Source organism: Lepidochelys kempii, chromosome 7 (genome assembly GCF_965140265.1).
Source record: "Lepidochelys kempii isolate rLepKem1 chromosome 7, rLepKem1.hap2, whole genome shotgun sequence".
In the NCBI taxonomy this organism is placed as follows: Eukaryota; Metazoa; Chordata; order Testudines; family Cheloniidae; genus Lepidochelys; species Lepidochelys kempii.
The window spans coordinates 55,913,153-56,179,635 of record NC_133262.1 but is presented as its reverse complement, the minus strand read 5'-3'; the positions used below and the strand labels follow the sequence as shown (position 1 = coordinate 56,179,635).

Here is a 266,483-nt window from a genome sequence, read left to right as displayed (position 1 = left end):
CCTGGTGGGAACACTCAGCCAAGCTGGACGCAGGGTGTGTGTGTAACCTGCTGGTGTGTGTGTGTTACGGGTCCTCATCTAGGCCTGATCCACAGAAGCTAAGAGGCTGTTAGAACGCTAGAGCAGCTCTCGCTTTTAGCTGTGGTGGTCCCCAGTTCAGTCCCTGGTGCGTCGGCCAAGATGGCAGCCATCACTCTTGTAAACCCTAGGATGATTGAGAACCTCCTCTGTTCTCCCTGTCACTCACTCCCTTTCCCCCACCAACAAACCCTGGAGCATCTAAGGTCAGGAGGGGGCCTTGGAGCATGAGGGTGCGCCAGCCAAGGGTCGGAGGCGGGGAGATTCCCCTGGAATTTCAAGTCAGTTGAATGCAAACCAAGTGAAATTGCAAGAACTGGTCCACTTCCACCCTCAACCAAACTGCTGGGTGTGCCAGCAGCTGGGGTGGAGCTGCAGCCACTGCATAAGCCACGGGAGAGCCAGTGCATTGCCCCATGGCTGTAGTGGCTCTGCAGTGCTAGCGGGAGTGAGAGCTTGCTTTGCAGCCAGCAGACTAAGCGGCTGTGAGTGGGAGGTGCATGGGGAGCTGATATAGGCAGGGGCGAGATCAGGTGCCACTGACCATAGGTAGCGGTGGGTTAACAGGACCAGGAAAAATAAGGCCCATTTCTAGAAACTAAAGCTGGGACTTTCAAAGCAGCTTAAGGGAGTAGGTCTCTAATTCCCTTAGGCTCCTTAGCCAGCCTCAGCCCAACTTCTGGGAAGGTTGGGGATTGTTTGGATAAGACCTTCAATTGCTCAGCAATACCCCAGGCTGAAACCACCAGTGCAGAAATTCCAGATGTGAGGCTGCCCTGTGGGGTCAAATTCACCCCGCTGTAGTACACCTAGGATTGATTTGGCCCATGCTTGTGGCCAGGGGGTGGAGGGAGAAATCTCACAATGAAGCCTGGGCAGGTCAGCTTCCCAGACCGACTGAGAGAATCCAGGAAAACAGCTGTCCTTTGGGGAGTAACCAGCCATCCTGCATCTCCAGGCCTGCAGGGGTTCGTTCATGGCTCACTGTGGGACCCCTGGAACTCATGGGGGAGATGGAGCCTTCAACCCCTAGGTCACCAGACGGACTGCAAACATCCTCCCCTCTCTGATGGCTGTGCAGGGGCCTCCGCTCGGTTCCTACAAAATCAGCACCTCTGTTGGCACCCTGGACAGGGAGGCTAGGGCCTGGGTGGCCCACGGAGACACAGGTCACGTGGGAGTTCCTGGACAGACGGTGCTCTCCATTCCCAAGCTGGGGGGTGTTTCAGTGAACACACAGCTCTCTGCGGCTGGGAGGGGCTGGTTTCTCTGCATTCCCGCCAGCCTGGGAAATCAAAGCCATAGAGACGCTGGCATGGGTTTGGTTTTCCTGGCATGGCGTGGTGCTTTCTCCTCCGGCCTTTGCTCTGAAAACTTGGGCAGGAAGTGACACAACCCCCCAGGTGCCAGTGTCATGTGATTAGTGACAACAGCTTCTTCCATACAATCACATGCTACATGTGAAAATGAGACCCTGCCACTGATCACCGATCTACAGTCACCACTCTGCCACATCAACGCCTTTATCTCCCGGGGCCTAGCTGGCAGTGCCCCAGTGCTACCTCCACGACTGCTCAACGGACATACGTTTGCAAAGGGAGGAAGCAGTTAGGTATCCAGCAGTTAGGACCAGGCTAGGCCTGGCTCTGCTGCTGACCCCCAGTCAGATCTCGGGTTGGTCACGTGGCTTCATGTGCCTCAGTTTCCCCAGCTGTAAAACAGGGCTTGTCCTATCCCCTTTGTTCTCTGCTGGGGGAAGTGCTTTCTAGGTGCTTGCTATTGTTAATCCAGCTCTGGGAGAGACAGGCAGGAAATGAAGCAAACACCCTCCCCTGGTCATCGACAACTCAAATGACATACGGCCCCGGCCAGGAGACCCACTGGCACGTTCCACCTTGGGGGCACAAGTGGCACCGCAGTACCTCCTGCTGCTGCATTAACCATCTCGTGGCAGGTTGGCATAGGGCGAGCCAGGCTGGCACTGGGCTGGGATAAGACACCCACTGCGTGGCTGATCCTGTCATACATCATCTTGGGCTGCTGGGAGAAAGATGAGGCAGCTCCAAGCAGCCAGCCAGGAGGTGTCGGTGGCAGGAGGGGGTGGGCACACGTGAGGTGTGTGCCCGGGGGGCAGCCAGGCGCTTCTCATTAGGATGCATTTGTTCCAGGATATTACAGCCGGCTGGTTCATCTCTCTCAGGCTCTCTGTCTATGCAAGGCTGTTGCTTACAGAAGGTAGAGGCAGGGACTTGGGCTGGCTCCAAACTCTGGCGCAGCTCTGCCTCTCCTCGCCTCGGTCTCTTGCTGTGCGCAGAGCCGAGCCCCCCGCTGTGCCCTCGCCAGCTTTTACAGCCGCCCTGCCTGTCAGAACAAATGGTACAGCACAGAAAATAAACTCATCTCATTTGTATGACAACACGGCCCCTCCGGTTACAATGCTGCACCATTGCTTTTAACAAGGCTTAAAGCTCTTCAGTTCAGAGTGTGTAAGAGGTCCTGGGTTATTGAAACACACTCCTTCCCCCTGCCCCAGCCGCTTAGCCTCATTCCCTGATCCCAAACCACCCAGAGGTGCCCTGGATAAGACAGTCTTAGCTGTAGGATGCCCTGCTACAGTCAGTCTTCTTCCTCCTTCACATCATCAGCAAGAGTCCAGTGTCTAACGCTGCTCCTGATAACGGAGGAAGAGAGAATGGCCTTTAGTCCTGAACTGTGTGTGTGTATGAGGCTGATGAGAGAGATTGAAGTGGGGGGGGGGGGATTGTAGCAGGACCCTGAGCTCAGGGGTGTCCCAAACCGTCTGTACCAGCTGTGTAAATAAAGTGAAACGGGAGGGAGTGGGGCCTCAGCAAACATGATGCCCCTAACCCCATAGTGCTCTCAAGGTGTGTCCGAGTGCCTGTACGGGTCTGTATGCACACGTGTGTGTCTCTGTGCTCCCAGTTCAGAGTGTGAATATATGTGGTTTTGTTTCTGAGCACGTGTCTCCGATTGTGTTGTGTGCATGCGTGTGTCCACATGTGCCTGTGTCTCCAGCTGTGGGGGGGTGTGTGTGTGCACAGAGGCAGATTCAGGTTTCCTGGGGCCCTGGACCAGAGCAAGTGGGGGGGCCTCTCCAACCCCCTTTTTGCCAGCAGCCCCGCTCACAGCCCCACCCCTTTCTGCCCCTTCCCCAAGGCCTTCTGCCCCTGTTTTACCCAGGATCCCACCCCCTCATTCCACCCCCACTGCAGCCCCACCACCCTTTTTGCTCCTTTCTGACCCTCCCTCGCAGCCACAAGACTGGAGAAGCTCGGTCCCCGCGACACGGCCCCGGGGTGCAGCAGAGAGTTAGAGTTCCTCCAGTCCCAGGGCTGCAGCGGGGGTCCAGGTGCTGGGGCTTCCCCCCACCCGCCTGCTGCTTCTGCTGAAGAGTGGGGTCGGGTGCAGGAGCTTCCCCTGCCATCTCACGGCTTCTACCAGGGACAGCTTCAGGGGCTGCTGGGGTGGCTTCCCCTGTCCCGCAGCTTCTGACGGGGTTGGGGACCACCGGGGGGCTCCCCCTCCCTGCCCGCCTGGAGGCTGGGACTCTGGGCTTCTGCTGCCTGGCGGTGGATTTTTTTCAGGGCGCCCCCCTGCCCCCCACAGTTGGCCGGGGCTAATCCACCACTGCATATGCATGAGTCTCTGATTGTGTGCCTATGTGCATATGCATAAGGCTCCCATTCTGTTCAGGACCATGTATGTTTCTGTTGTGTATGAATCCATGTGTCTCCAGCTTTGTGTGTTTCTGTGTCTCTTACTGCATGCGTGTGCATTGATATGCCTGTCTGTGTGTGCGTGTAAATCTGTGCGTCTCCAATGGGTGTGTGTATTTGTATAGCTCTGTTTCTGTGTTCGTGTGTGGGTCTATGTATCCGCCAAAGGATGTGTGCAAGCATGTATCTCTGCCTGTGTCTCTTTCAACGGGCGTGTGTGAGCATTTGTGTATCTCTGGTTGTGAGTCTGTGAGTGCATGTGCATGGTGTGTGTGTCTCCCAGTGACTGCAAGTGAATGTCTGTGTGTCTCTACTTGTGTCTGTATTCATGTGTCTGCACAGGTGTCCATGCATGCTAGTCTCATTGTGCTGGGTATTTCCCCCTCTTTATAATGGGACCTTACAAATCAACAACTGAGGCCTGCCTTTGTTCATTTCGCCTGCACTGCCCAGAACAGAGGGGCACAGGAAGGAACCAGGGGGCTTTTGGGTGAAGATCAAGAATGACTCAGAAGGAATTAAGGGGGAAAAAAATACAGGGGAAGGTAACGTAGAAGTGCAACCCTCCAAAACACAACACACACTGGTTTAGTATGACATATGGAGGTCCTGCCCCTTCGCTATCAAAGCCAGTGGAAGCTTTCCCATTGAGATCAATAGGAGAAGGAATAGGCAGTACTAGTGAGTCTGATTGATTGTACAGCAGGCCCAGATGCTGCAAGTGGGGTGCACTTAGACGGCTCTAGCTGTTCTCCATCCTCAATGACCTCTGCCTTGGCTACATATGTAAAACTCTTGTCCCCTGTCAGTGTGTGGCTTATCTTATGGGCTGGTCTTAAATGGGGATTCAGTTCATCTTCTCGGTAGAGCAGGGGATGGGGAGTCAGGACTCCTGGGTCCTAATTCTTGGCTCAACCACTGAGTTCTTGTGTGACCTTGGGTCAGTCACTGAACAGCTCAGTGCCTCAGTTTCCTCATTTGTAGAAAGGGGATAAGGATATTGAGGTGCCTCCAGGGGCATTCTGAGGTTTGCTAGGCTAATGGCTATAATGTGCTTTGAAATTGCTGGATGACGGTGCAACTGGAGATCATAGTACTGTTGTCAGTGACAATTGACTGTAGCTGGCTATTCATTTTAAAGGCCATGATTAGTTGGGGGCACTGAAGAAATGTTCCTTAGGTTAACAAAAGTGTCACCGGGGCTTTTAAAAGCAAGGCTGAGATCATCAGTGGGGTGATGTTTGGACTAGACCCAAAGGGTCTGTTGCGGGAGGGCAATAGGACAGCTGCTGCTGGTTTGCTTGGTGATTTGGGTTCTAATCCTCTAAGAAGTCCCATCTCCTCCCCATTTACAGATGAGGTAGGGGTCAGTGTCCTAGCTCCCCTGCCTGCCCACCCTTGGGGCCAGGAGTTCGTTCGGCAGGTCCCCTAATGCATGGGAGCAGGGGTCTTCCCAATAAAGAGAGTGCAAGCATTAATGAGTGCTCAGCCATTTGTTAGGTCAGGGTTTGCGGAGCCATGTACGTCCCTGCTGACGAGTGCACAGATAGAAGGGTAAACAATGGCAGCCAGATTTCCTGCTACAGCGAAAATATACCATTTGTCATAGAGAGGAGGAAGAAGGGATGCAAACAACTTGAGGTTGGGCCAACCTGGGTGGTGATCTGCTTAGATCTCATGAGCTGGGCAAGGTGTGACTCAGTCAGGACTTGGCTAGCCAGGACTTGATGAGGAATCCTACGTCTAGAGCTGGAGGAAGCAGTGCTAGTGACTTGGTAGGGGGAGGTCTGCCCTCTGGGACAGGACTGACCCAATGTCTTTCCCTGGTGCTGGTGGAGCCTGGCAGGGATCAAACTGGAATAATGGTACTTGCCCAAGTGTTGGCCACAAAAACTCCACCCACAAAAGGCGGCGCCGCCCACTTGCAGTGCCAAGACAAGACACAGAATACATGGTGCAGATATCCAAAATACGATTGTGGGGGCTTTGCTGGGCATGCTGCCCTATTTAAAGGGAGCTGTTCTTTGGATAAATATAAGAGCACAGGTCGGATAATTTGTGGTAATTAAAGATCTCCTGGCAAGTTTAATCAGTCAGGAGACCCGCTCAGTTAATTATTTTTAGCTGACTTAAAATTCCCCCTTCAGTTCCAACCAGATTGAATATACGTTTGCCTTTCCAGAGGCACTACAGAGGGAGAAAAAGAACGCTGATGGCTCCCTCCTCCCAGCGGCCACATGGTAATTGCCATTAGAATTAAGGGGGTTCATCCCCATTCCATGTAGGGGACAAATTCCAATGGACGGTAAAGGACAGAATACACAAAATACAAGTTTACGTGAAGTAACAAAGAGAGACTTACCCTGGAAAACTACAGCTGATCCTGATGCACAGGGGGAATATTCATAGATTCCAAGGCCAGAAGGGACCATTGTGAACATCTAATCTGACCTCCTGTACAGCACAGGCCAGAGACCTGCCCCCGAATAATTCCTAGAGCAGAGCTTTTAGACAAATATCCAATTTTGATCTGAAAATTGTCATTGAATCACAGGGTTAGAAGGGACCGCAATGGTCATCTAGTCTAACTGCCAGTCCGTGAAGGAGAATCCACCACAATCCTTGGTAAATTGTTGTGATGGTTAACTGGTCTCTCTGTACACCTTATTTCCAGTCTGCACTTGTCTAGCTTCAACATCCAGCCATTGGATCGTGCTGTGCCTTTCTCTGCTAGACTGAAGAGTCCATTATTAAATAGTTCTTCCCCATGTAGGTACTTCTAGACTGTAATCAAGTAACCCCTTACTGCCTCTTTGTTAAGCTACACAGATTGAGCTTCTTGAGTTTCTCACTATAAGGCATGCTTTCTAATCCTTTAATTTATGGCTCTTCTCTGACCCCTCTTCAATGTATCAACATTCTTCCTGAAAGCATAAATATTCATTGAGAGGAATAAGCCTGGAAAGCAATAATGCTGAAAGAGAGCTAGTTGTGAGAGTGAGCAGTAACTTAGACATGAGTTTACCCTGGGATATGCCAGGAACTATAAAGCCGTGGGACGGGTTCTCCCTTCCCCAACACTTTTTAAGCCATTTACACCTGTGCAAAGCAAGAGTGAAGTGGATCTGCTTTAGCAGCATTGTACACCTGCACTGCACTGGTGTTTTTAACTGCTGAGGTGCAAGGCAATAGCGAATCAGTCCCAGTGTGAGTTTAGGAGAGGCACCTCACCATGGAGCAGAGACATGGCTGTCCCTCTGCATACAGCTCTAGTGAGACCCCCTTGGAGTACTGCATTTGCTTTGGACCCGTCTTAGGGTGACCAGACAGCAAGTGTGAAAAATCAGGACAGGGGATGGGGGGTAATAGGGGCTTATATAAGACAAAGCCACGAATATTGGGACTGTCTCTATAAAGTCGGAACATCTGGTCACCCTAACCCCTCTGTCTGAGGCATCACATCATGGAACAGGAAGGGGATGGGTTCGCTCTTTACATGACTCCGGTGTGCTTGCACCTAGAATATCGTGTTCCGTTCTGGGTATCTCACTGCCAGAGATTCCTTGACGAAGTGGAGGGAGTTCAGAGAACAGCAAAGAGCAGGATGGGTGCAGAGGGAGTGACTCAGGAGGAATGATTAAGAGACCTGGAAGGCATCTCCTCACCCAAGGGGGAAGCACCTCACTCCCACTGAACGTTAAGTAGAGGAGAATAAACGTCTAAGCAAGTCCAGCTTGACCTAGCAATGATCAAGATATATCCTACAAGATATTGAGGTGTTGGCCATCATCTTGCCTACCCCACTGGGGATTGAACCAGGGACCTCCAGAGCTAAAAGTACAAGCTTCTACAGCTTGGGATAAAGCACCACAGCTATAGCCAGCACCAAGTCCAACCTTTGGTGGATTGGATACAGCTTGGGACCTGTAGCCTACACTCACCAGAAGGTAACACTGAACACTCTCAACTCCTGTTAGCTTTGGCAGGAGTTGAGGACACCCGTCCCCCACCAGAATGCATTCAGCACCTCCCAGGACTGGGCCCCAAAAGTGGATATGATCATCTGCAAATACCTACGGGTGCAGGCACCATGGAGCAAGGGGTGTGATTTAGCATCTATCACACTGACACTACTGATTCAGAGACGGGTCGCAGAGCTGTGGCATGTGAAAGGGGATGCCACTGCAGCTGCCCTCAGAGGTGAGGCTGTTGGAGGTTGCTGGTCTCTACACGTGGTGCTCCTCATCTTGATCCAAGAGGTCTTCTGATTGGAGCAAGATGGAGCTGTGTGTGCTGGGACAGGTAGTCTCTGTGGACAATCTTTCTGCATTAAAGATTGGGAAAGGGCTGCACTTCATTCCGTTTGATACAAACAAGTTGGATTACTTTGATTTTCTAATGTGGACCTTGGATGGGTACAATTTGGGGGTGCCCTTACTGTAGCCTGTTATGAGGGCTGCGGGTTGCCAGAGAGGGACAAGAATTGGCATCCTTCGAGTGTGTGGTTCCCAGGTTGGTGGGATGCAGGAGTTCTTCCAGGCATATTCATTGGCACACCAGGATGGGGGATGTAATGCTATCGGTGAATCAGACACCTCCATGTGTCCCATCCCCTCCTGTGTTGAAGGAAGCCATGTTAACCATTACGGCGAACCCTCACTCCTCAGGCAACCCAACACCTCTACCAAAAACCAGGAGGAAAGAAAGCCTAAAAGGATGGAGAAGGATTTTCATTATGAAGTTAATTAGCTTCTGCGCCAAGCTGCACCTTTTCAAGAGGAGGAATTAGAGGGATTTAATTGCTTTATCAGCCTTCTCTTTGATTCTCAGCAATCAGGCTGATTCCATTTAATTTAACTGCCACAGATGAGAAGAGAATTGATGCACTCACCTGCCTCGGAGCAGAAAGAGAGAGGGAGCAAGAAAAGTCGGAGAAATTGGCAAATATAGTGTCTGCAGATTAATGAAAACCAACAGCATTTGCTCACAATTGGAAATGATATGCCTGCCCCGAGGTGTTTGGAGCGGTGCGTGTGCTGCTGTGCACCGCAACGTGAGACCCACCTCAATGGGAGGGAAGGGGGGAAAGGGGGTGGACCTGCCCTGGGGAAACAAGGAAATGTATTTCCGAGACGATCGGGGATCAATTAATGGGTGGCTATGAAGGGGGGGCTGGGGAAAGAACAGCAATGTCGCAGGCTGGCCTATCAGCAGGTCACTGTGCCAGTGAGATTGGTATAATATTTGTTATGACTTCTGCCATTGGACTGCGGTCTCCCTTTGCGGGATGAAGGGCTTGGTAACATCATGGGTGACGCTGATGAGCTGTGTGTTCTTTTGTGGGGGTGCAGAAAACTGCAGTTGTGTGAATCCTTACCCTCTTATTTCCACCCCACATCGGAACAGGGCTCCCCCTTCCCTTTCCTTGAACATAGTCGATGGAGGGCGGGACAAGAGACAGAAACAACAGGAGGAAGAGAAGAGGAGAAATGGAAGGGAGAGAAGGAGGAAGGACCACCAAGTGTTAAGGAAGGTAGAGGGGAAGTTGAGGGGGGCAGAACCGGGGATCTATCAAGGCAGGGGTGTGTTGGAAAGCATGTCTCAGGCAGATCCAAATAGGATTCCAGCATCACACTTCTCTCTTAGTGCTTCCGAATGGTAACCCCTTCAGCATTGCTGGCTCCCAGTGGGGTGCTGAAAGGAGGTTACTCCCTCACTTTACAGTTAAAGGCCTTTGTTTTGCTAAACGTAGAAGTTCTGCTTTGTTCTTAGTCTCAGCAAAGGTGAGATTCCAGCCCAGATCTTCAGGGAGGGACCCTGCCCCAGGGAAGCTGATGAGACTTGGTTGGGTAGGACCAGCCGTTCAGTGAGTAAGCACATTCTCTTTCCTGGTGGGACATTAGACTAAAAGAATCAATGGAGCTGGTGGACAGTTTTTGGATGGAATGCTTTCCCCTCAGAAAACGTTGTTTCGTCAAATCTGAAACTTCCCAAGGGAACATGTCAATTTTGATGAAATTTTGTTTCTGAATTCCCTGCCCCCCTTGGCTCCCACTGAAAAAAAGCCTTTCCATGAGGTGGAAACATTCTCTTTTGACATTTTCGGAATGGAATGTTGTGATTTTCCTTTTCAAAACAGGTTTTCGTTCAGCAATGGTTTTTATTTTACCATATGAAATTTACAAACAAATTGGAACATCTGTGTCCAAACTAAACATTTTGATTTTATCAGAATGATTTTTTCTTCAATTTACCCCCTGACAAAACATCTTCTGAAATGTCGTTTCATGGGAAATTTTGAAGTGTGTGGTTTCCAATCCAATTTGGAATGAAACAAATTTAGAAATCACAAGGATTTCCCATGAAATGGAAATTCTGGCTCCTGCACAGCTCCGATATTCAGGGCTCTTGAATGAACCCCTGAGAGCATCAGGGCATAATCCCATCACTGGTTTATAGGGCTGGTGCCATTGAAAGTAGTTGATAGTCCAAGTTTTAGATGTTTAACTCTCACATGTCTCTCATTTGTACTGGGCTTTTGCTTGTCATTTACACTGGATCAGTCTTTTGGGTAGAATCTGAAGTTGAGGAGGATTATTAGTTATTCCACAAAAAGCCAGGCTGAGATGAGGTTAAATCAGCTCCCTGTTCATCGGCCCTGGTACAAGCACACAAAAAGAAAAACAGTCCTTGACCCCAAAGGGCTGACAATCTAAATAGACAGAGCATGGAAGGGGAATCTAAGGCATAGAGGGGTGAAGTGTCCCAGAGCAGCAAGGGACTCTCAGTAACCAGCAAGCGTGCAGGTCACGTAGTAGGATCATCTGGGCACATCTCAATCAATCGCCTGCTATCACAAGAGCATCAGTGGCAGCTCAAGCCCTCCTGTTCTCTGCCTGTGGTACACCAGAGTGTAGCCTCCTGAGGACTGTAATACCTGAGGTCCCTTCCAACCCTGATATTCTATGACTTCAGTCTCATTCCAGTCATTGGGTTTAGCATGCAGGCAGGGGCCTGTGACATATGGGAGTCAGACTAGTGGATCTGGAAGTCCCTTCTGGCCTTAAACTAAGGCACAGGCTGAGCTGTGCAGCTGGTTGGTAGCAGAGCCTGGAACAGAACTCAGGTCTCCTGACTCCTACTCTACTGAGCTAAGCACTAGACCACATTGTCTCTCTAACAGCACCTCCCTCAGCTGGAAGGCAGAGATCAGTGTAGATAAGAAACTGGGGTGGTTAGAAGCTTAGTTAGAACCCAGAATTCAGTCTTAGAAGACAGAGCTAGCTCATGGCTAGAGCCCAACACCCTTGGGTGGAGATTTAGAAAGCAGCAGCCTGGTGGTCTATAATTAAAGTCCCGGGAGGGAAATCTTGCCTGGCAATCCAGCTCGGCTCAGCCCTGGTGGTTAGATGAAGGGGTTAATAAGGTATTATTTCCCAGCAAAAGCCCTGACGCTGCATTTCCTTGCGCCTGGCTTGGCCTAGCTCTGTGGATCAGAGGCTGGTTATCACTAATATTGAGCTGTTGTAACCTCTGTCCCCTTTGATTAAAGCGGCGCTGCTGTGAATTTCTCACTTAATCACGCCTTGGCTGGCGGGGTCAGCCTGCAACTCGGCAAGTTCAGAAAACTACAGTAGAGGAGATAAAGGTAAAATGTATTATGCAAATGTGATTATGATTGAGTCAGACTCCACATGGCCCAGACCTCCTGCCACGGGCAAAGCTGAAGAGATATTAATAAAGAATCCGTCCTTCGAAGAGCTGATCTGTCCAGACGGGAAGTGGATAAGAAAAGCAACTCTCACTCCCCGCAACCTGCTATATTGTTGGGGGGTGCAGGGTCGACAATGTTCCTGGAGCGTGCGGTGTGGTCAGGATGCTGGGGGCAGAGAGCCTGACCTCCCAGGGGTTTTCCTTTACAGCTGTTCCGCAGAGCACCTAGAAACGAGATCCTAGCCAAAAGGCCCCGAAGCAACAGCACTTCTTTCTGCTCCTCTCCTTGGCGTGAGGGGGTCAGTGGGAGGTGGCAGGTGACCGAGCAACTTTTGGCTGATTCCAGGTTCCCGAGGAGAGTCAAAGCAGCTCGTTGGTCTCAGTGGGACTAGGGGCCTGGGTACAAATCCTCAGGGAAAAACAAGGGTGCTGGTAAATTTCTCAGACTGGGTGATCATAGCGGTCCCTTTGGGTCTTAAAATTTCTGAGAATGCACAAGCAGGAGGCAGGCACAGAACCAGGAATCAAGAGATCTGGGTTCTGGCACAGGCTTGCTGTGGGCATCACCTTTCCTGGTGCCTCGTTTTCCCTGCCTGTACAATGCTACTACTGTGCAGAGGGGGTGTGAACATTGGCAACGTGCTTTGAGGTGCTTTGGAAGGGCACGCTATTGCCGTAATACCTGGAAGGCACGGCCCAGACACACAGTGTGGGAAAGGCCCAGCCTACCTCCAACAGTTTATAAACTAAGCAGAGAAGACAGGCAAACAGTGGGAGGAGAGCGAGAGGCAAAGGGTCTTGCCCAAGGTCACCCAGTGGCAGAGTCAGGAATAGACTCCAGAGTCCGGAGCCAATAGTGTTCCCTCTGGATCACACTACAGATCTGTCTCTTTCCTGCCCCCACCAGGAGTTGGCTTTCTGTCTTGCTGGGGATTGCTTTGTTAAGCTGAGCCTGGGACACTGCTGGGGAGATGGGGATGCGGGGGTGGTGCTGGGATGAGACCAGGTGAGGGGAGAGGGGAGAGACCAAGCAGGAGAACTCCTGACATGGAGCAAAGTAGGGCTGACCTGGGGAGTAGGGCCCAGGGAATGGCTAGGGAAACAGGCCCACTTCTGTGGTTCTGCAGTGCTGGTCTGAGCCAGGGAGCACAGCACAGGGGGTGGGAGTGGGGGGGCGCTGGAAGAGGAGTGAGCACGACGGGGCATTTCTGATCAGACCCGCTAATTAACTGCTCGCTCTTGTTTTATTTCCTCCAATCTTTCCATTTTTGCATCATTTGTTTCCCCGTTCGAGCGAAACAGCGAGAAACTTTTTAAAATTTAAATTCCGGAGTGCTGGAGCTGGGCTCCCGCTGGGGAGAAAGTCCTGGAGCTCTGCTCCTGATGGCTTTGGGAACGGATGGCGATGTTTCATTGATTCCCGCTCCCTTCCAAAGGCAGGTACCATTCTGCTCGCTCGGATCACATGCTCCTCATTATGTGCTCAAACCTCAGAAGCAGGGGCCTGGAACCGCAATGCCTGCTGCTATCTGAAAGGCCCCTAAGCTTGAATTTTCGTAGGTAACACAGGCAGATATCGTCCCATCATGGGTTCTTCCTCTATTTATGCCTGCCTTTCCCTTGGCTGCTGCTCGCTGCGCTGCTATAGACACCACAGATATTTATTCTGTATTTATTAGAGGTGTCAAATGCTCCTGCACATGTGGCTCAGGGAACATGGACTAGTGCGTGATCTAATTAAAATCACATGCAATCCCCTCTTTAACAAGGGAACACTAATGCTTAGCACTCTTTGTCCAAGTGCTCTAGGAAAGTAACAGCATTACGGGCCCCGTTGTGCAGATGGAAGCACTGAGGGACCGAGAGGAAAGTGACTCATCCAAGGGCACGTAGTGAGGCAGTGGCAGGACTGGGAATAGACCCCAAGGCTCCTGATAGGCCAGTAACCTATCCCCTGCACTACACTGCCATCCTAGAAAAATGGATTGTCTCCTCATCTAGCTGTCCCCACACCCACTGCAGACCTCTGAGCGAAGAGATTGGCCATGCACCATGCGCTAAAGGTAATAAACTAAGCTTCTGGCTGGGGAAGCAGATGCCACAGTCAAAGATTCTCCACTGAGAGCTCCTAGCAGTCAGCCCCATGATGTTTCAATCCAAGGACTGTTAACTTGAGCAGCCAGCTGGTCTCCATCAGCAGAGCAAAGGCAGATAGCACTGAACAGGGCTCTGTAAACCAGAATCAGTGCCTTGCACTGCCCCTGTGAATTGTAAACCAGTGTGGTGACTGAAGAATGGGTATGATGGGCCAAGGCCTCAGCTAGGGTGGACCTGGCCTGTGGCGCAGGATGTTCCCAGTGGCAGCGGCATGCTGCACAAACTGGACTTCCAAAGTGCCCTTCAACTATAGTGTCGTTTCCAGTAGCAACTCTAGATCAGTATTTTGGACGGGCCACTCCAACTTCGGACTGTGCCTCCCCACCCTGGGCTGGGGTTGATAATTTGTTCATGGAAGTGGAGACATCTGCTTTATTCCTCCCCTGGGGCAGTCCTGCTGTTACAGCACTCCTGACCGGCATGGGCGTGGCACACCACGCCTGCATTCCCCCTATAGAAACTGGACATGTCACAACAAGCAGCCAGGGGTGGTGCATGGAGACAGGGATGAGGCTGGGTTAGGGCAAGAGTTTGAGCCAACTCTGCCCTCACATGGAGATCAACAGGCTCTTCAGCCTTTACCCTAGGCCAGTGCTGGGTGCGCCTGACGATCCTGCCCACAGTTTGCGCCCTGTCATAGTCATAGCTCAGGCATGTCAAATGCAAAAGCGCCCCCCACAGGCCTAGAACACCAGCATTTCTTCAGCCCGGGCGGAGGGGTGGGGAGGGGAGGTATTTGGGTTCAGGAAGTAGAACAGCTGATAGGTGAGGACAAGGCTGACGATTTTCTGTCACCACACAGGACTAGTCACCCCTGCATCCCCCCACCCAGTGCTGGAGAGGTTTGCTCCTCCTGGGAAGAGGGGGTGAACTCTGTCTGCATGTTCATCCAATCCTAAGCCTCCTCCCCCACCCCCAGTGGACCCCAAGTGCCCACCCAACCCAGGCCTAGACCCCACCATCATATTTATTCATGGGGGCTGGGATTCCCAAAGGAGCGGAATGAAGTTGGCACCCAATTCCTATTGACAGCCAATGGGAGTTGGGCACCTCCCTCCCATGCTTAAGGTGCTTGGGAGCGCTCTGCTGTATTCTGGGTCCAGCTGTGCACAACAAGAGACTCACAGCGCCCTGCCTCCATACTCTGGGAAGCCCTGACACATTACCTCCCTTAGGCTGCTTTGGAAATCCAGCCTCCGAGGTTTTCCCATCCTCACTGCTCTCCTGGAACCACAGAATCAAAGAACGATAGGGTCAGAAGGGACCACAGAGGTCATCTAGTCTAACCCCCTGCCAAGATGCAGGAGTTGTTGGGTCTAAACCATCCAAGACAGATGGCTACCCAATCTCCAGTGAAGGAGCTTCCACAACCACCCTAGGCATCTGTTCCACTATCCTACTGGTCTTACAGTTAGGAAGCTTTTCCTGAGATTCAACCTAAATCTGCTCTGTTGTAGTTTGAACCCATTGCCTCTTGTCCTGCCATCTGTGGCAAGACAGAACAATTTTTCTCCATGTTTTTTATGGCAGCCTTTCAAGTATTTGAAGACCATTATATATCCCCCCTGTTAATCTCCTCTTTTCCAAACTAACCATACCCAGTTCCTTCAGCCTTTGCTCACGTGGCTTGCTCTCCATCCCTTTGATCATCCTTGTCACTTGCCTCTGGATCCTTTCCAGTTTCTCTACATCCTTTCTATATGGTGGTAACCAAAAATTGGACACAGTACTCCAGCGGAGGCCTAACCAGTGCCAAGCAGAGCGGTGCTGTCACCTCCCGTGACTTGCGTGCTCTGCCTCTGTTAATGCAACCCAAAGCTGCATTTGCTTTTTTTCACACCAGCATTGTATTGCTGGCTCATGTTGAGGCTGTGATCCTAATGGACTGCGGGGGGGATTTTCTAAAGTGCCTAAGTGCCTAAGGAGCACATGCCCCAATAGGACTGGAGCGCCTCAATTACCTAGGCACCCTGAAGTCCAGCCTTGCTCTCCAGTGATCATGCAATTGGCCAGACTGACCTGCACGGTCACGCTGGAGAAGGGGAGCCAGGTTGGTCATTGCCAAGCCTGGCAACATACACTAGCAAGGCCTTGGGGAAGCTGTCTGTGGGAGTCATTGATCCCCATCTGCAAAGCACTACGCTAGGTTACCTGAAGGCATGGGAGGGGCTACCCCACCCTACCTGAGCCTCACTTGTCAGGGAGAGTCCTTTGGATCAGCTGTCTGCGGTGCTCTTCTCTCCTCATCACCCAGCCTCCTGCAGGCGATTCCATTGTGGAGCCTTGGGGCCAATCCCAGTCCTCCCCTCCAGCCGTTCTATGCTGCCCCGGCAGGATATTTGGGAGCCAGGGGAGTCACAGCAGTCCTATACTGACTGCCATGGTACAAAGCCCAGCACAGGCAGGGTGGCAGGAGCAGGACCAGAGGTGGGAGGCCATGGTGGGATGGGTCTGTTACTCACACTGCTACAGAGATTGAGCTGCTGTGGACTGTAGATAATCTTTAAGGGGCTGCCATGAATTAGAGCATTCCTGGGGCTGCTCTGATTTACACTGGGGACCCATTTCATCCCTGGCATAGCCCAGCATCCCAAGGGTGCCAAAAATGGCTTAAAGCTACCTCCTTCTGTTTGGAGGTGCAACGTAGAACCTCAGCCTTATTTTTGTCACAGCTGAAGCTTTTAGAGTGTGCCCATCACCCTAATATCCTGCCTTCCCCCCTCCTCTTCTTCCTCCACTCTTCCTTTCCCTTCTCTCTTCCCCCTCTGCCTTCCACTCCCCTGCCTGAATTTGCTGCTTCTTGATTAAAATGTTGACTTTAACTTGGAATTAACCTGATTAATGTAATTGAAAGTAAAAGTCCACTACTCAGCACTTTGGATGATGAGTGGAGATGGATTGAGAAAGAAAGCTTTCAGATTGAATACACTTCTCTCCTCTGGCTGTTAATTGCACCGTTTACTGGTACCTGACTCACTGACCGTCAGTGTTTAGGCCAGTTAATGATGATACACAGTCCATACTTTCCAGAGATAATTAAAAAAAACATTTCAGCAGCCTCTGTGCTGCAGGGAGCTTTCCTGCCTGTCGCAGTCAGCAGGCCCCAGGGCTTGCAGCGTTTGAAGATGGAAACGACTGCTCCTTGGGTGCACCAAGTTGAGCTGGCCTTTGTTCTGCTGTTGGGGAGGGAGGAGCAATGGTAGCAGTTCTAAACTCCTGCTCTAATGTCCTGGACTCCAGAGTGTAAGATAGTCAGTGCCCAGTTAGCTCACTGGGGCAGAAAACTTGTCACCATGCTTCCTACAAGGAAGGTTGGTCTTGTGGGTAAGGCCCAGGGCTGAGACTTAGCAGCCCTGGGTTTGATTCCTTACTCAAGGCCAGATTCTTAAGTATTTAGGAACCTAAGTAGGCAGATAAGCACCTAGCTGCCTAACTCTCATTGAATCCCACCGACTGAGGTGTTGATGTGCATTTAGAAGTCCCCTTATCTACAGCTTTAAACACCTAAAGGCTTGTTAAAATCTTACCCTCTGTGCTTCAATTCATGATCATGAAACATTCGCTGAGAGAAGGGGCAGATGGGGAGTTTCAAAGTCCGTATGGAAGCAGGAAGGCAATGGAGGCAGGGAACCCAAGCATGATATGGTTAATGGCCCAGTGGCTCAAGAAGCTATTCAGATCAAATCTGGTCACAGCCACACCATGAGAAAGGAACATCAATTATACTGGGAGAAACATAAGATGCAGGTTGCGGTGATGAAGAACTTTGTCTCGCAAAATAACCAACCACATTCAACAAATAGCCAGACATCCTTTACATAGCCCAGAAACATAACACCTGGCAAAGAATCAGCAGGAGCTATGAGAGGGATCAGAACCTTGCAGAGAAACTAAAACCATCTCGCTGTGGCAATCTTCACCGCAGATGATGTTGTGGAGATCCCTTCCCTGAACCTAGTCTGTTCGGGCAAGAAAGGTGAGGCACTGTCAGAGACTGAGGTGTTAGAAAAGTATATTAGAACAAGCCCCCAGGTGTAGATGGTTTCACACAAGAGTTCTGAAGGAGCTTTAGAATGAAGTGGCTGAGCTCTTGATACAAAAATGGACTCTCTCATTGAAATCAGCTACTATATCAGAGGGGGGCAAATGTTACACATTTAAATAGCGCTAGAGGTGATGTGGAGAAGTCCTGAAAACCTTTACTTCAGTACTAGGTAAATTGGTTGAAACAAGAATTAAAGGCAAATGCGATTGAAATATCAACAGTATCTAATGGAAGGAGGTGAGACCACATGGTTTAACAATCCCACCAGCTTTAATGTGGCCAGGGCCCTCACACAGCAGCGCCTGCATCCCCACTCACCAGAGATCTATCTAATGGAGGAAGTGGAAGCCCAGGACAGCAAGATAAAGAGAAACCAGGCTGGTGTCTGTGAAAGAAAATCCTTCCTCTCCAGTCTACTAAAACTCTGAGAGTATCAAGAAAATCAGAGATAAAGGAGAATTGATTGAGATCATTTTACTTGGGCTATGTCTACATTACGAAATTAGGTTGAATTTATAGAAGTTGATTTTTTAGAAATTGATTTTATACAGTTGATTGTGTGTGTCCCCACTTAAGACCATTAAGACCATTAAGTCGGCGGAGTGCGTCCTCAGTACCAAGGCTAGCGTCGACTTCCGGAGTGCTGCACTGTGGGTAGCTATCCCACAGTTCCCGCAGTCTCTGCCATCCATTGGAATTCTGGGTTGAGATCCCAATGCCTGATGGGGCAAAAAACATTGTCGTGGGTGGTTCTGGGTACATGTCGTCAGGCCCCCATCTCCCTCTGTGAAAGCAATGGCAGACAATCGTTTTGCGCCTTTTTTCCTGGGTTAGCCGTGCAGACACCATACCACGGCAAGCATGGAGCCCGCTCAGCTCTCCATCACCGTACGTCTCCTGGGTGCTGGCAGATGTGGGACTGCACTGCTACACAGCAGCAGCAACCCATTGCCTTGTGGCAGCAGATGGTGCATTACGACTGGTAGCCATCCTTGTCGTCTCCTGGGTGCTCTTGGCTGGCCTCGGTGAGGTCGGTCGGGGTGCCTGGGCAGACATGGGTGCTCCTGGCAGATCCAGGTGAGGTCTGTCAGGGGCGCATGGACATAAATGGGAGTGACTCAGGTCATTCTCTTCTTTAAGTTTTGTCTAATGGAGATTCAGTCCTGCCTGGAATATTGGCAGAGGGATAGCTCAGTGGTTTGAGCAGTGGCCTGCTAAACCTAGGGTTGTGAGTTCAGTCCTTGAGGGGGCCATTCTGCCTCTCCAGAGGGGGGGCCCCCACGTTCTTGGATGTCTGGGTGAGGAGGCTATGGAACTTGCAGAGGAGGGCGGTTGGTTACACAGGGGCTGTAGCGGCGGTCTGTGCTCATGCTGCTTTTCCTGCACCTCCACCAAATGCCGGAGCATATCAGTTTGATCCTCCAGTAGCCTCAGCATTGAGTCCTGCCTTCTGTCAGCAAGCTGATGCCACCTATCATCTTCAACCCGCCACTTATTATCTTCAACCCGCCACCTGTCCTCGCGTTCATATTGTGCTTTCCTGGACTCTAACATTGTCTGCCTCCATACATTCTGCTGGGCTCTTTCAGTGTGGGAGGACTGCATGAGCTCAGAGAACATTTCATCGCGAGTGCATTTTTTCGCCTTCTAATCTTCGCTAGCCTCTGGGATGGAGATGATAGTGTGAGCGTTGAAACATTTGCAGCTGCGGGAGGGGAAAAAAAGGGAGAGTAGTAGTTAAAAGACACATTTTAGAGAACAATGGGTAGACTCTTTCAGGGTGAACCTTGCTGTTAACATTACATAGCACATGTGCATTCGGTACAAGGTCGCATTTTGCCTCTTATATTGAGGGTCTGCCAGTTTGGTGTGAGAGATCACACATGCAGGGCCGGGCAACAGAATTTGGCTTTCAGGCAGCCATGGTAAGCCACAGTCTTTTAGCTTCTTTAACCTTCATAACATGTGGGAATGGTTTCAAACAGCAGTGCCCTCATTTCCCATACCAAACAGCCATTGGGTTGGCCATTTCAAATGGGTTGGCAATTTAAAAGGAGGGGCTGCGGTTTTTGGATTAACGTGCAGCACAAACCCAACTAACGCCCCCCCCCCCACAATTTTCTGGGATGATCACTTCACCCCTCCCCCCACTGCATGGCTAACAGCAGGGAAGATTTCTGTTCAGCCACAGGCAAACAGCCCAGCAGGAACGGCTACCTCTGAATGTCCCCTTAATAAAATTATCCTATTTCAACCAGGTGACCATGAATGATATCACTCTCCTGAGGATAACACAGAGAGATAAAGAACGGATGTTGCTTGAATGCCAGCAAACACCAGGACCATACGCTGCCATGCCTTGTTATGCAGTGACTCCAAACTCCGTGCTACTGGCCTGGTGTGGTAAAGTGTTCAACCATGGAGGATGGAATAAGGCTGCCCTCCCCAGAAACCTTTTGCAAAGGCTTTGGGAGTACATCCAGGAGAGCTTTATGGAGATGTCCCGCTCCATCCCCAGACACGTTAACAGATTTTTCCAGTAGCTGTACTGGCCATAAATTAATCATTAAACATGCTTGCTTTTAAACCATGTATTATATTTACAATGGTACACTATACAGAGGTCCCTTCTCCACCTGGCGGGTCCGGGAGCCCGCCTTGGGTGGGTTCAGCAGGTCCTGGCTCCAGGTCCAGGGTGAGAAACAGTTCCTGGCTCTCAGTTTCTCCACTTGCTTGCTGTGCACTATCTTCAACCTTCTCCTCCTCCTCCTCATCTTCCTCATCCCCAAAATGCACATCCCTGTTGTATGATAATCCATTGATGGAGTCAAAGCACAGGGGTGGGGTAGTGGTGGCTACACCCCCTAGAATGGCATGCAGCTCATCATAGAAGCGGCATGGTTGGGGCTCTGACCCCGAGTGGCCATTTGCCTCTGTTTTTTTGGTAGGCTTGCCTGAGCTCCTTAAGTTTCATGCTGCAGGTCCCTGTTATAGCCTCTGTCCTTCATGCCTTTGGAGATTTTTTCAAATGTTTGGGCATTTCGTCTTTTGGAATGGAGTTCTGATAGCACGGATTCGTCTCCCCATACAGCGATCAGATCGCATACCTCCCGTTCGGTCCATGCTGGAGCTCTTTTGCGATTCTGAGACTCCATCATGGTCACCTCTGCTGATGAGATCTGCACTCACCTGCAGCTTGCCACACTTGCCAAACAGAAAATAAGATTCAAAAGTTCGCAGGCCTTTTCCTGTCTACCTGGGCAGTGCATCTGAGTTGAGATTGCTGTCCAGAGCGGTCACAATGGAGCACTTTGGGATAGCTCCCGGAGGCCAATACCATCGAATTGCGACCACACTACCCCAAATTCGACCAGGCAAGGTCGATTGCAGCGCTAATCCCCTCGTCGGGGGAGGAGTACAGAAATAGAGTTTAAGAGCCCTTTAAGTCGAAGTAAATGGCTTCGTCGTGTGGCCATTTACCCTTCGTCGTACACAGGGTTAAATTGATCTAACGCTGCTAAATTCAACCTAAACTCGTAGTGTAGACCAGGGCTTGAACTTGTAAAAAGCCTTTGACAAAGTCCCCTACAGGAGATGTTAAGGAAAGAAAGTAGCCATGCGGTGAGAGGCAAAGTACTGTCCTGGATCAGAAATGGGCTAAGGAGTCGAAACCCAAGAGTAACTAGTCAATGTTCAATGTGGTGAAAGAGTAGCACGGGTGATCCATGGCTTTGTAATAGTGCCCAAGTTGTTTAGCACAGAATCATAGAAATGTCAGGCTGGCAGTGTCCTCAGAAAGGTCATCTACTCCACCCCCCACACTGAGGGAGGCTTACATAACCCTAGATAATCCCTGGCAGGTGCCTGTGTAACCTATTCTCCAGTGATGGGGATTCCACAACCTCCCTTGGTAACCTGTTCCAGTGCTCAGCTAACCTTAGAGTTAGAAAGTTTTTCCTAATATCCAACCTAAATCTTCCATGTTGTAAACTGAGCTGATTCCTTCTTGCCCTGCCCTCTGTGGACACAAAGAAAAAATGATCACCATTCTCTTTATAAGAACATTTGACATATTTGAAGACTGTTATTAGGTCCCCCCTCAGCCTTCTCTTCTTGAGACTAAACATGCCCAGTTCTTTCAACCTTTCCTCACAGGTTGTGTTTTCTAAATCTGGTTATAATTTTTGTTGCTGTCCTCCGGACTTTCTCCAATTTGTCCACATCGTTTTTAAAGTGTGGCACCCAGAACTGGACATAATACTGCAACTGATGCTTCACCAATACTGAGTAGAGTGGGACAATTACCTCAGGTTTCTTACATATGACACTCCTGTTAACATACCCCAGAATGATATGAGCCTTTTCTGTAACTGAATCACACCGTTGGCTCATATTCAGTTTGTGATCCACTATAATCCACAGATCCTTTTTGGCAGCAGTACCACCTACCCAGTTATTCCACATTCTGTAGTTGTGCATTTGATTTTTTCTTTCTAAGTAGAATCCTTTGCACCTCTCTTTTTTGAATTTCATCTTGTTGATTTCAGACCAATTCTCCAAGATCATTTCGAATTCTAATCCTGTCCTCCAAAGTGCTTGCAACCCCTCCCAGCTTGGTATGATCTGCAAATGTTGTAAGTGTACTCTCCAGTCCATCAAAGTTGTTAGTGAAAATAATGACTAGTACCAGACCCAGGACAGGCCCCTGTGGGACCTTGATATGTCCTCCCAGTTTGACAGATGAGTATGGTTTTGCAACCTGTTGTGCACCCACCTTATAATGATTTCATCTGGACCCCATTTCCCTAGTTTGCTCATGAGAATGTCATGTAGAACTGTGTCAAAAGCCTTGTTTGAATTAATTCACTAACAACCCATGTGAAGAGCAATCTGGCCCAGAGACTCAGCAGCCACGTTTAGATCCCAAACAAACAAAACTAGCCCAGAGTTCGACCATCCTTCGCAGCAAGTTTCCAAGCACTGAGGTTGCCCTGCACGCCCCATTCTCCCCCACCAGCACAATGTTTCCAGAGAAGTTCAGTGTTTCAGTTTAAAGGGCCACAGTATGGAATTAAGACTAATGCACCGACCGTCCCACTGAACAGTGGTGATAGCTTCACCTGTCGCATTCCTCCAGCGGAAGCTAATTCAGTGCCATTTGAAGTAAAATACATGCACGGGAAACTCATTGTGGACACAACCGTTAATTCGGGCATGAGTAGAAGGCGCATTTTCACTTGTTTCTCAGGAAAGTGCCAAGTAAGTGGCTGGGTGGGTGCCAGTGAGCAGGGAAACCGGGGTCAGGGAGGACACTGGCAGGGACAGGAACTGTGGAGTGTCTCCAGTTATTGTCCCTTTGCTCAGGCCTGGGAGGAGTTGTGTGCAGTGCAGGAACTGCATGGCATTTAATGAGGAGCGGCTCAGGGCGATCTGCTTCTGGGAGTGAAAAGAATGGGAAGACTTGTTAGGGATAGTCCAGGGCTTGAACTAGGAGAGGGGGATTCAACAGGGTTGGGGATCCAGTTGCCACTGGGAGCTGGCACCTAACTGCTTTCGGTGTCTTTGAAAGTCTCCCCCCAGGACAATGGGGAGATCTGGCTGGCCATCAGGGGAAGGTTTCCTGGCTGTGGGCTAGATCCTGCCCATGACTCTGGTGGGGTGGCACAGAGGGAATGGAGCACCCAATATGGTCTCCCACAGGAAGCAGTGGGACCCTGAGTGCTGGAGTTACAGAGAACTGGGCCCTTCCAGGGATGGAGTAGGGGCTCTAATAGGTCTCTAGTAGAGTTGGTTCCCTGAGCCCTGTGTGAGGGGGTGGCACTGCCCAGACCCCTTAGGGGCAGGAGGCCCCGCTATGGAGGAAGAAGAGCAGCAGAAGGGGTTGCTGTGGAAGCATGGAGGCCAGCCAGGTTCTCCTTTGCTATTCCACACACACACAGCCCCCTGCACTAAGTGACATCAAGCCTCATTATTTTCATCACAGGCCACATTTGTAACCTGTTACCAAGTAAATTGTGATAAAATAGACTGCAGCAGCCCAGGCTCTGACTTTCTTCGCTGAGAGCCTATGGGGAGCCTAGCAGCCAGGCAGAGAGCCTGGCACAGCTAATTTCTTAAAGGGGCAGGGCACCTTTCCGTACAACAGCAGGGCTTAAAGCATGGCAACATACACCATTAACAACATTCCCCTCGCACTTTCCATGCAGGAATCACAAACATGAATTGGTTCATCCTCATGTCAGCCCCAGGAGCTAGGTCAGTATCATTATCGTCATCTTACATCTGGGGAAACTGAGGCACAGGGCGATTCAACTTGCCCAATGTCACCCTGCGTCTGGGCTGGGAACAGACTCGCAGCCTCCTGACTCCCAGTCCTGTCCCTGAAGCACAAGACGGGCTCCTCACGGTCTAGGATTAAAGTAGCAGCGTGAGCAACTGTGAAACATTTCTCTGCCTCCTCCACGCCAGGTGAGTCCTACTGAGCCTGGACAGTGCTGGGGGTCAGCTGCCTGCTGGGTTCTCTCTCTTTGGAGAGTCTGAAGGCAGCTCAGGGATTCCCAGTTACTAAAAGGGATCTGCTTGTAGAAACAAGTTCTATCTTAGCTCCTTTGTAGCCCATTACCACGGCATCTGAGCACCTCACATGGATGAATGTATTTACCCATGTCACGGTGCTGGCAGGTAGGGCAGTGCTATCATCACCCACTTTACAGAGGGGAAACTGAGGCACAGAGCAACTAAGGCTCAGATCCTCAAAGGTATTTAGATTCCTATATGCCATTAAATCAATGTAAGTTAGAAACATAAGTACCTTTGTGGACCTGGGCCTAAGTGACTTGCCCAAGATCACATGGGAAATCTGTGGCAGAGCAGGGAATTGAATCTAGGTCTCAAGCCAGTGCCCCAACTCCATGGCCATCCTTATGCCATACTCTGGTACACAGAGAAGTGGCCATCACAGTCACTGTATTCACAGCAAGGAATTATGGTCATTCTTTGTATTCTGGTGGCACCTGGGTTCTCAGCTGAGATCAGAGCCCCCTGGGTGCTAGGTACTGTGCATGCACACAGTTAAAGACCATCCCGGGATACACTTCATAAGATGATACCCTCTATACATGGTTTATAGAGGGTTAATACAGGATTACTAGCTGTTATAGGCATGTTACAGGCATGAGGAGCATGTGTTTTCGATGGCCACAAGCACAGCAGTAAAAGGTGTTTGGGATGGTCAGAAGCAACCACTGTTGGACTCTAACAACCGGTAACAGCAGATTGGCCATTTATTAAGACGTCTGTTCATCAGGCGTTATCCGGGTTTACTCATACCTTAAGAGAACGTGTGACCCATTTTCTGTCTGCGTCTTGTCCAGCAGGCAAAAGGAGCACTGGGCTCTGCCAGGTGACACAAGGAGTCTACGGCAAAGACAGATCTCCAGAGTCCCTCCTTCCACTCACACCATGACCAGGGTGAACATAATTTTAAGCCAGTCTGGTTTATTGCTAAACCTACGCCACTGCAATAGGTGGCTGTGCTGGCTGGGGCAGAACTCCATTGCCACCCGCCTCTACTGTCCAGGGCACCTGCTCTTCTGGTGCTCATTAATGTCGTTTCATTAGTGATATTCTTCTCCCTCTCTTTCCTTCCTTTCTTCCCTGCCTCTCCCCTTACCTTCCCCAGATGTGTTCTGGTCCAGCCCTGCAATCCTCACTCAGACAGCACTCCCGTGGAAGTGCTGCCCATGCAAGGGCTGAATAAGGCCTCCAGCGTTTGGGCCTCTGTTTATTCCTCTGGGGTTAAAAGACTTGCCCAGTCACAGAGCTAGGAATAGAACCAACGTCTCCTGGCTCCCAGTCCAAGTTCCAAGCTTGTTTTGTATATTCCAATCTAACCTTGCCCTCTCTCATTGTGTTCACTCTTTAGACTGTACCTTTCTACTAACGGATTTCCACACTTCTATTTTCCCCATGTGCTGTTAGCACTCATTCAGATTTCTCATAGAATCATAGAATATCAGGGTTGGAAGGGACCCCAGAAGGTCATCTAGTCCAACCCCCTGCTCAAAGCAGGACCAATCCCCAATTAAATCATCCCAGCCAGGGCTTTGTCAAGCCTGACCTTAAAAACTTCTAAGGAAGGAGATTCTACCACCTCCCTAGGTAACGCATTCCAGTGTTTCACCACCCTCTTAGTGAAAAAGTTTTTCCTAATATCCAATCTAAACCTCCCCCACTGCAACTTGAGACCATTACTCCTCGTTCTGTCATCTGCTACCATTGAGAACAGTCTAGAGCCATCCTCTTTGGAACCCCCTTTCAGGTAGTTGAAAGCAGCTATCAAATCCCCTCTCATTCTTCTCTTCTGCAGACTAAACAATCCCAGCTCCCTCAGCCTCTCCTCATAAGTCATGTGTTCCAGACCCCTAATAATTTTTGTTGCCCTTCGCTGGACTCTCTCCAATTTATCCACATCCTTCTTGTAGTGTGGGGCCCAAAAGTGGACACAGTACTCCAGATGAGGCCTCACCAATGTCGAATAGAGGGGAACGATCACGTCCCTCGATCTGCTCGCTATGCCCCTACTTATACATCCCAAAATGCCATTGGCCTTCTTGGCAACAAGGGCACACTGCTGACTCATATCCAGCTTCTCATCCACTGTCACCCCTAGGTCCTTTTCCGCAGAACTGCTGCCTAGCCATTCGGTCCCTAGTCTGTAGCGGTGCATTGGATTCTTCCGTCCTAAGTGCAGGACCCTGCACTTATCCTTATTGAACCTCATCAGATTTCTTTTGGCCCAATCCTCCAATTTGTCTAGGTCCTTCTGTATCCTATCCCTCCCCTCCAGCGTATCTACCACTCCTCCCAGTTTAGTATCATCCGCAAATTTGCTGAGAGTGCAATCCACACCATCCTCCAGATCATTTATGAAGATATTGAACAAAACCGGCCCCAGGACCGACCCCTGGGGCACTCCACTTGACACCGGCTGCCAACTAGACATGGAGCCATTGATCACTACCCGTTGAGCCCGACTATCTAGCCAGCTTTCTACCCACCTTATAGTGCATTCATCCAGCCCATACTTCCTTAACTTGCTGACAAGAATACTGTGGGAGACGGTGTCAAAAGCTTTGCTAAAGTCAAGAAACAATACATCCACTGCTTTCCCTTCATCCACAGAACCAGTAATCTCATCATAAAAGGCGATTAGATTAGTCAGGCATGACCTTCCCTTGGTGAATCCATGCTGGCTGTTCCTGATCACTTTCCTCTCATGCAAGTGCTTCAGGATTGATTCTTTGAGGACCTGCTCCATGATTTTTCCAGGGACTGAGGTGAGGCTGACTGTCTCCTGTCTTGTTGTAAAGAAACACACCTCTTGTTATGGGTTGGCACCTCCACGATTTAGACTTAGATTCCATGAATAAGACATTTCCAGACAAATCAACACTGACCCCAGCACCCAAGGTGAAGTTCCTTCCACCCCACATAGGCTACCAGCCCTGGGTCATCAACAAATACAAGAGCCCCCTGTATGATGGGAAGTTCCATCATTCCAGCAGATGGGTTCGTGGAGAGGACAGCGTTGCAGCCCTAGACGCAGCACTGCAGGCAGCCCCCTGGGTGGTGGTGGTTTCCCGAAGGGTCAGGACTGCGAGTTCTGCTGTACGTGAAATTCTCTATTCTTTCATGAATTAAGGGTTGTCTGGTATGGAGAAAGTGACTGGAATAGCTCCCTATTTGGACACTGTTCTGGAATGAAAGTGACTTGATTCCAGAACAATGTTGTGGAAGTGCATTAATATTCCGGAATAAAGAATTATTAATCTAGAATTATTCTGGAATGGCGTGTCCATGTGGAGACATGTTCTGGTCAATTTCCACACGTAGACCAGATATATCCATACACACTTCTACTTTGGCCAGGTGGCAGCTTCGTCCTCACAGCCTAGCAGTCTGGGGCACACTTGGCAGGCTGGCTTCTCTGGGAAGGGACAGCCCTGTGCTTATGGCAGCCACTGCTTCCCTTCGGAGAGCATTCCATAGTTGACTAGATCTCACTGGAGGACGGACCCTCGGGCTGAACAGCAAACACAAACTACTCCTCTGAATAGCCTCATTGACTCAGATGGGCCTACACATGGGAGCAATGTTAGTTACATGCATAAGTGTTTGTAGCATCAGGCACTGAATTTCTCCTCCTTTAATTCCACCCCATTACTCCTCTTTATACCCCCGACTCACTGCCAGTAATTCCTCTCCTGCCTTGGAGACAGACCCTAAATCATGCTGAGTAGCACCTGACTCCGTGATTGGTCCATTGACTTCAGTGGCATAAGATGCTCTTCAAGGTGCTAGTTGCCCAGACACAAAGATGTGGGTGTGGTACAAGCACCCAATTATTGATCTGTATTACCGTAGCACCTAAGACCCCTAGTCATGGACCAGGAGCCCATTGTGCTAGGTGCTAACCAAACACAGACCAAGCAGACAGTGATTGCCCCACAAAGCTGCCTTAGGTCACCATTTATAAAGTCACAGGATATGGTCTGCTTTTACAGTGGGATGCAGAATACAGACACTGAGCATGCCCTTAGCCCAGGTATAAATAGCAATGTACACAGTGAGGCACTTCCTAGGCGAGTGGAGGGCAGACAGGCCTGAACCCACAGGCTGTATACCCTACACAGCTCTCTACATGCCCAAGTAGTGCCTTGCCCATCTACGCTGCTAGGCTATGCTTCTGTGCTGCCGAAGCCTTTCACTGCTGCCTGTAGCTACACATTCCCTACATTGCAAGGGTAGACCAGGCCTAAGAAGACAGGCGTTACCCAGGATGGGCCAGATTCTGCTCTCAGCTGCACTGGTGTAAGTCATGGATGATCCCACTGACATCAGTGGGGTTCCTCTGCATTTTCACCAGCATAAGGATGGGGGACTCTAGCTGTAGACATTCCTAGATAGTAGGGTTGCCAACCCTCCGGGATTGGCCGGGAGTCTCCCAGAACCAGCCTCAATCTCCCGGTGACTATTAACGGCAACCCGGGAGATTTTAATAGGCCAAAGTCCAGTGGGCGGCGCAGTGTGGCTCCCGGAAGCAGCCAGCATGTTCAGCTCCTAAGTGCAGGGGTGGCCAGGGGGTCTCTACGTGCTGCCCCTGCCTCGAGAGCTGACTCCACAGCTCCCATTGGCTGGGAATCACAGCCAATGGGAGCTGGGGGGGCAGTGCCTGCAGGCAGGGACAGCTCACAGAGCCATCTGGCTGCCCTGAGCCTCGGAGTCAGACATGCCGGCCGCTTCCGGGAGCCGCCCGAGGCAAGTGCCGCCCAGCTGGAGCCTGTACCCTGCAACCCCTCCCGCACCCCAACCCCCAGCCATGAGCCCCTTCCCACACCCAGACTCCCTCCTGGAGCCCACACCTGGCACCCCAACCCCCAGCCCTGAGCCACCTCCTGCACCCAAACTCCCTCCTGGAGCCCACACCCCAAACTCCCTTCCACACCCCAACCTTGGCCTTCAGAGATCGCCCTCACTGGGGGGGTCAAAGGCGAATCAAGTCTCCATGTGCATTAAGTGCTGGGGTTTCCACATCCCAACTGGCGTGGAGAGGTGGCCTGTGGAATGGTCCAAGGCCTCCACCAGGTCTCTCTAGTGCTGAGTAATTCAGGTGGCTCAGAAAGCTGGGCGCCAGCAGCTATTCAGGGCTCTATGGAGAGCCAGGGATCATGTCACTGAGCTGCTTACAATGGGAGCCAAGAGAGCCACCGGCCTGGGATCGGGTGTCAGGAGGTGCCAAGGCACAGTGCCGGGAAGCGGCTTCCCAGCTGCCTTGGGCACCAGCTCCTGCTTGCAGCCACCTGCACCTCGATCAAAGGCATCTTGGATTATTCAGGTGCCCCTGGAAAGCTCTCCTACGGCGGCAAGGAAAAGCTGTTTGGCTAGGAACGAAGTGCTCATCGTAGGTGGCAGGGCAAAGTCTCACTCCTCCTTTGCACACACAACAGCAGTGGCAGGAGAGCTCTCCCCCTTCATCACACCAGGCCTCATAATTAGGCTAGGGCCCTGTGACGTGCAGTGCTCCTTCCACTTTCATTAGCTTCCAAGGGAGAACAGCATAAAATCAGGCCCATTTCACAGCCCATCCCTGCTTTGCAGATCCAGAGACAACTTGGGGCCTGCTGAGAGGGTGGGAGGGGGGCAGAGTGCGGGTAGCCGGCTTCACCAGCCTTACTGAGCATGCTCAGTACAAGCGAAGCAGCAAGTCTTGGGGTGGGGCACCTGACCCCGCATGCCCCCATCTACCTGTCACCTCTGATATGTTTCCCAGCATCCTTTGTGCTGCCTCCATAGTGCTTCAGTCCTGTGGAAATCGGCGCCTTTTGTTTAAAGGAGCTTCTGGCACACCCCCTTTCATGGCATTCTGTTTCTCCGGTCATTTTGGTCCGGAGGGCTTTTATTTTACATTGAAGGTGAGCAAACAAGATGGCACCAAAGTGCAGCCTACATGAGAGCGAGTGCTCTGTGCTCTCTCCACCAGCACCACGCTGCATTTGCCCTGCTCCATGCCCGGGCAGCTGCCTCCGGTGACAGCAGCCTCCCAGGCATAGAAAATGAAATCCTAACAGTTGCACCACTTAGGCACCACAGATTAAAAGCCTAGAAAAAGGAACTGGAGTGGGGTCAGGTCTCTCCCCACCCATGAACAACTGCTGGCGATTCCCGTTTGTGAGGTGTGAGGACAGCAACCCACAGGCTACGCTCAAGCAGAGACATCTCAATGTTGGCAGATGCAGCTGTCCTGCAAGGAGGGACCACGTTCTGTCCCCACAACACATGTACCCTGTGTTTGAGTCTTGTGTGTGCAGCCAAGCCTGGAACTGTCCACATAAAATGGAAACACCACAAAATGAAGAAAAAGGAAGCAAAATTTCATGACATCTACTTCCTGAGCAAATGCAAGAAACAAAACATTGCCAGAGGTCTCACCATCTATAACCTTCTGACCGCTACACACAACTCCAAATGTGCTGAACAGCTCTGCAGACGGACTTCAGAAAAACTGAGGAACCACTTACTGCATCTCACATACTTCAGAAGGGGCCACCTCAAACAAGAAATCACCACATGCTCCCACACATTGCAAGGTGGGGGGGGGTAGGGGATCAGGAAATTTACCTGGAAATCATGTGAGAAGTCCAAAACAGCTACCAAAAAACCTGATGACAGCTATCCAACACAAAAAGAAAGTGGAACCAACTACAACTACTTCACAAGCCACAGAACACCATATCTGGGAGAAGCCATGGCACCCGTATCTACCCCATGGACACTACACAACACCTGAACATCAGTTTATCAAGACTACCCCGAACTGGAGCTGAATTAGCTGTACTCTAAGGGAAATGAACTTCTGCCTCACTACAAAACCTTTTACTGTACTAACGTGGAGAATTCTTCTGCCGACTCCACCTAAAAAATTCTTTCACAACTATTTCACAGTTACCATGTCCCCACAAACAATCATAAGAAATAAGAATCTTCTGACTGGACAGAGTGCATGAAGTCACACACTTGATCATTACATTGATTGTCTCAGAAAAAATACTGACTGTGAAATCCTTAACAAACATCACATCCACCACAGTCTCTCCGCTGCCAAGAGGACAGTTATGCAGTCCCTGAAATCTAACCACCAGACAGATAAAGGTTGTAGTCCTCAACCGCAATGACTATATTAATGAGGCCAATCGTTGACTCTCCGACACCACCTACCAAAAAGTACTCAAAGAAGTACTCCACACCACAATTTACCCAGGAATTTAAGTTTATCATCAAATCTTTTCCCAAACAACTTCAAGAGAAACTTTACAAGCTCATCTGCCAAGAAGCCACCCCCCAGGGACCTTCTGCATGCTTCCCAAGATACACAAGCAAGGGAACCCAGACAGACCATATCTGGCCACAGCGATCTTACTGAAAGAATGTCAGGACTCACAGAAACAATCCTCAAGGCCACTCACCACAAAAAGAGCCAGCTTCTTCCAGGACACTACTGGCTTCCTCCATAAACACCACAACATTAACAACCTCCCTCAGAACACTATCTTTGCCACCATGGTTGTCATCTCCCTATACACCAACATCTCTCACAAGGACAACATTGCTGACTGCCTAGCACATATAATAAAATTGCGACGATACAGAGAAGATTTGCATTGCCCCTGCGCAAGGATGACATGCAAATTCAAATATTTACAAGACAATGGACAAGTCTCATCTCTCCACCCCAAAAACACATCGTCAAACTCATCCCTTTCATCCTCACCCATAACAATTTTATATTCAACAAACACTTTTTCCAAACCCTGGCAACAGCCCTGGGTACTAGGATGGCTCCCCAGTATACCAACCTCTTCCTGGGTCACTTTGAAGAAGAATTTCTGGACAAATGTGCCACAGAACCAATGATATATCTGTGATATATGATGATATTTTCATCCTCTGGACAGACAGCAAACTCCTTCAGATTTCCATCACAACTTCAATAAACTCTTTCTGGAACACTCTCACACTAGCATCAACTTTTTGCACACCAGGATCAGTTTCAACAATGGACCCCTACAGACAACTACATACAAGAAACCCACAGATCACCACACCTACCTTCACAGATCTAGTAAACGGCCCCAAACACAACAAGAAATTGGTCTTCTACAGCCAGGTACTCAGATACCACAAAATATGCTCCAAAGAGAAAGTCTGGGATATACACCTTAACACATTCAAAACCGCCTTCACCAGATAAGGACACTCCACCAGAAAATTATATTGCATCATGGAATGGGTCACCCAAATAACCCAAGAGAACCTGCTTCAATTAAGAAATAAAACCCGCTACGATTGCACACCCTTAGCTGTCACCTACCACTCCACACTGGAACCCATAAAGGGTATCAAACTACTACAACCCATACTCAGGGGGGACCCCATCCTGAAAGAAATATTTCCTAAACTTCCTCGTCTGGCCTTCAAACAACCCCACAACCTCTCCAAACTCATCATCACAAGCAAGCTCCCCACAGCCCAGGGCACTCCAACTCAAAGCAGCACCAGACCCTGCCAGAACAACAGATGCAAAACCTGCAGACACATCTCCACTGCTACAATGATCAACATCCCCCATAACACACCTTTCAAGATCCATGGGTCCTACACATGCCTATCACAGCATGTGGTGTACCTCATCCAGTGCACTAAATGCCCCAATAGCAACTATATGGGTGAAAGCAGACAATCACTATGCTCTCAGACGAACTCACACAGCAAAGCTGAGACAAAAACACCACACCACCTGGGGGTGCAGACTTTTCACAAAGCAATCACTCTGTATCTGAGCTCTCAGTCCTCATCCTCAAAGGAAACCTGCGCAATACCTTCAAAAGATGAGCCTGGGAGCTTAAATTCATAACTTTGCTAGATACTAAAAATCATGGTCTTAATAAAGACACTGGATTTATGGCTTATTACGACAATCTGTAACCCACTTAACCCCTCTTTTTGTCCTGTGACTATAGGGCTCTTAACAGGTCACTTCACCTTGAATGGTTCCTTAGAATATGTGCTAACTACTAACGCTAAATTATCTGTTCGATCTTGTATTTAGCTGTGAAACTCTCAGTATCTTTCCCAGACCTCTCTGTGTAAGAAGAGTGCTGTGTAAGTTTGAAAGCTTGTCTCTCTCACCAACAGAATAGGTCCAATGAAAGATATCACCTCACCCACCTTGTCTGACAATCTCAGGCATTTATGCTGCTAACTCTCCCGATGTTATCACTCGTCTCACAACAGTTGGTGTTTTTCTTAAAGGCCCAGCTCCCAGAGTCAGGTGATTGCATGAGCACCTCAGCTTTTGTTTCTTTAAGACAGATACATTTCTAGCTCTGGTTGCTGAGGGAAAGGCTTGCAAATGTGTCCTCAGTGCACCCTAAGGGTTCAGAAATCAGAAGGCAAAGAACCTCCCCGCACAACATTTATTGAAAATGTCATGATGCTAAAATAATCTTATAAATGTGGATGATGCTTGTGTGTGAAAACATGGATTTCTACAATACTCACTGGTCAAATGTCTCATCACCATGGTCTGCTGCCGCAGCTGAGCAGCTTATGCTATCAGCCTATAGATGTGAGCGACTGGTCTTCCTGGGGGGATCTGGGCTATAGAAGTCACTTTCCCCACTGGTCTGCTAGAATGAGAAGATGTACTGCAGCATTCTGCCCTGCTGCGTATCAGGGTCATCTGCATCCCAGTGCACTGTGTCCCTGGGTTGTAATCTGTGCTGCCTGACAGCTTGTCAGCACCACTTGCATCCCAGTGCAGTGTCCTTGCAATATACTGCTGCAAATCAATATCATCTGCATCCACTGCAAACCCCAAAGGACGCTGCAGCGTTACTGCAAATAACTATAAACTACACTACAAAGTAACTCTCCAGTGGCTGTTAAAGTGACTTGATGCAGTACTATGAAGCATCTCACATGGACTGGGAACCAATTGATCACCTACACACCAACCCAGGGAAGGAGGCTGCCATGCACTGCAAGGGGACAGTGCTCTGAGAAACACACCACAAGAAGACAGTGCTGGTATGCTGTGATGGCCCCTGTATAAGTTCACAGCAGCAGTGCAGGGCTATTCGGAGTGACAAGGAGAGACCAAACACTGCACGGGATTGGGAGATGGAACCACTGTCTTTCCCATAGAGGCAGTTTTCCTAGAAATGGGCTAAGGTGCATTAGTAGGCCAATGCAGGGAACTTTACATTGACATTACTGCTGTTGGGTCAGTTGTGTTGAGGAATAGATAACTCACGTCTCCAGTACTATCAATCTTACATCTCTGACATATAATATGGCAAACCCCAAGCATTCAAAAATTGAAAGTCAGGCTCCCCAAAATCGTGACCTAATTTATGTTGGCATACAGCAGCTGCAGTAACTACATCGCTTGTGTGTGTCTACACTTTGCTCCTGGTGTTGGTGGTGCGTGTATCTATTGCACTGTCAGTGTGGGGCATTGTGGGACGGCTCCTGAAAGCCAGTAACTCAGCAACGTAGTGTCTACACTCTCACTGCGCTGACCTAACTACATCGACCTTGACTCTATGCTGCTCATGGAGGTGGAGTTAAGTTGGCATAGCCAGACAGTTACACTGGCAGGAGCGAAATATAAGTGTAGACACTGCCCGACTCCATGTAACTGGTTTCTAATTCAGTGGGGAGCCAACCTGCAAGACCCTGCTTCTGATACTGTTTGCTGGTGGGGCGAGGCTGGTGCCCAAAGCAATAGACTAGATGAGATTTTTCCCAGTACACTCCAAGGGTGCTGCAGAGAAGTGTCTTGAATGAATTTGGTCCCTGAAGAAGTGCAGCTCTGGTGTGCTATAGAGAGGGGAGGAGCCCAAGTTCTTGGATGGGCTGAAGACTTGTTTACCCTGTTTCTCCATGTCGGTACTTGCACAATAGCATCACCATGACACCTCTCTTTCCACAGCCAGACACTTTTTAATAACAAACAGGTCACTTTTTTTTTTAAATTTTAGATCTAATTATTTGTCATGAGGAAAAATGGCTTCTTTCCCTGGCCCAAAGGCTCTCTGAAGTGACCCAACAAGGAGAGGTGAGGTGATGCCCTTTCCTTCTGTACTCTAAGCCTTGCACCACAGGTAAGTGCTGATGAGGCTATGCACTCACCCGTGCTGCCTGGCTTCAAGTACCAGTACTAGGGATGACTCCCTGCAGCCAGCCACAGATCGTCTCTATCCGGTGGAGCTGGCTGGAAAATGTGGCCTTTTTCCTGGAAGTTTTTGATGAAGAAAAATCTTTTCCCTCTAAATCAGGGGTCAGCAACCTTTCAGAAGTGGTGCGCCGAGTCTTCATTTGTTCACTCTAATTTGAGGTTTCGTGTTCCAGTAATACATTTTAACGTTTTTAGAAGGTCTCTTTCTCTAAATCCATAATCTATAACTAAACTATTGTTGTATGTAAAGTAAACAAGGTTTTTAAAATGTTTCAGAAGCTTCATTTAAAATTAAATTAAAATGCAGAGCCCCCCGGACCGGTGGCCAGGACCCGGGCAGCGTGAGTGCCACTGAAAATCAGCTCGTGGGCTGCCTTTGGCACGCGGGCCACAGGTTGCCGACCCCTGCTCTAAATCTTCCACAGAAAATTGATTTTTTTTTTCAAATGAAAATTTAAATAGTGAAAAGTTTCAGCCAAACCCTGAAATACTTCAGTCCAGAAATTGTGCCATGGAGCTGTAGGTTGGGGTGCCTCATGAGCTTCTTGGTTAATTACACCTCTCTTGATGCACCGCACTTTCCCCTCTTGGAGAAGGGCGGCAGTGCATCAGAGAACTCCCTGGCCATGGTGCACCATGGGAGATGTAGGCTACAGCTGGGAAGCTTAGACCAAACTTCCTCTCCTATGAAGCACTATGACAGCATTTCCAAATCGAAATATTTCAGGTTTCTGGTGTTCGGGGGTTTTTTTGGAAGGGAGGGTGTCAAAATTTCCTGTGGAAGGCAAACTTCTCACAAAAATATTTGTTTAATTAAAAACCACCATTTTCTGTTGAAAAACATGGTCATTAGAAAATTTTCAACCAGATCAACTCCTCACACACTAACAGAGGCCATGCCACGTTGGGCAGCGCTCAGGTCACAGCTGAAGTGCTAAGCGGCGTTGCATTTGGCAAGCACTTGGGTGGATAACTTTCAAGGAAAATTTGGGTTCTGGAGGAAGAGAGATTTGGATTGTTTGCCTGAGAAAGGGGATGAATAAAATGGGATAAGATAAAAGTATATAAACTAATGAATGGTCTAGTGAAGGTGGACAGGTAGAACAGAGGCCCCCAGTCTTGTAATACAAGAACAAGGGGATAGCCAAGGAAAATGAAAGGCAGCAAACTCACAACTGAAAGGACACCTTGTAGTTTTTCACTCAGCTGTGGAACTCACTGTCACAGGAAGTCATTGAGGCAAAGAATTTAGCACGATTCAAAAAGAGATTGGACATTTATATGGATAAGAATAGCCAGAATTATCATCAAAATTAATTATAAACATACTGGAAGGGATATTAAACCTCCTGCTTGAGGACTTAAGCCAGTCTCTGACTATTAGGGCTAGTCTACACTCCTGCGCTACATCAGCACAGCTGCATTGCTGTTGCACAAAGGTGAAGATGTGCTACGCTGATGGGAGAGTGCTTTCCCGTTGGCAGTGATCCCTCTAATTTGTCTCACCCATGTGCAGAATGCATTTTGTTACGTGCGCCAATATGGAGGGGATGTGTGACACATCCCCTTCATGTTGAGGCACATAAAATTCATGTGTTGGGGTGGGGCTGGGGGGTTTGGAGTGTGGGAGGGGGCTCAGGGCAGAGGGTTGGGGTTCTGGAGGGGTGAGAGCTCTGGCTGGGGGTGCAGGCTCTGGGGTGGGGCCGGGGATGAGGGGTTTGGAGTGCAGTGGGGCTCTCTGGGGCTACAGTGGGGAGAGGACTCCCTCCCAGCTTTCTGTCCCTGCAGCAGCACCTGGGCTGTGGGGGGAAGGCACCTCTTCCCGCTGTGGCAGGTCCAGGCCGGGCAGGGCAGGGGGAAGGGTGCCTGTCCCTCAGCCGCAGCAGGTCGGGGGCCAGGCTGGTTTCGGGCTGAGGGAGGGGCGCCTGTCCCCCAGCCGCAGCAGCTCCAGGCCAGGCTGGGCCAGGGAGGGGTGCCTGTCCCCCGGCCACAGCAGGTTCCGCATTGGGCTGGGTCGGGGCTTGGGGAGAAGCATCTCTCCCTGCCTCAGCCCTGAGCGCCTGTGTGGCACTTAATAGGCAGCTGCGCAGCTGCACAGCTTAGAGGGAACTTAGCCCATCGGCATAATTACTCCACTTCAAATGAGAGGCAGAACCTATGTCAGTGATGGAGCATCTCCCACTGACATAAAGTGGTGTCCACATCGGCGCTAAATTAATGTAAATTACATGGCTCCAGGGGATGGCTTTTTCATAGCAGTAGTGTAGACAAGCCTTTAGAGACCAGGGTGAGACCTAATGGGGGACAGATTATTTCATGTGTGCTTCTGTTGGTTCTTACACCTTCCTCTGAAGCAGCTGGTGCTGATTAGTGTTAGTGATACTGGACTACATGGGCATCAGGTCTGATCCGGTCTGGCAATACCTACGTTCCTAGAAGTGTTAGCCTTACTATCCTGATCAGTCTGAGCAATTACATCCTGGCTCCCTCAAGTCCACCTATTGTTTCAGCTCCACGGGCTTTTGTCCTTCCCTGTCTGCTGTGTAGTACTGCTAAACAGCTGCCACTTTTCACTCAGAGGTGGCTGCAGCTCAGTGGTGGTTGAGGCACTCTCCATATATGGTTATAAGGCTGCGGGTTCCGCCGAAAGGCAAGGTGCTTTATAAAGGACAGCTACTATGTCAGAATTGAGGATTACTCCAAACCATGCGCTGAGTGGGGATCAATTCTGACTGCAGGCCTCAAGGCTTTAAACAGGGCTGGGGATGTCATGGAGTGGTGTGAGAGAGACCTGGCTCTGTCTAGAGCTCACTTACACAACAGGTGGGTGTACATCTGACAGCGAAGGGGAAGTGGTGCAGAGGGGCATGTGAAGGGAGATGGCTATGGTAGGGGCTGCTGACCCAGTGTCTTCTGGCTCCTTCAGCTGCTAGGACTTGATATGTTCTTCTGCTTCCCCTTCAGGTAGGTCCTGTGCGGGCAGGAAGCAAGGCGAGCACATCAGGGTCTTCTCTCCCTTCACCTGCTGAGTCCTGGAAATGGATGGGAGCACTGAGAGCTTTCTTGCAGGGGATCTGCTAACTCCCATCCCCGTGTTTGGCTGGTGGGAAGGAGCAGGCTCTAGGGGCAGGCAGAGAGCAAGGCATAGTTGCTTCTGCTCCCAGCTCGTGGGTTAGGCGACTATTCATCAGCTGAGAACAACATGAAGATCATTCATGTACTTGGGCAAATCTAATTTTCAGTACACTCACCCTTATGCACTGCATGTCAGACAAGCCAGGCGGGTTCAGTTTGGAGAACCACATTTTAAAGAGACAAATCTGGAAAAAGTGAAGGGGAGAGCAAATGAAAAAAGTGATCCCAGGGTTTTGGGAAAAAAATCTCCCCAGGGTAGAGTAAGAGCTGGGTGTGGGCACAGGGGGGCCAGAAGAGAGGGGGAAAGATCCAGTAGTTAGGACAGTAACTGAGGACTTGGCAGACCTGGGTTTAGGTCACTGTTCTGCCACAGACTTCCTGCATGAGCTTGGTCATGTCACTTACTCTGTGCCTCAGTTCCCCATTTCTGAAACGGGGGATAATAACATGTCCCTAGCTCCCAGGGGTGCTGTGAGAATAACCACATTAAAGATAGCGAGGTGCTCAGTTACCATGGCAATGGGGCCTTACAAGTACCATAGCTAAATAGGATAGGCAGCATAATGGTCTTGTGATCCAAGCAGTGCTGCTGTTTGCTGTTAAACACGTTACATTCCCCTCCAGAAGTGGCCGTGTTTCAGGGGTGACTAAAGTGACCCTTGCACACACTGATGTTTGTGAAATGCTTTGGGATCCTTGGGGATGAAAGAAGCTAAATCAATGTAGAGTGTCATTCTAAAGTGGTTAGGGGTTATTCCTGTTGCTTGCTAAGCACAGGTGACCTGCTCCCGAGGCACACTGGTGGACCAGGAGGACAGAACAAGGCAAAAGGGACTTTAGGTGCAGCAATATGAATTCACAAATCTCTAGGGGCCACAGTCCTAGCTGGTGTAAATCGGCATTGCTCCATGGAAGCTACACCAGTTTATGCCAGCTGAGGACCTGGCCTGCGACTCTACAGACAGGTTGAGAATGGGGCAAGGTGCCAACCAAGGGAGGTAGTGCAATAGATGGCACTAGAGAGATTCTGGACAATGGCTCTCTGAGGGCTGGTCAATGTGGTGAGGGAGGGACTAGACTACTCCAAGATTCTAACAAGGGAGGCTTCCCCCAGAGTTTTCCACCCAGAGATGGGAGATAAGGGGTTGCACATGGCTGATGTGTAAACCCCTGGCAGGCACCAGTACATGACAAATGTCAAACAGGGTTGCAAGTCAGTTGCATGCTCCTGTCTAGGACTGTAGTCAGGAGACTCTTCCAGTTCCTGTGCAGATTCTTTAAAGGGGAAGCATCAAGCATGTCCTTCCTAGCCTTAAAGACACAGTGAAGGGACAAATCGCCAAACTCCCGTTCCAGCCACTTTGCCTCCCACCCCCATGGCTTTTAACTCTTCCCTGCCTGGGAAGGGCACTTCTACCCAGAGCACCGGCACTGGTCTTGCTGGCTGGCCCCCTTGGTTGATCACGCTGGGGCAGTGGAAGGGGCTGGGTGCAGAAACGACCCCTTCTGCCCACATGCTGTGGGATCGCTTCCCAGTGACAAGAAGGAAAGTTGATGAGTCCGTACTGAGACAGCGAAGTGGCCGCCGTGCTGCTCCACATAATTAATAAATAAAGCACTGGGGGAGTTTTTGCCATGGCGGCTGCTATGACAGGGCTGTCTACGGTGCACTTAAGCATTAAATGACCAATTTCTGTCAGACTAACTTCCCAAGCCTCTCTCTCTCTCTCTCACTCACAGAGCTAGCTTCCTCGCTCCCTGCACTTGGAGTTTTTCAGCAACTGATGGCTCCTGGTTCATTTCTGTGGAATTAATTGGTCCCTGAATGAATTCTGTTGACAGGGCAATTTATCATGTGTTTGGGTTGACAGTGCTGGAGAGTGGCGGTGGGGGGTGGGGTGAGTGGGATGAGGGGAGATGGACAGGGTGGGGGTGGAGGACAGGAAGATGAGGAGGAGGAGGAGGAGTGGAAGAAAGAGGAGGAGGGGAAAGGAGGAGATTGTTTTGGGGGGGGAAATAAAATTCTATTTATCTTTCGCTCCCTCCGCCGCCCCAGCCTGGTGCTGTGAATACGAGAATGGGGTGGCTGTTTGCCTTCTGATGGCTCCTTGCCAAAAGTCACACCACTGGCCGGACAAATAACAAAGACAAAATAACTTTCCTGGTAGCTCCAGGCTTAGCCCCAGACTTCTGCACCACCAGCAGGATCACAGGGCAAATCAGATTAACCCTTATAATGCCATCATGTCCCAGACAGCTTCTCCAGTGGCATCCCTCTAATAAGGCACAACCTGAGTTACCCTCATGGTGTGCTTAGCCACAGTACTCCCCTGCTGGCCACGGTTATCAAAGCCAGCAAGGGGATTTGGGTGCCACTAGTTTTAATGGGAATTGGCCTTTGACAATCTCAACCTTGGCATTATGTCAGGTCATCCAGGTTTTGGACAATAAGGGAATTGTCACTGTACTTAACATGGGGGGGGGCATCTTCCTGTAGCTCAGGGACATACATATATATAGGTCTCGCTACAGGAATCTCCAGGTGACAGTCTGATCTGTGCTATGCAGGTCAGGCTAGGTGACCACAAGTATCTTTTCTGGCCGCGGGTTCTAGGACACTTACATGGGGAGAGATATGGGCTCAGCATGCAAAGAGTTAAAACCAACCTCAGCAATGAGGGAATGAACTGGGACCTAGAGAGAGAACGAGTTGGGTAAATAATCTAGATCAAGTCGCTGGTCTCTCTTCCAGACAGCTGGGAGGCCTTTGCCTAACTTAAGGACACAGCCTGGAAACCCCCGTGCTGAAGCCAGGTCTCTGGGGTGTCAGTAGCAGCCCCAAACATTATCTTCACCTTTGTCCGCATGCTACCTCCCTGCCACAGCCCTAGCTCTCCCCTCCACAATGGAGCTCGGACTTTCCAGAGCACTCATTGTTGGCCTTACTCTGCTCCTGCTGAAGTCAGTTTGAGGGTGGGAGTTTTACTGTTGACGCAATTGGAGCAGAGTTAGGCCAATGCTGTTTGCTTCTGAAAGTCTGGACTCTGCTGGGACCTGCATTTGGCCAGTGGAGCCAGGAGAGGCACTGAATTTCCAGTGGCCAGGGCCAACTGAGGATGGTGAACCATTGAAGTTACACAGGAAGTGCACCAGCCAGGATTCATCTGCAATGGGCTAACAAAGCTCTCCTGGGATGAAATACAGGTACATTTCTACTAATGCTAGAAGGTCCAAGATGCAGTGGAAGACTTGGGGCTCTTGTCTTACAAAGGGGACAGATCAACAATTATTGCTGATGGGACTTAGATTGTAAACTCTTCAGGGCCCGGCATTTGTTTGTGCAGAACCTCACAATGGGGCCTAGGTACTAACAATAATAATAAATAGCAAATGGGGCACTAGGTTTTCCTGTTACAAGTTATACAGGAAGGATAAGTTAAGCACACTGAGCTTGGGAAATGAGAGAGATATAGAAAGGGGATCATTCCAGGCTGGGGTGTCTGAAGGTGGAATCTAGCTGGTTACAAATTTCATGTAACAGAAATACCTGCCTAATGGTTTTCTATAATACACAGCCATTTGTACAGAAGCTGAGATCCAATGTGGTCAAATAGGTTTGATCTCAGAATACAGATCAATACTGTTCTCAATGGTAGCAGATGACAGAACGAGGAGTAATGGTCTCAAGTTGCAGTGGGGGAGGTTTAGATTGGATATTAGGAAAAACTTTTTCACTATGAGGGTGGTGAAACACTGGAATGCATTACCTAGGGAGGTGGTAGAATCTCCTTCCTTAGAGGTTTTTAAGGTCAGGCTTGACAAAGCCCTGGCTGGGATGATTTAACTGGGAATTGGTCCTGCTTCGAGCAGGGGGTTGGACTAGATGACCTTCTGGGGTCCCTTCCAACCCTGATATTCTATGATTCTATGATATTTATCTTAAAGAAGGTTAAGGGGTGACTTGATCATTGCCTATAGGTACTTATGTGGGGAACAGAAATTTGATAGTTGAGGGCTCTTCAGTCTAGCAGACAAAGGTATAACAAGATCCAATGGCTGGAAGTTGAACCTAGACAGGTTCAGACTGGAAATAAGGCCCAAGTGGTTAACAGTGGGGATAACTAAGCACCAGAACACCTTACCAAGAGATGGAGGTGTTACGCTCTGTACCTCGGGGGAACACCCAGCACCCCCATGTTCATCCTTGTAAAATGATTGTATGGTATCCAATGCAAAGTTTGACATCTCGGGCGTCTTCGGAAGGCTCATGATGCACTGAGCATTTTTGTTATAGTGATGTTACCGGTTATAATTTCATGTATATAGTTTGAGGCTGAAAATGTGTCTTCATGGCTTAAAATAAGCCCAGGCAAAAACTCTCCAAGAGCAGAGAGGCAGTTCACACGTCATCAGGGCAGGCACAGGACAAATCCAGCCCAGCCTTACAGGAACAAAGGACGCTGGCATAGGCAGCAACAAATGGATCTGTTGGACTCTTGAGTGAGTCACTCCCCTTCTGTTGGTCCGTTTGGAACTGCAATGAGGTAATGCTCACCTGACTCTGAAGGGGGTAGGGGGGACGCGGGGGGGGGGGCGCAAAGCCAAGAGGGAAGAAAGGACATGATAAAAGGGAGAGACATTTGCCATGCTCTTCCTCTCTTCCATCTACATCTATAGACACCACACCAAGTGACTGAAGTGCTGATCAAAGGGGAGAGCCTGGCTGAAGGGCAACCAGCCAGCCTGTGGTGAGAAGCATCTAAGTTTGTAAGGGCACTGGAAGTGTTAAGATCAGCTTAGAATGGGTTTTGCTTTTATTTCATTTGATTAAATCTGACTTGTTATGCTTTGATTTATAATCACTTAAAATTTATCTTTGTATTAATAAATCTGTTTATTCTACCTGAAGCAGTGTGTTTGGTTTGAAGCGTGTCAGAGACTCCCCTTGGGATAACAAGCCTGGTACATATCAATTTCTTTGTTAAATTGACGAACTCATAAGCTTGCAGCATCCAGCGGGCATAACTGGACACTGCAAGACAGAGGTTCCTAGGGTTGTGTTTGGGACCGGAGATATTGGCTTGTGTCATTCCATTGTACAATCCAAGGAACAGCTTACATGCCAGGGGCTGGGCGTGAATAACCCAGGAGTGGGGGTTCTCACAGCAGAGCAGGGTAAGGCTGACTCCCAGAGTCAAGGATTGGAGTGACCTAGCAGATCACCCGTCTGGATAACACCAGAGGGGAACATCACAAGTGGATTCTCCATCACTCGAGATTTTTACAATCAAGATTGGCTGTGGTTGAACTAGAACATCTCAGAAAAACAGCCATTGAAACAGGAATTAATGCAGGGAAATCCTGTGGCATGTGTTAGACTAAAGGATCTCAGTGGTTCCTTCTGGCCTTAAGAAGTGATTATGAATCTGCCCTGGGATAACAGTGGCAATGAATTTGAAAAGTTTAAGCTAGATTCCAATCTCATGTAGCCCCCTTTTACATGAGTATAACTCCACTGACTTCAGATACCTGATTTACATGGTGGAAGTTGAAAGAGAATCAGGCCTTCTGAGGAAGAGGACTTTATGGAACCAGCCAGGAGAACATTGGGTGTAAAAGGACATTGTTTCACTGAAGTCAATGGAAATACAGCTATTTAAGCCACATGAGAATTTGGTCCATTGGGTCATAAACATCTATTTTTTATGAGATACATAATAAAAGTCCCTTTAAGAAATCAATGGCTATTAGCCAAGATGGGCAGGGATGGTGCCGTTTGCCAGAGGCTGGGAGTGGGCGGCAGGGAATGGATCACTTGGTGATTGCCTCTTTCTGTTAATTCCCTCTGGGGCACCTGGAATTGGCTGCTTTTACAAGACAGAATACTGGGCTAGATGTATCTTCGGTCTCATCCAGTATGGCCGTTCTCATGTTCTTAAAGTCGTGAGTAAAACCTATAATTTGAAATGGAGATGAATGTCAGTTTTAGGGTTGAAAAAAAACATCCATTAAAATCTGTGCTTTAATAGCACAGATACCAAGTAAGCTGCACATTGAAACTAGAGTATGAGGGACAAATAGCCAAAGATAATAGGACAGAAGATTAACAAATTATTCAACACAATCTGCATGGGCTGGAGAACTGATTGTTGTTAGCATTTAATGAAAGAGGGCTGGTGAGATCTCCACCCATTCCCTCACACTGTGGATTTAGGAACATAGGAATTGCCAGGTGGGATGAGACCTGAGGCCCATCTAGCCCACTATTCTGTCTCCAACAGTAGCCAGCACCAGATGCTTCAGAGGAAGGTGCAAGAACCCCCAGAGTAGGCTGATATGGAATAACCTGCCTTCTGCATTAGGACACTTCCTCATTGCTAATAGCTAGAGATTGATTGCTAATAGCTACAGACTAGGGACCGAATGGCTAGGCAGCAGTTCTGCGGAAAAGGACCTAGGGGTGACAGTGGACGAGAAGCTGGATATGAGTCAGCAGTGTGCCCTTGTTGCCAAGAAGGCCAATGGCATTTTGGGATGTATAAGTAGGGGCATAGCGAGCAGATCGAGGGACGTGATCGTTCCCCTCTATTCGACATTGGTGAGGCCTCATCTGGAGTACTGTGTCCAGTTTTGGGCCCCACACTTCAAGAAGGATGTGGATAAATTGGAGAGAGTCCAGCGAAGGGCAACAAAAATGATTAGGGGACTGGAACACATGAGTTATGAGGAGAGGCTGAGGGAGCTGGGATTGTTTAGCCTGCAGAAGAGAAGAATGAGGGGGGATTTGATAGCAGCTTTCAACTACCTGAAAGGGGGTTCCAAAGAGGATGGCTCTAGACTGTTCTCAATGGTAGCAGATGACAGAACGAGGAGTAATGGTCTCAAGTTGCAGTGGGGGAGGTTTAGATTGGATATTAGGAAAAACTTTTTCACTAAGAGGGTGGTGAAACACTGGAATGCGTTACCTAGGGAGGTGGTAGAATCTCCTTCCTTAGAGGTTTTTAAGGTCAGGCTTGACAAAGCCCTGGCTGGGATGATTTAACTGGGAATTGGTCCTGCTTTGAGCAGGGGGTTGGACTAGATGACCTTCTGGGGTCCCTTCCAACCCTGATATTCTATGATTCTATGATTCTATGACTTAAGCCCTAAAGCATAAGATTTAAGATCCTGCCAAAGTTTGTTGGCATTAATTCTGGCAATTCTGGATATTCTTGTTATCCATATTCAATCCCTTTTTAGTCCTGGTAACTTCTTGTCCTCAAGGGCATCCTGTGGCAGTGAGTTTCACAGTCTAGTTGTGTTATATGAAAAAGTTTGATCAGTTTTGAATTTTGCTACCCTTTAAATTCATTGAATGTCTCCTTGTGCTCTGGTGACTTGCCAGGCCTAGGAATGCTAAGGAGGCTGCAGGCTCAGCCTCTAGAGAATAAGGCACCATGTACTGCTTGTCAAATAAGTCCTCCTTGGCCAGGGAATGTCCCTGAGACTTTGGGCTATGCAGATAGCTTAACCAGTTCAATGGCTGATGAAATGCGGCACGGCTAGAGGTAAGGGAATGGCTCTGAGGCAAAACTGAGCTGAAGTCCTTGTAGACACTGATGGCCCCTGAACTTTCAGGATACTTTGAAAAGGGACCCCCTGGAGTCATTGTGGATGGTTCAGATATCCTTTCTGCCCAGGGTGCAGTGGCAGCTAAAGTAAATGGGATGCTTGGTGGAGGAGATAATACACAGATTATCCTGACCTTACACCGATGGATGGTTGCCCACAACTGGAGGACTGTACCCTGTTTTGGTTAGCTCACTTTAAGCTTAGCACAACAGAGATTGAAAAGGTCCAGGGAAGGGCAATGAAACAGGCAGCAATACAGCAGGACACATGAATAGATTAAGACCCAAAGGGCCCATTCTGATCATCAAGCCTGACCTCCTGCATAACATAGGGCAGAGAACCTCCCCCAGTAACTTCTACATCAAACCAGGACTTCTGCTTGAGCTAGAGCTCCCTATCATTAACCTAGGTAACTGTAGGAGAAAATGCAGGCAGAAGCCCAGCAGCAGAGTGGGGGCTATCCTGTTTATTGCACTCAATGCAGCATGTATGATTACCTGCCCTGTGAGCGGGTGGCGTGTGTGTGCATTTGGTGCAAGGGGCTCCTGGTCTTTAGAGACTGTATATGGGCTTTGGAGGCCAGGGTGGCAGAACTGGAGGAGCTAAGGGAGGCAGAGAGGTATGCTGATGAGGCTTTCTGGGACACTGTAGATTTGTCCCACCTCCGGTCAGACAGCCCCTGCACTGTTAAGGAGGATGAAAGGCCCAGAGAAGGAGAGCAGTCAACAGGAACAGAGGGAAACCTTCCCATAGTTGGGACCCTCCTTCCAGATGATGTTGGGGTATCCTCTCGCACTGAGGTTACCTCTCCAGGGGAGGGAACTCCAGTCATTAGGAAAAGGCAGGTGTTAGTAATGGGAGATTGGATCATTAGAAACATAGATAGCTGGGTTTGTGATGACTGGGAGAACCATGGTGACTTGCCTGCCTGGTGAGAAGGTTGCAGATCTCTCGAGGCATCTAGATAGACTTGTGTGTAGTGCTGGGGAGGAGCCAGTGATCATGGTACATGTAGGTACCAATGACATAGGGAAGGGTAGGGGAGACGTCCTGGAGGCCAAATGTAGGCGGCTAGGAAAAAGACTGAAATCCGGGACCCCTACGGTGGCATTCTCAGAAATGCTACCAGTTCCACGTACAGGGCCAGGTTGGCCGGCAGAGCCTGGATGAGACGTGGATGAGATGATGGTGTAGAGAGGAGGGGTTTAGATTTATTATGAACTGGGGAAACTTTTGGGTGGGGGAGCCTATACAGGAAGGATGGGCTCCATCTAAACCAAAGTGGATCCAGACGGCTGGCACTTAGTTTAAAAACTGCTCTGCAACCTTTTTAATGTTAAGAGATGGGGGAAAGCCGATTGCTGCAGAGGCGCACGTGGATCGGACAGAGACTTATCTTAGAGGACAGTCTATTGATAGAGATTCACTAGATTTTAGTCAGGAGGAGAGGATGGAAGAGGATAAAGTATGGGCCAGATCAGATGAGAAACATTCACATAAAGAATCTGACACATCAGAAAAAGGCAGACAAATAAACAGAAGTTTTTAAAGGTGCTTGTACACAAATGCTAGAAGTCTAAATAATAAGATGGGTGAACTAGAGTGCCTCGTGTTAAAGGAGGATATTGATATAATAGGCATCACAGAAACCTGGTGGAGTGAGGACAATCAATGGGCCACAATCATTCCGAGGTACAAAATATATTGGAAGGACAGAACAGGTCGTGCGGGAGGAGTGGCACTATATGTGAAAGAAAATGTAGAATCAAATGAAATAAAAATCTTAAATGAATCCACATGTTCCATAGAATCTCTATGGATAGTAATTCCATGCTCTAATAAGAATATAACAGTAGGGATCTGTTATCGACCACCTGACCAGGACAGTAATAGTGACGATGAAATGCTAAGGGAGATTACAGAGGCTATCAAAATAAAAAACTCAATAATAGTGGGGGATTTCAATTACCCCCATACTGACTGGGTACATGTCACCTGAGGACGAAATGCAGAGACAAAATTTCTCGATACTTTAAATGACTGTTTCTTGGAGCAGCTGGTACACGAACCCACAGGGGACAGGCAACTCCTCGATCTACTCCTGAGTGGAGCGCAGGATCTGGTCCAAGACGTAACTATAACAGGACCGCTTGGAAATAGTGACCATAATATAAAAACATTTAACATTCCTGTGGTGGGAAGAACACCTCAACAGACCAACACTGTGGCATTTAATTTCAGAAAGGGGAACTATGCAAAAATTGAGGAGGTTAAACAGAAATTAAAAGGTACAGTGACTAGAGTGAAATCCCTGCAAGCTGCATGGACACATTTCGAAGACACAATAATAGAGGCTCAACTTAAATGTATACCCCAAATTAAAAAACACAGTAAAAACTAAAAAAGAGCCACTGTGGCTTAACAACCATGTAAAAGAAGCAGTGAGAGATAAAAAGGCATCTTTTAAAAAGTGGAAGTCAAATCCTAGTGAGGTAAATAGAAAGGAGCATAAACACTGCCAAATTAAATGTAAAAATGTAATAAGAAAAGCCAAAAAGGAGTTTGAAGAACAGCTAGCCAAAACTCAAAAGGTGATAAAATGTTTTTTACATACATCAGAAGCAGGAAGCCTGCTAAACAACCAGTGGGCCCCCTGGACAATTGAGATACAAAAGGAGCACTTAAAGACGATAAAGTTATTGCAGAGAAACTAAATGAATTCTTTGCTTCAGTCTTCCCACCTGAGGATGTTAGGGAGATTCCCAAACCTGAGCTGTTTTTTGTAGGTGACAAATCTGAGGAATTGCCACTGATTGAAGTGTCACTAGAGGAGGTTTTGGAATTGAGAAACTGAACAGTAACAAGTCACCGGGACTAGATGGCATTCACCCAAGAGTTCTGAAAGAACTCAAATGTGAAACTGCGGAACTATTAACTATGGTTTGTAACCGTCCTTTAAATCAGCTACTGTACCCAGTGACTGGAAGATAGCTAATGTAACACCAATATTTAAGAAGGGCTCTAGAGGTGATCCTGGCAATTACAGACCGGTAAGTCTAATGTCAGTATCGGGCAAGTTAGTTGAGGCAATAGTAAAGAATAGAATTGTCAGACACCTAGAAGAACATAAACTGTTGCGCAAAGTCAACATGGTTTCTGTAAAGGGAGATCGTGTCTTACTAATCTATTAGAGTTCTTTGAAAGGGTCAACAAGCATGTGGACAAGGGGGATCCAGTGGACATAATGTACTTAGATTTCCAGAAAGCCTTTGACAAGGTCTCTCACCAAAGGCTCTTATGTAAATTAAGTTGTCATGGGATAAGAAGGAAGATCCTTTCATGGATTGAGAACCGGTTAAAAGACAGGGAACAAAGGGTAGGAATAAATGGTAAATTTTCAGAATGGAGAGGGGTAACTAGTGGCGTTCCCCAAGGGTCAGTCCTAGGACCAATCCTATTCAACTTATTCATAAATGATCCGGAGAAAGGGGTAAACAGTGAGGTGGCAAAGTTTGCAGACGATACTAAACTGCTCAAGATAGTTAAGACCAAAGCAGATTGTGAAGAACTTCAAAAGGATCTCACAAAACTAAGCGATTGGGCAACAAAATGGCAAATGAAATTTAATGTGGATAAATGTAAAGTAATGCACATTGGAAAAAATAACCCCAACTATACATACGATATGATGGGGCTAATTTAGCTACAACTAATCAGGAGAAAGATCTTGGAGCCATTGTGGATAGTTCTCTGAAGACGTCCATGCAGTGTGCAGTGGCAGTCAAAAAAGGAAACGGGATGTTAGGAATCATTAAAAAAGGGGATAGAGAATAAGACTGAGAATATCTTATTGCCCTTATATAAATCCATGGTACGCCCACATCTTGAATACTGCATACAGATGTGGTCCCCTCCACTCAAAAAAGATAAGCTGGCATTAGAAAAGGTTCAGAAAAGGGCAACTAAAATGATTAGGAGTTTGGAACAGGTCCCATATGAGGAGAGATTAAAGAGGCTAGGACTTTTCAGCTTGGAAAAGAGGAGACTAAGGGGGGATATGATAGAGGTCTATAAAATCATGAGTGGTGTGGAGAAAGCGAATAAGGAAAAGTTATTTACTTGTTCCCATAACGTAAGAACTAGGGGCCACCAAATGAAATTAATGGGCAGCAGGTTTAAAACAATAAAAGGAAGTAGTTCTTCACTTTGTGCACAGTCAACCTGTGGAACTCCTTGCCTGAGGAGGTTGTGAAGGCTAGGACTATAACAGGGTTTAAAAGAGAACTGGATAAATTCATGGAGGTTAAGTCCATTAATGGCTATTAGCCAGGATGGGTAAGGAATGGTGTCCCTAGCCTCTGTTTGTCAGAGGGTGGAGCTGGATGGCAGGAGAGAGATCACTTGATCATTACCTGTTAGGTTCACTCCCTCTGGGGCCACTGTCGGTAGACAGGATACTGGGTTGGATGGACCTTTGGTCTGACCCAGAATGGCCGTTCTTATATTCTTGTGTAGAGCTTGTCTTTTAGAAAGACACCCAATTGTACATCAATACTGCAAGTAACGGAGAATCCACCCTGATGGGAGCTGGCAAAGGCTGGGGCTAGCATCAGGGGATAACTCCAGTTTGCGTTTTGTACTCAGTAGCTCACACGCTACTATAGATGAGGGGTCATTGTGGATCTTTTCCAGCCCCTTCCCACTGCAGCTCATCCTAACTCCAACTCCATCCAATACCTTTACCTCTCTTTCTTTGAATTATTTACTTATTTAAAAGCCAGAAGCCACATCTCTGGCCTTTATGGAGTCTGACACAGGGCATGCTTCATGGGCAAGGGAAGAGAATATTGATGGGAGTGGAAGGAGAGGGGGACACTTGGCCACCTGTAATTTTTCCTCAAAACACCATGCACCTCCCTCCCACACAGAGCAAAGCAGACAGTCAGAAGGGCTTCATGGAAGTAGCCTCCTCCTTTCCCCAAGGAAGGCTCCACCATTACATGGTAATCCCCTGAGCTTCTTCTGACCTCCAAATAAAGACCTAATGAACAAATGTATGCTTCCATATGCCTGCACCCACACCTCAGACCAATATAGCCCCTGGCATAAGCAGGCACAAGTCTCTAGGAGCTATGCCCACTTAAAGCTGGGCCCAAATTCCTGGCTGTCATCTTCATCTCAAACCAGTCATGTGACCTTGCGCAAGTCCCTTCACTTCTGTGCTACAGTTCCCATCTGTAACATGGGGGCAACAACATTCTTCTCCATCATGACAGTGCTTTGTACAACACCAGATGAAGAGCACCAGAAAACCTGCTAAATCTGGCCATTTGAGTTCAGCCATTTGTGAGTTATTAGCATAGGGGGAAATCCGTGGAATTTCCCCCAACCTCAAAGGTCTATCCTCCCCTGGCTCAGATATCACAGAAGGGCCACCAGGGACTTTTGTCAACAATAGGAATCACATGGGGTGGGGAGAGCATGACTCTAGCGGGACAACATTTGGGAAAATTATGAGTGCGTGAAATTTTTCACAACCCTCTGGCGTGATCCAAAGCCCCATGGAAAGACTTCAATTAGTTTTGGAGCAGGCCTTGTAGAGCTGATACAAATATACTCCCAACTTGATTGCACTTTGTTCTGGGTGGCTGGGCAAGCTGGCACAAGGAGCTCTTTCTTCTCTATCCTCTTAGCTCAAGGGCTACACAAATCCAGCTCCTTGGGTGATGTTTGACACCTCCACAGGGGTAGCTGGTTCTACATTGGTCAAAACATACTCTGCCACCCCATTCACTTTTGGCTTGAGCAGAAAGCTGAGAAATTCCAGACCTGTCATTTAACCATGCAAGCCGCCTCCTCCTCCTCCCCCTGCAACCCCCGCCCCCAAATGCCCTGCATCTCCCTCTCCTCCAACACAGGAGGTGACATCTATTATTGGCCTTGGGGGCAAAGAGGTCTCAAATCAAATCACAACAGCATTGATTTTTGGCTTTTGCTATATCAGCCAAGCAAAATACGTAAGAAATAGTAAAACACATGAACCACCAACAGGTCCAAACTTGCAATCCAAACCCAGAGATAAAAACCAGAAAGACACCCTGGATGATTATGGAGACCCTAGTGGCAGCTGCATAGTTAAGGGTCTGCCTTTCTGCCAGTAATACCCGCAACCCCGGGGTGTCCCTAGCCCCCACCTCTTTTGGCTCAAAAGCGTCTCATGTGGATTCTCAGGCCAGGAAAGCCTTATTTTGAAAGGGACTAAAATCAGAAAAGTTGTTCTCAAGCAATAAAAGTGTAGGACTTCACTAGGGCTCTATCCAGCCACAGGATCAGAACTTTTGGTTTGGAGCTTCTCCACCAAGTGAAAAGTGGTTATTTCTACTATGGTATTGCCCAGAGCCCCAGTCATAGACCAGGCCACATGGTGCTCGGCCCTGTACAGGCTGAACAAAGAGATGGTCCCTGGCCCCAAACAATTTACAAGCTTAGTGAGAGACAAGGCAGGTGAGGTGATATCTTTTACAGGACCAACTTTTGTTGGAGAGAAACAAGCTTTCAAGCTACACAGAGCTTGAGACCTGAAGAAGAGCTGTGGGGAGCTCCAAAGAATGTCTCACTCCCAAAGTTGATCCAATCACAGATATTACTTCACCCACCTTGTCTCTCTAATATCCTGGGACCACCACTCACTGCTAGCTACCATCTTAGTAAGACAAGGGATCGCAGGCAGATGGGAGCACAAGGAAACAGATAGTATTGTATAGCACTGTACCCAATGTTGTACAAGCTTAAGTGTTTTAGGAACAACAGAAAGGTGACACCATTGGCACTCCCTCTCATGGCCAGGCATGGCAAGTTCTCCTCATTCACCACCCCCAGCTGACAACCTCTTCAGCCATGCAGTGGTCTGCCCCTTCTTCTGACTCAGCCCTCCAGCTGGACACTTTTAGACCCACCCCTTCTGGGGTAACAAAGAAGGCAATAAACTGAACTCAGATCAGCTGAACTCTTCACCCCTTTCCAGGCTCTGTAGGGCTTGCCTCCCACTCCTGTGTGGGGTTACAGCTCCAGGGCCTAGCTCCAAACACAATAGTCCATCTTCCCCTTGTGTCAGGGTATTTCTGCACCAGCTTTTCTAGGGGAGCAGCCCAGGGACCTCATGGCAAGCAGCTAAGCCCTGCTCCCTCAGACTTTTCACTGTGTCCCTGAACTCCTTCCTATCTTGACCTGCCTCTGAGTCTAGATTCTTTCCCACAGCTCCTCTATGGGCCTGCTGTACATTCACCTCTCTCTAGGTCCTTCCTTCACATCCTAGCAGCTAGCAGGACTGTAGCATCCTTGCCAATCCCCTCCCTTTATACTCACCACCAGCTCCTCCCCCAGCTGGGCTTCCTCTCCAGTTGGGCCAGGCCGTCTCTCCAGGTGCAACCAGGTGCACTAATTGCCTGTGACCTCCAGTTAACTCTTGCATTACCTGTGTGGGATACACAACCCATCCCAGGAACTTACAGAACCAAAAAAGAGCTTGGGTGGAGCATCAGAAATGTCCCGTATACCCCAGCTGGCTGGAGAACTAGGGGCAGATTTTTCATAAGGATTCAAGGACAGAGTTTTGGGGGGAGCCAAATGCCCAGCTCTCATTTAGGCACCAAAAGAAGGGCCAGATTTTCCAAAGCACCCCGCAACTCCCATGTTGACACCTATGGCTGGGTTGTCAAAAGGGCTCAGTACCCAACGTGCACCCAATGTCCTGACCTCTTATGAAAATCGGATCACTTCTTTATATGCTTAAGAGGGAGCTGCCCCAGACTGTGCTCCTTTCCAAATGTCCACCAGGCTGGAGGTGTGACCCTCTGGACTTTCTGCGAGTGGTCAGAGATCTAGTCTTTCTTCTGGAGACTTGTGTGGCTTTATAAAGGGGCAGCATTACCTAGTGGCTAGGGCACCACTGTGGGAGTCTGGAGAGCTATGTTCTAGTCCTGGAACTGCCACTGACCTGCTGAATAACCTTGGTTGAGTCACTTCCCCTCTCCATCATGTTGATTTAGTGTATAAAATCTCTGGGGCAGGGACTATCTCTCATGCTGTGTTTGTACAGCACCTAGCACATGGAGCCCTGATCTCAGCTGGTGTCTCCAGGTGCTACTGTAATATGAATAGGTGCTACTGTAATATGAATATGTAATATGAATAAATAAATTGGTTAGCCTCTAAGGTGCCACAAGTACTCCTTTTCTTTTTGCGAATACAGACTAACATGGCTGTTACTCTGAAACCTGTAATATGAATAAGAATCCACATAGATTGCACGTTGTTTTCCATGCCTGGCACCTGTAACTTCACCACTTTCTAGGCTCATCCAGTACCCCAGTGCTGGTTGCTAAAAGGGCTGACTTTCTCCAAGCTCTTTTCCAGAGCTTGACCAATGAACCATGATGCACAGTTTGCAGCTTGATTTCACGAGCCACGCCAGCAAGCTTCCATGTGAGTGTTAGCTGGCGCAATCTAGCATAGAAACTAGCCAGTGTCTCAGCTGGTGCATGTCTCACTTGCCTGAAGTCATATGTTCTAGAAGCGTTATATTGCCAAGTCCAAGCATCCAAACATCAAGAGTCAGACTCCCCAAATCCTGAGAGCAGCTTAAAAATTATGAGCTTTTTTTTAATGTTTTTTTTCCCTTTGCCTTGCGGGTTTTGTGCTTGTAGGTCACATTTACATTCTCAAGCTTTTCTCTACAACCTGGAGGGCTAAAAGATGAGATTCTCCCCTAATCCCAGGATTCCAGGAACTAGGTTTAAAGTGCCAGATATTACAAGTCCTGTGATCAAAGCGTACGAGTTAGCAACGCTTCCACACAATCAATTTCTGAGAGAAGTGGCTAGCTGCAGCTGTGCTAAGCAAATTGCAGCAGCACCCACTAGACAGTACAAGAGACAAAGGGGGGATGGAAACATAACAGAAGGAAAGAGAAAATAGAAAGTGAGCGGGGCTGGGTTTGTGGGGTGGCTTGAGAGGCAGATCTGCAGTCAGATGGCAGCATGGCGGGGGGAACAAGCTGCCTGGGAAGGCAAGGAGTTAGTGTGAGGAGAACATTCCAGTTCGGACACTCTCAGAACTTTCACCCAAACTGTGCTAGAGGCTCCAGAGCAGGGGCTGCCGTTGCCATCTTTGCTGAGGGCTAAAGAAGCTTCCAGGAACCGTGTGCCAGACATCTTTGTTGTGGGCAGCAGAGAAAAGTACAGAATCTTATAGCAGAAACTGGTGGGAGCAGTTCAAAGGGGCTGGCTGCTGAGAATCTGCAATAGCAGACTAAACAGGAAGGAAGCAGAGATGAGTTAGTTACAGGTTTGAAAGCAAACAACAACAAGGTGCAATCAGTGGCATGATTGTTGCACTGCCTAAGATCCCAGCACGGAAGGGATGGGCTTTGTCTACACGAGCACTTTTGTCAATCAGTGATGGGAAAAAACACACCCCTGACCGACAAAAGTGCCAGTGTGGACAGCGCTACGTCGGTGGGAGACACTGTCCTGCCAACGTAGCTACTGCCGCTTGTTGGGGGTGGTTTAATTACACCGGCCGGAGAGCTCTCTCCCACTGGCATCGAGCGGCTGTCCGGGAGACCTTACAGCGGTACAGCTGTGCTGCTGTAAGGTCTGTGTAGTAAACTTAGCCTTACCCAGTGATGGCAGAAAGGGATCAGCAGCATCAGACATCTGTTGGGTGCCCTTGATACTGAAAGCCCTCAACTGCCTATTGCCCTTCTGCCACGCTATGGCCCAGACTGTGACAGCGCAGCCAACTCCGCCTGTCCAAAGATCAGGATGCAGGCATGCAAACAAACTCTGAGATTAGATTCAAACTAACAAATGTGGGGATCTTTTTATTTGCCATCTAGTTTTGAAACCTTTAAGGAGAGCTACAAACTTTTTGTCTAAATACTTGAGATTCCCACGTAACTACCAGACTCCGGGAGCTGGGGCTCTAAGAGAAATATCAGACATCACTAGACTCACCATCAGAACTGGCAACACAGCTGCGAGTGGCCCATCTGCAGCTGCATGGGGGGTGATGTAGGGATCAAGAAGGCTTTCCCTTCTCCTGCAGCTGCCTGGGGACTGCCCCACACCAGCAGGCCCTGAACTCTGCGGAGTGCTCATGTTTGCTCTTCTCCTGGAAGCATAATGCCAAAAGAACAGTGGGGAAGAGGTGGGGCCATAGTGGAGAGAAAGCAGGACCATAAGTGGAGAGGAGGCTGGGTCATGGCTCCCCATTTTGCTGTCGTAGAGTGTGAGTTTCACACGAACCATGACTAAGTCCTATGGCCATACCAGGCCACTCATTGCTGGCAGACCCAAGCACTGCCCAGCCTCACGGTGCCTGTTTGGATGTCATTTGAAATCCCCTCTAAACAGGTGATAGCTTCAGTGGGCAGGGTGTGAAGTTCCCTGGACTCCAGCCTCCATGAGGAACAACCTCCGCCCCACTGCTCTAACTTCCACGGAGAGCGTGGAGTAGATTATTGCTGCTTGCTACCCAACCTCTCCTTCCTGTGTCGTCTTAAAACACTCCTTCCCTCTCACATCCGGGGTCTTGCACAGTTCCTTTCTCCAGGGTCCTGGCTGGCAGGACCCTGTGTCTTCCATTGGATGGGCAATTGGACCTTGGTGGGGTGCTCAGAAAAGTGTAGGGAAGGACTTTGGTGGTGTCACCTCCCTGCTCATCTCCCAGAATCCCGATGGCATAATCTGCCAGATCAAACAGTCTTGCAACGCCTTTCCAGTCATCGGGATATCTGCCTGCGCCGAGGGGTCGCGGCTTTAATTCACTACATGAGAAATGATGTACAGAACAAAACCGATGGGGGTCCCAGGCCTTTCCCAGGGCCAGGAGGAAAGAGACGAGCTGCGGATTTTATTGAAACTGAAAAAGGCAAACTCCCCGCTCCCTCTTCCCAAGCCCCAGCCGCCAATAAGGATTCAAGGCTCCATGAAGAGAGTCCCTCTGAGCACAGGGCTGAACCGGAGGAGTGACAGGTGCCTCCTGATATGCCTAAATGAGAAGAGCCAATAGGAAGAGCCTGCTCAGCTTTTGTTGTCATCTGGCTTTGCTCGCAAAAGATGCGTTTGATTGACAGATGCATCAAGGTTCACAGTTTATTGGTTTTTGCAAAAGAGCCAGATCTGCCAGTTTAGACAGGGGAGTGACACAAAACTTTCCATCTAAATGGACTAATTTTACCACAGGGAATTCCCAGGCAGAGCGCGCCAAGGCAGGCGCAGTCCTGTTTTATTTTTTAACAAGGACTGAATGACAAATATAAACGACAGTTCGAGGCTGATGGAACATCAGCATTTGACACTTCACAGGGGAGCGGTGAAATAAACAATAGGCAGAGAAATTGAATTAGAATCAGCTGAGCATCAGGGGTGCTAGAGGGAGAGAGATGGCCTGATCCTTCACAGTCATTTACATCAGGGCAAAGTGACTGCTAAGTCGGTGTAACACAGCTTTGTTAGCCGTTTGCATCCATTTGCATTGATGTACATGACTGCACAAAGATGCATGGCAGTGGAGACCCAAGCCTGAGGGCAGCTAATCCCTTTCTCCCTGCTAATTCAGGTAATCCAGAGCTGCATTATTGACAGAATCATTGAAGTTAAAGATGGCAAAGAACTACAGAGTGGTTTAATTGATCTCTCTGCCAATGCTGGACTGTTCTTTACAGGATATTGTCTAGGTTTCTATCCACTCTTGTTCATTCTGCCATCTGCTTACTTTTGAGTGCTTGGTTTTACAGCCTAATTTTAATTTCATTTTTTGTATGGAACTTCATAGACCACAAAAATAAATAAAAAATCGCCATCATGTGCAAGTTTAATGGTCCTGCCCCTAGGGCATCAGTCTAGGCCTTTCAGCTTAACAACAGAGCCATTACCACTTGAACTACAGGAATAACGCTGTTAGCTGATAGCAGTAGTAGGCTGTTATCCTCTTTGTGCACAAGCCACTTAGGGAGATGTGATTTACACACTTAGACAGGGGTGTGACTTACACACAACTATTTGCTACTCTAGCATGCTGGGAATCTGGATTTCTAGGTTTTATTCCTTGTTCAGGGGTTGAGAGTGTGGGCTAGTCATCAGAACCCAGCCAGGGGACTGGAGGGATACTGTGACGTAGGACTCTTAGTTAGAGCTGGGCGAATCATTGATTTTTTTTTTTTTTTGGTTTCATGGTCAAACCAAAATATCTAAAAACAATTTTTTTTATTTGACACGAAACAGCAATTTTTCCTTTATTTCTCACCAAAATAATAATAACTCTTTCCCCAAAAGGTATCGTTTCAGGCTGAAGAAACATTTTGTTTCACATGAAACCAAATGTTTTGTTTTCAATATTTTTAACCATTTTTGTTTGTCGTTAAATCTGGCTAAATTGAGAGGTGAAAAGTCACACCATCTCATTCAGAAAATGTCGAAACAAAATATTGTGACTTTTTCAGAATTTTCCCCCATTTTTTTCTACAGCTGAAGCTATTTGCCAAATTCAACCCGAATTCATGAACAATTTTGGTCAACCCCAAACTGCATTTTTTTGTAGTGAAAAAAAACCCTCAGGAACCCATGGTGGATGCAGGGGGAACTTTGAGTGGACAGGAGAGTGGGAGAGGAAAGGGGCAGAAACATGGGGACCATGTGCATGGCAAAATCACGTAGAATGTGGATGGACAATGTGAGTGGGACAGAAGACTGGGTGGGGGAAAGAAGGGGCCCACGGTGGGGAGAGGCAGAGCTGCTGAGGAGTCTGTCCCCCTCCATCCTCCGCTCCTCTCACTATGCTGTGGCCCTCCTCAGCAGCTCTTCCTCTTGGGCTTGGCAATCCAGGGTTTGACAAACTTCCCATGATGCATCACAGGGGGCAGGGGCAGCTCCTCTGTGCTGAATCATGGGAAGTTATTTGGCCAGACACTGCCCCCAGCTGCCATGCCAATTCAGTCTAGTTTTTGTTCTTTACAAATCTGTGCAGTTTATTGTCCATGTCTCCATTAGCCTCTAGCTGTTCCATGAGTCTTCCCCTCACCCCCATATTTCCCCAGTATTTTACTCCGGATAGAAGGACTAATATGTAGACACGTGAGCTGTTAATTAGCAGGATCATTCTTCTTTTCTTTAGAAGATGGGTACCATATTTGTTTTTCTTCCATCCTCCCCAGTCGCCATGGTTTTTCAGAACTGATTGCCAGAGGGACAGAATTCATTAGCTAACTCAATATCTTTAGATACATACATCAGGACAGGTTGGCTGGGACCATACACGCTCATGGTTTCCAAGAGTTCTGTTACCTGCTTCTTATTCAAATCTCTTTTTATAGGGCCTTCGTCATGTCAGAATACTTCCAATGCCTCTTTTTCTTATCCCAGTAGCTATAAAAAGGAGTACATTGTTTCGGCCATTGTTGTGCAATCCCTTATTTCATCCCTTTCCTTGTTGAGGCTCAGATTCTGATGCCCTTACTCATATTGCATAGTACCTTGCCCTTGAGAATGGCTGTGGGCTGCAGTAGGATTAGTAGGGGATGGCAGAATCTGGTGCTTTCTACTATTTCTTTTTTCCAGGCTATAACAGCTCCTGAGACTGGATGTCTTTCTCAAACTATGTTGTAGTTCACAAATTACAGGCCTAAAGGCCGGAATTAGAGTGAAATTTTCTGGCCTGTGCTACGCAGGAGATTAGACTAGACGAACAGATTGGCCTTAAAATTCTATGTAGCTGTTATTAAAACAGAATGAAATTTGAAAATCCATTTTCCTTTCCACCAGTGACACTGGTTGTTGATTCTTAGTCAGATACTCATCTCTGACAGTGAATGTAGGTTGGTCAATTTCCTTTGTTTGTAATCCGGTTCACTTCCCAGTTCTCACACATCAGCCCATTGCTGTCCTGGGTGCAAGGGTGCTGGAACAATTTGTATAGTGGGGGTGCTGAGAGCCACTGAACCAAACTGTAAAACCTGCATGTGATGGAAGCCACTTCAAGCCGGGGGATGCAGCAGCACCCCCCGCGCCCCTAGTTCCTTCACCTATGCCTGGGCAGATTCCTAACACCTGCAGCTGTGCAGAGAAAGGTAGTTTCGTTTTATAGAAGATATTGATATTTCAAAATTTGGTCTCATTCTCATTTGGAACAAACCCCAACATTTCAACATTCTTTGTGAAAGGGACTGGTGGCTCTGGGCCTGCCTGCCTTGGGGAGCTGCCATGAATGCTGGCTGGAGGCACTGGGGTCTCTGGCTCTGAAGCAGTCCACCAAGTGGTTCTGTTGCAACTTCGTCAATTTTGACAAATCGGCATTCTCCGAAAGAAAAAATGTTCTGGAGAAAGCAAAATTTAATTTGAACCGTTTTGATTACAAAAACCAAATCCAAAACAATTTCATGGAAGCATTTCTGTCCAGACTTCAGAGGAGCTATGCTGCTTTACATAAACTGGGGATCTGGTCTCTTGATGTCAATGGAACTATGCAAATTTACATCTGCTGAGGATCTGGCCCATTGATTTTGTGTAAAAATAATTTAAAGAAGCATGAAAAATGTGGATACAAACTTAGTTTGGCCAAATTGCGAGCACCTTGCTAGGGTTTCACTGGGCCCATACTAAGTTAAACTTCCTTGGACTTCATGTTGAGCTGATGCTTGAGGAAACATTGAGTAAATAGGTCAGGATCTGGCCTGTTTATGGTGCTCCTTAAAATAACATACGGCTATTTCTTATGCAGAGGATGAATACTAAGGCTGGTAACTGGGCTATTAATGATGTTGCATAAGGTTTTGCCCCTCAGCTGACCAGGATGATTCAGAATAGAGAGGAGGGTGCGATAAAGCACCTGGTTACAGGGATTCCACTCATGGAAAGAAAGCATATGTCTGTTAGTGTAGCAGAGTGGCAGGCGTCAGCTCTGACAGCTGTCAATCACCCTGCTTTCTGTTGAGGCTTTGCAAAGTACACCCACTCTGTCCAATCACTTTGGTTGAGAATTGGGACTAACTCTGGAAGGTTAAAATACGCCCGGAAGACACCTTGAGCAAGTGATGCTAACCCCCAAATGAGATTACAAGGAGGTGGGAGAGGGGTGAAATGGGACCGCTGCCCTAGGTCACTGTAACGCAATGGCTAACCCAATAACATCTGGACTGCTTGGGAGACACCAAATGTAAGTGTATCATTGGGAGTCCATTGAGAGAGATCAGTGGAAGAGGGAGTTCTGCTGGCACTTCACAGGGCTGGGAAGCTAGGTTAGTGGAAGCTCACAGAGGCAGGACACATTGCTAGAATGCATATGGTGCCTTCTATCAGGCAGTGTGACAGTTAGAAGTAGTGGTGTTTATTGTTTACAGGGTGCCCAAAGGTGTAGGTGCGGGGAGTGTGACAACCCAGAAATCCCGGGGTGAATCTACTGGAGAGAGAGAAAGAGAAAAAAGCCAGGAGCCACCAGGGTGACATACAAAAAAAAATTGTTTTTATTTCTCATGTGCGCGCACACACACACACACACACACACACACACAAAAGAGAAGAGGAGGAAGAAGAAAGAAGAAAAGATTCAAACAGAATTGAAGCAATGAGGAAAAGCCAAGAATGGCTGCAACAGCCTAGAACAGGTATGACCCTACGCCTGACGATGCCCTCCTCTCCCACCCAGCATCCTCCCAGTGGCCGCTGCTAGTTCTGGTTCTGGTTTGATTGTGTTGTCAGTTCTAGAATTGTTATTTGATCCCTTTTTCCTGCCTTTCAAATCTTGTCACCTTCCCAGACCTGAGCGAGGATCACATTGCAGTAGCATGGGTGGGTCCTACAGAAACTCTCATCCAGTCGATCCCGAGCAGGACGGGTCTGGCTGTTGTTTCTTTCCCTAGGGGACTGCATATCCTTTGGGTGAAAAAAGTCTTTTTTTTTTTCCAACAGTTCAGTAAAACAAGATTCCTTTGCGGGGGGGTGGGGGGGTGGGTGGGGAATGTATCCAGAATAACACTCGCAAGGAGAGATGGATGCAGGGTTGTTTGGGTTTTGTTTGTGTAATATCCTCACATTCATGTTGGGATTAGTTCTGAAGCTTTGCTCTGTATTTGACTCAGCACTATTGATGGGTCAGAAAGCATGCAGACATGGCCCCTTTCAGCACCCCGAGGTAAAAAAAACCCACATTTACAGGTCATAAAAGGTGTCGCTTTAATGGAATTGTCTCTCCCCCCCTTCCCTCCCCCATTACCCCCACATCCCAGCAAGGCCGCTAAACAAGAGGTCAGTTAATGAGAGGACACAGGAATTCAGAGAACAGGCCTCAAGTGCCACCTGGTTCCAAATGCCACACTTCCTGTTCCTTCCAGCAAAGCACGTCATTTGCGACAGCTTGTGGGATTCTTTCCCCCGAAAGAGAAAAAAAAGGGGTTGTGCCACCTTTCTGCTCGGTCCGTTAGAAAAAGAAAACGTGGCGATGGAGCAAAGAATGAATGGAAAAGACAAGGAGAGCAAGCAAAAAGAGTAAAGAAAAGAACGACAATAAAGAGGAGCGAGAGAGCGAAAGGGGAAAGGAAAAGGAGAGGGAAGTGCAGTGGAAATCATTGCTGTTGCTAATAATACTTTACACTTCTGTTGAGCTATCTATCCAAGGACCTCAAAGCAGTTGGCGAATGTAACAAATTCAGCCTCACCCCACCTCTGTAAAGTAGGGAAGTATTATCATACTCATTTGACAGGCAGGGGACTGAGGTGCAGAGAGATGATGTGGCTTGACAATGTTTACCCAGAGCCAAGAAGAAAACTCAGGAGTCCTATCTCTGTCATCTTCTCTGACCACTGGAAACACCAATCCCCCCTCCAGAAGTGATGGTGGGCTAGAAATGAAGGCGTAATGGAGAAAGAAATAAAGAGTGTTGAGGAGGGAGATAAAGAGAAGAAATGAAAGGAGGGAAAGGAAAATAAAGGAGAGCGAGGGAAGGAAAGAAAGCAGAATGGAGGAGAGACGTGAAACACAGCGACAGATTTAGCTGGATTTTGCATAGTGATTTTTTTCCTTCCAAACTTTATTTTTTGTTTGTTTTTTGTTGTAATTTTTTTTTAAGAAAAATGAAAAAAAATCCACCTAAAATAAACCAACTCCCAGGCTCCTGGGGAAGGAGCCCTTCCACAATTTGGCTGTTCCCTCAGGTTCTGGGTTTGTGCTGTGCTTTATTGAACAGATAGTTTTGTTTTCAGTGAGCACAACAAGACTTGCACAGTACAGACAGCGCGTTCCTTATGTACAGGATGAGACGAGGCTGTTTTAATAACTACCATGATGAAGATGGAGATGAACTTATATACAAGAGGAATTGCCTTCACATTACACACATTATCTTCCTACAAAGCAGCAATTGTTTTTGCAAATAACATAATTTTAAATAATTGGTAGAATTTCTGTGTTTCCTGCATAGTCCAATCTAATGGAATCTATATGAATATTGATGGTTTTCTTCTGCATAATATCACCACATAAATCCCCGTGTCAGCTACTAGACTTTAGCTATAATACTGCTTTACAATGCATCCATCGACTGTAACTCAAAACAACCAACACAAGAAACTCTTTGGCAAATGTAATTCAGTACATTCGCATGGGGCTTTACGGGGGAGGTGATGGAAGAGGATAAGACTGCCTGGTCCTCTGCATATTACTTTGTCCTTCTGTTTTCCTGATCAAACCCACTTGCTGTTCTTCTAAACTTTCCAGGCCAAATCAATGAGTGGGGGAAATCCCCTTGCATCAGTGGAGTTAAACCAACTATGAATTTGGCTCTCTGAGCATCAAATTAAGCCAGCCATGACTGAGCCAACCAAATCCTGCCTTCTCAGCCTATCTTGTCTCTCTGTGACATGTCATCATAAGAGTGGACTTTTCTCAGCAGCTAGCTGCTTTGGAACAGTCTTCCTGAACTGCAGGTTGTCCAGTTTGAGGTGTGTCAGTCTCATGTTTTCAAGCCCCTTGGGTTATTCTAGTTGTCATGGTTGGCATTAGATACCTCTGGCCTTGACTGCATGCTGAGTGAAGCTGGATTTTGGACAAGGAGAACAAAGGTACTGTTGAGAGAATCAAATGGGGACATCATGGCTTATGGCCCAGCATTTATCTAGTATGTGGGGGACAAACCGAGGGGATGATGAGGGTGAGTTTTTAAACATGATTAACCGTTGTCTCTTTTTTCATTTGAGATAGACTGAGACAATAGGCAAAATTCTCAACCCAGTCACATTGACATAAATCTGGATAAATTCCAATAACGATTGACTTCAGTGGGTTCACAGTAATGAATCTGGAGCAACGCCATTGACTTAGTGGAGTGGAGTAACTCTGTTGACTTCACTGGAGTTACTCAAGATTTACCAGAACAGATTTTAGGCCCTTATCTTCTGTGTAAACAAAAACACTCCCTCTTAGCATTCTGGGCCATCCCATTGCAGAAAACGCATCCATATAGTCAGCCTGAGATGTGCAAGTGCTGAAAAGAGCTCTGGGTGAGTGGGGTCTTTGGGACCATTACAGCCAGTTGCTGATGATGGACTTTTCTTGCCTTCAGGCTAACCCTGGAGACAAAGCTGAGTCCATGCGCACATTTCATTCAGGGGCTGGGAACCCTGGGCTTTATACAAATGCTAGTTTCAGAAATTGCTCCATGGTTCACATTTCCACCCTCAATGGGTTGACACTATCCGGCCTTTATTCATGGACAGTGGTGCACTCATCTTATCCCAATCCTCTCTAAACCAGCAATGAGAATCTACCTCTTGCTGCCCATGAAACCAGCTCTAGCCTTCATGTTTTCTTTGACTAGCTTTTTGGGAGTGTCAGTCCAAAGAACAGGAGCAGCTGAAGTTGTCAGCAATACAGGAGTAATAAGCATTTCCGCTGACAATCAGCCTTTCGAAAAACAGTGCTTGGGAATCACTGGGGAACCAAAGAGAGCAGAGAATCACTACAGAATCATTACAAGAGCATTCAGGAATCAGGGAGTGAATATTACGGTGTGAAATATAGGATTGAGGGTGCAAGGATGAGGGTATAGGGGATAGATGTTAGGGTGCACAACATAGATAACTAAGTGTAGGGATTAGGGTAAAGGGACCGTGGGAGTGGGATAGGGCATAGATAGCAAGGCTGTAGGGGCTTGGGAATTGAGAGTAGAACATGTAATGGGGCTATAGAGATTAAGGTGTAGGTTTTTGGGGACCGGTGTAGGGCACAGGCATTAAGGTGTAGGAGTCAAGGCTGACTGAGGCAGGTATGGGTGAAGGGAGTAGGTGCAAGGTTAAGCACATGGGAACCAAGTGACAGGGAACCAAGCAACAATCCCAGCCAATTCTGAATTTGTCTGTCTCAGAACTGCTGGCTGAAGGGAGATCTAATGGACCTGCATGAAACCCCACACGTTCCTTTCTACCACAAGCGCAGTTAGAGCAAGAGACTGGGTTTGTTTTCTTTGTTTGATGACAATGGACACAGAAAAAGCTGACTTCCCATGGGGTGCGTTTAGTTGGCTGTTTTGTTTGGTAATTTTCTTTTTTGCCAGATGTGAATTGTCCACACTGCTCCCCAAAGAATGGGATTGGGATTAGGAAAAGAGGAGGTGATGGGGCAGAGCTGGCTTCCAATCCTCTCCACCATCACATTCTAGTGCAAAACAGAAAGGAAATGAAACCCAAGAGTGAATGGGGAGCATCAAACATCAGAGGAACTTGTGTGCCATTCGGGCGAGGGGATTTGGGTTTATTTTTGTAGGGTTTTTTTTATTTTGTTTTTTTGTTGATTTTTTTTTTTTTTTAGAAAATTGGGGATTTGTTCATTTTTTTTCCTTTTTACAGACCTTCATGACAAAGCATAAAAACACAGTTATATTTATATATCTATTTATATATTTCTTCATTTCATCGGTCGGTTGGTTGATGTCGCTCCATCCTCCTGTCTGAGCTGATTGTGTGTCACAGAAATCGTGTTTGTGTGTGTTTCAACCCAACTCCGCCCTGTGAGGTCACAGCATGCCGGGTGTGTCCTTCAAATGGAACGTTGAAGGAAGCCAGGGCATGAAGGGAAGAGTGGGGATGGAGCACACAGAGAGACCCGGGAGGTGGGGGGGGAATGGAGAGTGTTGCACTTGGGCCTTTCCTTCACTGCCAGATGGGTTGCCTCTCTGTGCTGCCATCCCCATGCTAGCCAGACCATTCCCTCAGGCCTCTGAAACAGGCTTGTCGGTTAGCATTTTGAAGCTTCTACCACGGAAGAAAGTTTCTCGAGGGAACACTTTGTTGCAGGTGGCTTCCTCCCCGCTTCACCCTGCCTCTACCACTCCCTGGAGAACAGGGTCCTGTATAAACGAGGGTGGCAGGTTGCATTGCTGGAATTCCCCTCAGTCTTCAAAGTCAGGGAGGCCTTGCGTGGCTGAACTGTGCCTGGGATTGTTTGACGGACTGCAGCAGCAGGTGAGCTGGCCACAGGCCTTTCCGGCTGCCCATGGAAGTAGTTAGGTTGGGGCGAGGGACAGAGTGCAGGGGACGCGTATTTCTCAGTCCGATGTCGTGAGCGCTTCAATCCAACACGTTCTGCGGGGAAGGGAAAGGATAGCTGGGTGTGGAGGGGGACGGAGAAGTTCTCTTCACTCTTCCCAGGGATGGAGAAAGTTGATCAGACAGGTACAATATGAAGGCCTAAGCTGTCGCCCTGCAGTTTCATGTGGTTTCCATGGTAACTAGTGGCGGTCATAGGCAGCGGCAGCAGTGGGAGGTGCAGCGCCTCGGGATGTGGCACTATAATAATAAGGGGAACCTGAAAGTTAACACAGGAGAAGAATGGACTGGTTGAAAGGACAAACAGTAAAAAAATAAAAATAAAAAAAAGAAGAAAAGAAAATGAAACAAAAGTAAAGAACAAAAGGAGAAGGACCAAAGGGAAGACCTGTGGCCAGGAGCAGGTGGGCCAACACTTCCACCCAACTGCTGTATTTCTCTGAAGATACATTGCCACACATCATGCTCCCAGCAGAGCTGGTCTCTCCAGGGCTGGGAAATCCTCGTTCCTGTAGACCAGCGGTTCCCATGCTCTGGGCCCCGACCCCACTTGGGTTTGTGCCATCAGCAGATGAGACTGCGATCCCAGTTGAATATGATGACGCCTCTGCCAAATGGCGCCCTCTGCTTGATCTTGCATGCACCTTGCATGCACACCTATTTCTGCTGGGGCCCTGTGGAGGCCCTGCAGAATGAGCACCTGGCCCTGGATTCTTTGGTTGCTTTGCTGCTGTCTGGCATTGCAGGAATCAATAAGTCTCCAAATGGGGGCGTGCAGGCAAAACATTTGGGACCTGTTGCTGTTGCCCTTCTGCACAGGGGCTGAGAGGTCAGTGTGTGAGTATCACTCTGGCAGCACCCCGTACCTGAGCTGCAGCAATTCATCTGCAGTAGGCCTCTAGGGGTTGGATTGACTGAACAGATGTGATATGGAGCTGCGAGCCATCTCCAAATGCAGCTGGGGGAGAAACAAAACAATTGTCCTTTGTTTCATTGCTTGGGATTTTGGTCACACTTGGAACAGAAGCCTTCCGGGCGGTTATTGGATGGGAGTTAAACAGTGATTGATTATTAAGACCACATTTGCTGAGGTTTAACAACACTGGAATAAAATGTGTATCTATTACCCAGTTGTTAAACCTTAGTGAATATGTAGTTAATAATCACAGCTTATTTATTTTACATACAATAAATCTCCAGTTCCCATACAAGGAAATGCTGTGTGAGAGGTCAGAGTTTTAGGGCTTTTCTCCCCCCCCCCCCCACCCGGGACAAATTTTAGTTTTTCTGTGAACATTAGGTTCAGTGGGGCTCCAGCCCTGCTGGACAGACTATACCAGCCACCGACAAACTCAGCCAAACTGACCCAGGCATTGTGGGCATTGCTCCTGGGTGGAGAACTTGCTGACCACCCTTGGAATGGTGCAGCCCATGGGGAAAGAAGAACCTGAAGTGGATTTCTGACCTAATCTGGAATGGACTGTGGGTGCAACCCATGGAGAAAGGAGAACCTGAAATGGATTTCTGACCCCATCTGAAGTAGAGTTTTGGAGCAGCCTCAGGCTGGAGAAAAAATAGATGTCATGAAAATACCCACTGAGAGGCCAGACTGGAAAGTGAGGGAAAGACCTTTAGCCTGGCCAGATACTTGCAGACCATTTCAGAAAACAAACGAACAAACAAAGAAAAGAAAACAAAGAGACGCACAGAAGGAGCGCGAGGCGGGTGTGTGTGTGTGTGGGCAGGCAGGTACTCACTTAGTAACGCTGGGTTGCTGAATCGCCAGGCCTCGTTGTAGGTCGTGTACTGAGGGTGACTGTAAGGGTTCCCCGAGAACTCGCTCCCTGCAAGGAACAAAGTGGGAAGTGAAACACAGTGGGAAAGAGATGTCTCTATCCTTCCCCCAAGCTGGTCCTTAGGTCCGTCTGACCCAGGCCATACCAGTTTATGTAGTTTCTTTACCCACCTGGAAGTACAATTTAAGGATATACAATTCTTTAATGTTCCGTGCAATGCTGCTGACCCTGGACAGTCAAAAAGTATGAGTCATGCCCTCAAAATCACAAGATCTTTCTAAAATGTTTAAAATATTGGTTTCTTTTTCTTTGTCACCTGGTTTCCAGATCTGCAGGTGCACAGGGGGGTCATATTTTCAAGCTTCGCTCTGCAACCATGAGGGATAGGAACTTGCTGGTTTTTTTTTAAATGAAAGCCAAGAGCCACACCTAATCCCATGGCTCCAGGAGCTGGGCCTTTAAAAGAAACACCAAATATTGCAAGACTCATGATAAAACCACAGGAATTGGCAACACTGCCAATAGCAACTCGCGTTGGTCAGTTTTGTTCTTAGTAGGATGCTGGGGGTTGTGAAATGGGGAAGTTTATTAAGGAGGAAATCATGGGTGGTGGTCATCAGAAGCACTTCACAGGGAGGTGAGGGGAAATGCTATATATGAACTGCAGAGTGGAATATGCATGCACAGCCCTTTCTTTCCTCCCCCCTCCATAGCATCATCCAAGCCACAAGAGTGGCTCGGATGTGATGGGCGCCCCATTGACATTCTCTCAATGACTCTCTCAAGTACATAAAAAGTTGTAACAAGGAGGAGGGAGAAAAGTTGTTCTTCTTAACCTCTGAGGATAGAACAAGAAGCAATGGGCTTAAATTGCAGCAAGGGAGGTTTAGGTTGGACATTAGGAAAAAATTCCTAACTGTCAGGGTGCTTAAGCACTGGAATAAATTGTCTAGGAATCTTCATCATTGGAGATTTTTAAGAGTAGGTTAGACAAACGCCTGTCAGGAATGGTCTAGATAATACTTAGTCCTGCCATGAGTGCAGGGCACTGGACTAGATGACCTCTCAAGGTCCATTCCAGTCCTATGATTCTATGACTTCCATACAAAACTTGCTCAGGTTACAAATCAAAAGGTGCTTTTTCCAATTGCTAGTGCAATGGATGCTGCTTGGGTTTGAAAGGTGAACTGGGTTCTCTTTGTCTCTTCATCTTTGCCTAAGATGGGCCCAAACCAACATGACTATGAACTCTGTGAAATGCTGGAAATCTGGACCAGGATCCAAATTTTACAGCTTCGCCTCAGAAGAGCACCCAGTGCACCTCCCGTAGCTATATGGGCTCTTCAGGGCTCATGAATTTGCAACTGAGAAGATATGACTGGAAGACATATGTTGAAGTCAGACTGGGTGATCATAATGGTCCCTTCTGATCTTAAAATCTATGAATCTGTTGAGTAAGGAGATGGCATTTTAAAATAGATACTTGTCTGATCATCACCTCTCTTTAATGAAACTGCAGGCAGGCTGGGAAAGAGCAATGCCAGCCGAGAGCCTATGTAATGCACTCAAATGACACTAAACATAGGTCTGAACTTTGACAGTGGGAAAAGAACAAAGTGGCCATGGTGCCTGGTCTGTAGAGTCTGATAATAACTTGCCAGCTATTCTCTGTAGGGACCAGAGTCCTTGGTAGAGAAACAATCAGTGTAGAAAGCATCCAGACCTTCTAATAGAGATCCATAGCATGGAGGTTAAAGGCAATAAAGCAAAGTACATGGAATGCCTCGGACACAATTATCAAAGAGATTTCAATTCATTATTCTCTAATCTCTGCCAGTGCTTCCTTCTCGGGAGCATTAGAGCCAATGGGCCATATTCTCTGCTGGTGGAAACTGAGTCCATGGAGTCAACACAGCTACAATGATTTACCCTTGATAAGGTTCTATTGGGTTTTCTAAGCAATTCAGAATAATAGCATAAAGTAGTCACCATAAAAAGGTCAACTTTTGTCAAGAGCTATACCCCTCTTCCATCCTCCCATCTCTGGGATCTGAAGTACTGCAGTTACAGTAGTTCTTACTCTGAGGGCTTGTCTGCACTTGAAATGTAACAGCTGTACTGTTGTAGCTCTTCAGTGTAGACACTACCTACGCCGATGGGAGGGGCTTTTCCGTCAATATTGGTAATCCACCTCCTTGAGATGTGGTAGCTAAGTCAATGGAAGAATTCTTCCATCAACCTAGTGCTGTCTACACGGGGACTTAGGTCGGCTTAACAGTGCTGCTCAGGGAGGTGGATTTTTCACACTCTTGACTGATGTAGTTAAAATGCCCTAATTTTCTAGTGTAGACCAGATCCTAAATATAGGGGAATAGTTCAGATTCTCAGATTCTACCAAGTGGGAGCTGTTGGCAAATGTTGACTTTATAATGGCAACCACTGAATGTGCTTCCAACCCAGAAACATCCAGCCCTGGAAACCCTGATGGATAGATGGGGGATAGTCACAACATCCCTGCTAGAGAGAACACGGGATGCCATGGGGGGCAGGCAGAGGGAGACTACACAGAGGGAGAGCATGGCCCTGCTGTAACACCACTGAAGTGAGCTGCTCAGCAGAGTTGTACCAGGGAGAAACCTAGCTCAGAGAGAAGGAAAAGGCCAACCAGACAGGCATTTCTGCTCTGAGCTGGCTAGCCCATGTCTCACTATGGCTGCAGGGGAGAGCAAAATTCTGATATTTCAAGGCTTCTCTCTCTGTCTCTCCTCTGTTGTCATCCTAAACTGTTACTGTGATCCTGAACCACAGGTTAAGTAGTGGAGAAAGAGCCCCACCTTGGTGCAGCCATGGGGAGCTGGGGAGGATGGAGGGCAGCCACTGGAAATGGTGTTTATTGACGAGGAGTGAAAGCATGCATGCAGCAGGATAATGAGCTTTTGAGCTCAACTGTGACCAAGAAGAACTGAGCTATTGCCTTTCCCGATTGCTAATGAAACAAGTGTAATTTCCTCATCAGCATTGGATTCTGTTTAATGCTCCCCCCGTTGCTGCTACCAGCCCTCTGCAGGCTCCATGCTGCTCTCTCTGAACCCCTTCTCCTTTTGGAGAGTCCTCTAGAGGGTTTGCAGAGTGACTCCAGCAGGCAAAGGGATTGAGGTTGGGGCTGACAGCTTCTCTAAGAAAGAGGGGGAAGGGAGACAGGGATCGAAGGTGTCCTGTCACTTGAGCACAAGCCTCCCAAGCCTGGAACATGCTCAGATCCAGCATAACATTAAAGTAATGTCTGATTAATCCTCCTTTGACTGACCAATTCCTGCCCTTTGCAGGAAGATGCACTCAGTGACCTAGTAGCTTCCATACATCTCTAGAGCCAGTGAGCCTAAGTTGCAGCTGTGAAATGTGTGCAAACAGGTGACTGTGAATGCAGGACATCATGAGCCAAAGGGATACGTGCACCCCAGATTACCCATTTTGCACATGCCTCTGTGTCTTTAAGGGGGACAAACTCCCTTCTGTTATACCAGTGCAAATGATGTCAGCAGGGTTTTACTGATGTAACAGAGATACATTTGGCTAGAGCTGGTCAAAAATTTTTAGATGGAATAGTTTTCCTTCTCAAAATGCTGCTTCAACTAATTTGAAATATTTCACAGGAATGTGTAGATTTCAATGAAATTTTCAACAGACAAGTTTCACAATGATTCAAAATTGAGTATTTCGTTTAGACTTCCTTGTTTTGTTTCAACTTTCTCATTTCATTTTAACTTTCTTCTTTCGTTTAACTTTCTTCTTTTGTTTTATTTTGCTTTGACATATATTATTGAAACTAAGAATTTGGTATTATCAAAATGCTTTGTTTCAATGTTACTGCATCAAAATATTTTGGAATATTTTGTTCCACCAAATATTTCAATATTTTGATTTTTTGTCCCAATTTGAGATAAAAACAAATTTTAAAATGTTGGAATTTCCTGCAGGACAGAAATTCCATGTGTGTCCCTTTGGATCCTGAATGAAATCCACTGAATCTGAACCTTTCTTCGCAGAAGTCTATGTTGTCTCTTATGATTCATTTCTAAGTTTAGGCCATACATCTGCACTTCATGTCCAACCACAGAGTCACATCTGTGCTCTGACATCTGCATCATGGCAGCTTAACAAGGAACCAGTAAATCAGGGAGGACCCAAAGAGGCTCCAGTGGTGAGGACCTAGCCTCAAGATCCCTGCAGTGGAGTGGATGTTCAAAGCACCTGAACGATGCAGCTCTCTGGCATTTCGGCACATTTGATTACATACCACAAAGATGTTCTCTGATTGGTCAGCAGGGAACCTTCTCTTACACACTGCCTGTTTCTGATACACTTAAAGAGTTCCTGCTATTTATCTAAGTCTCTGGATGTTTTCACTTCACATTCCCCATTAGGCCTATCAACATCTATCTTATGTTCTATGGAACACAGTTATGTTGGCTCCAGTTGGACTGGAATACAGGAATTGCCAGACCAGTGGTCCATCCATCCAGTCCAGTATCCTGTGACTGCAAGTGGCCAGCACCTGGCACTTCATAGAGAGGCATGTCCAAGTAGGTCCCAGGAAAAATTTCTTCCTAACCCTCAGATTGGCTTAAGCCCCAACATGGTTGGATTTTCATTTTCAGAAGGACACCTATTTGGCTTGAATAATTTCTGATGAAGTGAGTTGTAGCTCATGAAAGCTTATGCTCAAATAAATTTGTTAGTCTCTAAGGTGCCACAAGTCCTCCTTTTCTTTTTGCGGATACAGATTAACATGGCTGCTACTCTGAAACCTGTTTTACACATTGTAATTTAACTAGCCTGTTTTTTTCCCCTTACCTTCCTGCTTCCATTCTTTGTTTGGGTGTCTGCATGCTCTGGGTCAACTCTGTTGTCATATGAATGAGCTGAATTCCCTTACCCTTGACTTAAGGGTCTCTCTGACTAGCTTCCTCATTGTTGTCAAATGCACATTTTCTAAAGCGGACTGTCCCAGAGCTAGTTTTTGGTATGATCTCTGCAATGGAGATGATGAACTTCATTATACAGTAGTCACTAGTATCGAGTGCCTCAAGGAGAATTACTTCTTAAATAAACTCCTGTGGGTTACTAAGCGTATGTCTACACTGCAGAAAGAGGTGTGTTCTTAATTTGGATTAAAATAGCAGAGAAGGCACGGCAACACTGCTTTAAGCATAAACTGGTTATAAGCTTTAAATATGTGGTTACCTGAATTCACCCATTATGACTGATTTTTGACTGCTATACATCACCTTTGTGTTCCCCTCGCTCTCGAACCAGCTGGGGGCCAAGCCAGCCCTTGGCACAACTTAGAGCAGGTTTGGGGCTGTTCTGAATGATGCTGGCTCTGAACTACTTGGAGATTTCAACACACAGATAGCTGGCAGGGCAAACTTTGCAGCCCCCCTGCGCTGCTGGAGTGGTGCAAAGGGGCTGGAGTGGGAGCCAGAATCTGACCCTATCACTTTTCCTGATCCTATAATCTTACAAGTATATCCCCAGTTATCTTAGAGCAGTGGGTAGTTTGTTAGCCCTAGGCAGAGAAGACTACTACTACTAGCCAGTACCTCTAGGGATATAATCAGGGATTAGTCAATTAAGGGTATTAGAGCTCAGACCTGCACACATTTATTGTCAGTGATAGTGCTCAATGTTGTGAGTAGCCCCAATGACTAGCAGTATGCTCAATAACGTTTACCAGATCAGCCCCTTAGCTAGCTATTCCTGGGGTCTGGGCAGTGGCTAGTTGGCCTTTCTGTGAGCAGCAGGCAGTACAAGTTAGGCATGCATGTGCTGAGTGAAGATATTTATCCCTAGCCAATGGGTAGCAGAGAGCCATTTGTCTCTCGGATGCATGGAGCAGGTAGCTAGATATCCTTATTCTGTGGTTAGTGGCTGTGGATAAGAGCAGTCAGACTGGGGGTGGCTGGTTAGCCCTTGGGTTGTTATAATAAGTAGTTTTCCTTGAACTGTGCTACTTATTCCTGGTATGTGGGCAACGGGTTCTTAGTGAGTCTAGGTTGTAGCACTGTAGCCACCCATGGCTGTAGATATTAAGTTACCATTGGCATCTGGTCCTTAGCTGTCCTGGGCTTGGAAAAAAGATAGCTCGTTACCCTAGGCAGGTGGGTAGTTAATTATTATGAGCCATGAATAGTGGATAATAATTTACATTTAATTTAACAGTTGTAAGTTAACTATGATTGTTAATGAATATTAAGATTAATTAATTACCATAGGTTATAGATAGCTAGTTGCCCTTAGCTGTGATGAATCAGTTTTCATGGGCAGTGGGTAGTGCATTATGTTTGACTGTGAGCCATGGGTAGCAGGCAGGGCTTTAAGGGCAGCAGAGACACTGATGGGAAGGGATTTAGAGCGTTAGCAGAACACTCCAGTGCCTGAGCAGAATGATCAAGGCCTATACACTGGCTAAGCACAACACAAATGCTTTTGTCATTGACTTACCAGGTACCATTCCTGCGAGAGTTGAGGTTGGGTAGCTGCCCTGTCCAGTCGGTGGGACATGGGGTGGGTAACCGGGCAAGGTGGTGCTCGCCATGTCACGACCTGGAGAGAGAAGGAAGTGGGGACAGAGGATGAGCAGTGTCTTGAACTGAGATCCTTCAGCACAGAACTGGTGTCTCCTTTGTCCACACCAAGTGGCCAGGAGCCTCTTGGGCAAACCACTCTGCCTGGAACCTCTGACTTTCCTTTTCATTCGAAGATTTTGTTTTGGAGACCTTGATGCTTTTGAGTCCAAGCTGCAAAGAGGGCAATGAAAAGGAGCCTCTTCAAGGCTCAGTTATTCATTTCGTCCCATAGTAGACACCGAAGCCTCTTGGGCAGCTTGGATCTATTTAACCTAATCGAAGCAAATCTAAGCTGCATAGGAAGTTCTACCACATTCATCACTGGAGTAGCTGAGCTCCTGCACGTGATGCAGGCAGAGAGAGGTGGCATGGTCCAGTGCCTAGAGCTGTCAGGAGACCTATCTTCCATTCCTAGCTCTGCCACTGTGCATCCTTGGGCAAGTCACTTCACTGCTCTGTGTCTCTGTTTCCCCTCCCACTATTTGTCCGTCTAGGCTATAAGCTCTTTGGGGCAGGGACTATCTCTTCCCACACGTGCACAATACCTAGCACAATGGGGCCCCTCTAGGTGCTGCTGTCATACAAATAAAAAATAGGACCTGGGGTTTTAATTTGATTCCCTCTTTACTTCTGTCACAGATACAAGTTTCACTGTTTCTTTTGCAAGCCCCAGAGTCAGGACGCCTTCCCCTCCAGGGGATGGGCATGGGGATGGGTGCAGGAGGAGAGGGGCATAGGCCAGTAGATGATAGGGGTTTATTTTTCACCACTGAGTAGGTGCAGTTGTGGGGTCCTTGCTTGCTGCCAGAGGCATGTCCTCATTGGTTCGCCTGAAAGCGGGCCAGCAAGAAGGGAATTTTGCTGTGAGTGCTCATTGCATTTAAATGAAGTAAAATCATCTCAGAAGCTGCTGGGAGTTTCAAGCCAAAACCAAAATAAAAATCCCTCTAAATAAATTAAGACAATCCTTTCCCCACAGCTGCTGGGATCTTACCAGCTCAACCTCCTCTGCTACCTACTGAGCCCACAGCCCACACCAGCCCTCCAGATTCCTCTGCTGAGCTGTAGCTTGCCATGGAGCTTGTGCCGTTGGCTGCTGCCTTGTTAAATCCATTCTCTATTCTGTTTGGAGATCTGGGTCCCAATTCTCCTTCATCTGTGCCCATGTGAATCAGGACCAGCAACCTCCCCGGAAGTCAACACAGTAGCACTGGTGTATGTAAATGTAAGGAAAACCAGGCCCACTGTTTCAGCTCAGCTTATGGGAGAAGTGAAATCTGTGGACTGGATCCTGGAACCAGCCTTACACCCGGCACTCAGAGGAAATGAACCCTACTTCCCAGCAGAGGGTGAGTTCTCTCTAGGGTGTGGTGGGTAGAATCAGTGTCACAGCTTTTGGGCTTTGATTAGTGATTGGTGAACCAGACTGGTTAAAATAAGAAGAAATGCAAACCTTGGTCTGTCCCTTGAGAGGGTCCTCACCCATTGCCGTCTCGCCTCACCCTTGATGGTGGGAATTGGTGTGTTGGTTCTGCTGCACTCTGTCCATCCCCCAGAGGTGATGCCTAAGAGTGCATCATGCCATTCTATTCTCTTCTATTCTATAGGTTCTTATCCCACCCTCATCACGGTGGTACCCTAGTGGTACCCTAGTGATTTCCAGTCATGCATTATGACGAGATAACTGGCTCTGTGGATGAGGGGAAAGCAGTGGACGTGTTATTCCTTGACTTTAGCAAAGCTTTTGACATGGTCTCCCACAGTATTCTTGCCAGCAAGTTAAAGAAGTATGGGCTGGATGAATGGACTTTAAGGTGGATAGAAAGTTGGCTAGATTGTCAGGCTCAACGGGTAGTGATCAATGGCTGCATGTCTAGTTGGCAGCCGGTATCAAGTGGAGTGCCCCAAGGGTTGGCCGGTTTTGTTCAATATCTTCATAAATGATCTGGAGGATGGTGTGGATTGCACCCTCAGCAACTTTGCAGATGACACTAAACTGGGAGGAGAGGTAGATACACTGGAGGGTAGGAATAGGATACAGAGGGACCTAGACAAATTAGAGGATTGGGCCAAAAGAAATCTGATGAGGTTCAACAAGGACAAGTGCAGAGTCCTGCACTTAGGACAGAAGAATCCAATGCACCGCTACAGACTAGGGACCAAATGGCTCGGCAGCAGTTCGGCAGAAAAGTACCTAGGGGTCACAGTGGACGAGAAGCTGGATATGAGTCAACAGTGTGCCCTTGTTGCCAAGAAGGCCAATGGCATTTTGGGATATATAAGTAGGGGCATTGCCAGCAGATCGAGGGACATGATTGTTCCCCTCTATTCGATATTGGTGAGGCCTCATCTGGAGTACTGTGTCCACTTTTGGGCCCAACACTACAAGAAGGATGTGGAAAAATTGGAAAACGTCCAGCCGAGGGCAACAAAAATGATTAGGGGACTGGAACACATGACTTATCAGGATAGGCTGAGGGAACTGGGATTGTTTAGTCTGCGGAAGAGAAGACTGATGGGAGATTTGATAGCTGCTTTCAACTACCTGAAAGAGGGTTCCAAAGAGGATGGATCTAGACTGTTCTCAGTGGTAGCTGATGACAGAACGAGGAGTAATGGTCTCAAGTTGCAGTGGGGGAGGTTTAGGTTGGATATTAGGAAAAACTTTTTCACTAGGAGGGTGGTGAAACACTGGAATGTGTTACCTAGGGAGGTGGTGGAATCTCCTTCCTTAGAAGTTTTTAAGGTCAGGCTTGACAAAGCCCTGGCTGGGATGATTTAGTTGGGGATTGGTCCTGCTTTGAGCACGGGGTTGGACTAGATGACCTCCTGAGGTCCCTTCCAACCCGATATTCTATGATTAAGCAACATAACTAACATCTGTCATGTGTGGGTTGTTCATTTTTTCATCCTCTCCCTCGGGGGAGAATTGTGTGTACACTGGAGCGTCCAGGCTTCGGACTCACTGGGCTTTCCCAGGCTGAGCAGCCTGGCACATTATAGCAGGTGTCAAGTGGGGAAAAATGTCACTGAAAAATGGTGGAGAACTCTAGGCTTGACATCCCTGTACTAAAATGCTGCCGTGGCAGGTGAAGGACATACACGCTGACATTCCTACTCAGATGTGGGCACACAGGCACATGCACACAAATCACACCAGATCTAGGCACACCCAGATCTAGGTACACCCCCTTCAGATTCACACCCAGATCTAGGCACACTCAGATCTAGGTACACCCCCTTCAGATTCACACCCAGATCTAGACACACCCAGATCTAGGTACACCCCCTTCAGATTCACACCCAGATCTAGGCACACCCAGATCTAGGTACACCCCCTTCAGATTCACACCCAGATCTAGGTACACCCCCTTCAGATATTCACACCCAGATCTAGGCACACCCAGATCTAGGTACACCCCCTTCAGATTCACACCCAGATCTATGCACACCCAGATCTAGGTACACCCCCTTCAGATTCACACCCAGATCTAGGCACACTCAGATCTAGGTACACCCCCTTCAGATTCACACCCAGATCTAGGCACACCCAGATCTAGGTACACCCCCTTCAGATTCACACCCAGATCTAGGCACACCCAGATCTAGGTACACCCCCTTCAGATTCACACCCAGATCTAGGCACACTCAGATCTAGGTACACCCCCTTCAGATTCACACCCAGATCTAGGCACACCCAGATCTAGGTACACCCCCTTCAGATTCACACCCAGATCTAGGCACACCCAGATCTAGGTACACCCCCTTCAGATTCACACCCAGATCTAGGTACACCCCCTTCAGATTCACACCCAGATCTAGGCACACCCAGATCTAGGTACACCCCCTTCAGATTCACATCCAAGTATAGGCATCCCCACCCTCACATTCATACCCAGATGTAAGCACAGCCCCCAGCCTACATTCACACCCAGATGAGGAAAATACAGTGGGAGTTGGACACCTAATTCCCTAAGACTCCTTCAACAGTGCCAACCTGGAAAAAGAAGGTGACAGCTCTCCTCCATCTCGGTCAGTGTGGTGATGCAGACGGTGCCACCATCTTGGCTGTGGTGGAATCAGACCAGATTACACATCAGCATTTCTCCGTGGGTTTCTCTGCTGACATCACATAGGGGCCCTGCTTTACTTTGCTGGGGTTTCACTTGGTTGTAGATTGGTAGAACCTGTGACACTCTGGGGTCACGGGGGATAAAGCTGCCTAGTTCTTTAGATGGTGTTTTGGTTGCCTCTCAAAAAACATCAATGGCCCCATTGAGGAACCTTTTTTCAGGGTGGTGAACACTCACTGACATCAGTGGGACTACTCAAATAAAGAGAACGGCAAGGGGAATAAGGGTTCTGCAGTGGAGCCCTGAGCATGCCCTGCATACAAACTGCTTCCAGTGTCAGTGCGCAAACAGGCTCATCACCTAAGTTCCCTGTAAGCTGCACGGCCGCTATGCAGGCAGGGAGAGGCACCCCTCATCCAGCCCAGCCCAGGCTCGCCAGAGCTGCCAGGGAGAGGAGCCCCTCCCTCAGCTTGACACAGCGCAAGCCTGCAGGAGCTGCCGGGGGCAGGAGCCCATCCACCGGCCCGGCCCAGCCCAGCGCAACCCAGCGCCGCTGGAGCTTCCGGGGAGAGGAGCCCGTCTGCCAACCCGGCCCGGCCCGGCCCAGCCCAATGCCATCAGAGCTGCGGGAGCCTGTTGCCTGGCCCAGCCCAGCCCAGCCCAGCCCAGGCCCGCTGGAGCGGCCAGGGAGAGGAGCCCCTTCTCTCCCCCGGCCCGGCCCAGCCCAGGCCCGCCAGACCTGCTGGGGAGAGGAGCCCCTCTCCTGGTCTGGCCCAGCCCAGGCCTGCCAGAGCTGCCATGGCTGGGGAGAGGCACCTCTTACCTGGCCCCGAGCTGCTGTGGCGAGAGAAGGCTGGGGGGAGTCCTCTCTCACTGCCACAGCCTCGGGGCAGCCTGCATCCCAAACCCCTCATCCCTGGCCTCACCACAGAGCCCACACCCCCAGCCGGAGCCCGCACCCTCTCCCACACCCCAAACCTCTTCCCCAGCCCTGAACCCCTCACTCCCAGCTGCACCACAGAGCCCGCACCCCCCCCCACACACCCCAACCCTCTGTCCCAGACCTGAGCCGCCTCCAGCACCCCAATCACCTCATCCCCAGCCCCACTCCAGAGCCTGCACCCCGAGCCAGAGCCCTCACGCCCACACATCCCAATCTTCTGCCCCAACCCTGAGCCCCCTCCCACACTCTGAACCCCTCAGCCCCACCCCCACCACACATCATCTCCAGACTGGTGCACAGAACAAAATTCATTCTGCACATGGATGTAAAAAAATAGAGGGAACACTGCTCATCACCCACCTGAGCTCACAGGTCAATGACAAAGTCAGATTGCTGTCTGATTTCTGACAAGCCCACATTGCCAGGCCATTCCCGCAACCCAGGAACCTCCTGAGTGATCAAAACGGAGCCCTCGACTCAACTGTGGCTCTGAGCTAGAGAGCGGAACCTTGAGCTTTCTCCCATCTACAGTTCCCTGCCTGGCCTGAAGGCAGAGAGATACTGAAGGAACCTGCATCTCCTGAAACATTTCACCGTGCTCTGCTCCAGAGGCTGCTTGTCCAATGTGCAACTAGAGGAGCATTGCTGGAGATAGCTTGGGCTTGGAGAGACACAGAACTCAGAAGCACCACGAGGCTGCATTAAAGCTTGGACCAAGAGAGCTCACAATACTGTTTTGCTCTCTGGTCTCCTACTGGGAGGTCTTCAAAAGAGCCAGAAAATGAGGAATAGAGATTTTAACAATGCAAACCTTGATGAAAAGGGAGACATTAGAGCAGGGGTGAGCAAACTTTTTGGCCCAAGGGCCACATCGCGGTATGAAACTGTATGGAGGGCTGGGTAGGGAAGGCTGTCCGTCCCCAATCAGCCTGGCCCCCACCCCCTATCTGCCCCCCTCAATCCTCCAACCCATCCAACCCCCCCACTCCTTATCCTCTGACTGCCCCCTCCCGGGACCCCCCGCCCCTAACTGCCTCCCTGGAACCCCACCCCCTATCCAACCACCCCTGCTCCCTGTCCTGTGACTGCCCTGACCCTTATACACACCCCCGCCCCCTAACCATCCCCCGGGACCCCACCCCCTATCCAACCCCTCCTGTTCCCTGTCCCCTGACTGCCCCCTGGGACCTCCTGCCCCTTATCCAACCCCCGCGCTCCCCACCCCCTTACCATGCAGCTCAGAGCAGCAGGAGCTCGCAGCCCCGCCGCCCGGCCGGAGCCAGCCGCACTGCTGGTGTGGCTGCAGGGTAGCGGGGACAGCAGGGGAGGGGCCGGAGGCTAGCCTCCCTGGCCAGGAGCTCAAGGGCCAGGCAGGACGGGCCCGTGGGCTGGATGTGGCCCGCGGTCCGTACTTTGCCCACCTGCGCGTTAGAGGGAATAACAACAACATAGGAAGTAGAAGGTAGAGGTGGCACTGTTTGCACTGGGCACTTTCCAAATGCGAGAGGGATGCATAGGAGGGTGCGGGGAGTGGGATGCAAGAAGAGGCAATCAGGAGAGGATGGGGTGTGGGGGGAAGCAGTGCAGGAGGCAGGGATGGGAGAAGGATGCTCTGAAGCTTCTGGACTGTCCTTCCTGCTCCTCCATCCTCTCTGTGGGGTCAGGGTGCATGGCGATGTGGTGCCAAAACCCTTTTCCCTAGGAGAAGTCACTGCTGTGTCATCTCAGACCCAAGCTAGGGTTCCTTGGTGGAGTATGGTATATCTCCATTGAGAAACTTCTGAATGGGAAACCCAGATGTGGCAGAAATGGGCCAGGTCAAATTGACCAACAGAGTACTCAGTGAAAACCCAGGTAGAACCTAGTTCTCAGGGAGGTAGGTTACCAGACAGATACCCTGGGCTCCCAACCTAGGTGTCTCTGTCAGGGACTCACCCAGCTCAAAGATCTAAAATGTGGCTATAGCCTAGCACCCATGGTCGTTTGTGCCCTCAAGAATGAGGCAAGTGTCAGAAAATCTGGAAGAGAAGACTGTATGATGGGCTCAGGCCCAATCCAAGTTTGACATGGCAAACCATCTACCCTCATGTCAATGAATGGAATCACTCTGCCATCATGGTAGGTATTGCCAGGGGCATATAGGTGAGTCAGCTTGGGTGACCTTGGTTTGTACAGTTAGGCATGTGATAGATGGCAAAGTCTTTCAGACTCTCTCATCACCTGGATGGGCCTCATCAACTTCAGGTGCCCGAATCGATGCTAGGTTATAGCGCCTAAGTGGTGAGAGAGGGGAGAGTTTCTATCTCTGAGTGCTGCTTATTCTGAGTGCACCATACGATCCCCAACATGTCTGCCTCCAGCACATCTGTCTCAAATAGGTTTGCTGGTAGTCAAAAAGGCAAATTTGCTATGTATGGTCTCCTCCAGGGCTCTGGAACCTTTATGGACAGCAAGGAACCCTGAGCACTGGGACCTCTTTGCAATAAGTTTGTCTGCAGTGAGGACACAAGTATATGACACATTTCAGTGCAAAATGACAAATGTGGTGAATTAGTGCCCAGGTACCTGTACCAAGTGCACTGTGGTCAAGCGTGATCACTCCCTACCTTTGTAGCCTGGAGATTTGCATGACAACCCAGCAGCATAGAAGCTGAGCATCTCTCACATAACTGGAGAGAAGCTGCCCTTCCAAACTGGGGTTCAATAACCAACCCAGGACAGATTAGCGTCAGGCATTTGCAGGTCTCTATATCCCAGCGTAGCACAGCAGGCATGGCTGGCACCCAGAAGGAGAGGGGGGCAGAGAGCAGGGCTGGTGGAGGGAATCGTGGGTGGGCAGGAGTGAGGGGTGGTATGGGCAGAGGTTAATCCTGTTTGCACAGCCCCCAGGCACATGGAGTTTTTCCAGTCCCCCCTCTGCTTTATTTCTCTTTTAAAGCATTGAATTTTCAGCTCTAATCCCTTCTAAACCGCAACATTTTTCAGGCGCTCTGTGTAAGTGAAACCATAATCTCTGGTAAAACAGACTGCTTAAGCTGCTGCAGCATTAGGCCAATCTGATCCAGCCCCTGGATTTCCTCTCTGCCCAGCCACCACAGAGAGGATTTCAGCTTGAAAGGCTGACTAAAGCCCTCGCAATGGGAACAACAGCACCAGGCCTTGCCTTGCAAAGCTGGGTAGGGTTAAGGGACCAGAAGCTATTTGTCCCAGTGTTTTGAGGTGGTTAAAGCCCCTGCCAGACTTGCAGTGGAGATGATCCCAGACCCCACTTGCACACATCAGGGCTTAGGAAGAAAAATTCCTCACACCTTTCAAAGGCAGCACCTCGTACTCAATGGAGGGGGATATAGGGGTGGAGAGCAACACGGCATGGGCAACAGGGATGCAGATATACCAAAGACCTTCCTCTGGTGGGCAAAGAGTGAATCATCAGAGGGCCAAAGATGAGCATCTGTCTGTCACTCTACACTAGGAAACTGCATAGTTGTAACTCACTTGCAACACAACTCCACTGGTGGACAACACATACACACGTCTACCACCATGTTATCTAACCATGTCCTGAGTAAAAGCACCTATGTTTGTCTGCAACATAGCTTTCCCCATTTCTACCACTGGTAGAGCTACCCAGGTAGTGAAGTACAGCTACTCAGTGTGCCATGTAGACAAGATTGATCAATCGATCTCATCCTCCTAAGAATCTCTCTCTCTCTCTCTCTCTCTCTCTCTCTCTCTCTCACACACACCTAAGCACCTAGAAGAGACACCCATTTTTCATTTTAACCCATCCCAAATTTCAGTTGCAGATTCAGTCTGGATCGTCGGCCCTTTCCATTGATTTTCACTGTAGCTCTTTAATGTTGTGGTATTTCAGGTAAAGGAAGGCAGACCTCTCCCCACATCTCCCCCCACGCACACACATCCTGGCAGTGGCATCAGTCTGACGCCGTGGTGCTGCAACACGCTGGCTTGTCTCTTTCTCACTGGGAGGGGTGTCCCTCGATAAGATTGCATTAGGGAACCCTGGCGGTATCTGTCAATGTCTTATTACTATGGAAATTGACCAGCAATTGAATCAGAAATGGAACAGCTTGTGACCCCTCCGAAGAAGTGGAGAGCTTCATCCTAGGCTCCCTACACATTGTAAAGGGCACTCAGTGTCCTGATGCTGCCCAGAGTCATGTTGGGGAAAGTTTTGGGGGGCCAGGGTGTGAGGGGGTGTAGCTACTTGGACACTCATCTGTGACAGAACAGCAGAGAACTAAATATCTTCCCCACTTTCAGTGCTTCTCTCCCCCCTGCACTGGCTGAGTTATGGCTGTTTTCCTTCCCTCCTAACACTCTCCTCTGTTATCCTGGCGGGCAGGCAGAATTGGTGATCTCTGGCCTAAATTCCCCCCGCGATTTTGGCCAGACAGCGAGAGGAAGATTCACAGCTTTGGGTTCCTTCGGAGACTCATCTCGGCATTTATTGCCCTCTCTGTGGCTGATGGGGGAGTGGGGGAAGCGGGTTGGTTTTCAGGAGGGATAAGCTGCTTGTTTTTCAGTGCTGATTTCCTGGAGGACAAACTAGCTGCATTCAGGGTTTCTTTTCTTTACACAAAACAAGGAAGGGAATTCCTGGATGGCATGTCCCCACTCAAGGGGTCACTAGGCACACCCTTTTAATGCACTCCTGTACACTGTCTTACCAATATTTATGAGTCCCTCAGCATTTCCCTGGTCTATCTAACGTCCTTATCTGGCCCCCATTCCTATTGTATTTGAGCACTTCCTGATCTTTAGTGCATTTATCCTCATACTGCCCCTGTGAGGTAGGGAGCACTATTATCAGCTATTATGATAGCTGTTGACTGACTCTGATGTAAAATAGATTGGTGGGTCCATGTCACAGAACTGAGGCACAGAGAGGCTAAGTAACTCACCCAAGGTCACACAGGAAATCTGTAGCAGTGCAGATCTTGAACCCAGCTCTCACAAGTCCTATGCTAATGCCCTAACCATCGAACCAGACTTCTTCCCCATGGCAACTCCCCCTCACTTAGAACAGATTGTCCAGTGCAAACTGGCAGGGCCAGATCCTGAGTTGCTGTAAATTGGTGAAATTCCACCAAAGTCAACAGAGCTGTGCCAATTTCCATAGTCAGGATCTGGCTCCAGAGGTCTTATGAGTCCTGCAGGTGTGACATACTGTATCTCGCACTGTGGCTGTTTCCACTCCTCATTCCTTGACCTTCCTTTTGTTATGCTCCAGCTAAAAATCATACTGTATTTAAAACTCTCTCTCCCTTTCCCTGTGTTGCTAACATTCCCTTGGTTATAACAATGGAAAGGATGCGAAGACCCTAATCTGCTTTTCAGGGCCACTGCTCTTGCTTTCTGTTTGCACTGCACTCTGGGTGGACAGCGGACCGTGCAAAGCTAGTTTCTGTTTCTGCTCCGATTCATTCACCATTTTCCAAGCCTTAGCCCAATGCTGTCATTTGAGTTCTCAGCAGTGCAGGGAATTGCTGAAATACATATGCAAAGGAACAACCCCAAACCTGGTTTTTCTTGAAAGTCAAAGCTGTTGTGATTTTATTGATGTTTATATCAGGTTTTGTAATGCCCTTGCACCTTCCTTTTTAAAACTGTATTTTATAAAATCTACATTTTTGGGGTCGAAAATAGCTCTATAAATAAACTGACATGTTATCTCCACCTCCTCACCTGCTGGAAAAATTGAGGCTCTGTAGTCCTCAAATACAGTACAGCATGAAGCTTCCAGTATATTGGGTGGATGCATGCATTCTGTCAGAACACGCTTAACGTTAATCAACTGGTGTAGCCCCATTGAAGTCAAGTCTACATGGCTCTAGGAACATTTATCTGCAGATATAACTGTTAAAACCTGGACAACGAATGATGTGCCTGGTAAATTTGGCAAACGCATTAATTCAGTGCAGCCTCATTTGTTGACTCCTAGTTCATTGGGATGTTGCATTCACATGAGAATATTCACATGCTTAAAGTGAAGCATGTGTTTAAGTGCTCTGCTGCACTGGGGCTTAAATGTGGCCAACTAAATGAAGGTGCCTTCAAAGTATGCTCAGAAATACTGTCAGAGCAGGAGACATGTCAGTTTCCAGTATACTCCAGGGCCATCCTAGGCATGTGCAGTCTTTCCTCTGTAGAGATATTCTTCTATTGATACTGAGGCACAATGAATTTTCCTGGAGAGTCCCTCCCCAATTCTACACTGATGAGAGAAGGCCAGAGCCTTCCACACACTATCCAGCTCTCTGAAAGCATGCAGGAGTAGCTCCCACTCTACTGGCAGATGGCCTGCCTGAATATAGCCCAGGTTGGTGGAGCTGAAAACTCACTGCCATTTAATGATAGCTGTTGACTGACTTTGATGTAAAATAGATTGGTGGGTCCATGTCACAGAAATCGCCATCACAAGAGGCGCTCATTGGCAGCCTCTTAAGAAAAGCCTAGGACTGAGGACCATCTTCTTTCCTAGAGGTGGCCCCTTGTGTTCAGGGTTGAGGCACAATTGCAAGGTCGTACCTGCACTGAGGCCAAACAGATCTAGGAATGTCAATTCACTCTATCTCTAGCACCAAACTAACTTAAATATTAATTTAAATGTGGCATCATTTCTTGCAGGTGCAGCCACATCCAGCTTTTCATGCCCATCTGCCTTTCACGCTCATTCAAGCCTGAGATTCACTAAGTCCTTCCTCTTCAAAATCCTTGTCTATTCCCTCCTCTGTGCCTTCACAATTATCCTAAATAAACCTTCCCCTGAAAGCTTGGAACTAGCTCCTCTGATTCCTGTCCTCTCCCTGCTATTGCTAAGCTGTCTGGCCAACCATCACCTTGGGCCATTTGGTCCTGGAAGTCATTGAGCGGAGTGATGCCTTTTGCTTTCCCACCTCTTCTGATAAGATAAGGAGATAACATCTCTCCTGGTGCTGGAAAGTCACTCCTTGTCTGCAGACGTGCCGTGAGATCTATTGCTATCGTCTGATCCCAAATAGAGAAGGAGCTTACGCTACATCTTGGCTCTCCAAAATCTAAACAGGTATCTTGGAAGGATACAGTTGCGGATATTCATCCTCAATGCAGTTTTCCCTTTCCTCCTTAATCTGCACTGGCTCTTTGCACTTGACCTAATTTGACATATTTCCATGCTGCAGTCTGTCCTTTCTAACAGAAAGTATCTCCATTCTGCTGGAAGAGCAGAATCATTCCCAGTAACAAGTGATCTTCTTAGGGCTTGCAGCAGCACCATGTGTATTTGTCATTTGCCTCTTGGTGACTGCCATTCAGTGGAGGCACTGGGTATGCAGGACTGAGCGTTTGGTGTAAGAAGTTCCAGCCAAGAGAGTGACCTGTAAAAGCTCTAAGGTCTGTCTTTCTCCAGCCTTTGCCATCTATGAAGCAAATTCCTAACTACCAGCAGTTAACTGCAGAGGAACTCAATCCCTGAGCAGAATTGTTCCCTAGAGTCAGTGGTTACAGTAGATTGGAGCAAGAGGGGAATTCTCACCAACCCAAGCAAGGAGCAGGGGAGGTTGCTTCTATCCCAAGCCAGGGAGAGGAGGGGGAGTGTTCTGCCTCATTTTAATCCCTGTCTCAAGTTCTTTGTTCAGTCCACCAAAGCACTGGGGCTCTCACCGTGCCACTGGAGAGATTATTTCTAACTGGAGTTCACTGTTAAACTGTTTCACTGCAGCTTGCTTGAGTGGCAAAGACAGCAGCTGAAGGTGTTTGCTATAGAGGAGGTCACCATTGCAACAGGTGGTGAATTCTATTTTCTTAAATGTGGACCATCACAAGCACATTGCTGTGCTTCCAGGAACTAGTTCAAATGCATGTGGTTTTGCTCCAGAAAGGAACAGGATCAGGTTCTTTATTACACTCATTCCATCCTTTCTCCATGAGGAAATCCTCTTTCCCTTTCCTCTGATGCACAAGGTCTTGAGGAAGGTGAGACTTTAGGGCACTTGCACATTTCTGGTAGCCTCTGCTTGGGCACATCATGGGTTAGTTCTCAGGCCTTGACACTCTGGATGCTATTTGTTCCTCTAAGGTCAGGCCTTCTTTCTCAGGGAGAGAGAAGGGTTTTCCATGAGAGCCCTGGCACCTGGTGGCTTTGCTGGTGAGAACCATGATGTGAAGACTATCCTGCTTCTGTCCATACATGCTAACCAGATCACTGCAGTATCTCGGAATCCTCCATGTCAGAAGACAAATGGAGGTGCTTTTCCATTTCAGTTGATCACAACGTGTTTTAAAGTACCTGTTTGCCCCTTTGCTTGGATCATAGCTTAGTCTGGACTGCAGGTGGCTGCAGTTAAGGTTCATTTAGCTGATACTGCACCTTTCTAGGAGCGAACTGAGGGAAATTTTTTCTTTTCCTTGCCTACAGACAAACTTTTCTCAAAGGGCCATCTTCAGATACAACCTCCTGCGAAATAGAATGTTCTCAAATAAGCTTGCAAGCCAATTGTGAGTGTTCACTGGGTTTTATTTTCCTCAAGATTGGCCTTCTCACACCTCCTGATGGCTATCCTGTTGGTTAACCCTCCTTGATTGAACTGAAGGACCTCCATCCTGATACAAGCTATTACTGAAAGCCACTTGAGAATTCCATCTCACTATTCTCTTCTGTTCTCAGGTGCATATTCCAAAAGGGGAGACTTTCCTCCATATGGTGGATGTAAAGGAGGGCCCTTAATTTTTGTTTTGGTAGAACTAGAGCCTTTTTAAGCCTCCTTATTTCATTGAAAAGTTCCACATCTCATTACCAGCACTCCTGGAAACATGCAGCTTTCCTCTGCTCCCTTCTGTGTGATAACTACTTGTCAGTTTCCAAGAATGGGGATCTGTGAAGCCCCTGATGATGGATGAGAACAACCTGCTGAAGTTTTTTGGGTTTACATTCCCCCTCCAGGTGCACACTCATCTCTTCTCCCTGCCTACTGGCTTTTAGAATTGTTGCTTCTGGGTTGGTAGTTACAAAGAAGGGAGACAGGCTGTCCTTGCACCCATGGTCTCAACTCCTCCATCCACATGCATTGAGACCCAAAACTTGGGTTAGGCTCCAACTATGTTATCAATCCCATGAATAGTGTACAACCCCATGGAGGACAATATTCTTATTGGTTGTCACCCACAGGTAAAGAACTTTCTGTACCATTTCACTTTGGCTGCTCCTGAGTTATTATTTCTCAGACTTTTGGGGTGCTGCACTCCTATAGAAGTCTATGGGAACTGCAAGCCCTGAGCACCTCTGAAAATCAGCTCACACTGTATATATTGTCGCATTAGTGTTGCTCTTTGCTTTCCCAGTACTACATACCCTCTCCACTCACATGTCTATGGGGACTATCAAAACACACAGAAGGGCCAAAATGACCAAGGGACGTGATGGATTCTCCATCACTTGAAGTCTTTAAATCAAGATGGGAATTCTTGCTAAAATAAATGCTCTAGCTCAGTCACAAGATATGGGCTGGATGCAGGGATCACTGGGAAACATTCTCTGGCCTATGTTATGCAGGAGGTCAGACTAAATGATCAAAAATGTCCCTTCTGGCCTTGAAATCTAAAGAAATTGGCACATGTGGGTGGCTCAACATTAGGCACCTTACTTCCTAGTTAGGTCAGGGGCCCAATTTTCAGAGGTGCTGAGCACCTGCAGCTCCTACTGGCTTCAGTGTAAAACACCTCTAAAAATCAGTCCTCGCTCTTTCTTAGGTTCTCAGATATGGCTGCAGCTGCCTAACTTGAGGCCCCCAAGCTTGGTCTTGGTTTCTGAGAAAGCAGTTCGGTTCCCAAGGATCTGGGATTTGCCCCAAGTTTCGTCTCCCGAGCACTCAGCTCGCTGGCATGAAGGAGCCTGCCCTATCCCCCTACGCACGCAGGAGATGAGCTGAAGGAAATGTGGCTGCTAGCGGTTCTGAGGCCATCCTCTGGCACCTGGGGGACAGCAGCAGCACACTACACAACTGCACGGCATCAGCTTGGGAAGGAAACGGCCAGCCGATGTTCCAGAGGAAGCGTAAGGGTGGTCCGCCCACTCCACTGTGAACCAATGACATCAGGTGGTGACTCTTCAGGAGGTGACGGGGCAAACAGATCATCAAAGGTGTTCCAGATTCACTGTTTGGAGGTTAGTCCTCAATGTTGGCCGTGCTAAGCAAGGTTCTGCCTTTTGTAACCACACCACTGCAGCTGCTCTTGGAATATGCACTGGGATATGCTGCTAGTGCTCTTGGCAGATTCTTCCCTTCATGGTGGGGAGGTCCCTGTCTTCTTTGCTTCCAATAACATCATGTAGTGTCGGTGACCAGTGGCCCTGACTTTCAGCACCACACACTTCCCTTTGCTCTCAGTATTTCCCTAGAGCACTCTGTGGATCAAGGAGCCCACTGGTGAACCTGCCCTTGCATGGGACACCAGAGGAACACAAGCCATGCTCTGCAATCCCTCTGGGGTTACAGGCTGCAATATTTAATTTACACACCTCCCAATCCGATTTCACAGACAGAAAAGACACTATCAACCCCTGCCAAAGTAAAGCCACTCACCATATTATTCTTTCTGGAGACTTCAGAGAGAGCCCTTCCTTCTGGCCCGAGCTGGCTGGAGCCCCTGGAGAGCCTCTCCCCCCATCCAGCCCCCTCCTAAACTGGCCAGAGCTTGGACAATAGGCAGGACTCTACAGTCTCAGAGTGTAGCATGTCCAGTGTTCAGAGGCATCGTCCTTTCCACAAGCTGAGATGGCGTGCTTCTGGGAGTCACAGAGACCCCCAACAGTACAGAAGAAAAGGGTCCCTTAGGTATGGGTGACCTCAAAGCCCCTTTATCTCATCTCCCAGCCTTATAAGACTTGGCCCTCATCCTAGCGCTCAGTTGTGATGGTCATCCCCACGCAACACACTGGTAAACTGAGACACTGAAACGTCACATGACTTGCCCAATGATACACACCAAGAGTGAAATTCTGGCTCCACTGAAGTCAATGGCAAAACTGCAGCGGGGCCAGAATTTCAGTCCAAGTTAGAAACAGCCAGGACCAGAACCCAGTTTTCCTAAGTCCCAGTCCAGTGCTGCATCCACTATGTCACACTGCCTCCTCCAAGCACCCTGAGCAGCCAAAGCCCTGAACTTCAGGCAGGCACATCCAGTGTCCCTTTACTGGAGGGGAACCTGCTTTGCCACAGAGTACCCCTCATGGTCCTGCCCCCCCATAGCTCTTGGCCAGTGGATGATCAGGAAGTGATGCGCCGCTCCTCACCTTGACAGCCCCTCCAGAAAACTCTGCCTGTCCCCATAAAAAACACATTGTGAACCATTCATCTTTAATGGCTTATGCAAATCAGGGGGGACATCAAATCAATGAAGATCAATAACTGCAGCCGTTTAATTGCCAGGAAAAACATTTTAAGAATGAGCATTATCTGCAGCCTTTTCTCGGGTAATGGCGCCATTAATCCAAACGTTGGATCCCGGCCCAAGTGCAGAGGAATAATCCCCCACCCCTTGTTCTCTGCCCCTCCCCGCGCCTCCTGGGTTGGGTTTTATCCTCTTTTCATTTCCAGTATCTGAATTTCCCCGTCATTACTGCTGGCAAACAGCTCCCAACGTTAATGGTTCTGCTTTTGTTACTCTGTGCCTGATTGAAATGTCGCATACAGATTGAGATGTTAGTGCTAAGTTGCCACCTGGGAATGTCAAGCTGGGCCTGAAATGAACTTTTTCTCACTCTCAGATCCAGATGGATCAGGCGGGGATGTTCCCAAGCTGAGCTGGGAGTGTTCCACGGTGCAGGGTGGGTGGATGGCTGGGGGAGGCACTGAGCTCAGTTTCTGCAGCAGCTCAGGGCCTCTTTTACAGCCCCCTCTCCTCCAATCCATTCCTGAGGGTCAGATCCAAAACGTGTGCAGAGTCTCAGGCCTACTGGGATTCTGCTCAAGTCCCACAGTGGATGACTTTCTCTGGCCTGTGCTGTGCAGGAGGTCAGACTAGATCATCTGATGGTTCCTTCTGGCCTTAACAGCCATGAATCTTTGTTCCCCTCCCTCATCACAGGCCAGTGGAAGGAAGAAGAGGGGATGTGCTGTGTCTGATCCTGCCCCCCGGGTCAGAGAGGTGCCTCTTGTGAGAGAGATAAGGGTGCCCTATTCCTCTGGCGCTGCCCCATAGGTGAGCAAGGTCAGGTCCCCCAGATCCTGTGCTCTTTGTCAGGGAAGTACCCTCTGTTAGAGGTGTGTCCAGCCCCCTCAGCTGGTCTGTGCCCAGAGGTGCATCTCCAGCCATATATATCTGAGAAGGAAGGAGGAGAGGCACAGTTGTCCCACAAATTCCAGCTGTCTAAGTAGCTCTGTAGTGCTGGGCTGGGTCAGCCTCCTACATACCCCAGGTCAGGCTCCGATATCAGCCAAACCAAAACCTATTCCCCAGGAAGTCTCAGGACTCACATTGCTTGGCTCCCTCAAACCGAGACCCTGACCTTGCCCCAGTGCCCAGTAAACCTTTCCAGGCCTCTGGCCAAATAGCCCATGTATCTATGGGTGACGCTCACTTATGCTGCTGGATCCCACCTGGCGGTCAGAGGTCTCCAGATCCTAACATGGCATCCTACAAAATCTCTGTGGTCAGTGACTACTCTGGGGGAAGCTGAGTGATGCTGGGGCCAGCCATGCCGGCTGCCTAGGAGCCATACCCAATTCAGCCACCAGCCACACTGACCCAGTGGGCTACTAGGCAAGACTGCTGCAAGGAAATGTGGGAGTCTCCTACAAAGGATGAGTGAGGGCATATGGTTCCCCTGGAACTGTCCCCTGACTGGCCACAGAGCTTTTTCCATTTCAGGGGACTACTCCCCAAACAAATCACCTAGGCAAATGTAATCTTGGAGATTTGGGGTACTAGAGCCATCCACCCACTGGCTCAGCTGCCTCTGAAGGCTGGAGAGCAGTGCCCTGGCCCTTAAAGACAGGCTATGTCCCATGGCTCACTGGAGCATTTCCTCTGAATGATCAGCAAGAGTGTCTGGGCCCAGCCTGAGATCCCAGCCAGCTGCTTCTCTAGTGAGGAAGGTGGCTCAGCTCCACCTTACTTCCTTTGTCATTACCACCAGTCCTTAGTGCCATTGTGCTTGAGGTCATTGTATCTCCCTGTACTTCCCCTATTCCTCACTCAGTCATGAGATACCTCCGCATCTTCCGCCATTCTCAGTCTTCCTGTCTCCTGGGGAGCTGCCCCTTTCTCTTAGAGCCTCAAATGCTTCACCTACCGGAGTTTTCTCTAGCACATAGCCTTTCCCCCATGGTAGACTTCCCCAGGTCTATCTGCAAGCAGCTGCACCAGGCTACAGGCCTCCAGGAGAAGTTGGGGCCAGCCCCCTTTCCTGTTGGATGATTTGAGGCCAGTTCTATGGCCGTGAGTCAGCTACTTCTCTTGCTGATAGGACCTGAGACCCTGGCTTGTTCTATTCATAGATACGTGGGCGATTGGGAGCTCCTGTATAGCACAGGCCAGAGAACTGCCCCAAAAATAATACCTAGAGCAGATCTGTTAGAAAAACATCCCACCATGACTTAAAAATGGCTAGCGATGGGGAATCCAACATGCCCCTTGGTATATCGTTCCTATGATTAGTTACCCTCACTATCAAACATTTACGCCTTATTGCTAGCCTGAGTTTGTCTAGCTTCATCTTCCAGCCATTGGATGGTGTTAGATCTCTCTCTGTTAGACTGAAGAGCCCTTAATTGAGTACTTGTTTCCCATGTAGATACGTATAGACTAATCAAGCCATCCCTTAGCCATTCCTCATCTTACATTGCTCTGGATCTAGACAGTCTAACTCCGGCACAAGGGTGCCACCCCCAGCACTAGCATCTTCTGAGCCATCCACAGCATGAGGATGCAACAATGAAAGAGCTCAGAAATTGTCCGTTGCTCCTTTGTGCCCTGGTCCCCCAGCTGTCTCACATTTGGTTTCATTTCCTCCCTCTGGCTTCCCACTAACACCTGATTTTAATGTGCCTGCTATAAGGGAGAGGGAAAGCTGGGAGCTGAGCTATTTTGACAGATGCTGTAGGAGGCACATGTGCTGAGGGGTGGGGGAACTTAGCCAGGATAGTTTAGCAGCCCTCGCTTGCAAAGGAGAGTCCTAGCTTGCAAGTATCCCTTCCAAATGTTAGGGCCAAATACAAACCTAAATAGCTAGTTCTCCCCGAGAAGTCCAGGTGTGAGCAATGAGTCTGTTGTTCCAAACATGAAGGAGAAATCTAGGACATAGCAACACAGGTTCTCTTCTCTGTCTGCCTGTCCTATCCCAATTCACAGCTGGGCAGACCTGTCCCTGAGACACACCTGGGCACACCTGTATGTATGGGGGGAGGGATAGCTCAGTGGTTTGAGAATTGGCCTGCTAAACCCAGGGTTGTGAGTTCAATCCTTGAAGGGGCCATTTGGGATCAGGGCAAAAATTGGGGATTGGTCCTGCCCTGAGCAGGGGGTTGGACTAGATGATCTCCTGAGGTCCCTTCCAACCCTGGTATTCTATGATACCCCTGGCTGCCAATGCTGTGAATTTTAACCTTGTCTTTACCTCTTATATTCCCCAGGCCCCCTTGCTCTCTCTGTCTATTCTGGTGTTAGCCACAGAGCTGCATCTTGCATCGGGAGAAAAAGCAGAAGCTAATGGTGATGACTTGGGAATAAACGAAAGTCTTAGGAGTGCCATTTGGGCAGGAAGCTTACCGGTCACCACAGGGTACGTCTGGGGTCCTGAGACGTTGGTCCCCAGGTCTGGGTTAGCAGAGGCAGATAGACTTGACTTGACTTCATCAAGACCAGGGGTCAGAGCTGGGAGGGAGTACTCATTACCCTGGGGAAGAGAGGAGAGAGACAGCTCACTACTGATGCACCGAGAGGAAGGGAACAGCATACAGATGGGGGGCGGAAGAGGAGCGACGCCAAACCCTGCACAGATGGGAAAGGAGGAAACAGAGCAGATGAAGGAAAAAGGTGGCAGGGGGCAGGGAGCTGTGGACGAGACCCTCACTTCTGCTGTGAGCAGTGGCTCCTTCCCCATCTGGGTAGCAGTGATGGAGAGGGACCAACAATGGGAGTTATTCTGCTGCGGCCGAGCACAGAATGTGGCCCATTCCCTCTGGTGTGGCCAAGCTTTCAGGCCTGTGGGCGAGGGGGAAAGTTTGTGGATAGAAGCTCAAGGGGGAGCAAGAAGGGATGTGGCAGCCTCTCTGGTGAAGGAGACGTAGGGGCATGGCTAACACATACGTCCCCATGGTTGGGGCAGGATGTTAGAGTGAAATAACAGGGATGCCGGGACATTTCTGCTGCAAATAGGGCCTTGTAGGCCGGTGGCCATTGTATCTGAGCTCAGTTTGCTCGGAGATTCCCCCCACCTCTTTCCTGGCTCTTGAGAAACAAAGAAGCCTCATCCCCCACCTCTGTCACTTTGTGCATCGGGGTATGAAATTGGGGAGGGGGGAGAGCCACATGGCTAACAGAAGGGTAGGAGGGGAGAGCCACTGAATCTGAAAGGGTGTCCTGTCCGAAAGGCTCTGGTAATTGCCTTTTTATTGTGGCAGCCTCCAGACCAGACGCAGAGCCAGAGAAACCAGAGGGATTACAAAAACACAAGAAAAGTTGCTCTGATTAATATTACGTTAAATTAAAACTGATTTTCTGCTCTTTCTGCTCTGTTTTTTTCCATCCGCTTCCCCAACCCATCTACCCGCTCATATGCTGCCTGCAAGTTGCCCCCTCTCTGCCCCCTCCTGTCCCCGTCCGGCCACGATTGCCTAGTCATTTCCAATTCCTTCTCGTATTGATCTTCCTGTAGAAATCAGTTTTGTAATTAGCTGCAAATTAGGCCTTCTACTGGGGGTGAGCCTGCCCCCTGATTTATCACCAGAGTAATTCACTGTGATCGGAGAGAAATTAAAATGAACTCAATTAGGCTTTGGATTTGCTTTATGGGCCCTGCTCAGAGTTTCAGGGGGAAAAATGACTGTGTCGGTGTTTAATAGTCTAATGAAAGTAAATAAAGGTTATTCATTGTAATAAAGCCAGGGACTCGGGGATGAAGGGAGTCTACAGCCAGCTTCTCCTTCCCTTCCTTTGTTGGTTTATGGCTTGGGGCGGTTTAAAAAGACTTTTGATTTTCATTTTATTAAGACAAACAGCTTTCAGGATAAAAGGCGGAGTGTGGGGCAGGCGCTGCTGAAGCACAAAGCAGAGCTGGGCCGTGAGAGAGAAGCCCATGGGTTTTGGAACAAGCTCGTAGCTCCCTGGTTACTGGTACATTCTGAAGTTGCACATGTTTCCATACAATGACGTGTGCATGTGGAGATGCAGAGGGGTGCATGTACGTGTCCATGTGGAGAGAGCTGTACATGTGTGTCCAAGCAGAGAGAGATGCATAAGCATGCATTTGTCCATGAAGTGGTATGTGTACACATACATAAGTGCCAAGATAGGCATACATGCAGCTGGTGTGGGTGTCAATGGTGCATGGGTGAGTGAAGGAGCTCACTCCCTGCCATGTCCCCCACGTGCCTGATTAGAACTCATTTGCACCCATGTTGCCAGGCAAAGCCCCCACCTGCTCAGATTTGATGTGCTCCGATGTTTGAAAGACATCAGGGTAAGAAGGACGTTCAAAGACTCGATCTAAAGCTTCCAGCTGTTGCTGGGTGAAAGTGTCGGCACGAAGGTGCTTCCGCAAACTGTCCACGCTGCTCTGGGAGTCTCCGTTGGGAACCGAGCCCTCAGACACATCTGTGGGACACAGACAGAGAGAACAGGGAGTTAGCTCCACCCAGTCCCTCAGGAGAGGTGTTTGTTGGCTCAGATCAGCACGTGATGCAGTGCAAGGCCCAAACGGGCTAGGAAAGAAGCACTCCTGCTGCCCCCCCCCCCACTCCAAGGGAGCTGCGCCTGTGGGAAGGGAAGGCTGAGAGGCCTTGGGGGTGAGCTCCTGTGCCCTGCCCTCACCCCTGGCTTCCATGGGGAACATTACTGTACTCCCACCCAGCACGCTTGGGGCCATGGAGAATGGCACTCAGCTCAGAGATGAGTTTCAGTTCCACTGATTTGCAGTGTTAAAAATTGCCAAATCTCCATTGCGGAGCGTAAAATGGGAGCAAAGCGCAGGGATTAGCATTGCTAGGGACCACCAGAGATGCAACTCATGCCAAAATGATGGGCCTGAGGGGTGGAGACATGTAGCCAAATCACAGCATGCCAAAAACATCTGGAATTTAGGGAGTGCTGTGGTGCGGCATCAAAAGATGTGGCAAGTTTGTCTGTATTATAACAGCCTGTTCCATCCAAAAAGAGTCCGTCCCTGTTCTAACCACTCTTCCCGCCTGAGGCGAGTCCATCCACGTTCTAATCCCTGTTCCCACTAGAAGCAACTCCGTCTGCTTTCTAACCCCACTTCCCGCCTGAGGCGAGTCCATCTGCGTTCTTAGCCCACATCGCGCCCGAAGGGAGGCGAGTCCGTCGGCGTTCTAACCCCCCTTCCCGCCTGAGGCGAGTCCGTCCGCGTTCTAAGCCCACATCCCGCCCGAAGGGAGGTGAGTCCGTCCACGTACTAATCCCACATCCCGCCAGAGGCAAGTCCATCTGCGTTCTACCCCCCCTTCCTGCAAGAGGCGAGTCCGTCCGCGTTCTAATCTCTGTTCCCGCTAGAAGCAACTCCGTCTGCGTTCTAACCCCACTTCCCGCCTGAGGCGAGTCCATCTGCGTTCTTAGCCCACATCGCGCCCGAAGGGAGGCGAGTCCGTCGGCGTTCTAACCCCCCTTCCCGCCAGAGGCGAGTCCGTCCGCGTTCTAAGCTCACATCCTGCCCGAAGGGAGGTGAGTCCGTCCGCGTACTAACCCCACATCCCGCCAGAGGCGAGTCCGTCTGCGTTCTAAGCCCACATCCCGTCCGAAGGGAGGCGAGTCCATCCGCGTTCTAACCCCCCTTCCCACCAGAGACGAGACTGTCCGCGTTCTAACCCCACATCCCGCTAGAGGCGAGACCGTCGGCGTTCTAACCCCACATCCCGCTAGAGGCGAGTCCGTCCGCGTTCTAAGCTCACATCCTGCCCGAAGGGAGGTGAGTCCGTCCGCGTACTAACCCCACATCCCGCTAGAGGCGAGTCCGTCTGCGTTCTAAGCCCACATCCCGTCCGAAGGGAGGCGAGTCCATCCGCGTTCTAACCCCCCTTCCCGCCAGAGACGAGACTGTCCGCGTTCTAACCCCACATCCTGCTAGAGGCGAGACCGTTGGCGTTCTAACCCCCCTTCCCACCAGAGACGAGACTGTCCGCGTTCTAACCCCACATCCCGCTAGAGGCGAGACCGTCGGCGTTCTAACCCCACATCCCGCTAGAGGCGAGTCCGTCCGCGTTCTAAGCTCACATCCTGCCCGAAGGGAGGTGAGTCCGTCCGCGTACTAACCCCACATCCCGCTAGAGGCGAGTCCGTCTGCGTTCTAAGCCCACATCCCGTCCGAAGGGAGGCGAGTCCATCCGCGTTCTAACCCCCCTTCCCGCCAGAGACGAGACTGTCCGCGTTCTAACCCCACATCCTGCTAGAGGCGAGACCGTTGGCGTTCTAACCCCCCTTCCCGCCAGAGGCGAGTCCGTCCGCGTTCTAAGCCCACATCCCACCCGAAGGGAGGCGAGTCTGTCCGTGTTCTAACCCCACATCCCGCCTGAGGCGAGTCCGTCCGCGTTCTAAGCCCCTTACCACTTGAGGCCAGTCTATGTTCTAACCCCCGTCCGCCCAAGGTCAGGATCTCCCTCTTTCACTTCCCCTTCCCCCCCTCTGTCTGCGTTCAGCTCTGTTTGTTAACCCCTCTCTGGCAGGCCTCTCTGTTACACCCCCATTCCAGAGATTGTGCCATCTCCCCGGATGCCAGGCTCTCTCTGAGCCGCCCAATCTGTGAGGCTCCCAAGTGAAACTCATCCCTCAGGACATGGTGCAGGGTGCAAGCACCCACTTTGGCCTCCCCCTGCTGCGTGTCATGGTGGCCTGCTTGTGGCAGGGACGGTGCCCCAATGGGCACCTTGCCCCCTAGAGCCCTGCTGTCTCTTGTCTGACCCTCCCGCCCTAGAGCGATTGCCTCCCTGGCATAGTTCCTACCCCAACCTGAGACCAGACTGCAGTGGCCCAGAGGAATAGCCCAGCCTGTTCCCTCCTGGCTGTAAGATATATCCCTTTATAGGTGATTATACGATATGATATAATCAATAGTACATTATATACAGTAACCTAGTACAGTGCCACTTGCACGACCATAGAAAATATTACATATTGATTTGTCCCAGCTGGCAGTCTTCCCCTGCAACAGCCCTTTCTTTCTCTCCCTCCTCAGCCTGGGAGGGGGGCAGCATTTCCTGGCACTAAGCCCTTTTCCCCTCTCTCTGATCTTATTCCATGGGGCTATGTCCTGAAGTCTTTATTCAGGCAAAGCAAGGATTTCAGTGTGCAAGACTTGACTGTTGAAGAGCTAGGCGTGCTGGGTGCAGTGAGCTTTGGGTGAACTGGCTGTTATGTCAGGGGGCGATGTTCAAAAGTACCTCAGGTATTAAGGAGCACAAGTCTCAGTGGCTTTCAATGGGCTTGAAAATCATCTCTCCAGTTGCCGAAGCAGCAGTTAGGCTCTTTTGAAAATGCAGGCTGCCAGTTCAGATCCCAAGGAAAGCCAGTGTGGAGCTCTTTGGAAAATCTGGATCCACACTGAGAAAGAGGAGCATGTGTGTGTTGATGTATGTGTGTGCCTCAACCTGTCTGCATCTCTAGAGACCCCCATCTCTCTGGAGAGAAGGATGTGTATCTCTTGGGGTGTGTCTGAGTCAGTGGGCATGTCTGCACGAGTGTGGTACCTCGTATGTCACTGTGTGTGTCTCTCCACCTGGGTGCTGTGTGTACTGGTACAAATGTGTGATTCTAGGCCTATGAGGGCTTGCATCAATATGTGTACCTGTTATTTCAGTTATTTGTGTGTTTGCATGCCAGTGTGTCTGCATATCCGTGGCGTATCTAGGTGGCAAAGCTCTCACTGACTTCTGTGGGGCCAGATTTCACCCTCTCTGTTTCTCTACTTGGCAGTTTACATGCTTTTGTGTGCATGTGCTTTTTGCAATTTATGCGTGTACATCTGTGTATCTGCTATGGTTCTGCGCTTGTGTTTTTCCAACGTCTCTGTGTGTATGTGCACGGGCACTGGCCAGGCTTGTGTGTATAGGAGCTTTCTTAAGTTGCTGCAGGAGTCTCTTTTCCTTCATTTATTCAGGGGCCCTTCAGATCTTGACAAATCTGTCACTCTAAATTTGCGAGAGATTATGGTGCTCTCTCCCCAGCACGGAGAGAGGTGATATATGATATCTGCTGCCTCTATTGATTGCCTGATCTGGTGGCAGAGGGCTGGCGAAATGAACTTGAAATGAACATCATGCCTCAACTCATTGTGCGTATAATACACTACTTAATCCCACATTTTTCAGCCGCTATGGAATTCAATTGATCAATCATGTCCCACTGATAGTACTGTTTTTAGGGGTTATTGCTGCTCTGCTCACTGACCTTTTTATTTATTTAATTTATTTATTTATTATTTTTGTTGGTAAACTCAAGACCTGGTGATAAGACAGGGCCTGCACAGTCCCTGAGAGACGGGGCAAAGGATGAGAATGGGGGGAGGGAGGAAGGGAGGGAAGGGCCAAAGCAAGAGAGAGGAGGAGGGACTAGATGGGAAATGGATTTGTGCCAGGGACATAAGGAAAGTTATAAAGAGAAAGAGACACAGGGAATGCTCTAGCTCAAAGAGGAGTTATGGACTTGATGCAACAATCGCTGGGTGAGGATCTCTGACCTGGGCTAAACCGGAGGTCAGAGTAGGCAATCAGAATGGCCCATGCTAACCTTAAAATGTACGAAAGATGAGGAATACAGCACAGGAGGGAGGCGCGAAGGCTGGTCTGGCCTAGGGTCATCTCCTAAACTCTCTCTCGGGGTAAGAAGGATGGTTCTGTAGCCTAGGGCTTGGGAGAACCGGGCTTAATTCCCTGCTCTGTATGACCTGGGGTAAGTTATCAAGCCTTGCTTTGTCTCAGTTTCCATCTGTAAAATGGAGATCATACCACCTCCCTGCTTCACAGGACAAATACATTCAAAAACTTGCCACATGCTTTGAGATCTACCACTGCCAGGAGGTAGGTGTTTTTATTATACACACAAGGAAGCAGGGCTACAGTGCAGTGCTTTGAGCTCCCTACACTGCCCCTGAGAGGTGGCTTATGAGCAGGGAAGGTCAAAGGTTTGGGGGTTTCCAGGTGGAGTGTCGCCAGCTCACAGAGTTCCACCATTATGAGTTTGGCCTTCAAAAATAAAGTGAACGTAAAGGAGGTTCTATAATTATTTGTGTTTGCCTGCTGCCGTCAGACCCTGTCAGGTTTCCTTTTCAATTGCAACCACAAGGGCTAGAAACTTACTTCTGTTTTTTAAAAAAGGGAGCTGAGATTCTCACCTAATCACATGACTCCAGGAGCTGGGGCCATAGGGAAAACACCAAATTTCATGAGAATTGTTATAAAATCCCCAGGGTTAACAGCATCATGGGTGGGAGAGAAACAGAGGAGAGAGACACTATGAAGAAGGGATGGACGATGACAGAGGACCCTGGGTCAGAGTGAAGGGAGGATTTGGGGGAAAGAGTATGGGGTGGGAAAGGGGAGGAGATACTGTGGAGAATGGGCATCGTGATGGGCCAGGGGAGACTGTAGAGAGTGAGACGTAAGAGGGAGGTCCGAGGGATGGCTCAGGAGTAGAGGATGCTGGAGAAAGAGCCTGGGGCTGTTCAGAATGAGGAAGGGCAAAGAGAAGAGCTCACGGGACGAGAGGAGCTTCTGTGGGTGGGAGGGCTCATGGAGGAGGGCGAGGGTCATGGGGAAGGCTCACGGGAAGCCGGGAGATTCTGAGAGGAGACAGGGTTCAGCTACGGAGGGACCACTGTTAGGTTTGGTAGAAAGGAAGGAATGACAGAGCAGGGCGTTATTATGGTGAAGTGAGGCTGCAGGCAGGCTTACTGGACAGGTGACAGGCAAGAAAGTGCCCAGACAGGTAACTTGGCAACACTTTTGGGATTGGCAAGAGAATCCCCCATTCGTGCCTGGCCCAGGGACCCCACCAGCCCAGTGACACAGGGCCCCCATGTTGGATTAGGAAGGCCTGCACGAACAGCTTGAGAGGTGGACCACAGACCACAGTCACAATCTTTCTTACAACAGTGTGTGAATGGTGTAAGTACAATCAGAATCAATCCTACACACATAATGGGAACCACATCTGCTCCCAACGGGCTGCCAGGAGAACCCGAAAACCATTGCACAACTGGCATAGCCGCCTGACAAGAGACACATCAACACCCCTGTGTGTGTGACAGAAACACCCCAACTGGTAACACGGAAACACACTGCCAAGTGACACAGAAACACACCCATGGGTATCGCAGAAACAGCCATACAGGTAACATGGAAACGTGTTGACAGGTGACACAGGGACATCCCCAGGATGTCACAGAAACAGCCATACAGGTAGCATGGAAACGTGTTGACAGGTGACACAGGGACATCCCCAGGATGTCACAGAAACAGCCCTACAGTTCAATGTGTTTCCATGTTACAGGTGACACAGGGACACCCCTGTATCATAGAAACAGCCCTGCAGGTGACACAGAAACACTTACGTCTCTCACGAGAACATCCATACAAATGACATAGCACTCACACTGTGCTCTCTCTCTTTGGAGCAGGGACTCTCTCACTGTGTGTTTGTGTAGCGCTTAGCATGGTGGCATTACCAATAATATTCACACTCGTAACAAAAATGGATGTATCTGACCTGCGGACACCTGCCTGGTGACACAGCAACACTCATCAGAAGTGCAGGGGGAATGCATCTGGGTAAGCGAAGCTGCGACAGAAACGCTGTCCCTCTTCCCCAGCTTTGTCAGCCTCGGGGTGGTCCCCTCCCATCTGTCTGTCCCAGTGCTACCCTGCCTAGGGTGACCAGATGTCCTGATTTTATAGGGACAGTCCCAATATTTGGGACTTTGTCTTATCCAGGCACCTATTACCCTCCACCCTGTCCCAATTTTTCACACTTGCTGTCCGGTCTCCCTGTCCTGGCCCTCTGTCTGACGGCTGCCTCAGCTCTGTTCTAACCACACACACACACACACACATCTCTCCCCTTACAGCAACACTGCTCTTTCCCTTCCTCCTTTTCCCCTTCTCTTTTCTCCCCTCTGATGTGTTGCCAGGTCCCAGTGCAGCCAGGGCCTGTCAGGTATCTTTCCTGGACATCCCCTGAGGGGGCTTTCACAGCAGTGCCAGTTGTTGCAGTTTCAAACTCAATTGTTCTCCTTGGTACTGAGGCAAATGGAGTCATTAATTACCTTCCATCGGCTGGGCCGAGTTCAGAACGCGATCAATACGCAACGCTTGTCATTCACGGCAGCCAGCCCTGCACACCCCCTTGCTCTCACTGCATTCAGCACAGGCCCACGGAGCTTTGCTCCAAAGCCCTAGGGCAGCTCTCCTGGAGAGGAACCAAAGCCCCAGCTCTGGAAGGGAGATTAAACCTCCTGCTCAGGGTTCAAGCTAGTCTTTGATATGGGACGCCAGGAAGAAACACAGCAGGGCATATCACTCCACCTCTGCTCACTGCAGGGTTCTTCCACTTCCCTCTGATGCATCTGGTGCTGGCCACTGACAGGATATTGGATGAGGTGGGCCTGGAGCCTGATCCAGTCTGACAGCTCCTGCATTTCCAGACACCTCAGTTTGGCCCCTCTATGCTTATATCAATACTAAGCTTTTGTGGCACCGAGGAGGCCTTTACCCGTGGCAGGGGGCAGAAAGCATATTATCTGTGCCGTTCTCTGGGCCCATCCAGCAGGGGAGGCTGAAATATGGGGGTCATAGCTCCCCCCAGAGGGCTCTGCCCTACATTTAGGGTATCACCGTCTCTGGGTGAATCAATTCCATGTCGAGCAGGGCTGCCAGAACACACAGGGCTTTGACTGAGGATATTGGTGCAGACGGGGTGGAAGGGAAGGGCAGGGATTCAGGTATGCTGACAATTCAGCTGGGAAGGAGCTCACGGGGATGGGAGCAATGTTTGAAGGGTGCCAGGAAGCTGGGGAGGGTAATGAGGTGGAGAAGGGGTGTGTTAAGAATATTGCAGTAGTGGGAGGTTTCGCAGGGAAGCAGGGATAGTGGTGGTGGGGGGGGGGGTTGGTATCCTTTTACCTATCCTTGGTAAAAGGATATTAGCCTTCAAAAGAACCAAATATGTGTTCAAACCCCCATGTCCATATGCATCGGGTAAACCTATGTGTCTGAACCTCTTTATGCAAACGCCAGGTCAACAAACCTATGTCAGTTTGTAACCAGGGATCTCTGTCACCAATCAGCATACAAATTAAGCACATTTGCTGTGTATCTGGACAGGTGGAGGGATGAAGGGCAGCAAGGTTGTGTGTTCTGGCATCAATATACAGCTAGGATTATGAATCTATGAGTGAGGAAGATTGCATATACACAAATGTGCATGGGTACAGAATGGATAATATGGTATGTGCATTGGGCATTTAATACAGGAGGTGCAAAAATACTCTTAATTGTGGGGGCTAAGGTGCATTTAATATTGTGTGAGTGTGCAAATGTGCATTGGATGAAGTCTGAGCATGCAAAGAGCATGCAGTTAACGCTGTGTTTACGTGTGCAAATGCATATGTATTAAGGTCTGTGTGCAAATGTGCATTGGATTCCTGTGGAGCATGCAAATGTGCATTTAATGAAGTGGGTGTGTGCATACACAAATAAAATGCATTCAATGCAATTTGCAAATGTACAAATTCAAATTCAGCACAGGGTTTGCGGGACACCACAGGTATTGAGCACGGTCTCTGTGTCTGGTTGTATGCCTGAGGCTGTGAGAGAGCATGCTCATCTGCACTGAATACAGCTGCAGTGTGCATGAGTAAAGGCACTTTTGTGTCAGCGTGCACACAACTGCCGTATGCACATGTGCCACATGTATAACCATGCTACATGGCTGTGTTTGAACGAGCATGCACGTGCTGGTGTGTAGTGTTGGTGGTTGTGGCTGTGCTATTTCAGTGTAGGGAGTACTGGTGGCTGGCTTATGTGTATCCAGTGCAGCTCGATGGCTCTCTGTGCCGTTTTGGAGCCCCCGGGGCAAATTCTGCTCTCAATTCTGCTGTAGTAAACCTGCAATGACTCCAGTTACCTCAGTGGAGTCACTCTGGGTTTATACCAGTGTAACAGAAAACAGAATGAGGGTCCAGTAACTCCTGCTAACTGTGTTCGGTTTGACCCTTTAGAAGATAGAAATGCAGTGGTCCTCGGTGTGCGTACTTCCCTTGTTTATATCAATGGAGCAGTAGCAATGGTACTACACGATGGGCCAGACCCCTGACTGGTATCAGTCAGTGTAGCTCCATTCATTTCAATGGAGCGATGCTGATTTATGCCAGCTGAGGATCTGGCCCTCCAGTCCTCTCCCCAGGTGGTGCATAATTTCCTCTAGCATGGAGCCGGCAGGGAGAATGCTGCTGCCCAGCTAATGCAGAGCAAACAGGGCTACTGCAGCTCTGTCTCTCAGGACACAAGACCTACTTGGCTTTGTCATGGGGTACAGCTCTTTCCCTTCAGATCTTGAGCCTGTGTGTCGTGGTGCTGGACCTGCTGCGGATCCCTTGGTGAGTTTATTAAAAATGGTGGCTTTTGTTAGCTCAAAAGGACACAAGCAAGGCAAAAAATTACACTGCATGCAGCCCTAACTATGCTTGTTTAGAGAAACTGCTTGCATTTATGAAGCCCTTGGTGCGGAAAGCAGGGTTGCAAATGACTGCATCAGATCGACAGTAAAGGCCATTAATTTCCTGTTATGTTTTCCTGTGTTGGGGGCTTTATTAATTTAATTTTACACTGTCGAACAACAGCGAGTGCTGACACCGCCACGCTCAGAGGGGATTTTTTTTCCCCAAGCAGTGCTTTGCCTGACATGCAAATCAACACCATTACCGGAACCAATAAAGATGAGGAGGGGACGGTGGTACCCTTGCCACCCCATCTCCCTGCTTCTTGAGAGGCTTGGGTTCCCAGTCAGGGCGCTGGTGCCTGATTTAGCTATTGGCTGCCTGAGCTCAATTGACCTGACTCAAGCCCCAGGCAGCTCTATGCACTCCCCAGATTTTATTGGTCTCACCCATTCTCTCCTCCCAATAAAATACTCCTTACTTCGTCTCCCCTTTCTGTTCCGTTCTGTTCTCTCTCAATCCCAAACCCCATTCCCCCTACATAACCCACACGTCCCCGTCCTTTTGCCCCATTCCCATTATTCTCCCCTTCCCCCACGTACACACCAGCAGGGGCAAACGCACACTCCAGTCCTGAGTCAGGTGCCAGTGAATCATTTTATTGGACACTCTGCTGAGTCAGCAGTGAACCAGTGCCCCAGAGGGGGTGTTGTTAGAGGCTGCCATCTTTTTGATGTGCCATAAAACAAAGGCTCTGATCACTCTGAGTTGTTAAAATTCCCATGGCACTTTTTGCAAGAGTGCAGACATTAACCTGGCTGGCCTGACAAATTCCAACCTGAGTGATTACACACTGCCTAGCTAAATCCCCTGTGCAGTTTCAATTGGACACAGCAGTCTCCTTCCTAAACTGCTGTGTCATTGCTCTGCACTGTTCAGTAACATCTGTGCTCCACCCCAGACTTAGCTGCATTTCAGCGAGGACTAAAGTGGTTCCTATACAGTGAAACTTTCCAAAACAGCCTGTTTTTTTCTCTCACTAAGCAACTGAACTGTGACAGAAAGGTCACTGAAAAGTGCAACACACTGAAATACTGCATGCATGCAATGCTATAAAACACTGCAACTATCTGGGATGTGCACTCTACTTCAGCACCATGTAAACAGAGTGTCACTGTACCCTAGTTCCCTATAACTCCTGTAACTAGCTGGGAAAGCACTTTGGGATCCTCCTAAATGAAAGGTGCCATATCAATGTAAAATGAAAGTGATGAAAAACAGTCCCTTAAAGCAATATGGGGCCTGCTCATCATTAGCAAAACAGTTCCAGATACACAAAAGGGAGCAGGGCAGAAAAGAACCCGAAAGACCTTTAAGGCCCTACAGGATATTTATTTCTCCCACTGGGAGGCTAAGATGCACCCAGTGTCATAGTGGTGAAAGCAGATGGGACTCAACCAAATCCTTCCAAAATTTGGGAAAGTTCAGATCTGAATGCAGGGTCAAACTCTGTGCTTGGGGCCCATCTCTCTAGAACTTCCTGCCTTCTCCCCCCCAGCCCAGTGTTCCCCCCAGCCACAAAAGCCTTCACCCCTCTGGGAGCCCGGTTATGGAAATGTTGCACTACCTCCTGCAATGGCATTGATTGTGGAGAAGCGTCTCCGGGAGGGTTAGCAGGTCCTCCAGAGCCTGGTGCTTGTTTCATGTGCAATTGGTGTCACGTTAAAGTTTAATTAAGTGCCTAGTGAAGACACTTCATTAGGAGCCTGTCCCAGGGAGACATGCAGACCCCCTTGCTCGGCCCACCAGCTGCGCCCATGGAAATTCTCTGCCTCAGCAGCTGTATGACACCTGTGAGCTGCTGAGAAACACAGCACGAGGGGGAGAAGGGAAGCTCCTCAGCCCTGCCTGGCTGCCTCCCTGAACCAAACAACACCCTCCGCACTCTCAGCCCCCGCAGGCTCTTTCCTTCCCGCCCGGCTTGGGGGAAGGGGAAGAACTAACCCATACAGCCCATGGAGCTGGCCACGACAGATCTCGGCAGAGAGCTATGGAGGGAGAGCGAGAGAGATCAATAGGAAGGTGGACAGAGGCAATTACTGAGGCCTTTATTCTCCTTGACACTAAGACCCCTCCCTTTACACCACTATGGCAGCCTTAAAGTGGGCAAAAATTACATTGGGACCCACTTGAAGCTGCCAGAGCAGTGCCAAGGAGCTTTCCTAGAGATGAGAATGAGGTTCAAAGAATTATAGGCAGATTAGACAGGCAGGTAATTCATCCCCAGGGTCCTACAACTACTGGAGACGTCCTCGATGCACAGGATCATAACCTCGCTCCAGCCTCGGCAGGCTGACCCAGCCAGCGGGCGCGTCTGTTCTAGGAGCCATTTGGCAGCAATGCCGGAGTTTGGAGGGGATCCAATGTTCCCTGAGAGGTGAATTAAAACTTCATAAACTGTGTTTTCTTGAACGTAAGTTCCCGTGGCACAATTCAGCCAGAGCGCCTTCTCTCTCTCCCCATCTCCAATCACCTTCCCCCTCTGCTTCACTCATAGTGGACTAATCGCTAGGTGAGATCTCCCCACCTTCCCCTGGGATCAAGTGGAAATGCGGCTGGAGGATCTTATGCCGTCCCCAGACAAGCAAAGAGCTCCTGCTCTTCTTTCAAATAAGGACAACCTTTCTAAAATCCCCAACTTCGGGGGATTTCCCCTGGCTCAGACCAAGAACAAGGTGCTCAATGTGTTCCCTTAGCAGACGAAGACTTGCCTCTGGAGGGGTGGTTTCCATCTGCGGGCAACAAACAACGCTTAATGTTACGTCATCTCCACCGTTGGCTTGGGAGCACAGAGACGGCCAAATTAGGAGCGAATCGGCACACAGGGGATTGACTGTCAGGCCCCAGAGCCGCTTGGATGTGGTCGAGGAGAGAGAACACGAGCCATCCTCCACCGACGCCTCCATAAAGGTTGGGATTTCTGAGGCCGCCGTTGTCTACTGCTGTCAAGGTCAGCAGGTTCGGGTTCACTGAACGGTCAGGACGGTTTGAATTACCGGCGCTGCCTGCCGATTCCCTCGCTGATTGCGATCCGTCTTCCAGCGCCTGGCCGTGGGATGCCGTTCCCCGCCTATGTGCCATGCACAGTGAGGGGGGGAACGGGGGACGCACAGGGATGTGGGAGAGGCAGGAGCTCTCCAGAAAGGAGATGAGTTTTCAGCCACATTTCAAGAGCGAAGTCAAAGAGAGTGGGGGACCCACAGCACACTCTCCGCACACAGGGAGAAGGCGGAGAGAGATGCATATCCCATGACTCTGAGGACACCCCAGCTGGAGATTATGCTTTCAATATTCACCTCCCTCTGGGGACTGAACATCCCTGGTCCCCTTTCCCCAGCTTGGAGATCTCTGAACTCCCCCCACCCCCCATCTCCACCCTCTACAGAAATGATGGGAACTAAAATTTACCAAGCCCTACGAGGGTGCAGAGGGGGACTGTTGGCCATGAGCTCCATCCAGTTCTGTGTACATGACTTTAGAGGTTGGAGAGCATGGAAAGATATGCAGGCCTCTACAGAAACCATATTGCAGGGCGGTCCTCTGCCCCAACACAGCTATATGTGTGAACAGGAGAATAAAGGGCTGAGCTAACTCAGTGTGCTCCTAGATTCATCGCCCCCAAGGGGACATGACTGCTGGGCTAGGGTGCAAAGTTTCTGTAGGGAGGAGTGACATGACTTGAAAATGTAACGGTCACCCCAGCATTTGTGCGAGAGAAGCAGCATGGGTGCCGGCGTGAGTGGGCGCATGTGTGTGTGCATTGCATGCACAACAGGTGTGAAAGTGTGCAGGCAAGGGTGACAATGTGCACACGAATGAGTGTGACCTGCAGGGACGAGAGAGTGATAGTGGACTCACGTAAATAGCCTTTGCCATTGTATGTTACATATAGGCTTGGAAGGGCTCCATTTTCACTGGTGAAGGTCTATGGACATTAACGTCACTGTACACGCGCAAACTGATGAAACATTATTTCCACTGATAACTGAAATCTACAGCTAGGCAAAGTAAGCGAAATGCTGCTTGCGAACTTCTTAGAGGTCAAGGCTATTTCCTTTGTATACTTTGACGTGATGTTGATGGTCATTAAATAATTATTATCTGCCCCCCTCCCCGATTTTCTGCAACTGTGGAAATTTAAATAGATCAAAATGGAAAAAAATGCTTAAAAAGAAACATTGAAGTTATCCACTGAAATTATAAAAAAAATAAAAGTTGACTTCTGCCAAGCCCAGTCTCTTGTGTGGTCGGACTGTCCAAGTCAGAGACTGAGGCTGTGATAGGCTGACCATAGCTGTTCACATACACTCCCAAGACTCAGCCTTCTCCAGGCCGGCAAAGTCAGAGGCCCAGACCCTACCCGCTGCCAGATACATCCTACCTGCCCCTCACTCCCCATCCTACCCCCTCCAGCTGCAAAGAATGAAGGGGGCAGTACCCACTGTCTTGCTGGTTTACATTAATGAGATACACAGAGCGTAATCCGGCAAAGGATTCAGCTCTACAAAGGGAAGTAATAGCAGGCTGCCATGCACAGAGCAGCTCAGGTAATTGGTTTATCTGTCTAGAAGCAGTGGTAGCAATCTCTGCACAGACAGACTAGCAGTAAAGTCTCTTCCTTAAGGCTATTTCCTTTGTCTTTTCAATTGCTTGCACATCCATGTGAGATAGAGAGGGGGGGGGGGGGAGAGAGAGCTAGAGAGAGAGGGAGAAATGTTAATTTGTGAATTAATGGCTTTTCTCAGCAGAATTGTAAATTCAAATGTCACCTCGCCCGGTGACACTGCGGCTGGGCTGCTGAAGAAGCAGCGATCACATACCACCACCCCCCAACACACACACACTGCCGTGCACCTCCCCTCCCCAAAAGATAGCTGCAGAGTGGAACATGGTACTTTTAATTCGCAATCCCACCACAACAAAGGTGTGCCACCAGGCTTGCGCGCTCCAACCATCCTGGCCAGAACCCGGACAGCTTGCCCGCTGCACCTCACGCTCCATTTCAAACATGTACAGCTCTAGTCCAAGACAACACATTATCTCACCCCACCCCCGACTAATCAAAGGATGATTGTTTTTAAGGGAGGGCTTTAGAACGGATGCTGCTGCAGCCCTCTCGTCTCCTGCAATAATCAGGTGAATTAATGACCCTGAAGTTAAAGTGAGCACGGGTACTTGGGCGCTGCATGGCGTAGGGGAGAAAGCCTTCATTGTTTTCGAGCAGGAGGCGGGCAGCAGTGAGGGAGATTCATGGATGGAGATTGAATATGCAATTTTCTTTCACCTTGCCAAGAGCTGCCCCTGGGCTGTGCCTGGCCTAAATTTTTTTTTCCCTTTTGCCATCTCTGCCTTATCCGGCCCTCCCACCTCCCTTCCATTCTTTCCAGAAAATTACCTTCAAAATTGATTTCCACTTTTACAAACAAATATAATGGGAACATGAAAAAAAAAAAAAACTTGGGCTGTGATGAATTGGCGCTGTCAGGTGCTTCCAAGTTGCCTTTGTTTTTGTTTTATTGCCCGGTAGGTTGTTTGTTTTGCCAGCAGCTGGTACTAGTGCCCCTACCTGCCCCATCATCAAGGTACATGACCTCCATCATGGTGATACCCCCGGTGTTATCACGGTGTTAACCCCGTTACTCCTGATTCCCCACCTCGCCCATAGTATTGCTGCTCCCCATCACTGAGAAACTACCAGTCCCCATTACAATGCTACCGCGATGATACAACTGAACCCCCATCACTGTGATAACAGCCAATCCGAGTCACTCGGCTACCCCGATTCTCTAACACCACCAATCTGAGTCACTCGGCTACCCCGATTCTCTAACACAGAATCTCACCCCAGCCCCTCCCCCGCTGTCCCCCCACCCCACAGCCTCACCTCACTGCACTGCCAGCGCTCTGGCCTGCCGCTCCTGCCAGGCAGCATGGCAACATGGCTGTCTCCGTCCTGCCGCTCTGAGTGGCATGGTAAAGGGGCGGGGAGGGGGTTGGATAAGGGGCAGGGGGTTCCGGGGGGCAGTCAGGGGATGGGGAACAGGGAGGGTTGGATAGGAGGTGGGATCCTGGGGGGTGGGGGTGTGGATAGGGGTCAGGGCAGTCAGGGGATAGGAGACGGGGGGGTTAGATAGATGTGGGAGTCCCAGGGGGCCTGTCAGAGGGTGGGGATGTGGATAGGGTTCGGGACAGTCAGGGGACAGGGAGCAGGAGGGGTTGGATAGGGGGTGGAGTCCTGGGGGGGTGTTTAGGGGTGGGGGGTCCCAGGAGGGGGCGGTCAGGGGACAAGGAGCAGAGGGAGTTGGATGGGTCAGGAGTTCTGAGGGGGGCAGTCGGGGGTAGGAAGTGGGAGGGGGCGAATGGGGGTGGGGGCCAGGCTGTTTGGGGAGACACAGCCTTCCCTACCAGGCCCTCCATACAGTTTTGCAATCGCGATGTGGCCCTCGGGCCAAAAAGTTTGCCCAGCCTTGCTCTAACACCATGGATCCGAGTCATTAGGCTACCCTGATTTTATAATCCCACGCTACAACAGATCCCCATCACTGTGACTTGGGCCTGTCACTACATAGATTTGGCTCCTATTGGCATGTTACACAGATCCAGTTTTGTTACCTAGGAGTTTCATCACTGTGTTACTCCTGTTCTCCTTTGCCACGTCAAACTGACCTTCCGTGCTGTTACCCCGACTGTACTGTAATGTTACATCAAACTGGGGCATCGCCATGTTACCCCATGTTCTCATTTGCCTCATTGCAACATAACCTCTGATTCCCATTGCCATATCATCCCGATCCCCACTGCCATGTTCCCTTGATCCCATCACAACTTCACCCCTGTGCCGCATTGCCATGTTACAACATCACCCCTGCACCCCATTGCCATGTTAGCCCTGTGCCCCATTGCCATGTTACAACATCACCCATGCCGATCATTATGTTAGCCCTGTGCCCCATCGCAGCCTCCCCCTTGCACCCTATTGCCATGTTACCACTAATCCTTGTCACATCACCACCCAGCGCCCCATTGCCATGTTACCCCGGTCCCCCATTGCCATGTTACTCCTGATCTCATTGCATCATCCTGCCATGTATTACCATATAACCCCTGATCCCCAATACAACATCACCCCTGCATTGCACTGCCTTGTTACTGCTGATCCTTGTCACAATATCGCCTGGCGTCCCATTGCCCTGTTACCCCATTGCCATGCTACCACCCATTTCCACCACTGTGCTCCCCCATCCCTCCTCACCTTCTTAGCCCTGACTCCAACCACCGTGTTACCCCTGACCCCCATCCCACTTAAAGTCCAGAACAGATTCAAACATCCACCTCTTTGCATGCAGACAGCACCAGTGAATACCTGGACTGCAACAGGCAGAAAGACCCTGAGACCCCAAGAGATGGATGTCCATCAAGAGATCTGGGATGAAACACACAGAGAGGACACACACGGTGGACCCGGGAAGGTGCTTTTCTGAAGCATTGCGAGGAGTTTTAGCTGCGTAATTCCCATTGGACATGTCAATGGGAACTGGGTAGCTAAAGTAACTCACCTTCAGAGACACAGACAGAGGGGATCTCCAGAGTTCTTCCACCATGGACACGTGCAATCCCCTGTGTCCAGGTCTCCTGGGCTCTACCCAACACAACTCCACAACAGCCAGTTGCTACCCCCAGCTCCAGCTTTCTGTATACAAAGGGCTGGAAGTGGTCTGAAAAATGGGGGGGTCTGTTAGAATCCGGGAGCTGCAGCTGTGATAAGATTGAGCTAAAGCCCATCAGCAAGCTGGCTTGATTGTTAAATTTCTCTTTTTGTTAGGGTTGCAACCCCTTGCAGCCCCCTCGCCCCTTCAAGCACTGTGTATACCTTGCAGCTCACGGCAACAAAGAATGCCTGCTCTCTTTAGGGTAATACCTTAACGTGCGCAAGGCTCTGACAGCAACTTGTCAACTTGAACGCACATCCACTGATGTTAACACACAAATACACAACACTCACACAAACTATGCACACAAATGCCCAACTCTTGCACAAGTACACCTATAGCTAATATACATACAAATACATACACGTACACAGCACCTACCCACATACATAAAAATATACACACAAGCACACCCCATTCACAAAATATATATTCATATACAACACTAACGTAAATCCAGCTACACACAACAATGCACAATAGTCACACAAATCTACAAAACTTCACACTGTTCACACAAATACACTCAAAATATGCACACAGATGCAGTGTTCACAGAAATACACAGCATTCACAGAGATGTGTACAACATGCCATTTCTCACAATGCACAAATGAATATGCACACTGCTCGCACAACATGCTCAAAAATCCAAATACACACGTTCCACTCTGCCAAGGACAGATGTACAGACAAGTGGAAACCAGTCACACTAACACACACAAACATAACAAACAAATACACATATGTTCTTGGAGCCACAAATACAAATGCAGAGAGGTACACACACACACACACACAAACACACTCCAGGACAGATCCGCTTGTCCTCAGTATTACTGATCCATGGCAAACTAAACAGCAACTCCAGCTTTGCATGTGTTGTGCCTAACCAGCCTTCTTTTAACTCTGTCTTACCTACAATTCTGCTCAGCAGAGGCACATCCATCACACACCTCCCCACCATCCCTAGCACACACACACACACACACACACACACACACACACACACACACACACACTCAGGCTGGCTTCAGAGCTGTCTCTTTTGCTTACAGACAGATCTCATGCAATCACAACCCATATTTCTGGCACAGTCACGCTGGCACCTGCTAATTCTGCCCTTTTTCATCAGTGCTGTGCTGCTTATGCCTTGTTCTGCCATCACCTCTTCCTCCTCTCTTCTTCCACGCACGCTCTGCCCTCTCTGGCCATCCTTCCGCAGTTCACTCAGAGAGGTGCGGGGCAACTGGCAGGTGTCGCTCATTTCTACATTCTAATCTTTTGCTGTTGGGAGTCTCACCAGCGTCAGGACTATGGGGGCTTCACAGACAATAAACTGCCTCTTGGAGCTACAACTTCATCTGGTGCATGAGGGAGCTGTTAACTACACCTGCCTGCATTGACACAGCCATGCTGTAGGTTCAGCACAGACGCTGCTGCTTACAGGGATACAACACGGCCATGGTCAGGCACAACCACGCTGCCTGAAACAACACAATTGTAGGGCAAGGGGGATAAAATCACAGCACGAAACAACACAACCACACCTCACACACAACCAGATTTGCCAAAAGTGATGCATCCAACACCCACCTACGACAATAAGAACACATGGCTATCGCATGGGGCAACACAACTACACCCATCTGCAGTGCCACAAACACAATCATTCACCTGCAACAGGGCAATCGTACAGAATAATGTGAACACCCCTCTGGGGTGACACTGAAGCACAGCATGAAACAACACAACAACACCACAGACAATGTTGCCAGGCTTTACCTGCAGTGACCCCGCACACTCAGGTGTCTTTTACACAATCACACGGAATGACACAAACTCATCCAACTGCACTCACACCAACACACATCAGATGCAGCGATACACTCCCATGGCGTAATACAAGCACCTTCTTTGCAGCACTGCATTTAAAAGCACAAAGGCATATCCCTGTAATGACACAAACACTCCTCTTCTTGCTGCTACAACCAGCAAAAAGCAACCACACTACCGATAATGGGATAATCCCACTACAGACAACATAAATACGCTACCTGTAATGCCATAATCATGGAAGATGGAGCAACACAACTACACTCCCCAAAATAAACATGGTACAACATGATAACACTGCCTGAAATGACGACATCCCAGCACTGCAATAACACAACCAGATGGTACAACCCTACCACCTGCAATCAATGACAACATCTGTTGCAATGACACAACATCCTCAATGGAAATGACCCAACAATACTGCCCGCAATGATGTACTGATGATGCCTACAATGGAACAACCTCACTGCCTGCAGTGACACAAACACACCATTAGGAATGATTCAATCATGCCTCCTTGAACAACACAATTGCTTCAGCTGCAATACTGCAAAATTGCAAGCAATGATGCAGCTATACCGTCCCACCAGCAGTAATGGTAGAGCCCCCCAACATGAGCACCACGGCCATGCTGCCAGCAAAGACACAAGCAAATCACCTGTAGTGACAATCATACCACTGCTAGTGAGATAACCATGTGGCCTCGAACAATACAATTGTACCACAACGTCAATGACACAACCAGCTGCAGCAAGTCTGCTCAAGCACATCACAAGCACAGGCTTCTGCACTCACATCACACCTGTCCTTGTGCAAAAGTCTCCATCCTGATCTTCACGGCATGGGCCTGGGGTATGTAAGAGTCCAGAGCTCCTGGATGGAGATGGTGGTCGACAATTCCACTCCTTTGACCCCGAGGAATTCAACAATAAGGGTAAAGCCCATCTGTGCAGCGATTGCCAGTTCTGGACTGTGGACTGAACTCCCCTAGGAGCTAAGGGCCAGCCCAAACCTCCCTGCTTTCCACTCTAAGAGCGAGGCGCATATCTTCAAGAGGCCTTTGCTCACATAAACACGGAGCCATGTTAATGGGAAAAAAAACAGTCACCAAACTAACCAACCCAACTGAACAAAACAAATCCTTTTCCAAAACCAAACCACTCCGCCACACCGACGATTCTCCCCCTGGGGAGAGGAAGAACCACATGTGATGGATGTTAGTCACATCCTGAAATGACAGGACGCACCTTGAACACCACAATCATACCACATGCAATGACAGGACGCACCTTGAATATCAGAATCACACACACCCCCCGCCGCAATGACAGGACGCACCTTGAATATCACAATCACACCCCCCCTGCCGCAATGACAGGACGCACCTTGAACACCACAATCACACCCTCCCTCCCGCCGCAATGACAGGACACACCTTGAACAACATAATCACACCACCTGCAATGACAGGGCGCACCTTGAACAACACAATCACACCACCTGCAATGACACAACCCACCCTGAACAACAAAATTGCACCCCCTGCAATGACGTAGCCGTTCCACTTTGAACCACACAATTGCACCCCCTGCAATGACAGAACCGCCCCACCTGGATCAGCACAATTGCACCCCCTGTGATGACACAGCCCTGTGCCCCACACTTAGATGTATATCATTCCAATCATCCAAACGTCAGACTACAAAAGAGAAGGAAAACACTGAACTGCATTCAGCCTCTCTCCTCCTGGGGATATCACACTGGAAGCACTCTGGGTATTATTGCCACTTATACTAACAACCACCCGTCCACCTCCTCTCCCACAAAACCACTGCTGATAGTAGTGCTGATAACGCTAACAGCCCTGTGGGTTTTATTACTGCTGATAATAATAATACTAGACACATTACGGCTGCTCCTGCCAATAACATGCCGCCGATATGATCCCTGCTAATGCTGACAGTACTTGTGGATAATATCGCTGCCATTGTCAGCACCGCAGATCTGATTGCCAGTAACACCAGCAAATACTGCTGTGATTGTCGCGGGCCACTACGAATAAACACTGCCGTTGTTACAGCGGAGGAATTATCAACACCGGAACGGGAATCCAAAATGAGAATTTGGATCTATAAAAGAAATCTGCCCACGTCCTGCTCTTGAGAGAAAGAGCTGCCTTTAATCATGATGGTTTTCTAACAATCACAGTGGTCTCGCCTATCGTATGGAGCAAAAGTCCTCCTGGGAGCCTGAAGAGGCCAAGGGGTACAAGAGGGCACTGGGAATGGTGCTTTGATTATTCATTCATCCATCTCCCCCATATGAACCTATCCATCCATCCCCGTACGTGTCCACCTAGCTATCTAGTTTGTATATAATCCCCCTCACCATCGCAGCTGAGTGGAACTCATTTCTTTATTAGAATCGGTGGGTCTGAACAGGGTCTCCCCATTCTCTCACCCTGTTGAAAGGAGGGAGAGAGGAGGAGGGGAATAGCCAATCGCTCTCACCACCGTGTCACTGGGGGCCTTCGTGTCTTCCCTCCCACGGCCATAGTGCTGCCATACCCGGCTGGACCTGCTGCGCGCAGCAGGGAGAGGGGCTCAGCCTAAGGCAGGGACCACAGGAGTAAGGGCCAGGGATCCTACTGTGGCTGTGATATGGGGACAAGGCTCTCTGTGGCCTTGAGCAGGTCCATTCCCCTCTCTGTGCCCGGTTCCTTGGGGACGGCTGGGTGGTAACAATGGATACATCTGCCCTACGGCATGGCCATGGCTGGCCTGGGTCAGCTGACTGCCTGGCCTCTGGGACCCTGCAAGAGGGGTGGGTTTCAGAGCCCAGGATCTAACCCAAGACCGAACGTCTACACTGCAATTTTATAACCCCGCAGCCTGAGGCCAAGTCAGCGGGCCTGGGCTCTGAGTCTCAGGTTTTTTATTGCAGTGTAGACACACACACCCCGCACCCCCAAAAAGTCTTAGGATTCACCTGTGAATGTCTACAAGAGGCTGGAATGACAAGAAGTGCTAAGTACTCATAGGGGGACAGACCCTGCAATCCCTACACAGCCTTTAGGGACTGTCCCCTTCCTGACTCTGATTAGTGGGCACACAGCATCCCTTCCCACAGCCCGAAGCGATCCCCTCCACCTAGCCCCCCATCAGCCCCCTGAAAGTCCTCCCCTACAGGGACACCTGGCTGTCAGTGTCCCTCACATAGCCCAATGCATGCAGCCGTCTGGCTACCTCTGCCTGACTCGGGAGTTTGGCTACATCATCCTGACACATAATTATCTCCCCTATTCTTAATCATCTGCACCGCTGTCTAATGCAGGCACCAGCTGCCGCAAGGATGAGCGGGAGGGGAGCAGGGGACAAGGGCGGAGGCTCCTCTCTGCTCTCTTTCCCCTCCAAGCCACCCCGCATGCTGCTAACGACATTTTCAGAACCAGGGGCAGCCTGGCTTGTCCCCTCTGCTCTGACTGGGACTTCCCGAGAGAGCACTCCCACTTACCCCATAGATGGGAGGAGGAATTGGCAGGGCTGTTCCCTGCCCCCTAGCATGGCTGGGACTGCAGATCTGCCTTCAAAAGCAAACTCTTGCTCTTTAAATGCAAGAAGCAAGCCCCAGCTGGGAACAGATGCAAGTAGATCACGGGTATGGACATCATTCAGCACCCACGGAACACACCGGGAAGATGATTCCTTACAGTACAAAATACCAGCGGCTTGCCAACAATCACCCCCTCCAGTCTCCCATGCCTCCCACCCCGCTCCACCTTGCAGCTAAGACAAACTGGAGCCTGCCAGACTAGGAGAGCGCTGCTGGAGAACAAGAGAAAGGTGCTGGATGCAGACACACCACCTTGGGAGAGCTCCTGCCAGGAAAAGAGATCTGAAGCAGAGGGACCTCCAGTTAGTACTGTTGGTCGGTGGGGCATGATGCCGGGGTATCCTTGGGAGGGCAGGATGGAGACATATAAGGGCAGATTCCTCGAAGGCACGGAACACACGCTACAAGATGCAGCAGCCACTGGCTGGTCTGAAAGCTGAGGGTGCTCAGCACCACACAGGGAACGTCCGACGACTCACCCGGCTTCTGGCTGGAAGCAGGGACTGCAGAGAATCTCCTTTCCTTAATAAATCAAATCTGGGAGGAATCAGAACAACCAGTAAAAGCTGCCCTGTATGTCTGGGTTTCAGATCCTTTTTTTTTTTTTTTTGGTACTTTCATTGTACTGCGCCAAACAGCTCAGATTCTTGTACTGAAATCTAGGGAGTGGATCAGTCTGTCATGGGTAATGTTTGGGATGTTTGGGAAGAGCAAAGTACTGATGCCAGATGATCTGCTTGGCATTATACCGAGTACTAAGGGATCCTGCCAAGAGCCAGATCACTGCAAAACTCCACTGCAGGTGAAACTTATCAAATCTGGGTTTTCCTGACAATGCCAAACACAGCCGTGGTGTACCTAGAGGTTTGCAAATCTATAGGGGAACCTGGTCCCTCAATTTCAAGTGAATCCAGCTCAATTTATGCTTTAGGTGTAACCATGAAAACTACTGGAGGGTTTGCATTCCAGTAGCGACAGGTCAAAACCAAAACCCTGGATCCTAGCACTCCCAAACTTTGAGACAGTAGTTCTTAACCTCTCCCTTAATGTCCACCCCTTTCCATAGTGAGACTGTCCCAGGACCTCACTGCCATCAGTCTGGGGACTGGATCTGCACCTGGGTCCTGATCCAACTCCCAGTGGAGTCAGCGGGAGTTTTCCCATTTGCTTTAATGGCGTCTGAATCTCTGTGTTCCAAATGACGCGGTCCCTGGTTTTCACCAGTAACCTGACAGGATGAGGCTGCCGGAGCAAAGTTTTGCTAGGGGTTACCGGGTTCATTTGAACCTGACACTCAAAGTGAAACTCAGGAGTGCGTGAACCCTATGAGAACCGAAGCCATGGAAGTAGCTGGCACAACCCCCCATACAGCTCTTCTTCTTCAACTGAGATATAGCCTCCACCTCCCCCCAGCCCACCAGATAACACGGGCTCCCTCCCATTAACTTACCCCCATTTGGCCTGGGGGTTGTAGGCAAGTCAGTCTCCTACTGCTAGGAGGCACCATCCACACAACAGACAAGAGTGGGAAGTGACAGATTAAGGCAGTGGTTCTCAATCAGGGATACACATATCCCTGGGGTCTGCAGAGGTCTTCCAGGGGGTACATCAACTCATCTAGATATTCGCCTAGTTTTACAACAGTCTACATAGAAAGCACTAGCAAAGTCAGTACAAACTGAAATTTCATTCAGACAACTTGTTTATACTGCTCTATCTACTATGCCAGCATTTCTCCACCTGGTGTGTCAACAGAGAGTCATGGGATGGGTTTAGAGGAGTCTCAAGTGCAGGGCTGGCATTAGGAGTGGCAAGCAGGGGCCCTACAAAGCTAAGATACATACCAAAGCCTGAGCCCTCCGCCCAGGGCTGAAATCAGACTCCTGACGGGGTACAGTAGTCTGGAAAGGTTGATAACCACTCAATTAAGGCACAATTGAACGGGTCAAACAACTCAGGCCTCACACTTTGAACAGTCCCTCCCCAATTTTGAGTGCATCCAAATACAAGAGCAGATTTAAGGCAACAAGTATGCAAGCCTTCCCCCCTCCTTCCCCCCCGAATGCTGAGACTCCACTCCCACTCCTTACACTGCCCACCTGGAAACACACCAGCGGGTGGGCTTGGCTTTCCAGCTTTTTGCTCATTCCAAGATCTATTTAGCCATTAATCCACCCCGGTGTGGGAAGGGGAGAAGAGAAGGAGCAATCTTAATCCCTAATTTCTGTGGGTTTGAGGGTGGGGGTCATATACTTGGTAGGTCTCCTGTACTGTGGCCTAATAGTAGGGCCAAATACTTGGTAGGTCTCCTGTACTGTGGCCAACCCCAGGGCCAAATACTTAGTAGGTCTCCTGTACTGTGCAAGTAAGTCTGTTTGACGCAATGAAGGAGGCCAGCTGAAACTGGGGCCCTTAATGTCACTGTAAATACGTGGCTGATGGCACGTTGTAGAGAAAGGGCTGCTTGCACGGAGAATCTGAGAGTCACATTTCCTCCCACCCCACTGCAGGTGCTGAGCCGAGATGGCGTCAGGTTAGGAAGCAAGTGAGTCAGAATGACCTGGTTTCCCTGCAGTTCAAAGCGCGGGCACCTGCTGGCACCTGGGGAGTTGGGTTCCAGCCCTTTCCAGCGGAGAATGGGCTTGGGATCAGCTCCAGGAATGGAAGCGGCTGCTCAGCCCGCCGAGCAGATGTCTGGAGAATGTAGCCTGTCACGAAAGGCCTCGGAAGAAGAACATTCCAAGCCAGCAGGGCGGTGCGGGGAATCGGCCGCTGCTGCTAAAACTGATCTAGCCCTGGAGCAGCTGCAAGGCCTGGTTTGAAATCGGAGCCTGTGCATGGGGACAAAGAATATAAAAGGGGAGGATGAGCCTCTCCCCTCCCCCTACCTTCATCACGTTTCCTCTTCTCGCCATTCGACCGAGGAATGCCCAGGATCCCGTTAATGGAGTAAGAACCCACTGGATCATTGGAGGCACTGGAGACGGGAGGGGATGCTGTATTGGGAACTGGACAAAAGGAAAAGGGAAAAGGGCCATGAGGAGAGCAGCACAGCACTCAGGGAGCACCCAGACGAAAGCTACCCCTCCCCGCGCTCTCCTAGGAAAGCCCCTGGCACCAAACAGACCCCAGTTTGTGTCAGCAAAGGAGCCATAGACTGATATTCCATAGACTGACACGGCCTCTTGCTGCCTCTCAGTCTTGCCACATATCTCACCATACAGTAGCTCCACAGACCCCAGTGCATACCATCAAGCTGCTACAACCTGCCAGTAGATCCCAGTCTAGAGCAACAGAAGCTCCCCAAATGCCTTCCAGTGGAAGGCAAGGTCTGCATGTGCCACACAAGCTAATGGCCACCCAGTCTGTCCAGGTTCAGCCAAGTGCCTCCCAGGAAAGCCCAGTGTACAGCGTACTCTCCCAGTATGCCCCGTTCAAGAGCTACCTGTCGCATCACATCCCAGACATCCTCCCAGTGCAGCCTCCCCTCCAGGATACAGCCGAGCACTGGTGCACAGCATTTCAGTGCATCTCAGTACAACCCAACACCTTCTACAATCTCCCAGTGCAGATCAAGAGCTCACAGTACGTATCCCAGTACAGATTAACACCATTGTGGTGCATCCCAGTACAGACCATCTTCCAGTATAGGCTAGAAGTCTCCCACTGCAACCCAATCATGGCCATCATCTCTCAACAGTTTCCAGTATAGCCCAGTATCCGCTCAGAAAACTCATTCAGAAGAAAGAGGGCAGGTGTGCAGGGTAGTACACTGCGTTCCAGGAGGCATGCCACCACTTTCTGTATGCGTCCTAGCAATTAGCAGCCCAGCCCAGATATACATCGGTGCTCCCTTGTGCAACCTCCCCTGCACACCTCTGCCCCCACCCCCACAAACATTGTACTGGTGTGATCAACACCCCTCTGTGCAATAGGAGTCTTTCGGAGCCTTTCAGTACAGTACAGACTCTGCCAGCCCTATCTAGTATAGACCAGTACAGCCCAATATGGCATCACACTTCCAGTGACAGTACCCACAACACCATTCCATACAGGCCAAGGCATTCTATCACATTGCAGGACACAGCACTTTTCTTCCAGTACAGAACAGAACCCACCAGCCCCGTCCAGTATAGACCCCAGCACTTCCCAAGAGATCCCCGTACAGTGCTTGATTTCCAGGAACAAACACCCACCAACCCCTCTCTAGACAGGCCATCACATTTCACAACTTCCCCAGCATACAGCACTGTTCTTCCAGCACAGATTAGCAACCCCACCCTGTACCCGCAGGAGCAGAACATACAGACAAGACCACAGAGCCAACAGTAAAAAATGCCTTTGACGCCCTTAGCACAGACTCGGTAACACTATAGACTAGCAAACTCTCTGCAGACATTATTACAGGCTCAGAATCCTGCACACATCATAGTCAAACCATCTCCCATTAACGTCTCAGTGAAATATCGGCACTGCTGGACTCAATGGCCAGCTCTCGGGAATGTCTTTTCCTGCTACATGCGTATCCTTGTCTCTGAGAAATGGGCTCATTCCAGGGATGGGAGAGATGGATAAACAGAGAGGTGAAAGAAGAGGAAGAGTGTGAAGGAGGCAGGAAAATGGAAGGACAGGGAGAAATGTGCTTGGACACTTTATATACAGGGAGGGAAAGGAGAGAGAGGACAGACAAAGGGAGGTAGAAGGATAAAGAGTGACTCAATACTGTATGAGATTCCAACCCCGTCTACCTGCTGAGTCGCATTCTGAGTTGGACATAACCCACTGACCCCACTGGAGTGAGGCCGGTGGAGAATTCGTCCCTCTGCCTTTAGCTGTGCTGGCTGTTTGGTGCCTCTCTCACGCTAGTCTGCCCTAGTATCTGTCTTTCTTCCCTTCTCCCCCCCCCGCCACATCCTTATTCCCTTATGTCTAGATCCACCTGCCCCATCCCTGACTGTGTCGGCCCCTCCGCGGCCTTCTTACCGATCGTGTGTCCAGGTGCAGTCACTCCAGTCCCAGTCCCATCTGGTGTCGGGTGGAAAGGCTGCTGAACTTTGGTTCTGATAATCCTGTAAAAGAGTGAAACTGGGTCAGAACTCAGTTCCTTCCACAGCTCCTCCAGCCCCTCAGAGCCCATCAAATGCTGGCACGGCCCTCACCAACCCCAACTGCCAAACAGGAGGCCCAATCTACTGTCAATGCGCAGCCCGGAGCAGGAAATAACCCTGTGCAATGGCTTCTTCTGACTCAGCATGGCCACAACATGATCATGGGGGTTTCGCCAGCCATGTCAATGAGAGTCCCTCTGAGTCCTTCTCAGATGGGAGTTTTCACTGCAGAGCTAACACAGCTCAGAACGAGCACCAGGAGTAGCAGCCTGTCTTGTGTATCAGCAACTAGGTTATCATTGATGTACTGACTGTTCAGGACCATTATTCCCGGTGATGCTGTGAGAGGCTGGACGAACCCAGCTCAGTTGCCAGACTCCGGCAGCCTTAGCAACTCGCAGGATCACTGTTTAATGTGTGAGTGGTGCAGATCTGATCTGTAGTGTGAATGAGAGGGAAATACGTGTGAAGGGCCCAAGGACATAGATTCATAGGGTTAAAGGGCAGAAGGAATCATTAATTCATCTAGTCTGACCTCCTGTATGTCACAGATCATAGAATTTCACCCACTTTCCCCTGTGTTGAACCCAATAATGTGTAATTATGACCCATCTGGGTGTCAACATCATACTACATGATCAAGAAGCTCTGACCCAAGAGAGCAAGAGACTAGAAATACAAAGCACTTTGTTTTTTTTTAATAAAGTAAAGCACTTATTAACCAATTAAGTATTACCAGGGGCGTTTCCCTGGATAAGTGAGTGACTGGGGGCACAGTGCAGCCGAAGGAACTGGCAGTGGGATATAGATCATAAGCAAAGACAAAGCTCCCACAAGTATGTGGCTTCGGCATTTATCGGGCAGTGAATGAACATAACTCAGAAGCATAGAGAAGTTGTGTTGGGGAATGTGACAGAGCAGAGGAGACATCCCAGAATGAAGATGGAAAGTTAAAGCTCAGTTTATGTTCCGGTCCTTGTTACATGAAGTTTTTCGCCACTAGATCACTGGTTCAAATCCAGCTGAGGTCAGTGATGAAAGAAAATCGTTACCTCCTGATGGCTGCTGGTGAAAAGGGCTGGAGAGGTTCCTAGCCTGTGCTATTAGCCCTCTTGCTGGCAAGCTCAGCAAAGCCACCAAGAATTGGAGAGGCCATGAAGGCTGAATCCCCCTCAGACCCTAAATGGGGGTCTTTCCAGGTCAGGGCTGACCCATGGGGTGGGGGGTGGGGGGCTGCGCGAGGGCTGCCCATGCTGTTCAGGGATTGGTTTCCAGGACTGTCAATCCTGTATTAAATTCACTTTAAATCGTGCCCTAAAGTCCCTCCTAAAAGTGAGAGCAAACAACTGAAGGTGCCTGGCATCCTCCCCTGCTCCACCTAAGGTGGGAGGTGCATACGTGGCAGAGCTCTTCTACAGAACAAGCTGGCCACACTTCAAAGAGAAAAGGCATGTTGCACGGCCCAGTGTGGGCTAAGGGGAGGCCGGGCCAGGGCCAGGATAGTGTAGGTAAGGCCGAGATTATGGGGGCTGTTCCCAGGCCAGAGAATGGTATTGTGGGGCTGAGCACCTGAGAAACATCAGGATGTTTAGGCGTTGCAGGTGATGGAGCCTGAAGTGTACTGGAAGGGGCAGGTGTTGCAGAGGATGTATGTGGAGGCAGGTAATGTAAAGGTTTGTATCTGAAGAGGCCCAGCTGGTATAGCTCCACTTATGTCAATGGATCTGTGCTGATTTACACCAATTGAGGATCTGGTCAGGAGGTATTTGAGGACCTTGTACATATGGGGCCAGATCCTGAAGCTATGCTGATTTACACCAGCTGCCTCATGAAGGGGCAGGTATTGTAATTTCTTTCTTTCTCCCCTCTCCCCCATTCCCTCGAAGCACCCTGAAGTGCCACTGTGCTTGTGTGAGTTTATTGATTCCGTCCAGCCCAGAGAGAGCAGAAAGTGGGGCTGGGGTGCAGGCACAGGGCTGGAAATAGAAAGCTATAAATTATTTGTGACAGGAAAGCAATAGTGCCAGAGAGCTGAGCACAAGTCCCGTGTCACTATTAGATTCCTTTTAGCCTGATGACACTGTAAAAGAGGTTAAGTGTCTGATGGAATCGTACACCTAGGGGGCAGGGGCAGGCTGGGAGCAGAACAAGCCACACAGAGCGGGTATATCAATTCTCCAGGCCAATAATATTCCTCTCATTGATCGCAACACAAAGTTCAAAAAATCTCATTACAGCCAGGCAGACCTGGAACTTTTTAAAAATCAATAGAGTGATATAATGTATGTATGCTTAGTATAAATGTGTATCTGTTCATCTATCCATCCATTCAAATTCTGTCACGGGTGGGTGGTGGGGGGGGACGCGGGTGGGGTCTGAGTTAACTTACACATTATACTGTGTTACATTGTATTGTACTATATTGAAATGAGCGAGTTAGAAGAATTCCCCTGCAGCCTTAGATGACATACCGTAAAAAGTCCTATTAGCAGGGAGATGACATCAGACATCCCCATTCATATTTTGAGATGACCTCATACTATACAAAGTTATTCTGTACAGGTGAAAACAATTTCTTTTGAGTCTTACCCTAAATACAGTTAGAAGAGCATTGGAGTGACATCAGAGGCCCTCATTCATACTAAGGTGACTTGAAATGCTTCCATTCACAGGGATGCCAGCAGGACGTTTTTGAAGTGAGAAATATAAACAAATTAAATTTAAAACGGAAATATCCTGGCCTGCTGTTACAAGACATAGCCCCTCTGATTTGAGGGCAGCCTCTCTCATAAGCTCTGTTCACCAACTCTTGGTATTACATGGTTGGTTTTCTATTCAGTTTGATTCCCAAGATTTTCACCTTGCTCCAGAGAGTCTTGATGAAAGCTGGGCAGAGTTAAAGAGCGGATGAGGCATTTAACATACCAGTGAAGTAACTCTGATCTCACAGGGTGGGAAGCTGTCCTACAGGGAAACTTATCTCCCTCCCTCACCACCATATTACCTGGGTACCTCACAACATTAGCATATTTAACCTCACAGCACCCCTGGAAGGCAGGGAAGCTATAGCCCCATTCTCAGAGGGGAAACTGAGCCACAAACAGACAAAGTGATTTACCCAAAATCACACTGGAAGCCAATGGCAGAGCTGAGAATTGAACTCAGGCCTCCAGAGAACTACACCCTTCCCTCCCTACCACACCATCCTTCATAGCTTGGTTGGACATGTAGTATTCATGTCACTCTCTGGGAGGTTTTAGTGAATTCAGCACGGTGAAAGATTTTGGACTGACAGTCCAGGGGCCAAAAGGCCTCCTTATCCACAAAACAGGAACAATAGCCATGCAAGATTCCCCCGCGATGTCCCACCAACCCATGCAGGGGTGAGAAGGGAAGCTCAGTCTCCATATCCACCCACACCTTGGACTTTCCACTGGAAATGCCATTACAAGGTTGCCAGGTAGGCCCAGTTGGGATGGAGGTTGCTGAGATGTGTCCATTAGGAACTGGATCTAGACTCACCAGCAGCTGATCATTTTTGGTCACTACCAACCAGGACCAGAGTTCAGTCAGTGACCTGGAGGTGACCGGCTCTGTAGAAAACATTCCTATCTCAAGAATGAAGCTGGTTTTGTGTCACAGGTTCACGAGGAAGTGGGTAGAAGCACTGAGGTTGTGTTTTTGCAACCCACCAATAAATCTGATCCAAGTAGTTCTTAGAGAGACAAGGTGGTATTGGTAAGAGAGACAAACTTTCAAGCTGACACAGTGCTGAAGGACCTGGAGAAGAGCTCTGTGTCCGCTCCAAAGCTTGTCTCTCTCACTAACAGAAGTTGGTCCACTAAAGATATGACCTCATCCACCTTGTCTGTCTAATATCCTGGGACCAACATGGCTATAACAACGCTACATACGTAGTAATTATTGGCATACCAGGGATAAACCCAGTAGAGGTGTCAGAATGGAAGACATTTCCTATGGCTAAAAACAGCCTGGAACCCTGAAAGAACCCTCATATTGCAGTACGACGCTGTTGGAAAAGAAAGAATGGAGCTTTTGGATGGGATTGACTAGAACTCTGAATTGGAATATAGGATGTGGCCATTCCATTACCTTGCAGTCTATCTGTGGATGGAGCTAAATAGTCACCCTAACAACTAGTGCTGGGTGAAGAACTCATTTTTTTCCAGTTTTCTGCCAATTCTGGAAAATCAGGAGGAAAATATCATCTCGGGTTGAACGATTTTTTCCATAATTTTCAGTGCATTTGAAAAGTGTAAAAAAAAATATGGCTCAAACAAAATGTTTTGTTTTGATTTGGAGCATTTTTTAACATTTTTGATTGTTCCTTTAATAAAATTGAAATACATTTGAAAGCAAAAAGTTGTCTTGAACCAAAACACTGACACCTTCCACTTAGAAAATGACATAAAGAAATGTATCCTTTTTTCACTTTTTTGTGGGGGGGACGGGACACAAATTCACAAAATGGTTTGGTGTTGTCAAATCAGCATTTTTCTATGAAGAAATTTTGCCCAGCCCTACTAACTACTACTTCTGTCACTTTAAGAGGTAAAGTAAGCCCGGTGTGAACAAGAACACCTGAAGCATGGTCCCCAGGGAAACAGCCGATGAAAGCTGAACAGAGTTGACCCAATCCTGGCCATAGCAGCAACCCACACAGCATAACAATGCAACCCTCACACACCAGGGTTTTTCTGAACTTTGAAACTTCTTCCACATGTGATCCCTAGGTGTCCCTGAAACCTGAGCCTTCTGGCTTACTGCTACGGGAGAGCAGAAGTCCAGTTCACCTCTTGCTGCTGCTGCTGACACATTGACATTCCCTAGCCAAGAAGCTGGAAACAGCCACGCTTTTGACCTTCTTGCACAACTACTCCCTGAGTCCTTCCAAAATGGGGAGAAGCCACAATTCTCAATGACTCAAATCAATGGTTATCACCCAGCCAATGCAGTTAACTTCCTTGCAGTACATGTGAATCCTTTCAAAGTTCTTTTATTGAGACAGTGTCTCATTGGGCTAGAGCCATCCCTGGTTTCACCCCCTCATAGTCAATGACTGATGTAGTAACGTCATTTGTGTTTAACTGAGGGCAAACTGGCTACCAGTACATGGGCAAATTGGTAGTTATTGTAAATTCCCATTTTCATTTTCCAATGGGAGACTTTTGCACAAGCAGTGAGTGTGCAAATTGCACAGGTGCAACTCTGACACTGGTCTTTGAAAACACGGCTCCTTCAAGTTTAGTAGAATATGGACAAGATTTAATATATAAGCTTCTGAAGCTTTAAATTTTGGGACATTTAAAAACATTTGATGGCAATAAAGAAACTGAAATTCATTTTGCCAACTGAGTTTAAGATGCAATATTATGTTAAGTGATGGTATATTACATCATTATAGGACATGACATCACACTGTGAAATAGTGTCTCTTTCAGGAACCTGTGAGTTATTGTAGTTGATTCCTGGTATCACCCTCTATAGTTTATATTGCAAAATAGTTTCCACTGAAACCAACCCCGTTTTCAAATGCTCATAACTTCCTGAAACATTCATCGTTTGGACTGAAATTTTCCATGCGTGGCCTCTGCCCAGAGGTGATTATTTTTTTTTGGAAAGTTTAAGTTTAAAGTTGAGGTTAAATTTATTTTTGGAATGTCCCTTCGGCTAATTTTTTAGTTCAGAGAGTTACAAAAATTCACCTCTCCTGTTATTAAGCATAAATCGGCTAAGCTGGTTTATCTGATTGGGGCTACACAACAAAAACGATTGATAAAATGTGAAGTTCAGCCGCATGGCCATAATCCTCACTCAAGTGTAGCACTTATGCTTTGTCTGCAGAGCATTTCCCGTCCCCCCTTCCCCCCGATAAACAAGTGATTGAAAAATTCCTCCTGTTCAGTGAGAATCCAAGATTGTGATCGACTGTAAGAAAGGCCCTACCCCCTTTTGTGACATCATTACATGTTCTCACTTCCCAGCCTGATAGGCCCTAGGACTTCTATCTTACTGCTGCTTGGGATGGTTTGTGAAAGGAAATGGGTAAGTGCCTCGGTGGAAAACACACACACAGTCAAATCTTGCCAGAAACTGACACAGCGTTGGCCACAGGAGAAAACTGTGGAGTCCAGAATTTCAGGGTTTCTGCAGCTTGTGCCGCATTCTACAGTATGCTTCAGAGTCTTTTTCTTTACAAAACTGAAGGTCAATGTTTTCAAAGTTGGATGCCAAAAGCTAGGCATCTACATTCATGTAGGCATTTACATAAATAGCCTGAGTTACTGCAGCAGTGAGCACCCACCGTTCCCATTTACTTGCATGGGAAGTAAAGACGCTCAGCGGCTTATTAATTTACTTATTTAGGTGCTCAACTATGGATTATTAGTATTATTTATTTTAAACAAGGGCTTGAGAGGCCAGTGCTCTGCACCTTGCATGAACTGAGGCCTAAATAAGTAATTTACTAGGCTATTTATATTCTAAAATCCGCACGCCATGCAGTGTGGCCATGTTATGTCACCGTAGCTCTCGCCCGTCCTTCCTTCAGGTGATTTAAAATGGATGAACCAAACACATTCTCCCTCCCCCATTTATTACCAGGGTGGGCGTAACAGTGTGGTGCGTGTACAACACAATGCACAGCAGACTAAGCCATCGCCATCACTCAGAGACCCTCCTCTATGGAAGTAGACCGTAAGGACTTTTCCTTCACGGAAGAACTCAGAAATGCTTTGCACTTTTACACAGACAATGAAAACATCCACAGTTATGTTAGTCAGGGTAAGATGACAGAAAAGATAGATCCTTGTGCTTCTATGCATAAAGCAACCACTAGACAATTGGGCTTAGGAGAGAAATTTCCCTATGGACAAATTTTCTGGTCCTGGCCACTGTAATAGACAGGATACTGTATTAGATGGATCCCTGTTCTGATCCAGTTTGGCAATTCCTGTGGTCCTACCAGAACCAAGTAGCATCCCCTGGGGCAGCAGAGGAGTAGAGTGCCCGTCCACCCAAAGAAAGGTCTCTACAGAGCTGCTGACTCGAATAAGTCCCCCCCCATTTCATCAGACCCTTCCGCCATGCTCTATTTTTCAGGCCAGAAGGATACATTCAACAGAGCGCACAAAGTATTTTTGATTTTTTAAAGTATGTATGTAAAATATTATTAAGGCTTCCTATTAGCAGCCCATTAGAAGCCCTCAAGGTGTGGGTTACTGGGCATTTATAGCACTTCTCGGGAGGTTAAAGTTGCGATGCCTTCGGCCTCATTCTCCACAACACACCCCAGGAAGGAGTTAATGGCTGAGGAACATGCACCCTACCTCGTCTCAGTGCTTAATTAGCATGTGTCTGCACCACTGCATCATGGGCAATACAGAAGAGGGCCCAGATGGCAGCATGGCCAAGTACTATAGCCATAGTGTATTTTCCACCATGGTGTGACATGGCTAATAGTCTCTCCCATTGCTGCTAAGATGTACCGTGACACCCATGATCCAAGGAACAGTGGTTGATGCTGATAGGAGCAGCAGACACAGTTGGTAGCTGGCCTGAGGCTATGGCACGCCCTGCCCTGGGTTCAGATTGTGGAGGAAACACAAGACCCATGTATTCACCCAAACTTTCCCTGACAATGAAAAACAAATACACCTCTTCCTACTGCTGAGGTGGGGAGAGACAAGAAGGGAGCTCAGATACTGTAGTGGTAAGCATGGAATGGGTAACTACTAGATCTGGGAGGACAGGCAGAGGGGATGTATTTTTCTGAAGCTTTGAGGTGATTGAGGGTGGGGAAGGAATTCAGTAGTGGTCTCTGATCAACACACTCAAGTTTCATACCTTCTCCTTGTCCACATCAGTCAAACTGTGCTGCCTGTCCGGCTTTGCACACTAGGGGCACGTCTACACAGTGAGTTACTGTGCGGCAAGCCAAGGTGTGAATCTACACCCACCAGCTTGCTGTGCAGCATTCCACATGGACAGCGAAAGTCCTGCCATGCAGCATGTCCTACTTCACTTGCAAGTAGTCATGCACTGAACTGCACTCTGAGATGCTGCACTGTGGCGGTGTCCACACAGAACGTTGCTACATGGCAAGCTGGTGTGCTGAAGAGTCACAACCTGGCTTGGCAAACAATAATGTGTAGATAAGCTCTGGGTGCCAGATCCCTGACTGGTGTAATTCACTGTCACCCCACCGACTTCAATGGAACTATGCTGATTTACACCAACTGAAGATCTGGGAAAAAGGAACCAGTCTCTCCCAACTTAGCCTCAACCCAACCCATGTGCAAGAGAGAAGCCCAATCCCTTCCCTTCCCTTCCCCCGCAAGTCTCTGACGAGATTTTCCCCAGACTGAGAAGGCTCCTGGCATGCCGGAGACAGGCAGAATCCTCGGCAGTTTTACCATCTGAAGGGCTTAGAGGGGCTGGAGTTTTGTTGTTTTAAATTGGTGACCCGTGATGACACCATCCGGTTTTATTTCATTTCATTTGAGCAGAGCATTAACCTCAGCTTGTAGCAGCTCCTTGGCCATCCCGGCTCTGCTATGTGGTCCCCAAGTAGAGAAGACAGGTGGAGGAAAGGAAGAGCAGCAGCCAGATCGGGGGGTGGGGGGGAGCAATTCTGTAGGGCTGGATTGTGAGGGCTCTAACTCATGTGGGCGAACAGTGATCCAAGTGCATCCCATTGGCTTTAGTGGGTCTAGTTAGCATAAGACTTGGGCAACACTTCACATTTAGATCAATTTAGCTACATTGCTCAGGGGTGGGGGAAAATTCACTCCCCTGAGCCGCATAGTGAAGATGATCTAACCCCTGATTTAGATGCAACTTGGTCAATGGAAAAATTATTCTATCAACCTAGCTACAACCACTTGGAGAGGTGTATTAACCACATTCATAGAATCATAGAATCATAGAATATCAGGGTTGGAAGGGACCTCAGGAGGTCATCTAGTCCAACCCCCTGCTCAAAGCAGGACCGATCCCCGACTAAATCATCCCAGCCAGGGCTTTGTCAAGCCTGTCCACATTGATGGAGAACCCCCTTCCATCCACACAGGAAGCCTCTGCGCTACAGCACCCGTAGTGGAGACATGGCATAAGCCATGTAAAGGTTGCACCATGTAGCCGCTAGTCTGGCTGAATAGACAGCTGTGTTATATTATGGGAAACAGGCTCTCGCTACCATAACTGCCATCAACTTTTTTTTTATTTTTTTTTTATTTTATCTGACAGGTCACGGTATGTTTGTATTTATACACTCAATAGGCCAGATGCTTAGCTGTAAACACAGGCATAACTCCACTAACTGAAGTCAATGGATCTATGCTGATTTACACCAGCAAGGATCTGGTCCTATCTGGCCATACCCCTGGCTCTACTTGGCCCTACAGAGTAGTTTTGCTTTGGGTTAATTTTCTGTGACTTCTGTGCCAGGAGCTGGGAAAGGGACCCACCCTACACCAAGCCCTTGGAATCACTAGCCCAGCAGCCCCTCTATTTGCATTGGGGTATTATAAAGCATCCAGGACTTGGCACACCGAATAGCTAGAGAATCCAGGCAATGCGGGGGGATACTACTGGGAAAGACAGATGACAAAGCAGGGTGTCAAAATCACTCTGGGGAGAAGGATGGGTTAATTATTTTAGGTATGGGCTGGGACGTACATTTAGGACCACCCCTGTCCATCAACCCACCCCAGAATTCCCACTGGGGTCAATGAGTAGTTTACACAAAGACCCAGGATAGAATATTTTGGTTTTGTACAGGAACTTAATTTTTAATTACTCTCGTTACTTATTATTGGCTTGGTTGGTACCTTTAGTATTGCTCAGTGGGAAAGTATGCTCTCCTTTCAATCCCTCTGTTTCTGCCCTCTGTTCCTTTTGCTGGTTTTCTCTCTCTCCCATCTCTCTACATTTTCCCTGCTCTTTGGTCTACATTTCCTTCTCTTCAGCTCACGACTGCCTGGTGAGCAGTACCAGCAGTGAAATAGTAAACGGTTAAATTTTTTTTAAATGTTGTGTTTAATTTAGTGTTGTGATTAGGTTTGAGGTGATACACTCCAGAGATCAATAGAGGGCAGGGGAGTTCACACATCTCAAAGTGATTATTTCAGGCTGGCTGCAGACTCAGGCAGTCAGTGCTTTGATTACATTCAGTTTCCATTTGAGAAGTTTTCTTTGCAAACATGAATGCTGAAAACTTCTATTAAACAAAAGTAAATGGCCATATTCACAACATACAGAATGCTGTGCAAGCCACAAAAGTATGGGAAGCAAGCTGCATTCAGCCATGAGGCTGAGTGGTTGGCATCCCTACTAGAAAGGAAACTGAGGAAATATTTAAAAATGACATGGGCTTTGCTGGCTCCTGATTTGTCTTTGAGGAATGACGAGTCAATCCTTTTGGGAGAGTCTGACAGCCTGGAAGTGTCAGACAGTAGCTGTGCCAGCAGGTGAGTTTAGAAGACTTGCAGATGTTCTGAGGCATTCCAAAATCAAATGCCTTGGTATGGAGCCTTGGAACATTACCTGAATATTTTTGCTTTCAACCCATTTCCAGTTAATAAGTTCACATTTAAAGTGCTGAATTCCTCATGGACATTTCATTTTGATTAACAATAGACAGGTGCATGCTACGAAGGGAGTCCTGAACGAGGAAGAAGCAGGTAAGTGCTACCGACTCTTGCAATTCTATTCGGAGTCTCACGCGATTCGGTGTTTTATATAAAGCCCCAGCCCCTGGAAGCGACTGATTGTGTGAATCTGAGGTGTTTTTTTTATTATTATTAAAGGAAAAGACACGTCCAGCCCTCATGGTTGTAAAGAAAAACTTGAAAATGTGACATAATTGTACCCTACTGGCTCAAACCAGACAGCAAAGATAGAGAACCCCAAATTAATTTTTATTATTCAAAATCTCATGATTTCTAAGCCAATTTTGTGACTTTTGAATGCTTATGGTTTGGAACACTGCAGGTAATAAATAGATGGCAGTGGATATATTATAAATGTTGATGTATTTTTGCACGTTGGATCATGTGCTGGTTTTGTAACCTCCATCTCTGTATTTGGTTGGATCTCTGTGTGTATGTAAAGGAGCGTGTCTGAGTATTGATCGATTTGGTCAAAGATTTTCTGATGAAATGTTTTTCTGTGAGAAAATGCCATTGTCAAAATCAAAATAGAAGTTTGATGCAGAATGTGTTGCTTTCAACCTAAGGCTTTTTGGAGAACAAAAACAAACTGAGATGAAGCATCTAGATAAGATCTCAACCTTGTTGTCAGAACAGAACATTTCAATTCTTCATTTCAAAACCAAGTCAGTTCAAATTTTTATATTATACTTAAAAAGTCAAAAACAGAAGGAAACATTTTGATAGTCTTAAAACAGAATATCTTGATTGAACCAACAATTTTAAAATTTCATTTGGCAGGAAACTTAAAAAAATTCAGATTCAGAATGAAAAAAACAAATTTTGAAATGTCAGAATTTCCCACAGAACAGAAATTCTGAGTTCTAACCAGCACTAGTTTGTGTTTTTTTTAAACTGTGGGAGAGATCCTGAGCTGATGGAAATCTGCCTCACTCCATTGAAATCATCGGTAGGAATGAAGGTTGAGAAGTATGCACTGTGTTTGTGTATGGAAATACATAGGGAGAAAAACCAGTGTATGTTTTATGTAGTGTATATGGGTGCGTGTGTATCTGTGCATACATGTTTACAAAAGAATGGCACAAGCCTGTAGGAACAAAGTCAGAAAGGCTAAGGCACAAAATAAGTTATACCTAGCAAGGGACATAAAGGCAATAAGAAGAGGTTCTTAATATATTAGGAACAAAAGAACAATGAAGAAAGTGTAGGCCCTCTACTTAGCAGGGAAGGAGAGCTAATAAACTGATGGCATCAAGAAGGCTGTGTTGTTTAATGCCTATTTTGTTTCAGTCTTCACTAAAAAGGTTAGTGATGACTAGATATGCAACAATTAATATTAACAACTGGGGGGGAGGGGAGACACAAACTAAAATAGGGGAAGAGCAGGTTAAAGAATATTTAGATAAGTGAAATGTATCCAAGTCAGCAGGGCCTGATGAAATTCATCCTAGGGTAATTAAGGAATTAGCTTGAGCCAGCTTGGAATCATTAACAATTATCCTTGACAGCTCATGGTGGATGGGTGAGGTCCTAGGGACTGAGACAGGGCACGCCATACCTATCTTTAAAAAAGGGGAATAAAGAGGACCTGGGGAATTATAGACCAGCCAGCCTAACTTCAACAACTGGAAAGATACTGCAACAAATTAATAAACAATTTGTAGCACCTAGAGCAGTGGTTCCCAAACTTGTTCCGCCGCTTGTGCAGGGCCAGGCCGGTCTGTTTACCTGCCGCGTCTGCGCCAGTTTGTTTACCTGCCACGTCCGCAGGTTCGGCCGATCGCGACTCCCAGTGGCCGCGGTTCGCTGCTCCAGGCCAATGGGAGCTGCTAGAAGTGGCAGCCAGTACGTCCCTCGGCCTGAGCCGCTTCCAGCAGCTCCCATTGGCCTGGAGCAGCGACCCACGGCCACTGGGAGCTGCGATCGGCCGAACCTGCGGACGTGGGAGGTAAACAAACTGGTGCAGACGCAGCAGGTAAACAGACCGGCCTGGCCTTTATAAAGGGTTAAACAGAGAAGGTGGGTGAGATAATCTCTCTTATTGGATCAACTTCTGTTGTTAGAAGACAAGCTTTTGAACTACACAGAACTCTTCTTCTGGTCTGAGTCCAACTCGTCTCCCTCACCAACAGAAGTCGGTCCAATAAGAAGCCCACCTTGCCTCTAATATCCTGGGACCAACACTGCAGATAATAGATGCTTTACTAAATGCTCAGTTGTCAGAGTCCAAGAGGCCCATAGGTTGTTTCTAACAGGATGTCTTATAATCATCAAGAGCAGTTTATACATATGTCCTTATAACCCTCTAGAATACTTGAAATTCAAGTCTGTAACATGGTGATAAAAGGCTAATAAATGACTTGGATGTTATGTGCTAGCTCTAAATGGAATCTTAATATAGAAGGTCTGATATTTGTGCACGTTTGTGAGCATACATTTCTGTATTTTTTTTAAAAGCCCATATAACGCATCCTTCTGCTAATTTGCAGAACCATATAACAACTTGCACCTTGGACAACTGTGCTATTGTTTATAACACATCTTGTTCCAGTTGCAGTAGAAGCTAGAGGGCCCAATTTGGATCTGGGCCCTATTGTGCTAGCCATTGTACAAATATAGTCCCTGCCCTAGGAGTTTGCAGTCCAAGACTGCATTCTGCCAACACAGCCATCTTACCAAAAACTACTTCTAAAATGCCAAACTTCTGCACACCTTTCAAACAGTTGCCATACTTAAATAAAAATAACCCGCCTTGTGACAGGGCTGGCCAACTCCCTGAGCACCCCCTTATGGCCTCACAATACAGCAGTCCTGCCTCAGTTTCCCTTCTTCAAGGTTCTCTCTCTCTCTCCTTGTTCAGCAATACTCCTCCTTAGGGCTGGATTTATTAAAACAAACTCACTCCTAAAAATAAAGTTCTGGGAGCTACATCAAGTCTGTGCTTCTACTGGTAGTCTCCCAGGCCCTCCCAGCCTTGAGCCTTTTCCAGGAAGGCTCAGGATTCTCGCCTCATAGAGCCATAGGATTAGAAGGGATCACAAGAGTCATTGAGGCCTACCCCCCTGCCAAGATGCAGGATTTGTTGGGTCTAAACCAGGGATGGGCAAAGTACTGCCCAGGGGGCTTCATCCGGCCCTTCAGACGTTTTAATCCAGCCCTCGAGCTCCTGCCGGGGAGTGGGGTTGGGGGCTTTCTCTGCATGGCTCCTGGAAGCAGCAGCACGTCCCCCCCTCTGGCTCCTATGCATAGGGGCAGCCAGGGGGCTCCGCACGCTGCCCCCGCCCCAAGCACTACCCCCACAACTCTCATTGGCCAGCAAACAGCACCTGCAGATGGGGCAGCACACAGAGCCATCTGGCCATGCCTCTGCATAGGAACCAGAGGGGGGACATGCTGCTGCTTGAGGTAAGCGCTGCCCAGAGCCTGCACCCCTGACCCCCTCCCACAGCCCAACCCCTTGCCCCAGCCCTGATCCACTTCCAACCCTCCAAACCCCTCAGTCCCCCCTCCAAACCCTAGAGCCCACACCCCCAGCCAGAGCCCTCACCCTCCCACCCGCATCCCTGCCCCAGCCCAGAGCCCCATCCCACACCTTGAACTCTTCATTTCTGGCCCCACCCCAGAGCCTGTCCCCCCAGCCAGAGCCCTCACCCCCTCCCACACCCCAACTTCAAGAGCATTCATGGCCCACCATACAATTTCCATACCCAGATGTGGCCCTCGGGCCAAAGAGTTTGCCTGCCCCTGGTCTAAACCATCCAAGACAGATGACTGCCCAGCCTCCTTTTGAAAACCTCCAGGGAAGGAGCTTCCACAGCCTCCCTGGGCAGCTTGGTCCATTGTCCTACTGTTCTTACAGCTAGGAAGTTTTTCCTGAGGTATAGTCTAAATCTGCTGTGCTGTAGAATCATAGACTCATAGAATATTAGGGTTGGAAGAAACCTCAGGAGGTCATCTAGTCCAATCCCCTACTCAAAGCAGGACCAACACCAGCTAAATCATCCCAGCCAGGGCTTTGTCAAGCAGGGCCTTAAAAAACCTCTAAGGATGGAGATTCTGCCACCTCCCTTGGTAACCCATTCTAGTGCTTAGTTTGGACCCATTTTCTGTTGTCCTGCCCTCTGTGGCAAGAGAGCACAACTTTTCTCCATCTTTTTTATGGCAGCCTTTCAAGTATTTGAAGACTGCTATCATGTTCCTCCTTAATCTCATCTTTTCCAAACTAAACATACCCAGTTCCTTCAGCCTTTGCTCATATGGCTTGCACTCCATCCCTTTGATTATCCTTGTTGCTCACCTCGGGATCCCTCCTACATCCTACTCACTCCCAGCAAAGCCTTTCTTATTTCCCCCCAGTACCACAGGCTTCCTTATTAGGATTTACACACTTCTAGCAGCTACTCTGGTTTGCACCTTCCTGCTGCTCTTTATAGGGAAATCATTTCCCCAGCACCCAGCTGGAATAGGGGAGTTCCTATTAATTAAGCCCCACACTTCCCCCAAGATATGGGGGCAGGGCTAATTAGACTGGGCTGGTCAGCTCCAGGCCACCCCATTACATACTCCAAAATGTTTCCTTCCCCCCCTTCTTCCTCCAAAATGTGGCATTTCTCCCCCAACATGACGTTGGTCTGAGACGCATGACAAAGGCAATACTCAATGCTGGACTTGTAACAGGTATCAGGTCTGATATGTCACAAGCCACCAGGGCTAGAAATAATGGGCCGGCTGCTCAGTGGGTCTAAGTCTTCACAGGTGTAAATCTTGACTGCAGTGGCTCCCTGATGAAGATCTGACTTGTAAACTTTTTACTACTAAAGAGCTGAAAATGTCCCCATTGCCTGTGGGATACAGCACTTGTTTCTGAGTCCCGACAGGTCACAAGAAGTTGCTTCTTAAAATCATGACATTGTAGAGGACCTGGGTTAGGTCATTTTTACCTAATGCAGTTATTTCCAAATGGGGTGCTCTTATTCTGAAATGAGTGTTTGCTCACAGAATTGAACTGAAATAACTACGGGTGTGAATGAGAACTGATTTAGTTATTTTGTTAGTTAGTCCATTTAGCATGTAGACAGGCCTTGAGAAGATAGATTTGTAGGTAAAGACATATAAAAGAACAGGGGCAAAGACATCTGTAAAATCACCCTAAGCTATTTCTACATTTGTTTTTTTCTGCAAAATATGTGGTTTCAAGAGAATACTTGAAGGTCTGGGGTGGCATGAAGATTTTACCTGCACTTTTAAAAGACGAATTGCAAAATCAACCATGAGCAGAGCGGGTTGGGAAATACAAAGAAAACTTCTTCTTTTTTTTGCCAAAATTTTCACTTTTTAATATATTTTTCCATCAAACTCTTGAAATTTTTCATGAGATTTTTGAAATTAAAAAAAACAAAACACCTTTGCATCTGGTCAAAACCCACCAAATCGTGAAAAAAACTGTCAAACTGGTAGAGGGATTTTGGAGGGAATTCATCAAAAATTCAAAACTGTAGTGAAAAATTTCATTAAAAATCAAAAAATCTAGAAAATTTCAACCGGTTTCATTCATGAGCAATGCACCCATCCTGAACTCTGGCTGAAAAGATTACCCTTTGTATCATCCACACCATCATGTGCTCTCTATTTACAGGGCTATGAAACTTCGTGCATATCTGTTGTGTTTATACATGCTTATGTTTCTATAGGGGTATGTGCTTATGGATTTATATCACTGTGTGTTTTGCAGGCTCAGTATAATGGCCACATCCTGAGTAGTGTAAACTGAAACCAACAGAACTCCTCCAATTTATACCAGCTGAGGATCTGGTCCATCGTGTTCATATATGTATATACAATATATCTATAGCTACACGTGCATCTAGAGGAACAGAAATAGCAATAAATAAAATATGTATTTGAATCATTTCATGTGTTTGCATGAACATCTGGGTGTAGTTGTGTGTATATACATCTGTATGTACAGAGATTTAATTTGTATCTGTATATGCATTTGTATACACATCCATTTGTGTTTGTGTGTCAATCTGTATGTATGTTTCTACCTCTGCATTGAATCTGCCTCTGTGTTTTATGAATAGGGATAATGGCAGTGTTTGCGTTTATATATTTGTGTACATCTCTCTCTGTGTGCATATATAGCTGTATATGTGTGCGCTTGTGTGATGCATCTGGATGTGCTTATATTTACTGGTTTATAGATGGTGTGTGTTTGTGTCTCTGTTGTGAGGGGGGATCTTCTGCATTAATCTCTGTGTTTGTATGTACCCTTCACAGCTCTGAGAGGCATCATGGCCTAGTGGACAGGGCTCGGAACTGGGAATCAGGAGGTGCAGCTCTGCCGGTGATCCATTGTGTGACCTTGAGCAAATCACTTCACCTCTGGTTCCCCTCCCACCTTTTGTCTATTTAGACAAATATCTTTGGGGCATGGTCTGAATCTCCCTGCACGTGTGCAGCACCTTGCACAATGGAGCCCTGATCTTGACTGGGGCCTCTAGGTGCTAATGTAATTGCATTATAATAATCATCATCTCTGTGTGCATATGCACTCACAAACCAGTGAATGTGTGTATGTGTTCACTTGTGTGTGTGTGTGTGTGTGTGTGTGTGTTCCTAGCTTTGTACGGGTGTTTATCTCCCTATGCGTATGTGCAGGGCAAGGGGAGATGGCAATCAAAGAGTTATTAAATGCCAAACGGATAGGCAATAAATCCCATTGATTTTACAAACTGCAACTTGTCTTCAGTCTCCTTCTATTCTTTATCCTGGGGGCATTGCACCACAGCCCTATTTTAAATACCTTTGCTTTCCCTCCCCCCATGCCTCCCCAGCGCCCCAAAAAAGTGTCAATATTTTATTTGGATTTTTAACTTCACTCCATAACAGTTGTTTGACCTCCTGACTCAGGCGAGTCACATAAATTCTGGGACTTTATTCAGGAGCCATGTTCCCGCTATTGAATAAGCAATTTGGGAGGGTGAATTAATGACTTGTGCTGCTGCTGGAAAGTCCCTGAAGAAATATTAAAATTGCTTGCAGACTGAATCAATACCCACTGAACACCCAGCATTGGGAGCTGGGCTTTTTAATGGCTATGAACAGAAGCGTTTGGTAGAGGAAGGGGAATTCCTACACACACGCACACAGCCGACAGCATCCGCTCCTCCCCTGTCCTTGTTGTCATCTCCAATAACAGCAAAATCATTTTATGCACAAAAACTGGTTACAGCTGATGTGTCCAGTGCCTGAAAAGTGACTCAGAGGCTGGTTCCCTTCTCTCACTCTCACTAAGATCACGTAGGACTTGCAAAGACTGGATGTGCTGACTCTGTGTTACGTGGTTGCACTGGTGTGCGCTGGCCAGGGCACCCGTGCGGTTGTGTTAGCGTTGGGGAGCACTGATGAGCTTGAGGGAGGTCTGCTGTTGTGTTGGAGTGTAGGCTTGTGTCATTGTGACCGTGTTTTGTGGGGGTGCCCCGTTGCATTCCGATGTGGTGCATGGGGGAGACAGCGGCATGGGGATGTCTGTGTTACTGTGTTGTGAGGGATGGTTTTTGTGTCATGTAGCGGTGTAGCTGTGATATGTTTATGTTGTGTGTGCTCAACACCTTTCTGGCTCAGGCTCTCTGTCACTGTTTGTATTTCTTTTGCAAGGGCACTAATTTTCACCCACAGGCCCCTGTGCTTATGTCGGCTTTTGTGGTCACACTTCAGGATTCCCTTTAAAATGTAGCCCACACGGTTTGGAACTGTGTGTTTGAATGGCTGTGCTCCGCGTTAGGCAGCTGGGCGGCCATTATTGTGTATTAATCCCCAGGTGTGCGCTTTGTATGACTGCATGTCTGTTTCATTGATTTGATCGGGATGATTTTGTAATTGTGTGTCTCCGTGATTGAGTTAGTGTGCATCTCAGCACTCCTGTGTATTGAATAATGATGACAGGGCTTGTGTTGTTGTTTGACTGACTAATGGCCTCGTTTCAGTGCTGTGAGTGAATGTGTCCTTCTCCTGTTTCCATGTCTCTGCTGGGGTTGGCTAATTTACACTAGATGATTCTTTAAGGTGCTCACATGAAGTATAAATGTCTCCTCAGCACCCAACTTGTCCTCTTTATTGGGCTGTGCTCAGACTACAGAGCTTGCATATGTGTGTACAAATAGGATTGTGTGTGAGAAAGGACATGGCTTGCAGCTGCTTGCTTCACTGAATATTGTGAAGTCACTTAATTGTGTGCATCTGCATGATTGTGTGTATGTCTTGTGTATATGTGGGTCCGTATGGCTGCCTGTACATGTCTCTAGGCCCAGTGTGTGCATGTACATATGTATTTCTCTGTGTGTACATGTATGAATGCATATGTGTTCATGCGTGTGTTACATGGCATGAGTGATTGTGTGATTGTTGCACACATATACAACTATATGTATGAATTTGTGTACAGGACTATAGGTATATGCAAGAATGCATGTGTCTGTCTCTGAGTCAGCAAGCCTGTGCTTTATGTGTATATATACTAGTATGTTTTAAAAGATGCAATATATGTGAATGTAGATATATGTGTGTGTGTGTGCGTGCAATGTGTTTTCGCTTTTGTAGACATATTATGATCCATTGTCCCATGACAACTTGGCCTCAGACAGGGCTGAAATCCGGGTCCCATGGAAATCAGTGAGTGATCTCCATGGTTTATTTTTATGTCGATGATGAGGGTTTTTATTTTGTTTGTCTATTTGCTACATACTGCTAGTGCGTTTGACACTGAGGTTTCCCATTCATTTTGGTGCCATCAGGGTTTGGCCTAGAAGCAAAGTCATCACAGGGGCATTAGAGGGCTGGAAACTGTTTGAGGGAGCTCTCGGATTTCTTCCTTCACCGAGGTAGCCCACCGGAAGATGGCCTATACCCTGCTCTGGAGCCATCTGCAGTGTACGGACTCAGCAGGCCAGTAAGTCTGGCTGATATTTCCCTACGAAGTTTTTCACAGGGCAACTCCTCCTTGCATTAGCTAAGTCCTTGTGACTGTCTCTGCTACCTCCCTCTCTCCTCTTCATTCTCTCCCACTCTCTCTTTCCCTTCCGCCTCTACTCTCCCTGCCTCCCTTCTGCATTTGACCTTGAACATGCAACTCTATCCTTAGTCCTCCCTCCTATTAAACACACACACACACACCCCTCACCCCACTCAGGAGGAGCAGCATCGGGGTGGGTGGGCAGGGGGAAGAGACCTGGTTGAAAATAATGTTGAGGCTGTTTAACACGCAGAATATCACTCGGGTAATGGAAATAAATTCCATTATATTTGCATTTTAATTTTCCACATAAACAAAGGCCCAGTGTGTGCCGGCTTCACCAGAATCACCGGCCGGAATTTAATTAGAAATGAAAAGTTTATAGGGCCCTCTTTAATGCGATTAATGCACGGTTAACATTTATCACATACATATGCTGGAGTCGCCTTTTTTAAGCAACCACCGTCCATGAAATGAATTTCTTTTCAACTTTTTTAGCGTGTGTGAGGAAGGCTGTCTCTGGTGAGGCGGTCCAGTGAGCACACTCCTGACAGCTTGGTAAACTGCAGCCCTCAGAGGCTCAGCAGCCCCTAGATACCAAGACAAGTTCAAGGTGGCTTGGAAGGAGCATGGTCTAGTGGTTAAAGCACAGTGCTGGTTGTCAGGGGATCAGGGTTATATTCCCAGTTCTGCCGCACACTAGCTGTGTGACTGAGTTGCTCTCTGAGTCCGTTTCCCCAGGTGCTTTTTTAAAAGAGAAATGAGCCAAAACAAGGACTCTCATATCCAAAGCCCTTTGCATTTCAGGGGATCTTGGATCCAGATCTCTGGATCTGAGCCTGGCTCAGTGGTTTGGGTTCTAGATATTTCTAGAGCAGCTTCCATCGTGAGATTTCTGAGATTTTGGATCAGAACAGCTTGTGAGATTTCAGCACACTAAATCTATTCCCAACCCCATAGGGCTGATTCAGCCTCTTGCCTGAAACTCAAACCCTAACCTAAATCTAATCCAGATTGGAGTCCAGTTACTGCCTCCATTTCTAGTAAATGGAATAATTGCACTTCCCTAAATCAGAGGGGCACTGTGAGGTGAAATTCATCAATGTTTGTAAAGTGCTTTGAAATCCTCTGATGGAAGGCATTCTAGAAGAATGATCCTAAAAACCACGGTGATGGGCCCGTTAGAAATGTAGAGAAACAGCCAGATAGCTGATTTTTTGCTCTTGCTTAGTACCTTCCCCTGACAGAGTAAGACACAGAGGTAAAGGGTCAAGGATTTCCACCTGTCCTAAGTACTGTGTGAACCTATGCTCCCTGCCCCACTCCAGCATCAGGAGAGAATCACACTTGTCGCATCCCTGCCTCCTCCTGGAGCCAGGAGTACTACACCTGTCCAATCGCCTTTTATCACCTGCTACAGATATTCTTGACTGTTCCCTCCCGCTTCCTCTTTTCCTGCCCCAATTCTGTGATGGATGGGGCTTTGCAGCCACCCCACCACCCCACACACAGACACGTCCATGTCTTTCTCTCTGACTTGCAGACACGCAGAGTGATTAAACCGGGCCTGTGGACAGACAGAGAGTGTTAGGGACGCAGCAGAGAAAGGGGGAATATGAAACCTCTATTGGTCCCTTGAGGAATGATGTCCTTTCCTTATCTTATCAGCTTCTCTTCGCTCTTCAATTATAGTCTATTGAGACTGGCCTCTTAACCCAAACAAGATAACCTGGGTAATGAGGAGGAAAGTGTGAGAGGAGAGGGGAGAGTGGGGGCTGAGTCTGATATATCTTGTACCACCCCTACCCCCATTCGTACCCTCCCTGCAAACACCAAGACACTCCCCCTCATACACAAATAATCCACCAACACAAGAATTCCTTACCACACATATACACTCTTCCGAACATAATGCCTTAACACGCCCACTCTGTCCTAGGCCCTACCACTCACGCACACTCCCTCATGCACAATATCCCACAAATACATAGCGGCTGGGCTATACACACTTATCCATCCACTTCATCTCAATATGCACACACTCGACCATGCTCACGGCTGCATACATACCCGCTCACCCATACAATCTCAGCACATGCACACCCATACAGTCTCTCTCACATACACACACTACCATGCCCAGTAGCATGCGCAGATTCACCCAGGCAATGTCACCACGTACACACACTGCAATGCACACACTACTACACATACACACTTGCATTATACCCACTACCCCCCTCACACATATATGTGATGTGATTTCCATATTACAACACACACTGTCCCCGAACGCACACAGAGGCTACCTCGAACACCGCCAGCACTAACTGTACACTGCTATGCATGTGCTGTCCCCAAACACACAATTGTGGCACAACAGACACTAACAAACTCCTCAAGTACATTCACACTGCTGCCCAAGTGACAGGATATCACACACATACTCAGACAGAAACACAAGCAGATCCCCACAAAACCATCCTCCTAGCACGTATCTATGCCCACGCCACATGAACACAGACTCCTAGCATATGCCCACAGACGCATGATACAGTCTCACAGATACGACCCTCCCCATTCCTCATATAGACCCCTCATACATACAGTCACATTCTAGTTACAAACATAACACGCCCAGACAGACACATTTCCTCGTAGACCCACACGCACCCTTTCTCTTACACGTCGTGGTGTAGAGGTCATGCCTCACCTAAATATCCATTACAGGGAAGAAGATCTGATCAAACATTAAAGGCCCCAGGGTGAGCCCTCAAAAATGCATGTGTCTGTTGTGTTCCCACGCCACAGGTCAGCCTGACACAGATCACACAGACACACTGACACAGATCAGTCGGCGTGCATCTAAGTACGCAGTGGCATGTATGAGTGGTGCAGTCAGCGCTTTCTCTTTGGCAAAGGTGGTCTTTTGAGTTATACAGATGATTAGCCTGAATGCCCCCGCCTCTTCCTTCCACTCTTGCTCTCCAGGGCTTCTTTACCCTTTGCATTCCCAAGGATCACTTTGGCCCCTGCCTACCCGGCTCAGGGGTCGTTTCCCTGCACACACACCCTGTGAGCTGCAGGGTCACTGTCCCCACCAGCCCTGCCACTTAGAGCTGCCTGGGAACCCTCAGGCACCAACATTCCATCTGCCAATACTGCACATTCCCTCTCCGCATCTCACGCATCCCTGAGAGGAACTGGATGGTGGCCACAGCAATGCTATGTACAAACACCCCAGATTTATGTTCAGTGATAATAATCTGGCCAAATCTTGCTCAGTCTTTCACTCTGTTCCTACCCCCTTGACTTCATGAGATGCTTCTTTCTTCTCTCAGCCCGTCCCACCCAGCAGCCACCTTTGCTTTCTCCCACCTGCTACAGAACCGTCAGACCCCCAACGTTCAATTTAGCGGCTCTTAAAGGGACAGAACCCCACATGCTTTGTCTATTTCAAACTTTTGATTTGCTGTTTCATCAGTGGGAGGAGGGCCTACATCACATTGTTCCTATTCCAGTCTCCCTCCACTGCCACAGGCGTGGTCCCTGTGTATACACAGTGCATACACAAACACACTCTCTCCTCCCCCGACAAATCCTTCTTCACGCAAAAATAACCCCCTCCACATCCCCCCTATATCATTTTCCTCCCCAGTCGTTTTATAAATAAAGGTCAACACTTTCAGTCGTGTAGAATTAAAGCTGGGCTTCTATAGCTGTATTCAGGCAACTAAATGTGAATTTGAGAGCCTAGCTTCAGGCACCATGCTTCGGAAATATTAGCCATAAACAGTATTATGCAGCTGCATTGGGCTGCAGTGTTTTCTAAAGGCAGACTGGCCAGAAACGATCCTTTAAAAATCTGTTAGAAGAGCAATGGCTCTTTATAAGATGATGGTCCCTTTAAAAGGCATCCAAATGTTAATGTCTGAAGGTTCCATGGCAATTGAAAGAAAGAGCTTGGAAATGGACATCAGTTTAGAGTATAAGGCCAGGAGGGCCCACCAGATGATCTAAACTCTAATCTGACTTCCCATATCTCACAGGCCACTACCACCACCCATCGCCCTCAAGCTAAACCCCACAACTAAAATTAGACCGAAATATTACAGCCCACAGGAGACTAGACTATTATGTGCCACAGAGAGACAATAGGAGGGACGGAGGTGCAGTGGGGCTTGAGGCCCTACTATGGCAGAGAAATGGAGACATACCCAGATAATCCTGGCAAGTGATCCGCACTCCATGTGGCAGAGGAAGGCAAACACCCCACCCCAAGGTCTCTGCCAGTCTGACCTGGGGGAAAATTCTTTCCCGCCCCACATAGGAGAATCAGTTAGACCCTGCGTGAGGTCACCCTGCATTGTATCTCAGCCCCAGCCAAAGGAAACAGTAGGTCTGTTAATTGTTCATCACAAAAATTACAGCTCTTTGTAGCAAACGAAGGACTGGGATGTTAATGGAACCAGTCAGAAAATGGGTTTTCTATTCTACAAAAAATGGTGACATTTTGAAGGGTTTTTCCATCGGAGTTTGGGACAAAAAGCCAAAATTTTGAATTTTTTTTTACAAAACAAAATTCTGAAAAATTGTTGGTTTGGGTCAATCAGAACGTTTCGTTTTGAGTTCAGTCCTTTTTTATTTTTTCCCAATATAAAAGGAAGTACATTGCCAATGGAAAAATGTTTTCAAAACAAAAACAAACAAATGGAACTTTTCATTCTGAAAATGCTAAAATGTTTTGAAAAAATTGGAAGTAAACAAAATTTCACCCAAATCAATACAAGTTTGGAAAAAAATCAATCGCATAGCAATGGCATTTCTGACGGAGAACTGTTTCAGTAATTTTTTCTGAGCAGTTCTAGCTGCTAATCCTTCTAATTAAAGGGGGGGGGGATTTTGTTGTTGACAGACTAAGCTAAACAACTGAAATCAGAGAGTCAGAATTTTGTGTCGCGCAAACTTGCTACGGAATAAGTTAACACATTTTGTGCCTCGCTTGTTTATTTTGTCCCTTCTTCCCCTTTTTCTGTTGCATTATTCACTTTTCCTTCTATAGCTTGATCAGAGGTGAGCCTGATCAACAAAGTTTGGACACCTTCCCCCTCAGCCAAAGCTGGAGGCTGTTTGGCTCTGGGGTTTTGGCCTGGGCCCACATCGAACCTTGGTGGGATTTGCTTCCCCGCCAGAGATGAAAGTTTAACCCTATGCCCTGCAGTCTACAGAGAGGGAAGGGAATTTAGCCTTAGAAATTAAGAAAAGCTGCTCAGGTGGGGGCCAGGAACAAGGCAGGGAGAGTGCAAGGTAAAGACTATGATTGACTCCAGAGAGAGCACAACTAATGGAGGCAAACCCCAGTGTGTTTGTGTGTTGGGGGGCTTGCTAAGGGCCCTGAAGAGAAGGTGCTGCCCACAGCCAGTGAGATTATGGGAAGGGCATTGCTATTGGATGAGAGGAGCAGGCAATGTTAAATTTCTGGTCTTTGGACAGGGGGATTACATGAGATGAGAACCTACTTTCTCTGGTTTTCCCCAGTTTCACTCGGAGCTTTGGGTAGATTTCATTGGCGATGTTTCTGAATGGCATGTTCTGTGTAACAGCCTGCGAGCTCAGGGTTATACCTGCAAGCATGTTATACTTCCCTCTTGCTTTGCACACACATACACTACCTACAACATCAGTCATACGTTCTCCACCCTCAGACACACACATACACTGAAAGCCCCAAGGAATACACGCATCCAGCCACATATACACTCCCCACAAGCATACATAGCCAAGGTATTTACTTCTGTCAATTTACTTGCACTCCCTCTCCCCATACGTATGTATATATACCTCCCAATGACTATATGTTCCCTGCGTACAGACACTTAGATACACACATATAATCCAATCAACACAAACACACTCCACATGCAGTCCCTATACACACGTCCACTATACTCACAATGCCGCTCACAGAACAGACATACACCCCCAAAAACTCACCCACAGTTTACATATACCTCTACACTAATGTACCCATCTGCATGCACACACACACACACACTCATTCACTCTTCCTCACACATATCTATAGGGACACACGCACATGTGCTGTCCACACATCACACACGATCTTTTTCTTTTTTCTCCCTCACCCACAACAACAGCTAATCTCCTCCATGGCCCCGATATTGAACTATCATGTTGTCCATTTCCCAGTGACAAGGGGTCTAGTTACAGGGTTATTGATTGGTTTTCATGCAGACAGATGGATCCGTCCAGGTCGCCCATTGAAACCCACCTCTCTGTGGGCTGATTGTTGCAGCTCCGGGGATAGGATTGCACAAAGAGACCACCCTCCACGCCAGCATCCTTCACCCAGACCGCGGATAGTAATAAATGGAGCCAGGCTGAGCCATAATAAAAGCAATTGAGTGGGTTACCTGTGCAGACGTGGATTTATACCGCCTCGTATTTGATGTGATTGTTTTATTGAGTTCTCAGCACAGTTAGGACCCCATTTATTTATTTATTTTGTAGCACTAGCCAATGTCCACCTTTGATCTTTTTCTAAGATGTGCCCTAGGGGAACAGGAATGGACGGGACCCCTCCAATTTTGCTCTTCCTTATAGGCCGATGCTGATGATGCTTTCGTGGGAGAGCCCTAGCCACAAACAGCTCCCTTATTCTGCAAATCTGACCGGAAGCTAGCCATGTATATTTGTTTAACCCTTAAAATGCTAGACTTTTTCTGGACTGCCAGCGAGAGGAATGTTGAGGTCCACTTGCTGATTTTCCAGAACAGCCTCAACTCAGACCCACGCAAATGCAGAGTTTGCACAGTGCCTAGCACAATGGGGTCTTGATCTGTGAATGGGATGCAATTCAAATGATAAATAACAACAGTAACTCAGCCTCTGAGTTGGTACCCACATTTGGGAGCCCACAAATAATTGCAAGCATAAATTTCCTGGGTGCGAATGTTTCCAGGCATATTCTGAAGCACTTGGGTGCCCTGTGATCTGATTTGCAGGTTGCAATCAGGAAGATGGCTGTCTACATGGTATGAAATGTGCTCCCAGATATTTGCACTGTGAAAATGGGAGGTTGCCTCTGAAAAATCGCTCCCTGTAGTGTTTTATCAGAGGTGCCATGGTATTTGCTGTTCTTCTTAAAGCCCCAGCTCCTGGGGTCAGTTGATTACATGAGATGCTCAGCTCTCAGTTTTTAAAAAATAGTGAGTTGCTAGCCCTTGTGGTTGCACAGGCCAGGTCTACGCTATAAACGTACATCGGCAAAACTAAATAGCTCAGGAAACCCCCACACCCTTTAGTGATACAGTTATATCAAGCTAACCCCTGGTGTACACAGCGCTATGCAGAGGGGAGGGCTTCCCCTGCCGACATAGCTAGCATCTTCACTGGCGCGTTAGAGCAGGGCAACTGCAGTGTTTTAAGTGTAGACCTGCCCTGAGAGAAGCTGGAAAAAGTGACCCAAGTGTGACCCAACGGCTCTGAAACCAGAAGGCAAATAAAAACACCCCCTAAATGGATTATTATTATTTTTTAAACTCAGGATTTTTAAGCCACTCTCATGACTTTTGGGCCCTGACTCATGATTTCTGAGCACCTGGGCTTGACAAATCTGCCTGTAGATTGATAGCATATGACAAAGGAATTGGGGATGGGTGAGATCCCCTCTCCCGCCCCCGCATTCTAATCAGCTTTTTCAGTTTCAACAATGATGGATTGACAAAGCCAAGCAGAACCTTTCTGAGTAGCCCTAATCATCCATACTCTGGGTGGGGTCTTCTACAGCATTCATCCTTGGCCTAACTCAGCTCCTATTGATGTCAACTCCCATTGACCTCAGTGAGGGCACAGTTAGGCCGATGCTGAGCACTTATGTTTAAGTGGCCCCTCGCATCAAGAAGGATGCCCATGTACTTTGCTGACTGAACCCTGCCTGCCAGACCCTCAGATTGAGCACTGCCACACCTCTCTTGGAGTCAATGCCAATTTAATTCAGGCCAAGATCTGGCCTAGTTTAAATGTTTTCAAAGTCAAGTCCTGGATTTTTTTTTTTGCTATAACATGAAAGTCATTTGATTAGATGGGGTTATGGAGAAGCAGGGGCTTTTCCATGTGTTTGCTACATGACTTCCTTTTGAATCAATCATATTATCCTATTGTAAAGGTTACAGATGGACTATTAAATCATCCAGTCCATTTCTCTAGCCAAGGCAGGAGTGTCCCCTACATTTTCTCTTGTTTTTATCCCATCTAGTTTTAAATATTCCTAAACAGTGAAGAATTCCTGTGAGAGACAATTCCACAGCCTAATAGATCTCACTACCAGGAAATTCCTTCTGCTACTAATTTAAATGTTTCCTTTCTTAATTTAATCCCTTTACTCCTAGTATACCACTTTGTACAAGCCTGAATACCTCCTTTTCTCCCTCAGAGGGTCTGAACCCTTCAGATATTTGCAGATCATTATCTTGTCCCCCTATTTATTTGTCTCTTAGCCAAGCTACTTATTACTTTACTCATTCCCCCAAGTCAAATGAGTTTTTCGGATAACAGAGGTTCTGATAAATGAGGTTTGACGGCATAGGACTCATTCACCCAACACTGAAATGCAGCTGCCTCTAGGGTGTAGTACAGCAGCCATTCACCATACACAAAAACTTGCACAAGCTTAACTCACAACAACCATGCATTGTTGTTGCGAGTTAAGCTTGTGCAAGTTTTTGCGTATAGCAAATGGCTGCTGTACTACACCCTAGTCCATCCTAGACTGAAAGGGTGGACTTTTAAAAGGCAAAAGGTACATGCAGTCTCTGAACATACAGCATTGCAGAGCAGGAAAGATAAATGCCAGGAGCTAAGATCTCTCCTTTCCAGCCCTTCATTGGGCCAGATAGGAAAATCAGAGGGAATATGATTAACTCAGTCCATGCATCACGATACAAACTGCCAATGGCCAGATGTGAGGAATACGACAAGTAATGGTGCCACAAGCAAAAATATACTCCTTTAACTGAAGCAACATTGTGTATGACCTCAGTTTTATGGGCCTGTCCTTTATTTGGAATGATGGAAAGGAGGTAACACTGGGTTTGTGTGTGACTAGGGGAATCTGGGTTTAAAAGGAGGATGTAATGAAGTCCTACATGACCCAATCACATTCTCTGCTCAGTTGAAAGCAATTGGGAATAGGAGCTGCTCTCCCTGGGGTGGGAAATTGAATGGAAACCTGGTATCCAGCATTAGGTCAATGGGGAGATCATAAAAGGTGCCAGCCCCTTGCTGGGATCCAGAAAGAGTTACTTTTGTGTGTGAGGAGAGGTGCCAGATTAAGAGACCTGAGAGCCACGGCCCCTATTTATCCAGACAGCAGATACAGCATTAGGGCAAGCATTCCCCACCCCTGCCCTCCGTCACTGGATTACAAGAACCCACCTCGAGTCAGAGGCTTGTTCGTTGTACCTGGGCAGGTTAATCCCTGGCCGCTCTGCTAAAACAACCAAGAAAGTGGCAGATTAGCACCAGCTATGGCACTATGTTTATGTGATGTGGACTGCTGACTAGGAACTGGACTGAGAGGCACCAACTCGTTTAATATAGACCATCCAGTAGTTGTTACTTTCGGTCGTTATTGACCTCGCTCACATTAGATGCTCTCAGCAATCCAGAGTCCTCAGAAAAATCATTATCCATCCTCCAGATTTCACATCTACTTAGCGGGATGAGGAAGGTGGCAGAGACTCCAGGACTCAGCCACAAGTGACAAAGATGGGTACGGGATTTTTTTGGGAAAACTCACAGATTGAATTACAAAAGTTGTGTCCTATAGAGGAAGAGAGAGATGGGTGTGTATAGAGATTAGACAGATAGATAAAATGATGGATGGATGGATGGATCAATCCTTGACTGATGTAAATCGGCAGTGCTCCAGGATTGGATCTGTAATAATTCTACTTTGAGGTATATGGGATCTTTTAGGCAAAGACTGCTCAACAGTGGCTTACAAAGGAAACTAAGTATCTCATTTCCATTTTACAGAGGGTGAAACTAATGAACAGAGAGATGAAGTGAATTCCCCAAGATTACATATTGAGTCAGTGGCAGCTTCGGCAAGAGAATCAAAGTCTCCAGACATGAAATCCCCTGCTCCGATTGCTAGACAAGGCTGCCTGTGGACACTGATGGTTTATAGCCACATGCTCAATATTTCACAATACAACAAACACAATTCCAGGGATGATATCACCTGAATCAGTGTCTGTCTTTCCATTTGTATTTATAAAAGAACCTCATAAAAGGAGGCAGTGTGAAGATCTACACTAACTAGGAATCATTGGCCAATTATTAAATAACGTAACAGAAAACATTTTCCAAAACCAATCACATAATTCTAGAAGTGAACATATACTAGGGACACAGATTCTTGGGAGGGACTGAAAAAGCTTTATCCTGCCACCTAGCATGTGACAACCCAGCTGAGGTTTATCATGTCCAGCAAACTGCACACCCTGCTATACGAATCAGAGAAACACACAGTCCAAAGAGTAACCATAAGCATGCAAACTGACTATAATATTATTCCACAAGCCTATGACTCCTGCATTCCTCAGATAGGGATCATGCCTGTTTCTCCCAAACTGCAAATCTAACAGTACTGAAAGCTACCTCAGTACTGGAATGGAGGGGCACTTTGTCTGTGGGCCGGGTCCACACTTGGGAGACTGTACAATATATTGAGTGTTAGAGGTAGGTAAAAAAATAATGCTTAGAATAGATTGGGGGTTGAATCCTTAACTACGGAACTCTGAACATGGTTCCATGATGTGCTGTTCCTACTAAAGCACACAGCATAACTCGTACAGATCTCAGTGGGTTATCATAACATGCACAACCTGGGTTCTTAAGGTTCTCCAAGAGCAGCAAAACAAAGCCAACACCCCTATTGACATCAGATAGCCTCGTCCCAGTGGGAAGTGATATCTGACACCCCAATTCATACTAGAAACGCCACTGTTCTGCTAACAGCAATGCGGACGCAAACCCAATTTAAATAGTCCATATTTAAGTGATCAGAGATAACCAGCCTGCTTCCATGTGATAATGGAAAATCTCTCTAGTCATTTGAGATCAACATTCATTGTTTGCTATGTTGCTGGAATTAGAACTTTATGCCACTTAATTGCTTCTCAATGATAGATATACAATATCTGACTTATAGGTATATAATACATTAAACCTGCACTAATTTATATTATTTAATATATGAAATGTGTACTGGAAATCTCCCATATTAGACAACCACCCATCTTGAGTCTACCAATTGAAGTCTATTTTGTCCATTGACTAATGCATTGTGTATATTTATTCGCCACCGTTAACAGAAGACCACCAACTGGTAGGCAAATGATTTTTGCTGATGTCTTGAGGGTTACGATAGGTTTTTCAATATACTCTGTATGAAGAGCTAAAATACAATGTTGCAGCATAGGGGTTACATCGGCACAAGTTTGGGATGATCGTGTTAGTCACAAGTGGCCCAGCCGAGAGTGAGTTATAAGTGTTGTCCCAAATGCATGCTGATCAAACTTTTACAGTCCAACATGTATTCTGTAGGTGCCACAAATTTAACAGAAAATCGATTTAAAACGGTTTTAGGAAGATTTTAAAAATTTCACGTTGACTATTTTTTGTATCCTTGCACCTAGAAACTCATGTGCCTTTGTTAGTCTTAGTCCAGCTGTACAGAATTCAGAAAGAGCAAAATCAAAATGTAATTAGTACATTTTCAGAACCTCTTAAAATGCCCTAGAAGAGCTTTTTTTTAATACATACAAATGTCACACATGGCTTTAAAGTCTAATATATTTGGTCTTTCCAGAGACAAACGCTATTCTCATTTCCTGCTAGAAAACCGGGCTTCTGCCATTTCTGCAAAGATCTAATTTCTAGAGCCCCTAGACACTGGACTTTAAACTTGTCATTAGTGCACGTCTGAAAACTGCCCGCGGTGGACTTTGGGCCAATACAGTTTTGGGGGTAAATTCCACATTGCAGGGGAAATGAAATGTTTTTTGTGTCAGGCTGGTTTTAAGAAATGGCGTCTGTCTGAAGCCGCTCAGGGAGTTGGAATGTTAGAGTAAATCCAGGGAGGGCCAAATTGGTGATCAGAGAGCAGGTGAGGTGGACACAGGTGCATGATAAATGCAGTTTGTCACATGACTCGGCAATTTATCACACATATGCGATGTCTACATGATCTGGTTATTTCAAAATGTTTGTTTCGACAATGGAAGAGAATGAGAATTTGCATTTTAATTGTAAACGCAGTCCTGTCTCTTTCTACTATCTTCTCAGTGTTGTTCCCACTGAGTGAATGGTGAAACTTGCATTGTTAATGGCAGCAGGATTGGGCCCTTGTATTCTTTCTATTTCCTGTTCTGCTGTGGTTCTCTCACAACACACTGCTGTGTTCCTCCCCAGCACACATCCTAAAATGGTGCTTTTTGTATCATTGTCCGCAGCCATTAAAGGAATCATTTCCTTGCAAGTCTGGGATTCTGGGAGCCCCACACAAAGTTAATAGGTGAACAAGAAGGAGGTTGGGCCTGCATTATGAAAGAGATTGAAGAGAGTCTTAATCAGCAGAAACTGAAAAGATCCCATTCTTCCTTGGCAATCTCACACTGAAATATCACAGTGGTGAGAATTGGGGCATCACAGTTGGGCCTATCTGATATAATAATATTTACCATTTATAAATCAATATACATCCCCAAAGAGTTGTAGTTAGCTAATGAACAATGTCCCCGACCCCTCTGAGATATGTCAGTATTATTATCTTCATTTTAGAAGCGAGGAAACTAAGGCACAGTAACATCAAGGCAGCACAATAAATCAGCAGCAAAGGTATGATTAGACCTGGAAAGCATGTGGCTCTGGTCTTGCGCATGAATACGACACCGTGCGGCCCGCTGCAATGTGTTACTCTTCCCAAATAGGTTACAAGTCCCTGCCTTCAGTGGCTATTGGATGTCAATTTGCTTTTGGCTAGTTAACCCAGCATGCATGTTCCAGCTAAGCAGACTGCATCTTTGCTCCTCTCTGAAAGAATGTGCTGTTCCTTCAAAGAACCTAAAACCCTTCCTCTGGACTTCTGGGGCATTGGCTTAATTCCTTTCAGGGATATCTGGCTGTCCTTCCACAGCTGCCTTGTAAGGTGTCTGAATGTCAAACTCTTATTATTTCAATACCTGACTGAGAGAGTAACAGGGACCTGGAGGTTTTTTAGGAGGGTGTATAATTACTCGATCAGTATTATGTTACCCTGTTCATAACTTAATAACCATTTTAATACAGATGGCACACACAGGGATAATTTCCTGGGGTAGCCTAGCAGTATATTACAGAGACTGTGTGTCTGAGGGAATCTTCTTTAGCCAAGGTACATTCTACCAGCTAATTCTACCTGCTGTTTTCAAGATGATGTGGAATAATTCCATATCATTTGCAAAATATGTAAAGCTGTTTATATAGGATGTGAATTTGGGATATATATGCTGCCTGGGTTATCAGACTTATTTTGATAAATCTCCCATGGATAGCACAAGACAAAAAATACTGTAGTGTTTCCCCAGTGTTTATTTTTCCTGATGTTGGTGTGAACATACAGGGTTTTTCAACATCCTGGCTACACCTAAGTGTAAATATACAGGCATATGCATGTATGCACTCACCAGATACTACCATGCTGGTCAGTGTGCATGTGTCTCTAAGGTATGTGTATATATACTCCATGTAGTGTGTGTATTTTTGTGAGTGTGTAGACTGTATATATATTATTATATATATATTATTCTATTGGAGTGGTATTTGTATCTGAGTGCATAAATGTGTATGTTTTTGTAAGTGCCTGACTATATGTGTTCCAATATTTCTAATAGTGTGGCATATGTGTGGGTAAGTACCTACAGTCTTGTGTGTGTTTGTATCTTTGTGTTATTCTACCTGGGTCGGTGTGATATTTGTATATGCGCCTGTAAGTGTCTACCTGTGTGATGCCAATGTGTGACTCTCATGCATGTGTGTGTTGTTTATACATGATTATATGCATCACAACATCTTGCAGCATTCCCCATTTTGTCACCTGGAATATATCCTTTTTGCCACCAAAGAAGGGATTCTTTCCCTAAGGGGTGGGGAGGGGTGGGTGGTTTGTTTTACATCCATCCCGCTGCAATCAAAACTTCTGCAAGGGGCTGTGATCTGTGCAGGTTCGAAACAGCAGCTAGACGCCTCGTGGAGCTCTTCCCTGCCTTCGGAAGAGGCGTCCTTGCTGGCTTAGCAGCTGCCCCTGGGGGTGGGGGGAAGGAGCCTCGCATTTGGGAAGCTAAATCTGTTTGTTTAAGATAAACAAACATTTGGTGGTTTAATGGCTCAGGAGTGCGGGCTGTGATTGTCTTTAGATATGGGCGCTTTTAATCTCACAGTCTTAATTACTGAAAACACTGGCATCCATTGACACGAGGCAAAGAGCGCTGGAGAAGCAGGACGGAAGGAAGGAAGGAAGGAAGTCTCCTGCCAGGTGCCTACCCTCGCACTCCCAGCCCTGCCATGCAACACCCCGCGACGCGCACTTTCACCCAGTCATTTCACCCAGCTCCCTGCCCAGCCGGTCCCCTCCGGCGGCCGCCCCCGCGCGCCGTCTCCGAGCAGGCTTCCAGCACCAGCAGGCCCCAGGAGCGGAACGCCCCGGGCTGGGGGTTCGCCGCGGGGGCAGGGGCACGGATGGGGCGCGCTGCCTCCAGGGACTAGCCCGGTCACCCCGGGCCTGGGGGAGCGGGGAACTCCAGGGCCGCAGAGGCGGCGGGTGCCTTGGAGGGGGGAATGTTAGAGCCCCCCGGCCCGGGTAACCCGTAGGCGAAAGGAACTGGCTGGCTGCCGGCTGGGAGAGCTTTATGGGGGCCATAAAAGGGAAGTGGCCGTGGGGGGAGGGGAGCTGTGGGAAAGGTGGGTCGGGCTGGGCGCAGAGGAGCGGGGACTGGCCCGGGGGCAGCGAGCGCCTGGCCGGCCCCTGGGGCAGGGCGCTGGGTGCCGGGCCGAGGGGCGCCCTTACCTGTTGATGGAGGAGACGCTGGGCACCGTGTCGTTGTCGCAGATGCCCTCGGCCAGGAGCCGGTCCCGGATCTCCCAGGCGAACATGGTCGGGTTTTGTCTCTTGTACTCGGCGATTTTATCCACTACTTTGGGGGTCGCCACTTTGGGCTTGGAGCCGCCGATCACGCCGGGCTTGATGCTGCCCGTCTCGTAATACCTGCTCCAGAGCAGAGCGCGGTCAGTGCCCGGGGCCTGCGCTCCCCTGCCCGAGCTCACCCGCACCTGGCCACCGGCTGCCATGCCCTGTCCTCCCGCGGCCCCGCGCCGCCCCCGCGCCCCGCAACTCTATCTGCCCTTGCTGCCGAGCGGAGCCTCCCCCGCCTGGGGCCTGGGGCGCCATTGCCTGCCTCCTGGGCGGCTGCCCTGGGGCGGGGGGACCTGGACAGTGGAGGTGGGGCTGTGCCCTTGTGCGGCAGCGGGGTGTGCTGGGGAGCCCGGGGGCAGGGGAGGTGGGGCTGTGCCCTTGGGCAGCGGGGTGTGTTGTGGGGGGGGGGGGGGTGGAGGGAGGCGGCTCCTTTTTCCACCCGAACTCCAGGCCTAGCCAGCGATGGGGAAACAAAACGGAAACCGCCCCCCGGATAAAATGCAGAGGGATGGGGGCCAGTGAGGGGCCCAGGGACACAGCCGATCGCTGAGCTCACCCCCCCCCCTTTTCGCTGATGTTTTCTCCTCCTTCCCTGGCCCCCCCATTCTCACCCCAGCCCTCATATTTTCTCTCCCCCGCTGGAAGTGCCTGGCTGTGCCGCAGGAGGCGGAGAGCGGTTTGCTTGGCCTGGGTGCGCAGCGGGGATTTCGGGGCTCCCCGCCCTCTCCGCTCATCTCTGGCCCTGGCACCCCCACGTCCCCGCATGGCCACTAGCTCGGCACGGTTTGGACACCGCTTGTGCAAAGGGCAGGTCGGAGGATGGCCGGGAGGTTCCGGCACAGGCAGCCTGTTTCCTGAACCCCAAGGCCGGGCTGAGGCAGGTTCCCCCACCCGAGCTGCCTCCCGGGAGATTTCACACCAAATTTGGTTGCGACCGTTTTTTTAAGGCTGCTCGGCAGAGTGGGGGTGGGGTGGGGATTTTTTCCCTTTTCTTTCCTACTCACAAAATGTTCCTGCTTCAGGTTATTTCCCAGGCAAAGGGGAGGGAGAGGTGGCTGGGGGTGGGGAGGGGGGCTGTTTGTCCTGCAAATTGCTCTTCTCCCCTTTCGGGCTGCGTGACAACCTGGGGGCGCAGAGGGGGACCCAAGGGGACGGGAGAGGAGGCAGTTTGGAGGAGGGGAGGGGATGCACCCGCTGCTCGCCCGAGCCTTACCTGCCCAAGATCTTGCTGACACAACCGTGGCTGACCCGCAGCTGCCTGGAGATGTCACAGGGTCGCACTCCCTGGTGAGCCAGCTCGACTATCCTTTGTCTCACCACGTCAGGTAGGGGCCTGCCGTTCACAAACACCCCCCCGAGCTGGTTCACTCCCCCATGCCCTGCTGGGGAGAGAGAATAAAAAACACAACAACCCACGCACCCCAGAAACAGACCGTTAGTCGGGGATAGTTAGCGACCCGCGGGCAACATCTCCAGTGACTAGCTATGAATGGAGGCGATGGAGGGGGAGAAGGGTGTGGGGAAGGACAAGAAAGAAAGCAAGAAAGCAAGCAAGCAAGAAAGAAAGACTCTTAAACACACCCTAACCCAGAGGAGTGAATTTCCTACGAATGTCACTTTCCTCTCTCCACACACCCAGCTACTTTCCTGCGGCGATTGTGCCCCTTTATTCCCAGGATCTCTGATGGAGCAGCAGAATGTCAGGGTCATTATTCTGGGGACGAGCATAGATCCCCAGGCTCGTGCCGGTTCGGCGAGTTGGGAAGAGATTTTCTCCCAAACGCTTGAGTTTCCCTTCTAGAGGCTCCAGGCAGAGCCCTCTTCCTGCAGCGGCTCCTTCCCCTCTCACTTCATTCCCGTGCCATGATTTTCTATCACATTGCCTGCTGCTTTTATTTCCGCACCCCTCACCCCGGAGAATTTTTACCTGGTATAGCTCGTTTTCTCCATTTATTTTCGGATAGCTCTGAATTAAAGGTGAAAGGGAAAGAAAGAAAGAAAGAAAGAAAGAAAGAAAGAAAGAAAGAAAGAAAGAAAGAAAGAAAGAAAGAAAGAAAGAAAGAAAGAAAGAAAGAAGTCTTTGTGTCCCGCAAACGATTACAGTTTATATAAACAAAACCTCTCTCTCTCTCTCTCTCTCTCTCTCTCTCTCTCTCTCTCTCTCTCTCATAAGCTTTCGGTCTTTTAGGGGGGGAAAATCCGCCAGAAAAAAAAACTCGCCTTGATTTTTTTTTTAAACAAGGATTCTGTTCAAGGGGAAATAAAAATTCCCCATTCGCCCCTCTTCAGAAAAAAACCCAGCTCGGTCTTCCATGGGGTGCCCGAGTTGCCTTTTTTCAGTAATCATTTGGATGAATACGGGAAGGATGGGGCTTTGCACCTGCTAAATGTTTCAGGCAGGAAGCGGCTGCCAGGAATGAGGAAATCTCTTCATTCGGATATTTGCAAAATACGAGCTGTCTTTGTGACGCTCGCACCTAAGTGTGTGCGCGAGAGGTCCAAATGCGCATTCGTGGATATGTGTGTGTGCCCATAAATATTTAGAGAAGGTATATCTTCATTTGCCGCGATCCCTGGGTGTCTGTAGCGATAGAACTGGGGAGTGTGTGTCTACTGTGTTTAGAGCCTTCCTTTCACCCAGAGCTAACCTGCTGCAGAGATCTTCAGCTGGTTTTGCAGTTGGCTGAAAAATGATCTGTTTGTATTTTTGCTGGGTTTTTTTTCTCTCCTGCTTTTGACACTGACTCATTGGCTCTGAACTTAGTGGGAACTCTCATTGCCCTGCGATCGATCCAAGTCCTTCTTCACAAACAGAGTTTTTTCATCTCTCACAACCGCCCCCCCGTGCCCCCCATCAACACCCAAGAAACACCCTCCAAAATGCCATGAGCCTAACCCCGGGATGGTTTCTTTAGACCGCTCTTTTCGGCCCGATTAGATTTTTTTAAAACCCCTTTGTGAAAAAAAAAATACTTGGGATTATTGGGTGGTGGTAGTGGGGCATTTCTTCCTGCCCTCCACCTCCGGGATCCTTTGGGTCTTTCAGGAATGGTGCGGGTGGGTTTTGTCTCCATGCGTCCAGACCACCTTTTGCACATGTTGCCTCTAAAGTTACAAGCCAGCCGTTTCTTCCACACCTCGCTGATAAATAATTCAAGGCACCTTGGATAACTCGCATTACAGAATATTAAAAGGCAGCAGATGCAAAAAAGATTAAAAAATTAATAATTCAAATTATTGCACCCAGTGGTTCCCCCCATCCCCGGGCTTGTTTTAGTTTAGATCGGTCCCTTTCAAACCTTATTTTCTCTCTCTATATACACACACATCTGTCCCTTTGAACAGAACACAGTCTGGAGTCTGTATATATGTGTGAGCGCGTGAGGAAATCAGCGCTTATGTGTGTTATAATTGCCCGCTCATATACGGATTATATATAGGGCCCAAACTGAATCACGCTTTCTTTTCAAAATTCGGCAGCAAAAATAAAACGTTCCCAGATCTGCCTGGGTTTTCTTTAAATCATCCGCTGGGTTGTGAAATATTTTTATCGATTAAATACATTTTCCAAATTAAATTAAATGCAAAGGTATTGCAATCAATTAAAAAGAAAGCCGCCGCCGTGCAAACAAAATATTTCCAAACGCTGGGCGTATTTTCAGTGAATATACTTGGGAAACAATATTTTTTTCCCCTAACAAAATCGCTCAGAAAGAAGCAATTTTGAAAAAGAAATAAAGGTGCATCCAACCCTCTTCGTGGGCTTTATATGTTTGCTCTTTTTCTTCTTGCAAATCATTTTTTAAAACCCCAGATATTGTACTGTGTATCCTTTAAATATTGGGTTATTTTTAACAGCTGGCAGGGCAGCGTCTTGAAAAGTTTCGCCGTGGAAAGTTACAAATTGTTCTTAATTATTCATTTCCTGACTCAGTATGGTCTCTAGCTCAGATTTTTATTTTTACTTCTGTCTTTTTAAATCCCTGAATTATTTTCCCTGCCTGCGGTTAGCTCAAATGAATTGCAATTTCATTATTACAATAATTGTCATGGGTTGTTGTTTTTTCCTTTCCCCCCTCCTTTGATTGAAATGAGATTCTAGACTGAAAACATATCAGAAATCCACTTTCTTGTATGTCAATAATGCATTTAAAATGCACCCGAGGGATCTGGTAAATAAATAAATTAAAAAGAAAAAGAGGGGGATTGTGACTTCTTAATAACCCTCGAAAATGCCGGATTTCCAAACAATATAATTGTCCTCTTTCTTCCTCTAATTCATCCTTAAAACAAACAATCACCTTCCCAGTCATTTAAAAATGACATTTACCCCCTCTTCAGTTTAAAGAACAAAAAATGGCAGGGAGAACTGTGGTTCCACACATATATATGTATTAAAATTTTAAAAAATAAAGCTTTGACCCACGTCGCAGAATAAAATATAAACGATCGAAAATACAAGTGGACACACGCGTCGGAATCAACTACTCCCCCTCGGAGGCACAAATTTGCAAAGTGGATTTGGAGCAAGACCTGATTTTGTTGTTGTTGTTGTTCCCGTTCACACACACACTAATTCCCTCCAGTAAGTTTGGGGGGTTCCCAGGCTCCGGGATCCCCTTTGGTGGGGATCTTAGCCCCGAAGGAGATAGGGAGCATCTGTGGCCGGTGACGGCAAAGCAAGGCAGGGGTTTCGGAGCCCACCTTGGCTGGGGGAGGCGGCAGACGGCTGGGAGGATGGCCTGGAAAGAGGATCAGGTGAGGAAGAAGGGTTGGGGAAGGAGGCATGGAGGGATGCAGGAGAAGGAGCTGGGCTCCGGTACTCACGGTGCATTGCTGAGAAGGGGTCTGCCTTGCAGTGCATATCCATGGGGAGGCAAAGGAAGGGGAAGAAGTCGGCTGAAGCCGCCGTGTCGCCTCTAAAACTCAACTTCAAGACTTAGGGGAGAAAACAAAAAAGCAGCCAGCAGGGCGAGGGGAGGCGGGGGGCGGGCGCTCGGCCCTGCCCGGGGAGCGGAGAACTTTCCGGGGGCCGTGGACGGGGAGCTGGCTCGAGCTGGGGCAGAGCAAGCGGAGCCTGATGGTTCTGGTCAGCAGGGTCCCAGCGGGCAGCGAGAGGCAGCGGCCGGGGGGCAGGTGGATGTCATGGCTGGAGCGCTCGGGTCAGATCATCCCTGGCAGCCGGGTCAGCAAGGGGCTGGAGGCTTGGGCGCGTCTGAAGCAAGGTGAGGATGATGATGGTGGTGGTGAAGCAGCAGCGGCAGAGGATGATGCGGCTTCCTTCCTCTTCCTCCGCCAAGTCTGGGGCTAGTTCATTTAAGTTCAAAGTGGAGTAGAAATCCCCGGGATCTCTGAGCACCGGCAGCCCCCTCCCTGCGTCCCCTCGCCTCCTTCTGCTCCCCAGGCAGAGGGTCCCGCTCCTGGCAGACTTTCTGGCAAGGTGGGATGTGTTTGCGAGGAGCTTTGGCTGGAGAATGGAGCCTCCTCTCCCCGCGTGTGTCTCTCTAAAAGCTGCAAAGCCCCCTCCAGATCTCTCCCCCCCCACCCCCCACCCCCACCCCTCCTCGCCCTCCCCCTTTGCCGGGAGATGGATGACTTGTCAGACAAAGGCAATAGATTCCAACACTCTCTGATTCGCCAGCGCGCGGAGACGGAGCCCGGGCGAGGAGGTCCGTGCTTCTGTCACTCGGGCAGAGGAGAGGGGGAGGGGGGAGTGCCGGGGCGCTGGGGGGCGGGGAGGGGGGGACAAAACTACAGAGAAAAACGAAACTCGCGGATAAGACAAACTCCAGATAAGGGCTGCAGCGGGGACGGGGATCAGAAATTGAGGGGACACGGGAGGGTGCGCTGAGCTTAAACTGCCTGATTCCCTGCTTTGTTTCCGGCGCCTCCAACTCCCCTATTTAAGCACATTCTCTCCCCCACGCATACACGGCGCTTGTCAGTTTCATCGGCCTTTTTTCTTTTTCTTTTTTCTTTCTTTCTTTCTTTTTCTTTTTTCTTTTCTTTTCTTTTTTTTTTTTGCACCCTCACCCGCCGATGAAAGTGCTTTCCGCCTTCCGGATCCAGGAGATCTCTCGAGCTGAAGCGGCTGGGATTTGATCCACATCAAAGCTTTCTCGGTGTTTAACTTCAAAAAAACCACACACACACACACAAACCCACAAAAAAAACCTGCTGTAGTATCGCTTTGAAGTGGCATATTTGGGACTGGGAGATGACAAATCCGGGGGTTACAAAGTTTCTCTGGTTTTGCGCGCGCGCGTCTCAAAATAAGGAAAATAAAACAATCCCGGGTCTCCCCCCACCCCACTATTTGTTTATTTTTTTTTCCTTTCAGGCAGAGGATTTACAAAGTATTTCGGAAACGGGTCGAGAAGTAAAAGAGACGGCTTTGACCTAACAAGAGAGCAGAAGAGAAACGCCTACCTCGGGATAAATAAATTCACACACGTGAAAATGGGGCAATTTGCAGTGAGCTCAATGTTTGTTTCCATATGTGTTTATTATCATCATATGAAACGCTGTTCGTTTCCCCTCTTCCTTTCTTGGTCCCTCCTTCCCCACCCCTTTGCTTATCTGTCACAAAATACCCCCTTTGTTTTCTAACTGGTTAAGTAAAGAATCTCCCAGAGATCTTTATGAAATATTTTCCACCGTCTCATAAATCATGTTGGCACTTCAGCTGATGTTTTATCTCTCTCTTTCCCCTGAGTTTGCAAAGCCTGATTTAAAAATCTTTCCGACACTATATATGGTTAAATGCAGAGAAAGACAACAATACCTCTTTCCAGTGTGTACATTTAAAAAAAAAAGAAAGAAAAAGGTTAAACCAGCGGAATCCAAAATATCCAAACACCCCCTCCGAAGGCTACTTTTTTCTTCTGTTTTAATGGGGGGTTTGGAGTATTTGTAGTCGGATCGGTAATAATAATTATTATTGCTGCTACAATTAATGCTAATTTTTATGAATGCTCATTATTATTGTTATCAAGCCCGGCATGACTGTGATTTCCCTCCCTGATTTTTGGAGAAAAATCCCAGGACTGAATTTCCACCAGGTGCAAAGTTTGGAAGAGGCTTGTGAGAGGTTCTGGTTCAGAGCCCCTGTGTGTGCGTAGGGAAATACTCCGTACTGAGCATTATTGCTTCTGGTTTGGGGGAGGGGGGCATCTGTGCCCCTTTCTGGAGAATTCATTTCTCCCCTCTGCAGCTCACATAGCCCTAGTCTGCCACCGGCAAACTCACTCCTCCCCATGCTGAACCCCCACCCCTGCCATCCATCCTAAACCTCCCCTCTTTTCATTGCCTCCTACTTTGCTAGCTGCCTTTCTCCACTCGCCCTGCTGAGGTGGTAGATCAAAGAGGAATCCTTTCCCCGCTCAAGCACGGAGCATGTGGGGGAGGCGGGCAGGGAGGAGGAAGGGGGCAGCGTTCAGGACTGGACGGCTGCAGGTGAAGCGGGCCTCGCTGCCCAGAATCAACCCGCGTGTAAGGTGTGCGGGAAGGGGGAGGGCGTTCCTTTCCCTCCCACTGCCTGTAGATGGCGCTCTCCGGTTTGCTTTTTCTCTACGGCTCCAAATTGATACACATCAACTTCTATCGCAGGGGAAAAGTTTCAGACTAACCGGATTTGAACTTAATCTGCCACCCAGTAGCCGCAGCAAATATTAGCAAATGGCTGACAAACCTCTGACACTCACCGGCCAGCGCTGGGCAGAAGGAAAGGGAAAGGGGTGGAGGGAGGGAGACTGATAAACACACAATTACAAAGACATTTGCCATGAACTCTTCCCCCCTCCAATAACTTCGGTTTGCATTGGGGACTGGGAGACCCAGTAACTGTCCTAGTTTTAGCCCGCTGCCTCCCTGTCTGATAGCTCCTTTCCTTGATCACCGCGCCCCAAAGGCCTCCGCTGCTGTGGGACATTAGCGTTTCGGAGAGTCCTTTGTGGGAGCTTCCGCGACGCAGATGCTCTTGGGGCGTTATCACTCCTGGCTGTGTGTTAAGGACACAGCAACTTTCCTCGGGTGGGGCGGGGGGGGGAGCAGACGAATTTCCCCCCGAGCCTGCGGGAGTTGTCACTTTGACCTTGTTCCCCTACTACAGTCCCCGCATTAAGAAAGGGGTCCAGGAACCAGCAATGACTCCGGAGCCGCGTCGGCGCCAGCGGCTCGCCCAGTTTAACGAAACCAGTGTTTGATCCAGTTAAATCGGGTCAATTTTCCCATCTGGACAAGGAAGTCTTTTGCTTCCCCAAGAGGGGAGGAGATAATCTCAGAGAGCTCTCCCCCCCCACACACACCCCTGCCCATATCGCATCGTCACCTGGTGCCCCTTCCCTCCCCCGGCTTCCTGGAAGAATTGCTTTGTCAACATTCAAATCCACAGAACAATTTCTATTTGCGGGGGGAGGGGGGGAATATCCACGAGGATCTATGAGAATATTCCCCGCGCACGTTTAATAATTCGAGATCAGGAACAATGCAGAACTGTAGGGTCTGTTGAGAGCTCCCACTCTTCTTTTTAGGTGAAACCCCCCCCAAACCGGGCTCCCATTCAGTCAGGGTTGGGTGCTTTTCCCCGTCCGACTTTAAATGAACCTTTCTGTCTCTTTCTTTCTTTTTTTTTTATTCCAAAGAGAGTCTCTCCCCTTCCCCTAACCCAACCCCCCCCCCCAGCTAGAAACATTTACACTTCAAAAGAGGCGACCGCCTCTCTGCGGAAATTTCAAGAAAAATAAACTTTTGGAGGAGTTGAAGTGATACCGATCTTTGGATTTGCTTCATTAGCTGCTTTTCGCCGACTGATCAAGCCCAAATCTTTCCCATTGATCCCACTCATCCCCCCCCTTCCCGCACACCCCCCAATGCCCTGCTCAGCTCCCCTAAAATTCTCGCTGAATGCTCTGGGGCTGTTCCTCAAGGGTGGCAGGTTTGTAGTCTCTCTTGGAAGGGAGTTAATGAAACGTTAGTTTAGACAACCGCTTCTTCCCCGTCCCGCAAAAGTGGGGAGCGGAAGCGATTTGCGAATCTGAAAGCGAGGAGGGTGGGACTCATGACCCGAGCCTTTTTGTCCAGTTCTCTTGAGGATTCGGGCCTATTTTAAAAAATAGTTTTGACTGGGATCCTTACATCCAAACCCATAGCCCGCACCCATGTTGTCTCGTCGTTGTATATACGGCTCTAGGGTTGGAAAGGCGCCGAATCTACTGCTACGGAATCGGCTTGTTGTGGGGACAATTCTCATATTTATGTTATCGAAAAATGTTGCGAACTCCCGAGCGCCACAAAATCAACTTTTGTTTTTGCAGGCTTGTGAAATGAGTCATTGTAAATACCCTTCGTTGTTAGATGGTTTATTTCGGGGGGCCTACGCACACACACGCTTTATGATTTTACATTAAAATCCACCCTGACTACCCTCCCTCCCTTCCCAAACTCTGCAAACTCCTTTCACCCCAAGTGGGAAAAGGAGGGTCAAGAACCTTATTCCCAAGGAAGAAGAAAACCCGATCCTGTAGGTTTCTTCTGGGGAGAGAGTCAATTTGGAGGAAGGGGGTTGCCTCAAGGTGAAGTGTTTGAGGGTTTATGGAACCATTGTGTGGCTACTTGGATTTGATCCCCCGAGTTAGAGTCTGATTTGAGAGGGGTAGGGATGGGGATACACCTTGGATCTGTCCTTGATACCCCCCACGCCGGCCCGTATCCCCCTCACACACGCTGGGGAGGGGTGTGTGAGAACTCCCAAACCCAAAACTTTTCGTTTATCTGCTTTCTCCTCTTTCTTTGCAACAACGCAACTAGGGAGCTGCCCTCGGGGGGTTTTTTTGGGGGGGAGTGGGGGTAGGGAGAGGATTGCATTCAAGAAATTCCGAAATTTAAGGGCGGCTCAAAGGGAGGACTCCGGACTTCAGGGGAGCTGGAGCAGAGAAGGGGCCCTGGGAAAGGAATGGGGGGGGTGCTGGTTAAAGTCCCTGGCGCTCTCTCATTCAGACCCCGAAATCGATGCATCGGGGAGACAAGAGGCCACTGCTTTTTCCCCTTCCCTTTTGAAATAATGTTAGCTTCAAACGAACAATTAAAAACGCCCAATATTTGTCTCGGCCCTTCCCCCGTGTGTCTCCGAGCCCCCCTCTCTCTAAGCACCTCTGGTCACGTTGGAGGATGAGTTTTTTGGAGAGCTTCTGGTACAATATGGAGCACCATGGGCTGCAATTTCACACTCCACAGCACATTCCCCCTAAAGCTACTTTCTTTCTTTTTCTTCCCCCCTCCCATCTAAGACCCCCTCTCTCTTTCTCTCTTTTGTGACTCATGGGTGGGTTCCATGTCTGGGGGACAGGCTCCTTGGGCATCCTGGCACTGGGCAGAAAAGGAAGGAAGGGGCTTTGCTCTGCTCCTTTGCTCTGCCTGCCGCTGCTACCGTTGGCTTTCCCCTCTCTGCATTTGTTTGCCCTGAATGGTAATAGCCCACGTGTGCTGCTTTTTATTCAGTAACCGACACTTTAACCTCTCCTCTTTACAAGAGAGCGTTTGCCACAAAAACGAGACAAGCCGGAGACCTTTTACAGCCTCATTGGGCGGGGGTGGGGGGAGCCAACATTGTGGAGAGACACTTCTGCAACAAAGCCACCTCTTAACGCACTGGGCCGGCCAGAGCTGGAGGCAGACCCTGGCCAGGGCTGAAAAAACACAGCAAGTAGCCTCCCAGGCCATGGACATACGGACAGCCTTAGTGCAAACTTGCGTGCATGGATATAACCCCCTACTGAGCGTGCATCTAGAGAGCAGAGATACATGCATGCAGGCACACCGCCAACGCGCAGACAGACACACAGGCTGCAAACGTCCATCAACATAGAGTCTGCAGACAATAGCACCATGCACATACACCACCAAACATACGTGTGCACAGACGGACTGTAAATATTCATGCATGTGTGCACTTCGTCACGGTGCATGCACGCAGATGGACTGCAAACTTTCATGCAAACACACCACCAATACACCCGCACACGAACAGATGGCAAACATGCATGCAGACACCACATGCATGTGAGAGGGGTGCTGACTGTGATCTTGTGTGTACTTATCATGACTACGGTGAAATGTTTACAGATACCAGACATACCTGCAAACAGATTGCAAACTTGCATGCATCTAGACAGACCCCTTGCTGCACATACATACAGCAAACATGCATGCAGAGGCAGACAGCATACCCACAGTCCCAAAGCTGTGGCATCTGGAGATGTAGGGATAAAACCCTGCCGGATCTCTTATATTTCCCCTGAATATCAAAATATTTGAAATCCTAGTTCATTTCTCCTTCCCCTGGGGATATAGGGAGGACGGAGGGTGCTTCTTATAAGTATGTGCGGGGAGAGAGAGAGGTGGACGCTGCTCGGCTGTCCCAGACAAACTGGGTCCAAATGTATCTTGATTTTGGTATGGAGCTCTGGGAGCCATAAAGCCAGCCTGTGCTGGGTTTCCCTTTGCTCCGGGCAGGAGGTAGGGGTAGGGCCTGGGATTTTTTTCCCCCGCTGGAGGTATTTTTTGTCCTCCTCTAATTTCTCCATAAAACTCCAGATGACTGAATTAGACGCTTTTTAAAGTCTCCTTCTAATCAGCGTTAAGGGGAGACCCTCCCTCTCTCCCCTTCGTCTCTGGTTCTCTCTCTGCCTGTCCAAGGCTAGTTTGCCTTAGGGGCATTTGCAAATGCTCGGATTTACAGTTCTCTCACACACAAACCCATTTCTATAACCCCACTATAATGCACCCATAAAACGGGGAGAGAGCGAAAAGTGCTGCGGATCAGCGAAAACCCCTTCGCTCTCCCATTAAAGTCCCTGGAAAGGGTAATTCCAGCAGTCCCAGGGGCCGAGGTGGGTAATGACTGCCTGGAATTCATTTCCAAAAATCATCGCACAAAGAGACCTGAGGACAGAAAGGCAGCGACTGCGTCCGGCGCCACAGTCGGCTCCCCATGTTACAGGGCCAGGCGAGCAAGTTTGGTGGAGACTTCTTCACACTCGTAAGAAAGTAACATATTTCCCAGTAACTGCTCTTTCTTTCTTTCTTTCTTTCTTTCTTTCTTTCTTTCTTTCTTTCTTTCTTTCTTTCTTTCTTTCTTTCTTTCTTTCTTTCTTTCTTTCTTTCTTTCTTTCTTTCTTTCTTAGCTACGTAAAGGCCAATTCTTTAGGTAAATGAATCCATCAGAAAGAAAGAAAGTTTCAAAATGTGGCATTTCTAGCAGCTCTTTCCAGTCTCTTTGTAACCCTGCCGCTCCCCCACCCCCCCTCCACACTTTTTCTCCCCCGCCTCCCCGGTCCCGTTTCGGAACTGGCTGGGTTTATAACCAGAGGGGATCTGAGGGCGAGTTTCTTTGGGGAAGGAAGGCCCAGTTTCGCCACTGAACAAAGAATGAAAACGAACCAACAAAGGGATCCCCCTCCCCAGTGAGGGAGACGCAGGTGAGGAGAGGGCTTGGGGAAATTTGCCAGGAGCAGTCAGGGGCTCCGGTCTAGGGAGTGTATTTGCATATGGGGGCATTTTCAGGGTCCGGGCACAAACGGGCCGTAAGTTTCTGGGGGAGCCCCCACTTTCCTTCTGGGAAAGCAGCGAGAAATGGCGATTTTCGATCGTCTTTATTTTTTTGAAGGTGACGATTCCCACCACCGGTCAGAGCGAAAGCCCGAGTCTGACGCCTAATTAAAAAGAGTGGCAGCGAGAGTCATTCATCTTTAGCATCAGCTGCTAACGGGCTCGCAGTTCTAGTGACTCCGAGGACAGGACTGTGAGAGAGGGGAGTCGAGAGAAGCAGGCGAGAACGGATTTAATCAGAGCCACTGGGAAAGGGAAGGAGAATTTACAGAGCGGGGGGGGGGGAAGGGGAAAGAGAGAGAGGAAAGAGAAACGAACCCCCCCCAAAAGGAGTTACTGGATGAAAGCAGGCAGGGAAGGATGAGGGGGGCAGACTCCGGCTCCCCAGATCTAAACTGTAAGCAGGTACCAACCCTTTCCATCCCCCCTTTGCCTCTGCAGGATCAGAGAAGCGAGAGAGACATCGGGGGAAAAACCACCCGGGCTAGAGAGAGCCAGGCAAAGGAAGAAAGGATCTCCACTGAGCTGCGGAAGGTTTTGCCCACCTCGCCTGCCGCTCCTCTCCTTTGCCACCCTGCTCCCTTCCCTCCGTCCTCCTCTCTCTGAGGTTTACAAACAAAACGTCACCAATCGATAAGCCTCTCGCTGTGTGTGTTTGTGTGTGTGTGTGTGTGTGTGTGTGTGATCCTCACCGGCCGGACTCCCAAATCTGCCGCTCCCGACTCGTTCACTACCTGTAAGTTCAGAATTACAACCTTCTACTTCTATGCAAACTTTTCTTTGTAAGCGTATCCTTTCTCTGGGAGGGAGGGAGGGAGGGAGAGAAACAACCAGCAGGGGATCAGTTAATTTCTGACACGCAGGTTTGCCGCCCCAAAGTGGGCAAACAAAACAGCCCCTGTGGATTTTGTTAACAATATACAGAATCAATAATTTAAAAAATTATATGAATTGTGATTAACCGAAAGAAATCTTTAATTGACCAGGCTGAGGGGGAAGACTGTGGCATTCATTCTTTGGGGGAGAATACACATGTATGCCAAGGTTTGGTTTCTAATTAAATTAGCACTAATTTAGAGTGTGTGTTGGTGTGTTTAAAATGTATCTACTCGGTGACATTGAGGTCGGGGCCACTTTAAATGAAAATCTACCTTTCGCCTCCAGGGCTCCTTTATTAAGGGATAGCCGGGAGCGCAGCGTCCGGCAGAAAACTAGGTTGTACTTTCCATTAGGAAATGCCAATCAATCCTTTTCAATACACCAATTAATAAATCCGATTGGTGACAGCGCTTCCAAGGTACCTCTCTGGGGGGGTGGGTAAGTGAGTGGGGACGGCGAAGTTAGAAGGAAACTGTCCTCAAATAGCAGCCAGACCCCTTTCCCCCCTCCTCGAGGCATGTCCTGAGAAGCATTCAGATCCTGAGCTTAAAAATAAGTACAAGGATCTCCCAGCCAAAACCAGAATGAGATCTCAGGCGAGGCAAAGGTTTGGGGAGCCAGTATAAAGCCCTGGCCGGTGGGAAACAAGCCGGGTGTTAGAAAGGGGGACACAGAAGAACGGAAGGGAAAGAAAGAAAACGGGGGGGGGGTGATGAAAAGGAGAGAGAATTCCCGAAGTGGAGCCTTCAGGATGAGTCTCTAAGCCTCCCGTGTAGTTAAATTAGTACACTTTAGTGAGATAGCTCAGTGGCGAATATTTTGTGAGTGTGTGTGTGTGTGTGTATACACACGCGATTAGAACAGGGCCTGTAAATTCCCCTCGTTATTTTATTTATATTTAGCCTGCACTTATTTAAACTACACCCCCTCTCCTTCCCCACGCCACGCAACTCTAACCCGGGGAATAAACATCATCGGTTTTGTTCGGTTAATTTCAAAGTGAACGGCAGCCCCAAGGTTTCATTTTTCATAATTAAAAGGAGGCCAGGAAGCTACCAAACTCCTCCAAGCTGGCAATCCATCCTAGGTGGGTTGGTTGCTCTCTCTCCTGGTGCTACGCTCTCCACATATACAAATCGGAGGGGAAATGGGGGGGGATAGTGGCTTTATTATTTTTTAAAAGAAACGGGTAAACGTAGAGCATACGGGATTGTGTCGTAGGACTTTGATGCTCGCTCTGTAATGTAGCCGTGACATCGGGTCTCCTTTCTTTGAAATGACGCTGCTAATGCGAAACAAAACAAATGTTGTGAATATTTGTGTAGCTGTAGGAAGCCACAAGAAGTTCCCAGCCAGGCGAGCGGCCCCTTTGGCGGAGGATGGCGGAGCTGGGACAGGTGCAGGTATGTGGTGGAGGTGGGAGAGGGTGGGTGACGGGGCAGTTATGGGTGGTGAAGCCCCCTAACTGGCTACATTTCCAGGTTACTCCATATGGCCAGAACAAAATCAGACAACAACTATCTGCATAGTCCCTTCCTGCCAGCCTCGCCTCCCTCCAGGGAAGCACTCACATGCCATTTCAGACTAATAGTGCTAAAGGAACTGATCACTTTTCTCAAAGCTGAGCCAGTCAAAAGGACCCTTAAAACAGAGCGCGAGGTTCCCGAGAAACCTGCTACTAATAGCTAAATAAAGAAATAATACACAATAATAACAAAAACCCGGCCGCCTGTCTTAAGAAAGGGGAGCGAACGAGAAAATTCATATTATTGCACGTGCTTTCACCCTGAAAATCGAGATTTATTTTTTTACACTCAGGGACGGTGGCCGTTGGTCCTGGTTTTGGTGGTGGGGCAAAAGCCACTTTTGCGAGTCTCTAATGTGCGGTGTCAACACAGAGCAGAGGGGCAAGCGCAGCGGAGGCTGATTTTACAGGTTTGCACTTCAGAAAGGAGAGAAGTAAAAAAGAAGAGAGAGATTGAGATTGAGAGAGAGAGAGAGAGAAAGTCTCCCAGGCAGCCTGATCCCATTAGCTCCGTCCTTGGGTTGCATATTTATACGGTCTAGGAGGTGAACAGATGGACTATCAATTTAATTCCATCTTCAACACCATCAGAGATTGATTTTCTACTCGCTTTTAATTTTGCCATAATTAATTAGATCATTACAACTGTTTGCTATTGATCTCCCTACTTAAACCTCAGATGCAAAGGGACTTCGGCAGACCCTTTAAAAACACAGAAGGGAAAAGGAACACAGGGTATATATTCACAATCAAATCCACTATATATGCACAATGAACGTACCTATATTATGGATATATATAATCCTACTCATATATCTGTAATAGACCTGCCAGAGGGGTGTGTGCATATGTATGTATATATGTATATGTATCTCTCTATCTCTCTGCCTAGATCTGTATACATGCGCGTCCGCATTCCCAGGTTCCTAGCTCCTGGATATTGCATTTTATGACTCGATCAGAAATGGCAAAAGAAAATCATAGCAACAAACATTAGTTACCAAACGTAACATGGAATCCTCCCCCCCCCCCAGCCCTCCCACCCCCCCCCCCCCAAATCCTGGCTCTTAGCAGCAGCTAGACGCTAAGACAGCAAACGAGTCAGCTCTGGCGCACAGCAAGGTTTGTCACATAAACCTCAACTCGGGTTCTGTTTTTCACAATGAAATTAAAACCCCCAGCTCTAGATGTAGTTTGAAAGAATCAAACTGCACAATTGTGCGCCTAGCCCGTGATCAGCCGGTCAGGAGCCCCGAGGAAATTCTCCTGCACAGAAGGGGTTGTTTGAAGCTTTGTTTGCAAATCAGTAAAAAATAAAAAAATAAACAAACAAACAAAAAACAAAAACAAAAAAAACCGTCAATGGGAAAAGAAGATTTCCCTGTCACGGCATGGTTTGGGGGCAGGAGGTGGATGTGAAGTAGCTAAATGAAGCCAAATCATTAGCTCCCAGTGTAAACCTCTCAATCCCTGTTCCGAGCTCCAGATCCCAGCGCTGAGACCTGGACTCTCCAATGCCGCTCCCCCAAACCAATGCACTGACTCACAAGAAGCTCAGCACACTCAGGGCTCACAACACACACACGCGAGAACTGCTCGCTCCTCACACCCCACACTCCCACTGGCAAGGCGCAAACAACCTGCAACACACGCGGGAAACCCAACACACGCACCAAGCAGCCCACGGGAAAAGCGTCCGAGAGGAGATGGATACAGTGACTTTAACCTTCTCCAGAGGGGACAAAACTCGTGCTAGGAAAAGTAGAAGTTTCAGAAGTAAAATTATTTACTGGGTAGGGCGGGGGTTCAGTTTGCTACAGACGCAGCCAGCTAGACTGGGAAGGGGAGAGCGAGTGAGGGTAAATACCAGGAGTCCAGACAGCGTGCTGAGCACACACACACACAAGCACACACACACACTGCATGTCACAGACTCACAAACACAGAGTGCATGTTCCACAAACAGTGCATGCATGTCACACACACACAGAGTGAATGCATGCCAGCCACACACAATCCATACATTTTGCACGCACAGTCACACACACACAATGCATGTCACAGACATACACAGCGTGCATGCATCACACACACACACAGTACATACATGTCACACACACGGAGTGCATGTGTGCCAGCCACACACAATGCATGCATCTCTCTCTCCCTCTCTCTCTCTCTCTCTCACACACACACATACACGCACTGCATGTCACAGACTCACACACACAGAGTGCATGTCACACAAACAGTGCATGCATGTCATACACACGGAGTGCATGTGTGCCAGCCACACACAATGCATGCATCTCTCTCTCTCTCTCACACACACACACACAAAGTGCATGCATGTCACACACACAGACACAGTGGAGGCGTGTATGTCTCTCACACCCATCTGGACGTTCTCTTGGGGGTTGCCTGCAAAGCACCCACTCTAAACAAGGTGAGAAACCAAGCCTGACGTGGTCTGAAGCGCGGAGGCTGTAGGAAGTGTGCGGGGGGAGGGGTATTTAGCAGGTGGGATGGAAGTGTTGGGGGACCTGGTGGAGGAGAGGAGGCCCAGGCGGTGAGGCGGCTGCCTCCTGCCAAGGGAGGGAGTTGGGGTGACTGGCTCATCCCCTCCCTCCTGAATATTCAGGGCTCGCCCCCTCACTGCACCCTCTCGCCCCCGCCCCCTTACCTGCTCTCCCTGAGCTCTGAGCCATGGATCCTTTGCCTAATGGTCCGTCTCCCCGGGACGGCTGCAGCCCAGGAGATCCGCCGCGGCCTTGGCTTGCTGCGCCTCCTCCCCGCTTGGGTGTCCCGCTTTCCCCCGCGGACTCGCAGGATCTAGGCGCAACCACCCACAACTAAACGGTTTCGATAAGAGCGCGCACCCAGCCGCCCCGCGCACACACAGAAAGAGCCAGCCCCGGAGAGAGAGCCGCCGCTCCACTGAGCCGGGGCAGGCGCGGGGGGGGGGGACAAATAACAACCGACGCCAATGCAGCGCTGCCGCTTCTCAAAGTGCAGCGGGACTCACCTGACCCCGGCAGCGGGGCTGGGCAGGGACAGGGGCGCGAGGTGAGGCAGGGCTGCGGAGGAACTTCCTGGAAGTTTACAGGGAGGTGCTGGGCCAGCGGGGGAGGGGAGAGAACTGGGTGCAAGCGAAGGGAAGGCGGCGTGGTGCCAGGCAGGTTTCCCGGCCGGAGAGAAAGGGGGTGGGGAGGCTGGGAAGTGGACAAGGAGGACGGGGTTCAATGCAGCTCATCTAAACAGATGGCCAACTCTGGAGGCTGGCCTGAGGGGCTACCCTGCCCCTTCAGTCTCCAGACATCCCGGGGCTCGCTCGTTTAGCGGGAGAAGCTCACTTTGGGTACATATGCAGGCAGTTTTGTAAAGTCTCTGTGTGATATGATGGAGTTTTGGCTGTGTGTTTCAGCGAGAGGTTTTAAATCACCCGTCTACCTATCTATATCCGATTGTCCCATGTTGGAAGCCCTGCTAAAGACCTCACGGTTTCAAAGCCTAAGCGCGGTGAAGAAAAATCCCCAGGGGTAAATACACCCCCGAGCGAATGTTTTTCTTTCTCTCTTTCGCTTCCCCCCTCCATCCTTGCATTGATTGAAAATCTCTCTCAGCTCCAACAAGGAGTCCCAGGGAAAATGAACCATTCTCCTATCGATTCTTCATTAAAATTGCATTTCTGCATTTGCTAAATTGGTTTTAAAAAGCTTTCCCTGTTATTTTTGTCTTGTCAGGGCCGACAGTACTGGGCAAACAGTATTTAAAAGCTTGGGATTGTTTTCCCCCACAATGAGGCTGAGTTGTTGTTTTTTCCCTAAAGTCTTTAGGAAAATGTTAACACCAGATACAGGGGGACCAATTGCAGCGAAGTAGATGATTGTATAAAATACAGGGGTGGAATGAGACGCTGGTTTCATCACAGTTAAAAATAATCGATTGTAGCTTCAAGCAAAGAAAAAAGTTGCCCTTTAAATATTAAAATAGGAGACAATAAGAAGTCAATGATGGCAGGAATGATTATTTTCCGAAGTCATCATCACAAAGGCTACTTTGTGTTATTGTCTAGTGAAATTCACCAGCTCCCTCACCCCGGCAGAATCCTGCTCCGAGCAAAGCAGAATCGCTGCTTTGAAACATGCCTCCACGGGGAGATAGTTAAATAATTCCAAATACCTCCCCCCAACACACACGCGCACCCCGGATTCCTCCAATCCCGTCCCCAACAGCCGCCGAAGGATACCCCTCCCCAGCTAGTGTGGGGGGAAAACACAGCAAAAGGGACCCTGGGAGATTTACTTTGAGTTCTGCAAACCTCTCTCAAAAGAGCAGGGAAGCAGAAATGTCTTCCTGATGTGTTTATCCCCTAATCAGTTCATTAGTTATAAACAACATGACATTAGAAGTTTGGAGGCAGTTGATATTAATTTTTATTTAACTAGTTGATGTTTAATCCGTCACGCCAGGCTACATCGGAGTGAGAAAGAACTGCCTGACACAAACCAGTTAGAACTTCGCTCACCGCGGGCATTGCCCGGGCCCCCCGACAAACAAACGGGGAGGGGGTGTGTGGTGTGTGTTGGGGTACTTGGGGGGAGATGGGGAAACAGCAATAACGCAGGGGAAGGGAAAGGGAGCCTGTGGGGAATGAGAGAGAGAAAGGGGGAGAGAAAGAGAGGCTAACAGGGGCAGGGGGAGATCCCAGGGCGAGGGCAGAGAGAAAGAGAAAATCAGGGCGATGAAAGAGAAAAATAGCGGGAGCAAAGAAAATAAAAGGGCGAGGGAGAGACACAGCGAACGGGGGCAGGAGAAGAGCGAGGGGTGGGACAGGAGGGAGAGGGAACCAGAGAGTGAGCAATGGAGAAAGGTAGGCAGAGTGGGACGACAAGCGCGGGGGGCGGGGGGGGGGAGTCCTTGTGCCAACCCTGGCTGGGGGAGAGAGGGGCTCCAAGTATCGCAGGGAGACCCGTGCGGTGTCTCCGCACGCCCGGGGCTGTGGGGCTGTGCTGTATACCGGGCAGTCCCAGCTCGCTGCTGGGCAAGGACCGGGGAGCAGAGCCCCGCGCGTGTCTCAGGTGCAGCGTGGGGCTGGGCGCTTCTCTGCAAAGAACCCTTCTTCCTCTTCATTCAAATAGGCACCATTTAATTAGAGCGGGATTGGCGGAGGGATAAAAGCAACACATGGAAGGATCCGGATTGATGTTGATCGCTCTCTTCCCAGATTTCCGGGATGTAACATTTCCTATCGGGGTCAGGCAAGGGGGCACGGATCCTTTGTTCTTAAACAAAAAGCAAAAGTGCTTACCGAAATAATTTCCGTAAATCCCTGAGTGCCAGACACGTCTGTGTACGTGTGTGTACCTATGTATGTACACACACAGAAATATCAGCTATATTTGCTAAACGGATATACCAATAATTGGAATCTAGAAATATAGACACACCTGCTGTATCATTTATTTTCTTCCTATATGGACAAACAGGGTACACACGTATATATTTATGCATAGTACGTGTAAGTAAAAGTATATGCATGTGTATATACAATCTAACTAGATATTTACACTATATATATATTTACACGCTGTGCACATTCACATCTATATGTGTGTAAATATCTAGTTAGATTGACTATACACGTGCATATACTTCTACATAGTGTATGTGTGTGTGTGTGTATATCTATATATATATGCATATCGATTTGAATGTATATATCTATATCTATATATCTACATTCAAATCGATATACGTGTAAATATATAGTTAGATGCTAGAAAAAGACACACGAACTATATATATTCTCTATATTTTATCCCTTTATAGGCAACAAACAGTACACACACATATATTCTGTATACGTTTATACAGTCTTTTTCTTAAAAATGTATTATAAACATCTATTTATCTATCTAAATGTATATTGTTTTAAATATAAAGCTAATGTTAAAATGATCTAATACACAGGTTAAGGAAAGAGTGTTTGTACATCTGGGTCTAATGCTTAAATTACCCCAAAGTACAAAGTTTAGTTTAAAAGTCATAACATGCATGCAGTACATAATCTCCTATAGTACATAATTACATTAGTAAGTGCACATATTAAACAATTAAAATACCGCCCTGCAAACACAAATAAAAGAGAGAATCACTTTGAATGCATGAATTAATTTCTTTTCCTGTGGTCTGCATAGATCTATATTTGTATTTCTCTGGGCGAGGTATATCTAAAATGAACACACGTATTAGCCAGATTTAATTTTAATATCTATTTTCAGATTAATCAATCACTCCGTCTATCTCCCGTATAAAGGAAATAGTTTACATTCCGAAGAAAATTGCTAGCTTTCCAGCAGTTAATAGTTAACTCTAGAAGAGAAAGTTCCCAGGGAAGTGCAGCGAGAGAGAAGCGACTCTCCCCTGCAAAGTGTGAGCACCTGGCACTCATTCCTATAACTGCGATAATTCAGTTCATAAAACCCCCTCTTGGAGAAATCTGCTCCTTAGTTCCGGGCTCAGATCACCAGCTGACTCTGGTCGTTTTAGGAAATAAATCACGGAGCCAACATTTAAAGAAATAGAGGAGACGGGGGGTGATGGCACAAATCACCTTCTCCATAGGTCAAGAAAGATTTCACTGCAACGGGCAACACTGTCACAAGCAACTGGCTTCCTTGGGGTGGGGCTGGTACATTTTGGTGTAGAATGAAAATGCAGGCTTCTCGCCTGCTTTCCTGTAGAGAATCGCCAGGAAGCCGAGACCGTTCCGTTTTCCTGCCATTGCCTACTGATTAGTCCAATGTCTTTTAGCAACCAGGCTCCACAAACCAGGGCTCACTCTCCCCACCTCCTCCGGGTACTTTCCCCGGACACTGAGCAGGGAGTGTCGGAGGAGGAAGGTAGCTGGGGGTGAGCGCTGGCTTGGGACAGGCGCCTTTGAGCTGGCCTGGTCGAGGGGACTGGAGTGGATGGGCTCCGGGTTTAGAAGTGGGGTGAGCTGGTACAGGGGTGCAGGGAGGTTAGCTGGGTGTTGGGGTTGCCATTGATCCTTTAAGGTGGGTTGGGCACTGACCGCCCAGGCTAAGGGGTAGATTGAGAGGAGCCTGCATCTGGAATAAGGCTTGCTGGAGCAGAGTGGTTTGGAATTCGCTCTGGTTCAGGGGCTGTGTGTGAACCTGCCGCTGGGGTGGTGTTTGGTGTGATGGGGGTAGCAAGGAAGAAGGGGGTGCTCCTGGGCACTGTCAGACTAGAACTGCGGGATTTTGTCTTGGATCCCGGGATTCACTGCAGAGGGAACGGGTGGGAACGGGGTCCACGTTTGCAGTAGGTCCCACCTAGAGCAGGAGTGGGATGGGGGGGGGGGTTGGATGAGGAGTCCGTTGAGGGTGAAACTGTGCTGGGATCCAACTATAGCTGGTTTGCTGTGAGATTAGCGCTGGGCCGGCTTCATGCATGGGCTGGGTTGGCCGGGACTGGGCTGGGTTGGAATTAGCTGCGGGGCTGGGACTGAGCCAGAGGTTTGGGCTGAAGTGGGGCGGGGAACGCTAGGGTTCAGGGATGCTTGGGGCTGTAGAGAGTCGGCAAGAGGATGGCTCTTGGGTTTAGGAGTGGGGTAGATGAGGATACTCATCTGATGCTATAGGGAGATGCAGAGATGGTGCACGTGGTTTGCAATGTGGGTTGGGGTAGGCCAGGGAATAGGGACCCACAGGACCTGGGCGATTAGGGAACAGGTAGAGGTGCTGCCATGGGGCAGGACCAGGATGTGGGCAAGGCAGGCCAGGTTACTGGGTGAACTGGGCCGGGCCTGGCCTGGCCTGGCCTGTGGGGATTTCAGTGCGTTGTTCCTTGAGGGATTAGTGACTAGACCCCCTGGGGCCAGGACCTGGGCTGAGCCGAGCGTCTGGGAGTTCTGAGGGGCGTCATTCTAGGATTTGCATGGGACACACGTGAAGTGACATGGCTGGGTGCAAGGCAGGGACGCAGCGGAGCGAAAAAGCGAACGGGCTGGGCCGGGGGTTAAAGTTGCAGTCGGAGTAAATGGGCGTGTGGGGCAGGGCCATTTGGAAGCCACAGCAGAGCGGATTCAGCCCAGGCTGCAGTACTGGGCTGAGGGGTATCTTTAGCATCATCGTTTGGAGCTCCAGGAAATGATTAACCAAACTGTTCAGAACATGTGCAATTCAAACACCTGCCCTCGCAAAAAGGGAATTTTAACCATCTCTCTCTCTCTCTCTCTCTCTCTCTCTCTCTCTCTCTCTCTCTCTCTCTCACACACACACACACACACACACACACACACACACACACACACACACACACACACACAAAGTTGGAGCGGCTCTATCCATCCTTGCTAAAGGGAGACTTTTCTCCCTTCTGAAACGTCCGCGGGTTAAACTTCCTCCCGAAAGCAATACCCGATGCCTGTCGATTCTGACCCAGGCACTGGGAGGAGGACGCTTGCCCTAGCCGGTTGCTATTTCAGGCTAAAGCCCCCGCAGTAACTCCGCTCGGACATTGCACTGGGAGCAGATCCGTTCACCAGAGGGGGCAGTGCAGCCGGCCGGGGCGGGGAGCTACTCCCCACCCAGAAACTCCTGCAGGCTGCAGCTCTCTTCTGCGGTGTCTCCCCCAGGCCAGGTCCTCTGGAGCACGGACGAGTGGGCGATATTTTTGGACACCCCCTGCAGCTCAGCGATAAATCAAGATCCATTCCCAGCCGCTCCCCACACAGAGCCCCCACCCAGCCGAGAACAAAACCCAGCGAAGTGGCTCTGAGATGCAATCAAACTCCCCTAGGTGGCTGCTCAGAGCACGAAAGTGTGGAGGAGTTGCTGGAAGCGGGCAGGGTGCAAGCACATGGCTTGGTGAACTATTATTACTTTTCTTCCGGGTGGGTTCTGAATAGTTTCTCGCTAGAGATCGGGTTTGCCAGGTGAGGAGCTGTCAGCTGGGGTGGGCTGGGTTTGCCCTCTGTAAGGGACAGCCTGGGATGGGTGGAGGGAAACACCTACTATAAAGTTAATAGCCTGGATTTGTCCGTGTGAATTTGTTGGGGCTAAGGTCCTTAGCAGAAACGGAAGGGGAAACAGAGAGAAAATCAAAAGGAGGAGGGAGAGATATAAAGAGAGTGAGGAAATTTTAGTAGCATGAAAAAGAAAGGAAAAGGAGAACATAAGAGCAGGATAAAAGTGAATGATAGGATAAAAACCAGGATGTAGATATATCTATATATTACTAACAAAAGACAAAGGGAGAGAATAAAATGGGGGCAAACTGAATGAGAAAATGAAAAAGAGGGTGAATAGATAGATTATAGTATTTTATTAGTAAGAAAAAATTAGACAAACCAAGAGAATGAGGGGAGAGAGAAAGGAAGGAGGGAAGCAGAGACATGATGAGATTTTTTAAGGGCAAGTCAAACTCTTGGTGGATATTAGCATGAGACAGAAAAAGCGGCAACATTTATCACACATCGTGACGAGGTGGTTTTTACACTGGGATTTTATGAAGCCCCTAAATCGCTGTTTTAAATTGTTTTTCAAGTTTAAGATTTTTTTTGCCACACTTTTTTTTTTTTAGCTTGAATTTTTATTCTTCGGTTTAGGATTCTTTCAGTTTGTGTGTGTGTGTGTGTGCACACGCCCGCCTGGGACACACACACACACACACAGAGAGACAGAGTGTTTAACGCTCCCTTTTTCCCAGAAAGTGACCCCCTGACAGTTCTTAGTGGAGCTGGGGATTTGATTAGGGAATCGGGCCTTGCTCCTGTCCTTCTGCGGCGCAGGAGATCCCATTTATATCTATGCCAGTTCATTTCCCTTCTTCCACCCTCCACAACGAAACAATAATACAAGATACTAATCAATAATCGAACTTCCCAGAAAACTTTGCCAGGAAGTTTGGTCTGAGCCGATTACAGCCTTCGGCTTTTGAATATAACCCCCAGAGGACATAGCGGGGCACAGTCTGGTATTTCTCAGTGGCTTGCCTCTCTCCGGAGCCAGAACTGGGTGGCTAACACAGAGATCCCCGCATCTGATACCGTTCCTACTACAAGTTCAGTTGCCCAAGGGGACTCACACCCAAGGAGGAAAAATAAGCTTGGTAGCGGTAGCAGTTTGAAAACCAATAGAGAGCTGAATAAACAGCCACCTTCCACAGGGAACTGATTTCTAAAAGAGCAGGGATGAAATCCGGGCCCGCTGCTGGTTTGAATGGAGCCGGGATTGCACCCTCGGTGGTTTATGTGACCACACTTGCAGGTTCAATAGCCTGGAATCCATTCTCCCCTCCCAGCGGGGGAAAAGAAGATTTGGAGGTGTGGGGATTTGGAAGTGTGGAGAACTGTAGAAGTTCCAAATACAGTGTACTCTCCCCTGACAGTCTGCTTTGAATGGACGAGGATTAGACATGCTCTAGGAAAACAAATGATTATAAGTAGAAATAATTGTAATAATACCCCCACTCGCCGCTCCGGACTGGCTGAGCTCTGCTGTGTGAAGCCTCTCTCTGCATATTCGGAGAGCGACAAAGATTTTTGTGTTTAGGGGGAGGCTAAGAACGTCACTAGAGACTGGAAGAGGCGGGGGGGATTTAACTCCTGGGCCTGCCACCTTATCCCAGGACCAGCACCGTGTGTCCCTGCTATGGTCTGGGAGCTGCAGAGAAAAGGAAAGTTGCAGGTCTGTCTCCTAACCCTGTTACGGCCGGCTCTCAACCAGTTGCTATAAAGGGGGGGTTCCAATCTCCCCCAGGGAGGGAAAAGGCTGCAGGGGAAGGAACAAGCTAATTTCAAGCCGATTTCTCATTAGTCTCCTTAACGTCTATAAGGGAGAGAAAATTAGGCACCCAGCACACGTTTTGGCCACTTCATACAAAATGCAGATTTGAGAGATGATGTGAAATGTGCCCTCGAGTCAATGATCACAGATAGCTGACTGCCATTTTTTTCTCTCCTATTTGGAGCTGAGATGAGAAATGCCCCTGAGCTCTCCAGGTCCAGGCAGGGTCCTTTAATAACTGACAAATTGGCTCAAGATCTCCACCCACTCCCATGCAGCAGGAAGGGAAAAAAATCCTTGCTTTTCTCCAGCCAATCAGTAGGAAAGCTCCCTTGTTTCCGAAGCGATCCCTGTGCAAGCAAGGACAGAATTTAGCAACTGCGAGACAGGACTCGGGTCTTGGGCATGTGTCCCTTTCCAAGATCTCTTTTGCTGCACCCCCAGCACAGCCAAGTGAGGGGGGCAGCTTCTGAGCGCGGTCCCGCACAAACAACCAGCTGCATTAGCAAAAGAAGGCAACCCGCCCATCGGCTACCAGCCCTGGAAGCACATTTCAGCAGAGAAAGTTGCTAAGGGCGGTGTGTGATGGGCACCGCTGGCTGCAGGGATAATTTGTCGCCAGGCCAGGCGTTCAATCTGCTGGCAAGCCCTGAGACTAAAGTTTTGCAGAGTCGTGGAGGGATTCCCCACCACCCCGACACAGAGACATTGCCCGAGCCTTTAGAGAGAGAGAGAGAGAGAGAGAGAGAGAGAGAGAGAGAGAGAGAGAGAAGTTTAAGGAAACTTAAAAGGAAGCTGACATGCTTAGCCCAAAGTGTGCCACCTTCATCTCTCTGGCACCCATTGGCATGGAGGGGCCAAGCAGAGAGTTGGGCTTCTAAATCGAAACCAGCACAAGGAATGCTGGAGCGGGAGGCTAGAATCAGGAACAAGTATCAGTTAGGACATGAACATCCAGTCCACTCTTTGGCATTCTCAAATGCATCCCCCCCCCTCACCCCCACCTCCCAAACAGGGAAGAAGGGGGAGGCAGGGGAATAGAAAAGGAAGGAAAGGCAAGAAGAGGGGGAATATAAATAAAAGCTTTCCAGTCCGCTGGAAGAAGAAATGTGTATTTCTTTTTTCTAAACACTCCTAATTTTTCAACCCAATTGAAAAGAATAAAATGTATAAAGAAAGCAGGGATGCAGTTTTCCAGAGCTCAGCTGCGGAATAACTCCTCATCATATGCACCGATTTCTTTGATTAATCCCGAGGTCTAAAGCAGAAGCAGCTCCAGTATGAAACCTTGCACGCCAAGCTGCTTCTGCTTCCCTACTTTGTTGGGATCGTTTATGTGCATTTTTTTTTTTACAATAATTTGAACTCCTTTCCCCCTTACCATACCCATTTTTCTGAAGCGGTATCTGCTCCCTAATTGCCCTGAATACAGAGCTGGGGGTGACCAGACAACTGAACCCTGCTGGTAATTGCCTCGATGGCGCAGTGGTCAGAAACCTACAACTGCTCTAATTCCGAGTGGAAACCTGTCTACATAGTTCTACATAGTCATATAAAGACTCGAGAATCTATATAAAGACATATGTTTCTATACACGTGTGTTTATATATCATACCGGCATACACACATATACATATGTTCATCGCTGTGGATATTATTTTAGTCATATAAAGAATTGAGAATATATATATATATATATATACATACATACACTATAATATATATTACCAATTCTTTGTATATGACTATCTATGACAGTTCTTTATATTATCAATTCTAACTCGTTGTATACCAGTTCTCTGATTCTCTGGATAGACCTGTATATATGTGTCCAGTGAAATATATAAGTAACCAATTCTCTATAAAATATAAAACATTTAATATGTAAATGTATTATCGGAGATAACCAATTATTTTTAAGACACCAAGTTAATATTTCACACACACACATACAGAAAGGTACACAAGTATATAGACATAAGTGTATATAGCTCCGTGTGTTTATATGGATATCGCTTTCTCTGGGCATGTGTATATAAAATATTAACCTGATGTCGTCGTATAAAGAATTGATACGATCTGCACAATTCTTTACTCTTTCGCAAGATGATTTTGTTGTTGCTAAAACAACACTCCTATTTCTCAAAGAAACTCCTGTTTCAGGGGTTTGTCACCCTAAATACTAATACACAATATTGAATAATTTCTCCAGCTCTTGTCCTGTATCATCCGACTTTGAATTAACCACAAGCGTCACATTTCAGCCTCTGATGAATGTAACATTTGTCTGTGCATTTCGGCGGGGTGGGGGGAATAGCCCTGCAAAGGACACGACAATCGTGGTCTATTTGATGGCTACCTCGCAGGGATCGGAGTGGGTTTGATTCTTGCTTTGCTGGTTTAAACGGATTCATTTTCAATCCACAGCCCCAAATATGATAGCGCTGAATACTGTCTCTCTGTGTGTTTGTGTGTGTGCAAATACATTTTTTGCCCGCAAACTTATTTGAAAGGAACCCAAAGAGTTTCTGGCTGTGTCTGGGCTGCCCAGACAGGGGGCTGGACCCTTTGAAGAATGTCAGTTCTGTGTTGTGTTTGATTTTCTTGCACTGGCTCAGGGCTGCTTCGCAGGAGGCGCTAATTGGAGTGTAACTGCCAGGTCATTGATTTCATGTTACCGGAGCTGTGGTGGGTTTTTTGTTTTTTTTTCCTGTTTGTTTGGTTGGCTTTTGGACGTGAAATTTCAGCCCAGATCAGAGGCCCTTGGAGGCGGGTGCAAAGCGGCATCCCTGGCCCAACTACCCCTGTCTAGGCGATCCCACAGAACCCAATTAACGCAATCCACACGCTGCTTGGGAGAAAAACCTACACACGCAGCGATCTTCATACCGTATTTCCCCTTTGGTGGAAATCTGAGTGCAGGAGAATTATCAGTGGCTTTTAAATAACAACAAACGCTGGGGGGGGGGTAAAAATAATTAGCCCCACCCTCTTTGGGTTTCAAGGGCTCTAATTAAAAACCCGAAAGGCAATTCCTTGGCAATATCTAATAATAGAATTAGCAATCGGTTCCATCATTTCACAGAGGGATTTACTTCGAGGGGTAGTGTGTGAGCTCTATTAATAATAATAAAAAACCCTGCTAACCCTCTTTTTAAAATTAATAACTCTGTAATTATAATAATTTTATGTGCCTTTTTATAAGAAGAGGTTAATGTTGCCACAGTCTGGGGATAGGAAGGATGAAGTGAAGCGAGATACTGCTGCTTAAACTGACACCTTCCTGTTTTAGTAGGAGACATTATTATTAGCAGACATCTGCAGGTAGAGAATTAAAATTAAAATCGCTTTCAACAATTCAATACACTTTTTATCAGCCATCTATCTGAAAATCATGAACATTCATCATCAGAGGCATTCTCCCTGAAAACAAGAACCCATTCAAATTTTATACAAATTATCATATTTATCATAGTCTGAAACTCTGGAGTAACATCTCCACAAACTGTCTGCTAACTCCCCAGGGAACTGAATTTCACTCCATAGCGGCTCATGGCAATTCTCTCTCTCCATCCTCCCCCCTCGCCCCCCTTCTTCCTCTGTCTTTCTTCTGGCCCTTTCACACTCCCTGCTTCTTGCATCTCAACAGCCTTGAGAATGGAGAGAGAGCGGAGAAGAGAGAGAGATGCAGCCACAAGCAACATTAAAACGACAGACAACAGGGAAAGCCCCCCCCCCCCCGTTGCAAGAGAAGTAAGTTTCGCCTCATGCCGTAACAGTACACAACTGTCAGTAACAGTTTTGGAAGCAGCCGGAGTACTTTCCCTTTAATTGGGAGTATTTACAACAGAACTGTCCCGATTAATTCTCAATTAATTATTTATTATTATTATTATTATAACGCTTAATAAAGTCAGTAATAGAATAACACAATAATAGAATAACCTGATTTTCCTCCGTGCAACCTTTACAACACCGCGACTGCTTTGGCGTGAAAAATTCAGTCGGCGCTGCAAAATATATTGGCTGCCGTTTATCTGGGCACATCGGGCTGGCGACAAATCAAACGAATCGATGCTTTGGGTTTGCTGCTCTGGATCGGACAAATCACTGCCCAAGCCGCGCGAATGACAAGAAGTTCATCGGCTCCGCATCAGTGCAGGGCCCCCACTGAACCCCCGAGGAATTGTTGGGTAAAGACCATATTCCTCGCAAAGAGGGAAACCAAATGACCCAGAGGCGCAGATTGGACTGGGGTGACCCAGGGCATTAATGCGCCTAGCTGATCAGATAATGCACAGGTGGGCTAACTCCACTCCCGCATTACTGCTTTTCATAGAATACCAGGCTTGGAAGGGATCTCAGGAGGTCATCTAGTCCAACCCCCCTGCTCAAAGCAGGACCAATCCCCAATTTCTGCCCCAGATCCCAAATGGCCCCCTCAAGGATTGAACTAGTCACCCTGGGTTTCAGAGTAACAGCCCTGTTAGTCTGTATTTCGCAAAAAGAAAAGGAGTACTTGTGGCACCTTAGAGACTAACCAATTTATTTGAACATGAGCTTTCCTGAGCTACAGCTCACTTCATCGGATGCATACTGTGGGAAGTGGGTTTAGCAGGCCAATGCTCAAACCACTGAGCTATCCCTCCCCCTCCTCTTCCTTCGCTATACAATTTGCATTGTCTTTTTCTTTCTTTTTCTCTTTCTTTCTTTGGCTATCCATTTTATAATGGCTAGATCCCACCTTTCTGTGGATCTAACTATTCAATTAGGGCGGATACAACTGGCCTCACGGTTTAAAGTAACTTTCCAGCACATTCAGATAATAATTCCCTCTGTGGCCACCAGCAAAATAACTCAAGGCTGAGCATAGCCAGGCCTGGTGCCACTTCCGGATCCCCAGATGCTCGCCCCTCCTGCCTGCCAGACCTTGGAGCCCTGTGGCTCTGGGGCTCAAGCCCCATGGTTCCCGACTCCACGTGTGCAGTGGACACTGGCTTTGTAATCGCTGCAGTCCCATTTCCAGGGAGGAGGCTGACATATGGGTCGTGCGGGGACCCACTGCAGAGATCCCACCCTCACCTTCCTACCCCCTGGCACGCTGGTTTCCTCCCCTTCTCTGCCCCACCCGCACCCCTACTCTTCCCGCATCTCCGTCTCCTCTTCCCCCTTCCCATGACCCTTTCCAGCCGAGACCTGGCTCCCGACCCTCCTCGGGCACGCGCCCCCCTGCAACAGCTGTGCCTTGTTCTCCCTGCCCGGAGATCCGTGCACCCCGAGGGGCCTGGGGCATGGCCCTGGCGAAGCGGGCAGGCCGGGAGCGGGGGGAACAGTGGGGTTCCCCGTCCTTGAGCCGCTGCCCCCCCAGCCTTCTCCTGGGTGCTGGCATCATCCCCCGAGGAAAGGGACCCTCGATAGGGGAAAAGCCCATTGCAAAGGGACGGGAGACACCCACCCCAACCCCGACCGGCCCCCCAATCCCCGCCCCCCAATCCCTGCCACCAGAAGCGAACTGGCCGTCTGGACGTTTTCTTTGGACCACTGGGTAACCTTTGGGAGGGGCGGGGGTAAATTGGGCGAGCTAGGCAAACCCTACAAATGCAATTAGCTCCGGGGAATGGCTTTAAAGAGACGGGGGGGGGGGGGGGGTCGCAGACGTTGCGACCGAAGGCGCTGCGCGGCGGGGTAAGGAGCCCCCTGGAGGGACTGGGGAATGGGTCCCCCTGATGTTCAATTGGGGCATCCTTAGTGCCCCTCTGCCCTCCACCGAGCACCCCGCTGCATGCCACGCCTTAGAGGTCATGCCGTGGGGCTGGAGCCCTGGCCCAAGTGGGATCCATAGATCAGGCCATTTCCCACCCTCTCGCCTTTCCCATGCACTGTTAGAAACACCGACCCCACCCCACAGCGTCCCTCCCAGGACCCCACTGGCCACCCAGCCCCAGCACCCATCCCACCAGCTGCCTCCTCTCCCTACTGGTCCCAGCACTCCAGCCTGGGCCAAGCGTATCCCTCAGCCCTGCAGAAAAGTAGTTCCAATACAATGTTTGTTAACTAGGTTAGCTAGGCTGTAGAAGATTTTAATGTTGAATTTTATGGCTTTACCACGCTCTACCGTCCTTGTGAATATTGTAATATTGCATTTTTTACAAGTTACTCTTCTGTTAATGTTCCAGCTAGTAACTTTTATAATCCTCCTCAATGAAATTTTTTTGTATTCTTCCGCACCGTTAACCTCAATGGTGGCACCTCAGCCCCTGGCAGGAGGCAGAGATGAAATGAATTCCTCTTTAATCAGAAATAATAATAATAAAAACACACACAAGGCTCCCTCTGCCTTTTATTTCAGCTTCCCTTCGAAGGGAGAAGGGGGGGGGGTATTCAGAAGTCTCCATTCTCCCAGTCTCTTGTGCTGCCTCTGTTAGATCTGGTTTATTCCCCCACATGATGGGGTGTGAAATAAGGAGTCCCATTTCCTTCCCTATCCAAGCTCTATCCAGTTCACCTGACCCTGATTTGCTGGGGAAAGGGACAGAGCAGCTAATCCTCCTGCACTGCTGAGTGTCTTAAGTTGGCAGGTCTCAATAGAGCCTCTTCCAGGATTTTTTTGGGGTAGGGCCATTTTTGCACATGGCTGGGGGCTATTCTGATATGCATCTCCCATGGAAGTTGTTCTGTTTTATTTAAATAATTAACTGGTCATTGCGCCAGAGAAAGCATTAGGAGGACTCTATAACCCAGTGGTTAGGGCACTCACTGGAGACGTGGAAGATTCCTTGTCCTCATCAGGCAGAGGGGAGACTTGAACTAGGGGCCTCCTACATCTGGTTCAGTTCCCTGACCCCAGGCTAATGGTTATGAGGGAGCGAGCACCTCCTGCCCCTTCTTCCTCAGAGCTGTATTGTGTGACCTGTACGCAGGGGCCGATTGATAGGTGGCCTCTGGGCATGCCTAACAGACCTGGCTCTGCACATGAGTTAGGTGGCTGAATGCTCATCTTCCCTGGTTTGTGACTTGCTGTGAAGTACAGGTAAGAGAAAGGTGTCTGGACACCTAGAGTGAGGCAGAAACGCAGGCACCTGGGGACCTTTTACTCCAAATGTTTAGGCAACGAGCACGTTTAGACACCTGCAGGGTAGGTGGCAGCTAAGTGAGAGTTTTGTGGGTCACAGTGGCGCCTAAATATAGGACTTAGGTGTGTAAGTACCTTTGGGGAGCCCCCCAGAGGACCCCAAGCCCTAGACACCAGTAGAGCTGGATGGTACAGGATCTAGAACCATACCAGCCTAGCAGAGGTGAATTTTCAGTTAATAATGTGCTGAAACCTATTATATTAACTGCCCCCCCATACTTCCTTAGATTTAAATAGGAATAAAACCCTACCCAGACAAAAAGCTGTTGGTGCCATGATGATGAATTAGACTTGCAATGGAAAATGGCCACCCAACAGGAAAAAGAATCCTATCCCAATAACAGACCGAATGCCCCCACCCCTGGTGAATGGGGAATTCTGAATGTATTTCTAACTTGATGAGATGGTTTGTATTTCCCTTGGTTGTTAGTCTTTCAGAACTTTGTTCTGATACTCAGCCTAGACTGTGGCTGAGATGGCAATATAGGCATTGCTTGCATATTCATGACAGCGGCATGAATAGGAGTCAGCTACTAGCTAGGGCTATATCTCAGGCTGCGGTCCCCTAGAGCAGCTAACTTGCAAATCTCACAATATTTGGTGTTTTTCTTAAAGCTCTTGGTATCAAGTGGTTATGCGAGAATCCCAGCTCTCCTGTATATTAAAAAGCGTGTTGCTTGTCATTTTAGTTAAAGGAAAAAAGCTTGAAAATGGAACCCAAAATGGAACCTAAAATCTCAAAAACCAGAAGGTAAATAAAAAGAATCCAAATTTTATTATTATTCTTTTAACATTTCATAATCAATAAGCAAATTTCATGATTTTTCAGGGGTCTGATGTGTTATTTCTGAATGCTTGGGGTTGGCTATGTTGCTATAGAGTTATTAAGACAGCTTCTACCTTCTTTGCAAATACAAAACAGGTCATTTCAGTCATCTGAATGGCAAAGATAATTTCCGTAATTTAGAATGCTATTAGTTGATGCATATGCATAATTTGTTTTAAGTTCAGAGTCTAAAGAATAACCTGAAAATGAAAACAAAACAAGCAAAAGCAGTTTAATTATATATACAATTTTCCTGATTTCTCATTTTAATTTTTGTTATTTTTATTATAACTATGTTTGGCAGATTTTGGTTTTATTATAATTTTGAGAGATAATACTGATGTCTATTTTTAAACATTTATTTATCAATTTAAATTTTCACAGTTGGGGAAATTATTGGAGGCATCAGACAATAAATATTTAAAGACAGTCGACGTTGATTTCAAAAAGTTAAAGCTTTAAAGCCGTTGGCAACATGACGTGTTAAAATGTCAAGAGTAGATAGATTTAAATTAAACCCTACTAAATTCTCAAGCAGCATTGTTCTTACTTTCTCTATCTGTAAATTTCTGCTATTATCAATGGAAATATTTTTTTGTTGGTTTGTATGTGTGCAGTAAAATCGACATTTACCAATAAAAATCTAATCTTTCCAAGTCCAATTGTAACAGTGTAGGTGTTTGTTATTTATTTCATGCTCTTAATTTAAAGCAAATGAATTGCACAGCTGCAAATTTCTCTTTAAAAAAGCAAGAGGGTTTATAATCTTTTAGTGGAACCAAATTATTATTATTATTATTTATTTGTATTACAGTAGCACCTTGATCTAAGATTAAGGCCCTGTTGCTCTAGGTACCACACAAACACCTAATAAGAGACATCCCTTTCTGTGCAGAGCTTGCAGTCCAAGACCCTTACTGAGGAAAACATCCCCATGCAGGAAAGCACGTGATTCATTTTAAGACCATTTGTTTTGCTTTACTTAACTTTAAGCACCATTGAAGTCAACAGAACTTAGCATATGCTTAAAGTTAAGCATGTGCTTAAGGGCTTTCCTGAATCAGGGTCTAAACAGAGAAGGCATAAAAAGGGAGTATTATCCCCTTTTTATTGCTGAGGAGCGGAGACATAAAGAAGATGTCAAGTGATTTGCCCAAGGTCACATAGGAAGTCAGTGGCAGAGCTGGGAATTAGCTCAGCTCTCCTGAGTCCGGGTGGACAAGTGCCTAAGTCACAAGGCCATCCTTCCTTTCTAAGGGCCTAGTCGTAGCAGTGGAATGGCTCTCATTGACTTAAATGGTCTTTGGATCAAACCCCTCTCTGGTTTCTTAGTCAGGTGCTCATGCTGGATTTCATGATTTTTGCCCTACTATTTTATAAGGGATTATAAAATGAAATGTCTTAATTGTCTGGGAAGTGCCCTGGGCAAGGTCAGGCCACTTTTCCATTGCATCAGGAGGGGAGATTTAAGGACGTCAGTGACTCAGCCAGAGGTGATGATGGGGCTGTTGCAGGAGTGGGTGGGTGAGGTTCTGTGGCCTGCAATGTGCAGGAAGTCAGACTAGATGATCATGATGGTCCCTTTTGGCCTTAAAGTCTGTTAATGAGTTAATAAATAAAACAAAGAAGAAGCTCAAGAACATGTTTGCTGGATGCACTAGTTTGCATCAGGCTTTTTGCAGCAGCTAATGCCTTTGCACAAACATACACTGGCAGTTGGCTCCTGCCAGCTCCACATTAGCGAAGGGCTCGTGTGAGCCCTGTCTACTCTGCCTCAAGAAGTGCCCAAACTAGCATGCACGATGTGGTGTGACCTTCTGCACAGAAAGCTATGCAGGAATTGGGTATTGGGTTGGCCTTGCCCCTTTTTGACGAAGCCCCTCCATGTCTATAAGATCGACTGCCAGAGGCACAGAATTGCTGCCTGCCGAGGGGCACATTTGATGCAGAAGGGCTCCCCTCCCCCAGTTTTTGATGATTTATACTGCACAAAGAAGGCCTGAAGGTGGGGAAGTCTGGTTCTGCCGGAGGACTATTTGGGATCTCACCAGTGTTTTGGTGATCTGTCGCAGCTTGACTTGGAGACACAGGGAGTGTAGAATGTTTAACAAAGATGTCCTTTCTCGCACATGTTCAATAGCCATCAGAGTTCAATAGGTGTTCACAAAACCCAAGAACTGTACATAGTCTGAGGAAAAATCCTTCTCCCTCTCAGCTTTTAGTTTCCTGTGATGTCATTGTCTCACTAATTATGTAGAAGCCATAGACTCTCCCAGGGTATTGGAGACCTGCTTTAGTAATGAATTGAAAAACAAGCCAAGCCCCAAGATGATTTATTTATTTGTGGTCAAAAGCTTTCCAGGCCATCTTTATCCATCCTAGAGAAAACAAAAGGGCTCAAGGCATTTTTTCCCCCTCCCCATTTCAGACCACCTGTGAGCACTTTAGTCAGGAATACATCTGCTATGGCTGGGTCCTTGCAGAGCATGGCAAGATGTTGCAGGGGATCCTTGTCTTTAATGGCCCTTGGTGGCCACTTCCTTGGCCCCACCCTTGCCTGTCTCTGATGGGTCTTCTGTGGCCTGGGCCTCTGGCTAGGTCACTTACAAGTTCAATCCCCTGGCGAGTAACAAAGGTCCCACTGTTAGTTCAAAATCAATCTCTAAGCTAATAATTTCTCCTGCCCCTCTCAGGCTGCTCTAAAGCCTACTGCTTTGCCCCTACCCTTGGGCCCTGCAGAATGCCTCCTAGACTGCTTCTTCCCCAGCAGGATTCCCCCACTGCCTCCCTTCCCCAGGAGGCTGCAGCACTTCACCTCCAGGGACTCCCTGCCCCTACAGGACCCAAACCTACTGTCCATGGGTCTCTTCCAGCCTGATGTACTCAGGCATTTCCTAGACAGGGAACCCACCAAGTTCCTCTCTCCTGGGTCTCCTCCTAGCAAGTTCTCCACTGGGTTTGTATAGTCTTTTCCCTACTTTTTCACAGGTGGGTCACAAATTATCATTCAGTTGCCATATCACCATCAGCTGGGGGCTGGCTGGTAGGTCAGAGGTAAGACTGAGCCCAGCTTGCTGTAAAGGGCCAGCCAGCCTGTGACAACATCACACTGAGATTGTCAGCTCTTTAGGGCAGGGACTATCTTTTTGTTCTGTTTGTCCAGTGCCTGGCACCTGGGCATCCTGGTCTGTTAGGCTTTGCAACAATACAAATAATAAAGTCACTCCTCAGAATTAAGCAAGTGTGGATCTTACTGTGCTAATTCAACATGATGTTCACACACACACACACACACACACACAGCAGGGGAAGGGGGGGAGAGGAAAGAGCCTTTCCAGAATGCCAAGTCTGAGGGTGCAGAAGGATCCCCACACCAGCATCTGGTGCCAGGGTTCACATTCCCAGCGTTACAGGTCAGAGATCTCCTCACCCCGGAATGGTAGTCCAAGGAGTTACAATCTTCGGAAGAGGCTGATGCAGGGCTGGCTCTAGGTTTTTTGCCGTCCCAAGCAAAAAATTTGCCACCCCAAGCTCCGAGAGCACAACTGCCCAAGCAAAAAAAAAAAAAAAAAAGGGGGGGGGGGGAGGCCGGAACGCCACCCCTGGAATTGTGCCGCCCCAAGCAGGGGCTTGCTTTGCTGGTGCCTAGAGCTGGTTCTGTGCTGATGGCCAAATCTCAGGGCTCTGGTGCGAGGCTGTATATTATCACACTGTTAGTGCAGTAGAGCCCATAGCCCAGCCTATTAACACAGGGGATTTTACCTCTAGTTTTAGAGCTAAGTGGAAAATAGCAGCTGTGATCCTGAATGAAGTTATAGGGGTATTGCTGGGGTTAGAGTTGGATTTGCTGCTTGGTGGTTTGGTGGTTTTGCAACCTGAATGGAAGGTGCTGAGCCCGCCTTGTCCGAATGTGATTTTAATATCGATTCACGTATTCTGAGGCCACAAGGGATCACTGTGACCATCAAGTCTGACACCTGCACAACACAGGCTAGAAACCTCCCCCACAATAATTCCTGTTTGAACTCGAACGTCGCTTTTAGAAACAATCCAATCTTGATTTACAAATGGGCAGTGATAGAGAATGGCCGGCAGCCCTGCTAAGCTGTTCCAATGGCTAATGACTCTCTCTTGGCTAATGGCTTGTAGTTATTGTTACTAGCAAGTCAAAAAAGAACTGGATAAGTTCATGAAGAGTAGGTCCATCAATGGCTATTAGTCAAGATGGTCAGGGACACAACCACGCTCAGGGCAACCTTAAACCTCTACCTACCAGAAGCTGGGAGTGAAAGATGGGGTGGACCACTTGATAATTGCCCTGCTCTGTACACTCCCCCTGAAGCTCTGTACAGGCCGCTGTCAGAGACAGGATACTGAGCAAGATGGGCCATGGTCTGACCCAATATAGGAGCTCTTATGTTCTTAAGTGAAATAAATAAAGCCCAACCAAAGCTAAATTAAACCCTGGCCAATAATTGATTGCTATTGCCCTCAAGCCCAGTGAATATATGTATTTAGAGTACAAGGCTGAGGGTTTAGCAGAGGGACATAGGGATATAGTTAACCTGGAGTTACAAAGTAGGAGGGCAAAGTAGAAGGTGACAAGAGGGCTTGGTTGCCATAAAGGGGATGCTGCTAATTCAGTTACAGTGGAAGGTTCATATTAAGGCCCCAGTCCTGCAGGTTGTCCCCGGTGGGTGCCCTGGCCTTACAGAGAAGAGCAGAAGTATCTGTTGCCGCATTATGAGTATCATTTATTATTTGTTTTGTGGTAGAACCTCGGAGCCCCGGTCATGGCCTAGGAGCCCATTGTGCCAGGTGCTATACAAATACAGAACAAAAAGACAGTTCCTGCCCCAATAACTCCTGGAAGGCATGGAGAAATAAAAGGGAGCATAGCCACAAGGCGAAGCTGAGCAATACCAGGACAGACTAGTGGGCAACAGAATGAGGGCAGGCCAGTGCAGAGGATGCACTGGGATCCTGTTCTGCTATGAAGCCAAAGAAGACTTCTGCTGCATGAAGGGATGTGACCGTGTCAGCCAAAGACCGAGCAGATGAATAGATCTATTGACAGACAGCTGCAGGAAGCACCACTGGAAGGGGCAAGACTGGCAGAGATTACGGTGATGCTGGAGAAAGAAGAAGGTGAGGAGGAGAGTGTGCAGGAATATGATCCCCAACAACTCCTGTTATCTCAGAAAGGGACTCAGTCCAGAGTCACCTCGAGGAGGAAAGAGGGGAAGGTGGACATGATGCAGGAAGGGATTGCTGATATATTCAGGAACAGTCCATTGTAGTCAGTGGGAATCTCTCCACCCATTTCAATGGGCTTTGGAGCATTGAACTCGGACTCTAATAACCAATGCACTGAACTCAGAACCTAACATGGGTTCTAGTTCTATGTGGGGTTTGTTTGGGGCACAGAGCTGATATTCAGAGTTTGCCTGCTGGCTGCTTATGATATTATTAATAATAACACAAATAAATAATAACTGTCTATTGGCATAAAACAGGAGTAACACAGTAATGAGGCAGGCACATGCTTTTCATTTATCCACAGGCAGAAACTGTGCAAAATTCCCTGTGCTGTCCCTATCCATGTCCTGAAGTCTGGCTTGGAAGGACCAGCTGTAAGGGTGGCCCATTCAGTCCTTGGCCTTGCTGTAGAGACCGTGGAAGAGGAAGCCTATCAGTAGTGCTGGTTTGTGTGATGAGGACACCTGTCCAGCATGGAGGGAGACCTTTTTCACAGAGACCAGTGAAATGCAGACACGAGATGGTAACAGTTTTCACATTCTGTAGATCTGGGTTGTACTCAGAGTGGTGGCGATGAAATCATGCAAGACTCTATGTCCTGTTACTAGTTTCCTAGTTACCACGAGAACCAGCCAACCTGCTTTTTCAGCTGTTTCAAAGAAAATAAGAAGTTGGCCGGCTGCTGTTGGGTACCAAGTGAAGGTAGAAGCCATGGACAATGGGGTCAGCTGAAGGGGAAACCCTAAAAGCCTAGGCTATACTTCACTCGGATGCAATCTCTAGGGATAGCCTCAGTTTTCATTGAACAGTCAAATCACAATGAAAGTGGTAAGAACTGTTCCATTCTATACTCTACTTTTTCTTCCCAAACCCACTGCTCCTGTCCTGAAAGGGCTGGGGCTTAGTGCCAAGCCCGAGAATGATCCCTGTGGCTATTGGGAAGCAGTTGTGCCCACCTGTGTTTCGTGAAAATGAAGCCTGTTTTTGACTTCCGCTTAGCTTCTCACATATTTTTGGGGTGTCCTGATTCCAACACAGATGGGTTTAATAAATTTGAACTTTTCATGCTCTTAGATTTTCCTACTAGCCGGTGCATTGGCTACTTTTGAAGGAAATTGTTTTCCAACTCAAAAGTTATTAAAGCTTTTAATGTGAATGGAGTGGTTATGAAGCAGCCACTTTGGAGAGGAACAGCGTTTGCATCAGCGACTGAAAAACTAGATATGCAGCAGGTACCGCAGTGGCGAAGTAAACACGCATAGGAACATCTGTGGTGAACTGAGTGTGCATCAGAGAGTTTGCAGAGAACCCAGTGTGCAATAGGGAGTCGGTGGAGGGGAAATGGAATCTGTAGAGGATGGCTGGATTTGTGTCACTGAGCCAACCATGGAGAACAGGCTGTGTGACAGAGAAAATTAGGTATTTGTCAGCAAAAGAACTTGAACTTGCAATCTTGGGCCTTTAGGCCTGGCAGCCTTATGCTTTTGTCTAGACGAGGGAACTATATTCATAGTTATACCAGTGCAAACAGACTTATTGCACCGGTGCAAAACAGGGCTTACACCAGTCATTTACTCTCATGCAGTGTCAGGCCCAGAAGTGCAGGGTGGCGTGCTGTGTCAGGTCCAGGGGAGAAAGGTGTCATGCTGCACTGCTCACAGAGGTGCAGGCGAGAAGCAGTGGGAAAGGGAGCATGTACCAGGAACAGGGTGGCATTTCTACCTTTTTCCAGAGGTTGGTTTGTGGGAGAGAAAACACTTTTAGACACACTCATATTAAATTCTTTGCTGCTTAATATGGTGAGAAAAACCTTCAATTAAAAAATTACTCCAGCTTCCTGCCACAATAATCTGGCTCTGAAGGGGTATGCAGCAAGGAGCAGATTCCTAGCAAGGGAAGTTCTGTTCCCTCTCTCATGGGACTGGAATCACTTCATTTCCCAGCGCATCCTCATTCGGACATGTACATGAATGTAAGTGTGCCTCTGAAAATGCCAGAGTCTCTCTAGGGGTTTGCATGCACGCTGTGAGCCTGTGCAGGCATGTCTGAATATGTACGTAGTGTGTGTGTCCCTGCATGTGCGTGTAGGTAAATATGTTCGTATGTGAGTGTGTTTGTGTGTAGATACTTATGCATCTTTGCCGGTATATATGTGTTTGTATGTCTTTAGTATGTGTGGTGTTAGTGTGCATCCATAGACATGTTTATAGGCCAGTGTGTGTGTGAGTGGGAATGTGTAGCTTTACGTTTGTGCATCTTTGCACATATGCATGTGTGTGTGTTTATCTATGTACTTGTGCATCGATGTGTGGGTGCTAGAGTGTGCAAAGATCCACAGGCCAACACACACAGAACATACAAATCCACAGGGACCTGCACATTCAAATCCACACCCCTGTACACAACCATGCACATTCACAGACATACACTGATGCGCACACATGTAGTGTGTAAGTCTGCATTTGCACACAAATGTGTGGGGGCCTCAGTCTTTGCGTGTGAATGTGTGCATATATGTTTGGTGTGGGAGGGGGACATGTTTGTGCGTTATCTGTGGGAGTACGCAGGGCTGGATGTGCGAGTGAGTGTACACATCTCTTCCTTTTGCAGTACAAGTATAATGCTGCACTGTCAGGAGGACCTTGGCTGACAGCCCAGCAGCGTGGGACATGTTTGCAGAAGATGAAGCAGAATAGATGTCACAAAAGTTATTTTTGTCTATCAACTGAAGCATTATAGAGACATCAACAAGCTCTTGTCTCATGCCAGCTTAATTCCTAGTTAATCAGCAGGCTGCTTGGGCAAAGGAAGGAACTCACATCGTGGGCTGATGAGCCAAACTTCTCGGCGAGGACTGGGGGTCCTGACAGGCATCCTAATCACTAGTTTGGCTTTCGCTTGGATGCGCTGCAATGCTCCCCTCTGTGGTAGAGCTGCACGCCTTGTAAGTTGTACCTTGTTATCTCCTAATCTGCCAATGGGATGGAAAAGACCTGGTAGGTTGTTTTATCACCCCCTTCCCCATGGGCCACCGCTGGATTGCGCTTTTCAGTATATGCTCCAGTGCTTTGTCCAGTCGAGTTGTAAATGACTCAAACCCCGAGGCTTCCTCCGCTTCCATGGGGAGGCTGTTCCACGGCCACAGAGATCTCACTTTTTGCCAAGAAGTTTCTCCTGATATTTAGCTCAAATTTCCCTTTGCTCCTTTCCGCCCCATCACTCTTAGCGTCACCCCTGTGGAAGACCCTAAATAACTCATCTGGCTCCTCACTGTGCTGGATGCCCTGCAGAGACTCTTTCCTCCCTGATACCCCCTTGGCCAGCCGACAAGTCACCCAAACTATGCTGGTTTGCACTAGCTCAGGATCGGGCCCCTTTAGTTCTTGTAACTTGCCCTCCTGAACTGCTCCTATAAGACTCTCTGGCATTATTTGTTGCTCTTGTTCATTCTGCTAGGGAAGGCCCATTCTCTTCCTGCTTCGTAACTGCCCCGTGTCTATCCCAGCTCTGCAGCCCAGCTCATTTAGTTTGCTGATCACATGAATCTGGGTGACTCACCTGACACCCACTTTCTGGGAGCTGCTGGCCCGTATCTGGTTACCCGAAGGTCCATGAACAGCAAATAACAGGGATACGAACAGGCCAAACTGACAACCACTGTCTCACTTGGCAGACTCTTCATGAACAGGTTTCTAACTTCATCTGACCATCTCTTGATCATGCTTCTAACCTCCTGGCTGCTTTGGCTTACTGAGCCTATTGGAGTCAACGGTAGGGCTCCCATTGTCTTCAAGCCCATTATTTATCTGTCCTCTCTGGCTTTTGCAGCTTGTCCCCTCTTAGTATTATCCACACATTCATTCATTTCACTTTTCACTCCCTTTCCCACTCCCTCTCAATATTTGAACACCAAACCCTAAAGTTCCCGAATGGGCGTCTCCCTCAGCTCGGTGCACCAATGTGTACCAGACCCTTGCTTTCTGATCCAGCAGTCTGTTTTCAGTCCACATGATCCTGCTTCTACCCAAGTTGATCTGACATTGTTTTTCTAGTGGGATTTTGCCAGACGCTTTTCCAAGGGCCGCTACAAAGCTACAGGAACATTTGGTCTCTCTGCTGGTTGTTGAAGGTCATGCCTGTCCCAGTGTTTCCTCAGTTCTCCATGACTTTCCGCCCAAGTGACATGCAGTGGTTACTGGTGTTATTTGTTATTAGCATTACAGTAGCCCTAGAGAGCCCAACCAATATAAGGGCCCGAAGTGCTAGGCGCTGTACATACACATACCAGGAGACAGCCCCTGCCATGAAGAACTTACAATCTAAATGGATAAGACAGACAAAGGCTGGGAGTGCAAACAGGAGCACAGAATGGAGAAGGGAGTTGCCCATGGTCACATCAGTTGCTGGAGCACACCCAGATGGGAGCCACCTGCACCCACTGCTATGTTTAATATTTCCAAGTCTCCCCTTCCTCTTCTGTTTTTAAACCAACATCTGCAGCAACAAGAACCCCATTGTTCCCTTGTTGTCTGGACCAATGGCACTCAACCTGAAGCTTGGAGGTGCGAGCAGCGGGGCGCGTGGAGCGCAGATCCCAGGAGCATGCCAAGTAGGGAGGGGTACTGAACAAACCGACTGTCAGTGGGGGAAGAAAGTAAGATCTGTCAGCTCTGCAGGAGGAAGGAAAGATCTGTCAGCTCTGCCTGGAAGTGGGTTCCTACTCTCTGGAGATGGCTGTCCCCGTACCCCGAGGGAAATTGTGATGCAATAGGTCTTTGCAACTTATGTTTCTCCTTTCGTTTTAAAATTAATTGAGACTTGATACGAGAGCTGAGCAGATTTCAGTGCATAGATCGGATTCCCCACTCCTTGGCATGCGTGAAGTTTTTTATACTAAGGCAAAGCAGGTGAAAAGTGTCACTATTCTGACTTAATAGTATTTGACATCCACCCTTCACTGGTTTATGTGGCTCCATAAGGAAGTGGAGAAGCAGGCCCCTGGGGCAAGGGGACCAGATCACCGGCTGCTATAAACTGGTGCCATCTATTGACCTCAGTGATGCTCTGCTACCTTATACTGGGGAGGATCTGACCCTGGAGTCTGAAAGAGAGAAATCTGAATGAACTGCCCTGAAATAGAGGTGAGGGGCTGAAGCGAAGTGGTGTGAAGGTCCCTACCTTGCATCCCAGGGGAAGGAGCAGCTGGCAAAGCGAAGCGTGAAATGATGGGGTCTTCTCAGGACTTTGGGATGAGTCACCATTAGACTGCTTGGCAGGTGCCATTTCCCAAGCACATGGCGAGATAAGCTACATGCTCTCCTTCGAGTGTTTTGAGGTCACGGTGCATTCCACCTGAACGGTGTTTCCTTCACCTTGTCCTTTCTGCCTTGCAAATGTTGTTAATAAAGATTACAGGGTTGGCCGCATAGAGGTTCATCTTGCAGCCTATGGTGAGCACTGAATGGACATGGTATGTGGATGTCTGGGAGAGGCGTCTATGTCAGATGCTGGCCCAATGGCCTTGAGAAAGGCTGTGCACCACCCCAGAGGACTATCCTTTGCTCCCCAAGCTAGGCTATCCCAGTCTTCTGTGAACAGCTATTCCAGCACCATCTCATTGCACAGTTGCTTGGTTCTGAGATTACAGCAGTTCTTGTTTCAAACCACCCTGTAGCATTGCCATGCAGGGTGCTTTTAACTGCCCTAGAGCTGGCTGCATCTCAGTGGCTGATGAAACTACCCTTACGTGCAAATGGTATATCAATTTGCTAAGTGCCTGGCTGATGAAAAGTGCCCATCAAAGTACAGCAATCGCCATTGAACTGTGCACGGTTACCTTGTAGTACCACCTGAGAAACCCCAGCCAATGCCTGGTAGAGTGGAGGAGGAAGCAGATGTCTCAGCTACCACACAGGAGTAATTGGTGGCACCTACTGACTTGTTAATCATAGAATCATAGAACTGGAAGGGACCTCGAGAGGTCATCTAGTCCAGGCCCCTTGCACTCAAGGCAGGACTAAGTATCTGTATTATTAATGGCTATCTGTTAATTGTTACTATGCTCTTCACCTCTCCTCCTGCTCCGTTACCCACCCCAGAACAGGGTTTGAGGTTACAGAGTTCTGTGCCCCCTCCCATCTTTTCCACTCCCTTGCCCTAGCTCACTACCTTGCTTAAAATAATTAAGTTCAGCCACCTCCCCTTGATCTCCCACTCTGCGCCCCCACCCCCCCGCCCCAGCACTTCTCCACAATGGAAATGTGCCTGGCAAACACTGTCTGTAAGGCCCTGGCCCAGAGCTCATTGGAACCCATAGGAGGGTGTCTTTTCAGTGATTGGGCTGGGTGCTGGATCAGGCCCTAAGGGAGTAACTGAAGTTGACAAGTGAGTGGGTTGCACATGACAGTGAAAGGGAAGGAGGTGGCTGGAGATCCAGGACTCCTCAGCACTTAACCCCCTGGCGTCTCTCTGTTTGTTAAGCCCTATCAGCCCTCCCATGCCATATGTTTTTTCAGTGCTCCTGAGGGAGTTCAAGGCCCAGCCCCTTCTCCCCAGCTGGCTCCCTGCCTGCCGTTCCCAAAGGAGCTGTGCTGTAAGGGAGGGCATGTCAGAGAGCAGTGCAGGCTGGGAGGGTGCTCTGCCTTTCCGGGCGGCGCCCACACCCCAGCTGCATGGTTCACAAATGGACCTGAATGGAAATGCCAGACCTCAGGCGAAGTGTGGTGAGGAGCTGTCCTGTCGCCTCCATAGGGGGGAAGGAGGCCAGTCAGAGATGAAGCAAAGACTGCTAAAGTTGGACACTTATAGACACCAATATATGAGCTGGAAATTCCCTGGAAGTCCCATCTTGCCAGCCCACCTTTGGCTCATCGCTTGCGGTATGTTCCGCATCCCCCATGCTCTGGCCAGGCTAGTTTTGGAAGGACTCCTGCGATTAAGCTTTCACTCAGGTCTGGATGAAAGTCTTCTGGGTGCCTAGGCCCACTTGTCCCACCCTGTCTCTCTGCTCTAGGATCCTAGCTTACTTTGGAGCCAGCACTCCCCCGAACAGGAACGTAGGGTTGGGGGACCCACACCCAGCTTAATCTGCTGCCCATGCTACTGGGCCATGCTTATTCTTCAACACAAAGAAAAAGAAACATAGATGTTATTACATCAAGTAACAGTCCTGTTCCCAACCAGGATTGTGGGGCCTTCTGGCCCCGTGTAGCTGACTGGTCCAGTTCTGCCCCAGTCTATGGGCCTGCTTGATCTCTCACAACCATCCCTTGCAGCCACATCTGAGTGCATGGCCAGCCTCTCCTGGCCGTAGGCTGGGGCCTCCTTTGTATCTCCGAGCTGGGAATCATCAACCCCAATCACTTGCTGCTGCCCAACTGGATCAGATGCTTCCAAGCACTAGCCTGCTGGGTTCTTCTCTAGAGCAGGATGCTCCCCGGCCCTCAAAGGAGCTAGAGCTGCAAAGCTGGAGCCCCACCTGTAATCCAAAGAAAGAAAAGGGGAAAGAGCAGTTTCCTACCGGCAGGCCAAGCAGCAGGGTGGGTTAAGGCACATCCAGCTGTTCAGAGATCCATGCAGGGAAGTAGGGTAGAGAGCCAGAGGTGGGAATGCGGGTGCAGGAATCTGTGCTCTTGCCTCCCCCAATCCCTACCGGGATGAATGCGGCTCAGAAGGAAAGCATGGCTTGTTTGGGAATGGGATTATAGGAGTCAGCTGCCTGCCCTGGCAGGGAACTGGACTCGATGACCCAGGAGGTCCCTTCCAGTTCTATGTCCCTATGCAAGGACGTGGCAAGTAATTGCCCCCGGTATCAAAGTGGGGGCCACAGGAGGGTGGTGGAAGAGACTGTGAAGAAAAGGAAGGACCTCCGTGTGAAGGGCAGCTGGAGAATGGTGTCATCTAGGCGAGGCTCAAGGGAGCAGCAGCAGGCCTGTGCATCCAGGGGGCCAATGGTCAGGACACCATACTGGTGAGCAACCAGAGAAAACATCTGCTAGCGAGGAACTTATGCCATTGTGCCTCCGCAGCTGCCTCTTTGGATGGCCGGGTAACCAGCAGAGGGGTGATGGGAAACTACTTGCCCCGTCAATCCTGGCTCATACCTTCTGGCCTCTGAGTAATTTGCATGGCCTGAGAGACCCTGGTGGGGTGTCTACCTCATACAGGCGGTGAAAGGGTTAGTGGAGAGGAAGAGGACACAAAACCTGCGGGGGGTGGTAAATAATGAAACAGACGAATACAGAGCAATCTGGATAGCTTGGTACAGGGGGCACAAGCAAACAATATGTGTTTTAATACAGTTACATGTAAATGTATACATCTAGGAACAAAGAATGTAGGCCATACTTCCAGGATGGGGGACTCTATCCTGGGAAGCAGTGACTCTGTGAGAGATTTGGGGGTCATGGTGGAGAATCAGCTGAACATGAGCTCCCAGTGGCCAAAAGAGCCTAATGTGATCCCAGGATGCAAGAACAGAGGAATCTCGAAGCACTGATGTGACCGCTGCTGGAATCCCATGTCCAGTTCTGATGTCCACAATTCAAGAAGGATGTTGATAAATTGGAGAGGGTTCAGAGAAGAGCTAAAAGAATGATTAAAGGATTGGAAAACATGTCTTCTAGTCATAGGCGCTGACACCATGGGTGCTCCAGGACTGGAGCCCCCACAGGGAAAAATTAGCGGGTGCTCTGCACTCACCGGCAGTCAAGCTCCCCGCTCCTTTCCTCCTTCTCTCCCCCTGCAGTGCACCACGTCCTTGCTCCTCCCACTCCCTCCCAGTGCTTCCAGCCCGCCATCTAACAGCTGTTTGGTGGTGCTTAGGACTTTCCGGGAGGGATGGGGAGGAGGCGGAGAAGAGGCAGGGCAGGGGCGGAGGCTTGGGGGAAGGAGGTGGAATGGGGGCAGGAAGGGGGCGGGGCTGGGGTGGGAAAAGTCAGGGTGGGGCGGGGACTTTGGGGAAGGGGGGAAATGGGGGTGGGGCGGGGCCAGAGGTGGTACAGGGGTGGGGGTCGGGGTGTCAAGCACCTACCAGGCAGAGAGGTGATAGACTGCAGTGATAGACTCAAGGAGATCAATCTATTTAGCTTAACAAAGAGAAGGTTAATCAGGGGTGCTGGAATAATTTGTATGGTGGGGCCACCGAACCAAACTGTAAACCCTGGATATGATGGAAACCACTTCAAGCCAGGGAGTGCAACAGCACCCCCAGCGCCCCTAGTTCCAGCATCTCTGAGGTTAAGGGTTGACTTAATTACAGTCTATAAACATCTACATTGGGAACAAATATTTAACAATGGGCTCTTCAATCGACCAGAGAAAGATCGAACACGATCCAATGGCTGGAAGTCGGAGCTAGACAAATTCAGACTGGAAATAAATCATATATTTTTAATAGTGAGAGTAACTAACCATTAGAACAATTTACCCAGGGTCATGGTGGATTCTTCATCACTGAAAAAATTTCTAATCCAGATGGATGTGTTTCTAAAAGATCTGCCCTAGGAATTATTCTGGGGCAGTTCCCTGGCTTGTGTCATAGAGGAGGTTAGACTAGATGACCACAGTGGTTCCTTCTGGCCTTGAAATCCAGGAATCTGTGATGGTGATTCAGCCCTTGGACAGAGATCACCGTGGAATGCTGAAAAGAGGATGTGAGTGCCTGTCCCCGGGGCAGAGGTGACTTGTACCTGCCCATAGTGGGAGGGCAGTAACTTCAGCAGATGTTACTGAGCATGCTCAGTACAAGCCAAGCAGCAAATCTGGGGGAGGTCGGCCAGTGGCACATGACCCCGCATTCCCTCCCATGCTTTGCCTCTGCTCCAGGGCCACACACCCACGATGCAGTCCATTGCTTGTGACTGCGCATATCCAGCCACCCGCTTTGATAATCCTCTGTGCCAGAGCCTCCTTCATTTATTTAAGGGAAACAAACAAAAATTACTATGCACATATCCTTGGCATCTCTTGGCACAAAAGTCACAATGTAAGTATAAGGTTATTACTAGGTAGTGTTACCACTGGGACAGATGGACCCCTCTGCCAATGAAGTCCCTGGGAAGGGCCCCGGGGACAGGAATCTCTTCAGGGTGCACTGACAGAGGTGTCCCTAGATAGCGCTGCCCTTGGGATAGTTTTGGCTGCCCCCTGAGGAACAAATGGGATTCCTGCCCCAGAGATCTTCTAGGGAATCCTCCCTGTGCCACCTCTTGACCCTCTGCTGGAAGCTTCAGGGGTTTCTTGGGAATGCCAGAAGACCATGGAAGCTGCTGCTCGGATTGGCATCTCCTAGAAGTTTTCACATGTGAATAACAATGGTTCCACGACACAAGGAGCTTCTGGAGTCGTTCCAGTGCCTTCCTTCGACTGCATGAGGAAATCCGAGGCTGACAGCAGAATTTGTCATTGGAAGTAGCCCAGTGCCCTATCTGTGTATGGAACACCATCACAGCGTTTCCAAGACCCGCTGCCCCAGGGCCCTTCGGCATGTAAGCGGTGGTTTGTTGTCTCTGCTTCCTTCCCACTGTCAGGCAGTATTTTAAGAAAAATGGGTGCAAACCCCTAGAAAGATGTGTCCTTATTAATCACCGTTAGGGCTGACGGGGGGAGGGAGGACAGGAGTGGACGCTCTGTCTCACACATCCTGATGCAGCAGTGAAACTGGAAAGTCCACTTCCCATACTGTAAACAAGGCCCTGGAGCTGAGCCCAGAGCTACTCAGATGGAAGCAGACGAGCTCTCAGTGTGTTTACAATCTGACACGGAGATGGACAGGGCCAAAGCAGGCTCACTGGGGCATTCCACACCTGCCAACGTTATCAAGAGCGTCTCTCCCCTTGGTGAATAGCAGCTCACCGGGGTCATTTACAATCTGGCTGAGCTGCAGCTAGTGCCGTGGTGCCGGGGGAACTCGTGGAGATTTCGACTGATAGCGGCAAACGGAAGAGCAGAAACCTTTACCGGCCCTGCTGAGAGAAGGGCGATACAGAAATGGAGCCACATTTCGGGTTATGCTCAGCACTTTCTCAGCCTTTATTAACACCCGTGGCTGGCTGTGACCAAGCTGGAGCCTATGACAGTCTCTGCGGTGCAGCCCGTTTACCCCCACTGCCTCCTCTTCACGCCAGGGGCTGCAGCCAAGAGGGAGCATTGCATCCGGAAGTTGTGCTGCCCAGTAGATGGCAGGGGCCATAAGGCCAGGCCACCATGTGGATCTCAGCCCTGTGCTCACTGTGCAACTTCTTTGTGCAGTAAAAGCTGCACCTCCAAGAGATCAAACCCACCCTCTCCCCATTTTGAATAGCCTCCTTACGTATCTATCCAGGATACAAGTCCACGTTGGTTTCACCTTTAATTGAAAATCAGTTCTGCCGTCGGCAACCCATTTTGGCCGGTCCCTTGAGATGAAGTCCTGATTTGTGGATGGGATTGCACATGGTCAGGATGTGAGCTGTGAGGGCCCTAGTACTGAAAAGGCCCATAGGGCGCACGCAGATAGAAGCATGGTGTGTAATGAGAGCGAGACGCAGTGGTCAGGGAACTGTGCCGAGACCCAGATTCAATTCCTGGCTTGGCTACAGACTTTCTTGGCCAAATCATTTAATCTACCTTCTTTTGCTGCTGCCCATCTGTAAAATGGGATAATTCTTCTCAACCCCCAGGGTGCTCTGAGGATCAATTCATTAGTGATTATGAGTTGCTCAGTTACTATGGGGATGAGGACTGGGTAAATATCGTGAAGAGGATTACTCTAATACACCTCTACCCTGATATAATGTTGTCCTCAGGAGCCAGAAAATCTTACCGCGTTATAGGTGAAACTGCGTTATATTGAACTTGCTTTGATCCACCGGAGCACGCAGCCCCCCCACCCCCCAGCACTGCTTTACCGCGTTATATCCAAATTTGTGTTATATCGGGTCACGTTATATCGGGGTAGAGGTGTATTTCCATTGGCTTTGACTGTTCATTCGACTGAATAGGTTCCAACTTCACCGCTGGCCTGTTTCCATCTGCAAAACCCAAAGTTTGTGCAGGGAAAAGAACATGGACCCTCTGATGCAAAGCGGAAGTTTCTCCTGCCCTTTCCAGGTCAGCTTTGTCTAGGACTTACCTGAGCAGAAACCTCCAGGGCTCTGTTTATCCTTGGGATAAACAAGGACAAACAGTGCTGCTGGTGGTAGAAAGCTCTGAATTTACTGGGAAGCTCTCAGAGCTCTGAGGTCCGCATGTTCTCCAGCTGATGTCAGTGTGTCTTCACTGGCTAACAGTAACACTGCTGGATCCTCTACGTTCTTCCTCTGATTTCATCAAATGCTTCAAATTGTGGGGGAACCTTGACCAGGATCCCTCAATTCTCCATCTTTCCTTGTTGTACAGACAGTTATTAAACTTGTGGGTTGCTAATTCTTACTCCAGGCTCCCCCTCTGTGAAGAATTCCCAGCATAACTGTGGGGGAGAGGATGTCAGCTAGACAGCCCTGCGCTTAGACAATCTATTGCATGCAGGTTTTGTTCCAGGAGACATTTGGTCCTGGCACCCAGAGGTGATGGGTACTGGCAGCTCCCACTGCTGATGGCTCTGAATATGGAGATCAGGCCCATACAGGGCCTAAGCCTGCCAGGTGCTGAGCACTCAGATCTCCTGTTAAAATCAATGGGAATTGAGGGCACTCAGTGTCTCTAAACAGTGCTCAGCACATAGCAGGATTGGGGCCCAAATAACTGCAACAGCCCATGGAACTGCCGAGGTTGTAACTGTATCCCAGTGCAGGGTTCCAGGAGTGACAGAGCTGCTCATTGGCCTGCAGCAGAATCCAGATCAGAGCTGGCTGGAAAGCAGAACTTCCATCTGAAGGGAAATCTGGTCATTTGGAAATTTGTTTTCTTTTCAAACTGGAACGGAGAGGTGATATTTTGAATTTTTTTGTGGCCTGGAAATTCTGAAAGATGTTGACCTAAAAACATAAAAATGTTTAATTTTGGTCATGATACATTGTAATATAATGTCTTAAATATAACATATACTCTAGGCAATACTAATGTTAGAGTGTCACGTCAAAGTTGAAATAAAACCAGATTGTCGAACTGAAACATTTTTATCGTATCAAAATGAAGCATTTCAACATTATCAAACCGAAAGGAGGCTGTCGATATGATTGGTTTTGACACTTTTCAGTCAAAAATGTTGTGGGATGGTGTCCCTAGCCTCTGTTTGCCAGAAGTTGGGAATGGGTGACAGGGGATGGGTCACTTGATGATTACCTGTTCTGTTCATTCCCTCTGGGGCATCTGGCATTGGCCACTGTCGGAAGACAGGATACTGGGCTACATGGACCTTTGGTCTGACCCAGTATGGCTGTTCTTATGTTCTTATGAAATTGACATATCTGTGTGGAACATTTAGATTTCAACAAAAAAGCATTTTTCTGTTAAAAATTTTTCGACCACTCTCCTGGAGTCCCTGACGCTTTCTGTAGGTCCTTGGGAGTCATTTCATGACCTTGCAGGGAGAATGCAGCAGATTCTGTGTCCTGGCTGTGACCAGCTCACTCCAGCACAGCCAGGGCCTTCTGCTCCCTCCCCTCTGCATGGCACAAGCTGAGCGGAGTAAGTAGGAAGGAGAAGAATTGTCACTTTGTGGCCACAGGCTTAAGCTCCCCTAGGGCGGAGGGAGAGGACAGAGAGAGGAGTACAGAGCACCACTTCCTAATCTATGAAGGGCACAAACACGGAGCTCTGATCAGCCACATGCTGGCAGCCATAGCTATGCCCCACACCTGCATCCTGTTTGCATCTCTGCTTATCCGGAACTGGAATCAGTCTCCCGGCCTACTGATAGGAGGGGAAGGTGGGTGGGTGTGGCTGGAATGCACCTTCCATCTAACAAACAAACAAACAAAGGAAGGAAGGAAGGCAGGAAGGAAAGAAGGAGGCAGGTGCCCCTTGGGCAAACACTTGTTACATTGACAAACTTGTAGAAAATGATTAAGCTCTAGCTATTTGCAGGCTGGAGGGGGCCTGCGCTGATGCCCCTCAGCTAAAATAGAAAAGGTAGTTTCTTGGGAGGGGAGTGGAGAGAGGTGAAACAATTATTGTCTCTGCGGTGCCGTCTCTTGTCAGCTGTTGTTTATGTTTTCCCCAAATGTCGCAGCCTTCGTACAGGGAAACAGGCCCGCCGATCCTCTGCAAAATGGTTACTGTCCCCTCTCTCGCGCCACATGTAACTTTCTCTAAGCCAAACTCTGCTGGGAAAAGACCAGATTCATCAAGAGCAGGGCGATAATGCAAACACCCATCACGTATTCCACTTCACCCTGGGATTTCCACTAGGACAGGCAGGGGTTGGCAGAGCAGTGAGCCTCCCTGAGATGTGGCCTCCTCCTGTGTCATCGTCCCGTAGCATGGAAAGGCTGGGACTGGAGTGGCTGTGAGGTCCCCCGACACAGCCAGTCCTCCTACACGCTTTCCTGAAGCAACTCCTGCTGGTAGAGTCAAGGAGCTCAGAGCCCATAACGCTCCTTCACAGTGTGCTGCAGTGACTTCTGCTGGAGTAATGTTCTGCTCCTCAGAGCCATTGCCTCCGAAACCATCACTCAGCTCCTACCGAAGGGATGGGGGTTGGAGTAGTTATGAAGTTCTCCATAGCCCGGGCTCCTATTACGTGCTTAGAATGACAGTTGCCAGGGGAGGCAAGGACTAGAATATGTGCCAGGATCTCAGCTGTGCTCAGCTCATGTGTGGTGCACCAGGGGGTGGCTCTAAGACGCCATCTCAACTGCCCTGATCCTGGGGACGCCAAGGGCAAAGCCACTGTTCTCTGGCTGCAGAGCTGCCATAAGGTGGCCCATCCCTGTTCCTGCAGCACTTGGGTTTTCCTTGGAACTCTCCCGTCTATGCAGCCATAATGCTGATCCATTTTAGCCCAGAAAAGCAGATCAGGTCACAGCTGGAGGTGGCAGCAGGGCAGCTTGTAACACCTGTAAGCTTGCCCCCCTCGAGTGTTAATGGCTGGAAGATGCCCTGTCTGCCAAGGGGAGTTAGGAACACCATTCCGGGCAGATGAACAGAAGAAGCACATCCATTTGCAGCATCTCTGGTAACATGACAGCCTGCCATTTTGGCTGATACTGGGGATTGAACCGGGGACCTCTACAGCTGACAGCAGGCATCATAAGAGCTTGAGCTGAAGAGAGAGCTGCTAGGGGGTGGGGGCTGTGTCAATCCCACAGCCTCTGTGGAGCCGGCACCGAGCAGCTGCATAAGACACATGAACCAGCAGGCTACATTAGTCCTGCACATTCCTGGAGACCTTCATCTGGGCCTTCCCACGTCTCCCAGCAGCCACTTCGGCTGTTGTCTGAGGCGCCTGTATTGGGCAGAGGTGCTACACATGCGTGAAGCCTGAGAAACAATTGGAGGCGAGTGGGCCGGGACAGCCAGGAATGAGGGCCTGCGGCTGGACCTGGGACTAGCTAGTTCAGTCACCAGGCCTACTTCGGAGCCCAGATGGGCTACAGCAGAACTGCCTGATTGGTTGCAGGGAGCCAGCCAGCCTGCTCTTGAGCCCAGCAGCGCTAGCAGGTTGCTGGCTGCTCAATGCTTCTGCCTGCCTCTGTCATCGCTCCTTGTTCCCAGCCCTGCTCAGTTCCTGACTCTGGGTTCTGACCCTCAGCACGGTTCCTGGCCACTGACACCAGCTCTGACTGCTAGGCCTGACTGCCCACATCCCCAGTCCTGACAGGCGAACAGTGACCATCAGCACCTATTTTTGCGTCTCCAGGTGTCCCAGTGCTTTCAATGAAACAAATCTAAACATGGCTGTGACTTCAACCTCTCCGTTCCCGCCCCACTCCCCGACACCAACAGGCAGGCAGAGCTCGTCAAGAAAGGGTTAAGTACCGCTCCCCTAGCCAGCTTTGCGTATTTAAAGTGAGTAAAGGTTTAATTACCAAATGATGACAGTGTCATATGGTTTTGGTGATGGCGCGTGGCATCCGATGAATGCAGAAGAGGGGAGGATGTGAGAGAGACACTGAGTGGCAGTGGGGAAGCTAAAAATGCCAAAGACAGTAAAACATCTGTAATTTGCAATTCGCTAGTGTTCGCTGATTGCTCATGGATTAAAGATTAAAATCTATTCTCTGGCAGATGGGGGAGAGAGCGAGGAAATTCTTACGAGCATGTTTTGCATCTGCATTTCATTCTGCTCCTCTTTACAATAATCACGGATGAGGAAATAAACCCAGATCTGGGCTGGCGGGGAGGCGGGGAAAGCACACAATATGGGCAGGACTCAGCATGCTTCCCATGATCAGAAAATGTAAAGCCTGGCCCTGCAAGAGGAAAAGAAATTGACATCAGAATCCCTTTTCTGATGCCCAGGTCTCTGCTCTAGCTGTTCTGGGCTGAACCTTGCTATGAGGCTCCAAGCTGCTGACAGGCTTTCTTCTGGTCACCCCGACTCTGCATTTGGGGTTTCTTTGATCCAAATGGGATGTTAGCCATCTGTCCTGTCTCCAGGGACAGCCAAGGCTGGCTACAGTGTCCGTGACATGATGCAAACACTCACAGGCAAACAATACAAGTAGAAATAATGTTTGCGGGTATAAATCATTTTTATAACTTCAGCTAATCAGAATCCATCCCTTTTATGGGCGTGATGAGCTCCCTCTCCCTCTCTTTCTCCTTCTCCCTTGTTCCCTCGCTCTTGTAGAGAGTTTCTCAAGTGTGCAGGACATTAAAAGAAAAATGGATAATAAAACTGCAAATGTGGGGCCCAATCCTGAGAGGCGTGCCGTGTCCTCAACTCCCATTGACTTGAGTGGTGACACCACTCAGGATCAGGCCCATAGTTTGAAAGGTCCAGAGCATCCCTAGCACCTGTCAAAGGTGGGCAGCAATGCTCACTCCCCAGCGGCTTGTCAGCCATAGGAGAGTGCCCCAGAGTAATAAAATAAGCCTTGCCTTCTTTCTTGCACAGGGTAGATATTGGCAGTGGATCCATTAGTTATAAGGATAATCTATCCTTTAGGAGGCTATGAGACTATTATCAAGCTGTAAGAGAAGGGACCTAGGAGTCAGGATTCCTGGGGTCTCTGCCTGGCCCCCACTAACTCCCTGGGTGATTGTGGCTAAGAAGGCAAAGCGTTCCATACCTCAATTTACCCAGGTGTAAATGTGGATATTAATACTACTTGCTGCTCAGACTGAACCCACTCCACCAAAACTAACAGGTGCGCTGGGGTGACACAGAGAGTAGAACTTAGTCCAGTGTTTATAAAGTGCCCTTGGATAGAAGGTGCCATGGAAATGCAAAGTCTTATTGACATTAAAACCCATTGGGGGAGACATGAATCCCCATCCCACACCCTATACAGCCCTCTTTCCCCCCCTGCCCCCACTCCGTCTTGGATGAATAACAATCAGCCACTGCGCACGCTGCATGGAACCTGTGCTATACCCGGGCATCTGGTCACTGTGACACTGGCAAGAGAAGGTATCCCTGGAACACCCTGAGATTGCCTTTGGGCTTACCAGATGCAGCAGGTGACATTCTCTGCCTGTCGCACTTGGATGTCCAGAGGGCTGCGGGGGTGTAACTTAGAGCAGCCTCTGGCCCATTCACCTTTACCACCGAGTCTGCTTAGAAAGCAACCCAGGCTCGTGTTACAAATGAGCCAAAGGGAGTGGGGCACCCAGCTGCCAGTGTCCTAACTCCTTTTGACCCCATTAAAATCCAAGCCTGAATGTTCAGGTCAGTGTGAAGAAGCAGCAATGAGAAAGGCTCTTGCGGCTGTCGCGTGACAAGCTGAAGTGGAGGAAGAGGGCCAGATTGCTGGGGGGACCTAGTTCAGGATGATACCGAGGACACAAGGATGGACACTGGGGCTAGGCTGCTACCACACAGACTAGAGCTTCAGCACGTAACCCCGGCCTCTCAGCCTGCTCATTAGAGATCTCTTTCCTACAACTCCGCCGGCCCCGCACCGCTCCTTGCGAGTGAAAGGGGCCTGATTGGAAGTCCACTGAAGTCAATGGGGATCTGTCATTGGCCTGTGGTACCTAGACAGATCCCTGCCCAGGAGGCAAACCCGTGGCTGCTGATGTTGTGTGTTCTGGCCAGGCTCAGAGGCGGCTGGAGTAATTTGAGGGAGGGAATCCCAGCCCTACTGCCAAGCTCCAGTGAGCTAAAGTAACCCCCCCTGCCCCCGAATACTGTTTAGCTCTTTATTGGCCATCCCCTCTGCAGCACTGCTCAGGTCTCCTGAGATCCCCAGCCTATTTGTTTCCCATCTGCTGCCCGATGGCCTGGAGTGGCACTCATCTGTCATGAGCCCCCTGCGAAAGGCTCCACTGGGATAAGCACCTGAAAAGCATCAGTGTCGCTCAGAACCGAGCGGGTGGCATGACTGGGGAGCTGGCTCCTCCATGGGGGCCTTGGGCTGCTCAGAACTGGGGAATCCTGTCCTCTGTTACATTGTCACTTGGGCTGGCTGTGGGTTCAGTGGGTGACACTGACTGGGGCTGGCAGTGGAGAGAGATTATGGGAGGTTACCAGAAAGAGAGGGTCTCATTTTTCTGTTTTCACCCCTTCCGCTCCAGTGCTGCTCTTCTGATGCCCTTTCCACCTCTATAATTAATAGTTACATCCTAAGAGCACCATTGGTCCATGGTTTTTTCCCTATGGGGACACTCCTGCCACAACCTGCTTCTCCTTTTTAACCCTTCACACACAGATCAAAGGCCCTGCTATGTTTGGCTGCTGCTAATTAACAATGTGTGTGGATGTGTGAGTCTGTGTGTGGGAGAGAGAATATGGGAGGATCTGTGAAAAGCTCTGTGTGCGTGTGTGCACGTGTGTGTGTGGTGTGTGTATGAATGTTTGTGTGGACACAAACAGGTGTATTTGCAGATGATGTATATTTGGTTATTTGTGACTGTGTGTTGTGGGTGCTACAGGGTTGGTGACTCTGAGTGTATCTGTAAATGTTTGTGTGTTGTGTGTGAAAGGTTGTTGGTGAATGTTTGTGTGTGTGTGTTGGGGTAATAGGGCATGTGTGTGCAAATGTATGTGTGTGATTACCTATGCTAATGGTGTGGTATGCGTGAGTGTGTGTTTGTGTATGCGCCAATCCCTATTTGGGAGTTGGAGTGTAGGTATTTGTGTGGGTGTGTGAATTCCTGGGTAATCATTCATGTATGTGTGCGTTTGTGCAAGTGTGTTGGTGTGAGCACACACACGTGTGTGAGCTGGGATCTCCCTGGCAGAAAGATCATCAATATTATCTTGAGCCCTTTCCTCTCCTGGTGCATTAACTCTGTTGCCATAGGAAGATCCAGTTCCACAGAAGCTTTTTGTAGCCATTTCTTGCAATGCTGGAGACTGGCTGGGACAGTGGCACATTCCACTAGGGGCTACCAATGGCTGCCCCTGCTTGAGCATTGCTTGGAACCCCATTTACTAGGAAGGGGGGCCCTTGAGGTGAATGGTGGGGGGTGCTCAGAGACAGGGCCATTGCTCTAAAATTTGCATCCTCCTGTTAAATGTGCTGCCAGATACCTGGCCTCAGGTTTCCTGTGGAGCACTTCTGCCGTATTTGTGTTCTCCAGCTGGCAGGAGCCGAGCTGGCCCAGCAGGGCTGGAGAGGAGAGGATGGGACCGTAGGTGGTAGCTGTTGGGCTTGTCAGAGTGACATGCAGTGACAAGCTGCCTGGCCCTCTGCTGCTGCTAAATCAAACTCTTCCTGGGAAAGGCGCTGAGACCAGCTGACTGGTCGGCCCCATGGAAACATGTCAGACATACACAGCCATGGGGGCCAAGAGAACATCTCCCAAGACCTTCATGACGGGCAGGAAGGCGGCTTTCCCTGGAGCTCCTCCTGCACAGTTAGGCACGGCAGTGGGTTCGCCTCAGCGGCTCCTTGTTTCACAACAGAGCACAGAGAAACATAGGCAAATAAAGGAAGGTGTAACAAGGAGAAGCGGTTATGGGGAGCAGAGTGGGGGTAAGGGGCTCAGAGAGTGGAGAGGGGAGAGCAGGGGATAAACTGTTCTGTGGAAAGGATCTGAATTTTAAAAAGCAAGAGGCCATTCTGCGGCTATATCACTGTGACCCTAAGAGACAAATCAGCCCTTTCTATGGTGCTGTGATACAGGGGAGGTGGATGGACAGACAGACAGGAGATGAACAATGACACAAAAAAAAAAAAAAGAGAGAGAGACTAAAATTATATCTAGCTAGCTATCCAAAGAGAGTGAGCAAAACAGATAGAGAATGGAGCATATTCCACTCCCCTACACTGTGCAGAAGGCCGGCGTGCAGAAAGCAGGTGTTCTCTGTGTTCTGTAAAGCAGCTCGGAGATTTAAGGCATATGTGTATACTAAAACAAGAGTAATCAACAATAATGTGCAGTCTGGGATCCGTGCAGGGGAGACAAGTCGGTAAGTGGGTATGTTCTCCCCCTCACTGTGTAATCGCCTGCACCGGGCCTGGCCTGCTCGTGGTGAGGGATACGGAAGCAGGGATTGTGCCATGACAGGCAACCCCCCCGAAGCCTCAGTGCCTGAGCTGCAGTTTGTAGTGTAGGTTCCCGGAGCGCCACGTGGCAGCTGCCATCCCCCCGAGCCACACAAACCCCGTTGGAGAGGGTGGAGCCATGGCTGGGAGCGGAGCTGCATGGCCACAGAAGGGAGCGCGGGGTCCTGTGCAGCTTACAGGGGCTAGGTGCTATGCATGGGGAGGCCATGGAGCTCTGGGATTTGGGTTTCCTGTAGATCCCATGCCCACTGCCATGCTCCTTTTCCACCGGCCTTGCACGCAAGAGGGTGACGTGCCACCCTCACTGAACCTTTGGGTCAGACCTCCCCTCCTGCACAGGTGCTAGGAGGGGAATTAGGCAGAGAGAGAAATGGAGGGATAAGGGGTGGGGATGGGATGGATAGAAGGATGGGGGACCCAGGCCAGCCACAGAAAGCACTAAGGCAATGTTTGATTAAGAAGAGTAAAACAACCTCCTTTGAAGCAGGCCATAATTGGCAGGCTAATGGGAGCGCAGTGTCTCTTGTGTGATCTGTTTTACCAAGCGAAAAGAGATGAGGCAGCGCTGAAGAAAACTGAAGAAAGATCAATGGGAGGAGGGGGACAGCATGGCAGATATAATTAATTACTGCATATTAAAATGTTTGTTTACAGAAATGAACAGCTACAAGAGGTCTGATGTTAATTAATTTACAGCATTTTTCACCAGTCCCTGTGCCGTGCTGGCAGTCATGGAGGTAGCTCTGTGGCAGGTAAGCCAGTGTCTCTTTGGATTTGCATCAGCCTCTTTGAGGTGTGCTGGAAAGCCGGCAGAATTTCGACTGGCTGCTTCATCATGGAGATGGACTTGCAGTTTGGATTCGGGGGAATGTCTTAGAGCCAGGAAAGGGGAGGGTAATTTACGGACCTAAGGCCATACAAACCTGCGCCGTATGCCTCTCTTAGCTAAGTGGTGCTACCATGGGCCAGAACTTGGAGGGGAGATCTTCAAGAGAAAAGCAGGTGGTGCTGATGAATTGGTGTGCTAGGAGGTATTGATCCCCTCCCACAGCACCCTGCTAGGGGTACTGTGCTGCCTTTCAAGTGCAGGGTGATGCTAATGGCTGGCTCAATGGCATTGTAGACAATGTATGACTGTTAGTCTGGAGTCCTAGCTATGCTCTCTTCCGGGTAAGTCCGCTCTCTCCAAGAGCTGCAGTTGCATTAGATGTATATTTCACGTTGATTAGTGCTGTTACAAGCTGCCATGTGCTTCACCCCAGATCTGGTTGTGAATACAGTATGGTCAGTTTGCCCAACATCCTACTGGCTGAAACGTATGTGATGCCAATGGGTAATAGTTATTTTCTGAGGGGCAGGGTGCCAGACTTTCCAGAGTCTAACCTAGGGCACTAACGAGCTATCCAAAGAGTGAGCAAAACAGATAGAGAATGGAGCATATACCACTCCTCTACACCTTCCAACAAGCTTCCTATAAAATGATCCAGAGCAGCTTAACAATTTGGGTCCTAATCCCAGGCCCATTGAAGCCAATGGAATTTTTGATGTTGACTTTAACAGAATCAAGGTTTGCCCCATTGAGAAATCTCCATCTGTGGTCACATGTGGCATTGTCTGGTACTCTAATCTCTCTTCCTCATCCACATGCTCCTCTGAATTGGCTTAGAGGGCAAAGTGTGGCAGAGGCATGCTTTGCATGCTTTCATGGGGGTAGCATTTCCCTTCCTCTGATGGCTCTCACTGCCCACCTTGCTGTGCGAGAAGCGGCCTGGCCTGGGAGGGACGGATGTCTGTCTAGCTGATGCAATCGCACAGGTTAGCTGGGAACAGGGGCGAGGTGCTAAGAACAATGTGTGAGCTGTAGAGATGGAGTGAAAACCCTGAGGTTATTCAGCAAGCTGATAAGGGCTTTCACACACTCTTCATAATGTGCCACTGTATCGACAAGTAAGACAAGTAATTAACCGTGGAAAGGGATCAGAACCAGGGCTGCTAGGCTCTCCAGTATCATCCTCCCCAAAGGCAAGGAGGCGGAAGGCTAGATTTCACATGTGAAGTGACTCCTTTGTAAGTATAGCATGCAGACCCTCCTCCCACCCCACTCCACGCAGGCATTTACAAACACAGGGCTGTTAACACCACCGTGAAGAGTAACCAAACCTTCCTTGCACCCCAGGTCCCATTCCCTGCATCCCCAGCAGCATCAAAGCCACCCCCTAAGAGAGCCATTTCGTGGACACAGTAAAGTTGCTGGGCCAGCTGATGTAAATCGTCCCTGATACTGACCCATTAACAATCTTAATATTGGCCCTCTTACTGGCCCCTGTGATTTTAATTGGCTCTTAGTACTTGCAATTGTTTCTGGCTATAGCCTCCTGCAATTAACTCCTGTAATTGGGTTAGTTCTAGTTCCTCCATACTGGCTGTTATTAAGAAGTCCTAATGTTGACCTGTTTTAACTGGCCTTTAGCTACCACCATTCGCCCTGCTGTAGCTTTGAGCAGGGGCAGTCTGCTTGGCCCTAATATTAGCCATACCACTGATCTGGACATTGCCACTAAGCTGTTGTAATTCTCCCTATTACTGACCCTGGCAGTCAACTGAGGAGCATAACGGTAATTGAGTTATAATCCACAGAAGAATGTCATACTGGCAGGACTACAATATGCTAGAAGATGAAACCCAGAAGGACTGAGTTAATGTTTCATATTTATTAAATATGCAAATAAGGTAGAAAAGTTCTCATTAATACTCCTGCCCCCCCTCGCTAGGAATGTCCAGGCCCTTGCAGGTTTATATTTCACGGTGTGAAATATATATATATATATATATATATATATATATATATATATATATATATATATATATATATATATATATTTTTACCTTAACTGCATTTGGGGCTAGGGAATTACAGGAGGGTTCTAGGTGCTGAGTGTGGCAGGGCCATTCACTTCTGTTGTTGGCATCATGTTAGCTCTGAGCGAAGCTGGCGAGGGGGCGAAGTCTGCGCTGAAGAATGATTTCTCAAACCATTAATGGGCTGGAAGTAGCTGAACATCTGGGAAGATACCGGAGCAGCTGTTGCTGCTCTTTAACTTTCCTTCTGCTTTTCTGTTAACCAGGAAGGAGCTGGGAGAAGGCAACGAGCGACCAGAGAAGAGGTCATTTACTCTGTGGCCAAAGCCACAGGGGATGACATCTTTGTGTGTCTTTGTACAGCACCTTGCTGGAGGCAGCATCACTCCTGCTTGGGATAGTAAATAATAATTTCATAAAAATAATACAGCTACTTCTGCAGTCAGCCTCACCCAGGCTTTGCCATATTGCAGGCATGCTGTATTTGCATAGTTGCCATTTACTTTGCTCTCCCAGAGTCACTAGAAAGTCTAATGATAATCTGCTAAAGTACAGTGTGCAAATCCCCTGAGGGTGGGCCTGTGAGAGATACTCTGAGCAGGGACACTGAGCATAGGTAGGGACTGATTCTGATCTCACGTCCACTGGGGTAAATCAGGAGGAATCCCAATGAAGTCAGTGGGCTAGCTCCTCTGCTCGTGTAAATCAGCATAGTTCCACTGACTTTGACGGAGTCACACTGATGTAAGATGAGAATCAGGCCTGTGCTGAGGACATATGCTGTGAATTGGTTATTTCGTATTATTATTATTTACTGTAAATTATTTATTTGTATAATAATTGTGCCTAGAGACCGCATGTAAGATCAGGGATCCATTGTGCTCTGCGCTGTACAGACATGGAATAAGAGACAATCTCTGCCCCCAGAGAGTTGACAATCTGAATAGACAAGACAGACCCAGACCAGGTGGACTCTGGGTATAAAGGGTGGCCTGCTGTCATGATTTTATTGCAAGTCTCGTGATTGTTAGTGTTTTTCTTAAAGCCCCAGCTCCTGGAGTCATGTTGCTTTGCGAAAACCTTGACTTTAATTATTTTTTTAAAAAGGAAACTTCTTGGTCTCAGAGTTGAAGGGAAAAGACCAAAACTCTTTTGCTTAAGAGCAGCTCCAAAGAGAGGTTATGCCCACTTCTGGTTTCAAATGAAACCGAGTGAAGCCTAATGAACTTGTAATCATGCACTGAGTGCAACATTACTGATTTTGCTTCATTGGCACGCCAACCTGCACCAAATCAGGCCTGAATGGACCCTAAACCCTGTAGGAACCACATGAAACAAGAGGTAGGTAAGGATGTTGTTGAGATCTCTGTGAGCTGAAACTGATGAGGAACCTCCAACTGCAGTTTCCACTGTGTCTGAACATGAGTGAGAATTACATACACATTCATTTTATTTCTTTATTATTCAGATCTGAACATGACATTTTTCTTTGTCAGGAAACAAATGGACACATTGAAGTGCACGGGGGGAGAGGAGGAAAATGAATAATACACCATCGATCGAGGTGCACCTTGGCCATGTGACAATGACTTGGGAGCTATGTACTAGCTGACAGTGGACCATCCTGTGGTTAGATGTGGCTATCGAAGCCTGGGTCCTACTCACTCACCTTGGCTTCACCAGCACCGTGCTATTATTTAATTTTATCATTTTAATCAAAGAGAAGAGATGGTGATTGCTAAAAGGCAGCTTTTGCCTGGATCATTCACCCTTATTCATGAGGGCACACGGGGTGGAAGCACTGCTGGCTCTAGGAGGCACAGCACAGAACTCATAGCCCAGCAGGAGGGAAAGCTGTGGTGGCTTTAAACCACCTTTGTACCCTAGCAATAGTGGGCAGCTCCAGGGCCTGGAGAGGCCCCCTGGGGGCCTGTCTGTTATGGCAGCCTCCCTGGGCCATGCTATTGGCTGAAGCGCTACCTGGAACCTACCAATATGCCCCTCCTGCCATTAGCACCACCACCTGCATGCATCCTACATCGGGGCTTGCCAGGGAGTCCTCGGGAGGCAGCGGTACGGTTGTCTCTCGCAGAGCCTGCTCCGGGGCAATGCTCCTCCGAGGCCGCTTTATGACCCCTAGCCCTTTTATCCAGCCTAAGAGAGCTGGAATGGCGTGAGCATCCTCCTGCTAACACTGCTTACGATTCTTCAGATGTATGCTGGAAATAGAATGGTGTAAATTCAGCATCCCTTACTATTCTGTAAAACCCACTGGGCAGGTTATTGTAGTATCATAACAACATACATATCACATTCATTTATGATTATTACAATAGAGTGCAGAGGCCCCAGCTGAGACCAGGACCCCATTGTGCTAGGCACTGTATATGTACATAGTGATGGACAGTACCGGCCCCTGTGACGTTCTGTTCAGGACACCCAGTACTGTAAGCGATCGTGTTATCCCTCTGTCAGCAAGTGAGAGCTTTGGTGGAGACTAGACTGTGTGTCAGGTCCCTGCCACCCAGTCTATCTGCTTCACTAGCAAACTCCTGGAGTCTTTGCCGGTCTAAACCTTGCCTTGCAGGTAACATACAGTGAACTCCAGTTTCCAGGATCCCCAGAGACGTCTTCCTGCCATGTCCAGTCCCTCTCACAGGGCACTCACAGGGAAATCTGCTTCCGAAGAGACAGAGCACGCACCAGTCTGTTAGTTTCTTTGAGGACTCATACTCAATTTCATCATCACAGCATGGAAATGGTTTACAGTAAAGCGAAGAATAAGTTTATTAATAAAAAACAGAGGTTTAAGTGACACTAAGCAAAATAAAAAGAAGCAGGGCTAGTTACAAATAAAACATGCTTTCTAGTGACTAAACTTAATTTTAGCAAGCTGATACAAGGACCCAGTGACTAGAACCCAGGTCAGAAGAGCCTGGGACAGCTGATAGCTCCATGATTCCACTATATAACTATGCAACTAGGGACATAGGTGCTGGAACTAGGGTGCTGTGGGTGTTACCACACCCAGGGCTTGAAGTGAACTCCATTATACAGGATTTACAGTCTTGTTCAATGGCTCTCAGCACCCTCACTATACACATTGTTCCAGCACCCCTGGCCAAGGAGCACGCTGTAGGAAGTACTGCCCAAGAGCCCCAGAGTGACAGTACCCTGGAGCCCTCTGATTGGCCAGGTGCCCTCTTTAACCCCAGGAGTTGCCCCAGGAAGTTGTCTGGGCAATCCTATGGACAGGGCCATCCTTAGGGGGGTGCAGTGCCTGGTGTGGAAGTGACGAATCCGTCACTTCCGGGAGCGACCACGCCGGCCAATGTCACTGGCCCTTGGGGCCCTGCAAAGCGCGGAGCCCGGAGCGGTCGCCCCGATTTGCTGTACCAAAGGGATGGCTCTGCCTATGGACTTTGGTCTGCTGCCATGCCAGGCTTTGCTTGATCTCCAGTCTCCAACTCCAGCCTGACTCTGACCCTGATTCCTGCCTCTCAATTCTAACCTGGTACTATCACCAGTCTCTGATCCCGGCCTGACTCTGACTCTTGGTTATAGAACCTGGCTCTTGTGATTCCTCCAACACCTGCCTGGTGATTACTGTCTCTGGTGGGCAGTCCCCAGCCCAGGTGTGATTGCTAGGTCAGACTGCCTGTGCCCCCATCCCTTACAGACACAACCTTTGCCTAAGCAGTTTTCTCTCTTACATCAAGTTCTCAGCATCTTCAACCCATGTGGGTGAAGGATCCACCTTCCACATGTTCCAAGAGCACTGGTCTCTCTTGTCCCTAAAGTGATGGATAACTAAAATGTCTGTTGCTCTGCTTATATTTCCCAAAGTCCATTGTCTCTGCCTCAAGAGCCAGGAGGGCTTGCTGGGGTGCAGACTCCATCCCCTGGCACACTTACTAGGTTGTCTCCTCTGCTGCTTGTTGGCTTTGTTTATCTTATATGTAAATGCACTTTCATTGTTCTCTGTCTGTAACCAAGCTGGTCAGGCATGTAACCCACATTCCTTTGTCTAGGGAAGACTTGGTATGTATGCTGTCTCCCAAACACATTTTAAGAGCGTACTTCCAGCACACATACAGATCTCCTTCTACACACCCGTACATACATCACACAAAAATTTTCTGGACCATCTTGTCACCAGTTTACATACAATAGCTTACATGACACCTCTGAGATACATATTCTGACAACATTGTGTTGAGGGTACTGCGTGTGTCAGGCCTGATGTGAGCTACAGTATGGGGGGGTCTCCTGCCAGCTGGAATGGAGGGGCTCCCTGGATCACAGCCCCCAAATGAGAATATTCACCAATTACTTTTGTATTATTCAATCAGCTCCATTTGCCTGACACGCCAATATCAACCCAGGGCCAAACAAGTCCAAGAGTAAATACACTGGGTCAGATCCTCAGCAGGTGTAAATCAGCAGACTGACAGGGTCTCAAGTTGCAGTGGGGGAGATTTAGGTTGGATATTAGGAAAAACTTTTTCACTAGGAGGGTGGTGAAACACTGGAATGCGTTACCTAGGGAGGTGGTGGAATCTCCTTCCCTAGAAGTTTTTAAGGTCAGGCTTGACAAAGCCCTGGCTGGGATGATTTAGTCGGGAATCAGTCCTGCTTTGAGCAGGGGGTTGGACTAGATGACCTCCTGGGGTCCCTTCCAACCCTGATATTCTATGATTCTATGATTCTATGACTTCAGTGGACCCATGCTGATTTACTCCAGTTGAGGAACAATTGAGGATCTGACTCATTGTCTCTGGACACCAGCATATAACACTGGAATTAATGTAATTCTGATAATCACTGATCCAACAAACATAGCTATGAAAATGCTCTGGGCTAAAAACTGATAAATCCAGTTCATGAGTTCAGACTGAAATGGAGGTCTTGTGCCTGGCATGACTGGCTTGCACTAACAAATTAATATAACTGGTAAATTGTTACTCCTAATACATACGTAAAGACACTTGACTGGTTGATGTCAAAGGAAATCGTTGATGACTTTTCAGTGAGTTCTGAAAGGTCAAGTTACAGACCTGAGATATTTTCTGTAGACATCAGCCCACCCTAAATGAGGACACCAAATTTCACTGTTCTAGGTCAGTGGGAAACTTCGTCGTTAGGGACAATATTTTCAAACCTGGCTGAGTAAAATTAGGATCTTTTTGGAGCAGACCCTGAGCTGATGTAAAACAGCATTGATCCATCAAATTCAGTGGTGTTATGCTGATTTACACCAGCTGAGGATGTTAAATTAATATGTAGGCACTGAAATAAAATTGGCCTGGTTTCCAAAGGTGCTGACATCTGCTAGCTCCCATTGACTTCAGCGGGAGAGCTGGATTCAGAGAACTTCTGGAGATCAGGCCACTGTTATTTAGGTGCCAATGTGTGGATTTGGGAGCCCAGCCTTCAGCACCCAGCTTTGGAACTCTTGAGCTATCACATTGGCTAGGGAGTGTGATCTGTTACAAACCACTGTATCTTATTTCTTCTCTCTTTGTCCTATTCCATCAGTTGGGGTCAATAGCTCTTGTTCTTCATTGTCAACTGTTCTTGTCAAGTGCATCTTTCAAGCTGACACCACCCTTTCAAGTGCATCTTTCAAGCTGACACCACCCTTTGTCTTGTCTTCCTTCAGCAGCTCAAACTCGAGGTCTTCCTCATGATCTTTGTCCCCTGACTACTAGCTCTTGTACTCTCTGGCCAGTATGTCGCACATAAACTACTGTATCATTCAAATGTTTGAAACAAGGGCTCTGATCCTCCTCTCACTTAGCCAGTGTGAACTGGAAGTACCCTCACTGACGTTAAAGGAGCTGCCCGCATGCCAGGCCCTATGGTGTTTAGTTCGGTGGTGGTGTTCAGCAAAAAAGAGCTATCAACCCAATGCACATCTTAGAGAAGGGCCTGAATCTAAACCTCCCATCTGGACACGCCTGACTTTGGGACTAGCTGAGATCTTTCTCCAAACTCTGGGGCTAACGCTTGTGCAGTTTGTGATGTGGAATTAGGGATAAATGGCACAACTCCTCAATTGTGGGTTGTGTGCTATGGAATAAAGACAAATCCAGAGGCTGTAAGGCTGACCCCAGCATGAAACATTGTTATATTTAACCACCGGTTGGGAAGGGGAGGAAGACCTTGACAGAGCAGCCATTCTGTCCAACTTCCTTGTTGCTCTGACTGTGTTGCAAGTATCATTTGTAGCAATGATATGGTTTTAGGTGGTGACCCCAGTGACTTCTGTGTTCCTGGATCAGGATCTTTATTTTCCATTGATTTAAAGAGGAAATCCCAGCTGTGCCACCAACTTGCTGTGCAGCCTTGGTTGAGTCACCTTGAGCCTGATTTTCAGAAGAGCTGAGCCCCTGTGGTGACAGCTGGCTGCAGTTAGAGCTGTGGGGGTACAGCCTGCTGCAAAAACAGGCTGGTTACCGTTCCATGCCTCAGTTTCCCCATGTGTAAAATAGGAAGAATGGCAGTAGTGATCATCCTCATGGGGGTGTGGTGAGGATTAATTAGCTGACGATAATAAAACCCCCCGAACCCAAACAAAAATAGGCCAGAGCCTCTGCTGGTATAAACGGTGCCGCTCGACTGGTTTCAGCAAAGCTCTGCCCATTTGTAGGAGGAAATGAGCTGCTCCAGGGCCTCAGATACTACAGTGGTGAGTGCAGTTTAAGAATCTATAGAGAATAGATGAGACTCTGGCTCACTGTGTTGAATGCTAAGGGTTAGCTGGTCATTTGGTGTAAGTTGCCCTAGCTCCACTGGCTTCAGAGATGCTTACTCTGCATTACCCCAGCTAGGATCTGGCCCTAAGTATTGCTGATCAGTACAGTATGCTTGCAATTGTGTACACCAAGTGTATACCACTGTAATAGTATATTTCATGCTTCCGCCCACCCAGGCCTCTCTCCTGCTCTCTTTCTGCTGTGTGGACACGTGCCTCTTTCCCTTCTTGCTGAGTTGATATTGCGGTGAAATGAGCGGTAGCAAAGCCACCCTGTTTAAATGTGTTTTGAAGAATCAGCGAATGCATCTGAGCGGCCCCCTTCACGTCCCGCACTAACAAATGAAGCTCCTTGTGCCGTCAAAGTAAGATTGATAACTCCGCCTGCATTTCATATTCACTATTCTGAATATTGAGGGAGGTGTGGGTTCCCCTGAGACACCGACCTGCTTCTTTCCCCGTTGTCTCGGGAGAACCGCCGAAAACGCACTCGCAGCAGCGCCGTGGAGCTCCTTCCTCTTCCAACTTCATCAACATTTAGTCTCTCATTTCAGAGCTTGGCAGCTGGAATTCTGTCTGCCATGCACGATGGATGACCCCATCCCACCTCCTCCTCCTCTCCCTCAGAAGGGGCACTGAAATTGTTCTCAAAATTAAAATCAAACCAGGCCCATTTTTATGGACACAAATCTGTGATACATTTCACTTAAGAACTTTTGAGAGGAAAAGCAGGGAAGGGGGGAGACAGAACAAACCCAAAACAGCTTCTTTTTCAATTTGCTGTCAAGTGGAGCTGTCTGCCCACAATGAACCAGGGACTGCTAAAGAACAAGACAATTTCCCATTGAGTTTCTCTCCTGCTCCTTTGCTTCCCATAATGTTAGGGAGTGGGGGGCGAAGGGAGGCAATTGTGACGAGAACTGTTTGTAGCTTGTGGATGCTGAGAAGACAGCTGGTGTAAATGGGCCTAGCTCTACTCATTTCAGTGGAGCTAGGCTGATTTATGCCATCTGAGGATCGGGCTGTAAATGTTTATCTTACAACAGCTATTTAAACCATACCAGATCCCCATGTATCTCATCTAATACCTGCTTGTGATACTGAGGGCTCACCCCATGGTAATATGTCTCATTACGTACCCCGGCATAACACTGCCATGCTCATCCAATACACCAATATAATAGCATAGCTCATCTAGGGCATGTCTACACTTACCTCTGGAGCGATCGATCCAGTAGGGGTTGATTTATCGCATCTAGTGAAGATGCGATAAATCGACCGCCGAGCGCTCTCCCGTCAACTCCGGTACTCCACTGGAGCGAGAAGCGTAGGCCGAGTCGATGGGAGCGTCAGCAGACGACGTACCACAGTGAAGACACCATGGTAAGTAGATCTAAATATGTCGACTTCAGCAAAATTATTCATGTAGCTAACGCTGCATAACTTAGATCGACCCCCCCCCACACACACACCCAGTGTAGACCAGGCCCTAGTAGCCTGGTACACACCAATGTACGTTACTAGAGAGCCTGACCTTTGGTGCCAACCTCCTTCCCGCAGTCCCCCCTATAGCACACCAGCACGAGAATCAGTTGGGCATTTTTCAACAAAATGGTTTTGGTTTTTATCCAGAACAATGTAGGTTTGGCTAAACTGAAACTTTTCATGGGAAAGGTTCAATTCTGATGACTGTCTCAACTTGAAGAAATTTGGAAAAATAAAATGACTAATCTGTTGAAAGGTCTTGTTTGGATAGTTTTGAAATTAAAAATATCCGTTTTCTGTTTCGAAATTACTTGAAATTTAAGCTAATTTAAGTGTAATTAAAAATTGTTTTACATGGTTAAAATCAGAACAAAATATTTCGAAATTATTGAACTGAAAGATTTCAAATGATGTGAAACAAAAGATTTTTTTGGGCTTTTTGGTTTATGAAAAAATTTGACTTTTCGTCCCAATTCAGAATGGGGAAAACTCCTGAAATCTCATTTTTTGGTGTGTTTTCACAAAAACGTTTCCCATCCAGCTCTGTCCAACTCAGAGTAGCTTTCTAAAGAAACCCTGCATGACACTGATGTATCATACCAAATATTCCTGAGTGATATCAACCCATCCCACCAAATACTGCCCATCTCCCACAAAATCACACTAAAGCGCCCCTCTCTCGAATGCGGACAATAACACAGCCCAGTGATGGGTGAGCCTATGCCAAGGATGCAGTTACACTAGCTACTTCTGAAGCAGACTACTCTAAGAGTGGGGCTGGGTAGCCGGTTTTGGCTTACAGAGTTGCATCCCTTTTTCTAGTTCCCAGCACAGCGTATTCCAAGCACTGACTCATCCTGGAGACTGTGTCCCATCCAGAGGTTCAGACCGCAGCCCAGGCACAGAAAGGAGGTGTGTTCTAGACGGCTGGCGGTGATGTGAGGTAGACTGTGCTGCGCAGTGAGGAGGAAATGTTATTATCCAGCTAATGGGAAGGGTTATAGTTCCCTGTATAGGAAATCCAACCTGTCCTGGGTATGGGATGGGCCGAACCCTTCTAATTGGGATAATGGTACTTACCCAGCTCACATGGGGGTTGGGAAGTTTAATGAATGAAGGTAAGTAATGTGCTCTGAGAGCCTGCTATGAAGGGTCTGTTATTATCATTATTTTATTACTATTTCTTTATTTTCCAAGCTACAAAGCTGTCTCTTTCCCTCTCTAGTTCAACCTGGGGTATCGGCGTGACTCAAGAATGGGCTTTGCTAATGCCATCTATATGTCCCCATGTTAATGGAGAATATAAATACTTAGGGCCTGATTCTCACCTTTCTTACCCGAGCTCCTGATTTACACCCATGTAAGAGACTGGGGATTATGAATGAAAAGAAATCGCTTTGACCCAGTTAATTGTTACTGGCTCTGTCTGTCTGTGGATTGTGTTTGAAGGATGCTCCCTGTGGGTTGGGGACAAAGGGAATAGTTTCCTGTGGGATTATTATGCTCAAACAAATTGGTTAGTCTCTAAAGTGCCACTAGTACTCCTTTTCTTTTTTGTTTTTGGGATTATTGTTATTTGGGGCAAGAGGCCACGATCTCACTTGTGGCAAGGGCTGTACAAATGCCTAGTGAGAGGTAGCTGCTGCCCTGAAGAGTTTACAGTCTAAACAGACAAGGCAGACTGTGGAAGTGTTGTTCCCCTCCGTTTTACAGATGGGAAATCGAGGCACGGAGAGAATAAATGACTCGTCCAAGGTCACAGAGGGGGTCAGTGGCACAGCTGGGAATATAGCCCAGATCTCTTAGATCCAGGCGAGTGCCATGACTGAAAAGCTGTCTAGCCTCCCTGCACCACCTGGAGAACCTACTGACTCTAGCTGAATGGTATATGGCCTGGGCACAACAAACAGAACAGTCTGCATAGGTGACCGCAGAGCAGGGCTAAGGTGGAGGCTAAGTCCTGCAGAGCCAGACAGGAGCTCCCAGCCCTTGAATCCGTGCTGCGCTGGAGCGGTTCCAGCACTCCCAGGCTCTTACCTGAAGCCCTAGAATGAGTGTAACTGAAGCTGTCAGTTCTGTTGACATGAATTAAAAGCAACACGGCAAGTGGCATTTTCTAGCTGCCGTAATTATCTCCCAAGGAGGAAACCAGCAGCTGCCTTTGGCGCAGCTCTGATCAGCTGCCTCAGGCAGGGAGGTTCTTACAGCTTCACCTGTTGGGTTCCCTCTCACGCTGCATAATGTGATGCTCAGATCAATGGGCTACGGGGCTCTGGACCTAAGCACCGCCAGGCATTGGGACAGTTTGGAGCTGGAGTCCCACTGCCCATCTGAATTCTGTCACTAAAATGGTCTCCATAAAATCTCAGCTCTGGCCACCTGCACATTTGGATTTGGAACCAAACCTGGCACCCATCTCTGAAACAAACAGGCACAGGAACAGGGATGAGGGAGCGGGTCCAAACCCTTCCTCTGAGCTGCCCCCTGTTGCTAGAAGAGAAAGTTCTTTAGGGTTCTGAGATACTTGGACACATAAAAAACTTCCCCACCATCTTTAGACTTCCCAGGTCTGGACAGGACTGCAATCAGCTGTGACCAAACCCTCTAGGACAGATGTTCTCCTTGTCTTTGAGCCAGGTTATGAAGCAGATATGCTGTAACTCTCAAGAGAAAGGCTGTTCTTGGGGAATTTGCAGCCCAGATTCAAATGGTTTGGATAAGCATCCCATTCTGAACACAAACTGGCCTGTAAGGGCCACAGGTCCATCAATATAGTCAGTGATGCTATGCCATGGAGTGGAGCTATGACATTTCACACCAGCTGATGGCCTGACCATAAATCTTTTGATGTTCACCCTCTACCAGGAACAGCTCCTTGGAGTGGGATGGGGAGAGGAAGGAAAAGTTGTTCTGAATGGCTCACCATTCAGCTGATTAACAAGCAACTCTCACTAACTCTGTAACGAGTCCTATCCCATACTTGGCCAGTATGGCGGTGGATATCAAGCAGAACAGGGGGTTACAAACACAGTGCTGACATCATGAGCGTATGCTGTACACACATACATGACTGTGTGTTCCCATGTGTTTGTACAGCACCTAGCACAACAACGCGTAATCCTGCTCAGGGCAAAGCAAAGAATAAGGATAATAGCATGCATGGATATGACCCTGCTACCCCAGCTACTCCACTGATTGTCCCACCACCTCCAGGCTTTGAGCCAGCCCCTTGTGTTGGGGTGGGTTCATCCCTGGTGAATAACAAGTCCGATTCATGGACTGAGTGGAGATCCCTCCTGCAGCCCTCCAATGTGTCTTCAGCTGCCTGGTGAGGGGAAAAGAAAGGAGGCACCTGCAAAGCAGTGGAAAAGAGTAGAAACGAAAGGAGAAATGATTGAGTGATGGCAGGCAAGAAGAATCAAACGCGGGAGGAATGTATTTGTTTTTTATTCTCCCAGCACCGTGTCTACTCCCGACAAAGCTGCTGGAAATTGTTACAGACAGATCGAGTGTCTTCCAGTTTCTGTGTCAGAGAGTTTTCCCGATTTCGTGAACCGTGCAAGAGAAAGGTCAGGCAGAGAGAGTGGGAATGACCAATTCAGCAGAGCTCTGACATGATCACTGATCCGGTCAGGTTCACTGGGTTTTAACTCTAGGAGCCAGTCAGGCTTGGAGACTCACAAGGTGTTATCATCTTTGGGAGGGTCACCTCGAAAGGCAGGTTGGGGACCATCTCTTATAAAACACAGCCCCTGGGGAACACCTTGCCCTCACCCTGCTTAAAGCACTAGACACTTCGCTGCTCTCTGTCAAGAGTGATCACTGGTTATTACATTAAAAAATAAACAGGAGACTGAGGGAGGCTGGAGAAGAGTTTGGAAATCTACCCATCCTTGAGTGTTCAAATGCTGTCCTCTTGGCTCACTCAAGCACCAAGGAGGGACACTGCCCTTCTTAAAATATGGGACAAATGGCCAGGAACCAGTGTTAGGCCATTAACAGGTAATGCTCTTATAACTTGAGATAGGCCCGAACTAAATCCCTGGTACCAGTTTAGGTGTGGTTCAGAATCCAGCTCTGGAATTTGGGCTTCTACTTCTGCCACATGTTGTAGGATGTGGGCATATAATGATTCCAATATACTGAGCACTTCATGCGTGTACTTTTAATGCATGGAGTAAAGCTACTGTCAAGCCTGGGAAGGATGGTAATGAGAAGAAAAATGCAGAGAGGCTCATTTTGAACCAGTACCTAAGGCTGAGGTTTGCAATGCCACCTAGAAGATTGGACACCCAGTTTCTGTTAATTTGAATGGCTTCACTGAATCATCCCAAGTCTGCAACACTGGGCAGGAAATCTGAAAGCAGGTTTACCGTGGGATTCAGAGCACTTCCTGTAGGAGCCGGACCCTAGAAATTCAGAGGCAGCCACAGATATGAAAAGTAACAAGCAAAAGGTTATTGTCATGTTTAGAAACCTCAGTGACTGTTCAGCCCTGTTGGGTCTGGGTTTTAGGTGAAGGTTCGGTTGCTTGCTATTTGGTCTGAAGTGATTCATCCCTAGTTAAAGATTCAGATAAATTAATTAAGGGCAGATAAATGTGACTCGACATGGAATCCTTGCTACGAAGTGCTACCAATATCATCATTATTGTGAGCAAGTAACACGTTCCAATTCCCTAGTAAAAGACATTGCGCTACCTTAGGAGACCATGACCCACTTCATCCTGGAGTTCTCCAAGTCTTTACAAAGTAAGGATGCAAAAATGGAGGGAGCATTGTCTAATGGTTACAGGAGAGGACTGGAAATCAGGACACCTGGGTTCTATCCCTGGATCTACCAATATCTGACCTTGGACAGTCACTTCATTGCTCCGTGCCTCAATTTCCCTAGCGTAAAACTATTGTAAAATTTCCCTATCTAATGATACTTACCTCACAGATGCTGAGGGCATTGCTATATGACTATTGCAAACAAACAGATGACTAGCTCTCGCTGAGCTCCCCAAATGTTAGTGAGAGATGGGGACCACACCCGGACAGTTCTATATGGAAGTCCAACCACCTGACAGCAAATAACACTGCAGTGCTCTGCGTGGCTGCTTTACAAACTGAGTCTGAAGTCAGAGCAATAAACCAATGCCAGCTCTGGGGACGGCTGGATTAGGGAACAATGCGTACACTTTGGTGATGGGTTTGGCTGACACTCAAGTGCTGATGCTGAGTTTCCAAATGACGTTTACAAATAACAGCTGGGCTAAAGCTCCTCACTAAACCAATGGAAACCAGATTTCCTGCTGATCGTTGGCCTAATGCCCTATGGAGAGAATCAGATGTAGTCTGGATTCAGGCAAATTGAAAATATGGTGCCTCTGCAGCAGAAGGTTCCTGGGTTTTAGGTCAACTCATGGGAGGTGGAGAAGTCAGTGGTCTTTACTCTTATCCCCAGTAAGAAGTGGAGCAGGATATTTGACTGTGCTAGCAAGGAAGACCTGACTAAGGCAGCACTCTGTATGGACGGACTGGATTGATGAGATTATGACTATTAATTCCCATAGCGACTAGGAGCCCTAGTCATGGCCTGGGATCCCATTGTGCTAGGTGCTGTACAAATACAGAACAAGAAGGATGCCACTTCCCCCAAAGAGCTCACAATCTGAGATGATACTGGGCTGCCACTGTGGAAGTCATAAAACAACCGTGTGGAGAAGCAGGACTTCTTATCTTCCATGCTCTGGTAGGTTCCACTTCTACTGTTAGTGCCTAGAGTCCAGGATATAACTGGTGTTTAGAGACCAACCCGTAAAGGACTCAGGCCCAGATCACCAAGGTATTTAGGCTTCTAAATTCCATTAAAATCGATGGACGTTAGGAGCCTAAATACCTTGGTGGATCTGGGCCCTCACTCCCTGTGGCTTCTTAGCGCTGATCCTTCTATAAGGGCGTGCATTGACGGTGGGTACTGAGCCAAAGGGAAACAATGCGAGGCCACCAACACATGGCCGTTCAGGATCACTGAGCTCAGATTCAGACCCCGGCTCTGTTGCCTCCGGGCCAGGCTGGCAGCATAAAGGGGAAGGAGTGATGCCCTCAAGTGGCAGTTAGGGACACCCACACTGCACAGGGAAATCCCTTGGTGGGCTTTATGCCACCTGCTTTGTCCCTCCTGCCATACTGGGGGTGTGGCCAGCTGCGTAGCCAGGTGGAGGGAACAGGGGGAGTGATCCAAAAAAAAGGAGCCACCCGCTACGGCACTTTTACTCACCCATCGGCGCTCCGGCAGCAGGCCCTCACTCGCTCTGGGTGTCTTCGGCGGCACTGAAGGTCCCACCGCCGAGGTGCCTCCGAAGACCCGGAACGCCGCCGGGTGAGGAAAAGCAGGAAGACATTGAGCTCTGCCGATTGGGGGCTGTTGGAACAGTCCCTAGGATGGTGGTTCTAGCGGGTGCAAGTTAGAGCAACTCTGGGGTTGCTCCTACTTACACTAGGCTCTGTTGTGATTTTTAAATGGTATCGCTGTAGTGCTTAGAGGCCCCAGTCTGGATTGGAGCCTGTGATGGGGTGTCTACCCGGCATAGGCAGTGAAAGGGCTAATGTGGCTGGAGAGACCAATTTACACACCTGATTGTACCTGGGCAGTGGGCCAGGCCTACCTAGAGATGAAGGCCAGCTGGGGAGGAGCTGGGTGATGCTATAAAGAGAGGAAGTCTGGTGCTGAAGGTGTCTCAGGAAGAGATGGAGGAACTCTGCAGTTGGTGCCTTGGTAGCAGAGAGCCCAGGAAGGCTCCTGCAGGGTGAGGAGGAGGGCAGAGGTTGGTTTAAGTTTGTACTGTTGGTTTGGAATTTTGCTGGGGATTCCAGGGGAAAGCCCTGCAAGTCCTGTCCGGAAAGAAGGGACAACCTGTGGGGAGAAGGCCTGGGAGAAGGCTACAGTAGGAAGAAGTCCAGGAAGGCAGCAGCAAGGAGTCTGATGGAACAGACCTTGGCTGCTGGTTATAGGGCCCCTGGCCTGGACCTTGGTGTAGTGGGAGTGCCTGGGTCCCTCCGCCAGCCACTGGGGAGGGCAGCAGGAGGCCCCAGAGTGGGGTGTGAGGGCCACACGGCACAGAGTCAGGGCCAAAGACCTTTTGTAAGGACACTAGATTTTTTTTGTTGGACTTTCTGTTACCCCTGAAGGGGTGGGACTAAACCAGCCAGGGGGCTGAGGTGGACTGCCTGGGACTGGGGTGGCCTCAGCAGGGGGCACTAGAGCAAAAAGAGCTGCTACCTCATGCCCAGCACCTAGGGATACCCCCGCGGGGAGTCCATTCTTCTACAAGGCCCCACTGTGGTAGGCATCCGGCCTGCCCTGAAGAGCTTACCATCTAACAGAGAAGTCAGGAGAAGGGTGGGAGGGAAGGTGGAGGAGCAGAGAGGGGACGTGACTTGCTCAAGGTCACACAGCAGAGCAGTGGCGGAGTTAGGGATAAGCCCAGTTCACAGAACTCCTAGGCCAAAGCCCTGTCCTGCAGGTCACGCTGCTTCTCTTCTTGCTTAGTTCCTGCACTGCCAGCCTGACATGGGGTGAAGGGAAGCAAAGATGATGAACCCCAAGGATGGACATTGTTTCTTCCCTCAGTTATCCCTGTGCAGTCCCAATGGAGCCAAAATAACCAGGAGGAGAATTTGGCCCAGTATGCCTATAAGGAAACCACTGGAGATGGGCTGAATGGGCTATCTTAGCGGAGACACCCTCTGCTACATTCTTTTGGGGGTTTTATCCCCCCCATCATCACCTAATATCCGAGGCCCAGATATATTTCGGCGCTATTCCAGGGGAACATGAGGGTGGGAGCCGTGATTGTGAAGCTTGCATCATTAGCCTCCATCTGTTCTTCTTTCTCCCACCCCCCACCCAAAGTCTCTTTCTTTAAGGCCCCAGAAAGGAGTGATGGGTGGACTAGCCCACTCTGTTATTATTTTGTCCACCAATTCGGCCTACTATTTGATGCACCAGCTTTAGTTTGTTAATTTGTGGGCCCACACTGTATTGTTTACCATGCCTTTGACACAGTCCTTGAGTTATATTAGAAGGCTGTTTTGGTTCGACTAATTTAGTTTTTCTGTTTCATTTCTTTGCTCCTCTTCCCATTAACATTTGTGATTATAGGATATTGTGACATTTTATGAACTTACTTTTTATAGCCAAACTCACAATTAGAGTAAATTTGTTGGCCCCTTGAATCCAAGAGAGTTAGGTACCTGAATACCTTTGAGGATCTCGCCTTGAGCACCTTCCAGCAACGCATTAAGTGATTTGACTAATATTTGTCCCCTTTCTTTCTCTCTACGGGGAAAATGATGGGATTTTAAAAATATCTCTATTTTCTGCCTGCTGTGCTTTGTGTGTGTTAGAGAAGGGAGGTGTAGGACATTGGCCTGGCACTTGGAGTGGGCAGTTGGTGACATTTGAGGCTGTTCTTAGATACTGGGAGAGTTCGTTCCACGCTCTGGGACTGACTCCTCAACAGCTCTGTCTCCTGCACAGACTGTACGCTTGTCGTGGGCAGTTCCATCATCCCTGATTGGTGGAGTTGTCAAACACCATCCTCACCCTGGAGCTTCAGAGAGCTTTTAAGTGCCCTAGGCCCAGATCACTGAGCAATTTGAAGGTCAGGACAGCATGCATGAATTCGACTTGATAGAGTGAGCAGTATTCCAACCTCAAGCTTTCAAAAATCATGAATTTTGGGGCTTAGCCCCCAAATCATGAGATATTTAAAAATTAAGTATCAGGGGGTAGCCGTGTTAGTCTGTATCCACAAAAACAATGAGGAGTCCAGTGGCACTTTAAAGACTAACAGATTTATTTGGGCATAAGCTTTCGTGGGTAAAAAACCCACTTTTTCAGATGCATGGAGTGAAAATTACAAATAAAGGCATAAATATATATGCGCCAATATTCATGTGCCAATATATATTTATGCCCATATCTGTAATTTTCACTCCATGCATCTGAAGACATGCGTTTTTTACTCACAAAAGCTTATGCCCAAAGAAATCTGTTAGTCTTTAAGGTGCCACTGGACTCCTTGTTGTTGTTGTTTTAAATCAAGAGTTTTTTTTAAATGTTGGGTACTTTTGATTTTACATTCTGGTTTTTGAACCTCTCGAATATGCTTGGGACACATTTTCAGGCTTATCTCTGTCACAAGGGCTGACAGGGGACTGACTGATAAAATGTAGTCTGAGATCCTCACCTAATCACATGGCTTCAGGAGTTGGGCTTTAGGAAAATGCCAAATATTTTGCAAGAGGTTTGGCAACGCTTCAAGAAGAGACACTGTGAACAATGGTGCATGGCTCAAGCAGGACTGGTCCTAGGGCTCATGAGGGTCTGTGGAAAACATATATACATGGCCCCATTGGGCACCATCTTGGTCAGCTTCTGATCACTTGGGACCTGCCCCCGTCTCACTCTGACTGACTGCCCCCTACTAGCTTGGCTTCAAATCTATGGGTGTCAGGGTAGGGCTGGGGGACCCTGGGTGCTAAGGGGCAGTGGGAGTGGAGCAGCCATGGGGGAGCCATCCAGTCATAGATGAAACATGACTGCCCTCCAGAGTGTGGTTGGGCTTCTCCTGGTGTGGAAACGTGGGCAGGCACCCCTTTGCCATAGGTTGTTGGAGGCTTGGTGGCACAAATCTCTCTGCAGGAGTCATTGGTCATGCTCCCGGCAGCTTCCTCTGCATCACCATTGGCTGAGTCAGGAAGAAGTGCCTCACCAGTAGTCACGGAGACAAACCCGTTGTGTGGGACTCAGAGGACGGGGAGCCTTTTATTACACCGTGATTACAATTAGCAAAGGGTGTGTTTGTGCTGAGACTGGGGGGTGGGGAGGGAGGGTGCCCTGACCTCTCATCGTAGCCCTGACTGTGTCCCCATCTGAAGGTCTGGCATATCCACTCTCACTACTTAATGATACTGACATTACCCATCCGCCCAGCATCGTGGGGCTTTTGTCTTCATTCAGGCAGAAATGAAGTTCTCCTGGGCGCACTTATCAATCACTGCAGAGCTCCAGCTGTTCAGGAGCCTTTGGATCGACTTCAACAGCCGTGCTTACAAATTGTCTCTGAATAGCACCGAGCTGAGACCCCCTTTTTTGTCATTGTCTTCCGACAAATGTTTTTTTTCGGCAGCCTTTCGCAGACGTTGCCGGCTGCCTTCTGCCGCGGTGATTGAAAACGGGCCTGTTTTGCATTCTCCTGCCGGAGTCCTGGGTTCAGGGAGCGCTCCCCGAGTGCCACTCCACCCGAGCGCCGTGCCAAAGCCAATTACATGCATAGTTTTGCTGATTGCATTAAAATCATTAGAATGAAAGATTCTGAAATCGTACATTAAGGGGGGAAATTAGAAAAAGCTTCAGAGACAGACAGAAGTGTCCCCAAAGTGAGGACTATACAATTAGCTCAAATTGTGTTACATACACACAGACTAGAAGTAGCTCCTGTAACAAATGACCTTATTATTGCCAGTCCCTCTCTCCCGCCATCTCTTTCTCTCCTTCACTTCCTCCTTCTCATTCTTTCTTTCCTTCTCTCTTAAACTTCCATTCTCTCTAGTATTTTCTTCTGCACATTCCCCTTGCCTCCTTCTCTCCTCCCTCCTTTGATTTCTCTCTTCCTCCTGCATCCCCCTCTCCGTCCCTTCTTTTGTCCGGGTTGGTAGGTGTGCAGAGAACGAAAGGGAGATTGGGGATGGGGTTGCTGGGAGAGAACATGTTTGGAGCTGCTTCAAAGGCTATTGAGAATCAGTGAGAGGAGACGGCCCAAGGGTGGAACCCTAAAGTTAACTTTCAACTGAGCAAGAGGCAGAAATGGAGCAAAGACATTGCTTGGAATGCTGTCTACACACAAGTGGTAAATGATAAGCCTATTTGCAAGCCTTAACCTGTCTAGCTGCACTTCATCTCCAATGCCAGGAAGCAGGCTAACATGATGGAAAAGAGCACCTGGAAATCCAAAGTCCAGATTGCAGTACCCCATAGAGAAACGTAGACACAGGAGGAAAGAGTTTGGCCATTTTCTGCATTCAGCTCCACTGAAATCCAAGTAACTCTGTTGAAATCCAGGGCGTTACTCAGGATTTACAGAGGTTGGCAAGTTGGGCCTAGCTGTGATCTCGAACCCATGCTAGAGGGAGTTACTCCTGCATAACAGTTGTGTATTTTAGATCTGAATCAGGCCCGGTAGAGCTGGGAAGAGAATCCCAGCCCCCTGAGTCCATCAAAACTTGCAAAGCTTTAACATACATTTTTCTATTGTGTCTCATTTCCATTCATGATTCCTATCCACTGAGCTCTATATGCCCCACTGTTCCAGCAAGTACTCCAGTATTCACCAGAGACTCTTGGCTTATGTCCGCTTACTACTCACTGTAATCTGGGCACTCTGGCCCCAGATCATCTCATGTACATTTGTGAGTCATTCAGATCAATGGTGTTGACTCATTCTGTGTCCCAGACTCTAGGTCCCAACTCTCTACCATAGGCTCTGTGTATCCTTCATCCTCTATGTACCCACTCTGTCGCTGGCAGTAAGCGCATTAATTGCCTTCTCTGTATTTGCCAATATGATGATCATTTGTGGTTATTGCTACTACTACTAATCCCTTACAGCATTGTATGTTCACCAGGCACTGTACAAACATTGAGTAAGAAGACATGTTCCCTGCCCTAAAGAGTTTCAGAGCAGAAATGGGATTCCAGTGCACAGGGAGTGTGTAGGGATTATTGGCAAGAAGAACGAAGGAAGAAAGACTCCTGGAAGAAGTGAGTTAAGGGGAAGGGAGAGAGGGAACTTGGGAGACCAGAAGAGGGGCTGTTGCAGGTATAAGGGGCAGCATGAGGCAAGGCACGAAGCTGGAGTGGGAGAAGGAGATGAAGGAAGAGAGGTTATTGAGGAGGGATGGGAGTGGGTATGGGGGACGTAAAAGCAGAGATCTAGGTGGGTGTGGGATTAGGTGGTGTCCCATACTGTAGGTGAGGATGAGGAGCTTGATGTAGGCAGAGACAGGAAGCCAACGGAGGGGAGAGGCAATATGGTCAGGGTGGAAGGTGACTTTCCCAGGGGCATTCTACACAGATCAGAGGGGGCTGGTAAGAGGCAGGAACACCAAGAAAAACCACCCAGGTGAGAGAGGACCTGAGGGCAGGGAAGGGGCAGGTTTCAGTGATATTAAAGAGGAAGGAGTGATAGGCGTTAATGCGGGAGATTAGGTAAGGCGAGAGAATTGGAGGGAAGAGTCAGAGATGCAGGTCTGGGGGGCAGAAGAGTGGAGTGGTAGAAAGGAGACAGGCAGAGGACTGGGGGGAAGCTAAGTCAGAAGATGTCAGAGTGGAGTCTGGAGCCATGAGACTGGGAGAGGCTGGGGAGCTGAGATGTTACTTTGAGAATCATCCACTGAAAAGTGCTAGTTGAAACAGTGGGAGTGTGCAAGACTGCCAAGGGTCCACCAGTAGCCAGGACTCCTCACAGCAAGGCTACAGAGCTGTCTTCGTACACAGGCATTCTTAGCCCGTTGGCAGAACCTAGCAGCAGTTGATGGAGTCCATACTGGGTGGTTCTATTCACGCCTCTAAGGCAGGTCCCTCCCTCCCAGAGCTCTCTTCTGTGGAGTCCCACAGGGTTTGGTTCTTTCCCTTCTCTTCACAAGGGCACTGTGAGATGCTGGGGCCTCAGACACCAGCCATATATTGGCAGCACAAATCTCTATAGGTTTCCTCCCCATCAGCAGCAAAGCAGTCACTCAGTGCCCCCTAGGAGGGGCACACACCAGCACCAGGATGAGCAAACACTGGTTCAGGCTCAGCCCCAGCAGGATGAAGGTGCTGAAGAGGGCATGGGGAAGCACTGAGAGGGTCTGGCAACATCCAGGGAATCACTCCCAGCTCTACACCTGAATGCCCAGGTGGCCACTTATTTCCATCTTCAATTGGTATGAAAATGGCGCCCCTTTCCTCTCGGACCCCAAACTGGGGCACGGTGATCCACACCTTTGCTCCTGCAATGCCTTCTGTCTGGAGCCATACAGGAGCTGCAGCTAGTCCAGAAAGCAGGTGCCCATCTCCTAGGCAGGACATGTGGGATGAGACTACAGCTTTCCATTCAGTACCAGATCCAATCCAAGGCCTTCATCCTCACCTTCAAGGCCCTCCATGAGGTAGGGCCCAGTTAGATTAAGTGCCACCTCTCCCTTTGCTCTGCCCCCATACTGTGAACAGCTGCATGATGTCACTGCGAGGAAGCTCCCCACCAGTGCTGGGAATGAGGCAGTTATGAGGACGGTCACCCAGCTGTGGGCTTCTGTGCCACAGGGCATTGCCTCTTTCCAAGAGCCATGCAAGACACATCTGTTTACATCAGCCTGTTCTCAACAGCGGCAGTAGCATTTCTGCCAGTGAGTCCTCTCCTCCTTTTCATAGCCTGAAGAAGGGCAGCCGATGGAGTGGGCAGCAGAGAACACAGCCCTACCAGGATGGCCTTGAAGCTGCAAATGTTATATTTGGTGCCCAGATATCAAGGTGATGGGCACATTAAAATACAGCAGAGAGAGAGAGAGGGCAGGACCTAGAATGGGGCTAAAAGAAAGGGGAGAATGGAGGTTGGGGACCTGGCCAAGCAGACACTGTTTGAGCAATAGCCCAAGCACTAAATGCTTTTGCAGTATCTTGGTTCAGTGTGCCTGAACTGTGTCTTTCTGTGCCTGAGCTGTGTCTCTTCAGTATGTCCCGGCCTCTCCCTCTGAAATTAGGCTCTCTCTGCTTTCTTGTGCCCAGGGCTTCATGTGCCATCTCCAGACTCTGAGCCATGTCCTTTCTGTACCTGGAGCACCATGTGGTCTCACTTTACACTCAAGGATCTCTGTGTCCCTCCTCTTTCTACCTTAGGTTGTATCTGCCCACTCTTCCCCTGGCTCCTAAGCATCTCTTCTCTGTTCCAAGCCCAGTGGTGCTTTCTGCCCCCCTCTCTTCCCTGCCTGGGAGTCAAGTATGATGAGGGCTGTTGGACTGAGAGGATCCAGCTTTGGAGGGCAGGGGGTAGGTTTGAGATGTGGATCAGAGCTGCTGTTGGTTAGGTTTTGATGCAACTTATAAAGGTGTTTTCTCTTGTTTGCTTGGGAAAATGTGGAAGGACCTGCTGCAGCAAGCCCATGGGGTCAACGGGAGCATCTCCATTGCCTTTGGATAGGGCCCCAAGCGAATGAGTATGTTGGTGTGGGTGGACTGGCTGGGGGATGTGTCCTATGGTAGGATCAATGCTGAGAAAGGATGGTGCTTTACTGGGGGTGGAAAATGGAATTGTCACCATGGAATGAATGAATTGTACAGTTTCTCTTTTGTAACCCAGGGAATAATTAAGATAGATGGGTAGATGAATTAGCTGTCCTGCAAGGTCAAAAGTGGATTGCCTTATTACTCTATTATTTCATCGCTGTGGAACTATCACCACTAACACCTTTTTCATGATATTTTGTACATCCGCACCAAAAAAAAAAGGGAGAGAGATACAAATTGATCGTTTGCCGGTGAAATCAGTCTTCGTCATCGCCGGCAGTGCTTGGATTAATGGGATTGAAGGCTGCTGGAGGTTCAGCCAGAGAGACGGGCGGAAAAACAAGAGAAATTGGTTTGCCCCCCTGGGAATGGGATTGATGTGACTTGTACGGAACTGCTGCGGCGGCGGCTGCTGTGCTGTTAATGCTGTTTTAGAAACAGGGTTTGGAGATGGGCGAACAAAATAAATCTCGGGCTGGAATACTGCTTCATTGCAAGTGTAGGCTGCCATGCTACCCGCTGGTGCAGGCCCCGGGGAAGTGTAGGAAATCCTCCTTGCTGGGCCTTAGAGAAAGATAGAGCTCAATCCCTGGAGAAACCCAACCACATTCACATCTCCTCCCACCACTCGGGTGGGGCTCTAATGATGGACTTTTGGAAGAGAATTGGCAATTGCTGGGGAATTCCCTCCAATTAGCTTAGAGTGTTGTCCGTGGAGACCTCCCGAATGGACAGAGAAGGTCCTGGGAGGCATGGGGGCCTGGCAGGTAGGGAAGGAAGATGAGCTGAGAGAGAGGTGGCCTGCAGAACGAAAGGGCTGGAGATACACTAATCTAAGCAAACATGCCTTTGATTTGGGGAATGGATGGAGGAGCATGTGTGAGGCCTCAGGAAAAAAAGAGCTCTGTTTTCTGCATCTCCTGGGCTTTCAAGGCTGAAGAGATGGCCCTGAAAGGCTTGCCTTCCTTTGAGGTTCTTGGTTAGCTCTTAGGAAGGTGCGGGAAGGGATCTGGGGTTCTTCATTCCCCTGGCAAAAGGATATTTCTGGGCATGGCGCCCCATTCTTGCCGAGTGTCGGAGTATCTCTGATCTTCATGCTCACCAGGCATCAAGACTGGCATCACCAGGAATCTCCCTCTATGTGCACCCAATGTCAATGGGCCTCTTCCCTTACCCTAGTTCATTGGCAATGCACCTCGCCCCCCACACTCACGCAGTGTCAATGGACATTTCCCTGGGCCCAGTGTTGACAGGTGACTATAGATCTATTGGGATATAGATGGAGAACAGAACTGGGCAATGCTGAGCTGAGGGCTGCGTTTGGCTCTGCGCTACAGCACGGTTATAAATATATTATTTCTATGATGATACAAGAAAGACCCAATCTCTGACACTCTAGATCCCCACCTGGTGTAAAAGGGCAGAGCTCCAATGGAGCAAGACAAGGGCAATTTACGCCCGCTGAGGCTCTATACACACTTTTTGTTATGCATCCCTTGGCCAATGATGGTTTGAAGGATGAAGGAAATGGTCTGGGAGCCTCAAAAGCGTGTTGTGAAAGTGCAAATATTTGTAAAAACATGCCCAGAGTGGCCCCAGGTCTCTGACTCCACTCGGCCCTCCCACTCTGAGGTGGGTTGTGCTCCCCAACCGTGCAGCTGTGACATTGTTAAACAGCATGGAACTGTTTTCATGGGGGAGGAGACAGGCCAGATCTGAAACATCAGATCCAAACACCCCTGAACTTCGGGAGTTTCAGAATCCAAACCTGGATCTGGATCCAAATTTCCCAGCTGTGTCCTGTCTACAATGGACCATAATGTGACCATAGGGGATGCTCAGACTGATGATTGGCAGCAATGGCCCTGAGACTAGCCTGAGTACAATGGTGCGCGGGACAGGTTCCCTTCTCCCCTGGCATCACTTCCATCCTGCCCCTACACTATGGGCTAAGAGAGGCAGTGGCATGGAGTCATTCACTAGCTCAAAGCCCTCTGCACCTGAGGGCATTCCCTGGCGGCTCGTTAAACCAGCTTTCCTCCTACTTTATTGTCCCAGAATAGCAGAAAGCAGAAGGAAAATGTCTCAAAATCAGGACCAGGAGGGTATAACACAGGAGTGACCTGTCCCTATTCCTCTCCATGGCCTGTTAACTATGAAATTGAAAGAGGACAATTTAAATCTCAACCTAAACTATTTAGCTGCTGATTCTTTCAGCAGAAACATCCAGGTCTTCTGGGATTATGGGTGGAATTTGGGATTCTGGGTGGGACTTGGTTGAGTACCAGGACTGTATTTCCTTCCCCCCTCATTCTGACTCAGGGATTTTAATGTGGACCGGTGTGAGCTCCCTCTTGTTCCTCTGTGAAACCACTGTAGCCCCAGCACCAGCCAGACTGGGACCCGAAGTGAATTAGCCAGGCATTGGACATAGAGCTTGCACGATGGAATGTGAACCCCAAAATCTGTACAGACTTTCCCAGTCTGCTCCCTCCCTTGCTTGACACACAGCTCAGAATGGCCCTGGGGTTCTTGGAAATTTCTTTCCCGGCACAGTGAGCAACAGAAAAACCTTGATGCAAAACATTCCGGTGTTTGCATCAAGCAACTGGCTCTGAAGATAGTCAGGGTGAGCTGAGCCTATTTAATAAGCAGGGAGAACAGACGCAGCACAGGGCCACTGCCACTGGGACAACATTGTGCTCTTAGATCTGCACAGTGGATCCTGCCTTGTGCTTTCCGCTTACCTGATGAGAGATCCGTGCATGCTTGGGAGGGCAGGACACTAGAGTCCAGAATCCCCGGGGCAGAGCTGAGAGGAGTGTTTTGCTCTCTGTGGCTGGGAGTGGCTGCCTTTTGGTAATGCAGTGAAATGATAACAGCTAATCCCGGTGCTCCTTCCCCTGCCTCTCTGCTCCTGTGTCAGCTGATTTGCATATGACTCTTCCCAGAAGGCCTTGCACTATCTTTTCTCTTCCCACAACACTTTTTTTAAAAAACAAATAACACTCCAGTTAAGGTGCCCCAGCAAACATTCTAGTATGGGAACTGTCAGACTGATGCAGCCATGTTGCACCTCTATCCATGTGTTCTAGCACCATGGAAAAGCCTCTAAAAATATAGGGACAGATCCTCAGCTGGTGGAAACTGGGGTTGGATCTGGCCAACTCGGTTGGTAGCACAGGGGCTAGTGATGCACTAATGGGGTTACAGCAGCTGTAACCAAGGAGAGAATGTGGCTCCATAACATTTTCACTAAATCTGAATTGGAGACACAGGACTATGCCTTGCCCTTACCTAGGCCCCAGGCCGCCTCGCTGACGCCCATGGGTTCAGAGAGGGAGAAAACACCAGAGACCGTGCTCAGTCAAAGAAACACCTTGCAGGACCTGGGAGTAGGGCTGAAGAGCAGAGGACTTCAGCGAGTGAGAGGCACTCCAGGAAACATGACCTGGGAGTTTACAGCAGGGCAGGGAAGGACCTAAAGGGGCTGAGATCTGGACTGGCAGCCAGACGGGGCCTTCGCGGAGAACAAGCCCTATGAGGCCATATCCTGGTGTAAGGGGGCGCTGTGGCGGTGAGTTCTCTTCCCCCTCAGCATTAGGTCTGCACCTGGAGCTGTTTAGGGGCTGGCATCTTTGAGTGCGAGCATCAAAGTGTCCCACGCATGTAAGAACAGGCAAGATAGTCAAAGCACAGTTCTGCCTTGTAAGGAGGAGGGGGCTGTTATAAGCTCTGACTTGTGACAGTGTGATGCTGAGCCCGGCTCAGGATTGGGGAGGGGGAGTCTTGTGCTTCTCTAAGAGTTTGCACCAATGCAAAAAAGCTAGGAGCAGTCTGGCCATGCCTCCTCCTGCCCTTGGTGCCACATGTGCAGGGATGGGGTTGGGGGGAGTTCTCCAGGGCAGGTTGTGAACCTGCTCCCTTGGCTCTGGCCCTGTTGGGGAGGTGCCCTATGATGAGAGTGCTCCTAAGGCCGTGGGGGCTGCATGGCTGCTTAAAGGGGCCAAAGAGCAGATGTGAATTCCCACTCCCTTCTGAGTCATAGCTACTCTTCCCTCCTACAGAGCCAAAACAGCCAGGAGGGCATGACCTGCATTTCGCTCTGGCTCATGCATCATCAGGAGAATTATTAACTGAGTTCCAGTTACCTGACTGATCTGTTACACCTGTGCAAGCCAAAGGGGGAGCCAGAGTGTCAGTGAGTGGCCTATTTGGGCTATAGATCCTTTACTCTATTAAAGGTGCACAGGCAGGAAAGAACCCAGCTTGACTGTCAGATCTCAGGCTGAGTTTACAGGGCTAGCAGTTAGAAAGACCCATGTTTTTACTTGCAGATGGGCTGCATTTGATCTAGAGTCACTGAGAGAACAGACAGAACCCAATGCAGCTTCTTCCATCATTTTTCAGGGTAAAACTGCATTTTTAAGGTGAAAATGTTCGAAGGTGGTCACTGACCAGCTTGTTTTGATGGTGCCCAGCTTTAGATTCTGCCCCCTGCTGGATGGAATCAAAATGGCTCAATGGTGTGTCATAGGCCCTGTGTTGTGAATTGCCTCAGTGACATACTTGCAGATCAGCAGGAACTGAGCTCTGGGTGCTGCTGCCAGGAGATACCGAGCGATCCTGGCACTGAGCATGGCGATCACCATTAAGTTCCCTGGTGGATTTAGTAGGAGCAGCCTTGTGATCTGACACCGCTGCCTCTGGAGCATTAGGGTGCCTCTGATTTAAATGAAATGACCAGCCCTTTTCTCACCCAGATGATATCACAGCTTTAGCCAGCCCATGTCAACCTTTTCCAACCTTATCTGTATCAGAGGTTGTCTTGTTTGGTGTGAGTTTTTTTGTTTTTTGGGGTATTTTTTCACTGGTGAAGCAAAAGCAGTGCAAACCCTCAGTGTAGACACACTGAAGTGGTGTGAGTTGTCGCTTGCACTATTGCAATTTAGCCTAGTAATTTACTTTTGCACCAGTGCAATGCTATACCTTCATCAATGAATATGTCCCTAGTTTAGGCGAGCCCCAGCTGCCAGCAGTTCATGCTCTGTTCCACTCACACCTTTTGCCTGTCTGTACCCCACACCCCCTTCCATCACCTCTGACTTTGGCCCACTGTCTTTTATTATTATTATTATTATTATTATTATTACCTTAGAAAAATGAGAGCTAATTAATCTAAACTGACATCAATAAAATAAAGTGAAGAGCATTTAATGAAAGTACAATCTTAAACTCGTGGCTGTACCTTCAAAAGCTGAAGTAGGCCCTTTATCTGCTAGGTTACAGTCTCTGGTTATCATCTATGGGAAATTAAAGGTATTATTTTTACCACCGGAGGGCTCCCATATTTTTCCATTAATGCAACAGAAACATATTGAGAATGACTAATACACGGAATATGAAGGCTGCAAAGTTCAAACAAAGTGTATTCCCTAGTTCATGGCAAGATCTACATGCATGAGACATTTCAGGGAAATTAGACTTAATGATGTCTATTATGTTTTGTTGCTTTGACAAAAAGAGGGTGGACAGATTGTTCGGGTGAATGAAATATTAGTGGGAGATATCTATGTCCAGGCATTAAAAACATGGACGGCTGTTGGACTCGAAGGTCCAGATCCCTAGCTTGTACAAATCATTGCAGCTTTGTTGATGCTAATGCACTGACAGCAGTTTACACTACCTGAGGATCTAGACAAGAGAATATAATTCACCCTTGTGCACATGTAACCCACATACCTCCTGGGTGTTGTGTTCTGTTCCATCTGGTGGCACTGAGATCACTTAAAGAGAGAGGTAAAATAAGTCTGCTCTACAGCCTTAGTTAACAGGCAGTTGGCTTTTAGCTCATGCGGTAAAGGCTCATGCACTAAGCTGCAGAGATCCCAGGTTCAATCCCTCCTGCTGACAACCGGGGTCTGTCAGCGTTACACACACATGCTACGTACGCCCTATTTGTAGGGGTGCATACAGCTTGTTCCAGCCTCAATAGAGGAAAGACAGAACGGATGATTTTGGCCCACTGAGAAACAGGATAATTGGATTTGTAAAACTAAAAATGCGGTGGGGGAGGGAACACATTTCTTATTAATTTGGGGAGGGGAGAAAAGATTGCATGTGATGATTTGGGCTCCATATCATTCTGGCAGGGAGGCGTCCAGAAATTAGCATAATGTTCAAGGTGCAGTCACCCCAGAGCAACAGAGAGGGCACTATTCCAGTAAATGAATGGATTTCATAAGGACCATGCTGTTCATTCAAGTGGGCAGGTCCCTCTCCTGTGCATAACTCCACCCACAGAGCCCTGGGGGTGTGACACCACAAGAGGAACAGGTGCACACAGCTCAAAGCAATGGATGCTTTTAACATTGCTCTTACACAAAATCAACAAACTTGTTATTATCTTAACCAGAAAGGAAACAGTCAGCCAACGACTAATAGTGGATCTTTGTCTTACTAAAATAAAATGCCTGTAAGAACACTCACTGCTCTTTGCCCTTCTATAGAGCCTTTCAACCTCAGGATCCCAAAGCACTTTGAAGGTCTTAATTGAGATGGCAGCATAATCTAGTGCAATGAATTTGGAATAAGGATCCTGGAACTCCTGCTCAGCCACTGATGAGCTGTGTGGTCTTGCACAGTTCGCTCAGCCTCTCTTTGCCTTGGTTTCTTTCTCTGTGAAATGGGTACTATGAGGAGTACTGTGGGAGCACCTCCGGGCCCAGCTGAGATCAGCTCCCCATTATGCAAAGTGTTGTACAAGCCCACAGCGAGAGACAGTCCCTGCCCCAAAGAGTTGACAATCTAAGCAGCCTTAGACAAAACAAAGGGTGGGGCACAAAGACATGAAATGACCTTCCTAAGGTCATACAGCAGGCTAGTGTTAAAGTTAGGAATAAAACCTAGGCCACAGCTCAGAGAGGATGCATCAAAGGAACCAGTTGTGGCTCCCTGATTCTGAGGTCCCCATATAGATTAGTACAGCCTCTGGGCTGCTCTAATCTAGGCTATCTATGGCCTGCAAGGCATTGTTTCTTAGCCAGGGATTGCTCGAACACACTAGCAGTCTAGCCACGGCTGCTCTCACACTGTGTTTTGGCCACGCCCCCTACCACCTCACAGGCTTGCTTCTAGTAGTTGGTGCTTCCTTCGCATGGAAGGCACTCAGATATCATGGTGACGGGTGACTGTACAAAAACCAAGACAGATAGATACACAGGGCCACAGGCAGGCATGGTGTAGGAGCTGGCTATTGCAGCTGGGATCTCTCCCATGCTGGGGAGATTTAGCAGTTTTCTGTCCCCAAAGTGGCACAAAGTAACTGGAACAAACCAGAAAATCTGGCCCGGTATTTTCTCTCAGGTTACACAAGCTGTCTGGACTGCTGCTGCCCACTCCTGTGGGGTGGCTTGCCGGCATATTGGTGGTATATTGATGTAGAAGCTGACAGGTGCGCACTTTGATCCAATTTGGATTAGACATGCAGGCCCTTCATGGCAGTGATTGACAGCTGATGTGGCAGGTAGAGTTCAAATCATGCAAATACAATTCTTCCCAATCTATTAGTGCTTTCTGAATATTATTTTGTAGTGCTATAGCCGGCATGAGTCACTGAGTGAATTTACTCTTCACTAGGGTGCTGAGAGCTGCGGTAATGACTGAAAGCCAGGTTACAGGAACAGCGGCTCTCTTACTCTACCTCCCTACAGCCGTCACCACCATGACCCTATAATGCAGTTTAACTTGCTGAGCAGTCGAGGCTTTGCCTATATCACACACATGAAAGGCCTTTGGAGTCTATCTTCAGCAAGTAGCATCCTCCTCTTCCAGGTGTCCTGTGGAGTTGCTTTGGTGAATGGAGGAGTTTCTGGAATCCTGCCCCTCCAGCCTGCTCATGCAATTTAAATTGAGTTTAGCTGCATTGAACACTAGAAATAGTAAGAGATTATTGTTTTTCCTAACTTGCCTCTGGATTCTTAATAGTGTTTTCAGCCAAATTTTCCAGTTTTTAATTGAAAAATTGGAAATGAAAATCCAAACAATTTTGAGTAATCTTTTTTTTCTGACCATTTTGAACAAAAATGGTAGTCGAAAACTAGACCTTTTTACCAAAAAGCTATTTTTTTGACCAAGAACATTTTTTCAAAAACTGAAAATGTTTACTGAAAGCCAAAATCTGTCAGATGTTGTTTGTTCTGGAAACTTTTTCTTTTCTTTTTTTTTTTTTTTTTTCAGTTTTCAATTTCAGTTTTTCATGGAAAAACTTTAAAAATTTCATTGGACATTTTCTTGTTGATTGGAAAAAATTTCCCATGAAAAATCATGAGTATTTTTCCACCAGCTCTAATTCTTAAATGCAACAGGTTAGATTCATAGAATCATAGAATATCAGGGTTGGAAGGGACCCCAGAAGGTCATCTAGTCCAACCCCCTGCTCAAAGCAGGACCAATTCCCAGTTAAATCATCCCAGCCAGGGCTTTGTCAAGCCTGACCTTAAAAACCTCTAAGGAAGGAGATTCTACCACCTCCCTAGGTAACGCATTCCAGTGTTTCACCACCCTCTTAGTGAAAAAGTTTTTCCTAATATCCAATCTAAACCTCCCCCACTGCAACTTGAGACCATTACTCCTCGTTCTGTCATCTGCTACCATTGAGAACAGTCTAGAGCCATCCTCTTTGGAACCCCCTTTCAGGTAGTTGAAAGCAGCTATCAAATCCCCCCTCATTCTTCTCTTCTGCAGACTAAACAATCCCAGCTCCCTCAGCCTCTCCTCATAACTCATGTGTTCCAGTCCCCTAATCATTTTTGTTGCCCTTCGCTGGACTCTCTCCAATTTATCCACATCCTTCTTGAAGTGTGGGGCCCAAAACTGGACACAGTACTCCAGATGAGGCCTCACCAATGTCGAATAGAGGGGAACGATCACGTCCCTCGATCTGCTCGCTATGCCCCTACTTATACATCCCAAAATGCCATTGGCCTTCTTGGCAACAAGGGCACACTGCTGACTCATATCCAGCTTCTCGTCCACTGTCACCCCTAGGTCCTTTTCCGCAGAAAAGGTTGTGTTAGATAGCCACAGTTCCACACTGTAGGCTTAGCAGAGGGCCATGCCCTACCGGAGCCTCTGGAGTTAGGAATGATGAGATGCATCGTCTTTCAGTGTCATTTGAACCTCTTTTGAAATCAGTGAAGTAAAATCCATTGAGACTGGTGGGGGATCCAGCCTCCTGCCTCCTAGAGCAGCAAGAATACCATGGGACTAGTAGCCAGGCCAACACAGCTGGCTGGAAAATTTTCAACACAACTCTCTTTTTTTCTATCCAAAAATACCATTTTGTCAAAGTGGATGTTTTGTGGAAACATGTTGGTTTTGATGAACATTTAGTTGAGAAAGTTTCTCAGGTCCAAGATGGAATTGCTGGTCACAACCAGAAAGAAGGAGACATCCTCCCTCCCTGGCGGCCAAGGCACTCGAGTCCCTGGCCAGCCACTTTAGGAAAGGAGACTTGAACCTGGCTCTCCCACAGCTTCATTGAGTGCTTTAACCACCTGGCTATTCTGGGGTGAGTCTCTTGCTTATCTGTTCTTCCTGACAAATTTCTTTTGTGAATCAGCATTGTTGTTTTCTGGCCAGCTGGTGTCCTTGGAGAAAGCTTGATAGTTTAGGTAATTTGTTCCAGTTGGGACCTGTCTCTATTCCAGAGAGAGGCAATGCTTTTCCTGTTCTCAACTCCTCCTCTGAGACATTCTGGCTGAGGTTTTCAAAGCTACCTTGGGGATATGGACATCCATTTCTATGGGAATTGAGTGCCCAAATCTTTTAGGGAGCTTTGAAAATCTCACCCTTTTGTGTGCTGATTTGGTTTACTCCCCCTCTTTTTAACCTTCAGTGCCTTCTCTCTCAACGCCCCCTCTCTGTCTTCCACCTGTTTTTATCCTCCCTTAGTTCCCCCCCCCCCGGCCGTTTCTCTTCTGGAGGTCTCCTGAGATGGTGACCTCCTAACCCACTAAATATGGTGGCAAGAGAGTATTGGCTAGGGGACAACAGAGGGATTTTCAGCTCCCGCCCGCCACAGGGCGGCAAGCTGACAGCCTTGAAACAATACACCTTTTCCTTTGTTTAACTTTACTGCTGTTGTTTCCTAGATAGGCTGTTCTCCAACCATCCTGGGCCAAATTTAACTCTGGTACAAATCCACTGGCTTCAATAGGGTTACACCAGGGATTAATTTTCTCCTGTGTCTTTGTATGGGTGGACTGTTCTGCTTCTAATTTGTTCCTTTTGCATACATGAAATGTTTTGGATCAAATCACTGGGGCCTGGGTGCAATGATGATTAGATTATTATACTCAGGACTTTCCAAAGCACTGGGCATTAGCCTGCGTCTGCTCCTGTTGATGTTAGTGGTAAAACTCCCATGAGATTCAAGGGGTGCAGGGTTAGGCCAATGCTGAGTGCACTGGAAAATCCCACCCTTTGGGAATGAATGTGAATGCATGGATCTGAGGCACAGCACCTCCTCGAAAATCAACAGACTGTTGCACACTTACATCGCCTCTGCCTTTGGCCCGCGGTTCACACCGGGCGAGTCAGCATGCTTTGCACTGCACTGCACTGCGTCGAAGTTTGTCTGATGCCGCACAGGTATCATTCTTGGGAACGAAAGAGGGATTCTTGCCTGCCACACAGACTCTGAGAGGCCATCATGTGTGTGTAAACCAGCCCTGCATATGGACATAATTCTCTGCATCAGACGCAGAAAGCTGCCTCTGACAGTTGGACTGCCATCCCAATGGCAGTTACATGCCCTGTTTGGTTTGAACGTCCTCAGCCTGTTCAGACAGGCAGATGGCTGAGCTGTGAACTGTAGTGTTTTTGCTTCCATTAGATTTGGGCTGCCTGGAGAAGGGGCTAATATTTTCAGCAAAGTCCCCAGAGGTAGGTCTGATGCCAGTGGTTTAATAGCTGCTGTGGGGCTAATCCTGTGGGTTTCATGCTGAAGAAGACATTGATGATTTCAATCTATGTCTCCAGCCCTCTGTTTTCTTCTTTCCTTCCAGCCCTCCCATCTCTGCTCTTCCTCTTCATCCTTCTGGTTTATTTCTTTCTGCTGATCACTCTTTTCCCATCTCCTCATTTCTGGAGCCTTGCCTTTCTTCACAATCTTCCATCTCACTCCCTAATCCTCACCCTTAGCTCACTCTCTCTTTCTTCCTGATGAATCAAGTTCTTGTTCACCTTCAGATTCTCTTCCTTCAGGTCTGACCAGTCATGTCTTCTCTTTACCCAGAGTTTTCTTGTTCTCCATCCCATTTCTATCTTTGTCCAGTTGGCTTGGCATACCTTTGTCTTGACTCCAGTCCTTGGGAAACAGTCCTGCTGCCAAACAACTTACAGGCTAAATAGATTACATAGACAAAGAAATGTTTATTCTTTGTTGAGGATTGAAGTAACTTGTGAAGTGTCACACAAGAGGTTAGTGGAAGAGCTAGGAACAAAACCCAGGGCCACCAAATCTGGTGCCCTATTCACTAGGCCACATTGTCTCTACTTGATACTAAGGCCAATTTTTAAAATTTCTCTCTATTTGGGAGCGTTCCACCTTCTGGTCTTCAGAGGTCTGTGTTGTCTTCCCTTCACCCTCTCATCCTTTTGTAATCTCTTCTTTCTGGATGTCCTGTCTCCATCCTCTTTTCTCTACACCTTCATTATCTCCTGCTCTAAGGTGCTTGCCTCATCTAATCTCCGTCTGGCTTTGAGCCATCTGTTTTCTTACTTTTGGAGATGTCCCAACTCAGCATTTCTGCTGAGCCTGAGGCTTCAGCTCCTTTGTAACTTCTCACAAGCGCTCCACATCTGAGGTTAGTGGGATTTCAGCCTGTAACAGTTTCCAGCTCTCCCACGTCATCTCCTAGGGCTGTTCTTATGCTCCTGGAATACGACATCCCATGGGCTGATGAGTCATCTCCATTTTTGGCTACTGAGTTCTTCAGTCTTTTCCCTTAGTGTGTCTAGCAAGGTTACCACACGGACATGATCCTGCAGATCTTGTCACCTGTTTAACATTTGTGTCCAACCAGCTGCTTCCTGCTGCTCTGGCCCCCTTTCCTTGGCATTTCTGGGGGCAACTGGGGGGGGGACGACATTTTCTGGGAGCGCAATGAAGATCATCCATCCCCATCACACCATCCCCTGGGCTCTGTGGGGTGTGGGCGTTGCTTAACCCCCACCCAGCGCCTCAGGCCCCACAGTTCCTGCAGATCCTCCTGTTTGGTGTCATTTGTTTGCCTTTGTGCTTTGCGAAAGGTGGCAACAGCAGCAGCTGTACAGCAATGGTGCAGCCGCCGTATTCCTGGCCAAGAACCCTGTGAAATTAATCCACATCTCGCTGAAATCCTACCCCGCCTTCGGGTCACTGCCTCGTTCCAGCACCACGAAAGGCAGGGATCCCGCGATGATTTATTACCAGCCCCAACGCACATATTATTATGAAATGAGTTTATTACACTCTAAATCTCCTGTTAATGTGCTACTGTTTTAATCCCTTTATCCAATTTTCAGTCTCTCAGGCTTGGCTGCCGTTCACTTGCACAAAACTCTCCATTCGGAAGGTTTTATTGTACGATATCCATATCCATTTATCCTGCTTTAAGGCTGCAGCGTGGAGGCTCCAGCAAGGAGGGGGAGCCGGGGAGCAGGAGAGAGGGAGGGGAGAGGCAGGAGGGGCTGGGAGAGGGAGGGATGAGGGGAGGGGGACAGGCGGCTGAGCTCACGGGACAATAAAGGGGAGTTGGAGGAGGGGAATCAGAGGGATTGAAGTGGGGGAAGCAGATTAGTGGAGAGGGTGGGAAGGTGGAGGTGGGGAGAGCGGAGATGGGCATGGGAAATATGGCAGGGTGAAGGGAGATGGAATAAGGCAGAGGGAAGACAATGTGGGGTGAGATAGGGCAGTAGAATGGAGGAGCATAAGGTTATAGGGAAAGGGGGAGGCCAGGCAGGAGAGGGAGGGGAAGATTACGCGATGGAGAGGGGTAGGGGTGGTAGAGAGAGCTGGAGAGAGGGACCAGGGGAAGAGTGGTGTATGGGAAGCGGGGAGTGGAAAGAGCTTGCATCAGGAAAACCACCCAGGAAAGGCTTCTGCAAGGACAGAGTGGCAATGCAGGGGGCCATGACAGAGTAGTGAAGGCCAGGGTGAGAGAGCAGAGGTCGTGTCCCCTTGCTGTCAAGTGTCTGTGTCTGTGTGCAGGCTCTCTGCTGCTTGGCCACCATGTCAGAGGGCAGAAGGACATGGCCTCCAAGCCAGCTGGCTTCCCGAGTGGGAGGTGGATTATGGAACATCCTGCAGGTCAGCTCAGTATGACCCAGGGTGGAAGCTCAGCAAAGATGGCTTGTCTCCCATACACCCACATCTTGTCCTCTCTGTGCTGGGCCCAGTTAGGGAAAACAGATCCCTGTTGTCATGGCTTTGCCCACCAACAGTGTGAAGGAGGCCCCCTGCTGGAGGTGCCAGACAGTAACTTTGGGCACAACTTTGCCCTGTGATGACTCAGCACACGTGCCAAAAATTGTGTTCTGAGATTCTTTCCTTTGAAATTCCTTCTCACTGTTCTTCCCCGCCAGCCTGGGAATTCCCCACTCTGTCACTAAGGATGCAGGCCCTGTTGGTGTGTGTGTATGTGTGTGCTTGACTCCCTGAGCTCCTTACATGAGAAAAGAAGTTTGAGGGGGTAGCGTGACTCTGATGCAGAAATGGGTCCAAGGTTCTTCCCATTGCAGATCTCTAGAGATGAACCTCCTGGGCCAGCTGCTCAGCTGATGTAAGGTGGCACAGTTCCATTGATGGTACTGGACCTCTGCCAATTTACACCAGCTAAGGATCTGATCCAGGGCCAAATCCAGTCTTTGTGTAAGCGTCCATTGAAGTCAATGGGCTTGCGTGTGCTTACATCAAGCCTGGATTTGGCCCAAATTTTCTGCACATAAAGATAGATCGGTAAAATGCCATTGCATGAGGGAACCAACTGAAGTCACATGCCATGCCCCAAGTATATACTTTGACTGAATTAATCCTCAGTTTCCCCACCTATAGCATGGCAATAATTAAACTCTGCTTTAGAAAGGTCGGCTAGTGTGAACCATCCAGAATGAGCCAGGATGCCTGGATGCCATTCCTGGCTCTGCCACTGACTTTCGGCATGATCTGGGGCAGTTCTCTGTGTCTCAGTTTCCCCATTTGTAGAATGTATACAATACTACTAGTCCACCTCAGCTTGCTCTGTCTCTCCAGATAGAAAGATACAGGACTATGTGTGTATGCAAAATATAGATGTGTGTCTGTACATGACACCTATGGACTAGTATTTTCAAAGGTGTCTACAGGAAATTAAAATTACATAAGTATTTGGTATTTGTCAGGCTTGACAAAGCCCTGGCTGGGATGATTTAACTGGGAATTGGTCCTGCTTTGAGCAGGGGGTTGGACTAGATGACCTTCTGGGGTCCCTTCCAACCCTGATATTCTATGATTCTATGAATCTATGATTCTACCTAACTCCCTTAGGCTGCCAGCCATATAGCACTATGTATAACACCTATAATAGAATGTTTCTCTTATATATTTTATGACCTTGCACCTTGTGGTACTATTCCTTCCAGATGTATAGTATGGTATTATATTTATATAAAGAACATATATTATGATATTATATTCTGGTATGGAGTATTACATAGAGGGCGCAAGGTCATAAAATGCACTATTCCTTACTGATGTAGAATACAGTAGTTATTTATATAAAGAATATATATTATGATATATTCTGTTATGGAATAATACATAAGAAAGTACAAGGTCATGAAATGTAAGAGGGACACCTTGTTTGTGATGGAGTATATCTTTATGACTATTCCCCCAAATTTTATTATAGTTGTAAAACAGCCCATTCTTATTTTTGAGTTCCAAGGCATGACAAAACTTCGGGAGTTTGCAAATAAAGATTTAGAAGGAAGAATACTTTCAGCTAAAGATGGATCCACAAAACATATTTGGAAACAGTGGAAAAATCCAAAAACTTTAACTCAAGATGTAGAAGCAAAGAGCCTTGCTTAAAATAGCAAGATGCTCTTGTGCTAGAACTGCTGAGTAGCTAATGTCCTTGGCTCTTTTAGCTAGCCATTTATTTAAAATAGCTCCTGCCCGTGGTGTTTGCTTCCTGCCATTCTTCTCCTTTCCCTCATCCTACTTGCTGTCTCACGTTCCTCTGAGAGAGATTTTATGCCCATGGAGAGATAGATACGGATAGATTAGATTAGTGGGTCAGGAGGCAAATATGTTAGATCCAGAAGAGGAATCCAAAAGTTCAAGAAGGTTTGGATCCAGTCTTCTGGTTCGGGTAGATCCATCTCCCAATATAACTGGCACCACATGGATAATTATGACTGACTAGGGAGTAAACCAAAGGAATACAAATTCTATTCTGAGCTCTACCTGTGTGACCTTGGACAAGTCATGACCTGGCTCTGTGCCTCAGTTTCCACACATGTAGGATGATAATCCCTACCTCAGAGAGGTGCTATGAGGTTTAAACAGGTCATGTTATGGGATCACACTGAGGCCCTTGAAGAGAAGGCCTCTTACCAATATGAGTCACTCTGTTATTCTTTGGGGTGCTTTAATAAATGTTGGCCCTTGGTCTTTTAATAGGCAGCTATGGCCCAACTCTATCGTTAAAAACGGAGTTTGGTCCTGAGTCCCCTGTTTCCCACAGTGCCATTTAGAAAAGGGGCTTAGAGAGTTCTCCTCAGAAGAGTGGACAGAAGGTTGCTTAGATATACAGGGTGAAATCTAGCCCCATTGAAGTCAATGGCAAAAGGCCCATTGACTTCACAGAGGCAAGGGTTTCATGCCAACCCTCCAAAGCCAGTCCCCCGGCTCCCTCTCATTGTGATATATCCCAGGGGACTCATGTTAATGGGGCTGCCGTCTGCCCAGGGATCTGCAGCATCTTCCAGCAGCCAGCCCTCCTCGGCCAGACTTCTTCCACTTCTACCTCCTTTCTCCATTGCCGTCTCCCTCTGAAACGCCTCTCCTTCTGACACCCCCCTTTCCCCATGCCTCTGGTTCCCTCCCTCATCCATTCCCCTATCCCCAGACCCCCTTCTCCTCCCCCTCCCCCTCTTCCTCTGACTCACTCTCACTTCCTTTTTGTCTTCCACACTCCCCCCATCTGTCTCTTCCTCCCCTGTCTCCCACCTCCCTTCCCATTGCTACATTCCCTCCCCTTTGTTCTTCCCCTTTTCTCCCCGTCTCCCTCTGCCCTCCCACATCCCTCTCTCCTCCCCCCCTCCCCGCGCACTCTCCCTCTGATGTCGAGCAGTTGCCTCTACACTCTGACACAGAAGCCTGTATCACTTCCAAGGCTCTTGCTGTCAGCTGGGGAATAGATAAAGATAAATGATATTATGTTAAATTCCACTTAATGACAAATTTTTAATTTTCTGAACATGGTCATTTTCTGGCTAGTGAATCAAGTGTAGGGAGCTAATTACATGAAGATCTGAACAAAAATAACTCCTAATTTTCAAGGATAATGGAAGAGAAATGTTGGAGATTAATGGCACTATTTATCTTTTTTAAATTTCTATCTTTCTCTGTGATAGCAGTGCTCCCCAAGGAAAATATTCATAAAATGAAATTGAAGTCGTAACTTAATAGGTTATTAAAATTTTTGAGTGCATATCACTTTCCTTCCGCCGCACTGTAAATTTAAATTGAAGTTTGCGGCTCCTCGAGTCACCAGCGGAGTTTTTTTTATGATGGCACAATAGAGGGAAACATGCATCTTTGTCAGGAGGTATTTGCTATTCTAATTTTATGGCAGGCCGGATTATCAGAAAGGAATGTCAGAGCACGGGGAAGCTGACAACACTACAGCCTTCAGCCATGTGTTTCCATTAGCGCCCAAAGCCGTCCGGGGGTTTCTCTGGACTGTTATTTTCCATTTCAGTCTTTTATCTTGATTTAAAGTGAGGGTGCCGAAAATTCAGCTCCTGTCATTTTTCTCACTCTCTCTTTTTCTCACTTTCTTCCCTCCCACTCCTTTTTTCTTTCTATGCCTCTGCTCGTTGTCTCTTTCATCCTTTTTTTTTTTAAAAAAAAACCCTCTCCTCCCCCGGACATCTACCCTGTACCCAGCCAAGGCAGCCTTGGCCCTGTGGCAGGGAGGTGGCAAAGCTCGTGGCAGGTGTTTGGGTCAAGGGGGCATTTTTTTCACTAATGTTTTAGAAAGGACCCCATACCTTGGGTCTCCGCTGGCGTGACCTCGCCTTCCACCTGCAGCTCTCACAGAGCACTCAGGTTATGCCCAGCATGATTGTGATGGATGACAGTGCCAGGCAAGCTTGGGCTAGGTGTTTCACTGCCCCGGATCCTGCCTCTCTCAGATGTAGAGAGGCAGCATGATCTAGTGGCTAAGGCACACACTAGTAGGTCTGGGATCTGTTCCCAGTTTCACCATTGACCTGCTGATTGAACTTGGCCATGTCACTTCACCCCCTCACCACCTCTGTTGGTCTTGTCCATTTAGGTTGTGAGCTAGTTGGGGTAGGGCCTGTGTCTTACTTTGTGCATGTACAGCACCGAGCACAATGGGGCCTCGGGGGGATGCCGTTTGTAGTGATTCTAGCATACGCATGATGGCCTTGGACTGGTAGGTTCCTCCTGTCAGTGCTCCTAGTTTTGATGCTCTTCACAACTGTATATAAGTTACCTCCACTTACATCCCTGCTGGACTCAAGGGTGACTCAGTGTCTGGCTCCTCTATTCTGTTTGCCCTCTGGCTCCTACATGCCTGCTTAGGTGCCTGAAGCTGCTGCCCTGAGTCCCATTTATGGAACTCTGGCTGACCCATGCGTAAGGCTGAGGCAGGGGGTACAGGTGGGATCATTGCCCCAGTGAGTTTGGACCAGATCCGCTGTGAATTTGATACTAGCAGCAGGCTTGGCGGGGGAAAAGGGGTTGTCTTGGACTCAGCTCCCATGTCACAAACTCATCACCGTGCTTCACACCCATTGGCAGACACCCCAGCGAGAATGAGAACTGCATGGGCCATGGAGACTGAAGCGGGAGTCCCCTTCCAGATCAGGTGAAGCCTGCTGGCAGCATGTGCTGGGCGCTTGCCCTCTAGATAAACCAAGGGCTTCATTCACCAGGGCTGCACTGGCATTAAACCTACATGATTGCTTGCAAAGCTGGAGTTTATGGCCAGATGCAAATCGGATGCAAATAGGCAAATCAGACCAGGAAACAATTTGCAAACACTGTCAAAACTGGAGCTGCCCAGACCTCGGCAGCTCTGTTGGGTAGTCTTCAAGCCCTCCCCAACCAACAAACGTGGTGACCTGGACTCTGCAACCTGCCCCCCCACCCTGGTTCTTTCTGCACATCCGTCAAGTACATATTAACCTCTGTGGCTCGAGACTTTAAACCAGGGAGGGCACCAAGCCAAGACTCCTCTTAAACTAAGGTTCAGCTCTTCGTCAATCACCTCGCTAGCACATTTTCTCCTGGCTAGTGCAGCTATTCCTGCTGCTCCCTCTGGGCTAGGACTGGGGGAAGGACCCATGCTGGGGATCTTTAACCATTAAAGGGGCAGAGGGACCCAAGCTGCTCTAGATCTCGGAGGCATTAGGATCTGTGAGGTTCACGCTGAATGAATGCTTGGTAGCTTTTTCAGGATGGCCAAGCCCAGGCCTCCAAAAGTCATGAGTCTGCCCCCTCTCTCCACAAATGATGAGGTTGGTGTGAAAATCACGAGTGTTTTAAAAACAAGAAATCCAGGGTTCTCTTTATTTGCCTTCCGTGGGTTTTTTTTTTTTTTTGAGACATTAGGGCTCCCATTTTCCAGCTTTACTCTGCAACAAAGAGGGCTAGAAACTTCCTGTTTTCAATGAAGGCGGAGATTCTCACCCAGTCCTGGGGTCTCGGCTGCCTGGAGCTTTAAAAACAGCACCCAATGGTGTGGGACTCAAGATAAAATCACGAGAGTTGGCAAACATGGATTGTTTTCCCCTCCTTAGAAGACCCAACGCAAAAGCCTAGGTATCTCCTTGTGAAGTGGGCTGGGCTGCCAGGCACCTTCCATTCACAAGCTACGTTCTACTCACCCCAGTGGGAACCAGACTCCGGGCCTGGCAGCTTGAGTTAATTCTCAGCGAGTTGGAGCCCTGCTGGAGGTGGAGTGACTAAGGGAGGCATTTGCAGGCCGCTTCCCTAAACGGAAGGTAGTGGGGGCAGGTGTTCACTTGGTGAAGGCCGGCTATGAGATCTAGTTCTCAGAGAACAGGAGTGGGTGGAGCCAGGATCCCTGTTTTGGACTCTGCTGCTGAGAGACCTGGGGCGAGTCATAAGGACGCACCACTTTGCGCTCTCGTAAATCACATAGAGACTGCTCCCTGCCTCAGTTTCCCCACCTGTAGCATGGCAATAATAATAAAGCTTCCCAGTGGCCTGCCAGGTTAACTTGTTCACATCGGTGAGGGGTTGAGAATCTATGTGGAAGGTGCAATAGAAATGACAAACCAAATGTAGACCTTCTCCGGAATAGCCTCTCTCACTCTCTGATGCAAGTGACTTCAGAAAATGCAGGTCCTTAAGGGATGAGAAGGAAATAAACGTTTTTCCATTTTCTTCAGCCTCTTTTATTTGCCTTGCCCATAGGAATCTGAGTAACAAATGAAACACGACTGCTATCTGTACGACTGATCTATTTGTCTAATTCTGTCTATGGACTCAGCCCTCAGTAGACACGTAGAAGGGGGGAAGTGGTGGACGGCTTGGGAGGATATTTATCCTAGACAACTTTTTGTTGTTGTTGATGACAACCCATCACCAAGGCGAGCGGGAACGCACTAGGGCTCTGTTACCAGAGATGAAAATCTATTCAGGAAAGGCACAATTGCTAAATGGAAATGGGAAAGAAAGAGGTGGAAAGAGACAGCCCACCTCCCCCGCATCCCCAGGGGGAAGAAATACCATGTTGTGCATGCTATGGGGAGGGAATGGCCCTGGCTGCTGCTGCAAGGGGAGGGACGGGTCTGGGAGTCAGGAGGAGAGAGCAGGAAGGACATATAGGGCCAAATCCTCAGCTGGTGTAAATCAGTGTAGCTTCCTAGATGTCAAAAGGCCTCATCCCTGGTTGGTGTCAATCAGCATCGCTCCATTGAAATTCATGGGCCAGATCCCCAGCTGGTGCAAACTGGCATTGCTCCAGTGCAGCTATACTGATTTACCCCAGCTCTGGGCCACTCTTGCCAAAGCAGAGGAGCCCTTGTGAGTGCAGTACTGGAAGCACAATCTGACACCGCTGGCTCCCAGGCCTTGGGCTGACTGCTACTCTTGCTGCCATAACCCCTTGTACTTAATTACATCTTATTAAACTGATATACTAATGGGAGCAACCTGGGCCCTGGTAAACCAGCCCCGACCCTGGAAGGGAGGGGGCCATGCTACCACCCCTGCCCGGACAACAGGGCCAGTCAGCCCTCAGTAATTGAGCATTAATGCACTCTGAGAGGGGCGTAGCTCCCTGGGGAACAGCCTCAGCTGGCAGCCCAGGGGAGCACAGGCCTATTGAAATCAGCAGGAAATTCATCCCTCCCCCCCACAACCCGGCAGGGAAGTCAGCTGGAAAACCTGACCCTGGGTTAGCCCAGCCCTAGGACCCAGCCCATTGCTGGGTTATTGCAGCGGGAAAGCCTGGAGCATTCGAGAGAGGACCTGCCCCAGGGGTATTTCAGAGTGAAGCTACCCGCCAGGGGTATTATCATAAGGCAAAGTGGTATGGTATGTTCCATAGCATGCAGCAGAGGCCATGTACTGCTCTGGCCTATGGAACTTACCGTCTGTCTCACTCTCTGTGTCACCTGCCCGGAGGGGATTTTAAGAGGACAGCCTGCCCCACCCAGAGTAGCCTAGAGTGAAACATGCCCAAGGGATCTTCTAGCACTAGTACCTGCCCACTTGGAGCATCCAGCTCTGGAGATGGGCTCCAGCGAGAGGAGTGCACCTCACATCCCTTCCCAGCCCCCCTAAGCTCTGGGGGAGGTTGGATCCTGCTCCCGCTCTGAGCCAAAGGCAAGACTTGGGCCTCTCTCCATAAAGGGCTGGGATGGGAATGCCCACTCAGAAACCTGGAGGAATTTGAATTCCAAACTCCGGAACCTGGAGCTCTCTGTGCCCAGCACTAGGTGTTCCAGCCCTGGATCAGGGCTCTGGGGTGTTTCAGCACAGATACTCTGTTGCCCAGCAGGAGGCGCCGTAAGGAATGGTGCGGTAGTGCTGGCTGTGGGGAAATCCTTCTTGGAGCTACAGCAGTGCCCGCCTGTCCCAGCAGGAGTCACTGTTAGATAATAATAACAAAGTATGCGGCATTTCTCTAGCACCTTTCAATGAATAGTCCCAAGGGCTTTACAAAAAAGGTTACTGAAACCTTAGTTGCAGCACTCTTGTGAGATCAGGCTCATCACCCCCCATTTACTGAGAGAGATGCAGAGACCCAGAAAGCTGAAAGAACAGTGAGACCTGGAAATAGAATGCAGGAGTCCTGACTCCCATCCCTTAGCGCTAACCAGTAGACAACATTGTCCCTTAGTGGCTTCTTATACGATCTCCTGTATCAGATGGCTAAGGCTTCCTCAGTTAAGTGTAAGTAACATACAGGTGAGCTGTTGTGTTTCGGTAGCGCAGGTTTATATATCAGTGAATATTAGACTTTCTTTATAGATACTTCTCAGATGAACTGGCATGTGACTTCCATATATGGTCAGTGTTCAGCATATCCTTGTACATGACAACTGGTGTAGGGTTTTATATGATGTTAGACATACTAAGGCCAGCATCTGTGTGGCTTTCATATTATATATAAGTACACATTAGCACATGTTTCGCACAAGCTAAATTGTGTGTTATGCATGTTATCACATGTACCACTGTACTTTCATGCAATTTTCATGTGGGA

General features: G+C 48.5%; 1 protein-coding gene, 1 long non-coding RNA gene and 1 other non-coding gene across 13 annotated transcripts; 2 read left to right on the top strand and 1 right to left on the bottom strand.

Annotated features, from left to right (window-relative positions):
- The first annotated feature begins 31,894 nt into the window (after window positions 1-31,894).
- On the top strand, window positions 31,895-32,001 carry LOC140915418 (U6 spliceosomal RNA). The gene has a single exon (XR_012160154.1). It is a non-coding gene; the product is annotated as a U6 spliceosomal RNA (small nuclear RNA).
- A 12,230-nt stretch (window positions 32,002-44,231) lies between these two features.
- PAX2 (paired box 2) lies at window positions 44,232-177,447 on the bottom strand. Of its 11 annotated transcripts, none has more exons than XM_073352923.1 (11): window positions 177,175-177,447; window positions 160,695-160,863; window positions 159,356-159,553; window positions 124,394-124,479; window positions 122,299-122,418; window positions 96,951-97,126; window positions 95,081-95,207; window positions 75,171-75,272; window positions 68,628-68,714; window positions 53,642-53,750; window positions 44,523-44,619 (listed from the first exon to the last, which is right to left on the bottom strand). In XM_073352923.1, the coding sequence occupies exons 1-11, from the start codon at window positions 177,197-177,199 to the stop codon at window positions 44,601-44,603; spliced, it is 1,218 nt and encodes a 405-aa protein (XP_073209024.1). In that variant the 5' UTR covers window positions 177,200-177,447; the 3' UTR covers window positions 44,523-44,600. The 11 variants fall into 11 exon arrangements, with proteins under 11 accessions (XP_073209023.1, XP_073209028.1, XP_073209024.1 ...); XM_073352924.1 differs by having other exon boundaries at window positions 160,695-160,860; XM_073352918.1 differs by lacking the exon at window positions 177,175-177,447 and adding an exon at window positions 164,309-164,991.
- On the top strand, window positions 171,835-193,773 carry LOC140914621 (uncharacterized). The gene is made up of 6 exons (XR_012159926.1): window positions 171,835-171,957; window positions 172,529-172,823; window positions 174,292-174,369; window positions 188,937-189,040; window positions 193,109-193,170; window positions 193,630-193,773. It is a non-coding gene; the product is annotated as an uncharacterized lncRNA (long non-coding RNA).
- The last annotated feature ends 72,710 nt before the right edge of the window (window positions 193,774-266,483 follow it).

Coding starts and splice junctions, on each gene's coding strand:
- PAX2 (XM_073352918.1), bottom strand. CDS start 164,351: ATGGATATGCACTGCAAGGCAGACCCCTTCTCAGCAATGCACC. Junction 124,480..159,355: donor AGCGTCTCCTCCATCAACAG/GTAAGGGCGCCC, acceptor ACTCTTTTACAG/GATTATCAGAACCAAAGTTC. Junction 122,419..124,393: donor TGCACCTGGACACACGATCG/GTAAGAAGGCCG, acceptor CCTTTTGTCCAG/TTCCCAATACAGCATCCCCT.